Here is a 246,726-nt window from a genome sequence, read left to right on the forward strand (position 1 = left end):
CAAGTCAGTCGTCTGTTCACAATTCTTCAATGATTCCAGCGCATTCTAAATAAACTCTAAAGCCCTACTCACTTCCTTTAAGGCACCTGTGATCTTCCTCCTGGCTCCCACCTGGCCTTAACTCCTTTAGTTCTCTCCTTTGCTACTTGACTCCAAACTTACTGGCCTCTTGGATTTTTTTCCAGAATACAGACTCAGGTATGCCCTCACTACTGCTTGCTGAAATCTTGGCCCCCAGATATTTCCAAGACTTTCATTTTCATCCTGTCCACAGATAGGAGGACACCTTCCCTGATGAAACCCATAGGAAAAAAACTATTCATTTGGTACCATAACTTACTACCTCCTTGTCCTGATTTTTTAATTCTTCATAGTATTTATTACCACTGCACTTGACTTATATCTGTTTAATACCTGGAATCCAGAATATAAGCTACAAAGAACAGAGATAGTGTCAGTTTTGTTCAGTGACTAAAACAGCATCCAACATATAATACTGTATATGTAGGTGCTCAATTAATCATTTTTAAATTCATCAATGATCTTTAAGAATATCAGTTGTTATTTACATTCCTCTATTAAATAAATCAAGTATTATTAGTTATGAGTATAATCTCCAACCCCCCTGCTAGGGTTCAGTTAAGCTATTGTTATTTTAAATTAATAAAAATGTTGCCTATATATTTTATTTTTCCTGATACAATCCTCCTAGAAAGACTGTTTCTCATAATCATGCCAAACTGATGTATGTTATTAGAACAAAACTATCTTGATGAGTGTCCATAACTTTGCAGTCATACCCAAATGCATGTGTGAAGTTCTAGTTATATCCAAATGCATGGGACACTTTGATTTATATCATTCCATCATCTAAACTAAAAGTTGTTCATAGAGACAGAATTGTGCATGTGTACATGTATTATATATAGAGAGATGATAGATTAGTATAGATTTAAATATTTTCATTTTAAATATTAAGTAAATATATTATAATAAATATATTATAAATAATAATTAATAAATACATTTCTCCCTCTTCTTGGTCTTCCATTTCTGCAGGGGTATGGCAAAGAGGGGAACGTGTGCTTCTCTATTAAAATACAGATCTTTAAAACCTTGAAATCTCAGTATAAATTCTACATATTCCAGGAAAGGCAGAGTTTAACTTAAATATATTTTTCCAAGGCAATTTTTCCTCTCAGAAATTAGTAGTTAATTGTTATTGTTTCCTTATCAGCGTTATATAATTGCTGGAAACGCCTCACAAGATTTTGTTCAATTTAGCCATTTTTATAATTAAATTTTCTGTTGAAATTCTTGGGTTTTTGCTAATAGCTGCCAACTATACTGGATTTCAAGAATACATTATCGGTAAGAAAGCAAAACTGATCCTAAGATAATCACTACCCTCTTCCAAAACAAAACAAAACAAATGTAAGAATGTATTACAGGGTAGCTCCCAAAATATACTCTTCACATCAGAATGCTAGGCCCTATGTGTTAAAACATAATACCCAACATCAGTAGATTCCCCGAAGACATTACTAAGCAACACTGGACTTCTGGCTCTGGGAATCACATGGGCTCAAGCGTTATGAGACCATTAAAAGCACTACTTGAGGAATGAAATAACTCATAGATTCTAGATTATAGATAGCTGTCCTCTGAAACATTATTTTAAAATTTAAGAAAGTTAGGAAATATTTTATCCTCCAATAAAAACTAAACAAAATAAAAAATTTATGATAAAACAGGATGGAAAAAAACCCTTTATATTTATCTAAGTAATTTGATTATTTTGGAACTCATGATGTAAAAAAAAAAAAAAAAAAAACACTAATAAAATAATTAAAGGTACAGCTGTTCTGGCCATACAGTTCCTAAGATTTCTACAAGCTGAATCAAAAACAAAAAACAAAAATTCTGTTGACATACTCCCTTGCTTCCTTCCATTCCCTTTGATATTGTTTCCCCCAATATGTTTACTTATGGGGTCAGTGCTTCATTTTTTCTCCCATCACATTCAAAATCACTCCTACAGGATTTTGTAGCATATCAAATTTAAAATGTTTCTATTTGTTTCCATTCATACTTTGCCTGTTTTCATTTCTTCCCAGTATATTTAACTATCTAGAAAAATTTTCCCAATATGGCTTCCTCAGCATTAATCCCATCTCCCTCATTGGGCTGATTTCAATATCCCCCACCCAGGACTTCTAAGGCAGAAGTTACAAGAAAGCCACATCAAAGAATCTTTGAAATAATAGAAAATGTTTTCCTTTTAATATATCTAATTCATTCAGGCATACATTCAACAAATGAGCCTACTAGGTATGAGGTTCTGTACTTTGCACTGTGAAGCATAATAAGCTCACAAAAGACATGGTCTTTTCACATAAGAGTTTATACTCATGTAGAAGAGAAAAATGTTTAGGCTCTATCTAAAGGGCAGTGTAAGATAAGAGTTATACAACTGATACAAACTAGTTCTTTAAAAGGTGCAGAGGAAAAAAAAAATTCTTCCAGCTGGGATAACTATGAGCAGTATCAAAGAAGAGGCAGACTTTTAGCTTGGACTTAAAAGAGGGCTAGACTTTGAACAGAGGACAGCACCTTATAGCTGAGGGATAGGTATGAACTGAAGAGACAATATGAGAAATTACCAATTTCAGTGTCCAAAGAAGGGTGATTAATCCACAGTGATTCAGGCCTGAGTCATGATCTATGGTGATGGAATGAAAAGGATGGACAAGAGTGAAGCAAATAGCAAAACTCCAGGCAAGTTGATTGGAATGTAGTACAGAATAGTAGTACTCAAGCATTCTTTTGTTTATAAACCCCAAAGAATGTTGAAAACGGGATACCCCTTCACATATTTTTAAGATCTAAAGTAGTCATGATAAATTTAAATATTTGCAAAGAATATGATTTCTGGAAAATAGAATATGGTTTTTAAAATAAAGTTGTTGCATCACTCTTTTAAACATATACAATAGAACCTAGCATACTTTGTTCTCTACTAGAACCTATAGACGCTTTGACAAATACCAACTATTACCTGTTTACATAAAGGTAGATAGGCTCATATTTAAGTTTCACATTGCTAGTATTTTGTGTAGAGCTTATTTTGATCCCACTTCCACAACATAATTTTACCTCATCTATTTGTATGTTTGGAAGTCTCCTGTTACTATAACACCTCTTTGACAAAAAGTATATAAATGGAAAGTCATTAAATCTATTTCCCTTGTCTTTAAACTCTCTAATATTAAAATAAATGTTATACATTGAGTTATTAATACTAAGAGTAGTATGAAATTTGGCAAAAAACATATTTATATTACAAATTTTAACAAAAAGTATTAAACATAAATCTTTTCTGGAAATGACTCTCTCAGTGTGACAGATAAGATAGGTTTTTTCAATTGGTATATTATTACATAAATAAACATCAGTTTTGCTAGGATAAAACAGGGAACATCATAATTCTATCTTATTTTCACTTTTATAAGTGTAGCACTAGGAAAAGTTGTTCCTAAAATAAGGACATGGGAAGGGAAAGGCTATTTTTATAGAACTGTCACAAAATTCTTTGAACTCTGTCAGCGTTTCATGCCAAAAATCACATGGTGATCTATCATCAAAAACTATTTTTAATGATCTAGCAGCTGACAACAAGATTAGGTTTTCGTTCAGTTTTGTTGAAACATAGGAAACCACCTGCCTTGGGGGAGGGTGGGGAAGATGAGGGAGATCTAATCAGGTAAAAAAGTCCTGTGACCCACTACAAAAATTACAGAGAAGGAACCAAAGGATACGTTCATTTATTTATGCTCAAACTGGAAAGGAGATTCTCCAATCTCTTTCCCTCATACAAATGAAAAATAATGTCAGCTGCAGCAATAATAACAGCAGCAGCTGCACAGCCATTGTAAATATAAGGGACAACACTGAGAATTTGAATGCTTAAAATAATGGCAATTAAATAGCATATTTGAACCATCTTTATAATTCCATATAAAACCACTTATATATTTTTATAACTTTTAATTTTTTTTGCAGTTTTAACTTAGGTCTCTTCTTTTCTGGGAAAACATAAATCACGCAACTACTTTTTGTCATAAAAAGGTAGCTTACAATGTGCAAACAAGATTCCTTTTGTGAAATTCATTCTTTCCTTCAAAACTACCATGAGAATTGAATGTAAAAGCAAACCAAAAGTCACATAGCTGAGTTGAGCCAAAGTAATTCTGAGATGTGCTCCAAATCTAGAGCTGACAATTTTTGAGTGTACTGTATTATAAAGTTGGCAAAATTACTTCTCTCTTCTTCCAAATAGAGAACAATGAAATTTGACTTGGACCAGTAGTCTCACAGACTCTTATTTTTTTTTTTTTAATTCAGACTAGTTTCCCACCACCTAACTACCAGAATTATCTTATTAAGGATTAAAAGGTATCATATTTATTTGAGTACTTTTATAATATTTTAAGTAAGACATAGATTCACCAGAAAAAGTAAAGTGAAGCAATATAGGAAAATTCTTCCAAAAATATGGCAAAGTATGTGAAAGAAATAAAATCATGAAGACATGTGGCAGCATGCAAACTGATTTACATTTTCTTCTATGCCAGTGTGCTAAACTTTCCAAATTAAGAGCCCTCTGTGTTATCTTCCAAGGAAGTGCTCCCAAATCTACCAACATGACCAATTTTATTGAATTTTCCTTGCAGAAATCTATTAGGATTCATATTATAGACTCTTCTAGATCTCTCACTAAATCTCAATATTCATGAGTAAGGAAATATGGGATGAAAAGCTAGAATTCACTTATTATTAATTTGTGCTTATAGAATCCATATTTTAGAAAATTGAAACTTCATCTGAACCAAAAAAGCAATACTCAGTTGGTAATTTGGGACAGTAGTAGCATGTTTCTTAAATTACTTTTTTACTCCTCTGTATTTAATTTCTCAAAAGAAATAAAAGAACATTTAACTAAAAAGAAAGAAAGAATAATACATTGCCTTCCCAATACCTGCACACATCTAACAGAAAACACACACATTACACACACACACATTTCAGTCACTGATAATTATGCAAGAAGGACAAAAGAGTATGTGTAATCATATATTGGGGGAGATAATCAATTTGAGTTGATCAATTTTAAAATACTTTATCATAAACCATATCTAGGTCTGCATCTGTCTATCAATTCATTTGACAAAATTCTAATTGCAGCATTGATTGATGTTATATTATTAGAGACTCAAAATTGTTATTCTTGGTTATACGTGAAGAAGATGTTAAATAGATCAATATACGGGGTGCTGAGAGACATATTGGAATAATATATCTCTGGAGGATTCCCTCTTTAATTAATCTGTCTCTTTGCAAAGCAAATTCTGAAGAAATAAAAAGGTCCAAATATCCAGCTATTATTCATTTGACTTGTGGAAAACTAAGAAAAATAAATTTGCCTAAAACTAGTTTTAGATTAAATTCTAGCTGTTGAAAAACATTCAATAGTCTTAAAGTACTCTGAGAAATGTGAAACAAAGGAGTTACCTGTTACAAAAATTATATTTTTCCCAGAGATATTTAATATACAAATTCTGAACAAAAGTATGAATTAGACGAGAACAGAAAGAGTGGCACAAATGTAACTAAATTTTGGGTCTGATTTCAGCATAACCTCCAACAGATTACCCAATTTCATTTTTAAATTTCACAGCCTTACTTCCCTTTAAAGATACATATGCTATGAAAAAAACAGTTATAACTTGTCTTACAACGAAGGAAATAAATATACCATACCACAAAAGAGACTGCAAGGACTTTTCAGTGATTACTATGTTTTAGAAGCCTTAAAAAGAGATATGAATTTAATTAAGCAAAGACACCCTACATATTGACTGGCTCCACTGTCCTCTGAAAGTAGCCAGAATTCTTCTTTAATAATGTTCTTAAAAAAGAAAAAATCTGTTTCAATCTCCATGAAAATACATTTAGTCCTGTGTGTGTATCTTGGTTAGCGCTCTCAAAACATTCAGGCTTGGTGTCCTTCCAAATACTTTTTGAAACCGCACTGCTCCATGACATTGATGGATTTAAACACGGGACTGGAAGCAAAAAGGAAGGTGTGGTGATTGAACACTATGAATAGAATTTCAAGGTGATTCAAATAAAAGCCTTAAACTAACCAATTTGAGATATTCAGCATCTCAGAATTATTGCCAACAGTAAGGTTTGATTTCTTTCAACTATATTCATTTTTGTTGTTGTTCATAGTTTTTCATTAGTCATAATATAGCAAAAAAACAACTCTGATCATATTTTACTGCAGAGTTATAATTCATGTATTTAATAATTCAAATCATGTGAATAGAACATATGCACTAATTGAAAAATAACTCGAACAATAAGGTTAAATTTTTATGTGGGAGTAATTTCTAGCTGATAGCACACACTTCATGTATAACTCCAGACTCCCACAAAATCAAAGAGATGTCCCAGCAGGGGATGCTTGCTTAACAGAGAAAAGAATACTTTAATGACAGCACATAATGCATACCCCATGCACAGCCCACAGGGAAGTCTGATTTCTTTTAACCCCTTTAGATAACATTCACTGTCAAAGGATTCGTTGTTCTTGTATTCTTCTGAATTCCAAGAGTTTTCTTTTTAATTTTTATCCCTTTATGGACCTCAAATTACAAATTTTATGTATGTATAGCCTATAACTCTACAGCAATTCTGAGCACTTAAATAATGAAAATATTTTGCCATGAGTTTTAACTCATAATAATGTTTTGCTATCTATTTACTATTCAAATCTAAGGCCTGAAGTGAAGTTGAGGGTAGAAAATAAAATGGTCATTCTATACTGAGGAGAGTTCACTTAAGACTATATTCCTAAACCAGATTGGTAAGGGTAGCCAAGCTGCAAAAGTTTATTTAAAATGCTATAATTATATAATACGTTGTCTTCTGTACCAGAATGACACCACTCACCCACCATCAGGCCACGTTAGCTCTGATCTGGGGCCTCCTTGAGAACCATTTCCTGATTTGTAAAGTAACCGACTTGGAGATATGGATTTCCTTTGTTATAACAAATCAAAACTATTTTATCTTCAGTGAAAACTGGCAAGTAATGGAGTTTTATATTTTAGTCCACCTTTGACACTCACACTACACTTTTTATCTCAGTATTGAAGCACTTGTGAAAATACATCATAGACACACCCCTGGTGTGAGGCAAACAGTACAGTCATCTGGCAGCCCTGTGAAAAAAAGATTACAAGAAAATTGGAAGAAGCTTCTCCTTTGCATTTATCTTTCTTCCAAGGAAAGACTTTTAGGTGCTTTCTGTCTTGTCCATTCTCATTGTGTTTGCCATAATAGGGAAAAAGCATTATTTTGTGTGTTTTGCAGGCAGACCTATAAAATCACTCCACTCAAACCAGAAATATCATATGACATTTTTAAGCCACCTCCTGCTGTTAGTACTATGTACACTTAATTGAACAGACATACAGCTTTCAGAACTTAAAGTTAGATCCTTAAATGGTGGCATATTGCTAAGAATTTTGGATTTACCAGAAACATCCTAAGTGTGATCCTGGTTGATGTTAGGGGATGACCAGGCAAACGAGCAATGCCACTGTGGTAAAATGCCATGTTTAGATGACTTATCTTCACTGTTATTCCTATTGCCAAATGCTGCAAACACCTTCCTAGAGACTATGTCCTTTGAGAACATCCCCTCTCCTTTCTCATACATCATCTTTCAAATAAGAATAGGGAAAAATCAAAAAGTTGCTACATGAATAAAATATATCTGAGCACACATTTTATTCCAGGGGAGATTGTTTTAAAGAATTGAAAGAAAATCTAGCTAGGTCCTGGGTGTTATGAAGTATAACTCAGAGCAGTTGAACACTTTCTGGGTTCAACCCGTTCTCAGTACAGACTTGCTCTTGTGTGGCTATCTCGAAACTTCTAATTCTTGTAACATGGACCTTGATTCAGTTCTTCACTTCAGCTCAAGTCATCTTCCTACCTCTCCACTCCCTCTTCCATAGCACTTCTGCATTAAGAACATAAATATTTCCCTTCCTTCTTTATTTTCTTCCTGTCTTTCATCCTTCTCCTTTTCCTTCCACAGTGTGATAGATGAAAGTCTAGGTTTCACTGGTAGAAAGATGGAATTTGCCATTTTCTTCCCTTGCTGGTGTCAAATGACTCCTCAAGACTTCCATAGATTTCCATAGCCATAGACTCTAAGGCAAAGCTAAGATGTTGAACCACAATTCTATTTGACTCATCATTGTTTTTATGCCTTTGTTGAGTACTAACTATGTACTAACTATATAACCTGGCTCCCCATGATACCCTGAGGATACAGAAATTAATACAATATATCTTTTTCCATTTAATATAGTGGGAGAGGTAAGTATTTAATTAAAATAAACACAGTAGGTGCTATAGAAAATTTACAGAAACATGTAGGAAATAAATAGGGATCATGCATGGATTTTTGAAGAAGATGACTATTATTTGGTTTAAATCTTAAGTAAGGAGAAGTGGTAACTTGAGAAGGATGATGTAAGGGCGGGGGGCGGCGGGAACATACTGTGGATGAGCACTACCCTCAAAGGAGAACAGCATGGGCAAATGACTTGTGGAAGGAAAAAGAATACCATGATGCCAGAGCAGACAAATATTTGATACTACTAGCACAGGTCATAAACAGGTAATCCAGGGCCCACGTGTCCTGAAGACTTGTCTTATTGCCCTAATACAAATAAAGTTGAATTCTTTAGGTGGGTCTTATATATTTCAGAGTGGCACAGTTCCCACAACTCCTGGTTTATTCCACCCAGCCCACTTCAATTATTTATCTATCTATGCCCTGTGGAGAAGTGTTTTGCAAGCAGGGATGTTTGAAGGCAGGAATAGGCAGAGATGAGGCTAGAATGATTGGCAATAACCAGATTATAAAGGGCCTTAAAATATAATAACAGAGACTGGATTTTATCTTCTAGACAATGAAGAACTATTTTAGAAAAGAAAGTGACAGGGACGGAATAGATAGAACATTTTGTCTGTTGCGTAGTAGACAGACTAAAGATAGGGAGACTAGGCTCGGCATGGTGGCTCATGCCCATAATCATAGCACTTTGGGAGGCTAAGGTGGGTGGATAGCGCTTGAGCTCAGGAGTTCAAGACCTGGGCAACATGGTGAAACTCCATCTCTACTATATATATATACACACACACACACACACACATACATACACACACACACACACACACACACAAATTAGCCGAGAGTGGTGTCACATGCCTATAGTCCCAGTTACTCGGAAGGCTGAGGTGGAAGGATCACTTGAGCCTGGGCAATTGGGGCTGCAGTGAACCATGATCATGCCACTGCAGTCCAGCCTAGGTAAAGAGTGAGACCTTTCTCCAAATAAATAAATAAATAAAATAGGGAGACTAGGGCTTAACTAACTTTGCCTAGACAAGAACAGAAAGATGTGGCTGAATTAAGGCACTGAGAGAAGACTTGGAGATGAGTACAGGGATTCAAGGAATGTTTTAGGGGTTAAATCTGGCAGAACACGGATGAAGAAGGGAGAGTAAAAGAGAGCCAATGGGAAGAGAGAGTGGGAGAATATCCTGGAAGTAGTGGTATCGTGGATAAGCTCATTAACAGGAAAAATGCAAAAGATGATACAGAAGTGAAGATAGTACAGGTCAAAGGGTGAAGGAATAAGTGGGAGAGGCAAGGGATCATGTTTGCACACATCACTCGTGTAATGGTTAATAGTATATTTCAACTTGACTTAGCTAAGGGGAGCCTAGATAGCTGGCAAACATTGTTTCCTGGTGTGTCTGTGAGGCTATTTCCAGAAGAGATTAACATTTGAATCAGTAGACTGAGTGAAGATCACTTTCACCAATAAGAGTGGTCATCATTCAATCTGTTGAGGGCCCAAATAGAACAAAAGGTGGAGGACATGTGAATTTTGTTCTCTCTCTCTCTCTCTCTCTCCCCCCCCCCCCGCCCCTTAAGCTGGGATATCTATCTTCTCCTGCCCTCAGAAGACATCAGAACTCTTGTTTCTCAGGCCTTCTGGCTCAGACTGAATTATACCAGCTTTCCTGGATCTCTGACTTGCAGATGACGTATCATGGGACTTCATTGGCCTTCATATCTGTAAGAACCAATTCCTATATTTTCTCTTATATATCTATATATCTTATTATCTCTGCTTCTCTGGAGAACCCTGACTAATACAATCCCTTTGGGACTTATCAAAGCTAGCTTCCTCCAATTACTCTATGCTAACTTTCAGCTTCCCCTTTTAATCTCTTTGTTCACCAGTTGTTACACATAAACCTTGTGTCTTGCCTTTATTTTATTGTCAAATTGCCAACCAGAATTCTGGCCAAACATATACCCATTTCAAATTAGCATATATAAACACATTCACTTTATAGGGCAGTCTTCTTCAGAATATAACCAAGGACAGCACCCCAGAGACTCTCACTGAATAAACTAAAGTCAGTCTAATATTTAAATAATTACTGTGAAAAGTTTTCTAAAGACCTCCACAAATATCCTACAATATTTTAACAGCTGAGGAATATGTAACAGCATGAACCTAATGCAACATTCTACAGTGACAAAGTGCTCACTTAACTTATAATGGTAATAATTTGCCACATCTGATTAATATTACCACCCTACTAAAGAATCTGTTATGGTGTTAGAACAGAAAGTCAAATAGTTTCTATTTTATATTGAAGTTTCAATCCTAGCCAAAAAAAAAAAAAAAAAAATTGAAAGGGAGGTATTCACAAGTTCATGTTGAATATAGCTTTATTTAACCATTACAAAGTTCATGGAAAGTACAGGAAGTGAACTACTTATTGCTTACACTGAAAGGAACACTTGATGTACTCAGCCTCCTCCCAGATAGATGTCTAAGCTCCACAGAAAAGGAAATAAAGCAGATATTTCTAATACTAATTAGCTTGTGCTATATAAACACTTTATACTGAGAAAGGGCTTTATCATTTGCATTTAGGGACTTTTCACAAATCTATGGTTCTTATTACAGGGGATAACATTTGGCCATATCATTGTTTGATTTATACTTTCAATGTTAATTTTCCTGTACTGGGTTTCATGACTCTTGATTTCTGTACCACTCTCAGTGAGTAGGCATGTTATTTATACTATATATAATGTTATGTGAAACTATCATCAATATCCAGTTCTTTGAACCATGATTATCCCTAGGAATTCTAACTAATGGCCCTCAGAAAGTGGAGGCACCCTCCTCATATTGCTAAACAAGCTTATCGTCTAGTGAAGAATGGCAAAATGTTGATTAGTATGACCTATAAAAGATCAAATTGTCCAGCCCTAAATTATTCAGAAAGGAAAAATATTTTCAAGACAGGAAGGTCAGCCTTTTTCTTTCACAGACAGTTCTAGCAGTATTATTATAAATTCACAATTATTTATAAACTGTTGATACAATTTCATGTTTCTCTCAAAGTACTGGATATCTCTAGAGATAGTAGTTCAAGCTTATGTAATGCTAATGTTAACTACTGTCCTTTTATCTAAGCCAATGTCTTCACAAACTTGATCCTTAAATCTGTGAACTCTGGGCAGCCCTTGTCTTGTTACATGACTCTCAGTTTCCAGGTCAAGTTAGAAAAGCTAACATGAACAAGCATCTCTGTGTTTCCCTCATTTCTGGCAAGAGTTTAGGAGAAAAAAAAATGAGTAGAGTAAGATTAGAGTCCCTTTGAACCCCAATATGATCTGGGACTCTGCTTGAGTGGAAGTGGCTTTGGGTGATGATGTCATTTACACATCAATGTCTGTCTCTCCTGTTATCATTGGTCCACAGGGACTGTTTCTGCTGTGACTTCAAAAGATCCTTATGGCATACAAGTGTGTGCAAGCTATCAACAGCCAGTTTCCTTACTTGTCCTTTCTCCCTTGGTGCTTTTTATTTCCTTGCTTATTACATTAACACAGACTTAAGCTTACTGTGTAGTTTGGTTCTAATCATGCTAGCACACTCTGCTGTACAGTGGTAACATCACAACATGCTCAGTACTCTCTTTGACATTGTTGTGCATCTCAACATAGTTTCCTGTTCCAGGTAATTAATCTGGAGGTGATAGTCATCCTTCACTTAGCCTTGGCAGCAATTCATCCACCTTTCTTTTTTCTAGCCAATTGATCATTTCCTATAACTTTTTCTAACTTGATTTTTGGATAGTTTTCCCAACATGATTCTTTAGCATCAGACAGATGTCTTCAAGTCATTTTGGTCTTTTTAACCACCTTACTTATTTTGTCTTTTATTTTATTTTATTTTATTTTATTTTTTTGGAGATAGAGTCTTGCTCGAGTGCAGTGGCATGATCTTGACTCACTGCAACCTCTGCCTCCTGAGTTCAAGCAATTCTCCTGCCTCAGCCTACTAAGTAGCTGGGATTACAGGCATGTGCCACCATGCATGGCTACTTTTTGTATTTTTAGTAGAGATGGGGTTTTACCATGTTGGCCAGGCTGATCTCGAACTCCTGGCCTCAAGCAATTCACCCGCCTCGGCCTCCCAAAGTGCTGGGATTACAGGTGTGAGCCACCGTACCTAGCCTATTTTGTCTTCTTAATGGGATATACTACAACCAACTCACTTTCAGTTTCAAATCTTATTCTGTCCTCTTATTTTGTAGATTCCCCACCCCATCCATCCCATTTAAGAAACCATTACTAGAAGAATGCCATAGCTGGATGCTTTGGAAAGTTTTAAAACAAAATTTTCTTATAATAATATCAAGAGAATAAAATTGAAAATTTTCCACTGAAAAGAGTAAGGTCTTAGAAATTCTGCCTGCTAGAGGGTAATGAGAAGGATAACCTGACCTATTGATAGAGTTTTGTTGCAAAAAATAAAATGTTACTTATTGAGAATACATATTGCATCTCTGAGATATATTATTATTTGAATATTAGAAAATAACTAAAATGAAGAATACAGATCTTTCATTTGAAGTTACTATAAACCACTAATAAATAGCTCTAAAAATAAAGTCATTCAGAGATATCAAACAATGCATCAGTCTTCCTCTGTTTTATTTCTATAAGATTGTGAGGAGGAGAAAGAGGATTAAAGAGATAAGATGCTATAAGAAATGGTAGGGCAATGGAATCATCATTCTGCATTTCCAGAGTACATTTCCTAGACCCAACATTACCAGAATCTCGTAATAGGGGTGGAGATCTTTTTTAAGGATTTTTTAATAGGACAGAACATGAGATAGATCCCTCTAGAATAAGGTAAGCCTACATAGAACAGGAGCATGTATATGTTTTATACTGAACATTTTAAACAAATGGTCTTCAATGAGTAACTCTCAAAACTACTTATTTTGAAGATGTAAAATATATAACAAAATACAGTGCATCAAAAATTATTATATCAAACATCACAAATAGGCAAGAGGCATTGTTGCTGAGTGAACTAGTGGAGGCTTCTGTGCTGAGTCTGGCTATACCAGGTGAAACTAATCTAAATAGGAGAAAAAGATGTTTCCTTTCCTCCTCCTGGAAAATCATTACAGTCCATCTGCTAAGCTTTCTCATCTCTAGTAGAATAAATGTGATTTCCAGTTTTTCACTTGCCCTGTTAACAAAACATACAGCATTAAAGAACTTCTTGTTTTTGAAGTCGCAAAACCAAGTATAGTACAATTATTTCATTTACCAGCATAACCTCAAATTTTTAGCAGAGATATTAATATAATTATATATGCTAAAAAGGTTAATATCAAGTCACTCATAATAAAAAAGAAGCAATAAAAATGATAGCAATACTCAGACCTAATCAGAATTACCTAAGATAATACACATGCAGAGGCTGAAAAGATTGTTGGCTCAAAATCTGACTAACCTCTCCCCTCCTCCATTTGAAACAGCTCTCAAAAATATGTATTAAACTAAGAAGAGATTGAATATCTTTTCTTTCTTCTTGGCTTGACAAAATTAAATAGCTTTCATGTTACCAAAGAGTCCTTTTCAATTATTCTGCAAACATATAGTTTTTAATTAAGGCATTTAAATCAAAATAGACAACTGAAGGATGATCTGAATTATAGCTGGGAATATCTCAGATTCAAGAGGCAGTTAGAATACAGTTTACCTACTTACAAAATAATTATAAGCTTCTCAACTGACATGATTTATTCTTCACCTACAAACCTGAATTCAAATGCAAATATTCCTCCAAGTATAAAAATAATAATTAATAAAGTAGGAAAGATTTCCAACACTAAAACAAAAGGAGGAAGAGTAAAGAAATGAGAGAGAAAGTTTAATAGAAAGTTAGATATTTCTTAAAACTGCAGTGGCACTTTACATTAACAGAATACATTTCGATTAGAATCTTGGCCCCAGGCAAATTGAACCATGAAAAATCAGCTCCCTGAGTGTTCCTGTCAGAGGCCAGTGATGGAGGGATCCCTGTAAATTCTTAATCTGCCTTTTTTCAGAGCAGGACAATATAGCTCTACTGAAAGGAAGGTCGAGCTGCTGAACCTCCACAGTAGGTAACCCAGAAAGCAATCAAGCTGAGCTGGCAGGGAGTAGATTCCAACTGAACTCTGTAGTGAGGTCTTTTCTCTTCCCCTGCAGGTACCATACAGAAAGGAAGATTCCTAGGACTTGTGGCTTAATTTCTCTGGCTACCGCACTAATCGCACGCATCCCATAATTATTGTCTTCTTTCTTCCTCCAGACTGTCATTCTTCTGTCTTTTAGCTCCATCCCACAGGCAGACAGTGTCTACACAAAGGGCCAAGCTAGTTAGCCAGCCACCTGAGGGAACTTCGTGGCTCCACTGTGCTCCCCGTGTCTTTTTTTTCTTTTTTCTCCTTCACTTGTCACCCCTCCCATTCTTTCCAGTAAAGAATATTTAATTTGCATTCTTTCCCAGCTAAACCAGAGTTAACGAAATTGCTTCATTAAATGAGATGCCTATGCAGAAAAGCTGAAGAAATCTGTGAACTAAGTCTGGGCTCCTAAAAAAATTAACCACAGATCTCTCAGGTATCACCAGGATACCACAAAGAGGTGCCTTAGGCAGCCCACAGTGGCATCAAAGCTGCCCTGGCCATGCTTTAAACATTTTTACAGATGTGTGACCTGTAACTCTCTCCCTGGACGGGGCACTGGAATACTTTTCATATGGATTTATGGCTTTTCAATGGTCACAAATGAGGTTATTGAGAAATCTCTAGTCGAACTAGCTAAGAAGTGATAAACATATGTGTGACTATAAAATTTAACAGGAGTGGGGCTTGTGCCTTGCGCACCAAGCTTGATTTGCTTTTCTGTGTGTCATGAGTATTCTTCTCAGTCATTGTAAATACATGAAGAGCCAAACAAAAGAATATACAAAAAGTTCTGTCTTGGAAAGCTATACAGATCTTTTGGTGTGTCTTTCTAGGACCCTAGGGTAGGTGTACTAACCACTTATGTAAAAGATTGATTGGTTTCCAGACCAGGAGCATCTGGAGGCATTGTGGAGACAGTTTATGGTCGCCCTGGAGGTGCAAAGCACCTCCTACCATGCTGAGGTGACCCCATTGGTAAAGTGTTAATTGGTTCTGAAGGGAGCCTCATCTGGTCAATCCAGATGGAGATGCAGATTTATTTCCCTAGATTGAAAATACCACAAAAATGCCAAGCCACCTTCTGAGAAGGATGGGGTTGATGCTAGGCAATAACAGATTGTCGATATAATGAAAGGTTAAAGAGCAATCAAATGACTTGTACTTCCCCCATTTGCTATAATGAACAAAGCTGGAGTGTTCACAGAACACAAAAACAATTTAACTTATCTGTTTTGTTTAATTGAAAAAATATATATATGTGTGTGTGTGTGTGTGTGTGTGTGTGTGTATACTTTTTAAATGCCCAGGTCAATCAATTCTTGGGTTATGGGCAAAATAATCGAGTATATTTAATCATTATAAATAAGTCAGAAAAATGATGTTCAGAAACGTAGTTTAATTCACACTAGACACCTCCTATGTGCTTTAAGTCTCTAGAGCTCTCTTACAACACATATGTACCACAGGAAGACTTATTAAAGTGCGTTAACTCTGTTTCCCCTAAAACCAAGCCTAAGAATTAATGATCAATTGTTTCTCAATTATACATGTTGCTTTTTTTGTTAAGTATCTGGATTCTCTGGTGTGGGGAATTGTATTATAAGCTATCTGTCACAACATCATGAATGTAAAGCAATAACAACAAAATGTTAGACATGGGCGTTGCTCATATAGAAGTTGTCATCCTTATGCTTAAGGAGAAATTAGAAAATAGATAAAGATTTTAGAAAGTATAAAAATATATATCCTCTCTCATTGAAAGCAGCTTTCTTCAGCTAATGAATCTTATTATGGCCTGAAGTTCAGTAATGATCATTCATAAATATTATTTATTGTTTGTCATTCACTATACTCAATATTTTCTGCAGGTTGATGAAACCTCTAGCTTCATAACCACCCTGCAGAGTAGCTTTTATTTGCCTAATTTGGCTACCTAAATCTCTAAAATCGTTAGAAAGTATAAAAACATAAAATATCTCAAATATTCATATATTAAATTTAAATAATTTATTCTGTATTACAGATTCACATTATTTATGACTGTGTGCTTGTACAAATAGATAGCTGTTTTTACATTTTAACACTGGACTGAACATATGGGAAAGGAGCCACAAGTTTAATCTTTACTTAGGTGACTTGTGAACAACACTCACAAAGAATAAGCTACAATCAGCTCTTGGAGACAGATGGGATCAGCTACCACAAAAAGAATAGGGACAAGTTGGGACACAAAAACCCCTACTATCCCTTTGACCCCTTTGATGTTCTCTGAACTACAGCTTGAATTTACACATTGAAAGGGCTGGTACAATCATTTCTGTTACTGCTCCTTCAGTATGCTCACTGAAGGCTGGCAAGGAAATTTTCCTTACCTTGACTATTTCACTCAAAAAAAATTTTGGGGGAAGGTGCTCACTTAAAAAATGATGTGAAAACTTGACCTGTGTGCAAGGCTCACCACAGAGGTTTAATTATTTGGTATACTGGTTGTTCATATGGAGAAAAATTAAATATGTTTGACATATTTTCTCATTAGACAGTCTCAAAAACAGTTTAATGACTAAGAAATGGGATCAACGTTTTCTCTTCATTCTTGCAAACAGGAATTCATTTTAAGAAACAGTTTTGTTTTTGTTCCCCCCCGCCCTGCGCCCCGGCCAGGCATAAAGTATTGCTTCAATCTCCCAAGCACTCCTGGAAAAATAAGTGTTTAATATCTAGTTGAGTTTTCTATATAACTGAAGCTTATACCTGATGAAGTCAACATTTTTAAAGGCAGTTTTGATCAAAAGAGTCCTCAAATGTCCATCTGAATAACTAATTTTAAAAATTAACTTATTAAGAACAAGATAATGTTCACATATAATCAGTCATGTCCCTTGTAAAGGATTTCTAAATTCAAACTGTATAAGTTGAATCTAATTTTATGAATGAAATAATTCAGTTTTATGTCTTTTACCAAAAGTCTGATGTTGATTGAGGGAGAATTGTAAACATTATGTTTCACTATCTTTGATCCATCCATAGTAGAATTTAAGCAATCATTGTCACTCACAAAATAAAGCCAACCAAATTAAATGTGTTACAGTTACATAAACTTATAACAATGTGTACCATATGATTTAATATTCAGCATTTAGTGGGTTAAGCTGTTATTGTTTTGTCTGTAAAAATATAATATGAAATAAAATAATTCCTTCATTTTGTAAGAACAATGTTTGGGACATGGCACAGCAATCATTGAGCAAGGTTTTACCAAAGACATGGCAGTAATTACAACACTTTTAAAAACAAGTCCTGGAATGGAAAGATATCCTGTATTCATGGATTGGAAGAATTAATATTTTTTAAATGGTAATACTACTCAAAACTATCTACAGATTTAATGTAATCCCTATCAGAATACCAATGACATTTTTCACAGAAATAGAAGAAAACAAACCTAAAATTTGTATAGAACCACAAAAGATTCCAAAGTATCCAAAGCAATCTTGATCAAAAAGAACAAAGAGGCATCACACCACCTGACTTTAAAATATACTACAAAACTATCGTAATCAATATAGCATTATATTGGTGTAAAAACAGGCACATAGACCAGTGGAACAAAATAGAGAGCCTATAAACAAAACTATGCATTTATGGTCAATTGATATTTGACAAAGCTTTCGGGTATACATATAATGGGAAAAGGACATTTTCTTCAATAAATGGTTTTTGGATAAAAGGATATCAACATGCAGAATGAAATTAGACCTTTATCTCATACATATATAAAAATCAATTCAAAATGAATTGAAAAGTTAAACATAAGATCTGAAACTGTAAAACTCCTAGAACATAGGGGAAATCTCCATAGAAAGACTAGTATCACATGATCTCACTTATATGTGGAATATAAAAATATTAAACTCATAGAAGCAGAGAGTAGAATGGTGGTTAGTAGAATCTAGCAGAGGGTTTTGGGGAGATGTTGGTCAAATAATACAAAATATTCTTATGTAGGAGGAATAAGTTCAAAAGATCTATTATATAACATAGATACTATAGTTGATAACAATGTATTATATTCTTAAATATCACTAAGAGGATAGGTTTTAGATGTTCTTATCATCAAGAAAATGATGTGTGTGAGGTGATACATATGTGAATTAGCTTGATTTAGCCATTGCATAAGGTATACATATTTCAAAACACCATATTATACATAATAAATATATACAATTGTTGCTTGTCAATTAAAATATTTAATTAATTATTTTTAAATAATATAACCAAGCTCTGAAGCACATGCTGCTTTTAAAATTTCTCATTGTACATTTCTCTGTCAAGCATGGGAATTCAAGGTAAAGCTCATTTTTCTTTTACCTTTGAAATAAATGTCCTTTTAAATTTTTGTACTTTCTATCAATACAAACAGCTTTAATCTTTTGTCCTTGTGAAAGTGTATACTGTATTTTAGAAACTATTATTTGCATTCACTTCTTTATCATTTGATCACTCATTATTGAATTGTCTTCTATAGGGAACCCAATAACATGTAGTATTTAATTTAATCATAAGTTCACAGAATCAAATATCATTATCTCTTAGTCATTATCTCTTATCATTATTTCAATATCTATCTTATCATTACCTCAATATCATTATCTTTTAGTCATGTATTTTGCACAGCTATTAAAGAATTATTAAAGTTTAGTTATAGTGTGTCATTCTAAAATACTGAACTATTATGTATGATCCAACCAGTCTAACAGCCCAGAGAGAGACATTAAGAGAAAATAGGATGTAGGGTTTTTTTGTTGTTTGTCTTTTAACATTCCAGTTCAGATGTTAGTATGTTTTGTGATTGTGATGGTATAATTTGAAGAGGATTCTTTATATATGGAACTAAGGTAAATGCATATATCTAAAAATATTTGGGGGCAGAGCAACATGGCAGAATAGAAAGTTCTACCTAACATCCCCCCATACCAAGACACTCCAATTTAACAACTATCTACACAGAAAAAAAGAACCTTCATAAGAACCAGAAATTAGGTGAGCACTCACAGCACCAGGTTTTAACTTCATGTTGCTGAAAGAGGCACTGAAGAGGTAGGAAAAACAGTCTTGAGTCTCCAACACCACGTCTTCTCCATCCCTCTCAGCATCAGTGGCTGGCACAGAGTGTTTTTGTGCACTGAGGAGATGGAGAACACAACAATTTTAAGGCATGAAACTCCCCTGTTGTAGAAGAAAACAAAACCAGACCAAACTCAGCCAATGCCCTCCTAGGGAGGAAGCATTTAAACCAGCCCTAGTCTGAGGATAATTGCCATCCCAGTGATCTGAACTTGAGTTCTGCAAGTCTCATCAATATGGGCTAAAGTGTTCTGGGGCTCTAACTAAACTTGAAAGGCAGTCTAGGCCACAAGTACTGCAATGCTTAAGTGAGTCCTAGTGCCACTCCTAGCCAGTGGACTGGGGCAAGCTCAGCCTACTGAGACACCAGCAGAGGGCAGCTAAGAGAGTTCTGGCATTACCTTTCCCATAACCCCAAGCTACGCAGCTTGTGGCTCCTAAAACAACCCCTTCCTTCCACCTGTGGAGAGGAGAAGGAAGAGTGGGGAGGACTGCATCCTGCATCTTGAATATCAGCTCAGCCACAACAGGATAGGGCACTAGTCAGAGTCATGCGGTTTTCCTTCCAGGCCATTGCTTCCAAACAACATTTTTAGACATGACCTGTACCAGAAGGGAATCTGCTTCCTGGAAGAAAAGAACCCAGTCCTGGCAGGATTCATCACTTGCTAAGTGGAGAACCCTTAGGCCCTGAATAACCAGCAGCAATACCCAAGTACTATGTAGATGGCCTTGAGGGAGACTTTGAGACTTGCTGGTTTTAGGTGAGACTCAGCAAATTTCCAGCTGTAGCTATGGGGTGAGATAACTTCCACTTGAGAAAAGTGGAGGGAAAAGTAAGAGGTACTTTGTCTTTTACCTTAGGTACCAGCACAACCACAGGTGAATAGAGCATCAAGTGGGCTTTGAGAGTTTTCAATTCCGGGACATGGATCTTGGATGGCATTTCTGGACCTGCCCTGGGCCAGAGGGGAACCCACTTCCCTGAAGGTAAAATCCCAGGACAGAAAGCATTCACCACAAGCTGACTGAAGAGCACTTGGGCCTTAAGGGAACATCAGCTGTAGTCTGGCAGTAATCCCCATGGGCCTGTGGTAGAGGTGGCCACAGGGTGAGGCTCCTCTGCTTTTGGAAAGTGGATGGAAGAATGAGAAGAACTACATCTTGTGGTGTGAGTCCTAGGTCAGACTAAGTACACTAGAACATCAGAGGGACTTCTAAGGTTTTTTGGTCTAGTCCCAGGCTCCCAGACAGCATCTCTGGATGTACCCAGGGCCTAAGGAACCTTGCCACCCTGAAGAGAAGGACACAGCACTGACTGGCTTTGTTACCTGCTGGTTGTAGGGCCCCAAGGCCTTGAGTGAACGTAGGTGATAGCCAGGGAGTGGTTATAGGAGACTTTGGGCAAGACCCAGTGCTCTGTTGGATTCAGGCCTAACCCAGCACAATCATAATAGTGGTGGCCACAGGGGTGCTTATGTCACTTCACCACTTGATCCAGGTGGCTCAGAACAAATTCCATTTGTTTGGGAGAAAGTAAGGGAAGAGAACAAGAGTCCCTGCCTGGTAATCCAGATAATTCTTCTGGATGTTGTACAAGACCATCGAGGTGGTATTTCAACAAGTCTTCAAGAACCACAATGTTAATGAGGTTAGGGTGCTCCCAAAAGCAGATACAGCTTAGATCACAAGACTCAACTCCTTTTGCATATCTGGAAAGCCTTCCCAAGAAGGATGGATACAAATAAGCCCAGACTGAGAAGACAACAATAAATACCTAACTCTTCAATGCCCAGACACAGAGAAACATCTACAAGTATCAAGACCATCCAGGAAAACATGACCTTAACAAATGAACTGATTACAGCACCAGAGACCAATACTGGAGAAACAAAGATAAGTGACCTTTGGACAGAATATTCAAAATAGCTATTGTAAAGAAATTCAAAGAAATTAAAGATAACACAGAGGAGGAATTCAGAATTCTAGCAGACAAATTTAATAAAGAGATTAACATATTTTAAAACAAGCAGAAATTCTGGAGCTGAAAAATTCAATTGGCACATTGAAGAATGCATCAGTCTTTTAATAGCAAAATTGATGAAGCAGAAGAAAGAATTAGTGAGTTTGAAGACAGGTACTTGAAAATACACAGTCAGAGGAGATAAAAGAAAAAAATTAAAAACAATGAAGCATGCCTACAGGATCTGGAAAATAGACTCAGAAGGGCTAACATAAAATTTGTTGGCCTTAAAGATTGGAGAGTAGGTACAGAAAGAGATGGGGTAGAGTTTATTCAAAGGGATAATAACAGAGAATGTCTGAAACCAAGAGAGAGATATGAATATTCAAGTACAAGAAGGTTATATAGAACAGCAAGCAGATTTAACCCAAGAACACTACCTCAAGGCATTGAATAATCAAGCTCACAAAGGTCACGGATAAAGAAAGGACTCTAAAAGCAGTAAGAGAAAAGAAACGAATAATATACAATGCAGCTTCAATACACTTGGCAGCAGACTTTTCAGTGGAAACTTTACAGGACAGGAGAAAGTGGCATAACATATTTGAAGTGTTAATGGAAAATGTGTTTTACCCTAGAATAGTATATCTGGTGACAATGTCCTTCAAATATAAAGGAGAAATAAAGACTTTCCCAGACAAATAAAAGCTGAGATATTTCATCAACATCAGACCTCTCCTGTAAGAAGTGCTGAATGAAGTATTTCAATCAGAAAGAAAATGACATTATCAGCAATAATAAATCATCTAAAGGTACAAAACTCACTGGTAATAGTAAATACACAGAAAAACATAGAATATTTTAACACTGTAACTGTGGTGTGTAAAATAAGTACCCTTAAGTAAAAATAATGAACCAGTAAAAAATAACAACTACAACAACTTTTTAAGAAATAGAAAGTAGAATAAGATGTAAATACAAACAATAAAACTTAAAAAGCAGGGGGATGAAGTAAGGCATAGAGTCTTTATTAGTTTAGTTTTCTATTTGCTTGTTTGTTTACATGAATAGAAAGTTGTTATCATCTTAAAATGATGGGTTATAAGGTAGCATTTGCAAGGCTTATGGTAACCACAACCAAAAATCATAAAGCAGATAGACAGGAAATAAAAAGTAAGAAACTAAACCATATCACTGCCACTAAAAGGAAGACAGGAAGAAAGAAAAAAAGGAAGAGAAGACCAGAAAACAAATAATAAAATGGCAGCAGTAAGTCCTTACTCATCAATAATAATATTGAATGAAAATTGACTAAACTCTCCAATCAAAACATACACAACTGAATGAATTTTTTTAAAAAAGACTCAATGATCTGTTACCCTGTTGCCTACAAGAAAACCACTTCACATATAAAGACACATAGATGAGAAATAAAGGAATGGAAAAATATATTTCATGCCAATGGATCCACAAAAGAGCAGGAGTAGCTACATTCATATCAGATTAAATAGATTTCAAGACAAAAATGGGTTGGTACAGTAGGAATTGCAGTTTTTGCGTAGTTGGGACTTGCTGTTTGATATTGGAATACATTCTTAAATAACTGTGATTATGTTATACATTATTTTAATGGCCATTTCTTGCTTTTTTTCTAATGACTTATTACTTGCTGTTTATTTTAGACTATTGAAATTATCTTAGATAAGAAGCAAATTCGAGTGATTTTCTTATTCAAGTTCAAAATAGGTCATAAAGTAGAGGAGTCAACTAGCAGTATCAACAATGCATTTGTCCCAGGAACTGCTAACAAATGTACAGTGCAGTGGTGGTTCAAGAAGTTTTGCAGAGATGAGAACCTTGAAGATGACAAGTATAGTGACTGGCCATCACAAGTTGACAACAACTAGTTGAGAGTAATCATTGATGCTGACCCTCTTACAACTACACAAGATGTTGCCAAAGAACTCAAGGCCAACCATTTTGCAGTTGTTTAGCATTTGAAGCAAATTGGAAAGGTGAAAAGGCTCAATAACTGGGTGACTCATGAGCTGACTGAAAATTTTACAAATTGTCCTTTTGAAGTGTCATCTTCTCTTATTCTACACAACAACAAACCATTTCCTCAACCAGATTGTGACATATGATGAAAAGTGGATTTTATATGAAAATTGGTGATGACCAGCTCAATGGTTAGACTGAGAAGAAGCTCCAAAGCACTTCCCAAAGCCAAACTTGCACCACAAAAAGGTCATGGTCACTGTTTGACGGTCTACTGCCAGTCTGATCTACTACAGCTTTCTGAATCTTGGTGAGACCATCACATCTGAGAAATATGATTAGCAAATCAATGAGATGCACCCAAAACTGCAATGCCTGTGCTGGTATTGATCAACAGAAAGGGCCCAATTCTCCAGGACAATGCCCGATCGCACATCGCACAACCAACACTTCAAAAGCTGAACAAATTGGGCTATGAAGTTTTGCCTCATCTGCCATATTCATCTGATCTCTCACCAAGGGACTATCACTTCTTCAAGCATTGCAACAACTTCTTGCAGAGAAAATGCTTCCACAACCAGCAGGATGAAGAAAATGCTTTCCAATAGTTTGTCAAATCCTGAAGCATGAATCTTTATGCTATAAGAATAAATAAACTTATTTTTCACTGGCAAAAATATGTTGATTGCAACAGTTTCTATTTTGATTAATAAAGATGTACTTGGGCCTAGTTTTAATGATTTAAGATTCATATTCTGAAATTGCAATTACTTTTGCACTAACCTAATAACAAGAGACAAAGAAGGTTACTATATAATGATAAAGGGGTCAGGTCGGGCATGGTGGCTCATGCATGTAATCCCAGCACTTTGGGAGGCTGGGGTGGGTGGATCACCTGGGGTCAGGAGTTCGAGACGAGTCTGGCCAATGTGGCAGAACTCCATCTCTACTAAATGTACAAAAAATTAGCTGGGCGTGGTCGTGGGCACCTGTAATCCCAGCTTCTTGGGAGGCTGAGGCAAGAGAATTGCTTTTACCCAGGAGGCGGAGGTTGCAGTGAGCCAAGATCATGCCATTGCACTCCAGCCTGGGTGACGGAGTGAGACTCTGTCTCAAAAAGAAAGATAAAGGGGTCAATTCAGCAAGAGGATGTAACAATTGTAAATATATATGCACCCCAACATTGCAGCATCTATATATTTAAAGCAAATATTATTAAGCTAAAAAGAGATAAATCCCAATACAATAATAGTTAGAGACTTCAACACTCCAATTTTAGAATTGGACAAATCATTGAGAGAGAAAACTCAACAAAGAAACATCAAACTTAATCTGCACTATAGACCGAATGAATCTAACAGATAATTACAGAACATTTCATCCAATGGCTGCAGAATACACATCGTTTTCCTTAGCACAAGGATCATTCTAAAGGATAGACCATGTATTAAGTCACGAAATAAGTCTTAAAACATTTTAAGAAATTGAAATAATACCAAATATTTTCTCCAACCACAATGAACTAAAAGTAGAAATCAAAAACAAGAATAATTTTGGAAAATACACAAACACATGGAAGTTAAACAATGTCCTCCTGAATGACTAGTGGGTTAATGAAGGAATTAACAAGAAAATTGAAACATTTCTTGAAATAAATGATAATGGGCATATACCATACCAAAACTTATGAAAAAGAGTTAAAGCAGTGCTAAGAGGGAAGTTCATAGCTAAAAGTGCTTACATCAAAAAAGAGGAAAAGTTTCAAAGGATCAACCTAACAATGCTAATGCATCTTTAAAAACTAGAAAAGCAAGAGGAAACCAAACCTAAAATTGGTAGAATAAAATAAATAATAAAGATCAAAGCAGAAATTAAAATTTATTTCATTGAAATAAATGAAATTGAAATGAAGAAAACAATACAAAAGATCAACGAAAAAAACCTTGGATTTTATGAAAAGTTAAAATTGACAAAACTTTAGCAAAACTAAGAAAAAAGAAGATCCAAATAAAATCAGAGATGAAAAAGGAGACATTACTGCTGATACTGAAGAAATTCAAGGGATCACTAGTGGCTACTATGAGGAACAATATGCCAATAAAATGAAAAATCTAAAAGAACTAGACAAATGATTAGACATATACAACCTACCAATATGAATCATGAAGGGAAACTTGATATATCCACATGCAGAAGAATGAAACTATATCCCTATCTCTCGCCATATACAAAAATCAAATCAAAATGGATTAAAGACTTAAATCTAAGACCTCAAACTATGAATCCACCAGAAGAAAACTTCGAGGAAGCTCTCCAGGACATTGGCCTGGGCAAAAATTTCTTCAGTAATATTTCACAAGCACAGACAACCAAAGCAAAATGGGACAAACAGGATCACATTAATATAAAAAGCTTCTGCACAGCCAAGGAAACAATAAACAAATACTAAAAGTATTTGTCAAATGTCAAAAGACAACTCACAGAACTGGAGGAAATATTTACAAACTACCCATCTAACAAGGGATTAATAGCCACAATATATAAGAAGCTCAAACAACTCTGTAGGAAAAAGTCTAATAATCAGATTTTAAAATGGGCAAATAATTAGAATAGATGTTTATTAAAAGAAGACACACAAATGGCAAAGAGGCCCACGAAAAGGTGCTCATCATCATTGATCATCAGAGAAATGCAAATCAAAACTACATTGAGATATTATCTCAGCCCACCTAAAATGGCTTACTTCCAAAAGACAGGCAGTAACAATTACTGGTGAGTATGTGGAAAAAAAGTAACCTTCGTATAGTGTTGGTGGGAATGTAAATTATTACAACCACTATGGAGAAGAGTTTGTAATTTCCTCAAAAAAAAAAAAAAATACAACTATCATATGATCTAGCAATCCCACTGCTGGGTATAAAACCAAAGGAAATCAGTATATTGAACAGATATCTGCATTCCCATGTTTGTTGCAGCACTGTTCACAATAGCGACAATTTGGAAGCAACTAAGTGTTCCCCAACAGATGAATATATAAAGAAAATGTGGTACTTATACACAATGAAGTACTATTCAGTCTTAAAAAAAAAAAGAAAAAAAAGAATGAGATCTTGTCATCTGCAACAACGTGGATGGCACTGGAGGTCGTTATGTTAAGTGAAATAAGCCTGGCACAGAAAATAGGTATCACATGTTCTCATTTATTTGTGGGATCTAAAAATCAAAACAATTGAACTCATGGAGATAGACAATAGAATGATAGTTACCGGAGGCTGGGAAGGGTAGTAGGGGTAGGGGGGTAGGTAAGGATGGTTAATGAGTACAAAAATAGTTAGAAATAATGAATAAGACCTAGTATTTGATAGCATAACAGAGTGTCTATAGTCAATAATAATTTAATTGTATATGTTAAAATAACTAAAAGAGTATAATTGGATTGTTTGTAACACAAAGGATAAGGATAAATGCTTGAGAAGATGGGTACCTCATTTTGCATGATGTGATTATTAAGCATTGCATTCTTGTATCAAAACTTTCTAGGTACTCCATAAAAATACACATCTACTTTGTAGCAACAAAAATTAAAATAAAAAAATAAAAATAAAAATAATTCACAGAAATTGTCAAGAATAAAGAAGGAAATAGACCAATTAACTTAAAGCTGGTATTCCTGGGAATCCCTGAAAAACAAAGTGTCCCACTGTAGCACCAAATAAATTAACCATTTAGCCACCACAGATTGGTAGGGATTTTTCCTAAGAAAAATTACAAAGGTAATTTCTTTTAAAGTTATGAAAGTATTGAAATTAAAGTACTGGTCCTGTGCACTGCAGATATATGCTGTTTCAATTCCTACACAAGCCATCAAACAAACATTTGTTAAATGCTTTAAAAAATCTTTATTGTTGAAGATAGTACAGTAATTTGGAAAACATCTTTCTAATCTTTGTTTTGAGAAAACAAAGCATTTTTAAATACAAATGGAAAAACAAACCAAGAAGGAAGTCAAAGAGCAGAAAATTCAGAGGCAGAAAGAGAAAATAATCAAAGCCAAAACATTTGTAAGTGGAGAAATGTGATATTATGATGAAGATTTATTTAAAAATTGAGGATCAACAAAGTTCAAGGAAAGGTATGATGGAAAATTCCTAGTTTCCATTTCTGGCAAAACAGAACTGTCCCTAAAACTATTCTGCTAAAACTACATAAAAATGTGAAAAACAGTAAAATAAAAAGGATTCTAAGTATTTTACAGAGTTTTCAATAAATAAAGGGAAATAAGTTGGAGATTTAGAGGAAAAGAGACCTGAACGCAATAGAAATTAGCTAAATCGGTGACTTCTGTGAATACAAGGTGAAATGCAGGGTGAAAAGATTAGCTCTGAGGGGGCAGCCAGTATTTATAACCCAAGGACTCTAGTTTTAAACTCTGTGTGGAAATAGAGGGGAACGTCTCCTCTCATAAGGGGGCAGTTGGCACAAACGAATAAAGGCAGGACCCTCAAAAGACCATGCTCTTGTTTTAGGAACAGAAAAATTCTGTCCACCACCACGGAGAGTTCCTGATGTAAATATTTCTGTCAGAACTCTGGATGAGCAAAAACAAACAAATTTTTAAAAGCTTCCCTAAAGATTCTACCTTTTGCCTCATGTACATTTTAAATTTTAACCTGTTTAAGATCTGAAAGCCCTCAAGTCAAGAAACAAATTTAAGAATTTATCTTGGGTTGATTATTCCATGAAGCGCGTGGCAGAATGTGCAACCACATCGGCAGGGTAAACCATTAACTTAAATCACAAATTCTACTGATAAAGTCACCATGAAGATGAGTTCACGATCAAAAGTTACAAAATGTATGAAGAAACAATTTATCGGAAGCTAGAGTTAGCAGAAAAAACAAACAAGAGGATTACACACCCAAGAATTTAAGGAGGCAAAATAATCTGATATAAAATATGTTTTAAGTAAGTAAATAGCAAAATAAAGTACACACGCATAACGTGAGTCAGACATTGGTGCAATATGATGTGAAAAGAACTAAGAAAACTCTACAAAAGAAAGATATGGTCATTGAAATGTAAGGACAAATAGAAGAATGGATGTGGGTAAAATGAGGGTTAATAAACTAGAAAAAAAGTATCAGAAAATTTACACAGAATGAAGTATAGAAAGATTAATAAATGATAAGCAAAAAGAAGAGTTTGCGAGATATAAAGGGTAAGACAAGATGGCCAACTTTGGATAGGACTTACAGAAGGAGAGCATAGACAAATGGTAGGAAAGACAGTACACAATTAGATAATAGCCTGGTTTTGAGAAGAATCATAAGCTCTAAATAAGATAAATACAACTAAATTTCTTTCTAGACATAGTGTAATAATAAATAAATTTCTTTCTAGACCAAAAATAAAAAGGTCTAAAAACAAGCCCAAGATAAAAGAAAGGTTATACATTAAAAATAACATTTAAACTAATAACCAATTCCTTATAGCAACACTATAGAACAGAAGATAATAAAAGTAGCTTTATAGCAATGAAATAAAATCCCTATCAACCTAGAATTCTGCATCCAAATAAATTATCATCTACTATTGAATGCAAAATTAAAATATTTTTAATAAAGACTGTTTGCCATTAATTACAATCACTGAAAACTAAACAATGTACTTTAGAAATAGAGAACAAAATAATCCAAATTAACAAAATACAAAATGAAAAACTAGAAGATGTCTACAAACACAGCCATTAAAAGAATAATAAATCTAATGAAACAAATACAAGCGAAAGTTGATTTGAGGAAATTAAAGTGAATCAACAGAGATAGTGCAGATAGCTTAAAAATTAATCAAGTCACAATTATTAATGCCCCTTTCTATCACCTAAAAATAGAACAGAAAATATTATGCCACTCTCTAGTGCAACAAAAAAATCTGCAAACTGATCTAGCAAAAATATTAATAGAGAAAAAATTTAAAATCTTTAAAATGGCATAGAAGTGGATCTGAATAAATGGAGGGATATACCAGTTACACAGAGTTATTTGCATTTCTCAGCCTAATAGTGTGACCCTCTGCATGCTTATACATTTGTGAATTTTCAGTAAACTATATAATTTCTTCAACTTTATTTTGTAATTTTTGTACATGTTATAATTTTATTATTTTCCAGGTTGAATCTTACATCTTGAATATATGAATTCTAACTGATACATGACATTTTATTTTGGAAAATAGTTGTAACTATATGCCTTAGCTTCAACTCAAAATAACAAAAAGTACAAGCATATTAAATTAGTGTCCTAATATTAACTTCAGAAAAACTGACTTATTTCTGTGTATATTTGGTTTATTAAATCAGAATCTTACTCTGAGTGTGAGATACTTTATATTTTTTACCAATACGTGAAGTTAATGGACATATTAGTCCCGCCAATCATTTAAATTAGTCTTTTCCTGATTACCAATGAAATTAAGCATATTTTAATATAATTGTTAGCTATCCAGATTATCTTTTTTGTGAATTGCTTGCTCATATACTTTTGCCCATTTAAACAAAATGTTTTTTAAGTTACAAGACACAAATGCAGAACATGTAGGTTTGTTACATAGGTATACGTGTGCCATGGTGGTTTGCTGACCTATCAACCCATCATCTAGATTTTAATCCTCACATACATTAGCTATTTGTCCTAATGTTCTCCCTCCCCTCCAGCCTCACCCTCTGAATGGCACCTGTGTGTGTTTTTCCCCTCCCTGTGTCCATGTGTTTTCATTGTTCAACTCCCACTTATGAGTGAGAACATGTGGTGTTTGGTTTTCTGTTCCTGTGTTAGTTTGCTGACGATGGTGGCTTCCAGGCTCATCCATGTCCCTGCAAAGGACATGACCTCATTCCTTTTTATGGCTGCATAGTATTCTATGGTATGAATGTACCACATTATCTTTACCCAGTGTATCATTGATGGGCATTTGGGTTGGTTCCATGTCTTTGCTGTTGTAAATAGTGCTGCAGTAAACATACGTGTGCATGTGTCTTCATAGCAGAAGGATTTATATTTCTTTGGGTATATACCCAGTAATGGGATTGCTGTGTCAAATGGTATTTCTGGTTCTAGATACTGGAGGAATTGCCACACTGTCTTCCACGATGGTTGAACTAATTTACATTTCCACCAACAATGTACAAGTGTTTCTATTTCTCCACAACCTCGACAGTATCTATTGTTACTTGACTGTTTAATTATTGCTGTTCTGACTGACATGAGATGGTATCTTATTGTGGCTTTGATTTGCACTTCTCTAATGATCAGCTGTGCTGAGCTTTTCTTCATATGTTTGTTGGATGCATAAATGTCTTCTTTTGAGAAGTGTCTGTTCACATCCTTTGCCCATTTTTTGATGGGGTTGTTTACTTATTCTAAATTTGTTTAAGTTCCTTGTAGATTCTGGATATTAGCCCTTTGTAATATGGGTAGCTTGCAAAAATTTTCTCCCTTTCTGTAGGTTGTCTGTTCACTCTGATGATAGCTTCTTTTGCTGTGCAGAAGTTCTTTAGTTTAATTAGATCTCATTTGTTAATTTTGACTTTCGTTGCTATTGCTTTTGGTGTTTTAGTCATGAAGTCTTTGCCCATGCCTATGGCCTGAATGGAATTGCCTAGGTATTCTTCTAGGTTTTAATGGTTTGGGGTTTTACATTTAAGTCTTTAATCCATCTTGAGTTAATTTTTGTATAAGATGTAAGGAAGGAGACCAGTTTCAGTTTTCTGCATATGGCTAGCCAGTTTTCCCAGCATCATTTATTAAATTGGCAATCCTTTTCTCATTGCTTGTTTTTGTCAGGTTTGTGGAAGATCAGGTGGTTGTAGATGTGTGGTATTGTTTACGAGGTCTCTATTCTGTTTCATTGATCTACATGTCTGTTTTGGTACCAATACAATGCTGCTTTGGTTAGTGTAGCCTTGAAGTATACTTTGAAATCAGGTAGCATGATCCCTCCAGCTTTGTTCTTTTTGCTTAGAATTTTCATGGCTATATAGGCTCTTTCTCGGTTCTATATGATATTTAAAGTTTTTCTACTTCTATGAAGAAAGTTAATGGTAGTTTGATGGGAATAGCATTGAATCTATAAATTACTTTGGGCAGTATGGCCATTTTTATATTGATTCTTCCTATCCATGGGGATGGATTGTTTTTACAATTGTTTGTTTCCTCTCTTATTTCCCTGAAGAGTGGTTTGTAGTTCTCCTTGAAGAGGTCCTTCACATCCCTGTTAGCTATATTCTGAGGTATTTTATTCCATTGGAAGCAATTGTGAATAGGAGTTCATTCATGATTTCACTCTCTGCTTGTCTATTGTTTGCAAAAAGGAATGCTTGTGATTTTTGCACATTGATTTTGTATCCTGAGACATTGCTGAAGTTGCTTATCAGCTTAAGGAGCTTTTCAGGTGAGACCATGTGGTTTTCTAAATATGGAATCATGTCATCTGCAAATAGAAACAGTTTTACTTCCTTTCTTCCTATTAAATACATTTTAGGTCTTTCCCTTGCCTGTCTGCCCTAGCCAGAACTTCCAATACTATATTTAATAGGAGTGGTGAGAGAGGACATCCTTGTCTTGTGCCAGTTTTCAAAGGGAATGCTTCCAGCTTTTGCCCATTCTGTATGATACTGGCTGTGGGTTTGTCATAAACAACTCATTATTTTGATATATGTTCCATCAATACCTAGTTTATTGAGAGTTTTTTTTTTTTATAACATGAACGGATGTTGAATTTTATCAAAGGCTTTTTCTGCATCTACTGAGATAATCATGTGGTTTTTGTTATTGGTTCTGTTTATGTGATGGATTACATTTACTGATTTGTATATGTTACCCAGCCTTGCCAGGGATGAAGCCAACTTGATCGTGGTGCATAAGCTTTTTGATGTGCTGCTGGATTCAGTTTACCACTATTTTATTGAGGATTTTAACATCAAAGTTCATCAGGGATATTGGCCTAAAGTTTTCTTTTTTGTTGTGTCTCTGCCAGGTGTTGGTATCAGCATGATGCTGGCCTCATAGTAAGAGTTAGAGAAGAGTCCCTCCTTTTCAATTGTTTGCAACAGTTTCAGAAGGAGTGGTACCAGCTCCTCTTTGTACCTCTGGTAGAATTCAGCTGTGAATCTGTCTGGTCCTGGGCATTTTTTGCTGGTAGGCTATTAATTACTGCTTCAATTTCAGAACTTGTTATTGGTCTATTCAGGGATTCAACTTATTCCTTAGTCTTGGGAAAATGTTTGGGTCCAGGAATTTATTCATTTCTTCTAGATTTTCTAGTTTATTTGCACACAGGTGTTTAGAGTATTCTCTGATGGTATGTTGTATTTATGTGGGACCAGTGGTGGTATCTCCTTTATCATTTTCATTGCGTCTACTTGATTCTTCTGTGTTTTCTTTTTTTATTATTCTAGCTAGTGTCTATTTTGTTATTTTTTTCAAAAAACTAGCTCCTGTATTCATTGATTTTTTGAAGGGTTTTTTGTGTGTCTCATTCCTTTAGTTCTGCTCTGATATTAGTTATTTGTGGTCTTTTGCTAGCTTTTGGATTTGTTTGCTCTTGCTTCTCTAGCTCTTTTAATTGTGCTCCTGTGTTGCATGCATATATATTTAGGACACTTAGCTCTTGTGGTTGAATTGATCCCTTTGCCAATATGTAACGCCCTTCTTTGTCTATTTTTATGTTTCTTGGTTTAAAGCCTGTTTTGTCAGAAACCAGGATTGCAACCCCTGCTTTTTTCCGCTTTCCATTTACTTGGCAAATTTTCCTCCATCCTTTTATTTTGAGCCAATGTGTGTATTTGCACATGAGATGGATCTCCTGAATACAGCACACCAGTGGATCATGATTCTTAAACCAATTTGCCAGTCTGTATCTTTTAATTGGACCATTCAGACCATTTACACTTAAGGTTAATATTGTTATGTGTGAATTTGATTCTGTCATTATGATGTTATCTGATTATACTGCACACTAGTTGATTCAGTCTCTTTACAATATCTTTGGTCTTTATACTGAGGTATGTTTTTGCAGTGGCTGGTAATGGTTTTTATTTCCATATTTATTGCTTCCTTCAGGATATCTTGCAAGGCAGGGCAAGAGGTGATGAAATTCCTCAGTATTTGCTTGTCTGAAAAGGATTTTATATCTCCTTTGCTTATGAAGCTTCTGGGTTGAAAATTTTTTCTTTAAGAATATTCAACACTCTTAAAGAAAAGAATTTTAAACCCAGAATTTCATATCCAGCCAAACTAAGTTTCATAAGTGAAGGAGAAATAAAATCCTTCACAGATAAGCAAATGCTTAGAGATTCTGTCACCACCAGGCCTGCCTCACAAGAGGCCCTGAAGGAAGCACTAAACATGGAAAGGAACAACCGGTATTACCCATTGCAAAAACATGCCAAAATGTAAAGACCATCGAGGCTAGGAAGAAACTGCATCAAGTAACGAGCAAAATAACCAGTTAATATCATAATGGCCCGGCGGAGCAAGATGGCCGAATAGGAACAGCTCCAGTCTCCAACTCCCAGCGCCAGCGACACAGAAGACCGGTGATTTCTGCATTTTCAACTGAGGTACTGGGTTCATCTCACTGGGGAGTGCCGGACGATCGGTGCTGGTCAGATGCTTCAGCCCGACCAGCGAGAGCTGAAGCAGGGCGAGGCATCGCCTCACCTGGGAAGCACAAGGGGGAAGGGAATCCCTTTTCCTAGCCAGGGGAACTGAGACACACAACACCTGGAAAATCGGGTAACTCCCACCCCAATATTGCGCTTTAAGCAAACAGGCACACCAGGAGATCATATCCCACACCTGGCAGGGAGGGTCCCACGCCCACGGAGCCTCCCTCATTGCTAGCACAGCAGTCTGTGATCTACCGGCAAGGCAGCAGCGAGGCTGGGGGAGGGGCGCCCGGCATTGCTGAGGCTTAAGTAGGTAAACAAAGCTGCTGGGAAGCTCCAACTGGGTGGAGCTCACAGCAGCTCAAGGAAACCTGCCTGTCTCTGTAGACTCCACCTCTGGGGACAGGGCACAGCTACACAACAACAACAACAACAACAACAACAAAAGCAGCAGAAACCTCTGCAGACGCAAACGACTCTGTCTGACAGCTTTGAAGAGAGCAGTGGATCTCCCAACACGGAGGTTGAGATCTGAGAAGGGACAGACTGCCTGCTCAAGTGGGTCCCTGACCCCTGAGTAGCCTAACTGGGAGACATCCCCCACTAGGGGCAGTCTGACACCCCACACCTCACAGGGTGGAGTACACCCCTGAGAGGAAGCTTCCAAAGCAAGAATCAGACAGGTACACTCGCTGTTCAGAAATATTCTATCTTCTGCAGCCTCTGCTGCTGATACCCAGGCAAACAGGGTCTGGAGTGGACCTCAAGCAATCTCCAGCAGACCTACAGCTGAGGGTCCTGACTGTTAGAAGGAAAACTATCAAACAGGAAGGACACCTACACCAAAACCCCATCAGTACATCACCATCATCAAAGACCAGAGGCAGATAAAACCACAAAGATGGGGAAAAAGCAGGGCAGAAAAGCTGGAAATTCAAAAAATAAGAGCACATCTCCCCCGGCAAAGGAGCGCAGCTCATCGCCAGCAACGGATCAAAACTGGACGGAAATTGACTTTGACGAGATGAGAGAAGAAGGCTTCAGTCCATCAAATTTCTTAGAGCTAAAGGAGGAATTACGTGCCCAGCGCAAAGAAACTAAAAATCTTGAAAAAAAAGTGGAAGAATTGACGGCTAGACTAATTAATGCAGAGAAGGTCATAAACGAAATGAAAGAGATGAAAACCATGACACGAGAAATACGTGACAAATGCACAAGCTTCAGTAACCGACTCGATCAACTGGAAGAAAGAGTATCAGCGATTGAGGATCAAATGAATGAAATGAAGCGAGAAGAGAAACCAAAAGAAAAAAGAAGAAAAAGAAATGAACAAAGCCTGCAAGAAGTATGGGATTATGTAAAAAGACCAAATCTCCGTCTGATTGGGGTGCCTGAAAGTGAGGGGGAAAATGGAACCAAGTTGGAAAACACTCTTCAGGATATCATCCAGGAGAACTTCCCCAACCTAGTAGGGCAGGCCAACATTCAAATCCAGGAAATACAGAGAACGCCACAAAGATACTCCTCGAGAAGAGCAACTCCAAGACACATAATTGCCAGATTCACCAAAGTTGAAATGAAGGAAAAAATCTTAAGGGCAGCCAGAGAGAAAGGTCGGGTTACCCACAAAGGGAAGCCCATCAGACTCACAGCAGATCTCTCGGCAGAAACTCTACAAGCCAGAAGACAGTGGGGGCCAATATTCAACATTCTTAAAGAAAAGAATTTTAAACCCAGAATTTCATATCCAGCCAAACTAAGTTTCATAAGTGAAGGAGAAATAAAATCCTTTACAGATAAGCAAATGCTTAGAGATTTTGTCACCACCAGGCCTGCCTTACAAGAGACCCTGAAGGAAGCACTCAACATGGAAAGGAACAACCGGTACCAGCCATTGCAAAAACATGCCAAAATGTAAAGACCATCGAGGCTAGGAAGAAACTGCATCAACTAACGAGCAAAATAACCAGTTAATATCATAATGGCAGGATCAAGTTCACACATAACAATCTTAACCTTAAATGTAAATGGACTAAATGCTCCAATGAAAAGACACAGACTGGCAAACTGGATAAAGAGTCAAGACCCATCAGTCTGCTGTATTCAGGAGACCCATCTCACACGCAGAGACATACATAGGCTCAAAATAAAGGGATGGAGGAAGATTTACCAAGCAAATGGAGAACAAAAAAAAGCAGGGGTTGCAATCCTAGTCTCTGATAAAACAGACTTTAAACCATCAAAGATCAAAAGAGACAAAGAAGGCCATTACATAATGGTAAAGGGATCAATTCAACAGGAAGAGCTAACTATCCTAAATATATATGCACCCAATACAGGAGCACCCAGATTCATAAAGCAAGTCCTTAGAGACTTACAAAGAGACTTAGACTCCCATACAATAATAATGGGAGACTTCAACACTCCACTGTCAACATTAGACAGATCAACAAGACAGAAAGTTAACAAGGATATCCAGGAATTGAACTCATCTCTGCAGCAAGCAGACCTAATAGACATCTATAGAACTCTCCACCCCAAATCAACAGAATATACATTCTTCTCAGCACCACATCGTACTTACTCCAAAATTGACCATATAATTGGAAGTAAAGCACTCCTCAGCAAATGTACAAGAACAGAAATTATAACAAACTGTCTCTCAGACCACAGTGCAATCAAACTAGAACTCAGGACTAAGAAACTCAATCAAAACCGCTCAACTACATGGAAACTGAACAACCTGCTCCTGAATGACTACTGGGTACATAACGAAATGAAGGCAGAAATAAAGATGTTCTTTGAAACCAATGAGAACAAAGATACAACATACCAGAATCTCTGGGACACATTTAAAGCAGTGTGTAGAGGGAAATTTATAGCACTAAATGCCCACAAGAGAAAGCAGGAAAGATCTAAAATTGACACTCTAACATCGCAATTAAAAGAACTAGAGAAGCAAGAGCAAACACATTAGAAAGCTAGCAGAAGGCAAGAAATAACTAAGATCAGAGCAGAACTAAAGGAGATAGAGACACAAAAAACCCTCCAAAAAATCAATGAATCCAGGAGTTGGTTTTTTGAAAAGATCAACAAAATTGACAGACTACTAGCAAGACTAATAAAGAAGAAAAGAGAGAAGAATCAAATCGACGCAATTAAAAATGATAAAGGGGATATCACCACCGACTCCACAGAAATACAAACTACCATCAGAGAATACTATAGACACCTCTACGCAAATAAATTGGAAAATCTAGAAGAAATGGATAATTTCCTGGACACTTACACTCTCCCAAGACTAAACCAGGAAGAAGTTGAATCCCTGAATAGACCAATAGCAGGCTCTGAAATTGAGGCAATAATTAATAGCCTACCAACCAAAAAAAGTCCAGGACCAGATGGATTCACAGCCGAATTCTACCAGAGGTACAAGGAGGAGTTGGTACCATTCCTTCTGAAACTATTCCAATCAATAGAAAAAGAGGGAATCCTCCCTAACTCATTTTATGAGGCCAACATCATCCTGACACCAAAGCCTGGCAGAGACACAACAAAAAAAGAGAATTTTAGACCAATATCCCTGATGAACATCGATGCAAAAATCCTCAATAAAATACTGGCAAACCGGATTCAGCAGCACATCAAAAAGCTTATCCACCATGATCAAGTGGGCTTCATCCCTGAGATGCAAGGCTGGTTCGACATTTGCAAATCAATAAACATAATCCAGCATATAAACAGAACCAAAGACAAGAACCATATGATTATCTCAATAGATGCAGAAAAGGACTTTGACAAAATTCAGCAGCCCTTCATGCTAAAAACTCTCAATAAATTCGGTATTGATGGAATGTATCTCAAAATAATAAGAGCTATTTATGACAAACCCACAGCCAATATCATACTGAATGGGCAAACCTGGAAAAATTCCCTTTGAAAACTGGCACAAGACAGGGGTGACCTCTCTCACCACTCCTATTCAACATAGTGTTGGAAGTTCTGGCCAGGGCAATTAGGCAAGAGAAAGAAATCAAGGGTATTCAGTTAGGAAAAGAAGAAGTCAAATTGTCCCTGTTTGCAGATGACATGATTGTATATTTAGAAAATCCCATTGTCTCAGCCCAAAATCTCCTTAAGCTGATAAGCAACTTCAGCAAAGTCTCAGGATACAAAAATCACAAGCATTGTTATACACCAGTAACAGACAAACAGAGAGCGAAATCATGAATGAACTCCCATTCACAATTGCTTCAAAGAGAATAAAATACCTAGGAATGCAACTGACAAGGGATGTAAAGTACCTCTTCAAGGAGAACTACAAACTACTGCTCAGTGAAATAAAAGAGGACACAAACAAATGGAAGAACATACTATTCTCATGGATAGGAAGAATCAATATCGTGAAAATGGCCATACTGCCCAAGGTGATTTATAGATTCAATGCCATCCCCATCGAGCTACCAATGAGTTTCTTCACAGAATTGGAAAAAACTGCTTTAAAGTTCATATGGAACCAAAAAGGAGCCCACATTGCCAAGACAATCCTAAGTCAAAAGAACAAAGCTGGAGGCATCACACTACCTGACTTCAAACTATACTACAAGGCTACAGTAACCAAAACAGCATGGTACTGGTACCAAAACAGAGATATAGACCAATGGAACAGAACAGAGTCCTCAGAAATAATACCACACATCTGCAGCCATCTGATCTTTGACAAACCTGACAAAAACAAGATATTGGGAAATGATTCCCTATTTAATAAATGGTGCTGGGAAAATTGGCTAGCCATAAGTAGAAAGCTGAAACTGGATCCTTTCCTTACTCCTTATATGAAAATTAATTCAAGATGGATTAGAGACTTAAATGTTAGACCTAATACCATAAAAACCCTAGAAGAAAACCTAGGTAATACCATTCAGGACATAGACATGGGCAAGGACTTCATGTCTAAAACACCAAAAGCAACAGCAACAAAAGCCAAAATTGACAAATGGGATCTAATTAAACTAAAGAGCTTCTGCACAGCAAAAGAAACTACCATCAGAGTGAACAGGCAACCTACAGAATGCGAGAAAATTTTTGCAATCTACTCATCTGACAAAGGGCTATTATCCAGAACCTACAAAGAACTCCAACAAATTTACAAGAAAAAAACAAACAACCCCATCAAAAAGTGGGCAAAGGATATGAACAGACATTTCTCAAAAGAAGACATTCATACAGCCAACAGACACATGAAAAAATTATCATCACTGGCCATCAGAGAAATGCAAATCAAAACCACAATGAGATACCATCTCACACCACTTAGAATGGCAATCATTAAAAAGTCAGGAAACAATAGGTGCTGGAGAGGATGTGGAGAAATAGGAACACTTTTACACTGTTGATGGGATTGTAAACTAGTTCAACCATTATGGAAAACAGTTTGAGGATTCCTCAACGATATAGAACTAGAAGTACCATATGACCCAGGCATCCCATTACTGGGTATATACCCAAAGGATTATAAATTATGCTGCTATAAAGACACATGCACACGTATGTTTATTGTGGCACTATTCACAATAGCAAAGACTTGGAATCAACCCAAATGTCCATCAGTGACAGACTGGATTAAGAAAATGTGGCACATATACACTATGCAGCCATAAAAAAGGATGAGTTTGTGTCCTTGTAGGGACATGGATGCAGCTGGAAACCATCATTCTCAGCAAACTATCGCAAGAACAGAAAACCAAACACCGCATGTTCTCACTCATAGGTGGGAACTGAACAATGAGATCACTTGGACTCGGGAAGGGGAACATCACACACTGGGGCCTATCATGGGGAGGGGGGAGGGGGGAGGGATTGCATTGGGAGTTATACCTGATGTAAACGATGAGTTGATGGGTTCTGACGAGTTGATGGGTGCAGCACACCAACATGGCACAAGTATACATATATAACAAACCTGCATGTTATGCACATGTACCTTAGAACTTAAAGTATAATAATAATAATTAAATAAATAAATAAATAAATAAATAGTGCTTACTTGCCAATACAAGTCTCACATGCTGATTTTGAAAACAAAACAGAGAGGACATTTATGTAAGAAAAAAAAAGCAGTACAAACCAACTGCAAACTAGGTTTTTTACTTCTCTACTTGCAGAATATTGATGTAATGAAACCATGAGTGTATAATACAGTAAAATTTCATTCATATTCAGTAAAAACAAAAAGTAAAATCACATTTACTATGCAATCACTATCCCTCTTCAATGTTTTATGGGATTGTCATTGTATAATTTACTAAGATATTTTTACTTTATTAATTATATGCTTGCTAATTTATAAAACTGTTTTATTATTTGGTAATATGCAAATATATTAATATATAAACTTCAATATCCTCAGAGGAAAATATAGCTTACCCTCAGTTCATATGAAGTGCTAATAGGCTGTTTGTAATGTGAAAAAGATAAAGAGCATGAAATAATTTCAGTTAAAAGATTCTATGAAGAATGATACTAAACTTATAGCAGGGTTTTTTTTTTTTTTTTTTTTTTTTGAGACAAAATTTCGCTCTTGTCACCCAGGCTGGAGTGCAATGGCATGATCTCAGCTCACTGCTGTAACCTCTGCCTCCCAGGTTCAAGTGATTCTCCTGCCTCAGCCTACTGAGCAGATTACAGGTGCCCGCCACCACACCCGGTTAATTTTTGTATTTTTAGTAGAGATGGGATTTCACCATGTTGTCCATGCTGGTCTCAAACTCCTGATCTCAGGTGATCTACCCGCCTTGGCCTCCCAAAGTGATGGGATTACAGGCATGGGCCACTGCACTCAGCCCCTATAGCAGGTTTTTACATGAGAATTTATTGTTACAGAAAAGAGGAAAAATAGATCATATCTGTGTGAACAGGTACTAGGTTCCATTCTTTTGCTTCAGTGTTCAGGTTTTCTCTGGATTATGGAGAACAATGAAGCATAATTCATTATCAAGATTGCCAGGAGTCACTAACACTTCCAAATTGATACTCATGCATTATTATATATTACTTTCCAAAACCTTAAAGAAATAATAAAGAAAATTGCACTTTTACAAAGAATATTACTTTAGGGTACTAATAGCAATTGATTATTTTTACAATTGTGTTTTTGAAAATATGAGATTTTTAAAAGTCTTAGAATTTTTGTCAACTTAGTAAATAGAATAAATGCTGGTAAAAATTACTGAAAAAAGTTAATTAAAAGGAAAAAATAATAACATAAAACTATGATGTATTAATGATTGATACATTAAATTTTCACAAATTGTCTAGCTTTAAATATTTATTTGGGATAAAATCAAAATAAACTATTATTTGAAATGAATAATTGAATATGTACCTAACATGCCCAATAAATATTAAACTACAAATATCAGGAGACTTTCGTGAAGATAGACATTTCTGTGATTTCCATAAAACTTGTACAAAATTTGTATTGGCTCTCTCCTGAGCTTTTCAAGGGAAAAAATAGAAAGGAAAAAAGACATAAATACACATTGTGTTTAAATCTATTGTCAGTAGATAAAAATATTTTTTAGCATACCTTCTATTTTGATTTCTGAAAAATATAATCTGTAAGTTAGGGCACACATTAATTGTTTAAGAGTTTAGCCTTTTCTAATATTGAATTATATGACCACCCGTTTCTTGCCTGTATCTACGCAAGCTCACGCCGTATCTTTCTTGAAAACGTGTGTAAATTTCTTTATAAATAAGTAATAGCATAATATTATAGAAAAACCTATGAACTTTATTATATTATTCCTATTGCTATCAAATAATACCATCTGATTAGTAGAGCTAAACATTTCAAAAGTTAAATAATTTTGTATACTGTATAGTCAGTTATAAAATATATTTTAATTTTTACTTGTCATTTACTGAGATCAACATTTTCTCAGTTAATGCTGCATAAAATATATGGAATAACTGAGAGAAAAATAAATTTCTGAGCTCCAAAAAAAAAAAAAAAAAAAAAAAAAAGAATGTTGAATATTGGCCTGCACTAACTTCTGGCTGTAGGTTTCTGCAGAGAGGTCTGCTGTTAGCCTGAAGGGCTTCCTTTTGTAGGTGACCTGGTCTTTCTCTCTGGCTCTGCTTACCATTTTTTCCTTCATTTTGACCTTAAAACATCTGATGATTATGTGTCTTGGGTTTGATCTTCTTGTGGAGTCTTAGTGGTGTTCTCTGAATTTCCTAAATTTGAATGTTGGCCTGTGTTTCTCACTTGCGGAAGTTCTCTTGGATAATATCCTGAAATGTGATTTCGATTTGGTTTCATTCTCCTAGTCTCTTTCAGATACTCCAATCAATCATAAGTTCAGATCTTTTACATAGTCCCATATTTCTCCGAGGTTTCATTTGTTCCTTTTCATTATTTTTTTCTCTAATCTTGTCTACATTACTTATTTCAGCAAGATAGTCTTAAACTCTGATATTTTTTCTTCTGCTTAGTCAATTTGGCTATAGATACTTGTGTATGCTTCACAATGTTTTCTTGCTGTGTTTTTCAGCTCCATCAAGTCATTTATGTTCCTCTCTAAACTGGTTATTCTAGTTAGCAGCTCCTGTAACCTTTAATCAAGGTTCTTAATTTCTTTGCATTGGGTTAGAACATGCTCCTTTAGCTCAGTGGAGTTTGTTATTACCCACCTTCTGAAGCCTACTTCTGTCATTTCATCCATCTCATCCTCTGTCCAGTTCTGCACCCTTGTGTAGAGGTGTTGTGATCATTTGGAATAGAGGCACTCTGGCCTTCTGAGTTTTCAGTGTTTTTTTCGTTGACTCTTTTTCATCTTCATTAGTTTGTCTAGTTTCAACCTTTGAGGCTGCCAACCCTTGGATGAGTTTTGGTGGGGACTTTTTTTGTTGATGCTGCTGTTGCTGCTTTCTGTTTGTTTTTCTCTCAATGGTCAGGTCCCTCTTCTGTAGAGCTACTGGTTTGCTGGGGGTTCACTTCAGGTCCTGTTCATCTGGTTCACTACTGCATGTGGATATGTCACTTGAGGAGGCTGGAGAACAGCAAAGATGGGTGCCTGCTCCTTCCTCTGGGATCCCTGACCTCAAGGGGCACTGATCTGATGCCAGTAGGAATGTTCCTATATAGGGTATCTGACAACCCCTGTTGGAGGGTCTCACCCAGTGGGTAGCATGGGAGCAGGACTCACTTAATGAAGCACTTTGCCTATCCCTTGGTGGAGGGGGTATGCTTCACTCGGCAGCGGGGGGGCAGGGGGAGGGCAGGAACCCAGTCATTTGGGCTGCCCAGATTCCTCAGAACTAGCAGGAGGAAAGACTAACTATGCTGGTCTGTGGATATGATGGCCAACCTTCCCCCTATAGGCTCATGCCCAGGGAGACCAGAGTTCTGTCCCTGTGTCCCTGGCTAGAGTTGTTGAAGTTCCTGCAGGGAGGCCCTGCCCAGTAAGGAGGGATGGGTCAGGGTTGGGCCTGAAGAGGCCCTCTGGTCACAGTCTGCCACAGCCAGTGTGTTGGGCTGTGGAGGATACCTCTTGGGACCAATCTGTCTAGCCTCACTGGCTCCAGCAGGGGAAAAGCATAGCCTGGAGCTGTAGAGATGGCTGTCACCCTTTCCCCACCCTGGGATCTTAGGCAGCTATCAATCCCAGTGTTGGCTGCTACCCCTCCCCCAAGGAGCTCAAATGGTTTAGACAGCAAGCAGTTGCAGCTGTGGTGCTGGTCATCCTTCACTCTTGGGAACTCTGAAGAATTAAGCAGATTCTAGCTGAGCAGCTGTTGAGAATCTGCATGGCTCCATGGTTGGGACCCTAGGCCCAAGTGGCATGGGCTCACAAGTGGGATCTTTTAATCCACGGGCTGCACAGTTCCATGGAAAAAGCACAGTTTCCCAGGCTGGGTAGCATGCTCACTCACTGTCTTCCTTGGCTGGGGGGTGAGGGCTCCCCTGCCCCATGTGGCTCTCACGTGGGCCTCTGTACCATGCTGCTCCTCCTTCCTCTCTGTGGATCAAGTCATCCGCCTAATCAGTTCTGATGACAGAACCTGGATACCTTGGTTGCCAGTGCAGGATTTGCAGGCTGTTACAGTTCTTTTCAATGAAAGCCTCCTATTGCTGTGGCATCTAGTTGGCCATCTTGGCCCACCCCCAACCCCCACATTATTGACTGTTTTCCAAGGGACAATTCAGTAAGAATTTCCTTGTGTATCCTGTGTAATAGTTCCTGTTTGGTTATATGTATTATAAATATATTTCTATAGTTTGTGGCTTTTCTCTTAAGTGTGTTTATTATATTTTTCATCAAATACATTTAAAAATTTTTTAAATTCAAGATATTTTTCAAGTGTGTGCTTCCGTACTCAATACAGAATATTAAAAAGGTATTATTCTTGTATTTGTCAAAAGTTTTAATATTTTAGGTTCACATTATTTTTTAAAGAATCCCTTCATAAAACTCTTGGTATTTTATCATGCTGTATCCTGACCTGGTTCTTTTTTTTTCAAAATTGCTTTAGCTATTCCTCATTCTTAGCTCTATAAACTTTAAAATTAGCTTATCATTTTTCCCCAAACAACTCCTTTTGGGATCTAAATGAAATTACATTAAGTTTATATTAATATAGAGAAAACTAACATCTTTAGAATATTCAGTGTTCCAATTTGTCAAAATAATATAGCTCTCCAGTTGCTCAGGTCTTCTTTAATGTTCTCAATAGTATTTTAAAATTTTTCTATAAAATATCTTGAGGTTTTGTTTTTACTGTGAATACTGTATTTACCTATAACATTTTCTAATTAATCATTACTAGTGTTTAGGAATCCTGATTCTTTTTAATGTTGATCTTACATATAGCAATCTTGCTGAACTCCCTTATTAGGTTTCTGCACTTGTTGTAAGTTCTCTTGTATCTTCTATGTAGCTTTTTCTTGTATTTCCTATGTTTCCTTATTTGCTTTGTTTTTCTTTTATTATTTTAGCTATGACCTATAATACAATATTTATAGAAAAAATGACAGCAAGAATCCCACCCTTGTTTTTGCCTAGAGCTCTGTTCTTGAAAATGTTTCTAATGCTTCATCATTAAATATAATGGTTTCTTGTAGATTTTGATAAATCTTGATCAGATTAAGAAAGTTTTGATTTAATCCTAATTTAAAGCTTTTTTCCTAATCTAAGCAAATGTAGAACTTTATTTTTTAAATTTTGCATCTATTGAAGGAATCATATGGTTTTTCTCGTTTAATGTATTGTGAAGGGTTTTAGTATAAATGCTTGCTAAAGTTGAACCATCCTTACATTATTGGTATAATAAGTTGTGAAATACATAAGAATAAATAATATATATGTGTGTGTGTGTGTGTGTGTGTGTGTGTGTGTGTGTGTGTGTGTGTCTTGAAACCAGATCATTCTTGGAGACCCTAACCCAGTGGTGCTAGAGGAATTAAAGACACACACACAGAAATACAGAGTGTGGAGTGGGAAATCAGGGGTCTCACAGCCTTCAGAGCTGAGAGCCTTGAACAGAGATTTACCCACATATTTATTGACAGCAAGCCAGTCATAAGATTTACTAAAAGTATTCCTTACAGGAAATAAAGGGATGGGCCAAAATAAAGGGATGGTCTCTGACTAGTTACCTGTAGCATGAACATGTTCTTAAGGCACAGATCTCTCATGATATTGTTTGTAGTTTAAGAACACCTTAAGTGGTTTTCTGCCCTGGGTGTACTTTGCCCTCATTCCAGTAAACCGACGACCTTCCAGCATGGGCATCAAGGCCATCATAAGCATGTCACAGTTCTGCAGAGATTTTCTTTATGGCCAGTTTTGGGGGCGGTTTATGGCCATATTTTGGGGACTTTTCCCAATATGTCCCCCTTATTTGTTTTGTAAAGTGATAAAAGCAAAGGCAGCTTTGTCACAGCAAGCTACTTCTTGCAGGAGTTGGGATCTGCATCTGCAGACTACATAAAGACAAACAACACAGATTAATAACACAATCATCATTGAAATCACAGAGCTTCCAAGTGTTTTTATCCATTTTAATGGGTTACTAACTGCTAATCTGTCTGCAGCTTCTTCAAGCACTCCAGTTCCTGGCATTAAGGTCAGGTGTACCTGGGATGCTTTAAATATTTGTTCTTTTAATTTTGCGATATCCAAAGACAAATTTGTAGAGTATCATTCTAGATGCTTTTTTATCCTTTCCCAAATTTTGATCTTAGTAAGAGTTATTAATTGTTTCCACAAATCCTTATGTTTAGCTCCTACAATGGGCCATATCATTTGAGGCTGAGGTGCCACTATACCGCCATGTTTCCAGGTAATAGAAACTCTTGCCATACTTCTTACCATTTCTACCATCTGACCATTTTGTTCAGACCAGCTGAACATAGTGTGGCCATGGCATGCAGACTGAGAGGTGCAATTCAAGCTACATCCCCTTAGGGGACACATCAATAATGATTCCAGAGGAATCATTGTGCAGCACCTCTGCCTGTTCTGCAATGCAATCTTCCTAAACAAGCATGTTCATTTTTTCTGGCCAGGTCCAATTCTGTTTACAAATAGGTTTTTGAAGGTGGTATGCCTCAATTATAGGAGCAGATTTATTATGGTAAATCAGAAAGAATGTATAAATGTGTCATAGAGCAATCACATCAAGGCATTATTGCCAGCCAAGATTGATAAATATGCCCAATAAGTATAATTGTTCCCTGTGTCAGCCCTTGTTGAAGGAAAACTCATGGCAATGTTGATCACCACTATCATAGCTGCAATTAGATTATTCATTGTGACTGGTTGTCCCACTTTCCTCAGGTTTTCTTCCACCATATGTGACAGCTTCTTGATCTGTCCCCAGGTGGGTGGTTGTGTTCGACGGGTTTTGCTTGTGACAGTTGGGGTCCTACTCAGCATCAGTCTCAACATGGTTGCAACCAGGGGGGTCCTCAGAATCCTCCCAGAATCTCTTCCTCGGCATCTGGCTCATGATAAGGTTTCAGGTGTCTTGATGGTATCCAAATCGGCTGCTGATTCAGTCCTGGAGAAACAAGCATAACCTCTACCCCAAATTATTATTTTGCCTATTTACCAACTTTTCATTATCAGATCTCTCCACCAAACCAGTTGTTCTGCGTCTGTCTTTGCAGCTGGTTTCTTTAGATGCTGTTCAGTTGCTGATAACATCTGGCCTTCAGGCAGGCTCAAAAAATTTAAAGTTAATAATGCTAGATTCAGTTGCATCTGGGGTGTCCCATAGTCTCTATTTCCCCCCTCTGCTTTTGCAATTGTCGTTTCAGGAGAGATTCATTCTTTCCACTATGGCTTGTCCTTGAGAATTATATGGGATGCCAGTAATGTGTTTAATATTCCATATAGAGAAAAATGTAGCTAGAGCTTGGCTAGTACAGCCTGGGGCATTATCTGTTTTAATAGAAGCTGGAATGCTCATAACCACAAAACACTGCAAAAGGTGATGTTTAACACAGGCAGAAGACTCTCCTGATTGTCATGTAGCCCAGACAAAGTGAGAAAAGGTGTCCACACATACATGTATGTAAGTTAGTCTCCCAAAAGAGGGAACATGTGTGACATCCATTTGCCAAAGAGAATTGGGTTCCAATCCTCGAGGATTAACTCCTCCTGTAGAAGATGAAGAATGCACCATTTGGCAAGTTGGGCATCGTTGACTGAAAGACACAATATTGATAAAATGCCAATCTCTCTCAAATCAACATAATCTCTATCCAAATCCCAGCCTGTTATTTTGTGCAAATTGACAGTTTTATTCTAAAATGTACATAGAAATGCAAGGACTTTATGTAGTCAAGGAAATATTACAGAAGAAAAACTAAACAGGAAAACTTATACTACCAAATTTCAAAGCTTTTATAAGGCTAAAAATAATTAAGATGGAGAGGAAATAATACAACAAAAGGTAAACAAATGAAACAGAGAGTTCAGAAATATACTCAAAAATACTTAGCTGGTTTTGATAAAACACTACTGCAATTCAATGTATAAAGGATGTCTTTTTGATAAGTGGTTCTGGGTCAATTGGATATCCGTATAAAAATAAATTAACCTAAATCCATATATAATATCATGTATAAAAATCTTATATTTAAGGACAATCAAAACCTAAATGTGAAATGTAAAACAAGACTTTCATAGGAAAATATAGAACATTATTGTCATGATGGGTGCCTCTTTCTTAAACAGTATATAAATAGCACTTATCATAAAAGATTGACATATTAAACTTTTATTATATCTATCTGACAAAATAATAATATTAATATATGTAATGCCTATAAACCGGGCATTATACTTGCTGGAAGGAAAATTGTACTTTCTGGAAAGCACTTATCTGGCTTTAGAAGATATTTTATTAAGCAGATCATATTTGCTCTCAGAAATGTTGCACTGAGAAAATCAAACTTGATCAAACAGCCCAAGAAAATGATGATATCCAGTAAAATTAATAAACCCAGCACAAGCAGTGTCTATACTCTGAAATAAAAATTTTCTACCACAAAAGAAGTTATTCCTGAATTATAGAACATCTCCTCCAGCATTTTGGGACGTTTTTGATGAGTATGGAAAATAAATACAACACAAAGAAAAAATGGTCAAAAGGCTTCAAAAGGAACTTCACAAAGTAATATATCCAAATGATCAATAAGCATTTGGAAATAAGTTCAATATCATTTGTTCTAAAGCAAATTAATACCAAATTTAGTATCACTATTCATTATAGTGCTAAAATTAAAATAATTGAGTATACCAAGTGTAGTAAGATTTTGAACAATTAGATCTCTCAAATGATTCTGGTGGGTGTTTAAAAAATGAGTACATTCACTTGGAAAACTGGCATTTTTATAGCAAACATATATGCTATAGTTTAAATACTCCTTCCAAAACTCATGTTGAAATGTAATTGCTATTGTGACAGCATTAAGAGTTGGACCTTCAAGAGGCGATAATTGTGTTATAAGGGCTCTGCCCACATGAATACATTAAGGCCATTATTGTGGGATTGGGTTAATTACTGCTGGAGTCAGTTGCTGATAAAAAGATGAAGTTCAGCTCTCATTCTTTCTGTCACAAGCATGGTTCCTTGTCATGTGATGCTTTCCAACATATAGGACACAGCAAGAAAGATTTCACCAGATGCAGCCCCTTGATCTTGGACATCTCATCCTACAGAACTCTGAGGGAAATACATTTCTTTTCTTTATACATTACCCAGTCTACAGTATTATGTTATAGCAGCAGAAAACAAACTAAAACAATATGCCTATCAAAAGATCCAGAAATTACATTCTAAATATGCACCGAATAAGAAAACAAGTGCTTAGTTATATACACTACACAATCAAAAGTATTCAACAGTAAAAATTCCATGTTTGAGCTCAGGTAATCTGAAACTAGATATTCAGTAACATATATTCTACCAAACATTAAGAGAAGACAAGAGGAGAAGCAAACAAGAAAGAAATATAGTAGTGAACTGATAAAATAAATTAGTTATAATTTGTTATGACTAAAGTTCATTAGACATATCCTTAATACATATATGTAGGATTAGTGCAAACTGAAGCTGATTCCATTTGCCCATTGATCTTATTCCAAAGCTGTGTGTGGTAGTTCAAATTTTTGGTATTTTCTTTTCCCTGGGGTAAAAAGTTTTAGAATAAAATGTTTTAGAATACAAATGTTTTACCTCTGGTAAAATATAGCATATTGAATGTTAATGTGCTTGCTGGAAGGTATTTATCTAGCTTTAGAAGATATTTAATTGAGCAGATCATATTTGCTCTCAGAAATGTTGCATTGAGAAAATCTAACAGCCCAAGAAAATTATAATATCCAGTAAAATTAAGAAACCCAGCACAAGCAGTGTCTATACTCTGAAATAAAAATTTTCTACCACAAAGAAGTTATTCCTTAATTTCATGGCATTTCCTCCAGCATTTTGGGATGTTTTTAATGGGTACTTGCATAGTGTTCATCTTCCCATTCATTTTGTGGTATTTGAGGTGATCTATTAATAACAAATTAAATATGTTATGATTTTAAAAAGCTCAGCATTTCTTGGATTTCCAACTAACCCTTGGTGTATTATTTATTTAGCTGCACTGTCAATTAAATTAATGATCTCCAAGTAGACTAGAAGTCATAAAGTAAGTGAAATGAAGATATCAGGTAATTTGTCCATGGCCACCCACAGAGTTCATTTTCAAAGCCAGCATTAGTTAAGAAACTTTCCTTATTCTCTGTCCGATGTTCATAGACCACACCACCAAGCCTCATAACCCAAAATGATGAAATTAAGTATTGCAAAGTAAAATAACATTTTTTATTTCCTCTAACCCTTTCCTTGACCCTCTAGAATTTCTTATATTAACATTATTCCTATTTTATTTCTCTCTCTCTCTCTGTGTGTGTGTGTGTGTGTGTGTGTGTGTGTGTGTAGATAAAAAACTCTTAAAAACAAAGTTAAATAATAAACTATGTATTTTGCCCAAATTTTGTACTATAAATATGGCAAGGGGAAGTAGGCGGGTGGGAAGAGCACTATAACATGCACTAAACGTTATACACTTGGGTTGGGCTTCTGGTTCACACCCATGTCCTCCATGCATGGTGGGAGGTCAGTTTGGTTAGAAGAGTAGTTATTTTTAAGACATGGAAAGCCATATATTAAGTGGTTATGTAAGCAGTTAGGAAAAGCATTGGGAAAATTTTCCCAGAATGTTAAGAAAAAAAAGAGTAAAAGCAAAATAAAACAATAGAATCTGCAAGATGCCTCTTAAAATTATAGTGTTCTCATATAACGAGTGGAAGGTTATATATTATAGCAAAAACTGAGAGAAATTAAAGATCCAAATGTAAACACTTGCTTGCTAAAAAGAAAATTAATCTAGAAAACGGGATTTAAAAATATATGTGAAAGACATCTGTGATCCCTTACCTCCCACACCACCAGCCTTTCTTAATATGCTGAAGAATAGTCAGGAAAAAGATGCATTTTTGAGACATATAGACTATGAATCTGAAGGGAGAAAGAAAATCCAGAATGTGTCCCTCAAGTTTTGTTTTGTTTCGAATGAATTGTGTGGTCTACTGGTGGGAGGGGGAAGTTGACAGAAAGAAGGTGAAGATGATCTCATTTTTAATGAGGGTAGAATCAAGGTACTCATCGAATACTCAGGAGGTGATGTACAGCAAGTAGGTAAATTTTAGGGTCTGGAGCTCAGGACAGAGACCTGAGTTGTAGATAAAAATGTATAAGATATTTGTTTATAAGTAGTATCTAATAACACAGAGCACAATGAGTTTGCCTGGCTAGGAGGCCAAGTGGGAATAAAAATGGATTAAAGACATAGAACCCTGGGACAACAGCCTTTAAAGGAAAGCAATGAAAGAACAGACTATAGTTCCCTAGGAAGAAGAACCCAGAGAACAAAGAGATAAAACCAAGTAATGTGCCACATAAACATAAGGAGGATTGCTTAAAGAAGGAGAAAAGAATAAATTTTTTTGTAGCAGGACCAGGACTCAAATGTATGCAGGACTCTCTGAGGAGTCTGGTAGGGAGGTATATGAGAAGGCTTATCCAAGACTTTGGCTAAAGAAGTCTTTCTTCACAAATGCACCCTATCAAGAGAGGCAGCTACAGAAGCCAAAGTTTTCTTCATTAGGAACTCTAAAACAGGAGAACCCAGCTGTTTCTTTTTCGTGTCTAGGTAAGAGAGTGGGAAAGAGCCAAGAAGATTCTCCTACTCCTTCACACATCACAGCATAGCTGTGAGGCATCATTTTTAGCAGTTCCAGTGTTCTAGGATATTTGGGACTATCACCTTCCTACAGATATCAAGGGCCTAAGAAGGACACCAATAGCAGTGAGTAGTAGGTAGGGAAGTCAAATCTCTTCAAAATGCAAATAAAGAAACATAACTGTAGCCAGTTTAAACAAATATGGGCTTTGTCGCTGACAAAACTGGGATGGACAGAAAAGGATTCAGGGCCAAATACTGTGTCCAAAGCACACTTTTTACTCTCCCTACAATTCTAGTTTCAGCTTTCTCTATATGTTGGCTTCAATTTGTTTATCTGCAAATGGCTTTCTTTATACTTACACCCAGAGAGAGAGAGAGAGAGAGACACACAGAGAGAGAGAGAGAGAGAGAGAGAGAAAGACTTCTATTTGGAGGGAGTGGTGACAGATGACTGTTGGCAGACCTAGACTTTTTTTCCAGCTTAGTGGCCTGGAGGAAAAATGAGGTGCTTCTCTTTTTGCTTCATTATTTAAAAATCTCAAAGAAAACACCAGTTCACTCAGATTGCCCACTTCTTAGACCAATCACTGTGATTGTCTGATTGAGTAAACTCAACTCCCTAAGTCAATGAAGTCAGGGAGAAGCTATTCCACCAAAGAAATAGCTTTGGTGTAATCAGAATAAGGGAGAAGAAATTCTGTATAAAATGTATAAAAATGAAATACAGATTATTCTCATAAATTTGACCAATTGGTGTCCACAGTCTGGTGAAGCCAAAGGAAGTTGGATCTCAAGAGTTAAGTACTACCTGGGTCAAGTTAGGCAAGAATAAGAATTGAAAAGAGCTGGTAGAATTCAGAAATTAATGATCACTGTTCATCTGCAGATGAAGCAGTTTCAAGTCATGGCAGAAGCAAAAAGACGGATGGTAATAAGAAGAGGAGTAAACTGGTGGTGAGGAAGTGAAAACAATACTAGACAGGACATGTTCTGAAATCTAGAAGCTTAGATGTGAAAGAAAAGAATGCAAAAAGAATGTTAAAGATAACAAGACAATTTGCTGGAATTTGGGGGAATTTTAAAAAGCTATCACTTAAAAGTTAACTAAACTTCTTGCCATCTTACTATCACAGTTATTTTCTTCACATAATTCAAACTTTTACTCTTTGGGCTACAGAGCTCATTAGACTTTGCTCAAATCCTACATGCACAAAATTGAGTAAATCATTTGAGCTCTTTGAGTCTGTTCCTTTATTTGTAAAGTAGAATAGTGCTTATCACAGAGTGTGTGAGAATTAAATGAGATTAATACATTATTTGCTGGCAGAGATCTCTTAAAAATGCTTGGTTCAACAATCTATTACAAATTTTCTCAGGTGAATGTGATTGTCATCAGTTCAGAGGCTAAAATTAGAGCATTAAAAAACCCTGTTAAAATTTCATTTGTTCAAGCTCTTTTTACATTTGTTCTCATGCCAACCTCTTTTGGTTATAATGATTTACAGTTCTGTCATATTATTAATGTTAATAGTTACCATTGATCTAGTTTTTGATTCTATCAGTGATACTATTAGGAAGTAAGCAAACTATATATTAACATTGTTAATGTTAATAGGCAACTGGTGTTTCTTCAATAATATGTTGGAGACAGAGTATGTTAGCAAAATTAAGGTTAATGTAAAAAATATGATCCAAACTATTAATGCTAGACTTGAATTTTCTCTGAATTCCAATATGGTGTTATCCCCATGTTTTGAATGTGGTAATATTAATTTCTTTAGCTTTTATTTCTCTAATAAACTTAGATTTGTTTGTTTTTTAATGAAGTATATTTCCTTTACTCATTTACTATATATGGAGAATTAAGTTAGAACAGTCACCCATTTAAACTGGTAAGACTCAGTTCACAGTCTTTAATCCATCTAGTGGACACTTCCACAGTTCTTCTCTTTATGATCACACAGTTGGATATATAAGGACAGCTACAATCAACCTCTCAGATCATCTGTCTTTATAAATGGGAAATGATTATCTAATTTGTGATGTCTCCTTCAAAAAAGGTTCATATGCAATGATACTCTCTCATACATAGATATTACAAGTGTTCCAATGAGTTAGCAAACAGATGGGAAGCCTTACAATCTCAAATCAGAATTACAAGGTCTTTCAGAATAGAAATAGGGTTCTAACAAAAGCCATTTTGTAATACTCAACACATAATGTGACTTCTCTACTAAAAGGACAAACTGTATTTTCATTGCAGGTTTAACTTTATGAAATCAAACACACAGTAATAAAGTATTATCTCTAGATGAGCCACACTAAAGATCTTGAATAAAAGCACTGATTTTCTCATGATTTTCAGTTCAAAGTGAAATTTTAGAAAATTGATCACTAATGCTTTTTCAGTAGAAAGCTAGAGGGCATACTGATCTTCGTCATGTTTAAATTCTTCCAAATTAATATTTTAAGAAAAAGTAAAACTAAGAAAATGATCACAAAACGTAATCTTTGAGCTTTGACTGACCACAACACACAAAACAATGAAACAAACACAAAACTATCTTCTAGCTAATAGCCAACTGTCCCTACTGAGTGACCTGAACATAATTCCACTAGGTAGGAAGAGTGGAGGCTATGAGGGGAAAAAGTTAATCACCTGATTTTTTTTTTATTCTATAGGAAAACTAGAAAAATGTACTGGCAGTCAGGTAGAAAGGGTGGAGGAATTAGAGCCAGGGATTTGAGTTCTACTACTACTACTAGCAGTAGCATTAATTCACTATAAGTGGCATTCAATAGCTCTGATGAGATAGAGACAGTTTCCCCAACTGAAAAATTAGGGATTAGTGGCAACTCAATAATTTTGAAGGTCTTTTTTAGGGCTGGCATTCCATGTATAAAGATGTCAAACTTATCAAGAGTGGTGTAAACTGAAGAATGCATAAGCATTTAGTATATATATATGGTGTTGAATCAAGCTTGGTACACCATATAATATTATATGTGTTGTTGAATCAAGCTTGTTACTTACGTGTTTTCATTTTTTATATGCTTACTAATTTCTAAAATCTATGTCATCTATCAATAATCAGGAGATGTGTTTTGAAACCTAGTACTATAAAGGTAGATTTTTTAATGTCTATAGTATTGTCATATTTTTGTGATTAGTTCTAGACTGTTTATTCTGATTACCATGTTTTCAATGGTAAGAATATATATTTATCCATTCCAGTGTTGATGAACATTTTGATCGTTTTCAATTTTTGGACATTTAAAATAGTGCTGCTATGTACATTTTGGTACACATATTTTGATGACATGTATTCAGGATACATAGTGTATTAGTTATTTTCACACTGCTATAAAATTACTACCTGAGACTGTATTTTATAAAGGAAAGTCTCATAATTCTGCATGGCTGGGGAGGCCTCAAGAAACTTACAATCATGGCAGAAGACAAAGGGGAAACAGTCACCTTCTTCACATGGTGGCAGGAGAGTGAGAGAGTGCGCACAGGGAATCTGTCACTTTTAAACCATCAGATCTCATGAGAACTACCTGACTATCATAAGAATACTATGAGGGAAATGGCCCCCACAATTTAATCACCTCCCACAAGGTGCCTGCTTCCCCTTTGTCTTCTGCCATGATTGTAAGTTTCTTGAGGCCTCCCCAGCCATGCAGAGCTATGAGACTTTCCTTTATAAAAAAACAGTCTCAGGTAGTAATTTTATAGTAATCAACACATGGGATTACAATTCAAGATAAGATTTGGGTGGGGACACAGAGCCAAATCATATCATTCAGTCCCTGGCCCCTTCCAAATCTCATGTCCTTTTCACATTTCAAAACCAATCATGCCTTCCCAACAGTCCCCCAAATTCTTAACTCATTCCAGCATTAACCCAAAAATCCAAGTACAAAGTTTTATCTGAGACAAGGCAAGTCTCTTCCACCCATGAGCCTGTAAAATCAAAAGCAAGTGGGCACTTCCAACATATAATGATGGTACAGGCATTGGGTAAATGTTCTCATTACAAATGGGAGAAATCAGCCAAAACAAAGGGGCCACAGGACCTATGCAAGTCCAAACTTCAGTGAGGCCATCATTAAATCTTAAAGCTCCAAAATAATCTCCTTTTACTCCATGTCTCACACCTAGGACACAGTGATGCAAGAGGTGGGCTCCCAAGGCCTTCGGCAGCTCTGCCCCTCTGGCTGTACAGGGCACAGCCCCTGTGGCTGCTTTTATGGGCTAGTGTTGAGTGTCTGCAGCTTTTCCACATGCACAGGGCAAGTTGTCAGCATATCAACCATTCTGGGGTCTGGAGGACAGTGGCTCTCTTCTCACAGCTCCACTAGGCAGTGCCCCAGTGGCAACTCTGTGTGAGGACTCCAAACCCACATTTCCCCTCTGCATTGCCTAGTAGAGGTTTTCCATGAGGGCTCCACCCCTGCAGCAGATTTCTTCCTGGACATCTAGGCATTTCCATATGTCCTGTGAAATCTAGGCTGAGGTTCCCAAACCTCAACTCTTATCTTCTGCACACCCACAGGCCCAAAACCACATGGAAGCTGCCAAGGTTTGGGGCTTGCAGTCTCTGAACCAATGGCCTGAGAAGTATGTTTGCCCCTTTTAGCTACAGCTGGAGCTGTAGTGGCTGGGATGAAGGGCATCAAGTTCCAAGGCTGCGCAGAGGAGCCGGCACCTGGGCCCTGTCCACGAAACTATTTTTCCCTCCTAGGCCTCCAGGCCTGTGACGAGAGGAGCTGCCTTGAAGATCTCTGGAATGCCCTGGAGACATTTCCTGCATTGCCTTGACAATTAACATTTGATTCCTTATTTTACCAATTTTTGCAGCCAGCTTGAGTTTATCCCCAGAAAATAGGTTTTTCTTTTCTACCTCATGGTCAGACTGCAAATTTTCTAAACTTTTATGCTCTGCTTCCTTTTGAAATATAAGTTCCAATTTCAAACCAACTCTTTGTGAATGCATATGACTGAGCACTTTCCAAATGAGTGAGGTCACCTCTTGAATGCTTTGCTTCTTAGACTTTTCTTCCAACAAATACTCTAAATTACCTCTCTCAAGTTCAAAGTTACACAGATCTCTAGGGTAGGGGCAAAATGCTGCCATTGTCTTTGCTAAAGTGTAGCAAGAATGACCTTTGCTCTGGTTCCCAAGAAGTTTCTCATCTCCATCTGAGACCACCTTAGCCTGGACTTCATTGTCCATATCACTGTCAGCATTTTGGTCAAAGCCATTCAACAGGTCTCCAGGAAGTTCCAAACTTCCCACATCTTTCTGTCTTCTTCTGACCCCTCCTAACTGTTCCAACCTCTTCCTATTACCCAGTTCCAAAGTTGTTTCCACATTTTCAGGCTACCTTTGTAGTAGAAGTCCACTCTGTTAGTAACAATACTCTGTATTAGTCTGTTTTCATACTGCTATAAAGATACTACTTGAGACTGGATAATTTATAAACAAAAGAGGTTTAACTGACTCATAGATCTGCATGTCTGGGGAGGTCTCAGAAAATTTACAATCATGGCAGAAGATGGAGGGGAAACAGGCACCTTCTTCATAAGGTAGCAGGAGAGAGAGGGAGCCTGCATGCAGTATAAACTGCCACTTTTAAACTTCCAGATCTCGTGAGAACCCCATCACTGTCACAAGAGCAGCATGGGTGAAATGGCCCAGATGATCCAGTCATCTCCCACCAGGTCCCTCCCTTGTCATATGGGGATTGAAATTTGAGATGAGATTTGGATGGGGACACAGAGCCAAACGATATATCATAGATCCATAGATATAGAAATGCTTGGCTGATTGCAGTGGTTCACACCTGTAATCCAGCACTTTGGAGGGCCAAGGTGGGTGGCTCACTTGAGTTCAGTACTTTGAGACCAGACTGGTAAAACCTTGTCTCTACTAAAAATACAAAAATTAGCCAGGTGTGGTGGTGTGTGCCTGTGGTCCCAGCTACTCAGGAGGCTGAGGGAGGAGAATCACTTGAACCCAGGAGGTGGAGGTTGCAGTGAGCCAAGATCGCACCACTGCACTCCAGTCTAGGTGACAGAGTGAGACTCCACCTCAAGAAATAAAAAAGGATATGCTCCATATTTTCAGCAACAATTTATACCATATTCCATCTTGACGTTATAGTTATTCCAGTGTAAGTCTTACAATATCTCACTGTATTTTTAAAATAAGAATTTTTAGAACAATTTTAAATTTACAGAAAAATTGCAGATAGTATAGAGAGTTACCAGGCATTCTGCATTCAGTTTCCCCTATTATTAATATCTTTACATTAGTTTGGTACATTTATTATATTATATAAACTAATAATGATATATTATCACTAATTAAAACCCATAGTTTATTCAGATTTCTTTAGTTTTTCTCTAATGTTACTTTTCTGTTTCAGGATTCTATTTAAAATACTGCATATTTAGTGGCCACATTTCTTTCTCTTTTTTCTTTTTCTTTTTCTTTTCTTCTTTTTTTTTTTTTTTGAGATGGAATTTAGCTCTGGTTGCTCAGGCTGGAGTGCAATGGCACTATTTCAGCTCATTGCAACCTCTGCCTCCCGGGTTCAAGTGATTCTCCTGCCTCAGCTTTCCAAGTAGCTGGGATTACAGGCATGCACCACCATGCCCAGGTAATTTTGTATTTTTGGTAGAGATGGGGTTTCTCCACGTTGTTCAGGCTGGTCTCAAACTCCCAACTTCAGGTGATCTGCCCACCCCCCCCCATCAGCCTCCCAAAGTGTAATCCCCCAAAGGGATTACAGGCATGAGCCACAGTGCCAGGCCCAAGTTACCACATTTCTTACTAGTTGCCCTATCTCTTTAGACTCCACTTGGCTGTGACAGTTTCTTCTTTTTGAGTGTCCTTGATTTTGATGACCTGGACATTTTGACATTTTAGTACTGGTTGTGTATTTTGTACAATGTTTCATAATTGGAATTTGTCACATGTTTTTCTTATAATTATATTGCGGTTTGGGGGAGGAAAATCACACAGGTAAAGGACAATTTTCATTACATTGTATCAAGGGTATGTATTATCAACATACTTACTATTGGTGTTGATTTTGATCAACAGTTGAGCTAATATTTGTCAGATTTCCCCACTATAAAATTACATTTTTGCCCCTTTTTATACTGTACTTTTTGGAAGAAAGTCGCTGTGTGCAACCCACCTTAACAAGTTATGCCCCTTGAAGTTTGAGTATCTGCATAAATTATTTACATTTTTTCTATCTGGGAGATTTGTCTCATCTCCCACATATATTTATTTATTCAATCATTTTTATTAATATAGACTCATGAATATTTAATTTACATTTACATTATAATCCAATGTACTTTGTCTCGCTGATCAAATTGTTCCGGCTTTGGCCACAGGAAACTTTTTCAGTAGACTCTTGTTTCTCTTTGACATATTCCCATCTTTCTGGGTTTTGTGGTATTTATTTGTTTGTTTTTAAGTTTTTTTTAGCATTTTCTTCTTCCTAGTTTTCCCAGCACCATTATTGAATAAGAGATACCTTCCCCATTGCTTTGTTAGCTTTGTTGAAGATCAGATTGTTGGAAGTGTGCAGCCTTGTTTTGGGGCTCTCTATTCTGTTCCATTGGTCTATCTATCTGGGTTTGTACCAGTACTATGCTGTTTTGGTTACTTTAGCCCTGTAGTACAGTTTGAAGTCTGGTAACTTAATACCTTCATCTTTGTTCTTTTTGTGTAGGATTGCCTTGGCTATTTGGGTTCATTTATGGTTTCAAATGAATTTTAAAATAGTTTTTTTCTAGCCTGTGGAAAATGTCATTAGTAGTTTGATAGGAATAGCACTGAATCTGTACATTGCTTTGGGAATTATGGCCATTTTAATTATATTAATTCTTCTAATTCATGAGCATGAAATGTTTTTTCACTTATGTCATCTCTGATTTCTTTGAGCAGTGTTTTGTAATTCTCATTGTAGAGATCTTTCACCTGTCTGGTTAGCTGTATTCCTAGGTATTTTATTCTTTTTGTGTAATTGTGAACAGAATTGAGTTCCTGATTTGGCTCTTGGTTTGACTCTTGTTTGTCTATAGAAATGCTAGTGATTTTTGTACATTGATTTTGCATCCTGAAACTTTACTGAACTTGTTTATCAGCTGAAGGAAATTTTGGGCCAAGACTATGGTGTTTAACTGGACCCCTTCCCTACATTACATACAAAAATCAACTCAATATGGATAAAAGACTTAAATGTAAAACCCAAAGGAATATATGGATGTGCACACACACACACATGCACACACCTATAAATACATCTATATGAAAATGTCTGTATCTATATTAAATTAAACATGAGTTCATACCAATGGCTCCATCTTTATACCATTACCACATGGATAATTCTTATCTCCTGCCCTGCTTATCCATAAATCTCAATTCCAAAAATGAGAAATCTGGTCTCCACTATTCACCATAGATTTACTTAATTGTTCAATTCTAGTACACATACAGAGGGTGGGTCTACCTCTCCCAGAGAACTGACTCAAATGTTAATCTCTTTTAATCACAGACACACCCAGAAACATTACTTTGCATCCTTCAATCCAATCAAGTTTACACTCAATATTAACCATCATAGTGCCCTTTATCAGATAAAATTCATTTCTATTCTTTGAGAGTTTTTCATCAGGCATAAATATGACATTTCACATCACAACTGCTTTTTCAGCACCTATTGAGATGTTCAGGTGGTTTTCTTTTTATAACTTTTAATATGGACAGTTGTACTGATTGTTTTTAAATGTTAAACCAACCTTACATTTCTAGGGTAAATCCCACTTTATCGTGATATATTATCCTTTTACCATATCACTGGATTTGATTTTGCTAAAATTTTGTTTGCAATTTGATAACAATAACATATATGTTGATAGAGTTACCAATATGTAGTTTGGTTTTCTTACGAGAAAGATATTATAATATCTGTCTAGTTTTGATATAATGGTAATTTTGGCTTCATAGAATAGGCCAGAATTCTGTTAAAAAGTATCTCTATTTAAAACTTTTTGAAAGCATTTATGAAAAATTGGCACTGTTTCTTCCTTAAATGTTCTGTGACATTCACCAGTGAAGCCATCTGGACCCAAAGGTTTTTATGGAAAGTTTTTAACTACAGTATCAAGTTGTGTAATAGGTATGGGGCTATTCTTGTTTTCTGTTTCTTCTTGAGTGACTTTTTGGTATTTGTGTCTTTCACAGGCATCCATTTGAAGTTGTCTAATTTATTGGCATAAAATTGCTCAAGTATTTATCCTATTAAGATCTGTAAATCACAGTAATATAATCTCTCTCTTTCCTGATATTAGTAATTTATGTTTTCTCCTTTTTTTCCTGATCAGTTTGACTTTATCAATTTTATTTACCTCCTCAAGGAATCAGCTTTTGGTTTTATTGATTTTCTCTATTGTCTTTATGCTTTCTATTTCATTGATTTGTTCTCTGATGTTATTTTCTTTGTTTTGCTTAATTTGGGTTTAATTATTACATTTTCATTTCCTTAAGATGGGAATGAACAATCTATAGTCTTTTAAACGAAATGGCTTATCTCGTCCTTATTTCCTAAACTGTGATTCCAAAAGTCAGATTTATTTCATCAATAAGAAGAGACATTTTTCATAATTTATAGATAGCCTCCCTGCCTCTAGGTATATCCTAGGGTCTCCAAACCACTCTACAAACATCCAGGACTTTGGTCTTCTTGTGGGTGCACTCCCATGTAGAATAATGTCAGTGAAGAAAAGGATTCAAAGATCATGCAATTTAACATGAGAGAGGAATGTGTCTGTATAATGTCATGCAGTAAATTAGGAACAGAGCCACAGTTAAAACTCATGATTCCAGACTTTATACCTAATCTTCTTTTCACTATATTATGCTATTTTCTAAACTTGTCCCATTAAGCTGTCATAGCATGAACTAAATGTAATATCCTACTCCAAAATGACATGCTTTAGATAAATCAATATTCTAATTTGCAAAATAATACAAATTTATCAAATTTTAAAAATTGTATTTTATGCCTTCAATTCAAAGGCTGTCTATTTAAATACACATCAGCCAGTTAATCCAGCAGTGGATTTTATAAGCACTTGTCCTTTCAAGTCTGCCACATAGCTGAGCTCATTACATCAGTCACAGGCAAAGACACCAATGCCTGTATATATTACAATAGAAGGGTAATTATTGCTGTTTTCTTTAAAATACATAATTTTAAGTGTAGTAGAGTATTTTGTATATTGGTCTCAGTCTGGGACACAGTCTTATTTTATGTGTGGCAGTGCTCAAAGGAATTTACTATCTATGTAAGTTAAAGGAATGGAAAACGCAAGAAAGAGAGTAAGAGAACTTGCGCGCGCGTGTGCGTGTGTGTGTGTGTGTGTGTGTGTGACGGGGGGAGAGAGAAGAGAAGAGGTGAAGGAAATGAGGGAACAAGAGATAAAAGTTATCATTTTCTCCTCAGCTTTCTACTTGAACTAAAAAAAAAAAAAAAAAGCTGAACAATGTTCTTAAATTTTCTAAACAATCTAAACCAAATCACTAAAATATATATTAAGAAAAGCTAAAAATTATTGGGTTGTATGTCTATCAGTTTAAACTTCATTATAAGTTACATAAGTAAAGTGGCATGACAGGAACACTGGAAAGCTGTCCTTCCTTGTGAGATGATGGATATGTTAATTTGCTAGACTGTAACTATTTTACTGTGTACAAATACATCAAAGCATCATGTTGCGTACCTTAAATACATATGATAAAAAATAAAGATAAAAGAAAGATGTCCTTCCTGCTCAAAATCATTTCCCCAACTGATATCTCAATATTTATGAACAATCCACTCTATCTATGTTTTCAATATTCCAACTTTCCTTTTAAATGAAAAATCCTCGTAGGAGAATAGCATACTAAGTTTCTAATATTTTAGTGAGAAGTAATTTACTGATCAATTTACTCACCCTACAATGTTGTTAGAAATGAACCTACTTCTAGACAATGATTCCTAAAGAGTATAATTCAGGATTGTTACCACTAGAAACCTTAGAGATCATCTAGTTGGACCTTCTAATTTTATAATTGAGAAAACCTATATATTAAGAGACTATTTTAATGTCACATATTGAACACTTTTCATTGCATTATAATTCTCTATTATTACTTACAACATACATCAAAGCTGTATCATCATTCTCTGTTTGGGAAGAAGCCTCACATAATGGAAAATGTGCCAAAAGACATAATATGGTAAAGTGACTAGAACACAGACACTGGAAGGCATTATGTATATTTATTTCTCACATCAAAATTTTTAGCTAAACATTACTATTCTCATTTTAAAGATGAGAAGACTAATCCTCAGAAAATTGCACATGGTCACAACTGGTGTTAGATTCAAGATTCAAACCCAATTCTGTCTGACTCCAAAGTCAGTGTTCTTTTTTTGAAATAGCTTAGTATTTGGGACACACTTAGCATTCAGTAAGACTCCAAGGCTAGCACTTTTTCTTTGAAATAACTTAGTATTTGGGACATGTATTAGTCCATTTGCATGCTGCTAATAAGGACATCCCTGAGAATGAGCAATTTACAAAAGAAAGAGGTTTATTGGACTTACAGTTCCACATGGCTGGGGAGGTCAGACAAGAGAGCTTGTGCAAGGAAACTCCCATTTTTAAAACAATCAGATCTCATGAGACTTATTCACTATCATGAGAACAGCATGGGAAAGCCCGCCCTGTGATTCAATCATTTCCCACCAGGTCCATCCCACAACACGTGGTAATTATGGGAACTACAAAATGAGATTTAGGTGGGGATACAGAGTCAAACCATATCAGGTCATATCACCTGACACCCTCCCCCTAATATATAACTTCAGAAATATTTAGTGAACATCTTCTCTCTGCCAGCCACTATGTTAAGAGCTGGGAATACAGAAAATAGATATACTCTGTGCCTTTAAGTCATCCCCTGTCTAGTGACACAGACTTTCTCCTTGACTAAACTTTAGTCAGGCTTCTCTAAGCCCTCTAGTCTTCAACATTTATGTCTGCCTTGTTGGGCCTGCATGGCCCAGTTGTAGTACAAATCTTGCTAACTTAGCTTACAGACCATTTCCCACCCTTGATACTATCTTGTCACTCTCTTGGTGACAAATCCCTACTTGCCCATGCTGCATTAGAAACTGAGCTAAGTTCTATACTGAGGTCTCTTTCCCCCATTGCAATAGCTCTGAATAAAATTTATTTTTACTGCTTTAACTACTGTCCAGCTCTGGTTTTCATTAACACTAGTAAGTAGAAAAACATGGACACAGTAATAACTTAAGTGATGAGGGAGAATCATGGCACTTTTAAGGACACTGAAATCAGGAGAGGGTAAGATGTTAGGGCACAGCGTTGACACTTGAGTCTAAAAAGATAGAATGCTCTCCTTCTTTAAAGTGCTTGCATTACACAGGAAAGCAATTGTGCAAACATGAATAATAAAGTCAAAAATCCCATGATTTTCAGACTAGGTTCTCAGAACCATCAATTTGCGTATCAAATTGAGAGCAATTTAATTTGAGTATTAGTGAACAATATTGTTTATATTAGTACTCGACAGGAAATACTTACAAATCTTAAATTAAGGGTCCCAAATGTGATTCAGGATTCTCTCTTCTTCAAGTAAATTTAAAACAAATCCTCACCCCCTGATCCAAATTGTTTCCACATTAACACATGTGGTTGCAGGCTTAGAGGTTTTCAAGATAAATAATGAACTAAGTTACCGAAAATTTGGTGTAAGCTTTAAAATGAGAATTGTCATCACTTGAGTATATTTTTCCCCCCAATTTGAATGTGAACAGCAATCCTGCATCTTTGCTTATTTAAAACACAAAATTATCCACAAGAATAGAATTTATTTGTTCAAAAACAAATAATTAAAATGTAATCACCAAAGAAAGAGGGCTTTCCTTTAAAAAAAAAAAAAAAAAAGAAGAAGAAGAAAAAACATTGTCAGTACATTATTTTGAGACATCTAACAGTTGTTAATACTACAAACAGTGTTTCATTCTAAGAGATAACCATCCTAAAGTCCCCGAATTACAAGGGAATTAGTGAGGAGCACAAAGTTAGCGAGAAAAAGAAGCTGTTTAATGATACGTTGAGTGATCTCTTCTAATACTGATTTTTAAAATTAATTTTCTTTCCAATGCAGCTAATTCACTGAGTTGCTCTTGAAAACACCAAGACATTTGATTCCTCTAATATGTAATGTTGCAAGCTAATATACAAGATACTTTTTAAGACATCATGCCATATTTTACCCAACTGGTGTTACCTCAAAAATAATTTCACTTTTGATAATATTTTCTTGATAACTCAATTCACAAATTACTATGTGAATTCTGTGTTTACAAATCCTTTTGTAAGGTAAACAATTGTCATTCTGCCTTAAATACATTAACTATAATAGATACTTTCCAACCTTATTTTGTAAATCATCTTTTAAGATAAATCGTATTTGCATTTACAAATTATTACCAACCTTTCAATCCTTAATTCTCATCATTCTGGAGTTTATTAATTCTTTCTTTTCTTTTTCATTGTTAGTAATTATCTAAAATATAGACTGTCTAGCAAAGTTTCTTCACATAATGATCAAAAATCTGAATGGAGAATAGCAGGTCACAGAGAAGCTAAAAAATCCATTAGCATTGAATCAATGAAAATCAGAACAGAAATAGGCATTGGAAGTGAGATACGAAATAATTAAATAACAATGAAAGATTATTTATAAATAAGTGACAAAAATTATGGTACAGATAATAAAACTTGAAATTTAGACACGATGAAGATGACTGCATACTAGAATAATCAGAGAAAATGCCCTAGAGAACTTAGTTTTACTGGTCCATGAAGAAATTGTAGGGAGGTTTTCACACAGGTAAAGAAAATAGATCATTTGTTACCTCCTACACAGACCAAAAGGGATCTGGGAATGTAAAATTAAGCAAGACACATAATGTACATTTTATTATTATTCTAATTCCCTGAGACATCAAGATCTGTTACTTAAAATCTTCAAAAACTACATTATTACATGTAGTTGTCTTTAATAATTGTTTCAAACTGATGATGACTCCTTTCTCTAGGTGGACCTCCTTTCTATCATGATATAGGCAATGTCATTAATAAGTATTCATTATAAGCAAATTTATTCCCTCAGTAGGTTGATTCCACAAAGATTCTCATTGTCTTCCTGAAAATTCATTACTTTCTTCCTCAGTACACAAATAGAGAAATTGCCCTTAAATAGGGGCATGGAAAGCTCACCAATGGTAACAGGCTGGTAGAAAAACTATAGATGGTGATAAATGGCAGACGTGGTGGTAGAAGCCTGGAAAAATTCTCATTTAATTGTTTCAATATTCTCAGTAAATTAGAAAGTTGAATAAAAACAGGAAGAAGAACTGTTGTGGTTTGAGGACAGAGGGGAATATATGAAATATTTTGGGGGAAGAATGAGAGAGCAATCTGACTAGGAACATATAGTATGATTGCCTAAAAGCAGTAAGATCCCCTTTGAGGATCATAGCCATTAATTATCCTGAGATCAGCACATTCAGCTGTACATGTGCTGATGGGAAATGGGTGGAGAACTGGATTAAAACAGGAGTTCAGTTTTGCCAGAAGAGGAAAGTAAAAGAAGTGAAAGAAAGCCAAAAGCATATCCAAGGAAATGATTATCATTGACCAGAAAGTGTAAGCTCAGTAGAAGAAATCGAAGACAATGAGACGATAACATAGACTGGCATTCTCAATGAAGTCAAAAGTAAGTTGAGGTAAAGGTTCTAGAAGGTGAGAGCTAGACAGATGATGGTGATAAACAGAGAGTCCCATGCCTGAAGTTTAGATTATTGGATGGTGCTTCCATCATTGATTCTGGGGCCCAAATATTTCTACCATGAGGGGGACCATACCATAGAATGATCCGTGAGTTAAAGTATATATTGCCTCTTGTAAGAGAGAACCCCATCCTTTCAGAGTGTTGTGTTCCTATTGATGCCCTGAGTTTTCAATAAGCCATTTTGCTTTTCCATTAGGCCAGCCACTACCAAGCGGTGGTTTTCGTGACAATACCAGTTAACTTCATAGACATGAGCTCATTGCTGTACTTGCTTTCCGGTAAAATGAGCTCCCTGGTCAGACACAAAAATATAGAGAATGTCATGACAGCTGATAAAGCCTCTTCTGAGTGCTAGATCTTGCTATTAGCAGAATAATTACAGTAGGCCCCAGTGTCTGTTGTTTCCTTGTGTATGATCTTGTGTAATCAGTGTTTGGCTCCCATTCATAAATATGAACATACAGTATTTGGTTTTCTGCTCCCATGTTAGTTTGTTTAGGATAATGGCCTCCAGTTCCATTCATGTTGCTGCAAAGACATGATCTTGTTCCTTTTTAAGGCTACATAGTATTCTATGGTGTATATGTACCACATTTTCTTTATTCAGTCTACTATTGGTGGGCATTAAGGTCAATTCCATGTCTTTGCTATTGTGAATAGTGCTGCGATGAATATACATGTGCATGTGTCTTTATAAGAGAATGATTTATATACCTTTATTGGTATATACTCCTATATTGGTATACCCAATAATGGGATTGCTGGGTCAAATAGCAGTTTTGTTTTGAGTTTTTTGAGATCACTACGTTACTTTCCACAACGGCTGAACTAATTTACATTACTACCAGCAGTGTATAAATATTCCTTTTTCTTTGCAACCTTGCCAGCATCCGTTATTTTATTTTATTTTTTTTACTTTTAATAGTAGCCATTCTGACTGGTGTGAGATGGTATCACATATGTGGTTTTCATTTGCATTTCTCAAATTAGTGGTGCATAACATGTTTTCATGTGCCTGTAGGTCACAGGTATGTCTTCTTTTGAAAGTGTCTGTTCATGTCCTTTGCCCATATTTAATGGGGTTGTTTTTTGCTTTTAATTTGTTTCAGTTTCTTATAGCTATTGGATATCAGACCTTTGATGGTTGCATAGTTTGCATATTTTCTCCCATTCTGTAGGTTGTGTGCTTACTCTGTTGATAGTTTATTTTGCTGTGCAGAAGCTCTTTAGTTTGATTGGTCCTATTTGTCAATTTTTGTTTTGGGTGCAATTGCTTTTGGTATCTTTGCCATGAAATCTCTGTCAGGGTATATGTTCAGAATCGTATTTCCTAGGTTATCTTCCAGGATTTTAATGGTTTTGGTTTACTATTTAAATATTTAATGCATCTCAAAATGATTTTTGTGTGTGATGTAAGGTAGAGGTCCAGTTTCAATCTTCTGCATATGGCTAGCCAGTTACCCTAGCACCATTTATTGAAAAGGGAATTGTTTCCTCGTTGTTTGTTTTTGTTGACTCTGTCAAAGATCAGATGGGTGTAAGTGTGTGTCCTCATTTCTGGGCATGCTATTCTGTTCCATTGGTCTATATGTCTGTTTTTGTAGCACTATTATGTGTTTTTGGTTACTGTGGCCTTGTAGTATAGTTTGAAGTCAGGTAACACGACACCTCCGTGTTTGTTTGGCTTAGGAATGCCTTGGCTATTTGGGCTCTTTTTTGGTACTATATGAATTTTAGAAGTTTTTCTAATTATGTGAAGAATGCCATTTGTAGTTTGATAGGAATAGGATTGAATCTGTAGATTGCTTTTGGAAATATGGCCATTTTAACAATATTGATTCTATCCATGAGCATAAAATGTTTTTCATTTATTTGTGTTATCTCTGATTTCTTTGAGAAGGGTTCTGTAATTCTCATTGTAGACATCTTTCATCCACCTAGTTTGATAAATTCCTATTTTTTTGTGGCTGTCGTAAATGAGGTTGCATTCTTGATTGACTCTCAGCTTGGACATTGTAGGCATCTAGAAATGCTACCAATTTTTGTATATTAATTTTGTATCCAAAAACTTTGCTGAAGTTTTTTTTAAAAATCAGATCTAGGAGTTTTGGGGCAGAGACAATGGGGTTTTCTAGGTATAGATTCATGTCACCTGCAAAAAGAGATAGTTTGACTTCTTCTCTTTCTATTTGGATGCTTATCTTTCTTTCTCTTGCCTGATTACTCTGGCTTTGACTTCCAGTACTGTGTTGAATAGGAGTGGTGAAAGTGGGCATCCTTGTCTTGTGCTGATTTTCAAGGGAAATGCTTTCAGCTTTTTCCCACTCAGTATGATACTGGCTGTAGGTCTCTCACAGATGGTTCTTGTTATTTTGAGGTGTGTTCCTTCAATACCTAGTTTGTTTAGGGGTTTTAACAAAAATGGATGCTGAATGTTATCAAAAGTCTTTTCTGTGTCTATTGAGATGATTGTGTAGTTTCTGGTTTTAGTTCTGTTTTGTGATTAATTACATTTATTTTTTTATTTTTTTATTTTTATTTTTTGTATTTCTTAGTAGAGACGGGGTTTCACCGTGTTAGCCAGGATGCTCTCGATCTCCTGACCTCGTGATCCGCCCGTCTCGGCCTCCCAAAGTAATTACATTTATTAATTTGCATATGTTGAAACGTTTTGCATCACAAGAGTAAAGCCTACTTGATCATGGTGGATTAGCTTTTTGGTATGCTGCTGGATTCAGTTTGCCAGTATTTTGTTGAAAATTTTTGCATCTATGTTTATCAAGAATATTCTCCTGATTTTTTTTTATGTCTCTGCCAGGTTTAGGTAACAAGATGATGCTAGCCTTATAAAATAAGTTAGGGGGGAGTCATGCCTTAATTTTTTGGAATAGTTTCAATAGGAATGGTACCAAGTTTTGTTTATACATCCACTAGAATTCGGCTGTAAATTCATTTGGTCCTGGGCTTTTTCTGGTTGGTAGATTTTTTAACTACTGATTCAATTTTGGAACTCATTATTGGTCTGTTCAGGGATTCAATTTCTTCCTGATTTAATCTTGGGAGGTTGTATATTTCCAGGAATTTATCTTTTCTTCTAGACTTTCAAATGTGTGTGCCTAGAGGTATTCATAGTACTTTTGAGGGTTGTTTTTATTTCTGTGGGGTCAATAGTAATGTCCTCTTCATCATTTATAATTGTGTTTATTTGGATCTTCTTTCTTTTTTTTATTTGTCTAGCTAGTGGTCTATCAATCTTATTTATTCTATCAAAACACTAACTCATGGATTCAATGAACTTTTGTATGATTTTTTTTTGGTGTCTCACCTTCCTTCAGTTTAGCTCTGATTCTGGTTATTTCTTTTCTTCTACTAGGTTTGGAATTGGTTTCCTCTTGTTTCTCTCATTCCTCTAGGTGTAATGTTAGGTTATCAATTAGAGATCTTTATAACTTTTTCGATGTAGGCATATAGCGCGACAAACTTCCCTCTTAACATTGATTTAGCTGTCTCCCTGAGATTCTGGTATGTTGTATCTTTGTTCTCATTAATTTCAAAGAATGTCTTGATTTCTCTCTTAATTGCATTGTTTACTCGAAAGTCATTCAGAAGCAGATTGTTTGATTTACATGTAATTCTAGCATTTTGAGCAACTTTCTTAGGATTAATTTCTATTTTTATTGAGCTGTGGTCTGAGAGTGTGTTTGGTATGATTTCAGTGTTTTTGAATTTGCTGAGGATTGTTTTATGGCTGATCATGTGTTAATTTTAGAGTATGTGGCAATGTGCACATGAGAAGAATCTATATTCTGTTGGTTTGGGGTAGACAGTTCTATAGATGTCTATTAGGCCCATTTGGTCAGGTTTTGAGTTCTGTTTTCAAATATCTGTGTTAGTTTTCTGCTTTGATGATGTACCTAATACTGTCAGTGGGGTGTTGAAGTCTCCCACTATTATTGTGCGGTTATCTAAGTCTCTTTGTAGGGCTCTAAGAACTTGCTTTATGAATTTAGGTGCTCCTGTGCTCATGCATATATATTTAGGATAGTTAGGTCTTCTTGTTGAATTGAACACTTTACCATTATGTAGTGCCCTTCTTTATGTTGTTTTTGTTTGTTGTTGTTGTTTTTTGTCTTTGCTGGTTAAAAGTCTCTTTTTTCTGAAGTTAGACTTGCAACCCTTGCTTTTTTCTGTTTTCTCTTTGCTTGGCTGATGTTGCAAGAAGTCAGTGACCCCAAGCGGAAGGACCAGCTGGAACCATGGCAGAAGAACATAAATTATGAAGATTTCATGGACATTTATCAGTTCCTCAAATTAATACTTTTATAATTCTTATGCCTGTCTTTACTGCAGTCTCTGAACATAAATTGTGAAGACTTCATGGACATTTATCACTTCCCTAATAATATTCTTATAATTTCTTATGCCTGCCTTTACTTTAATCTCTTAATCCCGTTCTCTTTGTAAACTGAGAATGTACATCACCTCAGGACCACTATTGTACAAATTGATTGTAAAACATATGTGTTTGAACAATATGAAATCAGTGCACCATGAAAAAGAACAGAATAATAGCACTTTTCAGGGAACAAGGGAAGATAACCATAAGGTCTGACTGCCAGGGAGTCGGGCAGAATACAGCCATATTTTTCTTACTGCAGAGAGCCTCTAAACGGATGTGCAAGTAAAAGAGATATCGCTGAATTCCTTTCCCAGCAAGGAATACCCTGGGGAAGGAATGCATTCCTGAGGGGAGGTTTATAAATGGCCGCTCTGGGAGTGTCTGTCTTATGAGGTTGAGATAAGGACTGAAATACACCCTGGTCTCCGGCAGTACCCTCAGGCTTACTAGGATTGGGAAATTCCAGCTTGGTAAATTTTGGTCAGACCGGTTCTCTGCTCTCAAGCCCTTTTATCAAGACAATACATGCACAGTGGGACATAGACTCTCCGTAATTCTAATTTTGGCTTTGCCTTGTGATCTTTATTGCCCTTTGAAGCATGTGGTCTTTGTGACCTACTCCCTGTTCATACACCCCCTTCTCTTTTAAAATCCCTAATAAAAACTTGCTGGTTTTGCAGCTCAGGGTCATCACGGACCTACCTATATGTGATATCACCCCCAGAGACCCAGCTGTAAAATTCCTCTCTTTGTACTCTTTCTCTTTATTTCTCATACCAGCCAACACTTAGGGAAAATAGAAAAAAACATACATTGAAATATTGGGGGCTGGTTCCCCCGATAGGTTGATTTTTCTTCATCCTTTTACTCTGAGCCTATGGGTGTCGTTGCATGTAACATGGATCACTGAAGACAGCATATCATCAGGTCTTGCTTCTTTATCCAACCTTCCGATATGTGCCCTTTAATTAAGCCATTTAGCCTCTTTATATTTAAGCTTAATATTAACATGTATAGATTTGATCCTGTCCTCACATCATTACCTGGTCATTACGCTGGCTTATTTGTGTGATTGCTTTATACTGTCACTGGTCTATGTACTTAAGTGTGTTTTTGTGGTGACCAGTAAGAGTCTTTCTGTTCCATATTTAGCACTCCCTTAAGGACATCTTGCAAGGGAGGTATAGTGGTAGAAAATTCTCTTAGCACTTGCTTGTCTAAAATGGATCTTATTTCTCCTGCCCTTATGAAGCTTAGTTTGGCTGGATTTGAAATTCTTGAATGAAATTTCTTAAGAATGCTGAAGATAGGTTCTTAATCTTCTTTGACTTACAGGATTTCTGCTGTAAGGTCCATGGTTACCATGAAGGGAGTTCCCTTTGTAGGCTACCTGTCCCTTCTCTCTATCTGCCTTTAACATTTTCTTCCTTCATTTCAGCCTTGGAGAATCTGATGACTGTGTGTCTGGGGGATGGTCATCTTCCATATCATGTCACAGGGGTTGTCTGCATTTCCTGAATTTGACCTATCTAGCAAGGTTGGGGAAACTTTTATGAATGATATCTTCAAATATGTTTTCTAAGTTGCCGCTTTCTCTTCACGTCTTAGTTTCCCTTCATCTGAGAATGTCTATTTTACTGTAATTTCATATCTGAAGGACATTTTTGCTGAATAAAGAGTTTGAGTTGACAATTATTTTCTTTATTTTCTTTTAGCACTTTAAATACCAGTGGTCCCACTTGTTTATGGCTTGTCATGTGTCTGATGAGAAATTACAGAGAGTCAAATCATTGTTCCTCTATAAGTAATGGATCATTTTTGTCTGGATTATTTTAATAATTTTTGTCTTTAGCTTTCATCAGGTTGAATATGATGTGTCTGGTCATGGATTTCTTTGGCTTCATCATGCCTGAAGTTGCCTAAATTTAAATCTGCAAGTTTATGTCATTTGCCAAACTTGATAATTTTTTAGACATTACTTTTGAAAAAGTTTTTCAGTACTGCATTTTTTCTCTCTTTGGCATTCTGATGGCATAAATTTTAGACATTTTATCATTGTTCCACAGGTTCCTGGGGCTGTTCTTAGTTTTTTTAAATATCTTTTCCCTGTGTTGTTCTACTTCTATAATTCCTATTGACCCATTTTCAAGTCCACTGACTCTCATCTGTCATCTTCACTCTGTTCTTGAGCCCATTCATTGAGAATTTGGTTTGGTTTGTTGTTGTTGCTACCCTTTTCTCAGCTCTAACATTTCTAATAGGTTCTTCTGTATATCTTCTATTTCTTTTGTAAAATCTTCTATTTTTCCATTCATTGAGGAAGTGTTTGCAATTGCTTGCTGTAGCATTTCTACAATAAGATGTTTAAATTTTTGTCTGATGATTCCAACACCTGTGTCATTTGTTCTGGAATCTCAGTTCTTCTCCATGCAAGTTGAAATATTCTTAGTTTCTCATATATCACGTTATTTTGAATTAAATCCTGGATGTTTTGAATAATACACTATGAGATAGTAGGTTCTATTTAAATCTTATTGAAAATGTTGATATTCTTCTTTCAGTAGGAAATCAATTTGGTTAAGTTTAGGCTGTAAGTTCTAACCCATCTTCTGCAGTCTATGATTTAAATGTCACTTCAGTTGTCAAAGCCTTTGCATTTCCATTTGTACCTGTTCCACATGTGCACCAACCAGTATCAGTCTATGACCTGGGTAGTGGTCTATTGGTTAGTTCGTGTCTCAAAGTCTTTAGTATAGTTATTAGGGTCAGATCCACACATGTGCATCTCAAAGATGAGTTCAGGAATTAATGTTCTACTTGTGGACTAATTTCCCTGAGCTCTATCTTCCCCATGATTGCCACAATACTAACCAAATTTCTTGGGCTCCACTTTTCACACCTCCTACTAAAAAGCTGAAATTGTATTTACTCCTCTCTGTCACACACTTATGTGACTGAACCACATGTAGAGCTAAGTGGCAAGAGGAAAGGGGAGAAGACAGCAACAGGGGAGGGGGGGGTGTTTATCCCACCATCTTGGAGGTCATGCCTCCACTGATCAGAAGTTTCCTCTCTCCCAAATTTAGTCTCCTTGCAGGTTCCCACTGAAGCTTCTTTATCCACCCTACAAGCTTGCCTGGGGACCAGTGTGCAGGAAAAGAGAGAACAAATAACTCAAGAATCTTATATTATCTTTCTGAGATTAAGAAGTTTAATTTCCTTTTCCTTGAGCTGGAACTACAGGGCTTTTCCTAGAGATCTCTCTTTCTGCACATATGCCCACATCCAGGTTTCAGGATGTACATTTAGGCCAGAGAACACCAATGGGAGAAAAATGATAAACCTGTAGGCTTTTTCTTAGTATATTGAATTCTAGTCTTCTTTCCTACTCTGCTTGCTAATATTTCCTTCTGAGTACTCAATTATTTTCTATGCATTCCATCAAAGTTTTACAGTTGCTATCAGTGGGAGAGACAGGTAGGGTGTGCCTACTCTATTGTGCTCCAAAGCAGAATCCATTAAATTTTAAAAGAAAGATGTAGAAAAATTTCTAATATTTAACTTTACTATACTCCTAATATTAATCCCATTCAAAGTTGGTGCATTTTATTCTCTTAATATTTGCTGAAACAGAATTACTAATATGTTAACTAGAAATTTTGCATTTATGCTCTTAAGTATAATTGCTTCCATAGTTTTCTTTTCTTTCTTCTGGCTTACATAGAATTGTGGCAGCTTTGTATACTGTCTTTGATATATTTCATTTTTCTGAAGTTCAAATAACATGAATTATTCATTCACTGAACATGGGAATTCACCATTAAAAATTTCTAGGTTAAATGTTGTCTTGTTAGTTTTTCTAAAATTTATCTGTAAGTTTTTCTCCTTACCTATTAAGGAGAAAAATAAATTTGACAATTGTTAGATGCAGCCACTAAAACTACAAAGTGGATTATGTAAATTAATATATAACATTCTGTAAATCTAATAGTAAACAAACTTGAATAATACTGTGGAAAATCCATGCCTTTACAGGAAAAATAACTACATGAGCATGCCTTTCCGTAAGTTGCTTCTCATTTTCATTTAGAGTGTAACAAATACAACAAAATCAAAAAAAAAAAAAAGCAAAGGATATCTGAAAAATCAGTAAGTCAAAAACCTTTTTCTGCTTAGTTCATGTGGTAGAAGAAAAAATGGAACTATGAATCAAAAGGCCTGAATGAGAAAACTAACTCTAGTACTTACTGGTTGTGTGACATCAGAATATATCACTTAATGTCTTCCGACTTCAATTATCTCATTGATGGAAAGGTTGCTCTATAATTCAGTGTTTCTCACCAGATTTAGTATAAGATTTATCTTTAATACTTAGTAAAAATTATGACTTCAGGAGCTTTACCCCAAGATTCTGATTCCGTAACTCAGTCTTACAAATTTACATTTTAACAAATGCCAAAAGTGATTTAATACCTATTGTTTAACAACTACAACTTAGAATATATAGTAAAATATTCCAATTTCCATTTGGTCTTATCTTGAGCCTTTTTATTAGAAAACAAATAAAAGCAGAACTCAATTTTTAATCCACAGAGCTTTTAACTATCAGTTCTTTAAACCTTGGTTTACAAAACTCATGAATCTCCTGAACAGTTGGAGTTGACAGAAATTGAATCTTTTACTTGAAAGAACTACTTTTACTTGAAAAACATTACTGGGCACTGTGGAAATTTCAAATACAATGTGGTTGGGAAGTGCAAAAAGTTTTTAGGTTGAAACATAGGAAATTGTTAATATTCAATCATTTTTCACCTACAAAACTGCAATTTCCTATTGTTTAACTAAGGTCATTTTCTTTTAGTTTACCCTTTCCCATAGATTAGTTGGCATAATTCTTTTCAGTATTTCTGTACTATTCCTTATGTTGTGAGCAAGGATATTTATAGAAGGCCTGATGGATAGGAAATTATTATGAGGTTTTTAGGTCATTAATTTTAAGAGTTGAGAAGGTTATGTTTGTGCTGGTGATAAAAATCAATGTTAGTTATTTTCTTTCTTTTTTTTTTTTTAGTTATTTTCTTTGTGAACCTATTTACTAGTTTCACCTAATCCACAGTCTCTTCTGACAGAGCAGAGAAAAATGGATAAATCTGCAGGAATTAACTGGTCCCTATCATAGCAGTCAAGTAGCTTCTTAAGATTTGAGCTCTGAGTTGTCTTACTGGTTAGCCAGAAGTTTGGTTGGCAATACACTAAAGAGACACAGAATGAACCAATTTCCAGTATTAGGAAGGAGTAAGGAGATCATTCATTTTTTCATTCTATAAATATTTATCAAGATTTTGCAAGGCACCACTAGACAGTGGGAATTTCAAATATAAATAAGTACCAGTTTTTGTTCTCTAGAGGCTAATAATTTAGTGAGAAAACAGATACATGCACAAGTAATTACATTACAAGGTAGATGGTGTGATAAGGGTTATAACTTTAATATCATCTCTAATGAAATGAATATGTCTACTCACCCAAACAGCACCCAGTGGAGGCGGAGTATATTTGGTCTCATTTCTGTTTTTAAGAAAATGTAATAAAAGGTTTAGATATCTTTAAAAGAGATCAAAGAAAGTTTGTTTTTTTACATACATTGTGAGGTAAATATTTGTATTAATATCTCTAAAGACAACATGGCATCAGTTGACCTATTACTCAGAAATTATAGTTTGTGCTTGGGAATTTATGGTAATGGCAGATAAGACATGGCAAACAGCAGAGCTTCTTGGTTAGCAGCAAGATAGTTTGAATGAACATTAAGTTTGAATATTTAGTTTGAATGAATAATGAAAGAATATATATGAACACTTCATTGGTTCTTAACTTACTTTTGGGGGAGACAGGTGGGTATAGGCTTAGTGTTGTTTTATTTCTATTTTTTTGGTTTATTTCTTTTGTCATAGAACCTGATTTGAGAGTGGATTTATCCTTTGCAGGGAGTTATATGAATGTCATGGTAAAAAACCTATTACAGTACCAGTGACAGCAAAGCTTCAAATATATGGATGCTTCCTTGACCCTAGGATTTACCAGAAGATCTCCACAGGTTTTACAGGTATTAAGTAGTCAAGCCTCAGATCAGCTCTGAAACATGGATATTACCCAGAGTTGTTGCTATGAACCATGGGGCACTAGGATAAATATATTTAAACAGAAAATGTTTCAAGAAACATCAAGCTGAGACTGAACAGTACTGCCCCACACTTGATTGTAGATCATGTGTTAGTACACATGTTCTCCAACTTTCTGATGCCTAAATCCACGGAAGCAACTTATTAAAAACACAGTTATCAGGCCAGTACTTTTGAAAGCCCACATATGTTGTTAAAATACAGGTTCTGTTTCAGTAGGTCTGAGATCAGACTACATATTAAGTACCAGAGGTTGGCACTGGTATCACTCAGAATCAGTAAGTTAGGCTGGGGCTTACCTTGATAAAACATAGATGGCTGGGCTGCACCCCCACAGATCCTAATTCAGTAAGTCTTGGATCAAACCCAAGAATTTACATTCCTAACAAGCTCCCAGGTGATGCTGATGCTACCTGTCTAAGGATGACACTTGGGGTAACACTAATCTCCTTTGCTCTCCATAACTGCTAGTCTGAGCAATCTTATTTTTAACATACTTTGCTGATAATTATAGTGAACATAAAAATTTGAAGACTGTAAAATTCAGTAGAGACTCGCCTGGCTATATATAGGGGGCTGACCCTGGAACAGGAAGCAAATAATACATTTTCATGAAAGCAAAGTTTTCCTTCAGTCAATGCCTGGAGGAGTAACACAAGAAGTAGAACAGTGAGTGGAGATAAGAGGTAGTTGTAAACACATAGGAACAGGACGAACCTTGACTCCAGTTCCAGGCGGCCTAGCTCTTCAAGGTATTACTTGGTTCGGGAGTGGTGGATAGAGGGAGCAGGATCTGACCAAGGCAATGGATGGCAATCATAGAGCCAGAGCAGTTGGTAGAGAAATGAAACATGGAGTGACAAGCCAAATATAAAGCAGTCAGAGCAAGCTGCTCAGGACAAAGGCCCAACTGGATATTGTAGTGGCTAGTCTGACATCATACCTGGAAGGACTGAGTGAAGTGAACATGGACATTTAAAACACTGTATCTATTTCAGTACTAATACCTACAAATCCCTCTTTCTGTTTCATGTGAAATTAGTGTGAGTTCCTTATTGTTTACCATACATACTTCCATTCTGTATGTAATCAGTCTTCTTCAACCATCAAGCTACCTGTCATTTTCATAATTTTTGCTTCTATTTGTCCCAACTTTCTATTTGCCACTGTTTACAGCACAATTGATAATTTTCTTTTTCAAAAAACAATTCTCTCCTGACCACTAAAGTTCACAAATTGTGCCTGGATTCTTTACCTGGCATCTAAAATTCTAATAAAGTTATTTATCAAATTAAGGTCTGAAGACAACTTACAGTATCACACATGTAAAATGCAGATTCCTGGGCATTATTCTAAGCTTACTGAATCTGAATCTCTGGAGCTAAGCCTCTGTATTTTTAAGAGGTCCTCCTGAAAATATCTATGCACACAAAAAGTTGAGAATTATTGTACTTACTGTTCTTTCCACTCCACACCCTGTCCCCCTATAACAGCAGGTAGGCCTCAGCTGTTATAAATTTTCTAGTTTGGGTTACTCCTTCCAGGTGAATAGTTCAAAATAGCTTCTTAGAGGCATAAGATCAATATCAAACTTGAATATTCTGATCTGACGCTACCCCAAAATAGAGAGAAAAAAAATCATTTAAACATGATTAAACAGTTTATTTTCCATGTTAAAATATATAATATAAAGATTGCTTTGAACCAGATCCTCAGAATATCAAACCAAACAGATATACTATTGAGTACATAGAGAAAAAACTACCTACAATGTTAATTTGAAGTAACTTTATCTATGTTGATATCTAATAATACGGAAATAAATAAAATCAGATATAAGCCTGAGTAACATCATCCTCTACTTTATAACCCAGAACATCAAGTATCTTCATTTACTTATTTTATTTTTGGTTAGGTTGGAAGGATAAACCCATCACAGTAGCCTCTGGGCATATTTACAACATTTTGGGAGAGACATTCTACAGTTTCTGTATAAATTCTGAGCAGCTTAAAGTGAATACTAGCTCTGTTATTTAAAAGGATTTCTGGTTTGTTTCAACTTGAAAGTGATTTAATAGGAGGCCCACAGAGAAAATCTGTCTCAGTAATCAAATTATAACAAGTAAGGATTAAAAGTATTAAGAAGTTTAAGCAAACTTTTCAGCTGCCCTGTTTTTTTCTTGGGGTGTGTAGGGAGGGGGTCATTTGAAGTTGGCTGTGGGAATAAGTACAACAAAATTACACGAAGGAAAAACACCAAAACTGCACGTATTCTGGATTCATTATAATATCTCTAGCAGCAGTGTTTTTCAAACACTCTTTGGCCAAGTCCTAGCAGTCTTTTTCCCGAGGACATTTGTCTCAGTTTACTACTCCCTTTCTGAATTTGTAAAACCAACTATATTTTACAAGTAAATTTAATTTACATATTCCAGTTCATTTGTACTTAATTCATCAAAGTGTTTTGTCATGTGAGCCACTGGGTTTTGGAAAATAATTGTGATAGTTTCAATTGAGTTTTGGAATTTTTTTTTTTTATCCTTTCTTAGAAACAGGAAGCCATTTTAGCTAAAATCAAACAAGGTTAAACTCCAAAGTGTTCAATTTGGGCTTGATGTTTAGAAACCACATATCCAAATGGGTCTTGAGCTTGGCAAAACATTCCTTCCCCTTTTTATTAGGTGAGAAGAAAACATTTAGGATAAAAGCAAAACGATTAAAATGGGAATGCATTCCTGAGTCTTTTATAAGCAAAATAAATTCACATTTTTTTAATTTAAAGAAACTCTTTAAAATAATTTGTAAACTAAGTCAATTTTAATGTGTTTTTATTAACATATATACTGCATAGATATGTATTATATATTGTAAATTTTTGTGTATACATACACGTTTACAAAGAGCACATTTTCTATTAAGAATTTATTTAGGTAACTGCTTTTCTGAAGTGACTAAATTGCATAGTAGGATATAACAATGGCAAAGACCTCAAAAAAGCAGATAGTTAAATTTATAGACTCCTGCCCTGAATATGCAAAACGATTGCTAATTAAATCTTCAAGGAAAAGAGTTCAAATCCTCTTAGAGTCATGAAATAAGATTAAGAATAAACTGATTACTGGTTTCTAGCAGGATAGTATAGGCTACACTGGCCTGGTATTTTAATCTTTCCAAACCTTCAATAAAACAAAGAAGCTAGAATGACAAAACAGAATTTTATGTCAACATCTATGACTGAATTCACAAAAAGGGTGTTCCTGCAATACCAAAACTTGACCTTGTATCAGGCCCACATGGTATCAGCTCCTGTATGGGAGAAAGCAGAAAAGAGAAAAGTACTTCTGATGAGTTTGAGATCCAGAAAGCAAATTCCTAACAGATATTTACCCTCAAAATAAAGTGTCCTCTTTAGTGGTGACAGCTCAGTGAGTCAATTTGAAGGCATTCAAAGGCTACAATTCATGAGTGAGTTCAAGGGACCACAGAACAGAAAGATCATGCAGAGGAGTCTCGACCAACATAATTTGTTGTGAAAGGACCCTTTCAAAACAAATGCTCAACCTAAGAAGAAATACCTTGGAGGAAAATCTAAGTAGAAGCAGGGTGGAAACATTAATGGCAAAGAAAAGAGAAGCTCCAGGATAGAAGTATGGAGAAGTCCAGAGCCATGAAACTGGGAAGGCTCATCTGACCCTCCCTTTCTTTGAATACAAGAAAACACTTCTTACATAAAATCAGCAAGAGGAATGTATTGTGGACAGATCACATGTAAAGTTTTTGTAAGGAAATAAGGATAATAGTCATGTAGATAATAGAGGCACGCCAGGAAACATCCCATAAAATAGATAAAAATATTTCCTAATATTTCAAAATAATCTAAAAGAATTTTGTAAAATAATAGAAACTATGAAAGAATAGCAGAAAAATTAGAAACAGAAATGAGCTGAAGGGAAGAAAAAAATATATTTGTAAAGAAAGGGAACAAAACTCAAGAAAGACTTAGAAATAAAAGAAAAATCATTTCAGAAATGATGACTAAACCTAAAGGAATACAAGAACAAATAAATGGATTTGAATAGTGAAAAAAGCATTTGGATACATGGATAATGCCTTATAAAACAGAATATAGAAAAAGGGAAATTTAAGTAAAATATAAAAGTAAATATAGAAAAACAACTTAAAAGAAAGTAATGAGAGATAGAAGAAGGCAAAAAAAAATCAAACACGTATGTAGTAGAAGTCTCCAAAGAAGAGACCTAAAGCAATAGAATAGAATCCAGACCAAAATGTAAATTCAAGAAAACTTTTCTGAAATAAATAAAAACTTCAAGCTACATATATACAGAAAGAACAAACCATATACCTAGAAAAAAATTAACCAGCAGAGAACACAGGGAAACATATTCTAGTAAAAACAACTTTTGAGAAAAAATTAAGATCCTTTCGGTGTCTAAACAAAAAGACCAAGTCACTGATACAGGAAAAAAAAAAAAAAAAAGACCTGATTGACATCATGTTTTTTAAGAGAAATGCTTTATGATAGAAGATAATGAAATATCTTAACATATTTGAGAGTCTCAAGGAAAGAAAACATGAGCCAAGGACTTTAGATGCAGTTTAAGTGACCTACAAATAAAAGTGTTGAACTTTTTGTGAACACACAAGAACTCAAGAAATATAGCCCCATAGAGCTCTTCCATAGTATTCTACTGCAGAACAAACTTCAGATACCAAAATGACTGGAGAGTAGGCAATAAGGATCACACATAAGGAGCAGTAGTAATAATTAAATTCTTATTTACCTATAGAACCAAGGTTAAATAATAAATGCAAGGAAAGCATTATAGTATATAATGGCTATATGTCATGATAATGTTGATATAGCACAGTTATTAAGAAGTGCAGGGAGAAAGAAAAGATAATATAGAAAATAGAATAAACATACTAGTTACCTTAGAGAAGTTGTTAGATAATAAATGAAGGTACCACAGAGTTAGAATATCACCAGTCCTTAATGAAATAAAGGATCTAAGAGAAACAACCAGGCCTCCTGATAAAAGTACACATTACCATCTATGAAGTGCTTTTGTTATGCAGAATAAATCAAACCTGAATTTGAAAAAGTTTCTAAATCCCACTAGTTTACAGAAAACACAGAGAAAAGAAGAACATATTGAATAACTCTAGAGGAATACAATGAGTAAAATCCAGACTGTGAGAAATTCTTCTGGACAAATTATGCAGTTTCTTCTACAAATAAATTGCAAGGAGGAATTAGGAGTAAAGGAGGCTTAAAGATCAACAGAGACTCAAGATATATGTCAAAACATTGTAATATATATACTTTGAATTCTGATTTGAAAAAACTAATTCTTAAAAAATTGATGAAGCAATTGAGAAAATTTTAACACTTTTTGGATATATAATGATGTTAAGGAATTACTACAAAATTTTAAATATTTTGTAGTTCTGTTTCTTAGAAAAAATAAACAGCTGACTATAAAAATCTCATAATTCTATTAAATAATCATATTGTCATAAAATTACATTGTCACTACGAAGACCATAACATCAGATCACAGTGATCAAATAGAAATTTAGAAATTCTATGTATAAAAGTAAAGAACCAAAATGCTAAAAAAGTATGTCAAATGAGGTCTAGTCTAACAAACGATTCCTTGGCCCCAACCCTGTCATTTTAAGGATGTTCAGTGATAAAACTTTGAGTTCACTGATTAGTCTATTCCATAGATACAATTAGTATTCTATTAAACTGCTTATTTTTATGCCTAAAATGACCTCTTTTTGACTTACATTTGAACCCACTTTCTTTATTCATCCTTCTTAGAAGTGGTCATATCAAAAGAGACGTGGATCTGACTATCTTTTTGTAAGTAACCACTGGATGTTTTGGGGAAACTTAGAAGCTCATAAAGCAGATGTAAAGATTAAGTGAGATAATATTTTAAATAGTGACATGTAAAAAATATTCATTAGTTATTATTACGAAGAAATTTGATTAATGGCAGTAACAAGCAGAAAACTTACTCACAGGAAAAGTAATCCATGCTGGATGTATAGATTGTGAAGATTTTCTCCTACTCTGTGGGTTGTCTGTTTACTCTGCTGATTATTTCTTTTGCTGTGCAGAAAGCTTTCAGTGTAATTATGTCCCATCTATTTAAGGACTAACATCCAGAATCTACAAGGAACTAAAACAAATGAGCAAGAATAAAACAAACAATCCCATCAAAAAAAGGGCTAAGATCATGAATAGACAATACTCAAAAGAAGCTATACTAATGGCCAAGAAACATATGAAAAAATGCTCAACATCGCTAATTGTCAGAGAAATGCAAATCAAAACCACAACGTGGTTTTGATCTCACCTTACTCCTGCAAGAGTGGCCATAACCAAAAATTCAAAAATTAATAGATATTGGCATGGAAGTGGTAAAAAGCGAACACTTTTACAGTTAGGGGGTATGTAAACTACTACAACCACTAAGGAAAATACTGTGGAGATTCCTTAAAGAACTCAAAGTGGAACTACTATTTGATCCAGCAGTCCCACTACTGGGTACTACCCAGAGGAAAAGAAATCATTATATGAAAAAGATGCTTGCACATGCATGTTTATAGCAGCACAATTCACAACTGTAAAAATATGGAATCAGCCCGAATGCCCATTAATCAATGAGTAGATAAAGAAAACATGGCATATATATACTATGGAATACTACTCAGCCATGAAAGGAACAAAATAATGGCATTCACAGCAACCTAGATGGAATTGGAGACAATTATTCTAAGTGAAGTAACTCAGGAATGGAAAAACCACACATTGTATGTTCTCACTCATAAGTGGGAGCTAAACTATGAGGACGCAAAGGCATGAGAATGATACAAGGGACTTTAGGAACTTGGGGGAAAGGGTGGGAGAGGGGTGAGTGACAAAAGACTAAACTGGGCACAGTGTACACTACTCGGGTGATAGGTTCACCAAAATCTCAGAAATCACCACTAAACTTATTCATGTAACCAAACACCACCTGTTCCCCCAAAACCTATAGAAATTTTTAAACTTTTTTTTTAAGTAATCCACTATCCCAGTTTTAGAAGAAAGGGGATTATTGTGACAGGGAATAGAGTGAAGTTAGGAAGTTTACAGAATCTCTGGAAGAACAAAAAATTCTGTTTGGTTACTAGAGTCAGGAACAGAGCATCCAAGGAAAAATGCCCAAATTTCTATAGGCTATTCTAGTGTCCACATGACAGCTAAACAGCTATCATCTTGCTGCTTAACACCTAAGTCACCAGGGACTGGTTACCAGAAACTTAGATCATTGCTAGCCATAACAGAACTAAATGTGCCATCAGGACTGCCAGCTGATCAGATCTCATTTACATAACCACTATCGCTCACTTTCACCTGCCAATCTTAATTGGGTATATCTGCTTGGTAGAATGTAGACCATGAACAGAATCTGCCATGCTGCAAAGGATTCTGAGAAGTGTGACATTAGTCTTCTAGTTTCTATTGTACAAAAGTTATGTTAGAAGGGAGTCAAATTCTTACTAGGTAAACTCAAATAAATATCTTCCATTATGTTCCAAAGTACTTAAAAGCAACCTACGTTTTCCCTCTCTAATACAAATACAGCTAACACTTCTGACCCTCCTCAAATGGACCATTCTTTCTGAATACCTTTAATCATCTTCACTAGGATTCTCCAGTCCTTTCAAATCCTCCATTAAAACATTATTAAGCTAGGCCCTACAATCAAATTTATCTAATTAATGCCAAATATAGCAGAAGGATGACTTTTTTAGAAGGTATATATCTGCTAAAATACCCCACTATATTCTGACCTTTATGAAAATAAGTTGATTTTGCAGATACCTGTTCAATTTGTTTGATATGATGCTTTTTTCTGTAGACATCTATAACATGTTCTCTATATATTAGCATATACTCTTTAATTAGATCTATAGTTGAATTCTAAATTACCTTTTAAATTCATTAAAATTAAGAAAAATAATTATAATTTGATGAATATTTAGAATATGTTAGCTACTACTTTTAAAAAGGGTAAAACAACATAAATGTTACTAAATTACTTTTTAATGAAATAATAACCCCCAGTGGCACTTGCAATACAATAGAGTCAGATTCTGAAATTCCCATTCTTTGAGACGGAAGGTATACTGTCTTTTCTCTTTTTAGTTCAATGTTCATTGCTTATGGCCACTTTTAGAGTTTAAGGAATTATACAAATTATATATTGCTTATGGCTACTTTTAGAGCTTAAGAAATTACACAAACTATATTTATTCACGCTGTCACCTATGAATGAATCCCCCTTCCTTAAAACTCTTCTTCCTTCTTACTAGGCAGTCATACATACATACATGTAAAATCATTTAAATATAAGTAGACCCAATGAAGAGTGAGAGACTTTTGTCTTCTAGAAGTAGATGTGTTAATAAATGCATCTGCTCATCAAAGGTTGACTACCAAAAATGATCTGACTTAGACATTTCATAATTCTGTTTGCAATCAAAATGGTAAATAAATCAAATGGAAAAATAAAATTTGTGAAAGTCCATGAGCTGAAAAATAGGGACGTGTGGAAAGAGATGAAGGTAGAGGTTAGGAATTACTTGAAGTTATGGATGAATGGTTTGAATATGATATGGAAAGTCATGAAGAACAAGTAGTTTAATGATTCCAGGGGAACACCATGATCTTGGCTATAGAATTCGGAAATGGCCTGAAGTATAAGAAAGCCTAGAGAGAGTGGTTAGAAATCTTTGGCTCCATTGGCCTACAGCAGGTATATTTCAAAGTTTCTTAGCTTTGATAAACTACAGTCATCTTCAAGTGCAAAATAATCAATTTGGTACAAACATTCATGTACAAATATTAGTGATCAGTTGTTCACAACAGTAACGATTGATAGACTGAAACTTTTCAATATAATAAAGAAATAATAGCTAAAACCAAGGAAGAGGAAAAAACTCCTCTTTCCCTGAGAAGTCCCAGAGAAAACCCTCATACATGCATAACCAAGTATTATAGGCCAAAGTTTTCAGGCTTCCTTCTTGCTCTAAGGTTATTGGGCCAATGTCAGAGGCAATAACCAACCTCTTTCAAGTGGGCCCAGAGGCATCTGACAAGCAAAGTTCAAATCTCTGGAGAATATTTTCATCCCTACGATGAACTATAGGCCATGCTTGTGTTTACCATATGGGCTTATTCTCCAGCCAATTAAAAGATAAGCAGCATCAGAAAACATGTGGTACATATTCTACAATACTTTGGAGAAACTATAGAATGTATCTTCCATAGAATCTACAATTTAACAGAGAATACAAACCTGCATTACAGTCTCAGGAAAACTGCCAGTATTAGATTGTTCTTAGGCATAAGTAAATATTTATTTTGCTCTTCTTAATAGGAGAAAAAAAAATCCAGATCATCCAGTGTAGTTGGTATTCTAAAATTTTTCTCCTTGTAAACATAAATTACCAATGTATACTCTTTTGTATCTATGTAAGCTACCTTCTTCAAAGTATGTAATACAGTTTAAACAGTTCTTGTGTACTATGTCTTAAAGAAACATAATTGTTCTATCAATTGATATTGCTATATTTTTTTTAATTAAAAGTGCATCAGTATGCAAGTGCTTTAAAATATTTTCAATGAATCTTTAAGTCCTAACTCATTTCATCATGATATAAAATTATAATCTTTTCCCCTGTATATATAATAAATATCAGTTTATAGGGCATCTCTGGGTAGTATCTGGGGTGTATCTATTGCAGAAAGTGTGTTTGTACTCCCAAAGAGGGTGACAAGATCCCTTTAATTTATAATGTAGAGTGACTGTGCTATTTTACAGCAGGCAATTTTTTATTTTCTCCTTGTCTTTATTTTTAGTTCCTATGTTGTTTTGTTCCCAGATGTAGGAATGTAGCTGAACAGGCACTGCTGCTAATTGTTAAACAAACACTGTATCCACATGAAGTCCAGATGTTAATATGTGATTAATTTTTTCTATCAACAAATAGGTTTCTTTCTGTGTCATGTTGAGATCAGATAATTCCCTTTCTATACTTTACCTTAGTCATTTGGAGCCCTAACTTTATTTAGTTTTCAATCGGTCACATATCATTCAGCAACATTTTTATTTAAGGTTTATATCCAAATGAAATACTTCATATATGTTTCTTAATTTGTTAAGCCCAATTTAGGTTTATATAATAAGAAAAGCGCTTAAGAAAGGTATTTAATTTGCAATTTATAAAATAAAATGTGAAAAGTAAATAAAAAGAGAATGTCTGAAAAGGGGGGAGAGAGAGAGAGTGAGAGAGACTACATTTTACTGGGCATTAACATCACATTTTCTTCCAGGGTGATTACTAATAATGAGAGAATAATACAAAGTCATGTCAATTTTAAAGGTCTCTCTGTTGGAAGAAAAAAAAAGTCAATCTCCCATTGTTTTCCAATTGATCAATAAATATTCACTATAGAAAAGTGTTTTTATATTTCAATTCTAATTTTATTTACGGAATCTACACTCCAGCACTAGCTCCTTAAATAGAGACAATTAGCACAATGTTTTCTAAAGCTAACCTTCTACTATCAACTGATTTCACTTTATTTTTGACCCTGCAGAAATATTAGCATTATAAACCAAACACTCAACACTAGAAAATGTACATTTCAGGCCCTAGCTCCCATATGGGAATAAAATGAGAGTAGAACAAAACCAAAATTGATAATTTGAAAAAAATAAAAGGTCAATGAGCTTAAAATTGTTATAGTAACTTCCATACAATTATTAATTTTTTATTCTTGGAAACATTAAAAAGCACATTCTTAAAGTATGTCTCCATTACTTAGTGAGTATATAAATTTATTTCCATTTGTAGACAAAACTGGGTGAAGAAATGCAGAAGACACTATAATTTCAAGTTGTATTTTTCCTCAAACTGAGGTTATAACGTTACAAAGTCTTTCCACCAACCAAGGAGCCAAAGAGGCTGCTCGTTGTCTGATTTGGCTTAAGTTATAAGGGCCATGGCCTTGGCCTTCAGCAGAGTTGGTGGAAAACCAATTTCAACTGGGCCAGAGTCAAAAATGAGCATGATACAGATATATCTGATTGTTTTATATAAGAACATACGGTATGGAAAGATTAATTTTGAGAAATATCTAAGTGTAAACTGGCTTTACTTTCTATTTTAATTTTCTGAGAAATTTAGCTTCCTTTTTTCATGCCAGGCAATTTTAAACACATTTGTTTAAGAAACTTTGCTTAAAAGAAATAAGCCATTTAGTTTGGCATTAAAATAAAAATTACTGTCTACAGACCTCCTTCTGTTGTGCGTAATCAATGAAAACTTTTAAATGACTCATATACAGGTTGACTGTAGTTTACCAATTAGCAAGTCACACCCTATGAATGCAAAAAAAAAAAAAAAAAAAAGCTTCAATGCCCATTACAGAACTTTTCATCATGTGGCATTAGAATACTAACTCTCCAATGTAAACTATTAATTCATACACCTTAATAAATAACAGCCATGTGAACTAATACATTAATCTAGGGCCAGAAAGAAACCAGGCCATATGCCTAAAAGAAATCAGATAGCATATCTATAAGTTCTATTTTTCTTTTATTTCTATTAGCAAACAAAATTCAGCTGATTTATTTTTATTTATTTAGCCTAATGACACATGGTGAAAAGGGGAGTTATGATTAGATATTAACAAAAAATAAATAGATTTTAAACATTCTGAAGGAAAGTGAAAAATTTTGTGAGGTCATTGATCTAAAATAGTTTTAAAAGTGTTCATCTTTGGTATCGTGCTTCATATTTCAGGAGCTTGAACCCCAAACTGCATCCTTAACATCATGGAAGTATTTAAAATATATCTCCCTGCAATGCCATCAATGTCTCATATTTACAAGCAAATATCATATCTGGTGATATTAATAAGTAGAGTTGTGTCCACAGTCCTCACTAAAGCTGGGACCTCAAAAGACACTATAGATTCCGTAGAAGTGATGTCTCAACTAACAGATTTGTGATCACTTTCTTTTATCATCATGTCACATAATACTAACATCCTGGAAACAAATAACTTTGGTGGACTGAAAAGCATTTTATTAAAATTATCATGTCCTTGATTACTCAGCTTCACAGAGACTAAAAAGTCTTTCAAAGGTGATTAGTACACTTCCCTGATTCTAGAAAGGATTACACCTAGATTATCTAGTAAATGTAATTGGTGGGAGAAAAATACAGAAAATACATCAAATCGATTATGATAAGCTCTAGTCCCAGAGGTTTCATTGCCAGGCAATATTTTTTTATGTCATTATAAACCTTCTTACCCACACTGACCCCGGAACACTAAACTCTGGATAATAAGATTGGTCCCAAAAGGAATCCCCTCAATTGACGGCACACAATCATTTATAGGCCAAGCTTTTAATGAAAGCATAACAGCATTGAAACATTATTTTTACTTCATTAAAAAATATAGTGTAATGTTTATTTCTCCAAAATTTGCACTGCATTTGATAGCATACTTTTTAAAAAACAAACCGTGAAGCATTAAGAGCCCAAGGCTTTATCCACACAAATAAAGTGAAATATTAGCAATGTGGTCTTGTGGGAAGGGCAGTGGTCCAAAGGTTTTCAGATGCCTCTATCTAATAAGACATTACATTGAGCAAATGACTCGGCCTCACATTTAATATTTTTAAGCAGTAAAATTGGAATAATAATGGTTATCTGAGAAAATTAATTACATAAGTAACATAGATTGTAGGATTTACAAAGATGCTAAATTCATATTTTTACTTAACAGAAGGATATGAGCCTTAAATTACCTAAGTTTCACAACAGACATAGGATACTGATAAGTCACAAAGTTTTACTAAAGCATCCAGAATTTCTCCTTCTATATAAACAGATATAAGATGGATGAAGTCTAGTAGAGCACCAGAAAGGCAGAAAAAACAAAAAATATATCAATCACAATGGCTGAGAGGCTAAATAACCTATTAATAGAAAAAAGTAAGCATAATATAACCATAAATGTACAGATTTATGTAAAGAGGACAGAAAATAATGTACCTGCCATTTTTCACATTTTCATTCAAGAGCATTATAAAATATTTTTTCCACTTTTGAAAGAGTTATTAAAATGAAATTTCCAGAGGCCAAGAAAGAACTATTAAAAAGAGGAAAAACAATTATTACAACATACTGTTAAAGAAGTGGGATGTTTTAAGACAAAGAAGTGGATGCTTTATCTACTCTCTTAGAGTGGAAGGTTATTACAAGGAGAATGTTAACCAATTGTTCTATGTCATGACAAGATGAAAGATTTTAAAAACATTACAAGGAATATTTGTAAACCTTAGCAGGAGGGGCCATAATTAGAGTTATTGTATAATTTTTCATTATGTGGTTAGGCATCGAAACAGACAAGGAAGAAACAACATAATCTGGATCTTTAGAAATAGAAATAGAACAGACAGCAATTCACGTTGAATGACTTGGCTGTACCTTTGCTAAATAAAGCCTGGGCATTTGATCATTGATCTTTGATGTCTCCTCCAGAACTCAGATTTTATAGCTTTTTCTCAGGAACAGAAACAGGCTGATCAACTGTGGGTTATAATTTCTTATTTTATTATATGTATTGTAATTTTAACACATCATTTTTTTGCCAAGTTAATAGCAATGTTTTACTAGAAGACGTGAAGCTCTGTATTCAATGAGTTTAATGCCAATCTATTCACTTTAACTGGGGCAGTTTTGAAACAGAGTAGCCATAAGGTGAATTTGTAACTCAGTTTTCATACACACAATGAATACTACTGTGTTTTCATTTCTAGAGGTAAGCATAATTGTACATGTCTAGCCAGCTATAATTAAGTCTGAAAAGCTGAAACATTGCAGACAGTATTCACAAGAAGAAATGTAATAGAGTAGGTTTTTATTATTAAATGTTATATGTATTATGATATGCCACAAAAGAGACATTTCATTTTTAAAAGATTATTGGTTATATTCAAAATGACCTTCTACACCATTAGGTAGAATTTGTTTCCTTACAGGACTGAAAGTGATACAGCCCTCATCATTTAACTGCTGATTTCTTGATTCCCACATATTCCAAAACTAGGATTTGGCCTGCTGGGTTTGGCAAGTTTCATGTTGGTATCAAGCAAACTACCACTCAAAAAAGTTGTTGGATAGCACTACCATAACTCTGAGCTGTACTGAAATCCAAATGTGAATTTCCTGGAACACATATGGGAACATGTAGTCAACAGATTTCTGAAATTGCATACCAGCACTTTGCTTTGCTTCTACAAGTGCTTGCCTATCTTGGAAGAAAGTCTATTCAAATGTTTCCTGATGGATTCAGAGAGAAAATAACTTCAAGTAAAATGGTCACTTCACTAGTCAGCTTAAAATGATATATTCTTTCATATAAAACAGAATAAAACATATTTATTATGTATATATAAAGGCATACTTCCAAAATAGCAAATGATTAGAGTGATAAAATAATTATCATCATCCTCTATGCAAATTTTCATTAAATTCAATCATTCCCCTTACCCATAAACCCCATAATCAAGACAAGGTTGAGACTTAAGACTAAAACTTGCTATTAATATTTTATGCTTTTTCCCAAAAAGAGGTTTGGCTAAAAGCTATTTTACATTGCATTTTCTTAAACTATCTGACTAGAACATTGGTTTACATATATTTAAATTTCTTTCAACTTGCTCAATTTCCTACTCACCTTGTACCTCTTATTTCTAAAAGAATCCTCTTGTTCCCTGCTGAACATATTCTCTACACTTCAGTTTTAAGATACCTGAAAAGCAACAACAAAGCTGAGAGAAAAGCTCCACTGCTTTCTGAGATACCACACCAATGGTCTGATAAAATCAGGTTAACTTGAGAAAAAAACTTAGTTATCGTATAAGCAGCTAATGCTTATTCTCTTCTTCTTACACAGTCACTGGGTTTCTGATGCATACAGAGTATTCTCCAGTCAAGGTTTATTCAGCTTACCAGGTAGCCCTGGGCATTTTAAACTACCATGATAAATAGATTCTAGCACAAGGCTTAACATATAGTAAAATGAGGGAAGGACAGAATTAAACATAGAAATACCTTTTCTAGAATCTTTAAAACTACTAAATGTAGTAGAAATAATAGTTTTCAATAACTAAAATAATATGTGTTTCTAAATGAAATGTGTTATGCATAATCTTTAAAAATATAAATTTTTGAAGACAATGGACTCCTATATATGACTGGCATAGAGATAAGCCTCAAATCAAAGAATCAGAACTGACAGGCCTCCACTGAGCAGACTGGGCCAGTTCACAGAAATCCAGGACAACTAGCACAAAATCACTGTTTGCACTTGCCACTCCTTCCCCCAAAGTTTTCTTAAAAATGAGTTTTAATCATAAGAAGGCCATATTAAAAAAAAAATACTTCCTGATCTAGGGTAGTAGAACAAACTGGTATTTTAGATATGAAGTTTGAATTAGATTTAGGGCAATGACTGTGTTTGGAGAGAGAGACTGTCATAGTGGGGAAGGTCCCAAGTCTAAGTGATGTGCACAGCTCAGATTCAGACAGATGTGTCCAGGTCTGGCAGATACAGGCAACCCAGACAGATGTTTATCTGAATGAGAGGCATTAGAATGGACACAGATCATTTTAATGGATGAGAATCAGGTTCATAGACTTGGGCCAATAAAAACAACTGGGTTGATGAGCAGGAGTGGTACTAAGTGTGATAGTCAGTATAATAAGGACCCTACTACTAATCAGATTAGTCTCCTGACTCAACCCGATATCTGAGTTTTAAGGAGATGGAGACTGCAAATTACAATGGGGGGGGAAAAAAACCTTAAAAAGTTAATTAAAAAAAAAAAAAAACATTGTAAGATACTGAGGTTCAAGCCAATTCTTTGGTATATACCCCTAGAGAGGGGATAGCAGTATGAAGACAACAGAGACATACTTGCTAATGACGTTGCAGCATTGTAGGGTACAGGATATAAGCCATACCCCAGTTCCATGGGCAGTGGGTTGCAGCACACAGCCAATTGCTTATACTCACAGTATTTTCTAGGAGCAAAGGTATTGGGAACATAGGGTGTAGGGAGTAGACAGTATAGGTGACAGGTGCCATGGGTATTTATGGACATTGAGAATTTGAGAGCACATGAATGCCACGCAGCATAATTCCCAGATAAAAGAAAACCTTTGAATTGAAGTAAGTCTCAAAACAGGAGATGAAAATGAGAACCAAGGAAACATTTTTTTTTTTTTGAGATGGAGTCTCACTCTGTTGCCTAGGTTGGAGTGCAGTGGTGCGATCTTGGCTCACCACAGCCTCCACCTCCCTGGTTTAAGCAATTCTCCTGCCTCAGCCTCCCGAGTAGCTGGGATCGCAGGTGCGCACCATCACGCTCAGCTAATTTTTGTATATTTAGTAGAGACGGGCTTTCACTATGTTGGCCAGGCTGGTCTTGAACTCCTGACCTCATGATCTGTCCACCTCAGCCTCCCAAAGTGCTGGGATTATAGGTGTGAGCCACCACGCCCGGCCAATATTGCTCATTTCTAATAACCCATCTCCATAACACTCTCCTCCAGGTTGCTGTGGCATGAAACAACATGGGTTGCATATTTATTATACATATAAGCTAGGATAGGACTAGAAGTAGTTTAGATTAAGAACTCAGGAAAAATCAGATTGTTTGCATTTCCACCTACAGCAAGTAGTTTGTTAGAATTTCATAATAACGAATTGTTTGATAAAACTCACCAGCTTCATTGTGAAGCAGGGGGTAAAGAAAACTGCTTCTTTTACTTTACTTGAAAATGTAAACACTTTTAACAGAGGAAATGCATTTGAAGTGGTTTCATCAATATAATCAGGTTTAGTGTATGTTTGGAGAAACAATCCCCAAATCTCATACATTGTGCTTAGACAGGAAAAATCCTTGAAGGATGAGAGAATCTCAGCCATTGCTCTGCTTTACTTCACTTGTTCAATTGTATGTCCTTTTAAAATGCAATCCAACATTAGCAGATTAAAACAAACAAGCAAAAACGCACTGGGGTCAGAGCATTCAGGAGGTAAAAAAGAAAGGTCTTCCTTCTAATCATCCAATGGACTAGAAGTTTATGTACTTTTAAATCAACAGGTGTTTATCTCATAAAATCAAAATAGTATACTTAACAGCCTCCTTGGCTGTCCTAAGCATATTTAGGATAAAATAGGAAGAAAATTCTCCTGTCCTTGAAGTAATGATTTCAGCTGGCTTGACTATGTCTGTATGCATGTGTGTAGGATAGTGGTGAGGAAGATGAAGTGAAAAAATATGGTCTTTCTTATTTTATAAAACATTCACTTGTTGGATTCAATAATAATCTTTTTTTAAATTTTAATGTTATTATTTTATTTATTTATTTTTGAGATGGAGTCTTGCTCTGTCACCCAGGCTGGAGTGTAGTGGCGCCACCTTGGCTCACTGCAGCCTCTGCCTCCCAGGTTCAAGCAATTATCCTGCCTCGGCCTCCCTAGTAGCTGGGACTATAGGCAAGCGCCGCCATGCCTGGCTAATTTTTGTAATTTTTTTTTTTTTTTTTTAGTAGTGATGGGGTTTCACCATGTTGGCCAGGATGGTCTTGAATCTCCTGACCTCGTGATCTACCCACCTCGGCCTCCCAAAGTGCTGGGATTACAGGCGTGAACCACTGCGCTCAGTCAGGATTCAATAATAATCTTTATAGATATCAACAACTGACCTTTCCTAGCACCCACTACTATGAAAACAGTTCAAACTCTTCCCAAAGCAGTGACCATCACAACCCCATCAGAACAGGACCCACGGGGGAGGAAATCTGTCAGACTCATGTGCAAAACAACTCTCTGCCTGCTCCATTTGTTCAATGTATAGCAAAGATACAGACAATGAAAAGTGTAATTATTTAAATTATGCTGGCATATATATGTCTTTTTTATTTTATTTGAATGGATCATATGTAAGCAGTCGTATATACTAAATTAAAATTTAAATCTATTCGAGGCAAATCATTCTTTTCTATGTTGAGCACTGGCTCATTTCACTTAAGAGAGTTATAAAGCCAAATTGTGTTTTACCTATATTTCCCTTCATCACTTGTTTGTAAATATAAATTTACTAGGTACCACACACCTGATATGTTCAAGACATGATGCGGATAAATCAAGGGTGGGGAGTGACACAGAGAGAAATTATAAGATACAGTCAGTACACAAAACAGCTCAGAATCTATTCCAGACACAGACATGGGTCACTAATCCTAAAGTCAGGCATTCCACGATAAGTGAGCTAACAGATGCCACAGAATACTGTGGGAGAACAGACATTTGAGCTGACCTTGGAGTCTGAGGACATGTTTTCTCTCAGGTGGGGAAGGATATACGAGGAAGAAGGACAAACATAGACAAAGGCATAAAGGAATGAAAAAAACTGTATCAAAATTAAAATGTCTCTTGTTTGCCTTGTAAGAGAGGAAACAACTTTGGGGAAAGAGTAGAGGGGCATTTGAGGACTTTTTGTTCTCAATGTACTCTAAGGAATTCTTAGATCCCTGTAGAAATTGTCTAAAACATAATACACCTATAAGGAAAAACTCTAAATAATTAATAAATATATTTTTAAAACTCAGCCTAACTGAATAGCAAAGAAATGCAAATTGTATTACGCCATTCTTGCATTGTTGTAAAGAAATATCTGAGCCTGGGTAATTTATAAAGAAAAGAGGCATGGTGCTGACTGGCATCTGCTTAGCTTCTGGGGAAGCAGCAGGGAGCTTTTACTCATGGCAGGCGGTGAAGTGGCAGTAGGCACATTACATGTTGAAAGAAGGAACAAGAGAGAGTTGGGGGGAGGTGCCACACACTTAAACAATCAGATCTCTCAAGTTCTTACTATTGAAGGGACAGCACCAAGGGATGCGGGATCCACCCCCATGACCCAAACATCTCCCATCAGGTCCCACCTCCAACATTGGGGATTACAATTCAACATGAGATTTGGGCAGGAACAAATATCCAAACTATATCACAAATTTAAAAAAGATATTTGTTTTTCACTTACCAAGTAAAGAAATAGAACAATAACACTCTGATTTAGCAAGGGTGTGGAAAGATAGACATAGACATTTTTGTATATTTCTTGAGATGTATCCTAAGGAATAATCATCAGCCTACAAGAAGATATAATAACAAAAGAGATTAATCAAGACATTATTTACAAGTAAAAAAAACTTGGGAAAAATTAAATGTCTAATAATGAGAAACATGTTAAATAAGTTATTGTACAAACATAAAATGAAATATGTATTCAACATATTAAATAATTATGGAGATGGCTTATGTGTGCTCTTTGTATTAACTGAAAAAAGTGAAGTCTATGTACAATGTATACAGAAACAGAACTAATAGAATACATACAAAAATAGTAGTAAAAGTTATCTCTAGGTGGCATATATAATTATAGTTATTTTCTTATGTTCATCTGCATTTTCTAAAATGAGCATGTAATGATTTTATGTCAAGAAAAATTATGTATCCAACTTTACCAAAAAAAAAAACAAGGCACAGTTGGATGGTCCTACATTGGAACAAGAGCAAAGTACTTTATAGTGGTGAGCACAATTTTCTTTCTGCCAGTAAAAGAAAATTTTTAAAAGAGGAAGAAACCTTTAGACTTTCTTTCCCTGGAGAATAATCACTTGTAGTGTGAAGTTATTGTCTTCATTCATTTTCTCAATCACTCTAGACAGGAAAGCGAGTGCTCCCATGTGAATGTGTTGCCCCCAAACCCAGAATTGAAAAGAATCTTCCAGGAGCTCTCTTTTCTGCAAAATTACCCTCCACTAGACCACTGTATTCAGGATACAAAGGAACATATTAAATCTTTGTAGTTGCTAGAGTATATCTACACCTATACCAGGGCAAAATACAAAGTCAAATTCAACAAAGTCATGAAAATATTTTCAGTTCTTTATGAAATGACGTTAAAATGCATTGAAAATGACAATAATAGTCAAGGTATTTTTTAATGATATTTAAACACTTCTGCAATTTTATCAGCATTTAAGAAGTCCTGTAGTTTACTGATTACAGAGGAAGTATAGTTTCAGTGGGTTTAGCACCTAAGAAATAAATGTCAAGATACATGTGTACTATATGTGGATATGTACAAAAATAAATTTAACTCTGATCAGGGCCTTGTGGCAAATAATATACAAATAATCATTTTGGAAAAACATGATTTTCCTGAAAAATCTTAGTTTGCCAAGAGGTAACAAAAGGTAAGCTTTTCTTTTGGGTGAGACATCATTTTGCAAGTTCAGAGCATTTGGTAACTCCATTACGAGAGGTGAGATCATGCCAATATGGTTTAGTTTTTAAAGGTCTATGCTCTTCTCTTTCTTAGAATAATAAGGGAAGATAAGTTAAAAAGCAGAGTTTCATTTTTAACTTTCACTAGTTAAAAGAGCCAGATAGTTTCATGGAACACATACATAGATTTTAACAAAGTCCAGGCATCATGTGTACAATCAGTTCTGCTGTAACATACGTCTGTGTTCCTAACACTCACTATGCAGAATTATATATCAAAAAACATAGGACTTATGTGGAAAATGGGGTTAGTCACACAACAGTTGAATACTTTGTTGGTTGTGGAAAATGGGGTTAGTCACACAACAGTTGAATACTTTGTTGATTGCATATTAAAAAAACAGAAACCTAACAAAAATAGTAACACTCATTCAATAGATTAAAAATGCATAATATTATAATAAAGATAATATTTTACTTTGAAAAATGATCTGAGGCTTTCTTGTTGATATCTGAAGAGTTGCAACTTGTGAGTTATTGTGAGGTAGTGGAAGGAGGGTTATCTGGAATTGGACTAGAAGTTATAACACTAAATGTAGACAGATGTGGCTTATAATTCACAGTAAACTGATGTAGCTGGTAGATGTTTTAGGTGTCCACATAATTAGGAAATGTAAAATTCACATGGTGCTCAAATCCTATCAATTTAGAACAAATTCACACTTTCATAACAAAGAGATTTGGCTATGGCTAGTCAGCTTGTGTGACAGACACTAAGTTGCTTCTTCTGCCATGTAATTTTGACCTCCTATTTTTACTTACCTATACCATAGAAAATTTTAAAAAAATAAAATACACTCAAAGCAAAAGATGGCCATGTAACACAATTCTTATCAATGATATACAAGCAATGAGACAGTTTAATCGATGAGGCATAACCACTTGGAAGGTGAGCCCAGTGCCCCAGCTGAGGATTATGCCACACACGAACCCTCACTAAAACCCTCACCTCCCATGATATTCCAACAGGTCAAATCCTTGGAAATGTGCAAAGAGGATAGTACAGAATATTGATGATTAGCTCCATAGTCAGAAAAGATATACTGACACAAATCAGGTGGCAAAATGTATAGCGATTATCTACTGTGTTTCAGCACAGCTGCATCATGATGCCAGAAGACTTAAAGAAAAGCTTTCCCATTTTTTACGTGAAATTACTCACCAGAATAATGAAAAGTTGAACTGCATTAAATCAATTCTTCTGAGGAAAGCTTTATAAACTTACTGTGGATGTCACTGGTACATGCCTCATCTGTTACTAGCATAATCCTAGCAAAACTGTAAAAGTGTGACAAGGAGGAGGTCATAAGCCACTGGTTCCTTTGAATAGCTCATTTTGTAGCCTTAATGGACTTAGAATTCTATTACCCATTTCTATTAAATTTTTGTATATTGTTTGAGGTAACAGTAGAAGTTGTTCATTTTATCCTTATGAATATCTCATTGGTCCTGAATGATTTGTTGATTTCCTCACTGAATTATCTTGGCATCATTGCACAAAATCAATTGATTATATATGTGTTAGCTATTTCTGACTATGTAGTATGCTCCATTGATCTATATATCTATCCTATGACATGTATATCTTGATTATTGATTCATATCTCCCACCTAAAAAAAGATACCATATTTTACCCTCTGATACATGGAGTGGTCTCCAACTGGGAGATAAAAGAGTGAAGATTCTTAGGAATCTTTCATAAATAAACAATTTTCCGGAGGCACTAGTAGCTTTTAAAGGCCTGAGACCAAGTAGACAACCACAGGAAAAAAGAGCTTTCACTCAAGACCCACAAGAGGCCACAACTACAGATTATCACACTTTGCCTTTTTCCTTCTCCATTTTCCTACTTGGTTGTTTTTCCTTTCCTCTTTGCTAGTTTAAGGTTCTAAGCTGTTAACAGAGCTAACATCTAACTATGATATCTGAAATAAACATGTAATCATTGTCTTTCTCTTTAGTATTGGTTTTTACATCCTCAGCCACTTCATGTTTTATCTATATGTTTTATCCAAATCCTTAGAAAACTAGCCAGGCACTGGATTTTTACCAAGGAGTGACTAAGGATGCACATTTAGTCATGTATTATAAGGATCTGGTATTACAGGAAACTGGATGGCACTGCTTTAGTCTCTGTTTTTTGTAATACATAAGGTAATTTCCTGGGTATTTACAGTAAAAGAAATTTTGGGGAAAAATTACCATAACTGACTTAAAAAAAAAAAAAGTATTCTAAGGCCCTTTTTCATGCTGTACCTTAGAGATGAACTTTGTCTCTACCAAAACAAAACTTGACGGGTTTTGTTTATGATAACCAAACTTTTACAGAAATAAGACTAGGAAAGAATTCATGTACAGATGATGCATATTTGGTGGCTATCTCACTTTCATATACCTTACAAAGAGAAGCACTACTTATCCTCAACACCAAGCTCTTTTGCTTTAGATTTCTTTGATAATCTCTGTAATAAAAAAGGGATTGTGTGGTGCAGTACTACTCTTATTGAATGGAAAAAAAAAATACCGTTGCAACACTATTTGACAACGTCATAAAAGTCTTTGGCCAAAAGAGTTTATGGTCCTTAATGATTAGTAATCTACTACTCAGCTCAAACTCCTATTGGCTACTGTCCTTAAATCAGACAGGATTTTTATGTCAGTAAATTGGTGTCTACCTTCAAGATAAAGGTCAATTTGGCTCTTGGCTATTCTTGAGAGAGAGTAAAAGAGAGAAGAAAGAAGAGAGAAATAAAGATGTGGGTGATTTAACTATAGATGGAAAGGAAAAACTTTGACCTCAATGAAGTCCAAATTTTTTCCTGCCAAATAATTTTTTGTATTTTTATAGATTTGGAGGGTACAAATTTTAACCTCTGCAAGAGAATTCCAAACAGTTCTCTTCTTCCCCAAGCATTTCTTTTTTATCCTCTATGAAAGACTCCAGAAGTGAGAAGAATCCTACATGCTATTGACTAAGAGAACTACAAAATATCTATAAGTCATAAAACTGCTTTCCCAAGATGTTCATGAAATTGAATGAGCAGTAGTTCAAAATAGAGCCATGTTAGATATGTACTGTCTTTTATTCCTACAAACCTTTTTGGGATCTTTGATGTTACTAAGCAGATTCAGGAGACAAACAAAGAAAATATGAAATTAGATAACTAGCTCATACCGCTGTATCAGATGCTAGAGGTGCTTAGGGATTGGGAATGGGATCTGGTTTTGAGGGGTAATTAGTGTTCTTGGATCCTGGCTTAGATGAGGGCTGCAAACTCTGATAATAGTTCATCCCTTAGTCTTTGTTTTCGATGCAGAGCTCAAACACATAGCTTTCAGAGTCTTAAATGCTGTTGCATAGCCACCATCCAGTCAAATGATCCAACCCATGACCATCCAACAAAAGAACAGAAAAACAGCTGCCTCCAAAAATGCAATACATGAGCACAGCACCCTGAACAGTGGTACAGATCTCGATTGATCTCTTCCCTCAGATGATAATGGTCTATCCTCCGGCTCAAGCTGAAGAATTGCCACAAAGAGAAGTAAGCATTGAGGCTAACTGTGTGGTCTTAAGTCCCTTCTCCACAAATTATTTCAAGTTCACACAGGACACTACATGTCCTAGTCCATTCTTCAAATATGTTTCTGAATTGTGAGAAAATACCCAATTACTTTCACCATGTACTCTAAATCTCAACATTCCAGTGGGAAAAAAATGAGCAGTAATTTAGTATATTATACTAGCTAAATAAGAGGTCTTAGTGGTCTAAAACCATATATTCAAATATGTCATGACTAATGCAGCCTCTTGCCTCTCTAAAATTATAAAATAAATGGAATTCAGTTTTTCCATGTGTGGTCTTCAGGATAAGACCCTAATAAAATGAAGTATTATTTATTCTAAAAGGATATCAAAGTTTGAAGAATATCTTATTTGGTCAGTGTTTTTGAGACAATCGATGTTGGTAGGTTAAGAATCTAAGTCCACACTATAAAAAGTAAAAGGATCCAAATAAATTTTTAATACAAAATTTTTTCTAAAGTTAAAAAATGTCTCAATGTAATTTTTGTCTATAAAATCTAAATGTATTAGTTATTTAAAAGTAACAACTTAAAATACATATTTCTTCAGGGTGATTAAACAAATACCCCAAATACATTTTGCCTTTTACCAATAGCAGTGTTCTATGAATGCTTCCCATGACTCCTTAATTGGAAAATTTTATATTCCCCACCCCATCCCCAAAAAGTCTTATGTTACACACCACTACTACCACCATCCACCACACATAACATCTTTCACCATTGCCAACATTTTCCTGTTGTTCATTGTCTATGTAAAACAAAGACACAAAAGGTAACTTTGACCTGGTTTTCTTATTAAAATTGTCTAAATCATATGGATGTAGACTTTGGCTTCTTGCCTAAAAAAATACTATTGAATATTTGGCAGCACTTTTGTATCAAACATCTCATTTCTGCAGACTCAAAAGAGAGTCCCTGAAGTGTCATACTGAACATCAATATGTCAATTTCAAGCAAGTGTCAAATTTTTCTGCTTTTTTCTGTTTCTGTTTAGAACAAATGTAGAAGAGAGAGGGAAAGAATCAGGTTCAAAAGCAACACATATTGGAAAGAGAGCAACTAACACAATGGTTCATCCTCCTTTCTTATTTCCAGCTTAGAAAGAGCTTTCTATAATTAAAGATGTACTTCTTGGAGATTAAAAAAAAATTTCTACAGCCACTAGATGTCATTGTGATGTCATTCAAATACTGATGGGCAACCATACGTCTAATAAAATGCAAAAGAAAGATTTGTGCTTGGCCGGGCGCGGTGGCTCACGCCTGTAATCCCAGCACTTTGGGAGGCCGAGACGGGCGGATCACGAGGTCAGGAGATCGAGGCCATCCTGGCTAACACTGTGAAACCCCGTCTCTACTAAAAAAAAAAAAAAAAAATACAAAAAAAAAATCAACTGAGCATGGTGGCGGGCGCCTATAGTCCCAGCTACTTGGGAGGCGGAGGCAGGAGAATGGCGTGAACCTGGGAGGCGGAGCTTGCAGTGAGCCAAGCTAGCGCCACTGCACTCCAGCCAGGGCGACAGAGCAAGACTCCGTCTCGGAAAAAAAAAAAAAAAATGTGCAAGAAGATGAAAATATATATGTCACCATTATCTTGAAAATGGTGACAAAACAGCTCCTTTATCAGGGAAAAGCAAGCTAAAGTTCCTATGATCTGCTGAAAAGATTATCCAACAACCTTGGGAAAACAATTCATTGTGGTTACTTGACATTGTTCTAGCTTTATTACTTCAGAAGGCCCCATTCATTCTACAGGCGTGCTTTAATTCTGAAATTATTAAGACTCCTGTTGTTAAGTACCTAACTTAAAAGGGGAAGAAACAATGGATGTGTGAAAGCAGTTAAAGTCAAGTTTTCAGGTGAAAAGGAAAAAGGGAGAAGGTTGAAGAAGTCTTATGTAATAGTCTCTACTTCCTCTGAGTTAGAGTGAAGGCAGATCAAATTTTTTGGCATGAAATAGTGTGTAGCTGAATGGTAAAGAGCGATGAAGTTTCAAATATCTTTTGCAAGTAATGAAAGATGGTGATAGACTAAATTGTGTCCCGCCAAAAGTCATGTTAAAGTCCTGTCATAATAAGGGTGGGGTCCTAATTTAATAAGTTTGGGTCCTTATAACAAGAGGAAGAAACACCAGCAATGCACACAAATAATGAAAAGGCCATACGAGGATGAAGAAAAAGGTGGCCATGGGCAAGCCAAGGAGAAAGGCCCCAGGAGACATCAAACCTGCCAGCACCTTTATCGTAGATTTCCAGTCTCCAGAACTATGAGAAAATTAATTTCTGTAGTTTAAGCTATCCAATACATTGTATTATATTATGGCAACCCTAGTCAACTAATAAAAAGAGGTATATAACTAGGTTAACATAGGATTACTTGTGGAGTTAAGATAGAAAACTTAATTTGTAATGATGCTGTGGCAAATATTGTTAGTGGCCTCCTCAATATTTGTTTATTCTTATCCTTTTCCTTGTGAGAAAATATATATTTGCATACACACATACACCCACATATATACACACATATACAGTCCTTCTTAAAGCTAACACTGGTTCTCAGCAAAGAAGTCCACTGAGACATTTCTGAAACAGATTTGCTTTCCAAATATAGGTACTGTCACTTCTCTTCTGGTTACTTCCTTTATTTTTTCCTGACTGCTCTTTGGATGTGAGGCAGAACATGGCAAATCGCTCATGGCCTTGAAGCACTCATTAGATAACCATGATGATTAAAGCCAAATAAAAAGAATAGTGGAGAAGAAAGATAGAATGAGCTCAAAACATTAATGATGTAGTGGAGCTACTGTTATTAAAACAATAAACATCTTATTTGGTTAAGCCATTGTACTTATCTATTGCATTCATTCAGCTACAATCTTTGACTGATAGAGATGCCAACTTAATAGACAGATTTACCCAAGACTGAAATTTTGCTAGGCAATTACAGCAGAAAGACTAGGGGAAAAAAAATGGAAGTAATTTGACAAGAGACTAATGCAAATCCAACCTAGTTTACGTGGTGTTAAAAAAAAAAACAGAAAAGAAAGTGTTAGAAAAGATGCTATTTAATTGGGAAAATTAGCGGGAAAAAAAAGTCTTAATAAAGTTGGAGAATGGATGTGGAGGGAATAAGTAAATAAAATGACAGATAAAAGCGGTAATCAGAGTGGCACATTAGAGTTTACGATTTAATAATGAAATAGTTTCTTGTAGCAACACATTTCATAATATAGCCAGGGGTAATAGTGGCTCAATTAGAGGAAAATAAAGGTCTTTAAGATAGACATGAAGAATGCTGTCATCTACATAGACAGTAATAACAGGCAGAAAAATGGCATGAGTTTAAAAGGAAGACTGCAAGCTATATACTAAAAGTTTTAATGAAATCTGTAAATCATCAATATATATCAGTGTGGAAGAGTAGAGGGCAATATAAGTATGACATGGATTGACAGTATGACATGGATTTTAGGAGGATCAATTTTATACAAAACAAGAGTAACAGAAAGTTAAGAGAACATGTCTTCCCAATTCCTTGGTACGGGAAAGTAGCTTCCACTTATATTTCTAATGATCTTTCAAACAGATACTTATCAAATGTTTATTAAACAAAGAATGACTACCTTCTCAATTATTGATCATATATGATCCCCACACAGAAGCCTTCTGACTGAAAGAATCTGATGATAAGTTCCTAAATTATTTTCCTATTTTCCAAAAAAAAAAAAAAAAAAAGCAAGCTGACATTTTAGAAAGGCTGGAGACTTTAGAAACCGAACCTGGCCTTCAACTGTGGTGACGTGTCCCTATTTTTGTTGTTGTTGTTGTTTAAACATATATTTTGAGGAATATTCAGGGTCACAGGGATTATTGGACAAATAAAAATAATTTGAAAGGTTTGGCTAAAAAGGAACCAACAATATCCTCATAGGTGGTAGAGGACAAAATCTGTTGTATATTCCTCAGAGTTAATGAAATTAATCCAGATCCCAGAGGACCCAAGAACATTACTTATTTTTCTTTTATTGAAGTTCAATTTTGAATAAAATATGAAAGAAATAATTTATTGGGTAACTGGGAGAGGTGACTCATACCTCTAATCCCAGCGCTTTTGGAAGCCTAGGCAAGAGGATCTCCTGAGGCCAGGAGATTGAGATTAGCCTCAGCAACAGAGCAAGACCCCCATCTCTACAAAAAAATTTTAAAAAGTTAGCAGGGTGTGATGGTGTGTACCTGTAATCCTAGCTACTCAGAAGTCTAAGGCAGAAGGATTGCCTGAATCCAGGAGTCTGGAGCCACAGCAAACCATGTTCATGCCACTGCACTCCACTCTGAGTGACAGAGTGAGACCCTATCTTTAAAATAAGTAAATAAATTTATTTTGGAAAACTAGTCTAAGTGAAAGAGCATTCTATAATAGGACACCGAGTAACTAGAATGTGAGATCCTAATATCTCATCATGTATAACATGGATGATGAAGTAACTTAATATGTAAAAACAATCCTAGTGGTTGTGAAAGAAAGAACCTATTAGTCTGATTTGTTGGCACCTCTCTGGGACATATAGATAATTTTTTGTTTGTTTTTTGTTTTTTGGTTTTTGTTTTGTTTTGTTTTGTTTTGTTTTGTTTTTTGAGATGAGTTTCATTCTTGTTTTCCAGGCTGGGGTGCAATAGCGCGATCTCGGTTCACTGCAACCTCCACCTCCGGGTTAAAGCGATTTTCCTGCATCAGTCTCCTGAGTAGCTGGGATCACAGATGCCCGCCACATTGCCTGGCTAATCTTTTGTATTTTTAGTAGAGATGGGGCTTCACCATGCTGGCCAGGCTGGTCTTTAACTCCTGACCTCAGGTGATCCACACGCCCCAGCCTCCCAAAGCGCTGGGATTACAGGCATGAACCACTGTGCCAAGCCTTGTGGTTTTAACTGAACACTTTATGAGATTACCTTTCTCTTTTCTTAACATATCAATTATACTTTTATTTTCACTTTTTTAGTGGTTACCCTAGAGTTTGCAATCTACATTTACAAGCAGTCCAAGACTGCTTTTAAATAACGCAATAAAACTACCACTTCACAGATTGTGCAATACCTTATAATAATGAAGTATTCCTAATTCCATCTGCCTGTCTGTTGTATTTTCAGTTCACATATACATTGCTGTCCTTCACTTCACTTCTTTTTTTTTTTTTAATTTCCTTCTTTTGTTGTTGTTCATTATACTTTAAGTTCTAGGGTACATGTGTACAACGTGCAGGTTTGTTACATATGTATACATGTGCCATGTTGGTGTGCTGCACCCATTAACTTGTCATTTACATTAGGCATATCTCCTAATGCTATTCCTCCCTCTCCACTCCCCACAATAGGACCTGGCATGTGATGATCCCCTTCTTATGTCCAAGTGATCTCATTGTTCAATTCCCACTTATGAGTAAGAACATGCAGTGTTTGGTTTTCTGTTCTTGCGATAGTTTGCTGAGAATGATGGTTTCCAGCTGCATCCATGTCCCTACAAAGGACACGAACTCATCCTTTTTTATGGCTGCATAGTATTCCACTTCCATGTATATATGTCCCACATTTTCAGAACCAATCTGTCACTGATGGACATTTGCTGATTCCAAGTCTTTACATTGTGAATAGTGCCACAACAAACACACGCGGTGCATGTGTCTTATAGCAGCATGATTTATAATCCTTTGGGTATATACTCAGTAATGGATGCCTGGATCATATGGTACTTCTCTAGTTTCAGATCCCAAGAGGAATCGCCATACTGTTTTCCCCATAATGGTTGAACTAATTACAATCCCAAAATTCTCAGCAGTGTAAAAGTGTTCCTATTTCTCCACATCCTCTCCAGCACCTGTTGCTTCCCTGACGCTTTACCGATTGCCATTCTAACTGGTGTGAGATGGTGCATCTCATTGTGGTTTTGATTTGCATTTCTCTGATGGCCAGTGATGATGAGCATTTTTCATAAACGTCTGTTGGCTGTATGCATAAGTTCTTTGAGAAATGCCTGTTCATATCTTTTGCCCACTTTTGATGGGGTTGTTTGTTTTTTTTGTAAATTTGTTTGAGTTCTTTGTAGTTCTGGATATTAGCCCTTTGTCAGATGGTGAGTAGATTGCAAAAATTTTCTCCCATTCTGTAGGTTGCCTGTTCACTCTGATGGTAGTTTCTTTTTGCTGTGCAGAAGTTTCCTTTAGTTTAATTAGATCCCATTTGTCAATTTTGGCTTTTGTTGCCGCTTGCTTTTGGTGTTTTAGGACATGAAGTCTTTGCCCATGCCTGTCCTGAATGATACTACCTGTTTTCTTCTAGGGTTTTATGGTATTAGGTTTTAACATTTAAGTTCTAATCCATCTTGAATTAACTTTTCAGATAAGGAGTAAGGAAAGGATCCAGTTTCCAGTTTTCCAATTTATAGCTAGCCACTTTCTCAGCACCATTTATTAAATAGGGAATCCTTTCCCAATATCTTGTTTTTGTCAGGTTTGTCAAAGATCAGATGGCTGTAGATGTGTGGTATTATTTCTGAGGACTCTGTTCTGTTCCATTGGTCTATATTCTGTTTTGGTACCAGTACCATGCTGTTTTGGTTAATGTAGCCTTGTAGTATAGTTTGAAGTCAGGTAGTGATGCCCAGCTTTGTTCTTTGTCTTTAGGATTGTCTTGGCAATGCGGGCTCTTTTTGGTTCCATATGAACTTGGAAAGCATTTTTTCCAATTCTGTGAAGAAACCTTGGTCGGTAGCTTCATGGGATGGCATTCAATCTATAAATTAACATCTTTAAGTGTACACTCATTTTCACGAGACATTCTTCCTACCCATGAGCGCGTATGTTCTTCCATTTGTTTGTGTCCTTTATTTCACTGAGCAGTAGTTTGTAGTTCTTGAAGAGGTCCTCATGATCCCTTTGTAAGTTAGATTCTGTGTCTTTATTCTTCTTGAAGCAATTGTGAATGGCAGTTCATTCATGATTTGGCTCTCTGATTGTCTGTTACTGGTGTATAAGAATGGTTGTGATTTCTGCACATTGATTTTGTATCCCGAGACTTTGCTGAAGTTGCTTATCAGCTTAAGGAGATTTGGGGCTGAGACAATGGGGTTTTCTAAATATACAATCATGTCATCTGCAAACAGGGACAATTGGACTTCTTCTTTTCCTAACTAAATACCCTTGATTTCTTTCTCTTACCTGATTGCCCTAGCCAGAACTTCCAACACTATGTTGAATAGGAGTGGTGAGAGAGAGGGCATCCCTGTCTTGTGCCGTTTTCAAAGGGAATGCTCCAGTTTTGCCCATTCAGTATGATATTGGCTGTGAGTTTGTCATAAATAGCTCTTATTATTTTGAGATACATTCCATCAATACTGAATTTATTGAGAGTTTCTAGCATGAAGGGCTGCTGAATTTTGTCAAAGTCCTTTTCTGCACCTATTGAGATGTAATCATGTGGTTTTGTCTTGGATATATATTTATATGCGCTGGATTATTTATTGATTTGCATATGTTGAACCAGCCTTGCATCCCAGGGATGAAGCCCACTTGATCATGGCGGGTGCTTTCTGATGTGCTGCTGGATTCGGTTTGCCAGTATTTTATTGAGGATTTTTGCATCGACGCTCATCAGGATACTGGCTAAAATTCTCCTATTGTTGTGCCGGTGCCTTGCACGTAGGATGATGTTATTCATAAAACGAGTTAGGAGGATTCCCTTATTTTTCTATTGATTGGAATAGTTTCAGATAGCTGAACAGTAACAGCTCCTCCTTCTACCTCTGGTAGAATTCAGCTGTGAATCCATCTGGTCCTGACTTTTGGTTGGTAGGCTATTAATTATTGCCTCACAATTTCAGAGCCTGCTATTGGTCTATTCAGGATTCAACTTCTTCCTGGTTTAGTCTTCAGAGAGTGTAGCGTCCAGGAAATCATCCATTTCTTCTAGAATTCTAGTTTATCTACAGAGGTTTATAGTATTCTCTGATGGTAGTTTGTATTTGTGGGTCAGTGGTGATATCCCTTTATCATTTTATTGCATCTATTTGATTCTCTTTTTCTCTCTCTTCTTTTTCTCTTTTCTTACTTAGTCTTGCTAGTCAGTCTATCAATTTGTTAGATCTTTTCAAAAACCAACTCCTGGATTCATTTTTGAGGGTTTTTGTGTCTCTATCTCCTTCAGTTTGCTCTGATCTTCTATTTTTGCCTCTGCTAGCTTTGAATGTGTTTGCTCTGCTCTCTGTAGTTCTTTAATTGTGATGTTAGAAAAATGCTCAATTTTAGATCTTTCCAGCTTCTCTGTGGGCATTTAGTGCTATAAATTTCCTCTCACACACTGCTTTTAAATGCGTCCCAGATTCTGGTATGTTGTATCTTTGTTCTCATTGATTTCAAAGAACATCTTTAACTTCTGCCTCTACTGCTATGCACCCAGTAGTCATTCAGGAGCAGGTTATTCAGTTTCATGTAGTTGAGTGGTTTTGATTGAGTTTTAGTCCTGAGTTCTCGCTTGATTGCACTGTGGTCTGAGAGACAGTTTGTTACAATTTCTGTTCTGTACATTTGCTGAGGAGTGCTTTACCAATTATGTGTCAATTTTGGAATAAGTGTGATATGGTGCCGAGAAGCTAATGTATATCTGTTGATTTGGGTATATTCTGTAGATGTTCATTAGGTCTGCTTGCTGCAGAGATGAGTTCAATTCCTGGATATCCTTGTTAACTTTCTGTCTCATTGATCTGTCTAATGTTGACAGGGTGCTGGAAGTCTCCATTATTATTGTATGAGCCCAAGTCTCCTTTGTAAGTCTCTATGACTTGTTTCATGAATCTGGGTGCTCCTACATTGGGCATATATTTAGATAGTTAGCTTCCTGTTGAGTTGATCCCTACCACATGTAATGGCCTTCTTTGTCTCTTTTGATCTTGATGGTTTAAAGTCTGTTTTATCAGAGACTGTTTTATCAGGATTGCAACCTGCTTTTTGTTCTCCATTTGCTTGCAGATCTTCTCCTCCATCCCTTTATTATTTTGAGCCTATGCATGTCTCTGCGTGTGAGATAATCTCCCTAAATGGCTAAAAGCAAAACTGATAGGTCTTGACTCTTTATCCAGTTTGCCAGTCTGTGTCTTTAATTGAGCATTTCAGTCTATTTTACATTTAAGGTTATTACATGTGTGAACTTGATCCTGCCATTATGATATTAACTGGTTATTTTGCTCAAGAGTAGTTCTTTCATAGCCTCAATGGTCTTTACATTTTGGCATGTTTTTGCAATGGTAATACCGCTGTTCCTTTTCCATGTTTAGTGCTTCCTTCAGGGTCTCTTATGAGGCAGGCCTGGTGGTGACAAAACTTACATTTGCTTATCTGTGAAGGATTTTATTTCTCCTTCACTTATGAAACTTAGTTTGGCTGGGTATGAAATTCTGAGTTTAAAATTCTTTTCTTTAAGAGTGTTGAATATTCTTATTATTTTGAGATATATTCCATCAATACTGAATTTATTGAGCATTTTTAACATGAAGGGCTGTTGAATTTTGTCAAAGTCCTTTTCTGCGTCTATTGAGGTAATCATGTGGTTTTTGTCTTTGGGTTTGTTTATATGCTGGATATGAAATTCTTGGTTGAAAATTCTTTTATTGCAGCTATTGCAAGAATCTATTGCAAAACTAAGTTTCTTAAGTGAAGGAGAAATAAAATCCTTTACAGACAAGCAAATGCTTAGAGATTTTATCACCACCAGGTCTGCCCTACAAGAGATCCTGAAGGAAGCACTAAACATGGAAAGCTACAACAGGTACCAGCCATTGCAAAAACATGTCAAAATGTAAAGTCCGTCGATGCTAGGAAGAAATTGCATCAACTAGCGAGCAAACTAACCAGCTAATATCATAATGACAGGATCAAGCTCACACATAACAAACAACCCCATCAAAAAGTGGGCAAAAGATATGAGCAGACATTTCTCAAAAGAAGACATGCATGCAGCCAACAGACACACGAAAAAATGCTCATCATCACTGGCCATCAGAGAAATGCAAATCAAAACCACAGTGAGATACCATCTGACACCAGTTAGAATGGCAATCATTAAAAAGTCAGGAAACAACAGGTGCTGGAGAGGATATGGAGAAATAGGAACACTTTTACACTGCTGGTGGGATTGTAAATTAGTTCAACCATTATGGAAAACAGTATGGCGATTCCTCAAGGATCTAGAACTAGAAGTGCCATATGACCCAGCCATCCCATTACTGGGTATATACCCAAAGGATTATAAATCATGCTGCTGTAAAGACATACGCACACGTATGTTCATTGTGGCACTATTCACAATAGCAAAGACTTGGAATCAACCCAAATGTCCATCAGTGACAGACTGGATTAAGAAAATGTGGCACATATACACCATGGAATACTATGTAGCCATAAAAAAGGATGAATTCGTGTCCTTTGTAGGGACATGGATGCAGCTGGAAACCATCATTCTCAGCAAACTATCACAAGAACAGAAAACCAAACACCGCATGTTCTCACGCATGGGTGGGAACTGAACAATGAGATCACTTGGACTCAAGAATGGGAACATCACACACTGGGGCCTATTATGGGGAGAGGGGAGGGGAGGGATTGCACTGGGAGTTATACCTGATGTAAATGATGAGTTGATGGGTGCTGACGAGTTGATAGGTGCAGCACACCAACATGGCACAAGTATACATATATAATAAACCTGCATGTTATGCACATGTACCCTAGAACTTAAAGTATAATAATAAAAAAAAGAAAAGAAAAGAAAAGAAAATTCTTTCTTTTAAGAATGTTGAATATTGGCCCCCACTCTCTTCTGGCTTGGAGAGTTTCTGCTGAGAGATCTGCTGTTAGTCTGAATGGCTTCCCTTGGTGTGTAACCCGACCTTTCTCTCTGGCTGCCCTTAACATTTTTTCCTTCATTTCAACTTTGGCAAATCTGACAATTATGTGTCTTGGAGTTGCTCTTCTCGAGGAGTATCTTTGTGGCATTCTGTATTTCCTGAATTTGAATGGTGGCCTGCCTTTCTAGGTTGGGGAAGTTCTCTTGGATGATACCCTGCAGAGTGCTTTCCAACTTGGTTCCATTTTCCCCGTCATTTTCAGGCACACCAATCAGACGTAGATTTGGTCTTTTCACATAATCCCATATTTCTTGGAGGCTTTGTTCATTTCCTTTTACTCTTTTTCTCTACACTTCTCTCTTCATTTCATTCATTTGATCTTCAATTGCTGATACTCTTTCTTACAGTTGATCGAGTCAGTTACTAAACTTGTGCGTTTGTCACGTAATTCTCATGTTATGATTTTCATCTCTATCAGTTCTTTTAAGGTCCTCTCTGCATTGATTATTCTAGTTATCCATTCATCCATCCTTTTTTCAAGGTTTTTAGTTTCTTTGCACTGGTTACATAGTTCCTCCTTTAGCTCTGAGAAGTTTGATCAACTGAAGCCTTCTTCTCTCAACTCATCAAAGTCATTCTCCGTCCAGCTTTGTTCCATTGCTGGCGATGAGCTGCATTCCTTTGGAGGGGGAGAGGCACTCTGATTTTTTGAATTTCCAGCTTTTCTGCACTGCTTTTTCCCCATCTTTGTGTTTTATCTGCCTTTGGTCTTTGATGATGGTGACGTACTGATGGGGTTTTAGTGTGGGTGTCCTTTCTGTTTGTTAATTTTCCTTCTAACAGTCAGGACCCTCAGCTGTAGGTATGTTGGAGTTTGCTTGAGGTCCACTCCAGACTCTGTTTGCCTGGGTATCAGCAGCAGAGGCTGCAGAAGATAGAATATTGCTGAACAGCAAGTGTTGCTGTCTGATTCTTATACTGGAAGTTTCGTCTCGGGGTGTACCCCACCATGTGAGGTGTGAGGTGTAGGTCTGCACCTAATGGGGGATGTCTCCCAGTTAGGCTACTCAGGGGTCAGGGACCCACTTGAGCAGGCAGTCTGTCCGTTCTCAGATCCCCACCGCCATGCTGGGAGATCCACTGCTCTCTTCAAAGCTGTCAGACACGGGTATTTACCTCTGCGAGGTTTCTGCTGCTTTTTGTTTAGTTATGCCCTGTCCCCAGAGGAGGAGTCTACAGAGGCAGGCCAGTCTCCTGAGCTGTGGTGGGCTTCACCCAATTTGAGCTTCCCAGCAGCTTTGTTTACCTACTTAAGCCTCAGCAATGGCGGGCGTCCCTCCCCCAGCATTGCTGCCACCATGCAGTTAGATCTCAGACTGCTGTGCTAGCAATGAAGGAGGCTCCGTGCACATGGGACCCTCTGGGCCAGGTGTGGGATATAATCTCCTGGTGTTCTGTTTGCTGAGACCCTTGGTAAAGTGCAGTATTAGGGTGGGAGTTACCCGAGTTTCCAGGTGTGTGTCTCAATTTCCTTTCACTAGGAAAAGGAATTCCCTTCCCCCTTGCGCTTCCCAGGTGAGGCGATGCCTTGCCCTGCTTCAGCTCTCGTTAGTCGGGCTGCACCCGCAGACCAGCACCAACTGTCCAACACGCCCCAGTGAGATGTACCCGGTACTTCAGTTGAAAATGCAGAAATCACCCATCTTCTGTGTCACTCACGCTGGAACCTGGAGGCTGGAGCTGTTCCTATTCGGCCATCTTGGGTGTGCCCCAACATATCCTTATTTTAATGCAATATTCACTTAAGCATCTTTCCCTTTGTAGGACCCATTTGACTGGAAGTCCTTTCCTTCAGTAGAAATTACCATACTCCCCATTTCACCTCAAAAAGGAACTTTTCTTCAAAGCTGCTTCCTATTGAGGACATAGATTACCAGGTGTTTATTTCTAAAGTCAATTTCTTCTTTCCTAACTGACCAACCAGAAAATATTTTCAGATAATTTAGTCTAGATTCTACAGACTCTCCCAGTAAATAAAAATGGGGAGCCATGCCACTTCTTTGTCAAGACAAAGTAAGCTTACCTGTCTCAATCTATACCAACACCAACTTCAATTTCCAGTAGCTATGCTGCATCAGGTTACTTAACATATAATTTTAACCCTAATTTTGTAGTTTATTTTTCAGCAACTACCAGTTTTTTTTGAAATGTGTTTAAAGAAGATACTTGATGCAAAGATATTTATCTGCTTGCTTACCCTAGTTCAGTAAATCCTACATAATCTGACTCCAACCTATCTCTCCCATTCCTACTTGTACCACTTAGCTCTTAGGCCATCTCACATCCAGCCACGTTGGCCTCTTTATTTTCCTGACAAAGCAAATTTGTTTCCCTTTCTTCTGCCTGGAGTGCTATACTACCTGACTATCCCAGGTTTGGCTCCTTTATATCCTGTGGATCTCAGGTTAAATATTCCTGTTCAAAGAGACTTTTCATGACCACCTAAAATAGCAAGTCAGCTGTTCTTTATGACATCAACAGTGTTCATTTTCTGCACTTCATTTATAACCACTTGTGCTAGGCAGAATCCTGGTTCTCCAAAGATGTTCACATCTTCATTCCTAGACCTGTGAATATGTTACCTTACATGCCAAAAGAGACTTCGTATGTGACTGGGTTAAGGATCTGGAAATGAAGAAATAATCTTGGATTTTCCAGATTGACTCAATATAATCATTGAGATTCTTATAACAGAAAAGCAGGATAAGCAGTGGCACGGAGAAAACATATGACAATGACAGCATAAGTTGGAAGAAAGAGACCGCAAGCCAAAGAATACAGTAGGTGTCTAGAAGGTAGAAAAGGCATGGAAATGGATTCTCTCCTAAATCCAGAGGAAGCACAGCCCAGCTAATACCTTGATTTCAGTCCAGTGAAACCAATTTCGGACTTCTAGTCTCCGGAACTGTAAAGTAATAAATTTGTGTTGTTTTAAGTCATTTGTGTAAATTATAGCAGTGGTAGAATACTAATACTCTACCTGACATTTTTCTTGTTTTATTTATTTGTTATTTATCATCTGTCTCCCCATACTAGAATGTAAACGCCATAGGACAAGAGCCTTGTTTTTTTATACTCACTGTTTACATTCTTAGAGCAATATATAATAGGCACTCAATAAGTTGAATTGAGTGAATAATTGTTTATCATGTGTAAATTTTGCATATTGTCTGTCAAAGAGTTATGTCCCTAGACAACCTTTATGCTTTCTGATTGTGAAAAAAAGAAATGTTTGATAAAGATAAAAGTACATTGATCATTCTAATCTCAGTGTCGGAGGGCAGTTGTAACTTAGATTCTCCTGTACTAAAAATATGTTCATTCTCATCCTGAGTTAGCACCCTCATAAGGACATGATGTACCTTGATATTTGTAATTCTTTGCCAAGGCACATGCTGTTGGTTACTAATTTGATTATCTTGACCTCCACGTATAATATTAACCCCAGATTTGATATGATTATTTTTAGAGCTATAAACAGCAAGAATGATGATGGAGTTGCCCTAACTTTATCTGGAGTTTATTGGATTTTTAAAAAGTTTACATTAAGATTCACACTTAGTGTTGTACATCCTGTGGGTTTTGACAAATGTACAATGACATGTATCCACCATAAGTATCATAAAGAAGAATTTTACTTCCCAAAAAATATCTTGTGTTACATTTACCCCTTCCTCTCCCCAAATCCTGATAACCACTGATCTTATTATTGTCTTTGTAGTTTTGCTTTTTGCAGCAAAATATAAAAAATATTTTCCTGAAAATATTCCCAGTGGTATGGATATACCATGTTTTATTTATTCATTCATCAGCTGATTAATGGAGTATTAAGTTTCCACTTTTTATTATGAATAGCACAGCTATGAGCATTTATGTAAAAGTATTTGTGTGAGCATATATTATTACGTATCTTGATTTTATCCTAAGAGTGAACTGTCTGGTCACATGGCCAATCTATATTTAACATTTTCAGAGAATGCCAGACTACTGCACAAAGTAGATGCACCATTTTACACTCTCACTGGCAGTGTATAATAACTTCATTTTACCCACGTCCTTTCCAACACTTGCTATTATCTGTCTTTTTGACTACAGCTGTCCTATTGGGTATGAAGTGGTATCCCAAAGTTTTATTTATATTTCCCTGAGAGCTAACAATGTTGAACATTTTTCATGTGCTTCTAGCCATTTTTATATTTTCTTTAGAGAAATGTCCTTTGCCCATTTATTATTTGAGTTACCTATATTATTGAATTTTAAAAGTTATTTATATATTCTGGATACATGTCTTTAACAGACATATAGGATTTGAAAATGTTTTAGGTATGATTGATGACTTCTAAGCAAAACGGATCTGATATCTTTTCATATTGCCAAATGTATTAGTCCATTTTCACACTGCTGATAAAGACATACCCAAGACTGGGCAATATACAAAAGAAAGAGGTTTAATGGACTTACTGTTCTAAGTGTCTGGGGAGGCCTCACAATCTTACATGGATAGCAGCAGGCAAAGAGAGAGCTTGTGCAGTGAAACTCTGCCTTATAAAGCCATCAGATCTCATAAGACTTATTCACTATCATAAGAACAGCACGGGAAAGACCCACACTCATTATTTGATTACCTCCCACTGGGTCCATCCCACAACATGTGGGAATTTAAGATGAGAGTTGGTTGGGGACAGAGCTAAACCATATCATTCTTCCCCTGGCCCCTCCCAAATCTCATCTTTAAAAATTCCCAAATTTGAAGAGAAATTTGGACATCCATAACCAGGAAACTCAAAAATTCCAAAATAGATTCAACCCAAAAAGAGATTCTTAAAGGCACAAAATAGTCAAATTGTCAAAAATCAGCACAAAGGGAGAATTCTAAAAACTGCAAGAGAAGAAAAGCATCAATTCATGTATAAGGAAATTCTTACTTGACTGACAGATTTCTTTGCAAACACCTTATAAGGCAGGATAAAATATGATGATACACTTAAAGTGCTGAAAGAAAAAAAGAAGCCAACTAAATTACAATACTTAGAAAAGCCATCCTTCAAAAATGAGGAAAAAATAAAATCTGTCTCAGACAAGCAATAAATGAAGAAATTCATCACCACTAGACTGGCTTTACAAGAGGCGTTCAAGGTAGCCCTGAATCTAGAAATAAAAATATGATAATTACTATCATGAAAACATGGAGAAATACACAAAGCTCTGGTAGAACAAATACACAAAAGAAAAGGACAAAAGAATAAAATCTGATCACCATAAAAAACCACCATATCACAATGATAAAACAATAAGAGAGGAAGAAAGAACCAAAGAATATACAAAACCACCAGAATACAATTAACAGATGATGAGAGTAATTGCTCACCAAAAAATAATAATTTATAAATGGATTAAATCCCCCACTTAAAAGATACAGTCTAGCTGAATGGATTTTTTTAAATGACCCAACTATATGCTACCTATGAGAAACTCACTTCACTGGTAAAGATGCGTACAGATTGAAAGTGAAACGATAGTAAAAAATATTTCACTCAAATGAAAACAAAAAGCAATCAAGAGTAGCTACTATACTTACATTGGATAAAACAAGCTTTAAGTAAAAGACTAAAAAAAAAAAGACTAAAAGGTCATTATATAATACTTAAGAAATTCAGAAATAAATAAATACAATATACCAATTGTGAATATATATGCATGAAGCACCAGAACACATGGATATATAAAGCAAACATTATTAGATATAAAGGAAGAGACACACTCCATTTATAGATTGGTACTTCAACATGCCACTCACAGCATTGGATAGATAATCTAGAAACAAAATCCACAAAGAAACATTGGATTTAAACTTAACATTAGACCTAATAGACATTTACAAAGCATTTCATCCAACAGCTGCAGAATTCACATTCTTCTCATGAACACATGGAACATTCTCCAGAATAAACCACGTTAGGTCATAAAACAAGTCTCAACAAATCCTTTTTAAAATTGAAATTATCAAGTATCTTTTCTTGTATCAATGAACTAAAACTGAAATCAATAATTAGAAACTTTTGAAAGGTACAAATATATGGAAATTAACCAATATGCTCCTGAACAACCAATGAGTCCATGAAGAAATTAATTAGGAAATTTAAAACGTTCTTAAAACAACTAAACCTATGGGATATAGCAAAACTATATTATTATATATATAACTATATTATTATACAGTAATAAGTTGAAGTTTATAGCAATCAGTACCTACACGAAAAAAGTAAAAAGATTTCAAGTAAACAGCTGAATGATGTATCTCAAGGAATCAGAGAAAGCAAAAACAAGCGAAAGCCCAAATTAGTGGAGAAAAATAAATATTAAAAATAAGAGCATAAATAAAATAAAACTAAAAAAAAAATCAAGAAAATGAAAAAAGTTGACTTTTTGAAAACATAAACAACATTGACAATCTTTACTTAGACTAAGAAAAAAAGAGAGAAGACTCACACAAATAAATTAGAAACAAAAAAATATAATTGATACCACAGAAATACAAAGGATCATTAGAGATGACTATGAATAACCATACAACAAAATGGAAAATCTATAGGAAAATAAAAAAATCCCTGGACATATACAACCTAACAAGATTGAACCAGGAAGAAATACAAAACCTGGACAGATCAATAAGAATATTGAGATTGAACCTGTAATAAAAAGTCTCCCATTTCACTCTGTAGTCCATCTTGAGTTAATTTTTGTATAAAGTGTAAGAAAGGGGTTGATATGGTTTGGCCAGGTCCCCACCCAAATCTCATCTTGAAGAGTAGCTCCCATAATTCCCAAGTGTCATGGGAGGCGTCCAGTGGGAAGTAACTGAATCATGGGAGCAGGTCCCCATGCTGTTCTCGTGATAGTGAATAAGTCTCATGAGATCTGGTGATTTAATAAAGGGGAGTTCCTCTACACACATTCTCTTGTCTGCCACCATGTAAGACATGCCTTTGCTCCTCCTACATCTTCCACCTTGATTGTGAGACCTCCCCAGCCATATGAAACTGAGAGTCCATTAAATCTCTTTTTCTTTATAAATTACCCAGTCTTGAGTATGTCTTTATTAGCAGCTGAGAACAGACTAACACAGGGGTCTAATTTCAATTTTCTGCATATGACTAGCCAGTTTTCCCAGCACCATTTATTAATTTCAACTTTCTGCATATGACTACCCAGTTCTCCCAGCACCATTTATTAAATAGAGAATCTTTTCCCCATTGCTTGTAAAACCCAAAACTATAAAAACTCTGAAGAAAATCTCGGCAAATACCACTTAGGACATAAGCACAGGCAAAGATTTCATGATGAAAACACCAAAAGCAATTGCAACAAAAATAAAAACTGACAAAGGGAATCTAATTAAACTAAAGAGCTTCAGCATAGCAAAAAACCTCTCAGAGTGAACAGACAACCTACAGAATGGGAAAAAAATTTTACAATCTACTCATCTGACAAAGGTCTAATATCAAGAGTCTACAAGTAACTTAAACAAATTTACAAGAATAAAACAAACAACCTCCTCTTTTTCCGGCTGGAACCATGGATGGTGCGGAAGAGGAGAAGAAGAAGGTTCCTGCTGTGCCAGAAACCCTTAAGAAAAAGCGAAGGAATTTCGCAGAGCTGAAGATCAAGCGCCTGAGAAAGAAGTTTGCCCAAAAGATGCTTCGAAAGGCAAGGAGGAAGCTTATCTATGAGAAAGCGAAGCACTATCACAAGGAATATAGGCAGATGCACAGAACTGAAATTCGAATGGCGAGGATGGCAAGAAAAGCTGGCAACTTCTACGTACCTGCTGAACCCAAATTGGCGTTTGTCATCAGCATCAGAGGTATCAATGGCGTGAGCCCAAAGGTCCGAAAGGTATTGCAGCTTCTGCGCCTTGGTCAAATCTTCAATGGAACCTTTGTGAAGCTCAACAAGGCTTCAATTAACATGCTGAGGATTGTAGAGCCATATATTGCATGGGGGTACCCCAATCTGAAGTCAGTAAATGAGCTAATCTACAAGCGTGGTTATGGCAAAATCAATAAGAAGCGAATTGCTTTGACAGATAACACTTTGATTGCTCAATCTCTTGGTAAATATGGCATCATCTGCATGGAGGATCTGATTCATGAGATCTATACTGTTGGAAAACGCTTCAAAGAGGCAAATAACTTCCTGTGGCCTTTCAAATTATCCTCTCCACGAGGTGGAATGAAGAAAAAGACCACCCATTTTGTAGAAGGTGGAGATGCTGGCAACAGGGAGGACCAGATCAACAGGCTTATTAGAAGAATGAACTAAGGTGTCTACCATGATTATTTTTCGAGTCTCGTCAGTTTAATAAACAGTACCTGCTCTCAAAATGATTTAAAAAAAAAAAAACCTCATTAAAAAGTGGGCAAAGGACATGAACAGACACTTCTCAAAAGACATTCATGCAACCAAAAACATGAAAAAAGCTCATCACTGATCATTAAGGAAATGCAAATCAAAACCACAAAGAGATACCATCTCACGGCAGTCAGAATGGCAATTATTAAAAAGTCAAGAAACAACAGATGCTGGCAAGGTTGCGGAGAAAAAGGAATGCTTTTACACTATTGGTGGGAGTATGTAAATTAATTAAACCATTTTGGAAGACAGTGTGGTAATTCCTCAAAGATCTAGAAGTAGAAATACCATTTGACCCAGCCATACCATTACTGAGTATATACCCAAGGGAAAATAAATAATTCTATTATAAAGATACATGCACACATATGTTCATTGCAGCACTATTCATAATAGCAAAGACATGAAATCAATCCAAATGCCCATCAAAAATAGACTGGATGAAGAAAATGTGGTACATATACACCATAGAATACTATGCAGCCATAAAAAGGAACTAGATCATGTCCTTTGCAGGGGCATGGATGGAGCTGGAAGCCATTATCCTCAGCAAACTTATGAAGAAACAGAAAACTATACACCACTTTGTTATCACTTATAAGTGAGAGATGACCAACGAGAAAACATGAATACATAGTGGGGAACAAGACACACTGGGACCTGTTGGGGAGGTGGTGAGTATAGCATCAGAAAGAACAGCTAATGGATGCTGGGTTTAATACCTAGGTGATGGGAGTTGATCTGTACAGCAAACCACAATGGCAAACATTTACCTATGTAATAACCCTGTACATCCTGCACATGTACCCTGGAACTTAAAGTTAAAAAAAAGACTCCTAGCAAAGGAAAGCCCAGGACTGAATGGTTTCATTGCTGAATTCTATCAAACTTTTTCTTTTTTTTTTTTCAAGATAGAGACTTGCTATGTCACCAAGGCTGGAGTGTAGTGTAGGGGTGCAATCTTGGCTCACTGCAACCTCCACCTCCTGGGTTCAAGCAATTTTCCTGCCTCAGCCTCCCAAGTAGCTGGAATTACAGGAACCCACCACCACGCCTGTCTAATTTTTGCATTTTTAGTAAAGATGGGGTTTCACCATATTGGCCAGGCAGGTCTCGAACTCCTGATCTTATGATCTGCCCGCCTCAGCCTCCCAAAGTGATGGGATTACAGGCATAAGCCACTGCACCTGGCCTATCAAATTTTTAAAAGAGAACCAACACCCATTCTTTTCAAACTATTTTTGAAAATTGAGGTGAAGGAAATTTTTTCAGTCTCTTTCTATGACACAAGCATTACTCTGATACCAAAACCGAATTAGAAAAAAAAAAAGAAAGAAAGAAAGAAAAAGAAAGCACATACACGCATGAAAGAAAAAAATACAGTTCAATATCCTTGATGAACATAGATCAAAAAAACTCAATAAAATAATAGTATGAAATTCAACAACATATCAATAAGTTTATACACCATAATCAAGTGGGACTTATCTCAGGGAGCAGGGATGGTTTAACATTTACAAACAATAAATGTGATATATCACATCAACAGAACAAAGAAAAAAAGCAATATAATCCTCTCAATAGACACAAAAAACATTTGAGAAAATTAAACATCTCATCATAATAAAAACATTCAACAAGTTATATATAGAAAGAATGTACTTCAATGCAATTAAGGACATGTATGACAAACCCACAGCTAACGTTACGCTGAATAAGAAAATGTTGAAAGCTTTTCCTCTAGGAACTAGAACCAGACAAGGATGCTCACTTTCACTACTCTTATTCAACATAATACTGAAAGTCCTAACCAGAGAAATAGGAAGTCAAGTTGTCCCTGACTGCAAATGGTATAATCTTATATATGGAAAAGCCTAAAGACCTCCCACAAAAATATCTTAGAATTGATAAGCAAAATCAACAAAGTTCCAAGATATAAAAATCAATGTACAAAAATCAGTAGCATTTCTATACACAAATAATGAACTAGGAGAAAAAGAAATCAAGAAACCATCCCATTTAAAACAGCTAAAAAATAACTTAGTAACAGACAATTAAGGAGATGAAAATTCTCTATAATGAAAACTGTAAAACACCAATTAAAGAAACTGAAGCAGACACACAAAAAATGAAAAGACAGCCAATGTTCACATATTACAAATTTTTTTTCTAATGATTATACTACCAAAAGCAATAAACAGATTTAATGCAATCTCTATCAAAATATCAATGTCACTTGTCATGAAAACAAAAAAAAAAATCCATAAATTTGTGTGGAAGTAAAAAAGGCCTCAAACAGCCAAAGCAATTCTGAGGTAAAGAACAAAGCTGGAGGCATCACACTACTGTCTTCAAAATATACCACAAAACTATAGCAACCAAAACAGCAAGGTACTGGCATGGAAACAGAAACATAGGCCAATAAAACAGAATACAGAACCCAGAAATAAATCCATGTATCTACAACCAACTTAATTTTGAGAAAGGTGACAAGAACATATTAATATATTGAGAAAGGGATAGTCTTTTTAAAAAATGGTGCTGGGAAAACTGGATATTTATAGGTAGAAGAAAAAACTAGACTTCAATCTTTCACAATATACAAAACTCAACCAAAATTGAATACAGTCTTAAATGTAAGACTTAAAACTATAAATCTACTTGAAGACAACAGGACACCAGTCTTATTCGACACCATAAGCACAGACAACAAAAACAAATATAGATAAATGAGACTATATCAAACTAAGAAGTTTCTGCACAGCAAAGGAAACAGGCAACAGAGTGAAAAGACAACCTGCAGAATAGGAGGAAATATTGGCAACGTATTTATCCAAGAAAAGATTAAAATTCAAACAAGAAATACAACTCAGTAACAATAACAACAAAAAAAAAACCCAAATGCTTTTAAAAATGCACCAATGAGCTGACTATACAGCTCTCAAAGAAAACATACAAATGGCCAATAGGTATACAAAAAATGCTTTACATCACTAAGCAAGGAAATGCAAATCACAAACACAATATCACCTCACTGCAGTTAGAATGGCTATTATCAAAAAGACAAAAAAAGCTTTTGGTGAGCATACAGTCTTCTTCTGGGATTCTTATACACTGTTGGTGGAAATGTTAAGTTATTACATCCATTAGGAAAAAAGTATGGAGGTTCCTCAAAAAACTACAAATAGAACTATCATATGTTTGAGCACTCTCACTACTGTTTATATATCCAAAAGAAAGAAAGAAAATCAGTATGTTGAAGAGTTATCTGCACTCCTGTGTTCACTGCAGCACTGTTCACAGCAGCCAGGTATGGAATCAATCTAAGTGTCCATTAACAGATGAATGGAAAATTCTTCCCAGAAGATTTTCAAAGATTTACTCAGATCCATTAGAAGAATTACTATGTCAACGCTAGCCTTATTCAATGTTTGTCTTAAATAATAACATATGAAAGCCAAAATTACTCCTTGATCCATGGGCTGCAGAATGGATATTGTGTTAGCAGGTATGTAAACAACATTAATCTTTTATATCTCTATCAGAGCTCTTGGATGACCAGGTAAATTGTCAGGGAGCAATAAGATTTTGAAAGGAATCTTTTCTGTGCAGTAGGTCTCAACACTGGGCTTAAAATACTCAGTAAACCGTACTGTCAACAGATGTGTCATCATCCAGGCTTTGTTGTTCCATTTATAACAGCACAGCCAGAGTAGATGTAGCATAGCTCTTAAGGGCCGTAGGACTTTTGGAACTGTAAATGAGCCTTGGATTCCATTTAAAGTCACCAGCTGTATTAGCCTCTAACAGAAGAGTCAGTCCGTCCTTGAAGTCAGGCATTATCTTCTCCTCTCTAGCTATGAAAGTCCTACATGGCATCTTCTTCCAATGTGAATCTATTTCATCTACATTGAAAATGTTTTGTTTAGTGTAACAACCTTCATCACTTATCTTGGCTATATTTCAGGATAATTTGCTTCAGCTTCTCTATCAGCACTTACAGTTTCATCTTGTACTTCAGCTTCTATATCAACACTTACTGTTTTATCTTGTTCTTTGATGTTACAGAGATGTCTTATTTCCTTAAACCTCACGAATCAACCTATGCTAGTCTTCAAACTTTTCCTCTACAGCTTCTTTACCTCTCTGACTTCACTGAATTGAAGAGAGTTATAGCCTTGCTCTGGATTGGGCTTTAGCTTAAGAGAATGTTGTGGCTGCTTTTATCTATTCAGACCACTAAAATTTTCTGTATGTCAGCAATATGGCTGTTTTGCTTCCTTGAACTTTTTAATTTCCTTCAAGAACTTTTCCTTTGCATTCATAATTTGGCTATTTAGTGCAAGAGGCCTAGCTTTCAGTTTATCTCAGCTTTCAACATGCCTTCCTCACTAAGCTTAATCATTTTTAGCTTTTGATTTAAAGTAAGAGATATGCAACTTCTCTTTTCCTTAAATACTTACAGCCCATTGTAAAGGTATTAATTGGCCTAATTTCAATATTGTTATGTCTCAGAGAATAAGGAGGCCCAAGGAGAGAGAAAGAAATGGGGAAACACTAAGTTGATTGATGTAGCAGTCAGAACGTATTTATTAAATTTGCCATCTTGTATGGACATAATTTGTGGTGTCCCAAAACAATTATGATAACAACAAAGATTTCTGATTACAGATCATCATAAAAGACATAATAATATTGTGCATGAAATACTGCAAGAATTATCAAAATGTGACACAGAGACATGAAATAAGCACACGCTCTTGAAAAAATGGCATTGATAGACTTGCTCCACACAGGGTTGCCACAAACCTTTAATTTAAAACAATGCAATATCTGTGATACATGATAAAATGAAGCACAATAAAATAAAGTGAGCCTGTTTTGTACATGAATATTCATAGCAGCATTATTAATAATAGTCAAAAAGAGGAAATAAACGTTCATCAACTGACAAATGATAAATAAAATGTGGTATATCCATACAATAGAATATTATTCAGTATTAAAAAGAATGAAGTGTTGATATACCCTACGTTATGCACGAACCTTGCCAACATTATGCTAAATAAAGCAGTCACAAAGGACTATACATCAAATGATCCAATTTGTATAAAATGTCTAGGACAGGCAAATCCATAGAAAAAGAAACTAGATTGGTGGTTGCCTATGTCTGTAGATAAGTGGGTGGGCGGCTGGGTGGAAGAAAATAGAGAGTGACTGCTAATGGGTAAGGGGTTTATTTTGCTGTGATTAAGATATTCTAAAATTGATGGTAGTGATTATTGTACAATAATGTGAAAATTTTATGGTATGTGAATTATATCTCAATAAATCTGTGAAAGAAGGAAGAAAGGAAGGAAGAAGAAGAAAGGGGAGAGGAAGGAAGGGAGGAGAGAGAATGGAGAAGAATGGAGGAAGGGGAGAGAAAAAGAGGAAATAAAAGGGGAAATGAAAAGAAAGAGCAAAGAAAATAAAGGGAAGAGAGGGTAATCTAGATGGGAATATTTGTTGAAATAATTGCTCAATTTTCCTGTTAAAAATAGGTGTCAGATTTTGGCTTCTGCATAGGAAGTACAAAACTTACAATATCAAAACAACATTTAAAAACTGAGATATCTGTAAAATCTTAAACTAACTTAAACCTATCATGGAGTCCAGGTTCCAGGGCAATCAACTAACCTGAAAAGAAAATAGGTGCTGCCAATGAGAGGCTGCGACGAGGGCACTTGCTTACTGAGGGTTAACATGGGATGCATACGAAATGCTAACAATAATTACGATAAATTTTTTAATGAATTGCTAAGAGTAAAGTGGGGACCAAGCTGATAGTATAGAACACCTGGGAGACCCAGACATAAGAGGAATCCACTCTAACTCTCAGGCTCTTCTCCACAGAACTTATTAGGTTTTCACCAGAAAAACAGGACATAGTGAGGGAGAAAGAGAAGACTTCCTTTGTGGTACAGGGCTTGGCGACGGATTCAGCATCTGCTACAGGAAAAACCCAAATGCCCAACCCCAAATCCATCTCCGTTATCTCACATATGGAACAAAAGCCTTAAGCCACTGACAGAAGGGCAACAAACTCTGTCACCCTCAAGGCACAAGTTTAAAAAATCCAACAGAGCAAGGCAAGGGAAAAAACAATTCCTCTGCTCCTGTAGGAAATATCATTAGAAATCCCCGAAGATGAGGGGAGGGGAAGAATCACTTAGGATACACTCCTAAGACTCAGTATCATAGCCCCCTACCTAAGACTGGCTAAAACAGAAAAACAGGACAATCCCATCCACCAACCACACCCACTTCACCAGGCTAGCAAGCATAAAGTAGCAAGTAGAAGCATGAGGAGGCAAGAGAGACACCCTCTTTGAAGCCCAAGTACAAAGGAAAAACCTAAAGTTGAGGTGGCACAGATATTGAAAAACCTTCTGGCAAACCAGCCTGCACTCTAAAAATAATGCTAGAGGAATCTGGACTGCAGCAATAACAAAACCTAAACCAAGCTCAATTGCTGGCTAAATTGATTCAACACCCTTTTCCTCCCCCAATTTTCAAGCATAGATAACTTTTTTTTTTTTCTTTGAGAATATTTTAATTAAGTTTTAGTTCTTCAGACATGTAGCATTTAATCTTTTTTTAAAAAAATTATTATTATACTTTAAGTTCTAGGGTACATGTGCATAACGTGCAGGTTTGTTACATATGTATACTTGTGCCATGTTGCTGTGCTGCACCCATCAACTCGTCAGCACCCATCAACTCGTCATTTACATCAGGTATAACTCCCAATGCAATCCCTCCCCCCTTCCCCCTCCCCATGATAGGCGCCGGTGTGTGATGTCCCCCTTCCCGAGTCCAAGTGATCTCATGGCCATACTGCCCAAGGTTATGTATAGATTCAATCCCATCCCCATCAAGCTACCAATGAGTTTCTTCACAGAATTGGAAAAAACTGCTTTAAAGTTCATATGGAACCAAAAAAGAGCCCGCATCTCCAAGACAATCCTAAGTCAAAAGAACAAAGCTGGAGGCATCACGCTACCTGACTTCAAACTATACTACAAGGCTACAGTAACCAAAACAGCATGGTACTGGTACCAAAACAGAGATATAGACCAATGGAACAGAACAGAGTCCTCAGAAATAATACCACACTTCTACAGCCATCTGATCTTTGACAAACCTGAGAGAAACAAGAAATGGGGAAAGGATTCCCTATTTAATAAATGGTGCTGGGAAAATTGGCTAGCCATAAGTAGAAAGCTGAAACTGGATCCTTTCCTTACTCCTTATACGAAAATTAATTCAAGATGGATTAGAGACTTAAATGTTAGACCTAATACCATAAAAACCCTACAGGAAAACCTAGGTAGTACCATTCAGGACATAGGCATGGGCAAAGACTTCATGTCTAAAACACCAAAAGCAACAGCAACAAAAGCCAAAATTGACAAATGGGATCTAATTAAACTAAAGAGCTTCTGCACAGCAAAAGAAACTACCATCAGAGTGAACAGGCAACCTACAGAATGGGAGAAAATTTTTGCAATCTACTCATCTGACAAAGGGCTAATATCCAGAACCTACAAAGAACTCCAACAAATTTACAAGAAAAAAACAAACAACCCCATTAAAAAGTGGGCAAAGGATATGAACAGACGTTTCTCAAAAGAGGACATTCATACAGCCAACAGACACATGAAAAAATGCTCATCAACACTGGCCATCAGAGAAATGCAAATCAAAACCACTATGAGATACCATCTCACACCAGTTAGAATGGCGATCATTAAAAAGTCAGGAAACAACAGGTGCTGGAGAGGATGTGGAGAAATAGGAACACTTTTACACTGTTGGTGGGACTGTAAACTAGTTCAACCATTATGGAAAACAGCATGGCGATTCCTCAAGGATCTAGAACTAGATGTACCATATGACCCAGCCATCCCATTACTGGGGATATACCCAAAGGATTATAAATCATGCTGCTATAAAGACACATGCAAATGTATGTTTATTGCGGCACTATTCACAATAGCAAAGACTTGGAATCAACCCAAATGTCCATCAGTGACAGACTGGATTAAGAAAATGTGGCACATATACACCATGGAATACTATGCAGCCATAAAAAAGGATGAGTTTGTGTCCTTTGTAGGGACATGGATGCAGCTGGAAACCATCATTCTTAGCAAACTATCACAAGAACAGAAAACCAAACACCGCATGTTCTCACTCATAGGTGGGAACTGAACAAGCATAGATAACTTTACTTAAGTTATTCTTACACAAGATTCTGACTATCAGACAAAAATTTGGGGACAAAAAAAAAGTAAGAGAAAAACGACAGGATGTAAAGAGACAAAGCAATCAACAAAACCAGACTTGGATGTAACCCAGATGTTTCAAACTACAAGACAGAGAATTTAAAATAACTGAAAATAATATGCTAAAATAATATGCTAAAGATTTTAGAGAAAAAGTTGGACAATATCAGATATTCACATCAAGAATTTCTGATTTAGAGAATTAAAACCTATTAGAAATAATCAATTGAAAATGCTAGAAATGAGAAACGTAATAAGAGAGATTAAGAGTACCTTCAGTGGGATCATCAGTAGATGTGACATCAGTGAGGAATCAATCAGTAAACTCATGCATAGCTCAACAGAAATTACTTAAAGTGAAAACCTAAAGAGGAAAAAAGCACATCAAATAACAACAAAACATCCAAGATTTGCATTACAATAATAGTTTAATAAATATATAACCAAAACTCCAGAAGAAACAAAATAAAACATGAAGAATATTTGAAGAGATAATGTCTGAGAAAGTTTCAAATGTAATTGTAGACACCAAGATACAGATTCAGGTAGCTAAGAGAACAACACACAGGATAAATACCAAAAATTTGATGTCACTTCACTGAGTTAACAACAACAGCAAGAAACACAGATGTATATCTGATAAAGGACTGATATCCCAAGTGTAAAATAATAAATCCTACAAGTAAAATTTTTCAAAGACAATATAAATTTAAAAATGGGCAGATAACTTGAATAGAGAACTCACAAAAGAAGATACATGAATAACCAATAATAAGAAAAGGTGCTCAACAACATTATCTATCAGGAAAATGTAAATTGAAACCATGATGAGATAACAGAATGATTAAAACTGAGAAGACTGCTGTTGCAGATGTGGAGTAATTGGTATTCTCATACATTTCTGTGGGGGGTGCAAAATAATACAACTACTTTGAAAAACTGTTACTCACTCTAATATAAACGTAGATGTATCCAAGCATTTGCCTTCCTAAATATATTACCAAAAGAAAGGAATATATGTATCTTTCAAAATAACTTGTTTAAGAATGTTCATAACAGTTCTATTTTTAAGAACCCCAAAATGGAAGCAACCCAAACGTCCATCGGCATTAAAATGGAAAAGAACTGGTATACACCACCACATGAATTAAATACAAAAACATTATTTGGTGGCTAAACAAACTAGATAAAATAGTAATACTTTATGATTCTGTTTTTATAAATTTTAAGAATAGGCAAAATTAACCTATGGTAATAAAAATCAGAAAAGAGTACTAAGGGATATTTACTAGAAAGGGCACCAAGAAACTTTGGAGGTGACTGAAATATTCTAACTTATGATCAGGTTGATGATTACGTAGGTCAAAATTCATTGAACTGTTCACTGAAATTTAAGAACTTTACATACATTGAATCTCTATTATATACTCAACACTAAAAAATCAAAAGAGAAACTCATAAAAGCACCATTGTAATAGTTTTTAAAAGGTTTATTAAGATATAAATGACAAATAAAAATTGTATATATTTAAAGTAATAAAAAAGAAAAACAGATGTAAAATGGCCATAATAATAAGCACGAAGATCAACTTCTTAAAATAGATTTTCTATTTAAAGCCAAAGTTAAAACTTGTAATTATTCTGTCAATACCTGGTGAAATACTACATACCATCCACTCTGCCCTTGTGCCAGCACAGTCTCCTTCAACTGCTGTTTCTCATTTGTCATTTGATATAGCTGGCCCTCCATATACCCTGGTCCCCATCCATGAATTCAACCAAAATAATATACCCTGTTGATGAGAATGTAAATTGTTCAGCCACTATGGAAAGAAGTTTGAAGATTTCTCAAAGAACTTAAAACAGAACAACCATTTGACCCAGCAATCCCATTACTAGGTATATACACAAAGGAAAAATAAATTGTTCTTCCAAAAAGACATATGCATTCATATCTTCAACACAGCATTATTCACAATAGCAAAGACATGGAATCAACCTAGATGCCCATCAGCAGTTAATTGGATAAAGAAAATATGGTACAAATACACAATGGAATATTGCACAGCCATAAAAATAAATGAAATCATGTTCTTTGGAACAACATGGATGCAGCTGGAGGCCATTATCCTAAGAAAATTAACACAGGAATGGAAAATTAAATACTGCATGTTGTCACTTATAAGTGGGAGCTAACCACTGACTACACATGGACATAGAGATGGGGACAATAGACATTGGGGGATACTAGATGTTAGAGGAAAAGGAGGGCAAAGGTTGATAAACTATATATTGGGTACTACGCTTAATATCTCGGTTATGGTATTATTCCTACCCCAAACCTCAGTGTGACACAATATACCCATGTAACAAATCTGCACATGTATCCCCTGAACCTAAAATGAAAGATGAAATAAAAAATACACTTATAAAATAATTTAAATAATAAAAGTAATAGAACTGAAAACCAACACAGTATAACTATTCATGTAGAATTTACATTGTATTAGATAGTATAAGTAATTTTATAGGAGATGATTTAAGGCATATCAGAGGATGTATATAGGTTACATGCAAATACTATGTAATCTTATATAAGGAACTTGTGTATCCTTATATTTTGGTGTATGTTGGGAGTTCAGTCCTGGAACTAATTCCTAATGGATACCAAGGGAGAACTGTATTTAATTCAGGGCATATTTTGTTTATTAATAGGTTTCACACATATTTATTTGGCACTTGCAAAGCACTAGGCATGATGCTAAGGATCAAGATGCTTCAGTGAACAAAACAGACACAGGTCTTTCCTATGAAGCCTAAATTGAAATGGGATAGACAATTAAAATTTAATTATATAAGTAAGTGTTTAACTGCAATCGTGTATGCACAATAAAGGTTATATACAAGTAGGGAAACCATAATTTGAAATCCAAACCTCAACATTTTTAAGATCAAAAAGAGGTGCTATTGGTAGTTATGTCTGCACAATAGGAGTAAATCAGGACTGTCTGAGAGAAACTAGAATGCACAGATACACACACAAGGTGTAGGAGACCAAGCAGGCTTGTAAGAAATCAAACCTAGTTTGATGAATCAACAAAAAAGGTCTTTAAAAAGTAATATACGAAATCAGCTCTGCAGAAGGTATACATCTTTTATCTACAGAGATAAAAGAGGGTTAAGAGCAGCACAGGTAAATGGAATAGGATGTGAAAAGTCTCTGAGTCAAGAGAAAGCATGGCAAGGTTGAGGAATTGAAACAAGAACAATGTAGCTCAAGTTTAGAGTTAGAATGAAAGTAATGAGATAAGTAAGTTTGATAATGTAAGAGGGAACAGGTCATGAACAATGGGGAACCTTAAAGGGTTTTAAACATCAGAATGATATAAGCATGTGTGTATTTGTATAAGAACAATCTAGGGGCAGAGTAAGGTGGCTGAATAGAGGCCTCCACTGATTGTCCATTATCTCCCACAGGAATGCTAAATTTGATAACCATCTACACACACACACACACACACACACACACAAAATCACCTTCATAAGAATCAAAAACAAGATGAGCAATCATAATACCTGGTTTTGTAATAATTTTATATTACTGAAAGAAGCACTGAAGAGGGTAGGAAAGACAGTTTTGAATCACCGAAGCCACTCTCCCTGATTCCCTGGCACCAGCCACATGGTGTGGAAAGAGAATCTGAGTGCTTAGAGGAGGAAGAACACAGAGTCCTGTGAGCCAGTGCACTGAGTTCAGTGCTTCCCTGTCACAGCAGAAAGCAAAATCAGGCTAAACTCAGTCAATGCCTACCCATGGAGGGAGCATTTAGGCTAGCCCTAGGGAGAGGAGAATTGTCCATCCTTGGGGTTAAAACTTGAGTTTCAGCAAGCCTTGCCACCATGGGCTAAAGCACTCTGGATTCCTAAATAAACTTGAAAGGCAGTCTAGGCCACAAGAACTGCATTGCCTGGGCAAGTCCTAGTGCTGTGCTGGGCTTGGAGTCAAGTGGACTTGGAGACACCAAGTGAACACCAGATAAGGTAACTAAGGAAGTACTTGCACCACCAATACCCCAACCCCAGGTAGTGCATCTTGCAGAAACAAAAGTGACTCCCTCTTTCTGCTTGAGGAGAGAACAGGAAAGAGTAAAAAGAACTTTGTCTTACATCTTAGATACTAGCTCAGCCACAATATAATAGGGGACAAGACAGATTCATGAGGACCCCATTATAGGCCCTAGATCCAAACCAACATTTCTAGACATACCCTGGGCCAGAAGGAAACCTGCTGCATTGAAGGGAAGAACCCAGTCCTGGAAGGCCTCATCATCTGCTAACTGAAGAGCCCTTGGGCTTTGAATAACCAGCAGTAACACCCAGGAAGCATGTCTTTGGTCTTGGGTGGAACTCTCAGATATGTTGGCTTCAGATGAGATCCAGCACATTCTCAGCTATGCCGGATATGGTGAGAGACTCCTTCTGCTTGAGAAAAGCAGAGAGAAAAGTAAAGGTAACTTAGTCTTGCACCTTAGGTACCATCTTGGTCGGTGTGATAGAGCACCAAGCAAGCTCTTAGAGTCCTTGATTCCAGGCCTTGGCTCTTGGATGACATTTCTGAACCTTCTCTGGGACAGAGGGAAGCTCCCTACCTTGTTTCAGCACTAGCAGCATTTAACACAAGCTGACTGAAGAGTACTTAACCCTTGAGTAAACATTGGCAGTAGACAGGCAGTGCTCCCTGTGGGCCTGAGGAGGTGGTGGTGATGGAGAGTGGCTCATCTCCAAGCAGGGTGGTACGGGGGGTGGGAAGAGTGGGAAGGATTTTGTCTTGTGGCTTGAGTATCAGCTTAGTCACAGTAGCTTAGAGCACCATCTAGATTTCTAAAGCTTCTGCCTTTAGTCCTTGGCTCCTGACAGCATCTCTGGACACATTCAGGGTCTAGGGGAGCTCACTGCCCTGAAAGGAAGGACACAAATCTAACTAGCTTCACCACCTCATGATTGTAGAGCCCTAGATTCTTGAGTGAGCAAAAGCAGTAGCCAGTTAGTGGTTACACTGGGCCTTGGGTGAGACTCAGTTCTGTGCTGGTTTCAGGTCTGACCTATCACAGTCCCAGCGGTGGTGGCCACAGGGAGCTTATGTTACCTCACCCCCAGCTCCACGTGGCCCAGCACAGAGGGAGGGACTCCATTTGTTTTGGAGAAAGTAAGGGAAGAGAACAAGAGTCTTTGCCGGATAAGCCGGAGAATTCTTACAGATCTTATCCAAGGCCACCAAGGCGTTACCTCTATAAGTCTGCAAGAACAACAGTGTTACTGGGCTAGCAGTACCTCCTGATGCAGATACAGCATAGATCACAACACCCAAGTCCCTCTGAATACCTGGAAAGTCTTCCAAAGAAAGACAAGTAGAGACAAGATAAAACTGTGAAGACTACAATAAACACCTAACTCTTCACAATGTACAGATATAAAAAAACATCTGCAAGCCTCAAGACCATCCAGGAAAACTTTACCTCATCAAACAAACTAAATAAGGCACCAAAGACCAATCTTGGAGAGACAAGATATGTGATCTTTCAGACAGAGAATTCAAAATACTTGTGTTGAGGAAACTCAAAGAAATTTAAGATAACAAATAGAAGGGATTCTGAGTTCTATGAGATAAATTTAACAAAAAGTTTGAAATATTAAAGAGACTCAAGCAGAAATTCTGGAACTGAAAAATGCAACTGGCATACTGAAGAATGTATCAGTCTCTCAATAGCAGAATTGACAAAGCAGGAGAAAAAATTTAGTGAGCTTAAAGACAGGTTATTCAAAAATACATGGTTAGAAGAGACAAGAGACAAAAGAACAAAAAACAATGAAGCATGCATACTTCTAGAAAATAGCCTCAAAATGGCAAATCTAAGAGTTATTTCCCTTAAACAGTAGAAGGGGGAGTAGAAAGTTTATTCAAAGGGATAATAAAAGAGGACTTCCCAAATCTAGAGAAAGATATCAGCATCCCACTACAAAAAGGTTATAGAATACCAAAATGATTTAACCCAAAGAAGATTACCTCAAGCATTTAATAATCAAACTCACAAAGGTCAAGGATAAAAGCAGCAAGAGAAAGAAGCAAATAACATACAATGGAGCTCCAATACATCTGGCAGCAGACATTTCAGCACAAACCTTACAGGCTAGGAGAGAGTGGCACGACATATGTAAAGTATTGAATAAAAAAAAAAATAATACCACGTTTAGTGTAGAATAGTGTATCTGGTTTAAAAGAAAAAATAAAAATCCTTCAAAGATGAAGGAGAAATAAAGACTTTCCCAGACAAACAAAATCTGAGGGATTTCATCAACACCAGACTTGTCTGACAAGAAATGCTAAAGGAAGTTCTCCAATCTGAAGGAAAGGGGTGTTAATAATCAATAAGAAATTATGTGAAGGTACAAAACTCACTGATAATAGGAAGTACACAGAAAAACACGGAATATTATTATAACACTATAATTGTGTTGTGTAAACTACTCATATTTTAAGTAGAAAAATGAAAAGACTAAACTATCAAAAATAACTACAATGTTTCAAGACATAATAGTACAATAAGATATAGATACAACGAAGAGTTAAAAAGCAGGCAAAGTTATAGAGTATTTTGGTTTCTTTTTGCCAGTTAATTGTTTGTTTGTTTATGCAATCAGTGTAAACTAGTCATCAGTTTGAAATAATAGGTTATAAGATTTTATTTGCAAATCTTATGGTAATCTCAAACCTAAAAACATACAACGGATAGACAAAAAATAAAAAGCAAGAAATTAAAACATACCACTAGAAAAAAATCACCTTCACTAAAAGGAAGATAGAAAAAAATAGAAGAAGGAAAAGAAGATCACAAAACATCCAGAGAGCAAATAACAAAATGCTCATAGTAAGTCCTTACTTATCAATAATTGCCTTAAATGTAAATGGACCAAACTCTTCAATCAAAAGACACAGAGTGGCTGAATGGATTAAAAATACCTAATGATCTGTTGCCTACAAGAAACATACTTCACCTATAAATACACATATAGACTGAAAATGAAGAGATGCAAAAAGATATCCCATGCCAATGGAAACGAAAAAAGAGCAGGAGTAGTTGTATGTATAGCAGACAAAATGGATTTCAAGATGAAAAGTATACAAAGAGACAAAGAATGTCATTATATAATGATAAAGGAGTCAATGTAGCAATAAGATATAGCAAATATAAATATATGATGCACATATACTAATATATATCTGCATATATAATTTATATATAAATATATATCCATATATAACATATATATGTATCTCCTTATATAATTTATACAGGTAAATCACCGTCAAGGACAGACTATATTAGGTCACAAAACAAGTCATGAAAAATTCCAAAAACCTGAAATAATATCAAGCATCTTCTCTGTCCACAATGGAATAAAACTACAAATTAATAAGAGAAATTTTGAAAACAACACAAACAAATGGTAATTAAACAATATGCTCCTGAAAACAAGTCAGTCATGAAGAAATTAAGAAAGAAATAGAAAAATTTCTTGAAATAAAACACAATGGAACCACAACATACCAAAACTTATGGGATACAACTAAACATTACTGAGGAAGGGGTTTATAGCTATAAGGGCCTACATCAAAAAAGAAGAAAAACTAAATAAATAACCTAACAGTGCATCTTAAAGAACTAGAAAAGCAAAAGCCAACCAAATTCAAAATCAGCAGAAGAAAATAAATAACCAATATCAGAGCAAAATTAAAGAAAATTGAAACAAAAAATGCAAACAATCAATGAAATGAAAAGTTGATTTTTTGAAAACAAACGAAATTGACAAATCTATAGCAAGACTAAAAAAATGAGAAGGTCCAAATAAATAAAATCAGAGATGAAAAAGGAGACATTACTTCCGATAGTGCAGAAATTCAAAAGATCATTAGTAGCTACTATAAGCAACAATATACCAATACATTGTAAAATCTAAAAGAAATGGATACATTCCTAGACACATACAACCTACTAAGATTGAACCATGAAGAAATCCAAAGCCTGAGCAGACCAACAGCAAATAATAAGATTGAATCTGTAATAAAAAGTCTCCCAGCAAATAAAAACCCAGGACCCAATGGCTTAACTCCTGAATTTTTCCAAACAGTTAAAGAAGTACTAATATCAAACCTACTCAAACTATTCTGAAAAATAGAGAAAGAGAAAAATACTTTCAAACTCATTCCATGAGACCAGTGTTACCCAGATGTCACAGCCAGACCAAGACACATGAGAAAAAGAATACTAGAGGCTAATATCCCTGACGAATATCAATGCAAAAATCCTCAGCAAAGTACTAGCAAACAGAATTCAACAACACACGAAAAAGATCCATGACCAAGTGAGATTTATCCCAGAGATGCAAGGATAGTTCAACATATGCAAATCAATGTGATACATCTTTCTAACAAAATGAAGGACTAAAACCGTATGATCATTTCAATTGATGCTGAAAAAGCATTTGATAAAATTCAACATCTTTTCACGAATGAAATCCTCAAAAAATTGGGTACAGAAGTAACCTACCTCAACATAATAAAAGCTATATATGCCAGACTCACAGCTAGTATCATACTGAATGGGAGAAAACTGAAAGTCTTTCATCATGGATCTGGAAAACAATAAGGATGCCCAGTTTCACCACTGTTATTCAACATAGTACCAGAAGTCCTAGCTAGAGCAATTAGACAAGAGAAAAAATAAAGGGCATCCAAATTGAAGAGGAAGGAGTCAAATTATCGTTCTTTGCAGATGATAGGATCCTATATTTGGAAAAGCCTCACTCCACCAAATGACTACTAGAACTTATAAACATATTCAGTAAATACGCAGGATACCAAATCAACATTCAAAAATCAGTGGTATTTTTATATGCCAACTGCAAACAATTTGAAAAAGAAATCAAGAAAGTAATCTTTTTTATAATAGACACAAATAAAATTAAATACCAATAATTTAACCAAAGAAGTGAAAGGTTTCTACAATAAAATCTACAAAACATTGATGAAAGAAATTGAAGAAGAAACAAAAAATGGAAAGATATTTCATGTCCAGGGGATTGGAAGAATCAATATCATTAAAATTTCCATATTTCCCAAAGCAATCTACAGATTCAATGCAATCCCTAACAAAATACCAATGACATTCTTCACAGAATTAGAAAAAATTGTCCTAAAATTTATATGGGATCAGAAAAGACCTAGAATAGTCAAAGCTATTCTAAGCAAAAAGAACACAACTGGAGGAATCACATTACCCGATTTCAAATAATGCTACAGAGCTATAGTACCCAAAACAGCATGGCACTGGCATAAAAACAGACATATGGGCCAGTGGAACAAAACAGAGAACCCAGAAATAAATCCATACATCTACAGTGAACTCATTTTTTACAAAGGTGTCAAAAATATACACCAGGGAAAGGACAGTTTCTTCAATAAGTGGTGGTGGGAAAACTAGATATCCCTATGCAGAAGAATGAAACTAGCCTCCTATTTCTCACCATATAACAAAAATCAAATTAAAATATATTAAAGATTTACATCTAAGACTTCAAACTATGAAAGCACTAAAAGAAAACATGGAAAAACTCTCCAGGTAATTGGAATGGGCAAAGGCTTTTGAGTAATATGCCACAAGCAGAAATGGACAAATGTGATCACAACACGTTAAAAAGCTTCTGCATAGCAAAGGAAACAATCAATGAAGTCAAAAAGACAACCCACAGAATGGGAGAAAATCTTTGTCAACCACCTATCTGAAAAGGCATTAATAAGCAGAATGTATAAGGAGCTCAAACAATTCATAGGAAAAAAATCTAATAATCTGACTAGAAAATGAGAGAAAGATCTGAAAAGATATTTTCAAAAGACATACAAATGGCCAACAGGTATATGAAAAGGTTCTCAACATCACTGATCATCAGAGAAATACATTTGAAAACTACAAAGGGATATAATCTCACGTCAATTAAAATGGCTTATATCCAAAACACAGGCAATAACAAATGCTAGCAAGGATATGGAGAAAAGGGAATGCTTGTACACTGTTGGTGGGAATGTATGTTAGTACAACCTCTGTGGAGAACAGTTTGGAGGTTTCCACAAAGTAGCAATACAGCTATAATATTATCCAGCAATTCTCCTGCTAGGTATATACCCCAAAGAAAGGAAATCAGTATATTGAAGAGGTATCTTTACTCCCATGTTAAATGCAGCTCTATTTACAACAGCCAAGATTTGGAAGCAACCTAAGTGTCCATCAAAAGATGAATGGAGGGATTGCATTGGGAGTTATACCTGATGTAAATGACGAGTTGATGGGTGCTGACGAGTTGATGCGTGCAGCACAGCAGCATGGCACAGGTATACATATGTAACAAACCTGCACGTTATGCACATGTACCCTAGAACTTAAAGTATAATAATAATAATAAATAAATAAATAAATAAATAAATTTGTTTTTATTTTACTTTGAGTTCTGGGATATATGTGCAGGTTTGTTACATAGGTATACATGTGCCATGGTGGTTTGCTGCAACTATCAACCTGTCATCTAGGTTTTAAGCCTTGCATGCCTTAGGTAATAAACTATTTTTTAAAAGTAAAAAAAAAAAAAAAAAAGATGAATGGATAAAGAAAATGAGGTACATATACACAATGGAGTATTTTTCAGCCATAAAAAATAATATTATGTAATTTATGACAACATAAATTGCACTGGAGGTTATTATGTTAAGTGAAATAAGCCAGGCAAAGAAAGACAAACATCACATCACCTGTTGTCACTTATTTGTGGGAGCTAAAAATTTAAACAAGTGACCTCATGGAGATGGTTGGAAGTATGGTTAACAGAGGTCGGGAAGGGTAGTGCATGGGGTAGGACTTGTAGGGGAAGTGGGGCTGATTAACGGGCACACAAAGAAAGTTACAAAGAATGAATAAAACCTAGTATTTCATAGCACAATTGGGTAACTATAGTCAATAATAACATAATTGTACATTTTAAAATAACTAAAAGAGTGTAATTAGTTTGTAACACAACAGATAAATGCTTAAGGGGATGGATATCCCATTTATCTTTGTGTGATTATTGTGTATTGGATGCCTGTATCAAAATATCTTTTGTGCTCCATACATATATACACGTACTATATACCCACGAAAATTCAAAATAACAAAATTTTAGAAAAGAACACTCTAGTTGCAATGTGGATAATGGATCATAAGAAGGCAAAAACAGATATGGGGAGATCAGTTAGCAAGCTATTGCAGTAGTCCAGGAAAGATGATATTGGTATGGTTTTAGGCAGGTTGCATTAGAGATGGAAAAAAAGTAATGGATTTGAAATACATTTAGAATTTGATGATTGGTTAACTATAGACTGTGAAGAAGAGTGATGAATCAAGATTGAAATCCAGCATTCTTTCTGGCTTTTGCAAAAATATGTTGTCCTTTCCTATGAATTCTAAAAAATGAATCACCTCTGAGAAAATGTGGCTACAAAGACTAGTATGTGTCATTATAATGCACACATATATCATAACTTGCATTTGTGGCAGCAGCATCTTACTTGCAGGCCATTGTTGTACCAGAGTGAAATGAATTTGGGCATTTGGGGTCAAACTTTTATTTGAAAGTCCCTTTCCAGTAACTATGAAACCTTCGGCACATTATTTAAGCTGAGTTTCACCTTCCAAATCTATAAATATTCATGTACACTGAATTAGATAATGTATATATAGTGGGAATAAAATTTAGAGATCTTAACTGGATTTTACATAATTCCTGGTTTTCACCCCATGAGGAAGGCACAAACACACACACACACACACACACACACACACAGAGCAAAGGTCACGGATAACAAGGGTTTTGATTTGCTAGAGCTGAGTATCATGGAACTCAAAGAGTAAAGCCGTGAATACAACTGGACGTGTGTGTGTGTGTGTGTGTGTGTGTGTGTGTGTGTGTGTCTTGATTGCCCTGACAATGTAAATTATTTTTCACAGGCTGGATGAGATGGTGTTGCAGAAAGGGAAAAGAAAAGGATTCTTTTCTCTAGGGACATAACTAGAGAAGGCAGTTTTGAACAAAAGAATCCCAAGAAATGTTTGGGAGAAATCAGTGCCTAGTTTCCTAAAGGAAGCCTGAGGTAGAAACCTTTGGAAATGTTCCCTATTAACAAAAAAACAAAGTATTCTTATAGTAAAATTTAAAAATGTGACCAACTCATCTGCAACTGTAGATAGCAAATGTCTCCTATGTGGTCCCACATCTGTGTCATGGCAGCAGTAGAGATAGTTAGAAATTACCCTGTGTTGGAAATGAGTTGGAAGCTTTCTTGGTGTCTATCAGTTAGAAAGTGATAGGTAAAATGTAGCAAATGCATACAAGAGTATTATGTTACAGTTAGAAAAAAAACAGATTGTGTCAAAGAACAACATAGATGGATCTTTAAAAATTAGGTCTTGGGGAAAAATTAGGAAACAGAATGAGATCTACAATTTTTTTCATTGATTACTCATCCTCTTCCTCCATAATCATCAAATCTATGGAAACCCTTTGAATGCTTGCTTTTTCATCTAGTCATTCAACAAATATTTCAGTCCCTATTATGTACCAGCCCAAGAGCTACATATACACTATTCGATGTTAAACAAGAAGTGTTCAATCTTCAAGAAGCTTAAAATCTAGTAGGAGTGCCAGAAAAGTAAATAGGCAATCACAATGCAATAAAATAATTATTAGCATGTATTCATTCTCTTTCTTACCCTTTCATCTTTCCAGGTGAAATGTCAGCTTAGCAACTGATACAAAGACACACCTAAAGCCCAAATGACTATAACGACCTCCAAGTACATCAACCAAGTAAGCAATGTCTCATGCATTATCTCTCAGACAGCTGAAACTCATTAGTTTCCTTGGGCAGTCCTATAAATACGTCCTCCACCCAAACATGAACAGTAGGTCCTGACCTTAGTCAGAAAACTGACAACCAAATGTCCTGTGTGTTATATATCTGTGGTATTCACTATGACAACAAGAACCACTTCAAAAAACAATATGTGGCATTTGATAAAATAGAAGGTGCTGGAGGGAAGAGATCATCAATTCAGTAAAATTAGATCCAGCTGTGAGGCACTCAGGCTGGTGCTATCTGTAAATCGCCTTTTTCCCCCTGACTTGTACATTATAGCAATCTACTACAGATTACAAGAGCACGGCCAAAAGCCATATGTTTGGCATCATATGAATAGCATCTGGTATTTTTTAAGATACAACTAAAAATGTTGAAAACACAATAAAACAACTGTCATTCACTTAATGTTTGTGCTTATATCTTAGCTCATAGATGGTTTTATGACAAATAAACAGTTGTATAAAGTCTCAGTTTAGTCACCTTCCATTATACATTTTTTTCCTTGGTGAATTACACTTTTGTCTTTCCTTTTGGCTTGGTCTAAGTGTCCTTTTGTGCTACTGTAGATGGTGAAACATTGTATAAGCAGAATGAAGATATCTTTTGAGGTGGATTCAACCAAATAGTCTACAAGGCCATAAATATTATTTACACTCAATTATGTTTACTAAAAGTCAGTCGGGCTCTGGCTAGTATGTTTCATAAGGTCTAGAATTCAGGATTCCATCAGAGTAGTAAGGGAAAAATACATGCAGTTGGCACTTTGGAAAGTGGACATGGGCAGTTTTTCCAGCCTATATATAAACTATCATTCTTGATCAAGTCTATCCTCTGATTTGGAAACAATTTAGGCATTTTGACAAGGGTACCTGTTAATAATTGGTAACCTCAAAGTGGTTTATGTAAACCTAACAAGAGGTAGAAACTCTTAGTTACTGATTTAGGAAGACACCTAACCCCTTGCTGAAACAAATTAATTATATCGACTGATTCATGTCTTCTTTGCATCTGCCCATACAATATTGCAGTTAGGCTTAAAATTTTAAGGTAGGAATAGTGTTTCCTTTCTGTCTTCAGAAGCCAATTCAGGAAACGGTAAGTATACTAATTGCACGTGAAAGGCATATTACAGAGAGGATGGCAAAAATGTTACTATGGCTTTTTAGAAAACCACAGTTTAAAAAAATGGCAACTTTCCTCTGTAAAATTGGGATATAATTTCCCAAATCAAGGTACACTGTATATGAAACACCACATTTATACTTATTGAATACTTCTAACCACTCTTTCTTACTTCAGAGTTTACACTTTTCATTGTGATTTATTTTTGAGAGTAGCTAGTATGTGGTCTGCTCTGTAGATATGTAGATTTCATATCCAAAAAAAGATCATAATAATAACAATAAAGGTAAAGATGAATTAGGACAACTTCTCAGTGAAAAGCAGAAAGGCTTGGAATTTATGAAAAGAAAAACTAGAAAATCCCTTAATTAATTTAGTTAATTTATAATCAAAATTAAGGATTTATACTCTAGATTTATTACTTCACTTGTTGGTTAACTCTTAGTTTCTCTAAATAAATCACTTAGTCATTTAAAAATAACCAATTTATTTGTAGTAAATTATTTTTAAATTAGTGATGTTTAATGGTATTACATGGACTAAATTACAAAGTCTACTTTAATAGAGCACAGAATGTAATTTTTAATTATATTTTTTCCTACCTTGGCACTCCCATGCTACTTTATTCCAATTATAGTACTTATCAAGGTAAAATATATTTACTATAATTAGACTATGTGTTCTTCTAGTATCAAGTCCACGTCTTATTCATCTTTGTGCCCCTAGTGCCTACCTGGAAAAAGCTAACTGGTAGAGCAGTGGAGGGGGAATAAAAAAGGTTGTTGAATATACAAAAAAAAAAAAAAATCTGAAAACAAAAGAAGCTGGTCAGTTTGGAGACTGTTTCTCTAGTGCACACTGCACAACTATTTCATCTCTTTAAAGACGTAAACCCTAATCGGTGCCAACCTGTGAAACACAAACCCATTAAAATGGCAGAAGGCACAGTGTACATAATCCAAAGAGCAATAAAGTTGACTAATGGAACTGATGACCATTAAGTTCCAAGCAAGGAGCCTGATATAGTCAAATAGTACTGGGCATGTTTAATAGTGCACTTTACTATGTGAGTTATAGATCAGTCACTGCTAGTTTGGTGAGAGGATGGAACACGGCAGCAGATTGACATTTCCCTCACAGAGATATTCTCCCTTCATTTATATACATGGGGAGTTTGTGTTATAACTGAAAGACAGTAAATAGTCTGACTGAGGTAGATGTTACAAGTGGGAAAGAAAGTAGCCTTTGTTTCCTAGCTGACCATATGGATTAGATTTGAGCTCTTACTCTTAAATGACAGAAGGCCAAGTGGATATTAATTGGACTTAATGTTGATCCTCTGCATATCTAAAAAGATAAAATTGTACAGAATGGTTTAAAATAACTCCTGCTAATCTTGAAACTCACTCCCAAGGATAATTCCTTTTATACCTTTTGTAATATTCTATATTTCAAAATAATACATTTATACTCTCTTGGTTTATGAATTTTAGGCATTATCAACTGAATTCTAGTTATCTGAAATTTTAGCTTACCTATTGAACTAATCTCTTCTCCTCCTTCTTTTCAATATGAATGGATTCATCTGTTTTCATATTGCTATAAAGAACTGCTCAAGACTCAGTAATTTATAAAGAAAAGAGGTTTAGCTGACTCATAGTTCAGCAAGACTGGGGAAACCTCAGTCTTACAATAATGGCAGAAAGCGAAGGGGAAGCAAGGCACCTTCTTCAATAGGCAGCAGGAAGGAAAAGTGCCAAGCAAATGGGGAAGAGCCCCTTATCAAACTGTCAGATCTCATGAGAACTCACTTTCAGGAGAACAGCATAGGCAAAATGGCCCCCATGATTCAATTACCTCCACTTGATCTCTCCCTTGACATACGGGGATTATGGGGATTACAATTAAAGATGAGATTTGGGTGGGGACACAAAGCCTAACCATACCAATGAATAAGCAATATTTTGTCTTCTTTAGTAAAGTTTAAGTAATATATTTACTCATTTATTCTTTGTTGCATTAATCAAAGTAACAGTATGTCTCAAAGGACATGAGTTTGTTCTTTTTTATGGCTGCATAGTATTCCATGGCATATGCACCACATTTTCCTTATCCAGTCTTCTATTAATGGGCATTTAGGTTAATTTCATGTCTTTGCTATTGTGAATAGCACTCTGATTAACATATCTGTGCACATGTGTTCATGATAGAACAATTTATATTTCTTTGGGTATATACCCAGTAATAGGAGTGCTGGGTTGAATGGTAGTTCTGTTTTTAGTTCTTTGAGGAATTGTCACACTCCTTTCCACAATGGCTAAACTAATTTACACTCCCACCAAGAGTGTATAAGCATTCCCTCTTTGCAACCTTGCCAGCACCTATTTTTTAATTTTTTATAATAGCCATTCTCACTGGTATCAGATGGTATCTCATGGTGGTTTTGATTTACTTTTCTCCAATAATCATTCACATTGAGCTTTTTTTCATATGCTTCTCCACCAAATGTGTGCATTCCTTTGAAAAGTGTCTGTTGATGTCCTCTCTCCACTTTTTAATGGAGTTGTTTTTTCTTGTAAATTTAAGTTCCTTATAGATTCTGGATATTAGACCTTTGTCAGATGCATAGTTTGCAAAGATTTTCTCTCATTCTGTAGGTTGTCTGTTTACTCTATTGATAGTTTCTTTGGCTGTGCAGATCTTTCATTTAATTAGATTCCATTTGTCAGTGTTTGCTGTGGTTGTGATTGCTTTGCTGTCTTCATGATTAAGTCTTTGCCAAGTCCTGTGTCCAGAATGGCATTGCCTAGGTTGTCTTCCAGAGGTTTTAAAGTTTTACATTTAAGAATTTTATCCATCTTGATTTTTGTATATGGTGTAACAAAGGGGTCCAGTTTCAACTTTCTGCATATGGCTAACCAGTTATCCCAGCACATTTATTGAATAGGGAATGCTTTCCCCATTGCTTGTTTTTGTCAGCTTTGTTGAAGATCAGATGGTTGTAGGTATGCAGTCTTATTTCTGGGCTCTTTATTCTGTTCCACTGGTCTATATGTCTGTTTTTGTAATAGTACCATGATGTTTGTTTACTGTAGCTCCATAGTATAGTTTGATTGGGGAGCATGGTGCCTCCTGCTTTGTTATCTTTGCTTATGATGGCCTTGGCTATTCAGACTCCTTTTTGGTTCCATATAAATTTTTTTTAAGTGCTACAAATTTCCCTCTTAACACTGCCTTGGCTGCGTCCCAGAAATTCTGGTATGTTGTATCTTTGCTCTCATTAGTTTCAACGAACTTCTTGATTTCTGCCTTAATTTCATTATTTACTCAAAAGTCACTCAGGACCAGGTTGTTCAATTTTGATATAATTATATGGTTTTGAGTTATTTTCTTCACCTTGAATTCTATTTTTATTGCACTGTGGTCCAAGAGAGTGATTGCTATGATCTCAGTTCTGCATTTGCTGAGGATTGTTTTATGCCTGATTGTGTGATCAATTTCAGAGTATGTTTCATGTGCACAAGAGAAGAATCTATATTCTGTTGTTTGGGGATGGAGAGCTCTATAGATGTCTATCAGGTCCATTTGTTGGGTTCAGGTCCTGAATATCTGTGTTAATTTTTTGCCTTGATAACCTGTCTCATACTGTCAGTGGGTTGTTGAAGCCTCCCAGTATTACCCTCTAAGAGTCTAAGTCTCTCTGAAGGTCTGTAAGAACTTGCTTTATGAATATGGGTGCTCCTGTGTTGGGTGCATATATATTTAGGATAGTCAGATCTTCTTGTGTAATTGATTCCTTCATTATGTAATGCCCTTGTCCTTTCTGAATTTTGTTGGTTTAAGGTATGTTTTGTCTGAAATTAGCATTGCAACCCCTGATTTTTTTTTTCTTTTTTCCATTTCCTTGGTAGATTTTTCTCCATCCCTTTATTTTAAGCCTATGGATGTCACTGCATGTGAGATGGGTCTCTTAAAGACAGCATCCACTGAGTTTTGCTTCTTTATCCAGATTTCTACTCTATGCCTTCCAAGTGGGGGCATTTAGCCTGTTTACATTCAAGGTTAGTATTGATATGCATGGATTTGATCCTGTCATCAAGTGAATAGCTGGGTATTATGCTGATTTGCTTGTGTGGTTGTGTCACAGTGTCACTCGTCTCTGTACTTTAGTGTGTTTTTGTAGTGGCTGGTAATGGTCTTTTCTTTCCATATTTAGTACTTCTTTAAGGAGCTCTTATAAGGCATTTCTGGTGGGAACAAATTCCCTCAGAATTTGCTTATCTAAAAAGAATCTTATTTCTCATTCACTTATGAAGCTTAGTTTGACTGTACATAAAATTCTTGGTTGGAATTTCTTTTCATTTTATCACTGTTCAATGTAGGCCCCCAATCTCTTCTGACTTGTGGAGTTTCTGCTGAGGTCTGCTGTTACTCTGACTGACTTCCCTTTGTAGATAACCATTCTTTATCTTTAGCAGCTTCCTTCATTTCAACTTTATAGATTCTGAAGATTATGTGTCTTGGGGATGATCTTCTTGTAAAGTGTTTTGCAGGAATCCTCTGCATTTCCTGAATTTGAATGTTGGCCTCTCTAGCTTGGTTGGGGATATTCTCATGGATAACCTGAAATGTATTTTCCATTCTCTTCATCTCTTTCAGACACACAAATGAGTTGTTGACTTGGTCTCTTTACGTGATCCCATACTTCTTGGAGGCTTCTTTCATTCCATTTTTTTTTTTTATTCTTGTTAACTATCTTATTTCAGAAATTAGTCTTCAAGCTCTGAGATTCTTTCCTCAGCTTGGTATATTCTGCTGTTAATACTTGTGATTGCATTACATAATTCTTGTGGTGTGTTTCTCAGCTCCATCAGGTCAGTTACATTCTTTTCTATACTGATTTTTTCTGTCAGTCCTTTATCATTTTATTGATTCTTCACTGTCTTAGATTGAGTTTCAACATTCTCCTAAGTTTCAATTATCTTTGTTCCTATCTACATTCTGAATTCTATTTCTGTCATTTCAGCCATCTCAGCCCAGTTAAGAACTTTTACTGGAGAGCTGGTGCAATTGTTTGGAGGAAAGAAGGAACTCTGGCTTTTTGAGTTGTCAGAGTTCTTGTGCTGGTTCTTTCTCATTTTTGCGGGCTTATGTGCCTTCACTCTTTGCAGCTCCTGCCCTTTAGATATTTTTAAATCCCATTTAATGACCTTCAAGGTATTATTATTATTATTATTATTATTATTATTATTATTATTTGAGATGGATTTTCACTCATCACCCAGGCTGGAGTGCAATGATGCGATCTTGGCTCACTGCAACCTCCTCCTCCCGAGTTCAAGCGATTCTCCTGCCTCAGCTTCCCAAGTAGCTGGAATTACAGGCATGTGCCACCACACCCGGGGTTTTTTGTTGTTTTTTGTTTTTGTATTTTTAGTAGATACAGGGTTTCACCATGTTGGTCAGGCTGGTCTCAAACCCCTGACCTCAGGTGATCCACCTGCCTTGGACTCCCAAAATGCTTTGACTGCAGGTGTGAGCCACCGTGCCCAGAATTGTGCTGAGGTGGGTTCAGTCAACTAGCTTCATTTCTGCAAGATTTTAGGGAGCCAAGGTTCAGTTCAGGACTTCTGAACTGTGTGCTCTAACTTTAGGGGATTGGTATTGAGCCCTGGTTTTGTGCTCTGGTCCCTCAAGGTTAGGAACTTGCTGCACTGGCAGGACCAAGATGCTATTGGACCACTGGTCACAATACTATCATGGGTGGTGGCAGCCAAAGCACTTCATAGGGCAGTGACAGTGGGATCCATATTTATTCACATGTCAGCAGCAGCAGCAGTGCAGCAAGGTGCACGTTGGTTGGCTGGTGGCAGGGTGTTAGAGGGTGCTGAGGTGACAGCCTCCATGTGAGCATTCAGATAATGTTGGCTTTTGTTTCAAGAACACAGAGCAAAAAAAGTAGAAAAGCACTTCCCTGGGGCTTGAACAATGTTAGTCTTGACAGTGGATATTCAGGATATTTAAGGTTACTGGTTGCACTATCAGAGCTGGACACTGGATCATGAGTAACAAAGGTAGGTGCTCACATACAGTTTAATAAAAGTTTATATGCATGCATTTGGGATATCTAGTCATCAACTACATCTCTAAAGAAATGTGAGGCCCAAGGCTAAGGTCCTCTTGCCTAGTAATAAGGGTGATACTGCTGCCAACAACGGAAGTGACTCAGATGCCAGTAAAGGTCCTAAGACAACATATACAAAAAGAATAAATATCATTGTTAGACAAAAACAAAAACATTCAACAATACCTGTTGAAATATGGTAAGGAAGATTCATTAAGGACCACTGAGGGACTACAGCAACAGGATTTGTCAGTGGGGGAGAACTGGGGTAAGGGGGATTCTTCATGAAGACAGGCCAGAGTAGTTACACGTCACCTGGGGAATGGTGAAGGATTAAAGAACTTGATCAAATGTTGACAGTGATCAGATATCAAGGGTGGGAGGTTCTTGCCAAACTGTCTTAGCAGGGTTCTTTGCTAAAACTGGATTTTACAAGAAAGTACAAACACAGGCCTAGGAGAAGGTTCAGAATTCTGGCTAAAGTTCGATCAACAGAGAATCTTTGTCATTACTAACAGTGACCCTTAAAGGCTCCTATGTCATTGTTATTATTTCAGGAGAAAATAAAGTTTTAAAAATTAATAAATTTGACAAACGCTAAACTGCAACTTCCATGATGCAGGTATCATGTCTGTGGAGGTCACTACCATATACTGTGAATACTTGATGCCCAATAGGATCTTTAAAAATATTTATTAAATAAATTAGTGAATAAAACATTTTTATTTTGTCTACTATGCAATATGTGATAAGCTAGAGTTAAGACAGTGGGTGTTCCCTATCCATGGCTTCAAGGGGATACCAGAGACAAGATTCACATGCTAGAGTAGAATTCAGCAACCTCTCATCAGCCTTTCTACAACTTCTGGGACAGCTCAACCTAAAGCACAGGGAGACCCTCTGCCATAAACAACATTAGACACAACAGCAGAGCCATTGCTCATTACTAAGGTCATAGGTGAATTTCAGGGTTAAGTCAACACCAGATCTGAGTTCTCATTACTTTCAATTCAATGCACAATTTGAAAGCAAGCCAATTAATCTGAGAGGATATGTTTCAGTACTATGACAGCCTTATTCCAGCTTCAGCTTGGACTTTGGTTCCCACTACTTTCAATTCAATACACAATTTGAAAGCAAGCCAGTTAATCTAAGAGGATATGTTTCAGTACTGTAACAGCCTTATTCCAGCTTCAGCTTGGACTTTGGTTCCTACTCTGCTTCTGTTCCCGAGCTTAAATGAACTTCCAGTCTCTGTTCCAAATTGGAGTTGTGCCACAAGCATTTCCCCTGGCAAGTCACTTTAGTGATGAACTTTAGGGGTTGGTGGCACAACCCATGAACTTAATCTGGATGGGTAATTTGGAACTGGTAATGAAGCTTGGTTCAATTTATCAGCTGCCAAACCTTGATTGAAATATTTAAATTCATCCAAGCCTCAGAAAATTTATGGGAACTTTATAAAAAGAGAAAAATAAAAGTTGTTGCAATAAAATGAAACACATTTTTGGATAATGCCTACTTTTATAGCTGTCAAAGATTATACTTTTCATGGAATTATACTTTAATTCATTTGATTTTTCTTTCTCCAGAATAATCACACATACCCGGACTCCCAGTCCAGGTAATTACATGAACATGTCAACTCATTTAATGACAGCATGGAGTTTTTACCAGTTATACGTAAATAATGTACTTGTACAACTGGAAGTGATTTGCAACAACTTTGACTTATCAAGCAATACTAAGTTTAGCACTGATAGATATTAGTAAAATGTTGGATGGGATTCAGACCACATTGGTTGGAATAAACCAGTTTAGGTTTCAGGGGAAGCAGAGGGTTAGTAGCATAATAAAAATCAAGAGCATTAAATTCACCTAAAGGGCCAGGCTGACAGCCCTGGAGGCCAATATCTTTCCTTTATTCCCAAAGCATGTATAACATAGGCTTCACACTCAAGTATTAGTAAGATTTCCTCTAGCGTTCTTCCAATAAATTTAGCCATTTTCCATGAAGGAATGCCTTATATATATTAAAGAAAAAAGCCTCCACCTCATCATTTAATCTTAAAATTTCTTAATAAAAGAAAAAATATTTCCTGAGATTACAAAAACCTCCACTGTGAGTTTAAAGCACTTGGAGCTCCTTAAAGACAGAAACTATGTCTATAAGACACATTCCTCACAGAAAGGGTTTGGTCCAAGGTGGGTGTTCTACCCATGCTTATTGCATAAATGTATTAGTTAACATAATTTACTAATTTTTTCAGCATTAACATAAAAAAATTTCAATTGGAATAAGAGTTCACACATTTTGTAACTAGTACACGAAGGCCAAATACTGAAGTGCCAATTATCTACCTAAAAATATGCTGACTGAGACAATACAATGTATGTTTTACAATGTAGTATTTTTTTCTATATGCAATAGAAGGTTAAATTCTTTAAATTTCTATATACAATATTTCCATTTACAATGCCAGTGGCTAATCTTTCCTGCTTTTTTATTTAGGCTTATTTCTACATGATTTTTTTCTTAAAGAATATGATGTGTATTTCCTTTTTCTCTATAGAGTGTAGCTATGGGAATTAGAAATATTTTCAAATCGTCACATAAACACGTCTGACATTCTGCATTCTATGGATCTCACTGTATGCACACAGCTCTAATCCTCCTGTTCTGGACTTTAGGTTATACCTTGCACATAAGATTAATTACCATTCCCTGCTTTATGAACCCAAGGTGCTCCAGGCAATATATCACAGCAAGAGTAAGTTCTAAAGCAGTATGATAAACTATCTTACCATCACAGCTTTACATTATTTGGGGATAGAGTGCTCACGACCACTACCTTTTTTTTTTTTTATTTCTGCCTACATTGATTGAAGTTTATACTAGAAAAAAAAAAAAAAAAAAAAACCTCAAGGGACATTTTAACTTTAATGGTCCTTATATGTGTGGTTATAGCAGAGGGCTAAACTACTAAAATGAAGTTGTCGTACCATGGTTTTATGGTACTATAACAATAACCTGGGAATTGCATCCATGATAGAAAACTCTACAAGTGGTCAATTATCTTGTGCTCTTAGGCAGAAAAGTACTAAATGAATATATAAATAATTGTATCAATGTATGAAATCATTAGTAGCCAGTTTACAAATACACGAGCTGCAAAAAGCACAAGCCAACTAAATAACAGCACTTATCACCCATTCTAGCAAGGTCAACAATTGGAAGTATTTTGGTGGAAAAATTAAGTTTCTGTTTTCTTTCAACTAAAGGAGAAGATAATTTGTAGCACTCAGACCCTGAGGGTGCTAAAGCCAAGCTGTAGCTAATTTGGAGTTTTAAAGATGGGAGAGCTTCCCCTGGTTATTTCATACCATTTCCCCCTTTGAAAGAGTTCTTAAGCAAATGTTTACCTTGTCATCATGTGTAACTTGGGCAATATGTTCTGAGTATTACGGGGTTATGTGCTCCCCGCTGTGGGTTATTCACAAAACTTCCTCTAGTTGTTGTGCAAAGCAAGTTACTGTGAAGGTTCTCCAAGGTTCTGGTTGATTTGTGTTTGGAATAAGTCTTTTGTTGTTACTTGCTCTCTGACAGAGGAACTGGAAATTATCTGGACTTTGGAAGAGACTTTGTGATATTTGGATAATGCTCTCAAAGTGAGTGGTATATTAGCATGTGGCTTACTCATGCAGAACAAGTCAAAAGACGAATTTAAAATATATTTCTTAAAAGTCTGAGTTTTTTGAAGTCCCTAACAGTCCCAATTTTGTGGTACAACAGACTCACATTGGCTAAAAAATCTAACAAGGCCTTTAACTATCACATTCTGCAATCTGAATTTAGTAACACTGCAGAAACTGTTTCTCCCTTCCCCATAAACTTATAACAAATGCATAGTTTATTTAAGAATCACATCTTAAAAATTAAGTAGACAGTGATACCACTTGTCTGCCACTATATTTTGCCAAGGTCTAAAATAAAGTTTTTGAATAGCAACACCACAAATCTAACTCGATTCTATAATGACTAATTCTGGTCTTTTTTCTTCATAATAGGATGCTGGGTAGTAAACTGCTAAATATGTAAAGTAGTGAACACTTAATTAGGGTATATACATTTTCATAAAAGAATACATCCTTTTATTTAAATTGTGAGGATCTCTGTAATTATATAACTCCAGTTAAAAAATAGAAGTATAAATCTGATGCCCAATGTAAACAGAGGTCTGGGTCAAAAGACTCTCTAGCTCTCCCCTATTTCCCTACTCTCTACTCTCTACTCTCCACACACCACTAGAAGATGATGCTGCATTCTTTTATCATAGCTCTCTTCCTTACCCCCAAAATCTACAAATGAAATAATTAAAGAAATGATTTAATTGATGTGCTGGATAAGTTGAATATCACCTTTACCTAAAGATGTGTGCACACAGGATGAATTCATCTCAGAGTGACTTTGTCAAAACGAGAACCGACATACCAACTACAGCCCCATACCTGACATGCTGGAACACCAGGGTGCCCCCATCAGCACAAGACACTTCTGTGCTCTTCTCTCCTTTTATCAATCAATGGCACATTATTCACCATGTGGAACACTTTTTTTTGGTGCCAAATTCTGTGATTAAGGGAAAGTATTATGTGCTGTTCAGTTTGCCTTTAGGGAATATTTTAACATTTTAATACATCTAAAAACATGATTTGTGACTAGCCACAGAAATTCTAGCAAATGTGTATTCTTAAGTAATGCCCAGTTCCAAGACTTCAGCTGAAGCACCTAGTCTGGTTCTGCTCTCCTGGCTGTTCTCAATCACAGCCCTGTCAACCCTACTACTATTATTAGGGGATCTAGCTGCCTCCTGAGTTGCTACCTTTAAATAGTAATGACTGAAATGACAAGAGAGGCCTACTGTTACTAACATTTTAATACAATCCTATATTAGGGGTATGTCCTTAAAACAGTACAAGACTAGAGACAGTTGGAATCCCAAGTCAGGAACATGTTGACCCTGATGCCCATTTTATCTCAGCAGGATGATGGGCTGCCTGACACACTTATTTGGTCCCAAGTGATAACCTGGCATGTGAAGACTATCAGGAAGATAAAAATTTTTCAGCTATGCATGCAGAGATGAATGGCTATCAGCTTATATGAAACACAAAATATCTTTATGGAACCAAGTGTTTATTTCCATTCATTCACTAATTTATTCATTCACTCAACTCAGTATCAAGTAAGACTCTTGCTTGATGCTGATGTGAATGAATTAATAAGGCATAGCCAAATAAAGACTGGGTTAGTGTCTCAGCCAGTTCCATCTTCAAGACATGCATGTCATGTTTATTGATATATTCCTTTGATGAGCAACTACATTTTGAGACTTTTCCATGGCCAACTAAGGCTATAATGAGAACCAGGTTGACGGGCCCCTGCATAGGAAAGAGAGAGACAAGCTCAAAATCTTTTAAATTTCCTAGGCTGGATGAATTATAAAAAACTAGCTTCTTCATATGCCTCCTCAAACGAGTAAAGGATTAGAAATTCAGGCCTATCTATGAATGGAAATAAGATGGCCTTTGTGTAAGGCCTGAAGATAACTAAAGTAATGAAGAGTGAGAGAAAAAAGAAAAGCAGAAAGGAATGACATATAAAAGAAACAGAAGAGGAATATGGACAAGGAGCATTACAGAAAGAAGTAAAATAGGAGAGAAAAGGGGGCCAAAGGCAAAACCGGTGAAGAGCTGTGATGCCCAAGACAGGCCCTCACCAGCCATTGCACTGAATTAAGAGAAGAAAAGGCAATATGTGGAGAGCAAAGATGGCAAAGACAAAAAGGTGAGAGGCAGAGAACATCAAACTTCACACCAACTCCACCACTTTACCTAATCCACGTTGCCATCATCATCATGGAGTACTGCAATAGTGTCTTGTCATCTTTCTGACCCCTGCTTCTCTATAATTTTTTCTACACAGAATCTAAAATGAACCTCATAAAAAGTAAAAAGGCGATTATGCCTGCTCAGAACATTCAAATGCCTTCCCTTCCCACTGAGAATAAAATTCAAAGTCCTCATTACAGTTTCAGAGTGCACACATTATCTGGCCTAATTTAGCTCTTCTTCAGCATGCTACAAGGCTGGCTAACTTTCTGTTTCTTGAACACACTGGGTTTATTTTCTCTTCATGGCCTTTGTGCTCACTTGAAACTCTCTCCCATCAGATCTTCTCAAAGCTGGGTTCTCATATTGGAGATCACAGCTGAAAACTTTCACTGTATCTATCTCATAGTAAAACTCAATAAACGTCTGCTGAATGAATGAATGAATGAGCCTTATAAAAGCTTTGTCATAAAATTAACCTGAGGAGCAAAGATGACTTGGGCAATGAGAATGCTTGTTTATACAGATGATTTAGGGATATCTTGTAGGAAAAAAAGAATTATATCTTTTTCTAGAGCACAGAAATAATGCCAATGTATGTAAGAGGAGAATAGGTTTCAGTCTAATACAATACTTTCAAAATTAGAATAGTTTATGTTTCTTTGGATTTCCTCTGTATTGAGCTACTCACATAGCTAGTAATTGACAAAGGTGTTAAATGAATGAATGGCATTATTTCCTACATACTTGGAGTTGACTTTAAATTCCAAAGTGGAGGCCATTGTAACTACTTGCTTTATTAAGAGTTCACTCTAGACTTTTACTTCACACCATAACTACTGTAAGGTCAAGACTTACTTGTTCACAGGAGATATGTATTGTAACACTCTGAGCTGTCAGCTCTCACCTGAGTGCTGACGAACGTGATCTCAGTTGCCACAAATCTGTTCTCTACTTATCAAGGAAGCAAAAGTCCCAAGCCATGTATATGCCTGTCTTTTCTTACTTGTCATATATTCGAATAACACACTGGTTTAGTCTGGCATTAACAAGCTATCAGAAAAAAACCTCAAATCTCACGACAACAGAAAATTTTTCCAAATAAAATTTTGCAATTTTATTTCTAAACTCAAAGATGGCTCAATTTTAAAAAGCCACTGGCTTTGCTATTGTTAAAGAACACGGTCCCTATTTAGAATTGCATCGACCTTTAAAAAAATCTATTCCCTATGCAATTTCATTAGTTCTTTCTGCAGTAATTGACACTAGCAATACTAGCTCTATTACTTTGAGTTAATTTTTAAATTTTTATTAGAGTTCTTATTAATCCAATGACATTGTTTTCCTACCAGCACATTTATGCATATGCTATTCTTCCTGACAGAGGATCCCATAATTCCCCCCCATCCCTGTGATCTATATGCCCAGCCTTTATGACACAGAAAAAAGTCTTAGCTAATCTTTGGAGAGTACTTCAGTCACCCAAATTGAGAGAATTCTTTATTTCTTAGAACTCCCACAGCAATTAAGGCCTAGACCACTAATCAGGCAATGTGGTAGCTATTCTCCAAAGACAGCCTCCAAAAATGTCTCCCTTCCCTGTCTGCTGTTTCTCACATCAAGAGTGGGGTTTATTCTATCCCGTTCCCTAAACTCAGTACCTATTTTGTGACTGCCTGGCCCAATAGAATGTAGTAAAAGGGGGTATTTTGGGAAACCCAACTTTGACTTTCTAACTCTTGGAGGTCTCAACCATGATGTAAGAGGTGCAGGCCAAAGAGGCCACATGGAGAGGTTCTGGAGGATGAGACATCTCTGGGAGACTGAGTCCAGTTGGAGGAATCCAGAGAATTCAAGCAAGTGAAGAAGTCGTCTTGAACATTCTAGTCTAGCTTTGATTTGATTGCAAGAGTATGAGAAACTTCAAGTGAACCTGCAGAAGCACTGCCAGCATAGCCCCAACCAGTCCACAGAAATAATTGCAGTTGTCGTAAGCTATTTTTAGAGTAGTTTGTTATGCAGCAATAAACAAACAAAATAGAACAAAATAGCAGTCATGTTAGAAGCACAAATTTTTATGGCTCAAAGGGCTTAACATCTTAGCAAACTGTCATATGTCTTCAAGTTATTTTCTGTGTGATTTGTTCAAACTGTAAACTTCTTAAGGACACAGAATGTGTTCTAATGTTTTATATGCCTCTCATTCTCAAGCATAGTGCATTAAAAATAGTACATTATGAAATAATATTTAATATCTTGTCCATAGAATAAATACCTTAGAGTTTCATTTAATTTCTTTTGGTTCCTGGAAGCTTCAGAATAATGCAGATTTTGTTACAAAATCATTTACAAGATTTCAGAATCTGAAACATTATTATGCTATCATTTATATCTTATACATTTATTATTTTCCATATGTGAAGAAGCATTAATACATAGTTATTCAACTATAATAATATAAAAAGAAAATAACTTTGAGCTTTCCCTTAGAAAGCTAAGTAGAAAAATGACTCAGTTGCATCCATAAACAAAGCAACATTTAAAATTCCAAATGACTAAGAAAAACATTTTATTGTATTACTCCAGGGCATAGAATCTATATTACTCGTAATATCCCAAAGCACTTTAGAGGACTTATGTGAGTAGCAATGAAATGATTGCATTTCCAGAAAGGACACTTAGCAAGTTTATTGCTGTTTTTTTCTGTACTTCATCAGTGACTCAATCTTTTGGCTAGACATTATAACTCCTTCTGAATCACTGGAGGCTTGTTCAAAAAATATTTCAAATAACTGTGTACCTTTAGGGCCTCATTCTTAAAACCTTCAGGAATATTTCAGCAATTTCATGATCTCATGGGCTAATTACTTTTAGCTGTACAATTTTGCACCTATATCACATATTGTCTGAGGAATAAAGTGTACTAAATGTACCTGATAATGTATCTGGCTACATTTATTTCCTATTACAGAAGTGTTATAAGTATTCTGGGTCATTCATTTAATTTAAAGGCTTACCTTCAACGGAGATCACAAGTGGTATTAGAAAGCAACACAATAAAATGATATGCAATTTTGAAAAGATAATTTAAAATGTTAGAAGCTGAAACTATAAACATAGAATATAAATCAAAATTTTAAATTTAAAGATGTTAAAACTATGTACTTATATAATATTTTTCATATGCATAAATTGGTCCTCAAAGCACATGAATTTTCTACATTTTCTTGCTGGTGTCATCTGGGTTTCCTCTGGTTACCCAATGTGAGAAAGAAATAGGATCAGAATAATAGTAAAAAATGTCCATTTAAGGTCACACCTCAAGGAACTGGAGAAACAAGAACAAATTAAACCCAAACCCAGCAGAATAAAAGAAATAACAAACATCAGAACAGAACTAAATGAAATTGAAACAAAATAACAATACAAAAGATAAATGAAACAAAAAGCTGGTTCTTTGAAAAGATAAATAAAATTGATAGATCATTGTGAGATTAACCAAGAAAAGAAGAGAGATGATCCAAATAAGCTCAATTAGAAATGAAACAAGATTTATTACAACCAATACCACAGGAAAAAAAAAAAAAAAAGATTGTTCAAGGCTACTATGAACACCTTTACACACATAAACTAGAAAACCTACAGGAGATAAGAAATTCTTGGAAATATACAACACTTCCAGATTAAACTAGGAAGAAATAGAAACTCTGAATGGACCAATAATGGCAGTGAGATTAAAATACAAATTTAAAAAATATCAACAAAAAAGTCCAGGACCAGATGAATTCACAGCTGAATTCTATCAGACACTCAAAGAAAAATTGGTACCAATCCTATTGACATTATGCTATAAGACAAAGAAGGAATCCTCCCTAAATCATTCTATGAAGCCAGTATCACCCTAATATCAAAACCAGGGAAGGACATAACAAAAAAAGAAAACTATAGGTTAACATCCTTGATGAATACAGATATAAAAATCCTTTACAAAATATTAGCTAATCAAATCCAACAGCATATTAAAAAGGTAATCCACCATGATCAACTGGGTTTCATACCAGGGATGCAGGGACAATTTAATATATACAATTCAATAAATGTGATGCAACACATAAACAGAATTAAAAACAAAAAGCATGTATCAATAGATGCAGAAAAAAAAATTGACAAAATCCAGCATTTATGATTATTTATGATTTATGATTGAAACCCTCAGCAAAAATACCATAGAAGGGACCTACCTTAAGATCATAAAAGCTATCTATAACAAACCCACAGCCAACATAATACTGAACAGGAAAAAGTTGAACGCATGTCCCCTGAGAAGTGGAACAAGACAAGGACACCCATTCTTGCCACTTCTATTCAATATAGTACTGGAAGTCCTAGCTAGAGCAATCAGACAAGAGGAAGAAACAAACTGCATCCTGCCAGGCATGATGGCTCACGCCTATAATCCCAGCACTTTGGGAGGCAGGGCAGGTGGATTACCTGAGGTCAGGAGTTCGAGACCAGCCTGGCCAACATGGTGAAACCCCACCTCTACTAAAAAAATACAAACAAACAAACAAACAAAAATTTGCCAGGCGTGGTGGCAGGTGCCTGTAATCCCAGCTACTTGAGAGGCCGAGGCAGGAGAATCGCTTGGACCTGGGAGGTGGAGGTTGTAGTGAGCCAAGATCGCGCCACTGCACTCCAGTCTGGGTGACGGAGCAAGACTCCATCTCAAGAAAAAAAAAAAAAAAAAAAGAAAGAAACTGCATCCAAATCAGTTAAGAGTAAGTCAAACTGTCGTTTGCTGATGATATGATCGTATACCTAGAAAACACTAAAGATTCTCCCAAAAAGCTCCTAGAACTGCTCAATGAAATCAGCGAAGTTTCAGGATACACAATTAATGTACACAAATCAGTAGCTCTGCTATACACCAACAGTGACAAAGCTGAGAATAAAATTAAAAACTCAACCCCTTTTACAAAATCTGCAAAAGTAAAAAATAAAATACTTAGGAATATACCTAACCAAGAGGTGAACGACCTCTACAAGGAAAACTACAAAACACTGATAAAAGAAATCACAGATGACACACATGGAAACACATCCCATGCTCACGGATGGGTAGAATCAACACTGTGAAAATGACAAATTCATTGCAAAAAGAAATCTACAAATTCAATGCAATTCTCATCAAAATACCACCATCATTCTTCACAGAACTAGAAAATATAATACTAAAATTCATATGGAACCAAAAAAATCCCACGCAGTCAAAGCAAAACTAAGCAAAAAGAACAAATCTGAAGGCCATCACATTACCTAACTTCAAACTATACTATAAGGTCCTTGTGGCCAACATATCACGGTACTGGTATAAAAAATAGCCACATAGACCAATGGAACAGAATAGAGAACTCAGAAATAAAGTCGAATACTTACAGCTAACTGATCTTTGACAAAGCAAACAAAAACATAAAGTGGGGAAAGGACACCCTATTCAACAAATGGTGCTGGAATAATTGGCAAGCCACAGGTAGAAGAATGAAACTGGATCCTCATCTCTCCCATTATATAAAAATCAACTCAAGATGGATATAGATTTAAATCCAAGACCAGAAACCATAAAAATTATAGGAGATAACATCGGAAAAACCCTTCTTGACATTGAATTAGGCAAATATTTTATGACCAAGAACCCAAAAGCAAATGCAAATGCAACAAAGATAAATAGATGGGACTTTAACTAAAAAGCTTCTGCACAGCAAAAGAAATAATCAGCAAAGTAAACAGACAACCCCCAAAGTGTGAGAAAATCTTCACGATCTATAAATCTGACAAAGGACTAATATCCAGAATCTACAAAGAACCCCCCCCAAAAAAAACCAAGAAAAAAAAATAATCCCAACAAAAAGCGGGCTAAGGACATGAATAGACGATTCTCAAAAGAAGATATACAAATGGCCAACAAACATATGAAATAATGCTCAACATCACTAATGATCAGGGAAACGCAAAGCAAAACCACAATGTGATTCCACCTTACTCCTGTAAGAATGGCCATAATCAAAAACTTTAAAAAAAAATAGATGTTGGTGAGGATGTTGTGAAAACAGGACACTTTTCTACAGCTAGTGGGAATGTACAACCACTACAGAAAAGTGTGCAGATTCCTTTAAAATTGAAAAGTAGAACTATTATTTAATCCAGCAATCTCACTACTGGGTCCCAGAAGGAGTCGTTACATGAAAAAGATATTTGCAAAGACATGTTTATAGCAGCACAATTCACAATTGGAAAAATATGGAACCAGCCCAAATGCACATCTATCAACGAGTGGGTAAAGAAATTGTGGTATATATATACACCATGGAATACTACTCAGCCATAAAAAATTAATAATAATAATGGTATTTGCAGCAACCTGGATGGAACTGGAGACCATTATTGTATGTGAAGTAATTCGGGGATGGAAAACCAAACATCGTATGTTCTCACTCTTAAGTGGGAGCTAAGCTATGAGGACACAAAGACATAAGAATAATACAAGGGATTGCGGACTTGAGGGAAAGGGTGGGAGGAGGGTGATAGATAAAAGACTACACATTGGGACTTTGGGAGGCGAGGCGGGCAGATCACGAGGTCAGGATATTGAGACCATCCTGGCTAACACGGCAAAATCCCGTCTCTACTAAAAAATACAAAAAATTAGCCAGGCATGGTGGCGGGCGTCTGCAGTCCCAGCTACTCGGGAGGCTGAGGCAGGAGAATGGCATGAACCCGGGAGGCGGAGCTTGCAGTGAGCCGAGATCGCACCACTGTACTCCAGACTGGGTGACAGAGCAAGACTCTGTCTCAAAAAAGAAAGAAAGAAAGACTACACATTGGGTATGGTGTACACTGCTTGGGTGATGGGTATACCAAAATCTCACACATCACCACTAAAGAATTTATTCATGTAACCAAACAGTACCTGTTCCCCAAAAGCCTATTGAAATTTGAAGAAAAAAAAAAAAAATCCTAATACAGTATCCAAACAACTAAAAATACTCCAAGCCAATACATTACAGTTTTTATAGTTTAATATTTTTGAAGAATCAATGGGTTCTACAGAACAACTTATTTGTCAGAAATGTCTACCCAGTGTCTGCTTCTCCTTCCCTTAATTACAGAACCTTCACTGTGCTCAGTCAAAACCGAAATAAAACAAACCTCACTTTCTCCAGACTCCAGTGCAGCTAATGGTGGTCTATGACATGTATAAGTGAATAAGATAAAAAGCTTTTTCTTTCCTGATGCAGGCACTACCTTCTCCTGTTTCTTCTTTTATTCCCCCAGTGCAAAACATAAAGATGATACCTGGATATGCAGTAGCTGTCTTTAGACTAGAAGGATATGCACAAAGATGAAGAAAGGCCTTCACAGAAAGACTGAGAAACAGAAAGAGCCCAGTACCCTGATGAAATAGTTAAGCCACCACAGAAAACCTAAATCGCCCACTTCCCCATTTTATCTAAGCTGCTGTATCTGGGATTTTCATAACATATCTTAACATCCCAAACTAATGCAAGTCCTCTAGATTATGGTTTAAATCAAAATCGTAATTCATCAATGTTTACCCTCAACTGATTAAAATTAAGTTAAACTGACTTAGACACTAAACAAACACTTTATGTAATTTTTTTTTCCTTCCTGAGTTCTCCCACATCTGCTGTTTCCTCTTTATTTCAGAACTTCAAGCCTTTGGTGTAATTACTTCATACCTGACCCACTCAAACGCCTTCCAAATTAGCTTCGCTGTCCCTATTACCTCTTAACCCACTCAGTTACTAGAATAATCTTCAAGAAACTCACTACCCCCAGGTCCCTACACTGATTCTACATCTCTGGTGTTTCAAGTCTCCACCATTTGGAAGTCTTCCTGACAATCTCTTCAGTCTCATCGTATCCACCCTGCTTCACTCTAATCTGGAGTTACTCTTAAGGTTTATTCCTTCTTGTATCATTGTACCACTGCCTGTATGTTTTCTGCCAATTGTCAACCCTCCTTTATCCTTTTCCACCATGTCTGAACTTAGTGCCAAAAAAAAGAAAAGAAAAATTATATCAGGAAGACTTTCTGATCCAAATCTTGTACATTGCATGTCTGTGATTACTATGACCTTGATTGTTTTTCTGTATTATATATGATCACTATTTTTTAAATTTATTTTACTTTTGCTATTGGATACAATATACACTATCTGGGTGACAGGTACATTTAAAACCCAAACTTCACTACTACACAACTCATCCGGGTAACCAAAAACCACTTGCACTACTAAAGCTATTAAAATAAAATTTAAGGCAGGGCATGGTGGCTCACGCCTGTAATCTCCGCACTTTGGGAGGCCGAGGCGGGCGGATCACGAGGTCAGGAGATCAAGACCATCCTGGCTAACATGGTGAAACCCCGTCTCTACTAAAAAAATACAAAAAAATTTGCTAGGCGTGGTGGCGGGCGCCTGTAGTCTCGGCTACTCGGGAGGCTGAGGCAGGAGAATGGCATGAACCTGGGAGGCGGAGCTTGCAGTGAGCAGAGATGGTGCCACTGCGCTCCAGCCTGGGCGACAGAGTGAGACTCCGTCTCAAAAAAATAAAAATAAAAATAAAATAAAATAAAATAAAATAAAATATAAAAACAATAAAATAAAATTTTTAAATATATGACTGATTCTTAAAAATTTTCACTGGCAAATATTTAAACAAATTCTATAGTAAGACACTCTGGTATGGTTTGAATGTGTCACCCAAAATGCATGTGTTGGAAATTTAATCTCCAGTACAACAGTGGGGAAAGGTAGAGTCTAAAGGGAGGTGTTTAGGTCATGAAGGCTCTGCCCTCATAAACAATTAATGGCAATTATCAAAGGACTTTAGGCTGCAAGTTCCGTCTGTTGCTCTCTTGTGCATCTTTCTTAACCCTCCCACCATCAGATGAGACAGCAAGAAGGCCCTCCCTAGATGCAGGTCCCTCAACCTTGAACTTCCCAGCCTCTGGAACTATAAGAAATAAATCTCTGTTCTTTATCAATTATCCAATCTCAGGTATTCTGCAATAGCCACAAAAAAAGAGACTAAGATACACTCTCAAATAGTTAGATGGTAACCTGAAGTACAGGGACAGTGTCTCTCTTTCACTCTACTTGATTGCTGAGCACATAGCAAGAACTAAATAAACAAACACTCCTAACAAGATTGAGTATATGATATATATTTAAAAATTCAGAAACTATTCATAAAATGGCACTCATAAAGGTATTATTCAATCTCAAAGCTTCATATACAAGTATGGTTCATTAATACTTAATCTAAGATCAACTTAAAATCTAAACTGACAAAAATGTATATAGATTACTAAAAAATTTGTTGCAATAGTATATTGAAATATTAGATGACAATTTTAAAAACAGAAACTTTAATGGTTTAATTTACAACAAAATTTCAATGAACTTTCTAAAATTCCTAAAATTTGTAGTCTTGAAAACTGCCTCTTTCACTAAAAAGTTTATGCAAAAAAGCTAATAAAATATATGTATTCTATTTATGAGTAAGGTAATTTTAAAAAATCAGAGTAAAATTTTGGAAAAGAAAAAAATTATTTTGAAGGCTCTAACTTGAACTTATAATACAAATCAAATGTAACTATACTATACATATATTAGAGTCGAATGTTTTCCCCTGCATAGTAAATATCATGAAAACTGAATCCCAACTTTATTTTCATATTTGATTTATTTTTAGTAATGTTTCACAATTTCAAAGCCTTAAACTTCAATGCTAGTAGGGATAAAAACGAACTTTTTTCCTCATTTAAATCTTGGCAGCCTTAACTCTCAAAGTTCAGAGATAAAATTTGATTTAAAAGCCCACTAAGAACAAACTGCTTAATCAGAAATCTGGACTTCACAATTAAGTTGGTTCATCATCCACAGAATATGGAGAGAAAATTCACTGTCACGAACCATAAAAATGTTCATTTCCTTTCATTCTTTGTGGGTCAGAGTTAAGGAGAACAAAAACAAACATGTGCTTTTCTTGCTTTACCAGTTGCAAAAAAATCTCTAAACAGTAGCTTTATATTATTCTTTACAACAAAAATGCATGTATTTTTGCACATGTGTAACATTATTTTCTTTATACTAACATATCCTAATAGTGGTTGATATGGTCGGGTTCTGTGTCCCCACCCAAATCTCATGTCAAATTGTAATTCTCAGGATTAGAGGAGGGGCTGGTGAAAGGTGATTGGTTCATAGGGGCAGACTTCTCCCTGGTTCTTCTCATAATAGAGTTCTCAGGAGATCTGGTTGTTTGAAAGTATGTAGCATCTCCCCCTTCTCTCTCTCTTCTTCCTGCTGGTTATACAAGACTTGAGACGTGCCTGCTTTCCCTTCAGCTTCCGCCATGATTGTAAGTTTCCTGAGGCTTCCCCAGAAGCAGAAGCCTGTACAGCCTGAGAAACCATGAGCTCATTCAACCTCTTTTCTTATAAATTACCAGTTTCAGGTATTTCCTTATAACAATGTGAGAACAGGCTAATACAGTGGTTTAATTGCAACTCATGTAAATTCCTCAAAATCTATAATTAGGTCACAATTCCATTTTAATTATATCCCTGACTCCCAAGTTTACAATATTCAAAGAGTTAGGCCAGGTGATCTAAGTTATCCATCCTCATAGTCTACTTCTACCCCAAAATTAAGAAATACTAAATCACTTCACATTATCCAGATCTCTATATTCACCAGGACTATTATCTTCAATCCTTGTGTCTACATGAAAAATGCCTGCATGGGCAATTTTGAGCATGCTTATGTGCATCAATTTACTTCTCTCTGAATCTTAAGTTTCTTGATTTGTGACTAAGTGAATAATTGTGAATATCTTTCTTACAGGCTTTTGTAGGGACTAAATACCTTAACTATTATGCAAACAGGGTATTTTCTGAAGTGCTTTTACTCCATAATGATTGCCTGGGTATTAATATGCTTTATATATCCAGTATTTCAGTAATTCTCTTTCTTCATATAGCAGGGTGACAAGGTAAGAGAGAAACTAAATTTCCTAAAGTTTTCATTGTACATACAAAATGGACAGTTTTATTTACTCATTCACAAGAGAGTTGTTTCTCATGAGAAAAGCAACCTTGATAGGAAAAAGTTACATATAAAATGGATAGGGGTAGGGATAATACCAGACATGGAGGGTTATGTGTTCACATACATTAGGATGGTTGGAAATGTAGTGGACAAGAAGAGGAAGAGCTACTGAACATTGAAAAAAAATATATTGACAGTTCTCTGGAGAGAGTAGGAGAAGCAGAAATTTTATTAATCGGAAACTTTGGGGAAAGGGAAACTTATCTGAAGAAAAATCTTAGAAACTTCTCTATGAAATGCTATAGAAAGTATGTAGCATCTCCCCCTTATCTCTCTCTTCTTCCTGCTGGTTATACAAGACTTGAGATGTGCCTGCTTTCCCTTCAGTTTCCGCCATGATTGTAAGTTTCCCTACATGATTGTAAGTATTAGGCCTTTAAGAGAGCCTAAATTATGATCTGCATTATTCTTCAAAACATTTGAACACAGGTTTCTGTTCCTTTGAATGTGGCACAAAGACTAGGTCAAAACAAGATGAGTTTTAAATCGTTTCCATCACTCATCTACTCAAAAAATATGTAACTCAGTGCTCAAGTGGCGTAGGCATGGCAATGCATTTTGCGGGGGTACCATTCAGAATTACAGAACTCAAGTGTAATACCAGGTATTGCTTACAGTAAATTACCACTCTAGAACTAAGTCTAGAGTACATTTTCACTATAGCCTGTCAAATTCTTGGGATTAAAAAGCAAAAAAGTGTGAGCAAGACAATTAACTCTGTGCTATTATGGTTCCTAGAGAAGCGTCATAAAAGAAAAAGAGACATTGCTGAGTAAGTACAATTTAAGAAGGTCCCCTTTGGTGCTGAATATACAAAGAACCAAATCCCATGTAGCACTATTATCTGCACACTAAATTCAGGAGGTCCAAGAAACTCCCTCAGAAAGCAGCAAATTGGACACTAGTTTTAATCTAGCCTGTTTAGAAACAAAAAATCTTAACAAATTTGAGTTCCCTTTGAATAGGAAAGATAAGGTTGATAGGAGATTTTCTTAGATTAGTTCAAATACTTAGCACTACTCTAGATTCCTTAAGGCCCTGGCTGTTGCTACTGGACTTACAATTGAGCAAGCTCTTGAACCAATCGTACAGGCTAATTGCTACCGGAAACATGAGAAAATATTGGAAAATACCATGATGAGAAAGAGAATATAATAGAGTCACGGGTAGTGCATGCCACTAAAATAATATAAATGTCAGATTTTAAGTTTTCAAATGGCTTATGAACGCAAATGCCTACAGAGGTGCTATAGTTAACATGAGTAAAGTCTAAATGGAGTGAACCAAAAATGTGTCTTCATCTAAAGGGAGAAGCTACTATTTAGGTCCAACTAATTATGGGCATATTATTGCCATATTGTCCAGTTTTTCAAAAGAAGCCAGAAACTAAACTTGTACGTGAAATCTAATTTTGAAATGTAATCAAGTAATTCCATTTTTTTAAAAACTATGTGGGCCAAATAAAACTTATCTGCAGGCCAAACATATATACCTGGGCTGCCGGTTTATGGCTTCTAGTTCTCCCATCCAATTCTAGATGGCCAAGTGATGAAATCTCTCCATCTGAACACGAACCACTTTTCCTAGCTGGTCTATTAGATGTTAGGAACTCAACACAGAAATCTCAGAAACCCTCCACTTAGCAGTACACTGTCTCTAGGTAGTGCTGTTGTTCATTAAAGAAACAGATCTTGCTGGCTGTGAATCCACAAATAATCTTCAAATTGAGACTAACATAGGTAATTTTTATTTTAAAATATATTTTTAGATTAGCTAAAAATATGTTTTTAAAACAAAATTTCAGCATGCAAGCCAAAACTGTCCTAATTCCATACAAGAGATATCTTTGCAACAACCCATCTTCCACCAGCAGTATTTCTCTCATAGGTAGCTTTGGACAAATCAAGAAGAGTGGTTCCAGTATGAGTCTTAACTCCAAAAAGATTGGTTTCTGTACAATTTTAAAAGAAATTACAGGAAATCATAGGAGAAGAAATCAGAAGAGAGGAGGACACAGAAAAAAGAATTAAATGCTACACTGACTTAGAAAGGTTATCCACAAAACAGCTTCTCTCCTTCAGTGCTCTTATATAAGCAAACTTAAAGATACTAGTGCGCTCAGAACTGTTATATATAATCGAGGTGGGGGACAAGAAAGCAAACTAGACATGGCCACAAAGCACTGTTACCACTGAGAGAGAACAAATTAGCAAGTAAACCAACATAATTTGGGTATATCTTTGGAGAGAAAACACTGAGGGTGGATGGAGAGACAAGACTAACACTGAGGCTGAAGAGGAAGCTGAGAACACTGAATCGGGTGCACCAAACAGCTCCTGGGGAAGGGGTAAGGGACTGAAGGACAGCCCCATCTCCCTGCAGGCCACTGGGATCCTAGCTACAGGGAACCCCACACTCCCATGAGCCTGTGAATTGGCAGAGGGATATGGCCAGGGAGTAAGCAGACAGGGCTTCAGCTGGCACAGAGCCCATGAGCTTTTGTGCATGGGGGGGTGGCTCTAACAAAGTGCAGCCATAGATGCTCACTCCCAGGGCATGTCATCTCCCTCTGAGAAGCTCCAGCCCCAGCTGACTACCAAGCCAGGAAAGGGCAAGACTGGCTTTCCTTCAGGACTAGGGTGCATCAGTTTTACAGGCCCTCCTGCCCACTAGCCCCTCCCAGGGCCCCTGTTGACCCACTCCATAGAAGTGTATGCATAGCACAGCCTCCAGGGCCCAGCCTGAGTGCTTTAATACACCTGAGTACTTTCCTGGGAGCACTTTGTATCCCCCAGCAGAGCCAGAGCCCAGCCTAAGCCACTGGCTCTCCCAGCATGCCAGGGCTCTGGCACACAGCTCTGGAGTACTGAGCTAAGAGCTGTGGCCGGCACTCAAGCAGAGGAGCCCCCACTCTCATAGCACCAAGAGGGACAAGATGTGTGGCAGTGGGGTGTGCCTCTTTCCACAGGACCAGTTCAGAAAGAGTGTGGTCTATCTCCCTGTCCTGGTCTCTACCTGATGAAGTGCCACACCCTGGAACACTCAACAAAAGAAAAATGAGAGTGGTGCTAGTGATCAAAGGGGACTCCCTAAATGCCCAGGAGCAGGCCTGGTGAGAGTGTCATCTTTCTGCCCACCACAGAGCATGGTTATGAACACAGAAAATACAGAAGAGGCCAGGTGCGGTGGCTCACACCTGTAATCCCAGCACTTTGGGAGGCTGAGGCCAGTGGATCACGACGTCAGGAGATCGAGACCATGCTGGCTAACACAGTGAAACCCCATCTCTACTAAAAATACAAAAAATTAGCCAGGCGCGGTGGCGGGTGCCTGTAGTCCCAGCTGCTCGAGAGGCTGAGGCAGGAGAATGGCATGAACCCGGGAGGCAGAGCTTGCAGTGAGACGAGATCGCACCACTGCACTCCATCCTGGGCGAGAGCAAGACTACGTCTCAAAAAAATACAAAAGAGCCACACACCTTGATTAAGAGCCCATCTACCAGCCATTACTCTTAAGCGCCTTCTACTGGATCACAGCTGAAACTACACCACCCAAATTATCTGGCTAATACACACCTCTGTGAAACCAAGTACAAGAATTAATTCACAAATAAAGATCCCATACAAAGTCATTACCCTCTGAATGCATCGAGAAATAAACCCAACTTATTATATTCAACCTATACCACAGTTAAGAGAATATTAGCCCCTCCAGATGAGAAAGAATCAGTGCAAGAACTCTGGCAATTCAAAAATCCAGAATGTCCCCTTAACCTCCAAATAAGCCCACTGCTCCCCTAGGAATGGTTCATACGCAGATTGAAATGACCGAAATGACACATATAGAATTCAGAATCTGGATGGCAAAGAAGCTCATTGAGATTTATGAGAAAGTTGAGACCCAATCCAAGGAATCCAGTGAAATGATCCAAGAGCTGAAAGATGAAATAGTCATTATAAGAAAGAAACAAACTGACCTTCTGGAACTAAAATTCACTATGGAAATTTCATAATACAATAGAAAGTAGTAGCAGCAGAACAAACCAAGTTGGGGGGGGGAGGGGAACTCAAGAGCTCAAAGACCAGTTCTTCAAATCAACTCAACCAAGAAAAAAAATTAATTTTTTAAAAAAATTAACAAAATCTCTGAGAACTATGGAATTATGTAAAGATACCAAACTTACAAGTCATTGACATTCCTAAGAGAGGAGACAGAATAAGTAACATGGAAAATATATTTGAGGTTACATACTGCAAAAATTTCCTTAATCTAGCCAGAGAGGTTGACATGAAAATTCAAGAAATACTGAGAACCCCAGCTAGGTACTATACGAGACAACCATTCCTAAGGCATAGAGTCTTCAGATTCTCCAAGGTCAATGAGAAAGAAAAAACTCTTAAACACACCTAGAGAGAAAGGTCCGGCCACATACAAAAGGAATCCCATCAGCAGAAATCTTACAAGCCAGAAGACACTGAGAACCTATTTTCAGCATCCTTGAAGTAAAGAAATTCCAACCAAGAATTTAGTATCATACCAAACTATACTTCATAAGCAAAGGAAAAATAAAATCCTTCCCAGTCAAGCAAACACTGAGGGAATTTGTTACAATTAGACCAGACTTAAAAGATGTCTTTAAAGGAGTGCTAAATATGGAACTGAAACATGTTTTCTTACCACAAAATCAAACGTAAGCACATAGCCCACAGACACTATAAAGCAACTACACAATCAAGTCTGCCTAACAACCAGCTAACACAATGACAGGATCAAAATTTCACATACCAATACTAGGCCTGAATGTAAATGGCTCAACGTTCCACTTAAAAGGAATACAATTGCAATACAGATAAAATAACAAGACCCAACTATCTGCTGTCCTCAAGAGGCCCATCTCACAAGTAACAACATCCACAGGCTCAAAGTAAAGGGATAAAGAAAGGTCTATCATGCAAATGTTTAGAAAAAAAAAAAAGGCAGGAGTTGCTATTCTTATATCAGACAAAACGGAATTTAAATCACCAACTATTAGGAAGGAGAAAAACGGGCATTACATAATGATAAAGAGAACAATTCAACAATAAGACGTAACTATCCTAATTATATAATCACCCAACATTAGAGCACTCAGATTCATTAAACTCCGTTCTTGACCTAGGAAAAAACTTAGACACACAGTAATAGTGGGAGACTTCAACATCTCACTGACAGCATTAGACAGATCACTGGGGCAGAAAACTAACAAAGAAATTTTGAACTTAAACTAAATACTTGACTGATTTGATCTAATAGACATCTAGAGAATAACCTATCCAAAAATCACAGCATATACATTCTTCTCATCTGCACATAGAACATATTCTAAAATTGGTCATATGCTATCATAAAGAAAGTCTCAATAAATTAAGAAAAAAAAAGAAATAATATCAAGTACACTCTCAGACCACAGTGCAATAAAAATAGAAATCAATATCAAGATCTCTCAAAATTACACAAATACCTTAACAACTTTTTCCTGAATAACTCCTGGGGGAACATTGAATTTAAGGCAGAAATCAAAAATTTTTTTGAAATTAATGAAAACAGGGATATAACTTACCAAAATCTCTGGGATGCAGCTAAAGCAGTGTTAAGAGGAAATTCTGTAGTGCTAAACACCTTCATCAAAAATTTAGAAAGGTCTCAAATTAACTATCTAACTTTGCACCCAGAGGAACTAGGAAAGAAAAGAAAAGAAAAAAGGGTAGAAGCCAATCCCAAAGCAAGCAGAAGAAATAACTAAAATAAGAGAAGAACTTAATTAAATTGTACATCTGGAAGAATTTGCCTATGAATTCATCTAGTGGGTTTTTCTTTTTATTTATGATTAAATTTTGGAACTTGTTATTGGTCTGTTCAGGGTTTCATGTTCTTCCTGGTTCAATCTTGGGAGGTACCAATTTTACTGAAACTACTCCAAAAAAATCAAGGAGGAGGGGCTTCTCCCTAACTCATTCAATGAAGCCAGCATCAGTCTGACACCAAAATCTAGCAGAGACACAATGAAAAAAGAAAACTTCAGACCACTATTCCTGATTAACATAGATGCAAAAATCCTTAACAAAATACTAGCAAACCCAATCCAGCAGCACATCAAAAACTTAATACACCACAATCAAGGAGGCTTCACTCCTGGGATGCAACACTGACTCAATATATGTAAATCAATAATGTGATTTACCACACAGAATTAAAAGCAAAAATCATATGATTATTTCAGTGGACGCAGAAAAAGCTTCCAATAAAATCCAACACCTCTTCATGATAAAAACCCTCAGCAGACTAGTCCATCTAAGGAGCATGCCTCAAAATAACAATAGCTATCTATGACAAACCCACAGCCAACATCTTACTGAATGGGCAGAAGATGGAACTATTCCCCTTGAGAACTGGAACCAGATAAGAATGCCCACTCTAACCACTCCTATTCAACATAGTACTGAAAGTCCTGACCAAAGCAATTTAGGAAAAAGAAAGAAGGAAAAGGCATTCAAATGGGAAAAGGCAATATATCTTTACTAATGATATGATTCTATATCTGGAAAACCTTAAAGACTCCACCAAAAGGCTCCTATAAGTGATGAACAAATTTAGCAGTTTCAGGTACAAAATCAATGTACAAAATTCAATAGCAATTCTATACATCAATGACATTCAAATTGAAAGTCACGGAAGAAGACAATCCCATTTACGGTAGCCACAAAAAAATGGAAATACCTAGGAATACAGCTAACCAAGGAGGTGAAAGATCCTATAAAAAGAATTGGCCAGGTGTGGTGGCTCACGCCTGTAATCCCAGCACTTTGGGAGGCAACGGCAGGCGGATCATGAGGTCAGGAGTTCAAGACCAGCCTGGCCAATATGGTGAAACCCCATCTCTACTAAAACTACTAAAATTAGCCAGGTGTGGTGGCACATGCCTATAGTCCCAGCTACTCGGGAGGCTGAGGCAGGAGAATCACTTGAACCTGGGAGGCGGTGATTGCAGTGAGCAGAGATTGTGCCACTGCACTACAACCTGGGCGACAGAGCGAGATTCCATCTCAAAAAAAAAAAAGGAACTATGAATGAAATATTGCTGAAAGAAATCAGAGAAAACACAAATAAATCAAAAAATGTTCCATGCTCATGGAAGAATAAATGTCATAAAAAACAGCCATACCGCCCAAAGTAATTTACAGATTCTATGTTATTCCTATACAACTAACAATGTCATCTTTCATAGAATTAGTAAAAACATTCACATGGAACCAAAAAAGAACACAAACAGCCAAAGCAATCCTAAGCAAAAAGAACAAATCTGGAAGCATCATACCACCTGATTCCAAACTATACTAGGAGGCTACAGTAATCAAGACAGCATGGTAATCGTACAAAAACAGACACATAGATCAATGGAACAGAATAGAAAACCCAGAAATAAAGCTGCACACCTACAGCCATATGTTCTTCAACAAAGCTGACAAAAACAATGAAGAACGCACCCCTATTCAATAAATGATGCTGGGATAACTGGCTAGCCGTATGCAGAAAGATTAAACTGCACCCCTACACCATATAAAAAATTAAGTAAAATGGACTAAAGACTTAAATGTATGACCTAAAACTATAAGATTCATAGAAGCAGCCTAGGAAATACCCTTCTCAACATTGGCCTTGGCAAAGAATTTTGGGCTAAGTCCCCAAAAGCAATGGCAACAACAACAAAAATTGACAAGTGGGACCTAATTAAAAGTAAAAAGTTTCTGCACAGCAAATAAACTATCAACAGAGTAAACAGACAACCTACAGAAACGAGAGAAAATATTTACAAACTATGTATCTAACAAGGGTTTAATATCCAGACTCTATAAGGAACTTAAACCAACAAGCAAAAAAACAACCCCATTAAAAAATGGGCAAAGAACATGAACAGACACTTCTCAGGAGATATACGAGTGACCAACGAGCATATGGAAAAGTATTCATCATCGCTAATCATCAAAGAAATGCAAATCAAAACCATAATGAGATACCATCTCATACCAATCAGAATAACTATTATTAAAAAGTCAAATAATATTAGATGCTGGCAAAGCTGCAAAGAAAAGGGAATGCTTATACACAATTGATGGGAATGTAAATTAGTTCAGCCACTGTTAACAAAACATAATTATATTCTCAGGTTACTAAGGGGTTTAATTAAGAACGATTAAATGTCTCAAACATTTATTTTGGCATCTTTGATATTACTAGCATAGCAAATCCCGCTGTCCCATATCTCTTTCAAATCATTACCTTCTCCATGTTTCCCAGAGAAAAACCTTATCCTAATTTAAAGTTCCACCTATTAGTTTCACCTACACTTGAACTTTTTACAAATAAAATCACACAGCACACAAAAACAAACAAAAAGTGTTATAATCACGTTGTGGTTTATAAACTCAAGATAACATGAGTTAGGGCTTGGATACATCCAAATAGTAGGATATTCACCATGTCAGCTTTCTCAAAAACTAATGTCTTTTTTATTTTTAGAGTTAGGTGTTAGATACCATTTCCTTCAAATCCTTAATTTTATATAGAGAGATGGACTTACTTTGCCTAAGTGTAGTTTGTGACAGCATCAAGACAGGCATCCAGATTTCTTAAAACATGCAGCAATGTTCTTTCTCTTGGATTATTAACCTTACAGTTAAGTAAAGTAATGGGTGCATTACTACTGGCTACATGTAACTGGAAGAATTGATGCTCCCTCTCTATTAAGTCTTCCTAGTTGAAAATCCAGTTCTTATTTTGTGAATAAAACATCTGTACATGGACTTTGAGTACTAAAGAATCAGAAGCTCTTGTCCTAGAAGAGCTTCCATTCTGAATGGCAAAATACCAAAGAAATGTGAAATTAAAAGTTAAAAATAAGTTAAAATATAATTTAAGACAGCACAAGTACTCCCACAAGACAGATTAATTGCCAATAAAATGGGTCTTGTACCTGATATTCAATGCAGCCTTTTAAAAAATTATAACTCAATATTTTAAAGAAACACATCTACCTTTGTAGCATTATTTAATGGACAAACTTAAAATATCAGTATAACACAGGAAGGACAAGATACACTGTCTACAAGTGAAACAAATAACTGTCTTCAGGTTATGGAACACAGCTTTCTGTCCCCAAGAGCATAAAATGTGCCTTTATAACACTTTTCTAAGGTACCCATTAGTTATGAATCCCTCAGAGTATTGAGTTATTGCCTTAAAATAAGACAAACTGGCCAGCCTGAACACAGCACAAGTTTCTGAGATGTTGATAGGCAAACATTTTACAGTCAAAAAATACCTTTAAAAAGTGAGAAAATAAAATTCAAGTTTTATAAAAAACAACTCCAACTTTAGGAGGAGGAAGACATTCAAAACTATTTCAAAAACAAAACTAATGAGTTTGCTAATTATTTGCTTAAGAATGATTGACAAGATAATAATTAAATGTTCTTTTAAACTCTTTAGTAGGTACAATTTCTAAACAGTAATTATTTGCATTTGCCGCCTGGAACACTTTTATTCATGAAAAAAATGGTAATAAGAGTTTTAAAGTAAATAATTTAACACACAATTTCAATGTGAAAATTCTTTTCCACATGGGTTTTATTAAAAGTACCTTTCTGAATATTAGTTTCATATTCAATTAAACTTACTTTTATTTCTAGGTGGATTGGAAATACAGTGACCAATTATCCCAGTTTGCTTAGGATTGAGGGGTTTCCTGAGATGCAGGACCTTCAGTACTAAATTGTAACAGTTGAGCAAAGCAGGACAGTTGGTCACCCTGGTTGGAATATATATGTGGCCAATCTGTGTTCCCAATGAAAACAAAAAAAGCTAGATAATATACAGAAACCGTTTAATTGAAGACAGCAAAGATCTGCTACGGTGACAAGAAATGGAGGGAATAAGACTCCAAAAGGGAGACACTTAAAGAGGTGAGCTGATGTTTACTGATAATTTTACCATGGAGACATTTATCAATTCTAGGCAAATGGAGGTTGAGACTCCAGGCTACTGTAGTACAGCTTTTAGGGAGACCTAGGACTTTTAACTAAAAGGTCAGCTTTTCCTTCAGGATATTTATAGAATTTTTGTATTAGGTGGATGCAAAAGTAATTGCAGTTTTTTGTATGTAGATATTAGGTTGGTACAAAAGTAATTGCAGTGGCAAAAATCGCAATTACTTTTGCACCAACTAATATCTACATGCAAAGACTCTGAAGAGTAAAGCAGAGTTTTTGGCATTCTCACATGTCAAAGATTAGCATTCGTTCGGTACATGCCAGAAGAAGGGCTGCAAAAAAACACAGCAAGCTCCCAGTTAAAACACCTGGAGGGCCAAGGGTAAAAAGAGGCCGAGTGAGTCTCATGAGAAATACAACTAAGCCTTGAAATTAGTACAGTCACTAATTACATTAAGGTGCTTAGCCATCTATCTACATAGCGGGGAAAAAAATGATCCCTCTGTGGAGGCAACCATCTTTTTTTTATTTAACAAAATACCAATTATTTGAAAAAACTTTATTAGTAACGCCAAAAGACAGGACTATATGATCAAAAACCAAGAAAACAAAAAACAGATACTCCAAATATTGGAATTAGTTGATAATTACCTTAAAATAAATATAATTAATATGTCTAAGAAACAAAGAAAGATAGATAAAACAATTAAGAATTTCCTCAGAGAATATTAATAAAAATCTTTTAATAATCAAATGTAGGCATGCAAGGAAAAAAATACACATACACATGATCTGAAATGTAGAACCCATTAGATGTTTGAGAGTAGATGAAACGGATGACAAAATCAGTGAAACAAAAGACAAGTCAACAGAAATAGCCAAACTTAAAGAGAAAAAATTCAGTGGGAAAAATGGAAGAGCGTAAGAGATATGTGGGACATAATCAAATGTCTAAGAACAATACATAATTAGAATATCGAACAGGAGAGAGAAAATGGGGCAGAAACAATACATGAAAAGATAATGGCCAAGAATCTCCCAAGCTGAAAAAAAACACCATCCTATGGCATCAGAAAGTTCAGGCAGGAAGCTCAAGCAGAATAAAAAGGGAAACAATAACAAAAAAGACAAATCCTTTACATCCCTTGTAAGTTGGATTCCTAGGTATTTTATTCTCTTTGAAGCAATTGTGAAAGGAAGTTCATTCATGATTTCGCTCTGTTTGTCTGTTACTGGTGTATAAGAATGCTTGTGATTTTTGCACATTAATTTTGTATCCTGAGACTTTGCTGAAGTTGCTTATCAGCTTAAGGAGATTTTGGGCTGAGACAATGGGGTTTTCTAAATATACAATCATGTCATCTGCAAACAGGGACAATTTGACTTCTTCTTTTCCTAACTGAATACCCTTGATTTCTTTCTCTTGCCTAATTGCCCTAGCCAGAACTTCCAACACTATGTTGAATAGGAGTAGTGATAGAGGGCATCCCTGTCTTGTGCCAGTTTTCAAAGGGAATGCTTCCAGTTTTTGCCCATTCACTATGATACTGGCTGTGGGTTTGTCATAAATAGCTCTTGCTATTTTGAGATACGTTCCATCAATACCTAGTTTGAGAGTTTTTAGCATGAAGGGCTGTTGAATTTTGTCAAAGGCCTTTTCTGCATCTATTGAGATAATCATGTGGTTTTTGTCTTTGGTTCTGTTTATATGCTGGATTATGTTTATTGATTTGTGTATGTTGAACCAGCCTTGCATCCCAGGGATGAAGCCCACTTGATCATGGTAGGTAAGCTTTCTGATGTGCTGCTGGATTCGGTTTGCCAGTATTTTATTGAGGATTTTTGCATCAACGTTCATCAGGGATATTGGTCTAAAATTCTCCTTTTTTGTTGTGTCTCTGCCAGGCTTTGGTATCAGGATGATGTTGGCCTCATAAAATGAGTTAGGGAGGATTCCCTCTTTTTCTATTGATTGGAATAGTTTCAGAAGGAATGGTACCAGCTCCTCCTTGTACCTCTGGTAGAATTCAGCTGTGAATCCATCCGGTCCTGGACTTTTTTTGGTTGGTAGGCTATTAATTATTGCCTCAATTTCAGAGCCTGCTATTGGTCTACTCAGGGATTCAGCTTCTTTCTGGTTTAGTCTTGGGAGAGTGTAAGTGTCCAGGAAATTATCCATTTCTTCTAGATTTTCTAGTTTATTTGCATAGAGGTGTTTACAGTATTCTCTGATGGTAGTTCGTATTTCTGTGGGGTCAGTGGTGATATCCCCTTTATCATTTTTTATTGCATCTATTTGATTCTTCTCTCTTTTCTTCTTTATTAGTCTTGCTAGCGGTCTGTCAATTTTGTTGATCTTTTCAAAAAACCAGCTCCTGGATTCATTGATTTTTTAGAGGGTTTTTTGTGGCTCTATCTCCTTCAGTTCTGCTCTGATCTTAAGGACCTCTTCAAGGAGAAATACAAACCACTGCTCAGTGAAATCAAAGAGGACACAAACAAATGGAAGAACATACCATGCTCATGGATAGGAAGAATCAATATCGTGAAAATGGCCATACTGCCCAAGGTAATTTATAGATTCAATGCCATCCCCATCAAGCTACCAATGAGTTTCTGCACAGAATTGGAAAAAAATGCTTTAAAGTTCATATGGAACCAAAAAAGAGCCCGCATTGCCAAGACAATCCTAAGTCAAAAGAACAAAGCTGAAGGCATCATGCTACCTGACTTCAAACTATACTACAAGGCTACAGTAACCAAAACAACATGGTACTGGTACCAAAACAGAGATATAAACCAATGGAACAGAACAGAGTCCTCAGAAATAATACCACACATCTACAGCCATCTGATCTTTGATAAACCTGAGAAAAACAAGAAATAGGGAAAGGATTCCCTATTTAATAAGTGGTGCTGGGAAAATTGGCTAGCCATAAGTAGAAAGCTGAAACTGGATCCTTTCCTTACTCCTTATACGAAAATTAATTCAACATGGATTAGAGACTTAAATGTTAGACCTAATACCATAAAAACCCTAGAAGAAAACCTAGGTAATACCATTCAGGACATAGGCATGGGCAAGGACTTCATGTCTAAAACACCAAAAGCAACAGCAATGAAAGCCAAAATTGGCAAATGGGATCTAATTAAACTAAAGAGCTTCTGCAAAGCAAAAGAAACTACCATCAGCGTGAACAGGCAACCTACAGAATTCGAGAAAATTTTTGCAATCTACTCATCTGACAAAGGGCTAATATCCAGAACCTACAAAGAACTCAAACAAATTTACAAGAAAAAAACAAACAACCCCATCAAAAAGTGGGCAAAGGATATGAACAGACATTTCTCAAAAGAAGACATGCATACAGCAACAGACACATGAAAAAATGCTCATCAACACTGGCCATCAGAGAAATGCAAATCAAAACCACAATAAGATACCATCTCACACCAGTTAGAATGGCAATCATTAAAAAGGAAACAACAGGTGCTGGAGAGGATGTGGAGAAATAGGAACACTTTTACACTGTTGGTGGGATTGTAAACTAGTACAACCATTGTGGAAAACAGTATGGCGATTCCTCAGGGATCTAGAACTAGATGTACCATATGACCCACCCATCCCATTACTGGGTATATACCCAGAGGATTATAAATCATGCTGCTATAAAGACACATGCACATGTATGTTCATTGCAGCACTACTCACAATAGCAAAGACTTGGAATCAACCCAAATGTCCATCAGTGACAGACTGGATTAAGAAAATGTGGCACATATACACCATGGAATACTATGCAGCCATAAAAAAGGATGAGTTTGTGTCCTTTGTAGGGACATGGATGCAGCTGGAAACCATCATTCTCAGCAAACTATCACAAGAACAGAAAACCAAACACCACATGTCCTCACTCATAGGTGGCAACTGAACAATGAGATCACTTGGACTCGGGAATGGGAACATCACACACCGGGGCCTATTATGGGGAGGGGGAAGGGGGAGGGATTGCACTGGGAGTTATACCTGATGTAAATGACTGGTTGATGGGTGCTGACAAGTTGTTGGGTGTAGCACACCAACATGGCACAAGTATACATATGTAACAAACCTGCACGTTATGCACATGTACCCTAGAACTTAAAGTATAATAATTTTTTAAAAAAAGACAAATCCTAGGAAAATGAATCATAGTAAGAATGCTGGAAACCAGAAAGAAAAACCTTTAGCAACACATTTTTTTAAAAAGACATATTACTCTCTATAAGCCTCACTAACTTCTAAAAAAAAAAGTGAGAAGCCTGAAGACATAAAATGACATTTTTAACATGCTACAATAGGCAATCTAGACTTTCATATCTAATGAAAATATCTTTCAAGTTTAAAGTAAAATATTTCATCAGAAAAAAAAAAAAAAACAGGGAACGTACTATCAAGAAACAGTCCCTACAAGAAAATAGTAAAGAGTGTTCTTCAGACTGTTAAAAAAAAAAAAAAAAAAAACACCTAGATCCCATAGGGAAATATGAAATTGTTAAAGAAAAATGATCAGCCAAGAAAATGGTAAATGTGATAATATAAATATTCACTTAGTAGTGACAGGACCAATCGATACTAGTAATACTACATTTGTGTCTATATGGTTCAACAAATGTAAAATTAAAATAATCAAATGCAGCAAGTAAATGGCATTAAAGCCTTCTAAGGTTCTAGAAATAGTCAACAGTGCAGATTATAATCTTTAGTAAAAGTTTATATAAATAGCAGATTGATAGAGGATATAACAAGTCAATGATGCATGTTATCATTCCTAGCACAAGAATCTATAACTAGAGTAATAAAGGATAAAATGAATCATAAAAGTTAATTCAAAAGAAAATAACAGCAAAAAGAAAAAGGTACTTAAAGCAGGTGGGTCACATACACCAGCAAATAGTAAAATATATAATAGAAACCAAACGTAGCACTAATTACATTAAATGTAAATGGACTGCAAATTCCAATTACTAAGACTAACAGATAAGATGAAAACACAAAACCCGAATATACACTGATTATGAGACACACTAAAGAATGCAGGATGTTTGTAAGTATCATGATGGAAGATATATATCATACAAATGCTAACCAAACAAAACTCTTATAGCTAATTGGAAACAGGAAATGCCAAGTCTCAGTAAGGTAGATTCCTTCAAAAAGGAAATACAAGCAACATGGATTAGAGATGATAATATCTCAAGAAAACAATGTAAATAGTTGTTTTGCTGGTGATAACTGGAGTATGTCAAAACTCTATCCCTCACTAAATCCAATCAGAAGAAGTGTCATACTTCAATGTAGCTAATATAAACAAAAAGTAGCCTCTGGAGTAGCAATCCCTCTTTTGCCAGTTTGGCTCAAGTAAAAGCAAAATACAGAGGATAGGACAAGAATTATCTAACAGGGGTCAGCAAACTTCTTTTGTAAAGGGGCAGATACTAAGTAACTTGGCTTGTAAGATACACAGTATTTGCTGCAACAACTCAACACTACCCTAAGTTGTAGTATGAAAACAGCCACAGATAAGCAGCACATGTGTGTCTGTGTTCCAATAAAGCTTTATTTACAAAAATATTGCCAACCTGTGATCTAGAGCAGTTGTTCTCAAAAGCATGGCCCCTGGATGGCAACACTAGCATCACCTGGGTACCTGCTAGAAATACAGATTCTCAGCTCCCACCTAAGTAGAATCAGAATCCCCATGAGCAATCTGTATTTTAACAAACCTTCCAGGTGATTTTGAAGCTTAGTAAAGCTTGAAAGCCACTAATCTAGGGAGTATACTGTTCTTAAACTTATCTAGAGCCACAAGGTACTATATTGATTGTCAACATTAAAATACTGAGGAGGAAGAACTAAATATCCGTCTTAAGGTCTCATACCCATCTCATGTTCAGCAATCGAGACCTAAAATGAGGTTGAGGATTTTAAAGTAAAAATGAAACCCACAGTTGACATATAGATCACCCAAAATCATGAAGTCAAAACTGAAGTCATCCTGATTTTCCCAAAAAGGAAAATATGTGGCCAAAAACAGTAGTTACTAAATGTACACATGGGGAAACTGAGGCTCCAGTTAAATTACTTGTTCAAGGTCTCACTCTCTTCAACATTCAGTTAATCTAACAAACACATCTTTCCCCACCTCTAATGAACTCCACATTCTAGATTCTCTTTATCTTTTCTAACTCAAGTAGGGACATATGTAGCATATAAACACCCCAGACAATATAGAAAACAAGCCAATACATTTATCGTATCACTTTTACTATCCTCATTTTGACTTTGGTTTAGTTCAGTCTCTAACTCCCCAACATGAAAATGCTGGAGTTATAATTTTTTACCAAAACAGCAAAATTCCTACCTACAAGAAAGCCTCCAAAAGGAGGCTTTTGGCTGTGTGGTATCACACGGATACCATCACCTACTTCTACTGACTCTACCAACTTCCCTCATCTTACTCCACTTACATACATACACACACACACACACACACACACACACACACACACACACACACACACAATCTATCTCTCTCTCTCTCTCCCCTTTCCACCTTGCCTGTTTCAGGGACAAGGCGGTGGGATTAACTGCATAATTATGATGATCTATCACTATATAAAAGATAGAAAAGATGGGGAAAACATCATTTAAAAAAAAAAAAAAGACATTACTTCTGAGCACATTAGTTCTAACCACCCTAAAACCAAAATTCCCTAGTCCAGCTCTTAAAGGAAAAATAACATTTTGATATTAATTACATTTACAGAACTATCCAGCATTAACTACATATTCTAGTTGTGTGTTTTTTTTCAAATTTTTCAAAAATGTAAATTTGACTTCTTGAGAAGTCCTATTTATCTGTAACTATTTTTGTTCAGAATATAATTTTATGTTAAACATGTATACTTACATGACAAATAAGATTTAACTTTTTTCACATTAATGCTTTAAAAAATTACTAATTAAGTAACATATGTTATATATATTACTATATTATGCTGAACTATGAATCCATGAGGCTTTCTGTACAAGACTGACCACACAGGTATTCTTTCCCTTAGATGTCATTACAGTATAAAAATGTGTAAGTCAATATACAGATGGCAAATAAGCATATGAAAATAAGTTCATCATCAGCTATTATGGACTAAATGTGTCCCCCAAAATTCTTATGTTGAAATCTAATTACCGGTGTGATGGTATTAGGAGGTACGACCTTTGGGAGGTAATTAGGTCATGAGAATAAAGTCCTCATAAATGAGATTAATGTCCTTTAAAAAGAGGCAGAGAGCTCTCTGGCCTTCTTTCCTCCATATGAGGATAGAATGAGAAGTTAGCAGTCTGAAATTCAGAAGAGGACCCTCACCAGAACCTGACCATGCTGGCACCACGATCTCAGACTTTTGGCCCACCAACACTGTGAGAAAAAAATTTATGTTATCTATAAGCTATTCAGTGCATGGTATTTCACTATAGCAGCCTAAACTAAGACATCAGTCATCAGGAAAATGCAAATTAAAACCACAATTCTACATATTCTTGTCAGAACAGCTAAACTAAAAAATGGTAACATTACCAAATATTTGTGAGAATATTAAGAAAGTGGATTTCTCATACACTGCTAATGGAAATGTAAAATGGTACAGCCACCCTGGAAAATCATTTGGCCATTTCTTTTTAAAAAATTAAACCTGAGCCAACTGAGCACAGCAAGTTGCACCTGTGATCCCTGCTACTCGGGAGGCTAAAGCAGGAGGATAACTTGAGCCCAGGAGTTTGAGACTGCAATGAGTTATGATCACCCCACCGCACTCCAGATTAAGCAACACAGCAAGATCCAGTCTCTTAAAAAAATAAAAATAAATAAAAACGAGGCCTATACTTACCATGAACTCAGAATAAAACTCCCAGGCATTTCTCCCAGGGAAATTAAAATTTATGTCCATATAAAATCCTGCAGATGACCCTTCACAACAATTTGTAATAACCAAAACTGTAAGTAACCAAAATGCCCCTCAATTTAAGTGAATGGTTATGCAAACTGTGGTACTTCCATACTACAGAATACTACTCAGTAATAAAATGGAACAAACTACTGATACATGTAACAACTTAAGAAAAAAATCCAATGCCCAAAGGTCACTTCCTGTATGATTCCATTCATATGATATTCTCAAAATGACAAAAGTATAGACTATAGACGGAGAAGAGTTCATGGTTGCCAGGGTTTAGGAATGGTGCTAGGGTAGGACACATTTTAAAGAAGGTGTAATTGTAAAAGGATAGCACAAGGAGATCTTTTTGGTAATGAAACATTTCTAATTACAGTAGTGGTTAACCAAATCTACACCATAAAATGGCAACAGAACCACACGTACACTGTACCTATATGAAATTCCTGGTTTTGATATTATACTATAGTCACGTAGGATGTAACCACTGGGGGAACTGGGTGTACCGTACATGGGACTTCTCTGTACTATCTTTGCAACTACATGTTGAAATCTATAATTATTTCTAAATAACAAGTTAAAAGTAATAACTATTTGATGATATACAATAAATTTCTAAATTATCTTATTTAGGGGAAAAAATTATCTATTAAATCCATGAGACCTGAAGAAAATAAGTCATTTGCTCCATAATTTCTATTATTTTGATTTTGGGAGGAAGAGAGGTTTTGAAAAACCTACCTGATGTTTATCATTGTCCAGTTGAGAAATTATAACATTACTACTGGCATAATGTAAAAGTAGATTGCTTAGCTTTGCAAATTAATTTAATTAATTAATTAAAAGTTAAAATATTGAAAGTGTACCTAGATTTGACTGCATTTGTCTTTCTTCAGAGATTAAATTCCATAGTTAACTGTGGCTAAATCTAAATATATAAACGTAATTCTAAGAAGTACATTTTTAAAGTATTTAATATAGTTAAGATTTCATTTTTGATACATAAAATATTTGTAATAGCAACAAAACAAAAGCAAACTGAACTAGAGGACATTTAAAATAAAAATAATAGTAATTTCCATAAAAGAGTTAAATAGTCCTATGCATTTACTTGAGATATTTCATGCCAGAAAAAAAATACAAACACACACATCACTTATAGCCAATATTTAATAATCCCAAATTAATTGATGTGTAAAAAAGTCTTTATGATCTGTTACCGCCCAAAAGAAGGCATCATAATAACTTTCAAGAATATGTTCTTTGACTTCTAACCTCTGCTCTTCTTTAGAATTACCTGTAAGAGGGGAAAAAATAAGATTAATATAATATCTATGAAAAACAAAACATCATTCCTTAACAAAAAGTTAAATAGTCCTGGGTGCATAGTATGCAAGACTGACTTTATAAAACCGAATTTGGAAGATGATTAGGGAATCTTTTGTCTTATAGTCTTAGATTTCTCTAAAAATAGTCTTATCTCAATGAATATGAAACATGCCTAGATTCTAAAAACCTGGCTTTATTAGTTACCTCTTGATGTTAATTTCTTCCACTGTAAGCCAAAAGTGTTCAGATTAATGGTTTCGAACTTGAAATTTTTATACAATTTAGTTATCTAAATTAGGAGTTACATAATACCAGTTAAGGAGTTAAACAATATTCTAAAACTCAAAAAGTCTATTATAAATCAGACATTTCACAACTATAAAGTAGGACAAATCCACTGCAACATTAAATTTATTATATTTGGACTGGAATTATAATCATTTGAGACTAAAACTAGTCATCTTATGCTGAACAACTTGTTAAGTAGATTATTTTTAAAATATATAGTCTGTGGTACAAATTTTTTAAAAAAGGAGATTTTTAGTTGTAAAAAGACTGACAGCATTAGTCAGAATATCTGTTTTTTTAAAAAAAAAAAACTTATCTACGATTTTAAGTAAATAAACCTACAGTTTATTAATACAAATCCTAAATTTAAAAAATACATGTATATTCTTCAATATCTTAAGCCTTGTTTTTCCTGCAGAAAAATATTTACATTGACTTTAACAGTCTAGAAATTTGTCGAAATGTTTATAATTGCAAGATAATTTAAAATCCCTAGAAAATGCCAAGACATGCACACTTCTAGACTTCCACAAGACCATCAAATAAATCTCTGTCTAGGTTAGTACTTCTCTGTTCTACAAGAAAATATCATGTGTACTTCAAAACAAAGTTTGAATAGTCAAATGAATTTACAAAATGCTGAGTATATTATGTACTCAAATAAGCTTACAAAATACTAAACGGAGTTCAACAGGTTTCCTTACTGCTGTATTTCTCTCTTGGCCTTTCATAACTTTATAAAACTATAGTTATATAAGACATTAGGATTATGAGAAACTGGACACAGGGTGCATGGGAACTCTAAACTATTTTTTGTGCCTTCTTATTTTAAAATAAATTTAAAACAAAAACGTCTACAAAAAGGTAGACTGTCAAAAATAAGTTTCTCTCCTCTATCATCCCCAGTCAATTGTGGTTGCCAGTTTCTTACATATTCTTATAGAAACAAGTTCTACAATAATACTGTGACTATGCCAGGTTATCTACACTTCTTTGACCACAGAAGCGTTTAAGGTAGGGCCTTGATTAACATCATTTGGAAATAACATTTTCAGGAACATATCTGGAAAACTGCGCCGTAGACAACATATTCTTAACATTACATAAAAATAACAGGAAAAAGCAATCATCTCTACTTGTATATATTTTTTTTCTTTTTTTTTTGAGACGCACTTTTGCTCTTGTTGCCCAGGCTAGGGTGCAATGGTGCCATCTCGGCACACTGCAACCTCTGCCAAAACAAAGTTAAAAGAAATCAAATAGTGATATGGTTTGGCTTTGTGTCCCCACCAAAATCTCATCTCGAATTGTAATCCCTTCATGTCGAGAAAGGGAAGTGATTGGATCGTGGGGGTGGTTTCCCCCATGCTGTTCTTCTGATAGTGAGTGAATTCTCTTTCCTTCATAAATAACCCAGTCTTGGGTATTTCTTTATAGCAGTGTGAAAATGGACTAATACAATGAGGTAATTAGGATAATTTTAAACGATCAAGAAGAAAGTAAGTTTTGATAAATTTCAAAGTGATATATCTTCTCCGTCTACAGATTAGCAGTCTGTAGGAACATGAATGTTTCCTCTAAAGCAGTGGCCATTAATATTACCATTGGAAATCAATAATATACGTATGGAGGAAATCTAACTCCTTAATTAAAATAATTAACTCATAAAAGGCCAAATATCGACTCAATCAACAAAGCTGAGTAAGGTATACAAATCAGGGAGAGGTGATGAAACGAGTGGTAATTTTGAAGTTTAATTCTTGCTCAAGAAAAGAAATCTGGATTTTACCTTTGCTGCAGCCAGTACATGCTCCTTGTTAATGACTCTACATTTACTCTCACAAGCGTTTGTCCTGGACTCTTCTGCTAATCGATGAACAAACAGTAAGCAGTTCAGATGGACCTTTAAAACAGAAAATCCAAGTGGATTTTTAAGTTCAAATACTGATGCACTGAAATAATGATTTTTAAAAATTATCTCAAAATGTATTGTTATACTATTTACCATTGTGATTAAGTAAATTAAGTCTATTTAAAATTACATAGAATTCAGTCCCTCTTAGATTCCCTGCAGAGAGACTTGGTCACTGCAATACATAAAACAAGCTATGCAAGGCAGACCAAAGGCCATTTTGTAAAGCATCATTACATATCAAAATGTATGTAAGATTCACTTAGTAACAAATATTCCTGCTTCTGATTCCAAATGGATTTTAATTTACAACATAATTTAAAATTTCCAGAAATTTTTAAATCAAAACATACCAACAACTACATTTTAGGTTATTATTCTACAATCTGAGGTCAAAGATTTTTAAACAGATATATTTAATTTGAAATATTTGTTTAAAAACATGTTAATAGTTGAAATTGTTTAAGTCTGGTAAATTGAAAAGTGTATGCACAAAGGTCAAGTTATTTGTCATCCAACAACTATCATAAAATAACCATACTTACTATTAATAATCTTCAAGCCTCTTTTAAAAAATTATTTAAAGTAGGTAATATAAGCAGACTGAAAAATTTAAAAGTCTATAAAAAAACTATAGTTATGTAAGATATGAGAACTGTGGAAAGCTGGGTAAAGGATACATGGAAACTGTGTACTATTTTTGCACCTTCTTTTGAGTCTATAATTATTTTAAAAATATAAAAAAAAAAAAGTTTATAAAAGGATAGACTATCAAAAATAAGTCTATTCCCCATCTCATCCCCCAATCAACCACTGCTGACACTTTCTTGTACATTCTTACAGAAACAAGCTCTACATAAGCAAAACATATGTACTCATCATCAGATAATATATCAATATTATCTGATTACATATATGTATAAACAAGTGCTGATATGTCATATAAAATAACATTTTGTTAAGTATTTTACTCAAAATCACCATCCAAAGCAACAAAAGTCCTAATCTACAAGCACATTCTTTGGAAAAAAGTTAAAGTACATGTAATCCAAGCAGAAGACAATGTGAAGTGAGCTAAAGTTGTATCTCAGTCTCCAATCTAGGATCATATGTAGTACTCTTATTTATATTATTGGACATATCTTCCCCATCCTTTGCTTCTGCCAGGTACCTGAGGGCACTACCAACTTAGATCCAATTAGATAGTGTCTTTAACATGATTTATTTTGTTATTTACATCATGGCAAGTGATCTTTGCAGTTAGAAGAACAATTTATACACAATACTTAATATTCACTATCTTGTGTACTGAACACTCTCCCACAGTTCATCAAATGTTAAATAACTAGTAATATGGTGTTTTAATGCTTTCTATAACGCAGAAATCTTTAATAGATTGTTATATAGGTGTTTAATAATGTTCTAGTGATATGTGGAGAAAACAGAGGTTTGGGAATTTAAACAAGATGAACAATCTATAAAAGGTGGATACTCTTTTGGTACATTTTTGATGCACTATCTTCTTTGATTCTCACAAGAACTCCGAGATAAAGCAACCCAATACCAATTATTTACATTATACTGTGCCAATTATTTTTTAAACTTTCAATGATAGCCCATTTATTTTGGTAGCAAAAACACCCCATAATATGGCACAATTTCATTTGTTAATCTATACTTTGTACTTCTAAAGGTAAATAGCTTCCAGATACCCTCAGCATAAATTCCAAATTCCTTAACACTAAATCCCACTTGACTGGGGTTCTAGTTTCACCTCTCACTGTTCTAAGCTTCCAGTTCTACACTAGGCCTTTTGAATTTCTTTGAGAATTCAAATGCAACCTTGCCTCTAGGCATCCTACTTGTTTATAGACTTCTCTGAAAAGTCCAGCTTCCCCCAAGATGTAAGGTTATATTGATCCACAGCACTCTGAACTTCCTATCACTGCATAGACTACATCATGCTGTAATTTCTCACTTAGCTGTCTTCCTCAGTGTACTCTAAGGACACGAATTATGCCTAGCCTTTTCAACACTCTATCCCCAGTGTCCCTTAACATATTTTTTAATACATAGTAGGTAGCTAATAATTATTATTGCATGAAGACCCCACCACATCTCCCCAAATAAGGCAAAAAAAAGTTTTTTTAAAAATCAGATTTGATTAAACCACAGTGTCTTAAGACTTAATTCACTAACCTAGATGGAATACCCTTTCCTCTTCATGGTCATGAGCCATGGATATTGTGATGGTTAATACTGAGTGTCAACTTGACTGAAGGATGAAAAGTATTGTTCCTGGGTGTGTCTGTAAGGGTGTTGCCAAAGGAAAATAATATTGGAGTCCGTGGACTGGGCAGACCCACCCTCAATCTGGGTGGGCACCATCTAATCAGCTGCCAGCATGGCTAGAATAAAGCAGGCAGAAGAATGTGAAAGTACTTGACTTGCTGAGTCTTCCAGCCTTCATCTTTCTCCCGTGCTGGATGCTTCCTGCCTTTGAACATCAGACTACAAGTTCTTCAGCTTTTGGACTCTTGGACTTACACCACTTATTTACCAGTGGCTCTAGGGCCTTCAGCCACAGAGTGAAGGCTGCATTGTCGGCTTCCCTACTTTTGAGGTTTTGGGACTGGGACTGGAACTGGCTTCATTGCTCCTCAGCTTGCAGATGGCCTATTGTGGGACTTCACCTTGTGACTGTGTGAGTCAATACTCCTTAATAAACTCCACTTCATATATACATCTATCCTATTAGTTCTGTCCCTCTAGCGAACCCTAATACAGATACTGAGACAAATTAGTATTACTTTTTCAGATGTCACAGAAATTTTTTCAAGTAACCTATATGCTTTCAAGCAACCTTACTCCAATGCACTAAGGTTTATATTAAAATGGTCAGAACAAAAGTTAGTTTTAGGGTATGAGCTAGGCATTCTAACTTGAAAAAGGTAAGCTATTCCATCAGTAAGTTACTTTTAAAAATCCGCTTGCTTAAAAATAAATCAAAGGAAAATTTATAAAGAAATACTTATTACAGTCTCAGTTGACAGAAAGACTGGGCCAGTCTGACTTCCTCCTCCCTTTGTCATAGCACTTTTGAATTTTACATGAACTATAAGCACCCAGATATTTGCACAGCATTTCTTTATATTTAACATGTTAACTCTCTCCCTAGTATCATCCCTGGGGCTAAACAATCAAATAAGGCATAAAACAAACAAAATAACAAAAAGCTAGTGAAGAATGATAAAATAATACAAAGAAATTATAAATAAAATGCTAGAAATAACATCAATCCACATACAGTTGCATTTACAAAATTAATTGTAGACTCAGAATGTTGAAGCTATTATGCAAAACACCAGGAATACAAAAATTTCCAAATTCAAGTTCCCAGACTAGTAGGATAATCAAACCCATAAAGAAAAAGGCAAATGTGTGACAACAGATGATGGAAAGAAGGATAAGATTGATCCTTTCTAAGGACATTAAGGAAAGCTTCACTGAAGTAACATATGAACTGGATTTTGAAAAAATTGTACGTTGCCAAGTAGAGGGAAGACTTCTTCAAGCAAAAGAAACATCATGTACAAATGCAGCATAAAAGTAGATTAATTTTGTGTTAAAGATAATGGGAGACAAAAAAGGAGCTACTCACTCTCCTCAAGAAGCTGCATACCGCACTAGGAGGCATCAACATATGAAACTCCTAGACAACAGTGTTAAGAGTCCCAGCAGCTCAATTGTATGATGTATACTCTTACTGCTGTCCAAGTTCAGAAAAAGAACCGATCAAAACTAACTGCCTTAACTACAGAAAACTTTGTGGATGATGTGGGATGCAAGTGAATTACACTTCCACATAATCTCATTTGATCTTACCTTAGGTCTTTTCATGATTCTAGCTTTTCTTTACAAATGCTGCTCCCTTTAATTTTAAGGTTCCTCTCACTTAACCTTGGAATAACTTTCAGGTGTAGTTTAATGCTAACTCATTGAACTTTCTGATAACTCATTGAACTGGGTAAGATTATGAAGTGTCAAAGGTGAGCAGAAAGCTATAAACCATGCCATATACCAGACAGTGAAGGGGAACTGTTTAATGAAAGCCAAAGACGACGAGCATACTACCTGGGAAAATCTAGTGACCAAAAGAACATTCTATACCCCATCAATGCAACCGCTTGAAATTTCAACTCACCCACTTTCCCATGCCACCTGGATCCCACCGCACTATGGAGCTCCTCTGTCCATGGGTTCTTCAGAGGAAGAAAGGGGTAGATGTGGGAGGATGCTAACTACTTGAGAAATTTCGACTAAGCAATTTGCACCAGTTGGTAGTCTCCTGGATATCTTTGATCAGGTACATTTCCTCTCCCTCCATTTAGAAGCCCCAGTGAAAGCTCCATAATATACTACGTAAAAATGTTTTGCAAGTGAATTTTATTTTAATTCCGTTCATTTGTGCCACCTCTATCACCAGCATGGGGTAGTTAATTGGGGTCGAAGCACAAGACAGCCTGTATTGCCTCTTCTCACAGGATTTAAGAAAGTAACAAAAAAGAAGGGCAGAAGATTGAAGTAATACTTTTCTGGGGGAAAATGTGTTTTTGTTGTGTTTTGGCTTCAGAGACCAAATATGGAGAAAAGTGGTGATAATTCTATAGCAGTTTAGCAAAAAGGAAGAAACAGATACGGTAGCAGTGGAGAACTCCGGGAAGTAAAAGAGTAAAGAGGAGGTAGAAAAACCAATGTAGTTTAAGAACAGCTAGGATGATGCATTCCCAAGACTATTCATGCAGTATGCTCTTATTATCCACAATTCTGTACCTTTATCTCCTGGAAATTATGTGTCCATTTGTAATGGCTCCTTTACTCAAAGAGCCAAGGACAAGATACCGAACATGCCTCCTGTGGTTTAAACCTAGAGAAACAGCGTTCATTGTGCCAGAGGAATATGTGTTCCAAGCATTCAACACACAAACTGAATTTATTTCAAGGCAGAAACATTATTATACAGTGGGTTGATTGTGGCTTCTTATTAGGAGAATATTATGCTTCAGGTATTATGAGTCAGATAAGCAGGCTTTAGTAGTCTAGCTTAAAAACTGACTAGGTGTTCTATTATTTGTCTAGCAAAATGAATTAACAGTTGAGAGCATTATTCCTACAAATAAACTTTCCCATCAGGGTCCTTTAGTAAGCACCCTAACCTAGAGGAAATAGGGCAACATGTTTGGTTAAATGCGTTAATAGAGGAGAGACGGAGGGAGGCAAGGGAGGGAGGCAAGAAGGGAGGCCCTTAAAAGGCATGTGAGCAATGCCTTTTACAATAGCTAAATAAAAATGGCACAGACTGAATTCCAAAATCTATTTTTTAAAGGGTGAATCTTTCATACCCTTTGCAAGTACATTAATCACGGTGCCAGATTGTGTCCCTAAACAGCAATATTTAAAAACTGTAAGCAGTAACTGTACGTTAAGCTCACGTGACTAAGAGCCTCCCTTTAAGAAGATCCAGATATTTACGTTTCGGCGCGGCCCGGTACAACTGAGCTCCAGGAATATGAACTCACATGCCAGGGTAGGGCATACGTAACCTGTCATTGCTGGAACTGCCTTAAACATGGGCCTGAAAGAGCTATAAATTGGCTCGGGGCGGAAAAACAAAGGCTGGAGGTTACTGCCCTTACCTCTCCCGTGCCCCATTCCCAGCCCGAGAAGGGATGGAATCTCACCAGTAAGTCACCACTTTTCTCCAGACGAAGTTGAGGCTTCTGTCGCCTGAAGACTCGCTTTAGAAAGCCACGGGGAGCCTTCCGCTTTATCTGCTTCTTCTGGGAGACTATGGTCGACAGCGCCATCCTCTCCGTCAAGTACCAGCTGCCTCAGCTTCCGAGGTGCTCTCTGTATCGCACACAAACTCCGGGGACACTGGGCCAGCGATAACAATCCGGTCCCTCTTACGCTTCTTCAGGCAGAGAAACCCGGGTCAGAACTTTCGAATCCACCGCCAACGGAACGCGCCCGTCGCTCAGTAGTGACGTCAACCCTGAGCAAGCCCCGCCCCCGGAGGCGCCTGGCTGTAGGTGGAAAACGCCCACGGTGGGCGGGTCCCGGGAATACCTGACGTCATTAAGAGTCGGCCTCCTCCTTTCATCACATTCTGTATTATAACTTTTGCTCTGTGAAACTATTTCTGCTAGGTTCCCTAGAGATGATTGGAAGTTGTGGAGAGATAGATTGGTAAGCCAAGGCAGTTCTTCAAGTACTCACTCTATTCTGTCCCTAATACCAATGAACAGAAGTTTGTGACGTTTTATCAGGATTCCTAAAGCACCAATGCAATGCCTTCCTAGCAAGGAATGCATGATTTTCAGATACTAACAGTTAAGAATTTTACACTTCTACATAATTTCATTTGATCTTACCTTAGGTCTTTTCATGATTCTAGCTTTTCTTTACAAATGCTGCTCCCTTTAATTTTAAGGTTCCTCTCACTTAACCTTGCAACAACTTTCAGGTGTAGTTTAATGCTAACTTATTGAACTTTGTGTTACTTCTTCAAGCTGTTAATTTATCTATCATCTGTCCTACTATAGAAGTATTAATAGTTATCAAACCTTAATGTGCATCAAAATCACCTAGGGGACTTGTTAAACTACTCTTTGCGGGGCCCGGCTCCCAGAGTTTCTCATTCACTAGATCTAGGGGATACTCAAAAATTTGCAATTCTAACAAGTCAGGGACATTGGCATTTGCTAGTCTGCGGACCAATCTTTGAGATCCGCTGTCATTTTAATTATAATTATCTCTAATACTATCTCTATTGAGATCTCAATATTATATTATTGTGATCTCACCCACACAAATGATCATTCTGCTATCTGACCTCCCATTTCTAAGACCTCCTCTCTGCTGATCATCTTCTCCTACACCCTTGAGTTATTCACGCCTGTGGTCATACCCTAGGTGGTGTCATTACTAAATACCTTACCTTCGGTTTGATCTGCCACTTTCAATTTAGTTGTCTCTCTTCAACCGCATCTTCTATCTTTTGAACTTACTCCCTCCAACAATTCTTCGATGCTACTGGGACTACTGTCCTATCTTTTCCAGTTCCTCTCACCACACCCCCACAGCCCTGCCACCCCACTCTATGCCTTATCTTCCCTCCTGTAGCCCATTGTGCATTGATCATCATAATACTCCCCTGTATTTCTCCACAACTTTCTAGCCATTCTCTTTTATCCTCATACTAATCTGGCAACATTCCAACTCTGCTTAAGTTAAAATCTCAATCTATTCAACACTTGCATCTGTGTATTAATATTGGCTTAGGAAAACAACACTCACAGGTATATGTGTGATCTCAATTCAAATTCATGACCACTCATGTGGGCTCTAAGTACTGCAACAATCCTTTGATATTTCCTAAAGCCATTCATTCATTTACTCATTCTCTTAAACAGCTATGTCATGCCTTCTATTCTTTCTTACCTACCTCATTCTCAATCTCCAGTGATGACATTGCTTCAACAACAAAATAAAATGTTAAAAAATCCATGGAGACTTTCTGTATGCTTTCACCACCCTATCTTCCCATCCGTCTCCACCTGCTCCCATGGATGAGATGCGAACTACTACACTTGTGCCCAAGATCAAGCCCCTTCCCCTTTCTTAAGGACATTTCTGTAGCAATTCTCCTTGCTCCTCTGCTTCATGAATTTTCCTTCTTTGCCGATTTTTTTCCATCAGCATCCACACAGTTTATAATATCTCCAGGTTTTTGAAAACCCTCTCTTAACCTTACCTTTTGCTGTTGTCCTTCTACAAAACAAAACAAAACTAGAAACAGTTGGCTAAATTCAATGTCTCCAAATACTGTCCTCTCATTCTCTGTTGAAGCCAGTACAATCAGACTTTTCTACCTATCTCTTCACCAAAATTGTTTTGGTCAACATGACCAATAGCATCATACTTGCAAGTCCTATGGCCAATTTTCAGGCTTCAGTTTATTCGTCTTATCAGAAGTATTTGTTGAGTTTCATGATTTTTCCTTCCATAAAGCAATATATTTAATTGGATATGATTCTCTTCTGTTTTTCTTTGTACTTGATAGCACCTCAGTCTCCTTTTCTGGTTCTTCCTTTTCTTTTTGATCTCTAAATTTTAGAGTACCCCATGACCACATCCTGAGATTTCTCCTCTATCTATACTCATACCCCATGTGATCTTGTCCAGTATAATGGCTTTAAATACCAAATTTACATCTCCAGCTGATTCTCCCCTAAACTTCAGGCATGTATATCCATTCATCTGATGGACTAGAATTCTAAAAGTCATCTTAACACCATGTCAAAAATTAGGCCTTGATCTGCCCTTGCTCCCCAAACATGTTTCTCCCACTCTCTTACTTATCTTATCTGCTAGAACTTCCAACCTTCCAATTACTTAAGCCAAAATCTTGGAATCTGCCTTAGTCCCTCTCTTTATCTCACCCCACATTCAATCTTTCAGCAAATTCTGTCAGTTCTGCTTGCAGTATCTGATCACATCTCACCACTTCCACTGCTGCTGCACTTGGCCTAGACACCATCATTCACATGGCTTATTGCAACATCCTCCTGAGAGTGTCTCAATCTGTTTCTATTCTTTCTCAACAGAAGAGCTAAATTTAATTCAGATTATGTCATCTCAGGCTTCACTAGTTGTTTCCTGTCTCCCTTAAAATCAAAAACAAAGTCCCTATAATGACCTGAGGCCTTACCTGCCCTCTACAAATGCACATGCACTTACAAATATATAATTAACTTTCTTATCTTCTACAATGGAGCAACTCACTCTCCACCAACTGTGTTAGTCTCCTTAATAGATTCAATGGTCCAGATGTTTTTGTCCCCCCAAAATTCATATTTTGAAATCTAATCATCAATATGCTAATATTAAGAGGTAAGGGCTTTGGGAGATGATTATGTCGTGAGTAGAGGGCAGAGTCCTCATAAATGGGATTAATTTCCTTATAAAAGAGGTCCCAGAGGACTGCATTCCCTTTTCCACCAGCTGGGAACATAGCTAGAAGGCACACCATCTATGAACCCCAAAAGAGGGCCCTCACCAGAACCTGACTTTGCTGGCACCATGATCTCAGACTTTCCATCCTTCAGAACTGTGAAAAACAAATTTCTGTTGTTTATAAGTGCTATCGTTTGAATGTTCCCTTTAAAACACACTGAAACTTAATCCACACTGTGGCAGTATTGAGAGGTGAGGCCTTTAGGAGGTGATTGGGTCCCGAGGGTTATGTCTTTATGAATGATTTAATCCCTCCATGGGTTAATGGATTAATGGGATATCATGGGAGGGGAACGGGAACTGTGGCTTTATAAGACGAGGAAGAGAGTCCTGAGCTAACACATTAGCATGCTCAGCCTCCTCACGATGTGATACCATGCACCATCTCAGGAATTTGCAGAAAGCCCCCACTGGCAAGAAGGCCCTCACCAGATGCAGCCCCTTCACCTTTAACTTCCTGGCCTCCATAATTGAAAAAAAATAAAGTTCATTTCTTGTAGATTACCCAGTTTTAAGCATTCTGTAATTGCAAGAGAAAATTAACTTAGACAATAAGCCCCCCAATCTATGTTATTTTTGTTATATCACCCCAAACAGACTAAGATATTTCAGACAGACCTCAAGTACATGCAGCACAACATACTCACACACCCATCAGGTGTTTGCACTAACTATTCTCTCTGCTAAGAATGCTTTTTGGCCAGACAGGATGGCTCATGCCTGTAATCCCAGCACTTTGGGAGGCCAAGGTGGGCGGATCACCTGAGGTCAGGAGTTCAAGACCATCCTGGCAAACATGGTGAAACCCTGTCTCTACTGAACATACAAAAATTAGCTGGGCGTGGTGGTGCACACCTGTAATCCCAGCTACTCAGGAGGCTGAGGCAGGAGAATTGGTTGAACCCGGGAGGCAGAGGTTGCACTGAGTGGAGATGGCACCAGTACACTCCAGCTTGGGCAACATAGTGAGACTTTGTCTCAAAAGAAAAAAGAAAAAAAGAATGCTTTTCCCATTTATCTGCATAGGTGGCTTCATCACCTCTTTCAGGTTTTTGCTCTGACAAGTATCAGAGAAATCTTCTGTTTACAGTATAAACACATGTAACTACGTATATGCCTAGAAGCTCATGTACACACATACATACACATACTCAGTCATGTGCAGAATCTGATATCTCATCCCAGCTCTGTGTTCAGTAGTATTATGTTGGTAGCTAGAGACTGGTGATGGTACATGTATTTACAACATGGAAATTGGCAAATACCAAAATTCAGATATTATTATTATTGTTGTTGTTGTTTCTGAAAAGCAAGTTATTAAACAATTACCAAAATAAATTATACATATCTCTAATGGCTTGAAATCCCTAACCATCTCTGTGGTTCATTTTTCTTTGTAACACTTTTTGCCATCTAATGTTTGCTTCTGCATAGAGAAAAATTTTATTGTAGCTTTATTTATAATAGAATTGGAGACAAATAACTTTTATTAAGAGGGTAATAGAGACACATGTTGTCATATGTATTAGTTTTCTTTTGCCAATGTAACAAATTATCACAAACTTATGGCTTAAAACAACAAAAATGTATTATCTTACAGTTCTGAAGATCAAAAGTCCTAAAACTAAGGTATTACTGTGTGGCATTCTGTCTGCAGACTCTAAGGAAGACTGTTTCCTTGCCTTTCCCAACCTCTAGAGGCAACCTGCATTCATTGGCCCATGGTCCCTTCCTCCCTCTTAAAAGCACATCACTCTAACTTTTGTTTCCATCATCACATTGTAAATCTACATAACAAAGACAGAGAGGTTTTCTTAAAAATAATATTTATTCAGGAACAGGGCATTGTAATGGGAGTATGCATGCCATCGTAAAATTTGTGCATACTGACAGAAGTAAAGAAAGACAAAGGGGTTTATTTTTGTTTTGGTTTTGGTTTTAGTTTTTGCGAGAGAGTCTTGCTCTGTTGTCCAGGCTGGAGTGCAGTGGCATGATCATGGCTCACTGTAACCTCTGCCTCTCAGGTTGAAGCAATTCTCAATTCTTCTGCCTCAGTTTCCTAAATAGCTGGGACTACAAGCACACACACCATGCCTAATTTTTGTATTTTTAGTAGACACGGGGTTTCGCCATGTTGCCCTGGCTGGTCTCGAACTCGTGGCCTCAAGTGATCTGCCCGCCTCAGCCTCCCAAAGTGCTGGAATTACAGGTGTGAGTCGCTGTGCCTGGTCAAGAAAGACAAGGGCTTTAAAACAAAAAATGAAGAGGATTACTTGTTTTGAGACAATGAACCTTGGCTATGGTGTCAGTCTGAGATTGGACAGGCAAATGCTGGGCAGATGTCCTTGCAGAAATATTTTTTGTGTTAAGATTGCAATGGCCTTTGTGAAAAGTTCTGGGTTTTGCAGACCCTTTTGTGATAGTTCTTGTTATAAGGCATTTATTAATCTCCCACCCCACTTCATGACCTTCCCCAGCTCTATTTGTCAGGTGTTTCTCTTGTTTGTTTGCTTTGAGATGGTGTCACATTCTGTCAACACAGGCTGAAGTGCAGTGGCACAATCATAGCTCACTGCAGCTTCAAACTCCTGGCCTCAAGTGATCCTCCTATCTCAGCTTCCCAAGTCACTGGGATTACAGGTATGAGCCACCATGCCCAGCTCAATTTGTCACTTTTTAAAAATATGAATGAGTCCATTTTGATGTCAACAACTTTGATATTTCCCAATTTTAATCAAGACTTTTGTCTAAAAGCACTGCTAATAAATCATCCTGTAATTCGGTTTTGATTGTTCCATGGTGCCAGGATGGACTTATCTTGGGTTATTGGTCTGGTCCCACATTGGAGGGAGTGAGTGACTGCTAAAAATCAGTTTCAAAATCCGTTTAGCCAGATTTGAACAACAGAAAGGTTTAAAGAGAGTGGCTCTCCAGCTAAGCCTGTGGTCCATTATTAAGTTCAATTTTTGTCTGTTCCATAGTCTTTTGCTATCATCTCGAAGTGCTGGGTCAGCTTTATTCTGTTAGTACTTGTACTGCTGCACAAATTTAACAAGTAACAGATACACAACTTAAAAAGGGGAAATATAAGGTAAATTAGTATTAATATGATAGTCTCAGTTTGCATAATGGTATTGAGCCACAAACCTAGGATTAAGGGAAACCAGTTTAAATAAATCAATGACCATTGTCTTCCAAGTGAAAAAACTAGGCATTAAAAGGAATTAAAGTCTCATTATGATATGGAGCCATTTTCTGTCATCTTGGAAAAGCTGTCTATCACATGAAAATATAAACTTCTTGTCTTTCTTTGTAGTTTGAATATCTCTGGCTATAGTGTCAGGTAGTAGGGTAAACTTTCTGTGTAACCCATGCATTAGGCATGAGACTTGTTCCTTAAAATTCATCTACTTTCCACTTATAGAACTTCAAGAAGAGAGTAGTTTCTCTTTTAATAACTCTATGGAAGAAAATTGGATTGGAGGAACCTAGAAGAATTTAGAATCTAGTCTAGTCTACAGGTAGATAACAAGAACTTGAAAGCAATGCACAAAGCTACAATCTAATAACAGGTGTAGTATAGCTTTTCTTTAGAAATGTAACTTTTTCTCTCCATATTGATAACATAGGAATCAGATTTTAAAACCTCTTGGGGCTAGGAAGCCAAACCAAGGTAGACTTTAGATTTAACTTGTAGTCTTCAATCCCTGGACCTGCCAAAAAGTGACAGTTTTTATTCATTCACTGTAAGTCTGGGAACCCTTGAAGTAAGGTATTCTATGCATATTCTCAAATATGACACTTTAGTCCAAACCTTGATAACATAACCAACATTTCCAATTGTATGTTGATATAAAAAGAGAGCAGATTTTTTATTGAACTTATGCAAGTAACTATAGTGCCGTTTCAAAATTTGGGGAGAACCAAGTAGAAAGGAAAAGCAAATGTCTCCAGCTTTATTCACAGAAGTATTCTTTACCAAACTGCTGTATAAATTACTCTAGATAAAAAATTTTCTTAAATCTGGAAAAGATATTTAAGTAAATAACCAGCAATGCTTCAAATAAAAGTTATTATTATTTTTGTCCGTTATTCAAGTTGATGTAATGAATTTTTGTTTCTTTTAGCAGTTTCGTGAGCCAATCAATTTCTTTATGAGAGTTCTGAAAACTTTTTATTTAGTCCATTTATCTTAAAGTTTTTTGAAACCTGTATTTAACAGTACTTGTTAGAGTCTTTTCCATGAATCCAGTTACAAGTCTCTTTAGAAAAATTTCAAAACATTAACTGTAGATGACAAAAACTTAAGAATAATTATGGTTAAAAATCTGATGGAAGTTTACCATCACCAGAAATTGACAAGAAAATTTGGTCTTTTTTTTTTTGGCATGCAACATAATAACTGGAATTATGGCTGATAACATACTAGATTTCTAAAACATAATGTTGGAACTATTTGAATTTTGGAACATTCATATTAATAACATATTCATAAGCATAAATGAAAGAAAATCCAGTGTCACCTATCATTTGACAGTACTTCTCATGTAATTTACCAAATAAGCCTAATCATTTAATATCTCTATAAGACAAGAGATACATCCTTTGAGGTCCTTCAAGGGCCCAACTGGAAGATCCCAGGATTAATTTTAGGTCAAAATTACCTAATTTAGAATTTTGATTCCAGGAAAGCTGCTGAATATATCAAAAGGTTCAAAACACAGATAAAAACAAAATTACAAGTCACTGTGAAATAATAGTCATTTATTTAACCAGAGTGATAAGCAGAAAATGTAAAGAAAGCTACTTGACTGTAATAGCCTTAACCTTTTCAAATCTCAGTTTTCCTACATAATCAGTAAAATCTAATAAAGACAACACAGGAAAATATCTTGATAAATATAAAATATTTTGAGTTTCATTTAGGCTAATTAAAAAGGTTAAAAGAAAACCTTCTGTAGTGTGATTGCTTTCTCTTAGGAAAAGCCCATTTAGACAACCTGTAAGTCAAACATAATGGAAAAGTCGTTGGATTCAATCGGACACGTACAGAATGTGTCCAAGGTTATGAATGTGTACCACATTAAAGAGGAATATAAACAAGAAAACTAGTACCTTAAGCAGGAGAATACATGGCTTTAGTAACAGCATGGGAAGTGTCCTCATTCCATAGAACAATTCAGACACACCAAGAAAAGTCAAGACTACAGAATCAAGTCTTACTGGGGGAAAACATTGTTTTTCTAGGTCTTAAGGACAGAACATTTTATTGACAGTTAAGAGATCAGAGTTAGAACTAGAGGAAAGGGTTACAAACGCTGATGAGAAAGTTCAAAGACAGAGTTATTACCTTGCCAAGCAAAATGATTTAACTTCTGAAAAGGAGAAAAAGCTGAAAGCAATGATGTACAACTTGTAAATTATGTGCAAGATATGGCAAAAGTCTAACTTCTGAGATATGAATCTGAAAAGCTTCAAAAGTAAAACTCTACTTCAAGAAATGAAGTTACCATTCCAAATGGAAGAGATAGCATTTCCAACCTGAACTTGGGGGAATAAACAGATTGCAGGAACAAAAGTGGCAGAAATAAAAAATGTCTACAATTTAGAAGATGGCTGTTGAAGAAACAAATTTCAAAATTAAATCAAAACCTCTTGCAATTTTACCAAGAGCAGATCCACGCTTCAAGGAAAACGTATTGTTGTAACTTTAGGGAAACAAATTTTTAGTTTTGTATCCATGTATTTTTAATATTAAAGATCAATCTTTTAAAAGACAAATAATTTCCTTCTGATTGTAGCCCATTTGATTACACATAAAATTCCTTTAATAAATTCATTCTTAATGAACATTTTACAGCCTGTGTAGACCTTCAACAACATACTTAGACATTCTGATTTGTCCTATACTTAAACAACCACACAAGATTCTTTTTCATACAAAATTGTTTCTTTTCTTTTTAACTTTTCTTACCAAACATCCATCTTCATATTCATAACATCGTCACATCTCTCTCTCCTACTTACTGGTTCCTTTCCATCTTTCTATTTCCTTTCTAAATCCATGTTTCCAAACAACCTTGTAATAAGATCATACAAATAAAATTAGTTTTTTCAATAGAGAACACATTTTAATGCCTTTCTTATGCCCCTACATGGCACACAAGGCAATTTTTATGCCAGACAGAGATACCTTATATTATCTCTCTGAACTTAAAATTTTGACCTGTTTGATCTGAAATTGTAACTTTTATAAACATTTGTCCAATTATTTTTCTTTTAAAATATTAATCTTTCAATTAATTTTTCCATCATCCTAAGCAATTGTTAGCCAGGAAAACCTAAATTTACATTAAAAGAGATGACTCAGAGGTCTAGGTTGATGGTTGCCATAGAGCTATTGTAAATTATAAAGCCATAATTAAAAGCCCTTTAAGACATTTTTTTTTTCTATCTTGGCTACAGTTCCATAAAGCAGTGAATTTTATCTGAACACCTGAAGACGTATCAGCAGATTCAAAGTAGAAAGAAAAAAATAGAGAAACAGAGAATGTAGAAGATTTTACATGTTAGGTCTGTATTTGCAGGGGTTTGTTGTTGTTGTTGTTGTTGTTGTTGTTGTTATAGAGTCTTGCTCTGTCACCCAGGCTGGAGTGCAGTGGTGTGATCTTGGCTCACTGCAACCTCAGCCTCCTGGGTTCAAGCGATTCTCCTGCCTCAGGCTCCCGAGTAGCTGAGATTACAGGTGCGTGCCACCATGCCCTGCTAATTTTTTGTATTTTTAGTAGAGATGGGGTTTCACCATGTTAGCCAGGATGGTCTTGATCTCCTGACCTCGTGATCCGCCCACCTCAGCCTCCCAAAGTGCTGGGATTACAGGCTTGAACCACAGAGCCCAGCCTGCAGGGATTTTTAAAAAGAGATTTAAGTTATGACCATCTGGTCTCTAATTTTTTCTTGTAATTTGCCCATCACTCTAAAAATGAGCATAAAAATTAGCAATGGGCTATATTATAGCCAGCTGGAGTCCCAGAAACCCTGGTAAACCTTAATGTTTGAGAAGTCCATTTAGGTTCTTATTAAGCTCTCAAAAGCAAAGAAAATCCCATAAATCCTGTAATAGAATGTCAGGAGTTTATACCAGTGTTTTAGATGATGGTGATTTCCCTAGTGGCTTTTAATTAGCCATTCTGTATCCACCATTTGTAATGTTTAGTTTTGCTTTTGGAAGATTTTGAGAAACAAACAAGAAAAAAGAGACAAATTATTTACAGACATATATAACCAAACCAAAATAAAACCAAAATCAGAGTGCTCACAAATATTTTAACCCAGGTGTGTAGATCAAACGAAATATTAAATTAAGCATGCAGAAAAGAGCAAAACTAAATTAACCAGAAAATAATGTCCTATAGAGAGAACATAAATTCTGTAGAAACCAGAGTATTCAAACTAGAGGAACACTTGTCTTTATACCAGCAAGGACTTGCCAGAAGAGACCTTTTCTTTTTTATCACCCCAGGAAGTATATAAAGCCTTTGATAAGCCTGTATCAAAGACTGTCTTATAACCAAACCAAATCCCAAAAGAGTTAAAAACAAAACAAACAAAAACAAAAAACCACCTCTACCAAAAAGAAGGAGGCTCACTCAGCCTGAGGAAAGATTCACTAGGACAGAAATGGCAAGCCATGAAAGTAGAGCACTCAGAGGGCTCAAGTGAGTACTGTACACTAAATTCAAGAATTGCCAATTCCTTTCCAAAGTGATTACGCTTCAGGTCTTGCTTCTGGATACCATTTATGTCAACCTAAATAATAAACAGGGAAGCTCTCTAAAAGAAAACAGTATTTATTAAGAAATAGGGCATCATACTGGGAATATACATGTGTCATAGTAAACTATGCACACATTTAGGGAGATAAAGAAAGACAAAAGTTTTTAAAGAAAAAATGAAGAAGTTTATATAATTGTTTTGAGACAATTATCCTTGGCTATGGTGCCAGTCAGAGGTTGGGCAGGCAGATGCTGAAGAGATATCCTTGCAGAAGTAATTTTTGTGTAAGGTTGCAATGGACTTTGTGTGAGGTTATGGTTTTTGTAGTCTTTTGTGATAGTTATTATCAGGCAATTGTGCATGACAATTCTCCCTTCATGACTTTCCCCAGCTCTCTTTGTCAGGGATTATTTTTTTCAAACACAGGCGACTCCATATTTACTCTAACAACTTTCACATCTCTTTTCTTCTGACTCTGACCCTCATGCCCTCTTCCTCTGGAAATTATAGTTATTACACTGGGCCTACTCAGATAACACAAGGCAATTTTTCATCCCAAGATCCTTTGCTTAATTATATCTGAAAAGTCCTTTTTGCGATATAACGTAGTATTTTCAGGTTCTGGGTACTAAGACATAGACATTATCAGGGAGTTGTCATTCTACCTACCACAAGCTCTCTTAATGGACTTGATTGAAGAGCAATGTTGTTCAATAGAGCTTTCTACAGTGATAGATATATTCCATATCTTCTCTCTCCAATACAGTAATGCCATCCATATGGCTATTATTTGAACTATGGCTAGTATAACTAAAACAATAATTTTATTCAATATAATTAATTTATGTTTCCATTTAATAGCCACATGTAGCTCATGAATGTCATGTCATATTGGACAGTGCAGTTAGAGCAAACTAACAAGTAATTCTAGAAAGTAATTCTCTCTGAAAGTTTTGGAGGTGAGTAGGAGGCAGAAAGCAGGACTCAAAAAGGACTTACAATTTATTTGCATTTTTATGCCTTTACAATGAAAATACACTAATACGTATTTTAAAAGTTCATTTACTTAAAAGAATACTTTTAGTTGGATAGGAAAGGAATAATTTTATTTATCCCTGTAATGAAGCTACACTTTATCTTTTTTGATCTTAATAAAAGTATATTGGTAGGGTTGGGATGAATGTTATAATTTCTATTTTATAAAAAAGGAAATCATCAGAGAGTTTGAGAGGCCCAAAGTGTGACAGCTTGTGTGGAAAAGTTAAGGCCTTAACCCAGGTGTTTTAGTTTTTCAATATATTATACTGTCTTTAAGTGGAAGAGAAGCATCTGAATTTTGCTAAATTGCTTTCTTTTAAAATTTTTATTTTTATGGACTTTCATCCTCATTTATTAAAGAGTCACAGAGTATACTATTGACAAACTTTAGCACAACCTAAAATTTCAAACTGTTCTCCTTTTTTTTTTTTTTAATCATTTTTCAGTAATTTAAGTTCCTTTGATTCAAAGGGTTAAAAATCACAAGGTAGCCATTGGAACCCTAGCACACACGGGTAGAATCTTCTCTCCTAACCAAAGGTGACTTGAGATATCTGAAAGCTCCTAATTCCAAATCAAATGGAACAAAATAAAGATCCCAGAAATAAATTCATGCACTCACATTCAACTAATTTTCAACATAGGTGCCAAGAACACAAAATGGAAAAAGACAATCTTGTCAAGAAATGGTGTTGGAAAAATTGGATTTCCACATGCAAAAGAATGAAAATAGCCTCCTATCTCTCAGCATATTAAAAAAATCAGCTCAAAGTGGATTAAAGACTTAAATGTAGAACCCAAAACTATGAAACTACTAGGAGAAAATGTAAGGGAAATGTTTTACAACAGGCTGCCTGAGGATTTTAAAATAAGACCTCAATTCACAGGAAACAAAAGCAAAAATAAACAAATTAGACTACATCAAACTAAAAAGATTTGCACAACAAAGGAAACAATTAGCAGAGTGAAGATACAACCTACGGAATGGGAGAAAATTTTTCTAAACTGTAGATCCAGCAAGAGATAATATCAAAATATATCAGGAATTGAAACAACTAACAGCAACACAAAACAAAACAAAACCCACCAAATAACCCAATTTTTAAAATGGGCAAAACACCTTAATAGATCTTTCTGAAAAGAAGATATTCAAATATCAACAGGTACATGAAAAAATGCTCAGCATCGCTAATCATGAGAGAAATGCAAATCAAAACTACATGAGATATGACCTCAATCCAGTTAGAATGGCCATTATCAAAAAGACAAAAGAACAGGTTGTTGGTGATGATCTGTGAAAAGGGGACACTTACATACTGTTTGTGGGATTGTAAGTTAGTATAAGCACTATGTAAACTGTGCTTAAAATTTTTTCCCCTAAAAGCTAAAAATATAACTACCTTATGAACCAGCAATCCCACTACTGGGTATGCAGCCAGAGGAAATGAAATCAATAAGTCAAAGAAATGTCTGCATTCCCATGTTTATTGCTGCAGTTTTTACAATAGCTAAGATGTGGAATCAAGTCAAGTATCCAACCATGAACACATGGATAAAGAATATATGATATATATGCACAATGAAATATTATTCAGCCATAAAAAGAATGGAATCCTATCATTTGTGACAACATGGATGGTCCCAGAGGACATAACATTAAGTGAAATAAGCCAGACACAGAAGGAAAAACAAATACCACATAATATCGTATGTGGAATCTTAAAAAAAAAAAAAGAAGAAGAAGAAGAGTAGTTGATATCACAGAAACAAAGAGTAGAACAGTGGTTACCAGAGATCAGGGAGAAGGGAGAGAGAGGAGAGGGGAGGATGGGAAGAGATTGGTCAACAGATATAAAGTTATAATTAAATAGGAAGAATCACTTCTGGTGTTCTATTGTATAGTAGGGTGATGATGGCTAACAGTGAAATATTGTAACTACAAAACAGCTAAAAGAGAAGCTTTTGAATGTCCTCATCACAAAGAAAGGATAAATTCATGAGGTGATGCTTATGCTATACATCCCAAACTGATCATTTTACAACATATGTGTATAAAACACCAAATTGTACTCCTCAAATATGTAGAATTACAACATGTCAAGAAAAAAAAGCTATCAAATACCATTGACAAAGAAGAGATCATGAAAGCATTTAGAGAAAATAAACTGAGAAAATAATTTTCTATAGAAACAGCAGAAATCACAAGACAGTGCAATAAAAACTTAATCTGCTGAAAATTAACAACATTCAACTTGGGATTTTATAACCAAACCATCATTCAGAAGTGAGGGCAATATAAAAGACATTTTCAGACAAACAGAAGTAATCATTATCATCAATAGCCTTGACAGAAAAAATGTCTCAAGTATGGCCTTCATGAAGAAAAAATATAAAACCATAAAGAAGAAATTAGATGTAAAAAGTAAAACACAGCAAGTAAACCTAAACTAACATTGATTCTCTAAAATAATAATGATATTCAATTTGGAGAAATTTGAGAGAGTTAAATCCTAGACAACAATCACCTGTGAGATAGGAGGAAAGAATCATTATAAAATAATGTGATGTTCTTGTATCAAGGGAAGGAAAATAGAACTATTGGATTACTTTATATTTTATTCATTATATATATTAAAATATTAAGCAAATTCAGAAAAGAAGAGGAATAGAAGATGTAGCTTCCAGTAAAAAAAAGAAATGCATAAAAGAGCAGAATAAGCCAAAGTGAGAAAGTATACACAGCAACATTATGCTCATGAGTAAGAGATAATAGAACAAAAAATCTGAAGGAGAATTGAAAAATCAGCATTTGTTTTTATTTTAAGATAATTTTTGACTTACAGAAAAATTACAAAAATAATATAGGGAGTTTATGCGTATCTTTCACCCCATTTCCCCTAATGTTCATAACTTACATAACCATAATACAATGGTCAAAACCAGGAAACTTAATGATGCAATACTGTTATTGTACCTTATGCAAGAAAAATTGATATCTTAAAATAATCAAATACATAAAATCCAAAGACCGTATTATTAAATTAAAAATAGACTTAGGGAAATTGTCTAGAACTTGGAACAGAGATATAAAAGCATAGAGACTACTAAAGAGAAATTAAGACAAGTTGGGGATAGAATGAGAATGTCTAACATGAACTGAAGCTGAGTTCCAAATGGAAAGAACAAAAAGAACAAGGGAGAGGCAATACTTTTTTAAATGTTTTAGAATTTTCCAGGGTCAACAGAAGATATAAAACCTCAGATTCCTAAAATACAAGCAGGAAAAATAAATTAATTTACAACACAGTCACCAAAGAAGAATTGAAGAAACGTGAGAAAGAGGAGAGGTCTTAAGAGAAGTAAGATGAAAGAGAAGTTCTTGAAATTTTTTATAAATATAACATTCACATAAAAACTACATAAAGATAATGGAAGGAATAAATATGATAGAATTTTACTTATAAAGTAGATAAAAATTATAAATAAAAATCTTAGCAAAAAGAAAAATCAGTAATGTATTAAGAAATACATTTAACCCAGGAATGCAAGGATGATTAACTTTGGAAAAGCTATTAGTATGATTCACCACAATAACAAATTAAAAGAGAAAAATGAATATTTCAATAGAAGTAAAACAGTTTTGATAAAATTTATTACACATTTATAACTTAAGAAAACTACTAGCGGGCCAGGCGCAATGACTCACACCTGTAATCCCGGCACTTTGGGAGGCTGAGGCAGGCGGATCACGAGGTTAGGAGATTGAGACCATCCTGGCTATCACGGAAAACCCAGTCTCTACTAAAAATACAAAAATTAGCCAGGCGTGGTGGCGGGCGCCTGTAGTCCTAGCTACTCGGGAGGCTGAGGTGGGAGAATAGCATGAACCCGGGAGGCTAAGCTTGCAGTGAACCAAGATTGCACCACTGCACTCCAGCCTGGGCGACAGAGCGAGACTCCATCTCAAAACAAAACAAACAAACAAACAAACAAAAAACAACAAAAAAGAAAACTACTAGCAAACTAGGAATAGACGAGAACTTCCTTTTCTGATGAATTTTGTCTATCAAAACTCACTACAGCTAACAAACTCAATTTTGAAACAATACAAGCATTTCTTTATAATTCAGAGGAAGGTGAGGTTATAGACAATCACTGCTTCTAATCAACATCACATTGGAAGACCTTCAAGTAAACTAAGGCAAAAGAGAATTATAGATGATAAAGAGTAAAAGCAAGAAAAAAGAAAAAAAAAAAAGAAAAACTTGTCATTCTTTTTAGAGAATAGTATTGCAAAAATAATTTCAGTGAGTAAAAGAGTTTGGCAATTTTGTTTGATATGAGCTCAGTACACAAAACGAAGAGTATACTTTATACTTTAGCAACAAACAGAAAAATGTGCTTTAAATGTACTTTTTTATTTTTAAATGTACTACAATAATAACACAAACCATTTATTTCCTGAGAATAAATCTAATAAATGAAATACAACAACCTTTGTGGAGCAGACTCTAAAACATTACTCAGAGACATATAAAAGTCTTAAATATAATAGCATGTTTATGGATAACAACTATAAATAATATAAACATGACAATTTTCACCAAAATTAATTTATAAAATCAATGCAATTTCAACTCACAGGATTTTTGTGGAACTTGACAAGCAGATCCAAAAATTTATATGGAACAGTAAAGGGACAAGCATAGAAACTGGATTGAAAAATAAACATATTAAAATATCCTTAAAATCATGGGAATGTAATTTAGGTAACAGTGGGATAAATTTCCAAATCATTAGTTAGACAATAACTAAATTTTGTGAGATGTCAGGAAAGATGAGTCATTCATACATTTCTGGAGGCATTGTAAAAAAGCAAAATGTGATGTACATACTGTGGTAAACACAAATTATTCCTATGAATTTCTGTCCCTGACAAACTTTCAGATACAAAGAAATATGGACAAGGATTGCCGTTGAGCATTCTTTGCAACATAAAACTTAAGAAAATACAACTGACTACCATTAGCTGGCTTGCTCATGCAGCCGAATAATGTTATATAGCTGTGTAAATGATTGAAGTAAGTCTGCCTGCATTGATATGGATACATTTTAAAAACATAACATTGGATAAAAATTAAATCTGCAGAAACCTACATGCAGTATGGTAACACTGATTTCAAATGTAAAAAGTTCAAATGTAAAAAAGCAGTAAGGTTTGCATGTATAATAAGCATAAATAGCAAACACTGGAATGACACATACCAACTTGAGGGTAGTGGTTGTCTCCGGAATGCTAGGGAAAGATAAGTGATAGGGCTTTAGATGTTACTGGTTCTTATAAGCAACAAGCAATATACTCAGAGACTGTAATAAGTACAAAAAAATACAAAGAGCTATATAATCTCAGTGGGGAGACCATTTTTGGTATATTTAAAATGTTTCATGATTAAATGTTTAAAATAAATACATGTGCATAAACCTGTATGTACATTTTGATTGCAACATTGATTACAATTGCAAAATAATCAACCTGAATATCCACAAATAGGAAAGTGGATAATTAAGTTATAGTACATCATACCCAGGATTACTATTATAGAATAGTGTAAACCTATAAGAATGTGTGTCCCATTGATTCAATTAATGACCCCAATTCTTTGTCCCCTCTCAAGGGCAGGGCATTTTCCCATGCTTTGACTCTGGGCTCGACTATGACTTGCATCAGTCAAACATAGTATTATCAACCATGGCACAACCAGAGGTTTCAAAAGTTCTTGGTTAGAGGAACTTGTTCTCTTGCTGCTCTCGCTCCTTCGCCATAACCGGAACATGCCCAGGCTACCTTGCTAAAATGTGAAGAGCACATGGAGCAGAGCTGAGTTGTCACTAGGATGACCATCCTACACCAAACAGCCCCCTCCATCACGCAGCTGACTACACACAGACACGTGGGACAGCCCAGCTGAGATCGTGGAGCTAAACCTAGATCAACAAAAATGCCAAGACAATCATAGACTTCCAAGGCAAAACTCAGTTGTTTCAATCCTTTTACCAAAATAGTATATTAGTAAGGATAATTCTGAATAGAAAATGATGTGATAGAATGCTTAAAATGCCATTACTTAATCAGAATTTTTCCTAATAATTTATCTTTTTGAAAACAGAACTGAAACAGTATGCCTCACCATTACTTCCCCCTAAATATTTCTTTCCTTATTTGGCTCTCTCAAGAATTGAATTTGTATCCAGTACTCTAGATTACATTTAGTATCAAATTTACTCTTGCTAAGAGTATATGTCAGGGAAAACCACTCCCCCAATATTTATCATGGATTCTTTTCTATTTGCTAGGAGTCTTGGCTGGTTTGAGAAATAAAGGGAAAGAGCACAAGAGAGAGAAATTTAAAGCTGGGTGTCCGGGGGAGACATCACATGTTGGCAAGTTCCATGATGCTCTCCCAGCCGTAAAACCAGCAGGTTTTTATTAGCGATTTTCAAAAGGGGAAGGAGTGCACAAATAGGGTGTGGATCACAGAGATCACATACTTCACAAGGTAATAAAATATCACAAAGCAAATGGAGGCAGGGTGAGATCACAGAACCACCGGATGGGGCGAAATTAAAATTGCTAGTGAAGTTTCAGGCACACATTGTCATTGATAACATCTTATCAGGAAACAGGGTTTGAGAGCAGACAATCTGTCTGACCAAAATTTAATAAGCCTGGGAACGCTACATTAGACTGGAACTTATTTCATCCCCTCGGCTTTGATGGTAAAAGGTAGTTGCCCTAAGGGAGCTGTCTATAGACCTACCCTCAGGGTGCATTCTCTTCCTCAGGGATGTTCCTTACTGAGAAAAAGAATTCAGTGATATTTTTCCTATTTGCCTTTGAAAGAAGAGAAATATGGCTCTGTTTCATCTGGCTCACTGGCAGTCAGAAGTCTTATCTCTCTTGTTCCCTGAAAATTGCTGTTATCCTGTTCTTTTTTCAAGATGCCCAGATTTCATCTTGTTCAAACACACATGCTTTACAAACAATTTGTGCAGTTAACGCAATCATCACAGGGTCCTAAGGTGACATTCATCCTCCTCAGCTTATGAAGATGATGGGATTAAGAGATTAAAGTAAAGACAGGCATAGGAAATCACAAGGGTATTGATTGGGGAATTGATAAGTGTCCATGAAATCTTCACAACTTATGTTCAGAGACTGCAGTAAAGACAGGCATAAGAAATTATAAAAGTATTAATTTGGGGAACTAATAAATGTCCATGAAATCATCACAATTTATGTTCTTCTGCCGTGGCTTCAGCTGGTCCCTCCATTCAGGGTCCCTGACTTCCCACAAGTATAGAGTTAGAACACCTCAGCTTATAACAGAAACAAATTTCTGTAAGGACTACTTACTTCCAGAATATAATATTTTAATCAGGAATGAAAGATAATTATTAACAGAGTATTACATCTAAAAGTGTTTCTTTTTCACATCAAAAATATAAATAAATCATGCAATTGTAGAAACACAAAATTGAAAGAATCCACAAGAGATGTTAACACTGGGTCAATAAGCAAAAATTTAAAATCAGCATTCATTTTAAGATACAAATTAATATGTGCATCTCTTATTGATCTTTTCTCTCATTTTATGAAAATACTGTGCTATCTAGAGGAATTGGAATCATGATTTGTTTCCCAAACTACTGCAAAGCAGGTACTTTCTTAACAAACAAATAGCAGACATGTTTTTCTGTTTAGGTAAATGTTAATAATCACAGCTGCTTTAGTAATTCAGTTATTCAGCAAAGACATTGTAAACTACTTGAAAAGAAACCATCTGGCTTGCAGTTGTAAAACTGAAACCAATTAAAGCATTCAAATGACATTATGTTTTTCATTTTAATCTGTAAAAATACATTTTGCAAGTTCCAATTAGTGGTTGATTTTTCTCTATTGCTTTTATAATATGAGTCTGACTCAAATAATTTTTAAGTTCAATAAAGCCATTCCTATAATTGATGTTATATGGAACACCAGATGATTTAAATATTAAAAAATATAAAATATACATACACTGATATACATAGACACAAATAGTCTAGTACACAAAATTTCCATGTGTCAAACTGATAATAGGGGAAAATATCTGCCATTTTGTAAGAATTGGTTAGTTAGGAATACCCTAAAACCTCATAATCTAGTTAAGGAACTGTATCCACTAAAGAACAAACAGCTAAATCACAGAACTCAAAGGCTGTGATCAGAAAGTACTTTTTTTCACCCACTTTCCTTTCAATTTATTCAGCAGTCTGAGCTTTTCTTTTTGACCTTACAATAAAGCACAGGTAGCCCCATGACTGCTCTCAGCTTTCAATAAGAAAAAGTACTAGAATCACTATGGGTTTCAAAGCTTCAAATGTTAAGTCTCAGGTAATAATCAAAGCATCCAACTCCATTCAAAATTAGAGCTATTCTTGGTTCCCCAGGTGGAGCCTACAGTTGTCAATGAAAAGAGTCAAACTCTGTAAAATATTTGAAGAGATTTATTCTGAGCCAAATATGAGGACCATTACCTGTGACATAGCCCCAGGAGATCTTAAGAACATGTGCCCAAGGTGCTCAGGCTATAACTTGGTTTAAACATTTTAGGGAGACATAAGACATCAATAAATACATGTAAAACGTACATTGGTTCTGCCCAGAGAGGTGGGACAACTTGAAGTGGGAGTGTTGGGGAGCTTCCAGGTCATAGGTGGATTCAGATATTTTCTGATTGACAGTTGGTTGAGTTATTATCTGAAGACCTGGAATCAATAGAAAGGAATGCTTCAGAGCTCCTACCAGACCTAAAAAGGTGCCAGACTCTTAATTATCTCCTGGATCAGGGAAAAGACCTGGAAAGAGAAAGAGATTCTCTACAGAACGTATAGTTTCCCTACAAGAACAACTTTTTAGGGACATTTCAAAATATGTCAAAGAAATATACTTTGGGATAAAATACTTTCATTTCTTTCAGGGCCTGCTGTCTGTCATGTGATGCTATCTAGAGTTAGGTTGGGATTTGGTGTCTTGTTGCTGTTTTGTCAGTCTAAATGTCTGTTTTGTCCGTCTAAAGATCTCTGTTTTATTGTTAATGTTGGTGAGTTGTGCCTGAATTCCTAAGGGAGGAGGGTATAATGAGTCATGTCGAACCCCTACTTCCCATCATGGCCTGAACTAGCTTTTCAGGTTAACTTTTGAATGGCCTTTCCTGATAGAGGAGTCCATCAGTCAGTTGAGGGGCTTAGAATTTTATTTTTGTTTTACATAGGCCTGTTGTAGGTAAAAGGCCAATAAAGAAGGCAGGGTACATTTTTATATTTTTTTCTGTCTTGCACTTCCCCTTAAACCTTCACTCCTGCACCAACATCTTGCTAACTGAGGTTTTGAACCTTTCCTCCAGTGTCAGAGGAGGGAAGAGGCATGAGGTGGGGGCAGGAAGGTTTTATTAAATACTTAGCCACTACCATCTTAAGTTGCCTTGTGTGTTTTAAGGGCTGGCAAATGTTGAAAGTTCGCACTTTCTCCTCTGGGAATTTTTTGTATATTTTTTGGAATGTCCCATTCCAGGTGCTCTCTGATGTGCAGTGCCACTGAGTAGGGTGAAGGCATGGCATTTCAGTGGTTGCTCACTTTTCCTGCTGCAAGGTATCTGGTGCTTCATCTCTAACTTCACCTGAGGCTCCCTTGCCCTCTGTAGACCTGCATTCACAGTATCTTATAAAGCATCTATGTCAAATCTCTCTCTTGGCCATATATGATGTACAGGAAACACTCAGGCATCCTTGACCCCCACAATATCTGGAGCCATGGGACAACCCCAGTAGCAGAGCTTCATTCTACCTCTATGCAGCTAGCCGCTCCTGTTTTCTGTACTTCTCTGGGACACCCTAACCATGGGCCATTGCTCAGCCTCTCAGAGTAATTGGTTAGAAATCCTCTGCCTTGACTTAAGATGAAGAAGCAATCATGGGTTTGTTAAAAAAATCCTCTTTACAAATCTTTCCTCACCCTCTACTCTCTTTACTATTTATATTCCCAGTGAGAGGGTTTTTTAGTCAAAGGGTTTTTAGTAAAAGGGATTTTTAGTCAAGAAGCCCACTCACAGATATTTCCTTTGAAAATTTTCATTTTGGTCTTGCATCTCACTTTAGAATTTCATAACCCATTACATTCTAATGTTTCAATTAAATTTTCACTTTGGTATCTGGCCTTAATAGTGTTTTGTTTTGTTTTTTTTTTAATAATGATCCTTAGCCAAGGGACATTTAAATTATGTACAGAGAAAATATTTCCATCTTTAAAACGATAGTAACATTACAAATGTTTGGCACCTGATATAAATCAGCTCTCCATATTCTCTAAAATGTTACAGAATGGAGTACTAATAAACTAAAATAATTAGTTTCTCTTTGTAGTGGCTAGTGCCATTGTTGGTCTGGCACCCTAGTCACCCTCCTTTGAAAAACAGTTCCACATCTTGACAGTAGGTGGAATCATGTGACCCAGGATGTACCACTCAGAGAAAGCTTTAGTCCTGGACACAGGAATTGGTGCAGGAATAGGTCTATCCTTCCGGGTGAGTCAATTCATATTCTTCACTATGATTTTTCTGCTAGAGATGATAAAATGCTATCTTTTCTCCCTGATTATGAAGCTGAAAGCATGAGACCCTAGAACTTCCACGGTTATGTCCCTGACACCCAGAAAGAAGCACTATTAGAGGTGAAGAGTCTCTGAAACCCCTAAGGCTGTCCTAGTGCCTCATATCTTCCTTTATGTGGTCAACTCCAGCATCTCTTCTAGGAATCTTATTTTTCACTTGAGTTAGTTTAAAAGTAGTTTCTATCATTTTCAATCAAACATGAATGGGCTCTTGATTTTTTAATTCTCAAAAGGTATATCGTACCTAACATCATAAAATGTTTTAAACCCAAATAAACAAAAGTAAGCCTGACTTTAATAGCAACTATATATAGCATTGATATTAAAATTAGCTGTATTCCTTCTAAAGACATGAACAAAGAATAAAAGAAGACATTCTACTATTTAAAATCCAAGGGAATAAATTGACAGTAGCAATAAAGAAAGCATATCTTTTCAATTCCCTGATTTTGTGACAACCAAGTGTTTTAACTCTTGGTTCTTTTAGATGCTTTGGTGGGACTATAGACAAATATAGCAAGTTCAAAATAGACTAATTAATGGTTAATGAGGACATTGTTTTGTTCAAGTACAGAATACACATAGTCGGAAGATGAAAATGTAAATTTCTTTTCTCGACAAAAGCAAAACATAAGAGAATATATAGAAAGCACTAATTTTTAAAGAATACTTAAAGTGGGAGGAAAATTAACACATCATACATGGCTTACCTAGATCCAAACATTCCAAAATATACACGTTTGCTTTTATCTATTTATCACCTCATTGAAAAATGACTGTAAGTAGCAAGAGGGCATTTGGGACGCCCACCTTCCGACAATTTGAATACCCCATTCAAAGAGTCTCCAAAATACATGAGACATCTTGTGCTCATATCATCTTATCTTCTCCATTATTATTTACTTTCAGTTTTAGATACTTTTTATAGAAAGCATAAAGGTGAGGCCAGGCGCGGTGGCCCATGCCTGTAATCCCAGCAGTTTGGGAGGCCGAGGCCGGCGGACCACGAGGTCAGGAGATCGAGATCATCCTGGCTAACATGGTGAAACCCTGTCTCTACTAAAACTACAAAAAATTAGCCGGGCGTGGTGGCGGGCGCCTGTAGTCCCAGCTACTCCGAGAATGGCATGAACCCGGGGGCCGGAGCTTGCAGTGAGCGGAGATCACGCCGCTGCACTCCAGCCTGGGCGACAGAGTGAGACTCCGTCTCAATAACAACAAAAAAAGAAAGCAGAAAGGTGAAATCGATTTATGATCTGTGCAGCAAACCACCATGGCACACATTTACCTATATAACAAACCTGCCCATCCTGCACATGTACCCCTGAACTTAAAACGTGAAGAAAAAAACAGAATTTAGAAACATTTGTCACATAGGTAACATAGTTTCATATTTAAATAGCAAGCTGACCTGAATTATATTCTTCATTTTGTTACTGAGTGCAATTTAGAATATGAGCATGTAAACAGGTTCATGTAGAGTAAAGAAAGTCTTTTGAATGAGTAACTTATCTTCAATCTGGGGTTTCAATGACATTTTAACTATGTTAATAAATTCATTTACTCACTTGCTATCACATTTTTTTAAATTAACATGTGTATAATAATAGGAAATTTTCCTCATCTTAAAAGTCTTATGATCAAATAGAGGCAATAACCAGGCAAATTCAGAACACACATTAAAATGTCATTATAGTTCTAATGGAAGTGTGTGTGAGAGTGTGTGTGTACGCATGCATGCACTTATGTGCTTGTCCATGTAAGATGTAATCTAATTAAAGAGGACTTAAATTTACATATGTATGTAAATTCCACAGAAATGGAATTGGGAAACAATAAGAAAATTTCACAGAAGAAATAATATTGGATTTCAGAATTGAATAATCAGCTGGAGTTTCCCAGGTAGCCAAGTGAGTATAAGGCATTCTAAGCAAAGGGAATATAAGGTACAAAAGCATGAAGATGTGAGAAAGCATGATGAAGTTAGTAACCAGGTAATTTAGTATGACTAAATCCTAAGGTGAAATGTTAAACGGTAAAAGAATAGTCAATTAATAGCTATACTATGAAGTACAACGTTTGGATTTTTCTCCTGTAGCTGACTGTGAGAAGTGTATTTAAAGTCTTCTGGGTTAGTATATAATATAATCTAATTTTCAGTGTTAAAAATTAATACTGGTGCATAAGTGACTTTAGTCACCATCCTACTTTTTAGAGGTCTATATAACTACTGTATTTATATAGTTAAAGAACATAGGTGCTGGATTCAGATTGAAAGGGAGATAATTAAATATAATAAGTATTAAATACAGGCTGGGTGGAAGACGGTTGCCAGCTGGAGCACTTGAAATCTATCTGAACTTCATAAAGCACATAAGTCTTCTTAATAGGGACCCCATGTTTCATAATGCATTAATTTTAAAAATTATATTTTAATGTTATTTATAAATAGTCTTGAAATACTAAATTTTCCAAATATACAGCTAAAATTAAAAAGATTATTAGACACACATTTTAAATGAGTTTATTTTTAAAAGTAAGAAAATAGCTTGCCAAAATTGTATCATTGTAAAGTGGCTTTTCTTGTTAAATAGAGGGAAAGGCCATAAATCAAATATAATGATTTATATTTTAACTTATAGTTTCTCTTTGTAAAGTAGATCATTCAGAATAGAAATAACTTTGAACGACTCTATTGTCAAACACATATTCATTACCTTTCCTATGATTTTCATAATCCATATAGTTATCCCAGACAATTGCCAGAGCTATGTGTAGTTAAACAGTGTTTTGCTTCCTCTTAGCTTGAATTCTCCATCATTTTGATTGTCAAGTAAAGTTGAACCAGTGAATTTGGAACATCGAAGTCTGATCTAGGATAACCTTTGGATACTGTGGTCAATCATGACTTTATGGTCTCTTTTACAGACATGAGAAAAAATTGCGGTAAAAGAGTATTTGTACAAATTATTCAAACCATAGTAAAATTTAATCTCATGGCAATAGAAAATAATAGCTAACAGTCTGTTCTTCATAAAAGTCCTCAGTTTCTGCATTCATAGAACTATAAAACGTTTTCTTTAAAAAAAAGATAGCACGACTACTTTTTTAAAGGCCATTTTTTGTTTGTTTGTTTGTTTTGTTGTTGTTGTTTTTTGAGAGGGTGCCTTGCTCTGTCACCCAGGTTGGAGTGCAGTGGCACCATCTAGGCTCACTGCAACCTCTGCCACCAGAGTTCAAGCAATTCTCCTGCCTCAGCCTCCCGAGTAGCTGGGACTACAGGTGTGCACCACCACGCCTGGCTAATTTTTAAATTTTTAGTAGAGACAGAGTTTCACCATGTTGGCCAGACTGACCTCGAACTCCTGACCTCAGGTGATCCCTCAGCCTCCCAAAGTGCTGCAATTACAGGCGTGAGCCACCGCACCCAGCCTTGAGGCCACATTCTCAAAGGTATGCAAATATATGCGGCTTGTATGAAAATCACCATGTAATGTACCTATTTGGTTATATTGAATATTAAAGGTTACGGGGTTAAGTAGAAGGCCAGAAAGAAGGTGAGTTGACCACGTCTTCCAGGACTTTGAACCACATTTTTGGCATTTAAAACAAAAACAAAAGTATTATCCATTGCTATAGTACTTGGGTACTGATGTGTTTTATGCACAAGGGTCATATATTTGTATTTTTCTCTATCGTAATGGATTAAGGTTGAGTCCCATAGCACTATAATATTTGTATTTACAAATAGAAACCACATTTATTCTGAATGCATTTGTAACTAAGTGTACAATTCACAGCTTTATCGCTTGTTTTATGAGTCCATTTGGCTTGGGACAGAAAAAAAATAATCAAGTCTGTATATTTCAGGGCCTGGTCTTTATTTATGCAGAAACTGCTTATTTATTAACATTAAGCATCTCCCATTTGGTCTCAAAGAGACATATAGTTATATGGAAACAGAGCAGCTTTCAGTTGATGATTGCACAACTACAGATGCTTTTTTCCAACACCGTCACAGCTGAGGAGGTCCAACCAAATGAAAAACAGTACTGATGAAGTGAGAAACAGAAAAGCGGTACCATGCAAACGTTATTACATAATAAAATGCAGGCCAGCACACATTTTTTAAACTCTCTTTATTAAATTTATGTGAATCAAGAGGAAAGGGTGAAAAGTATATTTGCTGATGATAAAAAATATTCTCTGGATAATTTCAGTCATCTCATTTAAAACATAGTCTTTAGGAGTTTCTAGTTTTCCCAATATCCTTTTCAGCTCACCATTGTCTACTCCAAAGTTAAGCTTTTTAGATTAAATAAAAAATAGAATTTGCAGGTAGTATGTTCCTGAATAGGCAGCGTTCAACATCAAGTGATATAACAAAATACCTAAATGAAAATTGGAAGACTGTCCTCACTAATCCTAGTCTTAAAATATTTTCAGATGATTCATCTTAACCTGTTTTGACAGCCATGTTAGTGTGTGTGTCTCTCCTGCCCCACCGGGAACGATGCCAGCCTTGCAATGCATGAAATCACGGGATGTGTTATGATGCTATCCCTGAAAGATTTCCAACCTAAGTTATACTCACAGCATTATACTACAGGGAGGCTAGCACCCTGATGGATTCTTAAAATACATGCAGATGTGTTTTTTCTGAATACACAGTGCTAGAAATATTGCTTATCCTTTGTAATGTACTAATATAGAGGTGGATACAAATATTAGACTAATTTTAAAACATACAAAAGTGAATTAAGCATAGTGATTTTTTGCTACCAAAAGTTTTTTCCTCCATTCTTTGTATATATACATATGTGAGTGTATTTGTGTATACACATATATACAAATACATACATATCCACATACATAAAGTTGTGTCATCTATTTAATTGTTCTGGTTAAAGTAATCATCTTTAAGTATACTTCCTAGTATTCAATTTTCATTTTCACTATCACTCATTGAGCATTTATTATTTGCCAGTAAACCGCGCTGAATGTTTAACATAGATTATCTCATTTAATCCTTACAATGGGTTTATAAAGTAAGTATTCTTATATCTGTTTCACCTATGAGGAAATTGTGCCTCTCAGAAATTGAGGCCTATGTAAGACAACCAATTAGTTAGTAAGTGGGGAGGCCAGAATTTAAATTCAGGCTCTAGCTCTAAAGGCAATGCTCTTAACAAGTATTTCTTTCAAGTCAGCTAACCAACAAACTAACTCAATATATTAGCACAAAAGGAATATAAAAGTGATTCCAATTAAGTATTTTTTTATTTAAAATATCATAATAAATGAATAAAACATGCATCCTAACCAAAGGCAGTAGGAGGGAATTTATTGCTCTACTGAGTCTCCAGCCCAACAGTCACATCAACATCCAAAAATATTTGCAATAAATATAAATCTATCATAGGATCTGAGATATTTTGATACTTTACATTTATATAGCATTTCTGTAAATGTTCTTGATGACTTACACTTCCACAGCATTGCCATTTCTTGGGTCAAATTTGCCCAAGACTGCTTTGCATGCCGTTCATTCAAGAGACTCTGTCATATCTTTAATTTCTGTACAGTGAGTTCTACTCTTGTGGTATATATTTCCCCTTCTGCATTTTGTACTCTCTTCAGAGGTGTATCCAAAGATAGAAAAGATAGGAATGAAATGCAAAATCCTATTATCATAAACTTCAGAGAAAGCATGATAATATATTAACACATTTTGTTATTTGGCTTGGATTTACTGGTGATGTGAAGGGTTATTTCTAGCAAAGCCATTTCTACCTCTTTCCCAAAGGGAGTACAAAGAAGATGAAGTTGGCATTTTTATTTATTTATTTATTTATTTTCAGACAGAGTCTTGCTCTATCGCTAGGCTGGAGTGCAGTGGTGAGGTCTCGGCTCACTGCAACCTCCACCTCCCACGTTCTTCTTCCTCAGCCTCCCGAGTAGATGGGACTATAGGTACACGCCACCAAGCCCAGCTAACTTTTGTGCCTTTAGTAGAGACAGGGTTTCACCATGTTAGTCTGGATATCTTGACCTCGTGATCCACCTGACCCAGCCTCCCAAAGTGCTGGGATTACAGGCGTGAGACACCATGCCTGGCCGAAGCTGGCATTTTTAATATACCTATACTTGCATATAGACAAGTAATATTTGAAACCCTAATCTACTAGACTTGTGAAAATTCTCGTAACTCCTTTTTATTAGACAACAAAAGCAGGTATGGTCTCTACCCATGGTATATAAACCAGTAAAATAAAACATGCTTTGATGCTGCAGTCAATAAGGTTGTTTTTGATAGAAGTAAGATAGAGTCAGTCCCTTTTCTAAACTGTGGAAAATTAATTAGATAGTACTGAACTTGCAAGTTCTTTTCTTCCTACCCACATGCCCCCTCCTCATACCATCAGTGAACCTATATGAACTAGAACAGAGAGAAATAGTGCAAAGAAAATATGCAGTGCAAAGAAAGAAAGAAGCCTTCTGGGACACTGAATGATATAGCAAATATTTTCCAGTCCAAGGGTTGGAGAAAAATAAAATTATGCTTAGTGTTGTAATTTTGTATGGATTTTTTCTATAGTAACCTAGATAAAAATAATAGCTTTAGTCTCAAAAATACAAGTGAACGTCACTGATGTTAAACTCTAAGCAGTTGCAAATAAGGCAATTATGAATTATCTGCAGTCACTACAAAATCATGATATAATAGTACTACCACTCTGACATTGTCTAGCCTAAGATATATTTCTGAAACTAAAAGAGAAAGAGTGCATTATTTGGAACCAGGATAAAAAAGGAAGAATGGAATCTAGATAAGAGTAGGACAGAGCTTTCCTGTATCACATCTGAACAAGAGTCTCATTATTTTCTGGTAATAAGGCATCAAAATTACGAGGGCATATACCTTTTAAACTGTGTTATTATTCTATTTTCTTAGTTATGTATACATATTGATATCCACTGAAGCATCTTTGTAGTAACCAAAGATTGGAAACAACCCAGATTTTCATTAAAGGGAAGTAGTTTCTAGGTGATTGTATATCCATGCAATAGAATGTAGTTATAAGAAACAATGAGAAATTTCTCTATACACTAATAAGGCAAGCTTTCTAAGATCTATTAAATGAAAAAAAAAAAGCAAGTGCATAACTATTTTATAAAATGCTATGTGTTTAAAAGTGGAGCAAATTAGAATATATATTGATATTTTCTGGTATTTGTATTTTGGAAACTCAGGAAGCTCATACTGGAAACTAAGAAATGTGCTTCTTTGTGGAGAAAGAGTGGGAACTGGGAAGATGAAAGAGTACTTAGCACTTCTTAATATCTGGCTAATATGAACGTTATAATAATATCTGACTAATGTGAATGTTATATGTTTTAATTAAAAATAAAGTCAATAATTAAATTGAGCATTGCCTATAAATTGCCATTGAATTTTTGACAAAATTCAACACCTATTCATAATAAAACCATCAATAAGCTAGAAATAGAAGGAAAAGTTTTCAACTAGATAAAGAGTATCTAGAAACAACCTTACAGCTAGTATATATTAATGGTGAAAAACTAAATGCTTCCCACCAAGATTAGGAACAAACCAAGGACATTCATTCTTATTCCCTTTATTAACATTGCACTGAAAGTCCTAGTCAGGGAAATAAAGCAAGAAAAAGAAATAAGACATGCAGATATTAAAGCAAGATGTAAAACTGTCTTTATTCACAAATAAAATAATTGAGCACTTCTGTCTTTCTCTGTCTCTCTCTCTCTCTTTCTTTCGACAGTGTCTTGCTGTTGTTGGCCCAGACTAGAGTGCAATGGCACAATCTCGGCTCACTGCAACCTCCGCCTCCCGAGTTCCAGCAATTCTCCTGCTCAACCTCCGGAGGAGCTGGGATTACAGGCACCTGCCACCACGCCCTGCTGTTTTTTGTATTTTTAAGCAGAGACGAGGTTTCACCATGTTGGCCAGGCTGGTCTCAAACTCCTGACCTCAGATGATCCACCAGCCTCGGCCTCCCAAAGTGCTGGGATTACAGGTATGAGCCACCACGCCCAGCCTTAAGGAATCAACAAAGAAAACTGTGAGAACTAATAAGTGAATTTAGTGAGACCGTATAATACAAGCCCCATACAAATGTATAAGAACATATAAAATTAATTGTATGTATGTGTGCTATCAACAAACAATTGAAAATTCAAAACACGATTTGTAATCATAGCAAAACCTATAAAATCCTTAGGCATAATATTAACAAACTATGTGAAAAACCTGTCCTGAAAATTTCAAAACGCTGCTGAGAGAAATTAGAGAGCAAAATAAATAGATCAGCATATGATATGGTTTTGGCTGTGTCCCCACTTGAATCTCATTTTGAATTGTAATCGCCATAGTCTCCATGTGAAAAGGATGGGACCAGGTGGAGGTAATCAGATCGTGGAGGTGGTTTCCCCCATGCTGTTCTCGTGATAGTGAATGAGTCTCCTGAGATCTGATGGTTTTATAAGCGTCTGGCATTTCCCCTGCCTGCATTCACTCCATCCTGCCACCCTGTGAAGAAAGTGCCTGCTTCTCCTTTTCCTTCCGCCATGATGCTAAGTTTCCTGAGGCCTCCCCAGCAAAAAATGTGGAACTGAGTCAATTAATTAATTCCTCTTTTCTTTTAAATTACCCAGTCTTGGATATTTCTTCATAGCAGTGTGAGAATGGACAAATACAGTATACCATATATATAGACAGGAAGACTAGTTATTTTTAATATGTTAACGCTGCCCAATTTAGTTTATGGAATAGTTCAATGTATTCTCAATGAAATATCAGCAGGCTTTTTATAAAAATTGATAAGTTGATTCTATAATTTTCTTAAAAAAAAAAAAAGCAGAATAGCCAAAACAATTTTGAAAAAGATGAACAAAGAAGATTTACAGTACATCATTTTTAGACTCACTAAAATGCAACAATAATATAGATTGGTATTGATTTAAGATTAGATACATAGATCGATTAAATAGAATTTTGAAATCCAAAAATAAACCCATACACATGTGTATACATAGATATGATTATATGTATGATTTTAGATGTATATATAATTGTGTGTGTATGTATGTGTGTACATACATATATATATAAGATCCATTGATTTTTGACAAAGATGCCAAGGAAGTTCAATGGGGAAAAGGATAATCTTTTCAATAAATAATATTGTAACAATGAAATAGCGATATATATATATTTTTGTTTGTTTGTTTGTTTGTTTGTTTTGAGACAGAGTCTCGCTATGTCACCCAGGCTGGAGTGCAGTGGCCGGATCTCAGCTCACTGCAAGCTCTGCCTCCCGGGTTTACACCATTCTCCTGCCGCAGCCTCCCGAGTAGCTGGGACTACAGGCACCCGCCACCTCGCCCGGCTAGTTTTTTTTGTATTTTTTTAGTAGAGACGGGGTTTCACCGTGTTAGCCAGGATGGTCTCGATCTCCTGACCTTGTGATCTGACCATCTCGGCCTCCCAAAGTGCTGGGCTTACAGGCTTGAGCCACCGCACCCGGCCAGAATAGCGATATTTTAAAAAGAAAACTTGACCTGATCTCACACCATATACAAAATTACTTTTCAGTCTATGGTAGACCTAAAAGTAACAACTAAAACACATAACTTTTAGTACAAAGTAGGAGAAAAATATTTACTGTATTACAATAGGAAAGGATTTCTTAGATTGCACACAAAAGCAGAATTATAAGAATTATAAGATTAAAAAATGATAAGAATTATAAGATTAAAGAATGATAAATTAGACTTCATTGAAATTTAAGACTTCTGTTCTTTGAAAGACATTGCTAAAAATAAATAAAAAGCAAGCCACAGAATTAGAAAAATATTCACAATACATATTTCTGATGAAAGACTGAAATCCAAAATCCATAAAGACCTCTTATAACTTAATACTAAGATGACAAATAACTAAAGATGTACAAAATATTTGAACAGGTATTTCAGAAAAGAAGAAAAATAATCAACATTCACACAAAACAATACTCATCATCCTTATTTGTCGGTGTTGGCCTAGAGATAGAGGGAGGCATTCTTGATTACAAAGAGGCAATTGAGAATTTACGTATGTTTTATGCCTTTAATTAGAAGAGAGATTACACAGACATATAGACATTTGTCAAAACCATCCAACTGTACACTTTAAATGTGTACATTTTATTTTACGTGACTTATACCTCAAAATTTGATTTTCGAAACAGTAAAAAGCATTAGAACAAGGAAGTTAAATGTGAAGAAGATGGGGAGAAAGAGTGGCCAAGGAGGTATGAGAAAACTCAGGAGGATGTGTGCATTGGATACCTCTTGAGCCCTACCTAAAATGCTCATGGCCATACCCTCTCACTTCTAACCTTCTGTCATGCATTGAACCAGCTTGATACTAACAATTTTCCAGTCTGAAAGTATGAAGGAATTAATGTGCATGGAGCCATCTTTGACCAATGGAGTATAAGAGACAATTAGCAAAGCAGTCAGTATCAAAATGCATTGTATATAGTTCCATAGGGATTACTAAGTTAACAATGCACCCTGTGTTGGTTTTTCCTCCTTCCTTGTTTTACTCATCTGGTCCCTCACTTCCTTCCTAAGATCATGTTACAATAAACTGCCTTCATGCATGCTGTTATTACACATTCCACTTTTTAAAAATGTGGGCTAGAACACAATTGGAAAGCAAGGAATATGATCATGAAGATATCTGAAAAACGTATGCTTATTATGTCCTAGACATGCTTTAAAATCTCCACATATATCAACTTATTTAAGTCTGATAACAACCCTATTTTATAGGTGAGAAAGCAGAGGCAGAAGAAAAGTAAGTGATGAGTAGGAAAGTGGCCAACAATAACAAATGCCACTAAAAATTATGAAATTCAATGGATTTGGCAATTGAATATTATTGATAAACTTTATACAAGAAATTTCAGTGGCACAATGGTAGTAGAATCCAGATTTTATGAGAATTTTTTAAAAAAAATCTTAACTAATCAGTCTCCAGTTGTGAAGATATATAAATGTCATAACACTTGGAGGAATATTAAGAAATACTGTGTTGCATAAATTTAACAAAGCCTTCATACGCACTCAGATTCTAAACTTCTCTGAATCTCTTTAATACAGCTATTGAGAACTTGAGGATTTGCAGTAAGGAACATTCTTTTGGCACTTCCAAAGATATGAGTACTTTAATAAATAAAGTGAAAGAATAATGAAATGTGTTGTTAATCTAAGAGAAAAGGGAAGAGTGAATATGATAGCAGTAAGAAGAAATGTAAAAATATTCAAGGCCAATTCTGATGACTTTCAAATGCGTCTTTATCATGAAGGAAATTTTGTATCCCAGTGTGAATTCACCAAAATAATGTGTTTAATATTTCAGTTTTCTTTGTGGCAATGCTGGGTTATATACTCTTATTTGTCTATGAATGCTAAATATAAAATAAGAAAAGTATGAACATTAAGTCCAACAAAGGACTATTGGTTTGAGAAAATAAAACTCTATTTAACGTTTGTCATGAACATCCACAAGCCATATTGTCTGTCTAAGTAAACTCTAAGACTTCACATTATTGGTAAATGAACACGTGACATATCTATTATGAGTTTGCAAGGTTATGATTTTTAATCATTTTTTCTGCTATGTAAATCAATATAATAAGTTACAAACTTCAAAATGAAACAAATTATAAACACCCAACTCAAAATCCTGGTCTCTAGTTTTGACTCTAATCAATGCAAAGTCTGGATTTGAGAGTTAGCCAGTATGTTCAAGTATAAGTCCCAATAAATAAATAAGACAGCAGTTGATATTCTTAGTAGACTTGTGGCAATTGCTGTCTGTCCACCATCTCTGTTGGCACATCATCCCAGCTAATAGTCTCATCATTGTAACAAGTGCTGTCATTTATCAGGTATTCATCACTTTAAAATGAAACTAAACTTGAAACAAATTGAAAGCAAAACTTCATAAGATGTCTGTACACTCTAGAAAGAAGAAGATGCTTGGCAGGAATAAATATGTGCTGGCAACACATCTCCTCTCTTATTTCAAGGACAAAATTGAAACCATATTTTCATGGGGGTGCAAACATTGATTGCTATAAGTTCTTATAAACAGAGAACTACAAACAGTACTGCAGCATTCTCTTGATCCTCCTTCACTTTTATGTGAAGTCCAAAAATGTATCAGTTAAAGGAGGTTTTTGAATTCAATTCAAAAACCAGACAGGGATTCATATGTCACAAGTAGAGGCAGACCATATTCTAGGTAAAAACAAAAAAACAAAAAAAAAACTACACTTGTGTTCAATTTGAAAGATTTAAAACTATTATTCACTAATGTGTATAAAATGAATAAGCACAAATCATGGACTATCTCAAAGTTTTATTTAAGTCATAAGTGTTGTCCTTTCATCTCTCTTCCCCGCTCTACTAATGGTCAGGCCTGGTTATCCATCCAATGTAGGCAAAGTACTTCTTAATCACTCTCCACTTACTTCCCTTCAAGAGTTTTATCATCACCTGCAAGACACTGCATTGTTTAGTTTCTACCATCCTTTGGAGCTTCATCTCTCACCACCCTGTCTACTTTCTCTAATAAGCCCCAGCCACACTGACTCTTTCAGGTCCTCAAACACTCTTTGGGTCTTTCTGCTCTGCCTAACAAACAATTTCCCATCAGTGTTCACCTGGTTAACATGCATGCATTCTTCAAATTTAAACTTTAATACCACTTACCCCACGAAGATGATCCTCCACCCCGGATTATCTCAAAATACCTATCGTGTTCTTTCATCACATCTTGCTTCTTCATAGCACCTATGATTAGAACAAAATCATTAACTTTGAAATAATGTATTTAATGTTTGAATATAGGTTGCTTAAAGGCTATCTTGTCTGTGTTGTTGGTCATCAGGTCTTAAGTATTAAAATTAGTGCTCTAATTACTTAAGTGCATAAATAATTATTTGGGAAAGGAAAAAAGACAGGAAAAGAAGGAGGGAAAGGGAAGTAAAGAATAGAAAAGGAAGCACAGAGAAAAGAGAGAATGGAAGGAGGTAAAAAAGGATGGAAGAAGAAAGGATGATAGTAGAGAATGGGGAAAAGACTGAATGGCTGTTAACTAAGTTTTGATATGTAAAACAGAGGGCAATTATCAATCATCATGTATATAAATACAATGGCCAAGTGAAAAAATGATGTTGAAAACCTGTATTAAGCAAGTATAGAGTCAAGAGAAGAAAATCAGATAAGTTAACCTCAAACAACAGCAAGTGGGAGTATAGATAGAATCTAGAGATGAGGAGATCAAGGAATAGCCAGTGCCTGCAAAGAAGATTTGTCACCATCTTAGATTATGTTTGTATGATAAGCACAGTCCATAAAGCGACTTGGATGAAGTAACTTTTGGTCATTTGTTTCCAGCTGGATTTTTGTTCTGGCCAATCTCAACAATTTGGTCACCATACACTTCTGCCTGAATGTTTTGACAAGTATCAGACATATAAAATTTAACTTCTAGTAAAGAAAACAAATTTTTAAAAAATTAAATCCTAGAGACTCAGCAAAACGTTCAGTGAAGTTTCATTCCCATTATTTGTTAAATAAGATTTGTACAAATAATCCTCGGGCATGATTTTTGTGAAAAGTGAATTTTATTGAAACATCATATTATTTCTGGTTCCTTGTTATAGAATTAATAAATATATTTAGCATATACCTATTACTTTCTTAAAACCCTTTCCTTGTTTAAAAAAAAAAAAGAAAGCTATGCTTCCTGGATGGACACAGTGGCATGAACCTATAGTCCGAGCTACTCAAGAGCCTGAGGCAGGAGGATAGCTTGAGCCCAGGAGTTCAAGGCTGTATAATGCCTGGTGACCTCACTTGTGAACAGTCACTGAACTTCAGCTTGGGCAGCATTGTGAGACTCTGTCTCTAAAAAAAATTAAAGATAAAAATTGTGCTTCTCAATTATCCAGTATAAAGATTCAAATTGGAAGACTGAAACTATAAGATTCAAACATGAACATTTTGACTTACTAGAGATGTTACGGTCTTATCTTTATGTACCCACCCCCAAATTCATACATTAAAATCCTCATTGGCCAGGTGACAGTATTAAGAAATGAGGTCTTTGGGAGGTGAGAGTAGGTTGTGGGGTCGGAGCTTACATAAATGGAATTAGTGCCGTTATAAAAGAGGCATGAGAGAAACTGCTTGTCCTTTCTGCCATGTGAAGTTAGAATGAGAAGACAGCTGAAGAAGCAGCCCCTTACCAGACACTGAATCCGACAGCACCTCGATCTTGTATTTTCCAGCTTCCAAAATTGTGAAAAAAGAATTTCTGTTGTTTATCAGCCACCTAGCCTGTGATATTTTGTAATAGCAGGCCAAATGGACTAAGACAAGAGGTAAGTTGCTAATATTACTAAAGGGTTTAGGGGAAAGTATACAATGTTAGACCCCTACTCAGGTTACAAAAACAAACAGAAAGCCTTCTGAAGGCATTGTGCTTTTCTAAATTTGTTTTCTGGCTGTCAAAATATTGTCTGTGTTAAATCAGACCGAGTCCATACAATTTCACCAATATAACAAAACCCCTGAGCATGTTCTGAACCCACAACTTTAGGAAAACAAATAAGCATTCTTGAGAATGATTACACTCTAGTTGCTGGTCTCCAAAGGTGGCTGCCATCAATTATTTTCTTCCCTCTTTGTACATATCTGCCACTCCCCTATCGAGAGATGGAGCTGATTTTCCTTCTCTTGAATCTGGGCTGGCAATGTACTATTTTGAACAGTGGAATGTGGCAGAAGTGATATTCTGGAATTTCTAAGTTGAGGCTTTAAGAAGACAGGTGGCTTTGGCTTTCTTCCTATGGGAATTCTTGTTCTTGAGATACTGCCCCATGGAACCAACCAATACGCTGTCAGAGGCCAAAGACACAAAGAAAAGCCACATGGGCCGGGCACGGTGGCTCACGCCTGTAATCCCAGCACTTTGGGAGGCCGAGGTGGGTGGATCACGAAGTCAGGAAATCAAGAACATCCTGGCTAACACGGTGAAACCCTGTCTCTACTAAAAAATACAAAAAATTAGCTGGGCGTGGTGGCGGACACCTTAGTCCCAGCTACTCAGGAGGCTGAGGCAGGAGAATGGCGTGAACCCGGGAGTCGGAGCTTGCAGTGAGCCGAGATCGGGCCACTGCACGCCAGCCTGGGCGACAGAGCGAGACTCCATCTTAAAAAAGAAAGAAAGAAAGAAAGAAAAGCCACATGGAGGAAAATGAAGGCACTTAGACTGACAGCCCCCACTGAGTTGCCAGTCAATACTCAATATCCACAGCCAGCCTTGTGAGCAAGCATCTTGTATGTTCCAGCTTGATTGAACTTCAAGATAACTGCAGATCAGGAAACATCACATAGAGCAAGAAAACAGCCCGGTTGAGCCCAGGTCCCCGCAGACTGACGAAAGATAATAAAATGGTTGCTGTTTTAAACAATTAAGTTTCGGAATCACTGGTTCCCCAGTAGCTGGTAATGAAAAACACACAACCATGAAACGTATTTTTTTCTACATTGATCCATCACAAAAAATATATACAAACTTTGAATAATGTGTTCTAATTTGCATTTCTAGTTTCTCGGTAGCTTTACATTATTTGACTAAAAGTTCTCTCTGGATTTTGCCTCACATTTGCTCCAAGTTTTACATAGTCTGTGCTTTATTCATACTAAAGTGTCCATGATGGGATTTTTAAATTGCATTATATTACTATCAACAGAGCATTTTTAATGTTTCACAGGCAAAGGCTGTAAAAATTTCACTTAATGTGAAAATTCACATTAAGTTCCAAGTATTTTTCAAGGTAATGTAAAAAAAAATCACGATTTCCTTTAATACGTTCTCCGAATCAATGTTTCCTGCCAAATCACTTTATTGAACTTAGTAGAGGGCAAGGAACAAGCAACTATATTCTTTAACAAAACTTACTGTTAAACTCACTTTGAGAAACAGTTCTCTCACTGCCCCTGAGTGAAATCTTGTGGGAATTCCCATAGCTTTAATAATAACGCATAAATACTTAATGAATATTCTTCAAGTCCAGTCTAGTGGTACTAGAACTACAATCTAACCGAAAACTTCGCTTTTCCTCTGGCTCGGGACTGCTTGGACTTGGAAGACTGATGTAGGTGAGGGGAGAAGGTTGCAGTTTCTTCACAACATCTTAGTTTGAGCTCCCACCTTACTCACTTGACTGGTGCAGTTGAAATCTGCGGTTGGTGTATGCTAGGTGCAGATGTTCCCACTTTCCTCTCATGAAAGACAATTATGCATTCTTTCAAGGTCTACCTGATGGCGGATTCTGACTGCATTTCTCTCAATACAGGTGATGTCTCCTTTGGCTATGACTACTGGTTTCTTCCACATCTCTTGGTTACAATGATTCATTATTCTGTTAGGGTCATTTCTCTGCCTCCAAGTGGCCGTATAGGGTGGAATCCCTTTTAGGACAACCCCAGGACAGCTCTGTTTTGTGGAATCCACACTGTTTCTGGGAAACATCTCGATTTTCTCTTTCCTACTGGAAATGCACCTCACTTTCAATGTGGTTATCTCTTTGCTCTGCTGTGAGGCTGTTCAATTCAGCTCTTAGATTTGCGAGGCGGGAGTCAGATATGAGTCCTTATTCCCCTCTAACAACCTAATGGAGGTAAGTCAAGCTCTCAGTGGACTTTCTTGAAATCTCCTTCAGTTGACTTGAATTGGGGTGAATGCCCCCATCACTCCACCCCCATAGTAGGATAGAAGGAGCACATAGCACACTACCAGCACTCTCAAAAATAAAGTTTATCTGATACCTTCATTCTCTAAATGAACACTCTTCTTTGATGAAGGCTAGGATTAACGATGAGTTACTGGAAACTCGGGCCCTCCTCTAATGTTTGAGGGGCCAGCTCAAGAGTACAGTGGAGGCTTACCTAACATATATTAATAACTAGAAGTTCAAATAAAGCTAAACAGAAATAAATATGTTCTATCCTCCAATCTTGACAAGTCTATTTTTCTAAAAACAAAATTGAAAAATACGTATATAACTCTGGTTTCTATATAAATTAAAATGAGCATACTGTTAACAAGCCATCAATGTTTGGATAAGTGATAAAATAAAGACAACTTATGCTTTTATATTTATGCTATAAAATTTGTCTTGCCTTTGATTTAACAAAATTACTACTTATGTTTTCGTGATCAATGATTTATGTACTATTGACAATGATGGCAACTTAACCAACTTTTCTTGAGTCAATATAGTTCTTAAGTAGTAGTTTATAAATGAGTTTGTAGAAACTATCTCTTTCTGAACTAATGCCAATAGAAATCGATAAAATTTCAAGACAGATGGGAACAAAAAATGTTACATATTGTGTTCAAACATTAAAATGGGATCACAGAACTATTTGTTATTGCAGAAGTGTTACAACTTTATCAAATCAATTATTGCTTATATGTTATAATCTTTATCGTCTCTTAATATCTGGATCCATACACTAATGTACACTCAGTATCATCCTCCACTCATGTCATGTCTAGAATTATATATAAATTTGAAAATCTCATAGCTTTTTTAATTTTGCTGTTTTCACTTGTTAAATGTTATTCAGCCGCCATGTGCAATGATTGCAAATAACTACACAAATATGTGACTGCCATAAAATGAAACATGAAGAGAAGGAGGAAATGGACACTGAGTGTTACTAGGATATCATACTTCATTATGTAACACTATATTGCATTGGTGCTATCAAAGAGGAAGGATTTTAAAAGTTAACTGGTCTTTCCTCTTACCCCTAAGCACTTTTGCTGCTGAAATGCTCCCTCTGCTTCAAAGCAGTGTCAGCTCAAAATGTTGGCAATCGTATAATCTACACATTTTCAAGGTATTCAGAAATGCCTTTTCAAAAAAAGGCAACTTTTACTTTTTCTGGTTCAAAAAGGTAAGTCCAGAGATGTGGAGAAGCATTTCCCTAGGGTCTGACAGTTTTAACCACAAAGGTAGATGGCTAAGATTACTGGGTTTGCTATGGAAGTGCTGAATGTTAGACCCCAAGTAAGAAAAATGGCCACTTCTTTCTTTTAGAAATATTTACTTTTAATTCATTTAAAAATAAAAATAAATGCATGTCAATTTCTTCTAAACGATAAGAGAAGATGAAATTTTATATTTTTCAAATCTCATTGAGGTCTGACTTAATGAAAGATAGATGAATTGTCATATGTACTGCTGTATTCAATTTGTTGCCATATGTTGTTCATGAACTATATAAAGATAATCCAGTCACATACAGAAATGTAATGAGAAAAAGAAAAGGTATGTTAATTATTTTTTCAGATAATTCTGGAAATTATTCTTTAAGAGTACACCAAAGCTCAATAAGTAGAAACTTCTCAAAAGTCTGTTGCAATATGGATGAACCTTTTGTGCTCTGTGACATTAAAATCCATTGGTCTCTCTTGCACTTTAATTAGTTCATTTACCCTTGTGTCATTTAGTAACATCCTGTATTGATTATTTGGAAAATATTAGTTTACTGAGCTGTGCAATTCTTCTAAATGTATTTCATTATATATTCTTATAAAATTATATTTGGTTTTGGTTTTAAAAATCATTTTATGTATTTTGATAAAATATCCACCAAACACCTAAGACTAAATAGACATAATTCTTTCAAGTGAAATGGTGTTCTATGAAAGAAGTGACCACTTCAGCTTACAACTGAAGCAATTGCAAGAGTCATATTCCTCTTGAAAAACATCATGCTTAGTTTACAGAAGTGCTTTATGCATAGCATTTCCCATTTATCACACAGAATATTAAGAAAACATGTACTCTAGAGTTATGGTTTAATAAAAATAACTCTTCTTTATCAAGAACATTTTGAAATAAAACTAGATCTTTTTTTTTTCCAGTGCAGTGGTGAAGAAATTAATGACTACAAATATAGTTTGAGGCCATGGCTCTGATTTGAGCCAACAGTTTAGTCACCAATTGCTTTTGAACATTCAGTACAAATGTCAGCACAGCTGTTTCAGAAGCCATATGATTCAAAAGAAATCATTCAATCCTTTGAATATTTTAGCACCCTTTGTGTTTGTTGTCAAGCATTCACATAAAAGAAGATCTTCAATCATTGGTTTGTACTGATACTGTACAGCTGGTACTGGAATATAAGCAAAATAGCAAGCCCAGCCTTGTGGATAGGTTCTTCCATTTGTATGGAAAAGGTAAAATTCTACAGAGAAGAGATTGAATTAATATTCATACTTGCAGTTAAATTTTTAATTGGATGAGTTGCTATAGCTTTGGAAAATGGCAGTGCCATTATTTCTTTTACTAATTTTTTCATCTAGCAAGCATTCAGCAATGTCAACTGTATAAGACATTATTGTATATGCTTCTCTATGCAATGCAACATATCTTACCCTTCAAGAGGAATGTGTAAAACTTTTAGTTTCTAGTCTGAAATTCTGTAATAAACCAATCTTTTCTTTTAAAAGAGTTCATCATTGTCTACACTTAAAATTTAAATTTCTTTTTTTAAACATGAAATGATTAGTCTCAAAATATCGTTGTAATATAACTGGCACCATAAATATTTTAAATGTTCTATTGACTAAAAAACAACAAAATAAATCATTAACATCTATTAAACCTAGAGAAGAACAGCTTTCATTATATTCATGTTTCAAAATTAAAGTTTCACACCAATTTTCTTTTAGTAGATTCCTCCCATCCATGAGTAAAACTCTATGATAAGTCATTTCTTCTGTTTTTTTTTAATAGTATCTTTATACATAAATGAAAGCAGCTGTGGGTTGAGAAACCAAGTCTTCTATTTTACTGTTTTAAAGTCAAAACTTTGTCTTTCTAATACAGCTACTCCAAGATGCTGCAAATGGGGAACTGGAATGGTGATGCCACAGCTAGCCACAACCAAGAAGAAATGGCCTCGTCTATTCTTTAAGTAATTTATTTTTGCTTATTGAGGATATGTAGGAAATGCTAATGTGTGGGGCTCAGGGAAAGGACCCTTCTTATCTGGGCCTAAGGTATTACCTGAGGATATCCCTGGCAAGCTACCATAGATTATGCAAAATTTACATAGCTAGGTATGGTGGCTCATACCTTTAATCCCAGTACTCTGAGAGGCTGAGGTGGGAGGATTCTTTGAGCCCAGGAGTTCAGGATGAACCTAGGCAACATAGTGAGACCCCATCTCTGCAAAGCTGTTTTCAGAAGATTATCCAGGTGTGGTGGCATGTGTCTGTGGTCCCAGCTACCCTTGAGGCTGAAGCAAGAGAATCACTTGAGCCCAAGATGCCAAGGCTGCAGTGAACCATGGCCATGATAGCCTGGGTGATAGAGCAAGATCCTCTCAAAATAAATAACTTGCATAAACCATCACACAACCTGCCTAGCCAAAAATGCTCTGGGGTTTGATGCTGAGCTCCTGGTTCATATCACATAAACTTAAATGAGATGTATTTTTCTGAAGGAAGCCAATCTACTGATCTCCAAAATATACACTCAGTTGGTTATTTTTGTTGTTTGTTTGTTTGTTTTTTAAGAGACATGGTCTCATTCTGTCACCAAGACTGAAATCCAGTGGTGCAATCATAGTTCACTGCAGCGTCAAACTCCTGGGCTCAAGAGATCTACCCTGTCTCAGCCTTCTGAGTAGCTAGGACTATAGGTATGTATCATCATGCCTGGCTTTATGTGTTTAAGTTTTCATAGACATGAGGTCTCACTATGTTGTTTAAGCTTTGCTTCTTATGGTCTTGTTAAGCACCATCAAATTTTTAAGATGCCTATTAAAACCCAACTCATTTTACTTAAAATAACAAAGGAAAACAAAACACAAAAACTCTTAAAATTTTATGATGATAATATTTTAATCATAAACCAAACATTTTTCCATTATGATGAGTTTCTAAAACTAAAATAAACTGTATATACTGTGTAATTTCGACTAATGCACAAAGAAAAAGGAGCAAAAGGACTTAACGGGTTCCCACAACATTACAATGGGCCATGTCTGTGGAGTGCATGGGAATGGGGGCTGGTACCTAGTAAACTGATTTCACCTCTAGCAAAAAATTACCTCCATCTACTAAAAATTACCTGTTTTTCAGTTTTGTTTTAGAATCAAATAAAGGGATAGATGCATAGTCTTATATCCCTAGTCAAATATACCTAGCATGACTGGATAACACTCATGACGCAGAGAGAGTAAAGATTCACAATTCTCAAGTGTCTCTTCTCAAGTATTCCTTCCTCTAACTCAGACTCTTTCCCCAAAGCAAAAGTGCATTTAACTCTTCAGATCACCAGAACAATGCCATTCAGTGAAATGTCTAAGCAGTGAACTATTTCTAAGATGATTAGGGCCCATCCACTTAGTTCTTGAAAGATTACATTTAACACTTTCTTTTAAAGTTATCTCATATTTGTAGAGGACAGAATCTTCACCATCTAGTGTAGAGCAGTTTTAATCCATACTTAGGATATTTTCTACACCTTTCAATTGAGTATTTTGGTTGGGGCTAATTTATATTAACAATAAAATAGATGAAAATGGTCTTTGTCCTCACTCCCACTGAAAAAGTAATCACTGATATTCAATAGCTTAGAGGAAAATTAGCCTTACCACTGAATTAAATTTTATGACCTGTGAATTTTAATTAGGTGAGCTTTTCAATTGCTCCTATAATGAGCCTACATTGTCAAATAAAAAGAACCTGAATCATAAAGAAAAAAATTAGTGTCAGAGATCTAATAAAAAATCAAAAAGAAAAACATGCTGTAACTGGAGTGTTTAGGACATAAGGAGTGCACAGCACAGAGGTGGCAATGTATTTTGAAACCTTTATAGTTTAACTTATGACAGTCATATAGAGTTCTGTTTGTAAAGGAAGGAGGTCAGGGAATAATGCCACTGCAGGAGTTACTCAAGTTTTATCTACCCAGGACCACCCATCAATAAGGAAAGAAATTGGTTTTTATAAGTCATCAGTCATAAGCCATACACAAGTCAAAGGCAAGATTAACTTAAGTCTTTTGGAAATAAAACACACATACACCATTTAGTTTTTAACTTTATAGAAAATATAAAGCTCTATTCAACAACTGATAATTATATAGGCCTCCATTTTACTATGTTGACTGGTAGAGAGATTAGGACAGGTTTGAAGAGAGGTGTTGCTTGATTAAGGTTCCTCCTTATATTGCTCTGTGGGACTCAACCTATCCCTTATTATCCTCTTCTCCTGTTTTATTGCTTGTTAGTTGATTTGGTTGCTTTGCTTTTAGGTGTATCCATTATTGGTTCCTTCTCTTCCAACTGTAAAAACAAAATCTTCCCTTGATTGTATGCCACCACTAGCTAACACCCTAGCTCTCTTCCTTTTCACCTAAGCAACTTGAAAGTAAAATTAACCCTCTTTCACTCCTTAAGATATTGCAATCCAGCTGCTATCCCTACAACGTCATCCAAACTGCTCTTAAAATGCATTACCAACTTCTCGTTGCAAATTCAAAGAACACGTTTTAGTTCCTATATATTTGATTTGTTTTGCAATATTGGCCATCATCCTTTACTCACTCCACAGCTTTCCAATAGACTGCTTTTCCACTCACATTTCCATCCACTTCATCTTTCAAATTGACTCCTGATCCTCCAGTATACACTGAAACTGTGTAATCAAGAGTTTCTAGCTTCTGGTCTTTGAACCCTTTCTGATTCTCAAATCTTTATATCTCAGGTCCCATAAATCTATGTCTAACAACCAAATAAACAGGATGCATTTTGATTTTCCAAGGATTCTCAAACTTATTTTGTATCAAAAGAACTAATCTACTCCTCTATAACTTCCCCCTCCTCCCAAATCTCTATCTAAGTGAATGACATTACATCCCTCACATACTACAATGAGAAGCCTGGGAAGAGACTACTACCTCCCACCATCACATCAGTTGAGTCTTGGCTTCTCTTTTCCTATATATCTCATAAACACCCCTCAATATATTTCTTCTTCTCTATATCCACAGCCTTTGTTTTGATCCTTATAAATTCTCTTCTTGATTATATCAGTAGACTCTATATATCTCTTCCTGTCACCAGCTTAATTTTTCTCCTAATTTCTCTACCGTTTCCAATTGCCATTTCTCACAAAACAGATTTAAATATTCTCCCTCATTTAAAATCTATAATCGGCCGGGCACGGTGGCTCATGCCTATAATCCCAGCACTTTGGGAGGCCGAGGTGGGCGGATCACTTGGGGTTAAGAGTTTGAGACCAGCCTGGCCAACATGGCTAAACCTCATCTCTACTAAAAATACAAAAATTAGCCTTGTCTGGTGGCGTGTGCCTGTAATCCCAGGTAATCAGGAGATTAAGGCAGAAGAATCCCTTGAACCCAGCAGGACAGAGGTTGTAGTGAGCCAAGATCATGCCACTGCACTCCAGCCTGGGGAACACAGGGAGACTCTCTCTCATAATCAATCAATCAATCTATCAATTTCTATAACGTTCAAAGATTTTGCCAGGGTCTTGTAGGCCAAGGTAAGGCAATAGGATTATACTTTAAGTACAATAAAATTCACTAAAAGGTTTTATTCAGGTGCATGTATTAATCTGATGAACATTTTGATAAAATCACTCTGGCTATGAGAAATGGATTATGACAAAACAAGACTGGAAGCAGGCACACCATTATAGAGGCTAGCATTCCAGAGGATGGTGGCATACACTAAGGTATTGACTGTAGAGATGGATAAGTGATGAAATTCAAGAAATTCTATGAAGAAGGAAGCAATAGGTCTTGCTCTTTGCTTTGATAATGCACAGTAAGAAAATAAAAATACTTATGGACAAATCACTCCACGTTTTATGCTTAAGCAAGTAGCTAGATAATTGTGCTGATTACTCAATTTGATAAAAAGTCTGTGAAAGGGAGATTTTGTGGATGAGGATGTCGGAACCCAGGAGAATCAGGTAATCTGTTAGACATGTTTAACCTTGAGATTCCTATTAGATATTGCTATGGACTGAATTGTATCCCCCGCTCCAAATTCACATGTTAAAACCCTAAGCCTCCACATGACAATATTGGAGATAAGGCCTGTAAGGGGCGATTCAGGTTAAATGAGGTTGTAAAAATGGATCCTATAGAACTGATTCTTTATAAAAAAGGAAGAGAAAGCAGAGATTTCTCTTTCTCCACTATGCGAGGGCAAAGGGAAAAGGCAGCTATCTGTAAGGCAGAAAGAGCCCTTACCAGAGACTGAACCCTCCTAGAGCTTAATCTTGAACTTTCTAGCCTCTACAACTATGAGAACATAAATTTCTGTGTTTTAAATCACCCAATCTATGGTATTTCATTATAGCAGTATGAGCTGTCTAATGCAGATATCTTGCTAGAATAATAATTTGACGTATTATCTGATTTTTACTTTTCACCTCTTCATACCCTGTATTCAAACAGCCATGCCATTCTGTGGCCAGAAAAGAAGAGATTCCCTGGGAGAAAATGGAACAAAGAAGTAAAGAGAGTTGGTGGTGTAGTTCAGAGGGATAAATCTGAATGGGCACATGGACAGGAATGGGGACTAGCTCAGCAAAGAATCACAGGGAGGAGCATTGCTTAGGTACCTAAGAGCCATGTAGAAGTCATCATCTGATAAGTGCACTGGTCTACCTTTATGCAATCACTGTCCATCCTTTGTGCCCTGATATTATGCAAGCTGTCCTTTTCATCAATGACTAATAAAAGCATCTCTTCAATAGTATATGGCACTTCTCCAAGCCACTGCTCTGCAGAAGTGACACCTGTTGGTCCTTCAGATTTTGTTTGACCCTTCTCTGACTTACCCCATATGAACATATAGACAAATCATTTTGCAATATCCCAGGGACTAATAAGCCTTAAGCAAGTCCTGGACACTTAGTGGAAGATGATGGTCTAGAAGGGACGTTTCCACACATGTAATGAGTGCAATGAAATGCCAAATAAGGCCACCTTGTGATGCTTTCTAAACTGAGATGGTAATATAATATATTTAAGTAGGTGAGTGGATATGAATCTGATGCTTAAGGGGGTCATGATGCAAAAGAAAAATGTAAAGCCATAGAAATGGATGAGATCACATAAGGAGAGCCAAATCCTGAAGAATAACAATAGTCAAAGAGACCATCAAAGAAGAATGAAATGATTGTGGTAGGCCAGTGTGGCAGGAAGATAGAACAGGCACAGAAGCCAAGGTAAAGAAGGTTTTGAAAAGAACCTAGATGTCACATTGTATATTGCTAAGAGGTCTAATAAGATGAGGACAGAAAAATAGTTTATTAACTTTAATGAAATAATTCACACCAATGAAGATATGAAAATGGAGACAGATTGGAGGATATTGAAGAATGAAGAAGAGGTGAGGAAGTGGAGGTGGAGTGTATACATCTCTTTTAATAAAAATGGATATGACACAGGGCAGAGAAATGGTTTGGTAGTTAGAAGGAGCACTTAAAGGACAAGTTTCCTTTCCTTTCTCCTCCTCCTCTTCTTCCTCCTCCATCTTTTGTTTTTCAACATGGTATATATCAGATGTTTAAGCCGATAGGAATGTTCCAGCAGAGACAGAGAGATTAACTATGCAGAATAAAGAATCAATAGTAGAGATAAATTTCTATATAAGGCAAAAGTGGAGGCACTGACCTTTGATGGAAGGAGGCACACCTCCTCCAAGTTCACAGGAAGAAGGAAGGTGAAGATAGTACAGATGTAGGAAGCCTAGACATTTGGTGGTAGGCAGATGAGGGAGTTATTATAGGAACTTCTATTTTGTAAAAAACAAATGAGGCAAAATCAATTGAGAGTACTTAATAGGTGAGGGAAGAAAGAGGTTAAAGAGAGAAGAAAAACTGGTAAACATTATCTTAAAGGATTCCAAATTAAGTCCAAAGAAAGACATGGAAGAATCAGTGAAAGTTGTTGAGAATTCATTTGCAGTTTGTAATCACAAAATTTAAAATGAAATTCACCAAGTCAGTTTTGTGATTTTTCTCCAATTGTGATTTGGTGAGACAAAAATAAATGATTTTTTTTCAAGTATGTGGTGGAGAAAGAAAGGCCAAGGAATCTGAGGGTATTTTGTGACTACACTGAGATGACTCCGCTGAGATAACAGTGCTTCCTGAGCATCCTTGGAGCATACCAACTATCACACAGAACTATGAGTATTGGTTTTGTGAATACTCTATTATGAGAACATGAAACCCATTTGGGATAGTCTCTAGTTCACCTCTACAGTTTCGAAAATCACTAGGCACTAAAAAATGTTTGTTCAATGAGCTCGTGGAAAAGCCGTGGGAGATAAGGCAACATAGAAAAGGATAGTAGATATATTTTAAATTACAAAAAATAGAGAGTGGACTTAAGCACCTGAGTTCCCATGAAAAATGAGAAGCAGAACTATAAACCCTGGAGTGATAAAACTCTAAGAGAAAAAAAAAATGTCATCAGTGCACAGAATGCTGAAAACAATTGTGAGACCCAAGAAGAGCAGTGGGCCCTGAAGACTAATGCCTTCTTCAACACAGACAGAGGTAATGTAACATTAAGAAAACAAACCTTTGATGGTTAATGACTACATGACCTATTTCAGCGTGCTAGGGTTTCAGGGCTAAGGAGTGTTTTACAACCACCAAAATAAGCTCCATGCTGTAACACAGCAAGTTGAACTATGCCCAGCACAGAGTTTTAATTACAAGAGATCATAATAACTTACTTTGTCTGAACACAGGCAAAAGTAACTTCAGGAAGTGCTATAGGAAACTGGCCATTGGAGGGAGAGAGAGGGAGAAAGTGAAGTGTCTACATACTTACATGTATACTTTATACTTACATATAAAATTAGCTCACTTTAGTAGATATTTATTGAATGACTAGTGTGTTCCAGGCACTGTATTCAGTTGTAAAACTTCCAAGTATACATCTATGTCAAGACAGCCTATTCCACTTAATCAGGGATAATGTATGTGTTTATTGCATGTGTGTATGTGCACCTCTGTTTGCACAGTAAATTATATTTACCTATATTCTATATCGACTTTTTGCAGAAAATGTTCCTTAGAATACAAGGGTCCCATGAGAGATTAACAAATGTTCTGGGGAACAAAGGGGTTCAAAACATGAATAAGTTTTGGAAGTATAAGGTTAAGCAAGTTAAATGGGTTTCTTTATGGCAGAACTTCTAGAAGACTTAAAAGTACTAATATGTGTTATGTTTTAATAAGAAAGGGGAAATGAAACAAAAATTTGTCATTAACAAATTTATTTGATTATGGACTCATATTTCATGAAACGACTTTTGACAACTCAGAGGCTTCGTGTTTCATTACTTGAAAAATTCTAAATATATCATATAATACATTTTATGTAAATATGTAAAGTATATATTATATATGTATATTCATGTATATTTAATTATCTTCTTTTAGTCCCATTTCCACCCCCAACTTTGGGTAAATTGTGGAGATATTTTACTATCAGTTTATTTTAAAAAGATAAATGTTTTCAACCTATTGAATATAGGTATTTTAATCAACATCAAGTACCTATCATTTTAATTATACATATTCATAAAAAGTTTATAGCAGGACAATGGAGAAAGAAAGAAAACATGAAACATTTTATCTCAAACTAGAGTACCAAGTAAACCTTTTCGTGACCCAGAAGAGGTAAGTTTCAAAATATCAATTAATCCAAGTATTTTACAATACACAAGAATATTTACATTATTTCAAAGACGTGGACACTCAGTAAAATGACACTTGATGTTCTACCCAGATACTTTTATCTAAATATGTCACAGTGTTCTACAAATATTTCTTAAGTCAGCTTTGCAAATAATTTTAAAAACTGATGCCCACAGAAACTGGTTTGGCCAACATAGTTGGAACTGTTCACATGTATTAAGTTTAAGTTTTTGGAGGGCAGAGCAAGATGGCCGAATAGGAACAGCTCCAGTCTCCAACTCCCAGCGCGAGAGACACGGAAGACCGGTGATTTCTGCATTTTCAACTGAGGTACTGGGTTCATCTCACTAGGGAGTGCTGGACAATCGGTGCTGGTCAGCTGCTGCAGCCCGACCAGCGAGAGCTGAAGAAGGGCGAGGCATCGCCTCACCTGGGAAGCGCAAGGGGGAAGGGAATCCCTTTTCCTAGCCAGGGGAACTGAGACACACAACACCTGGAAAATCGGGTAACTCCCACCCCAATACTGCAATTTAAGCAAACGGGCACACCAGGTGATTATATCCCACACCTGGCCGGGAGGGTCCCACTCCCACAGAGCCTCCCTCATTGCTAGCACAGCAGTCTGCGATCTACCGGCAAGGCAGCAGCGAGGCTAGGGGAGGGGCGCCCGACATTGCTGAGGCTTAAGTAGGTAAACAAAGCCACTGAGAAGCTCGAACTGGGTGGAATTCACAGCAGCTCAAGGAAACCTGCCTGTCTCTGTAGACTCCACCTCTGGGGACAGGGCACAGTAAACAGCAACAAAAGCAGCAGAAACCTCTGCAGACGCAAACGACTCTGTCTGACAGCTTTGAAGAGAGCAGTGGATCTCCCAACACGGAGGTTGAGATCTGAGAAGGGACAGACTGCCTGCTCAAGTGGGTCCCTGACCCCTGAGTAGCCTAACTGGGAGACATCCCCCACTAGGGGCAGTCTGACACCCCACACCTCACAGGGTGGAATACACCCCTGAGAGGAAGCTTCCAAAGCAAGAATCAGACAGGTACACTCGCTGTTCAGAAATATTCTGTCTTCTGCTGCTGATACCCAGGCAAACAGGGTCTGGAGTGGACCTCAAGCAATCTCCAACAGACCTACAGCTGAGGGTCCCGACTGTTAGAAGGAAAACTATCAAACAGGAAGGACACCTACACCAAAACCCCAACCCCATCAGTACGTCACCATCATCAAAGACCAGAGGCAGATAAAAACCACAAAGATGGGGAAAAAGTAGGGCAGAAAAGCTGGAAATTCAAAAAATAAGAGCGCATCTCCCCCGGCAAAGGAGCGCAGCTCATCACCAGCAACGGATCAAAGCTGTATGGAGAATGACTTTGCCGAGATGAGAGAAGAAGGCTTCAGTCCATCAAATTTCTCAGAGCTAAAGGAGGAATTATGTACCCAGCACAAAGAAACTAAAAATCTTGAAAAAAAGTGGAAGAATTGATAGCTAGAGTTATTAATGCAGAGAAGGTCATAAACAAAATGAAAGAGATGAAAACCATGACACGAGAAATACGTGAAAAATGCACAAGCTTCAGTAACCAATTCGATCAACTGGAAGAAAGAGTGTCAGCGATTGAGGATCAAATGAATGAAATGAAGCGAGAAGAGAAACCAAAAGAAAAAAGAAGAAAAAGAAAGGAACAAAGCCTGCAAGAAGTATGGGATTATGTAA

The 246,726-nt window shown here is 36.0% G+C and overlaps 1 protein-coding gene, 1 long non-coding RNA gene and 1 pseudogene across 6 annotated transcripts; 2 read left to right on the forward strand and 1 right to left on the reverse strand.

Moving 5' to 3' along the window:
• The first annotated feature begins 115,480 nt into the window (after nt 1–115,480).
• LOC116275368 lies at nt 115,481–241,920 on the forward strand. 3 transcript variants are annotated; one of them, XR_004184414.1, is made up of 6 exons: nt 115,481–115,676; nt 142,509–142,589; nt 218,941–219,033; nt 219,928–220,069; nt 237,133–237,220; nt 241,744–241,920. It is a non-coding gene; the product is annotated as an uncharacterized LOC116275368 (long non-coding RNA). The 3 variants fall into 3 exon arrangements; XR_004184413.1 differs by lacking the exon at nt 219,928–220,069; XR_004184412.1 differs by lacking the exons at nt 218,941–219,033; nt 219,928–220,069.
• On the forward strand, nt 120,457–121,283 carry LOC101020316 (annotated as a pseudogene). Its single transcript, XR_646501.3, has one exon. The product of XR_646501.3 is annotated as a 60S ribosomal protein L7 pseudogene (transcript).
• LOC101019963 (centromere protein W) lies at nt 186,147–195,110 on the reverse strand. 2 transcript variants are annotated; one of them, XM_003898221.3, is made up of 3 exons: nt 194,265–195,110; nt 188,401–188,514; nt 186,147–186,291 (listed from the first exon to the last, which is right to left on the reverse strand). In XM_003898221.3, the coding sequence occupies exons 1-3, from the start codon at nt 194,388–194,390 to the stop codon at nt 186,265–186,267; spliced, it is 267 nt and encodes an 88-aa protein (XP_003898270.1). In that variant the 5' UTR covers nt 194,391–195,110; the 3' UTR covers nt 186,147–186,264. The 2 variants fall into 2 exon arrangements, with proteins under 2 accessions (XP_003898270.1, XP_017813842.1); XM_017958353.2 differs by lacking the exon at nt 186,147–186,291 and having other exon boundaries at nt 188,397–188,474.
• Nucleotides 241,921–246,726: the final 4,806 nt, after the last annotated feature.

This window comes from Papio anubis, chromosome 6 (genome assembly GCF_008728515.1).
Source record: "Papio anubis isolate 15944 chromosome 6, Panubis1.0, whole genome shotgun sequence".
Lineage (NCBI taxonomy): Eukaryota > Metazoa > Chordata > Mammalia > Primates > Cercopithecidae > Papio > Papio anubis.

Bases quoted from the DNA above. Each gene is read 5' to 3' on its own strand.
- LOC101019963 (XM_003898221.3), bottom strand. From the start codon at position 194,390: ATGGCGCTGTCGACCATAGTCTCCCAGAAGAAGCAGATAAAGCGGAAG. The intron at 188,515-194,264 runs GTGAGATTCCAT...TCTGTTTTAAAG, and splicing joins AGAAAAGTGGTGACTTACTG to GTCCATCTGAACTGCTTACT. The intron at 186,292-188,400 runs GTAAAATCCAGA...CCCCTCTTACAG, and splicing joins ATGTACTGGCTGCAGCAAAG to GTAATTCTAAAGAAGAGCAG.